This window comes from Eleutherodactylus coqui, chromosome 2 (genome assembly GCF_035609145.1).
Source record: "Eleutherodactylus coqui strain aEleCoq1 chromosome 2, aEleCoq1.hap1, whole genome shotgun sequence".
In the NCBI taxonomy this organism is placed as follows: Eukaryota; Metazoa; Chordata; class Amphibia; order Anura; family Eleutherodactylidae; genus Eleutherodactylus; species Eleutherodactylus coqui.
This window is the reverse complement of record NC_089838.1, coordinates 244,483,345-244,766,885: the sequence shown is the minus strand read 5'-3', so window position 1 is coordinate 244,766,885 and position 283,541 is coordinate 244,483,345. Positions and strand designations below refer to the sequence as shown.

At 43.0% G+C, this 283,541-nt stretch overlaps 3 protein-coding genes across 6 annotated transcripts; 1 reads left to right on the top strand and 2 right to left on the bottom strand.

Moving 5' to 3' along the window:
• Window positions 1-52,118: 52,118 nt before the first annotated feature.
• AP3S2 (adaptor related protein complex 3 subunit sigma 2) lies at window positions 52,119-92,316 on the bottom strand. 2 transcript variants are annotated; one of them, XM_066592768.1, is made up of 6 exons: window positions 92,145-92,311; window positions 91,975-92,066; window positions 87,291-87,402; window positions 73,035-73,106; window positions 64,407-64,514; window positions 52,119-53,665 (listed from the first exon to the last, which is right to left on the bottom strand). In XM_066592768.1, exons 1-6 carry the CDS (start codon window positions 92,256-92,258, stop codon window positions 53,537-53,539), a joined length of 627 nt encoding a protein of 208 aa, XP_066448865.1. In that variant the 5' UTR covers window positions 92,259-92,311; the 3' UTR covers window positions 52,119-53,536. The 2 variants fall into 2 exon arrangements, with proteins under 2 accessions (XP_066448865.1, XP_066448866.1); XM_066592769.1 differs by lacking the exon at window positions 64,407-64,514 and having other exon boundaries at window positions 92,145-92,316.
• A 30,046-nt stretch (window positions 92,317-122,362) lies between these two features.
• ARPIN (actin related protein 2/3 complex inhibitor) lies at window positions 122,363-136,880 on the bottom strand. Its single transcript, XM_066592767.1, has 6 exons — window positions 136,722-136,880; window positions 132,965-133,040; window positions 129,829-129,961; window positions 127,521-127,727; window positions 125,987-126,153; window positions 122,363-123,084 (listed from the first exon to the last, which is right to left on the bottom strand). Exons 1-6 carry the CDS (start codon window positions 136,811-136,813, stop codon window positions 123,076-123,078), a joined length of 684 nt encoding a protein of 227 aa, XP_066448864.1. The 5' UTR covers window positions 136,814-136,880; the 3' UTR covers window positions 122,363-123,075.
• Window positions 136,881-137,055: 175 nt separating this feature from the next.
• On the top strand, window positions 137,056-278,082 carry ZNF710 (zinc finger protein 710). Of its 3 annotated transcripts, none has more exons than XM_066592765.1 (7): window positions 137,056-137,136; window positions 196,431-196,530; window positions 220,435-220,497; window positions 265,642-267,105; window positions 269,452-269,643; window positions 271,398-271,572; window positions 276,374-278,082. In XM_066592765.1, exons 4-7 carry the CDS (start codon window positions 265,660-265,662, stop codon window positions 276,541-276,543), a joined length of 1,983 nt encoding a protein of 660 aa, XP_066448862.1. In that variant the 5' UTR covers window positions 137,056-137,136; window positions 196,431-196,530; window positions 220,435-220,497; window positions 265,642-265,659; the 3' UTR covers window positions 276,544-278,082. The 3 variants fall into 3 exon arrangements, with proteins under 3 accessions (XP_066448862.1, XP_066448863.1, XP_066448860.1); XM_066592766.1 differs by lacking the exon at window positions 137,056-137,136 and adding an exon at window positions 275,113-275,195 and having other exon boundaries at window positions 196,291-196,530; window positions 276,374-276,501; XM_066592763.1 differs by lacking the exon at window positions 137,056-137,136 and having other exon boundaries at window positions 196,291-196,530.
• The last annotated feature ends 5,459 nt before the right edge of the window (window positions 278,083-283,541 follow it).

Sequence of the window (283,541 nt, the reverse complement as noted above, 5' to 3'; positions counted from 1 at the left end):
GCAGCTTACATTTTAACAACTGAATTACATGGTGAAGGCTAGAGGATGCATGTAATTCAAAGCAAATTGAAAATTCATGGAGAATATGAGAAGTTCCAGAAGATTGGAAAAGGGCAAATGTTTTCCCTATCTTCAAAAAAGAAAAAATGATGAACCCAGGAAACTACAGGCCTGTGAGCCTGATTTATATACCAGGAAAGAGCTTTGAACAAATTATTAAACCGCATATATGCAAGTGAATGGATGAGAATGGAGTAATTAACCAGAGTCAGCATGCGGTTGTAACAAACAAGTCATGCCAGACTAATCTAATTTCCTTCTATGACAGAATCACTGACTGGGTTGATCAGGGAAATGCAGAAGATATAGTATATCTTGACTGTAGTAAAGCACTTGAGAAAGTATCTCAAACCATCCTTATTGAAAAAATGACCAAACATGGGATTGACAAACAGAATGGTATTTCACAAGTAGAAATGCAAGGTCCTACATCTGGGCAAGAAAAATCATAAAAGCATATACAGAATGGGAGGAATTGGGCTAAGCAGCAGTACGTGTGAAAAGAATTTGGGTACACAGTACTAATAAAATCACAGACTGAACATGAGTCAACATAGTGATGTAGCAACAAAAAAGGCAAACACAATTCTGTGATGTATTAGGAGAAGCATAGAGTCTAGATCACGTGAGGTAATTATCCCAAGCTTACTAATTAGGCCTACAGACTAGTAAATGCTAAAATTTAACTTTTATTAAATTCCAAATAAAAACTATGAAAAACCAAACAAACAAACAAACATAAAATTCTAGAGAGGTAACAAAGAGTTGATGCTCCAAAAAGAAAGGGTAATCCGTACTAACTGGTCATATGTCCAGATAAGTAACCCTCGCAACCCTCATTGTGCTATATATGTAAGCGGAGTTGCTGCCCACAAGAAAAACACAACCACGACTGTCAGTCAAGTGTGTCAGTTGGTTTTGGTCAACCAGAATCGTGTATTTCTGTTGTGATACGTAATATAAGTAGTGAAGATGTAGTTTAATGCATGCCCTATCAATGCCCAACGCGTTTTGCCCATCTAGTGGGCTCCGCAGGGGCTTAGATTCACTCCAGGTGTATTGTGCTGGAGGGTGGCTACTGGTCACATCCCAGGATTATGTAAGAGCAGAGATCTAGAAAGTTATGCTATCACACGCTATAAGTCTGTGCATAGCTTGATATATAGTTCCGTATGAGCTATCTAAAAATAGCCAAACGGAAAATCTGGTCGATCTGGATAAACCAGTGGACTAGAGACCGCTACTGGTATAGCCAAATTTTCCCCTGACAATAGGGGCGATATCATTCTATCTCTCATATCTTTCAAATAGCGACTTAGCATAGGAGTAAATAGAGACAGTTCTTAGTGGCTCAATTGGACCAGGACTGTACCCCCCTATGCAAGAAACCCCTATATATAATCAAGGCCGTATTCTAAGTTTGTTCTGTAATCAACTTGAATAAGTTAATCAAGATTAGGATAACCTAATACTATCTAAATCGGTTCTGAAGATTCAGAGTGAAGTCCTGCTCTTTCTAAAGATAAAGATTAGAGTATAGATAAGGCAAAACCAAACAAAACAAAACAAAAAAATGGCGGCATGTCAGCCCTGATGGTGGACTGACAGCATGACTGAGTGAACACACCTAAGCTCCTTAAATGGGGGTTAGATGGTACAGCCCACTATATGTTGTCACTCTATTACCCAATGATTATAGCATTTACTAGTCTGATGGTGAGCGGTCTGCAAATCATGTCCTATGAGGAACGGTTAAAGCATCTGGGAAAGTTTAGCTTGCTAAAACAAAGGCTGAGAGGAGATTTAATAGCTGTCTACAAATATCTGCAGGGCTGTCACGCTGCAGAGGGATCAGCCCTATTCTCATTTGTACAAGGAAAGAGGAGAAGCAATGAGATTAAACTGAGAGACACAGATTGGATATTAGAAAGAACTTTTTGATAGTGACAGTGATCAATGAGTGGAACAGGTTGCAACAGGAGGTGGCGAGTTCGCCTTCAATGGAAGGGTTACAACATAGACTGGACAGACATCTGTCTTGGATGATTTAATGATCCTGCATTGAGCAGGGGTTGGACCTGAAGACCCTAGAGGTCCCTTCAAACTCTACCATTCAATGATTCTATGCATCTAATGAACTCCAGTTGTAATTCAAAAGTTAAGATTGAAGTCACCCTAGAAAGATTTTCCATAAACAGGTCTCCATGAAAAAACCATCAATTCAACCAATTGAAGCATTTAATTGTAGTTCACTTAACAGACACTTTTCATCCTCTTTTGTTAAGAACTGCATGTTTAGTTAGCCAGTCATCTTATGAACAACAACATTAAATGGTCTGATATGCTCAGTTAAAGAAATATACAATGATAACTTCTCTAAATTCATTAACAGTCATTTGACACTTAGCTTTGTTGTGTTTATGGATCTGTAGAAACTCCATGTGCTGCTATATGGTGCCTATGTGATGCATTTCTTCTGGGAGAGAATTACTCCATAATCTGGCATGCAGTGGAGGATAACATAATTGATACATTATCCTACCTAAAGTATTTGGACACCTGAACAAGAATCAAAAGTAGAATTTATTTCCATGTTAATACTTAGTGGGGCTCCTTTGATCCTAATGACATTGGATACTCTCTGTGGCATACTTTCTTCTAACGTCTGATACACTTCAGCTGGCATTTTCCTCCATTGATCCTGCAAATATCTGGCAAATTCTCTCAAAAGAAGATGGAGGCTGTCCATACTTCCTGACCCAATGTTCCAGTTCATCCCAACGGTGTTCAATAAGATTCAGTTTGTGACTCTGCACAGGCTAGTCCAATAATGGAACATCCATATCCTCAAACCAAAGTAAAACAGCACTGGATTTGTGACAAGGTGTGTTGTCTTGTTGGACGTATTGCTGACCATTCCTGGAGTATTGCCACATTATCAACAGTACATTATTGTCTGGAATGTCTAGATATACCCCCATGTTCATGGTTCTTCCCACTACAACCAACTGATTAAGACTATGCCATGTAAAACATACCCAGACCATAACAGAACCTCCGCCATACTTAAAGGGGTATTCCGGTTGTGAAGTGAATTTTCAAAAATTCCAGATATGAAAGGTGTGTGAGACAGGTATATACACAGATGTTTATGAGTACAAATCATGCAGCCATTACCTTCTTATCTTGTCCTCCATTTCTGATGTTTCCCCACATTACTATTTTCCAAGATGGCCGAGGCATCCCTCCTGATATGCTGCTTGAAATTACATTTCTCACAATTTCCCACTCTGTACTGGCTTGTTGTGTATGTCTCCACTAAGTGCTGCCCTGTTATTGGTCAGCATTCTGGTCCCAAGAGTTGAACAGAAAAAAAGTTGACCCTCAGCGTTCTTACTGAGCAAGCCCGACCTATAGCTCTTGAATGGTTACAGATCGTATCGAGGGCAACCTATGAATGAACATTTCGGAAGTGCCAGGAGAAGGTAATGGTTTTTAGAGCTACAGACAAAAATCCAAAGCAGACCATCCAAGCAAACTTTAATATTTGATTTGCATTCATGTGACAGCAACTTTGCATAACTGGAATGCCTCTTTAACTGTCGGGCAAAAGGCATTCCCCGGCATACTCCACACCCAGGTACCTCCATCTCATTTGAAGATGGAGTAGCGTGATTCGTCACTCCATAGAATGTTCCTCCATTGCTTAACTATCCAATAACAATGCTCCTTCCACCATTGTAGATGGGCTGATGTATCGTCTTTGAGAGAACTCACCAGACATTTGCAGGATGAATGGAGGGAAATTCTAGCTGAAGTGTATGAAAAGTTAGTAGAAAGTATGCTGCGGAGAGTATCAAATATCATTAGAGCCAAAGGAGCCCCACTGAGTATTAACATTTTATAAATACATATGTCTTTTTATTCTTGTTCGGGTGTCTAATTACTTTTGGTAGGATAGTATATTTCACTCAGATTCAAAAGGAATTCATGAGAAAAAACCTCTGTGTGCCTTGAGAACAGTATAGACCCTTATATTTCCCTGGGCTCCATTTTACAGATCCATGTTGTAGCATGAGCATTAGATGTGAATACAATTCGAACAAGCAAGGGTTTCTTGGAAATTGAAATAGGAGTGACATTTAGCAATATGCATGGTAAAGAATTCGTTTGCTGTGCTGCGCAGTGAGTAACATTGTTGCAAAATGCCTCGTGCAGACAGCTGGGCTGAATCCCGCAGCGAAAATTCTCGCAGGGAATGCGAGCTGTGCCCCTGCAGTAACCCCCGCGGCTCACCTCCTCCGGCGTCTCCTCCGCTCTGCTATGTACCGGCTGCCGTCCAGTCAGCACATGCGCAGAGCAGAGCTGGCGTGTCAGAGGTGACATTTCTGTGCAGCCCTCTGCGAGGCGCACAGAAATAGGACATGACGTGATTTGCTTACCGTGCGAGTTTGCACGTGGTCAAATCGCATCGGTCTGCGTAGAATTGCATTATTTAATGCAATCCTATGGCAGCGTGCATGGGTGGAAATTCTGCGAGAAATCCCACTGTGGAATTTCCGCCCGAGTGCATTTAGGGCTTTACACGACTGAATTTCTGGAGGATCTGCAGCAAGTCACATGTATTGAAAGGTATGTACTTTTGCTTTTTTCTTGCGTATTCCGCGAGCAGAGGAAAAATCACAGCATTCTCTATTTTGCTGCGGACTCTTCCAAAAGCCTCCATTGACAATGTGCATGCACAGCGAGTACCCGAGTCATTGCCTAGCGACGGCGAGGGAAATACAATTTTTAAAAATATAGTCTCTACTGCGCATAACTGACAGCGAGCCGCAATGCAGAAAAGACAGGTAAATAGGCTGGCTGGGATCACAGACAGATTCCGCTGCAGGATCCTGCATGCGAAATACGGATCGCCCGTGTGCAACCGGCCTGAAATGTTAGAATTTTCTGGTCAAATAAAACTACTTATGTTATTTTACTTGTTTGGAAAACTAGTAAGCTATTTTGTCAGTCACAAAACTATCTGCCCCATTTTAATGGTCTCTCACATTGCAGATGAATAGTAGCAATAACACTGAAGTTTTGCAAGACTGTGCTTTTTTTCCTGCAATTTTACACCCTACATTTTTTTTAGCGGTTTCATCACTGAAAAGTACCCAAATTCTCCACCTTTCACCAGTAAAGTTTCCCGGCGAGCGGGATTTCAGTTGCATGTGGTTACTGTAGGGTGGAAACAGTCTAACTGTCTTTGAAGGGATGTAGCATAGTAAATTGGAGTTATCAAGGTCATTCATTTGATGTAAAAAGAGCTATTCCCGCCTCACAAGACCTGATAGATTGCAGCAGGGAGATTTCCAACTATATTAGGAAACTTTAGATCATTTCAGCATTAGGACTCCTGTGTAAGTGAGGTGCAAAATATACTTATTTTATGAGTAACAGTGCATAAGGAAAGGATACGTAAAATGCATGCTTTGTGACCTGTCCTTACTTCGGCACTCATGCCTTGGTTTCTCATCTTGTGTCTTTAAGGCCAGGCCCTTCTGAGTCATGTAGTGTAGTAGATTTTACAAAATATTTCTTCAACAATTAGATACATTTATACATTGAGCATTTCTATCCTATTCATATACATTATGTACAGTAAACATAGAAGACTTTAGGGTTCGTTGACCTCAGGAGGTTTTGCTTCAACCCCTTTACTGATTTCTGCTAAAAAACAGGACAAAATAGTGCAGTATGCAGCGCTATTTCATACTGTAAAATGCCTGATGGCCAAAAAGGGAGCGGAATGGACCCAATATAGTCAATAGGATCCATTCTGCACCAGTCTGTTTCGTTATACGATGGATCCATTCAACCAGGGATTGCAATTGAGCAGGAAAATGGAACCCTAGCACTAGTGTGAACTAGCCCTTAGGCTACCTGCACGTAAGCTGATCGGATTCCGAATACGGAATTCTGACCTGGCACCAGTGTTATTTTTCTTTTTAAACTCCTGCTTTTCCCACTGTCTATTGTGGAGGAACCGTGGATTGGATGGCTTCTATTGGCTTCCGTGCGGAATTGGTGCAAAAAGGGAGCATGCTGCGGTTTGTCTTCTGCAAGTGGAAACCATAATTGCAGGAAGAATCACTTTTCCATAGCATGCTATGGACTGTATTTGCTACAGAATCTAGAGGCGGACGCCCGACCCGGATTCCACAATGCAAATCTGCCCGCGTATAGACGGTCCTTTCTATAGTTCACACGTTGAAATAAAGATGTTTCCCCACAATCAGGATTACAATGTGCTTCAGGTAGAACAATGAAGCTCCTAAATCCTACACCCACTCTTCAAAGATGGTCACACCACACAATGATTAAAAAGGTGATTCCTACCATCTAGTACATTGCATGTGTCTGACTAGTTAATGATTCCCTCAGTTTACAATTACTAGAAGAATGTGATCCACCAAAAGAATTAGCGAACCGATGAACAATTTACTAGAGAGATGAGAAAGAAGCTCCATGATAATCACATTCTTTTCTGTAATTATTTACTCCTTATTTGTTTTATGCATCTTAGTAACAATCCAGTTAATATTAGGTTATCAGCATAATACTATAATGAATACATAACGCCCCCAAACCCTCTCCCCCACAAGGATCATGGGAAGAAAAAACAATCATCTTCACAAGAACCACTGTTTATTTTATTACATTTCTGCATCTGGATGGAAGTACCTTGGGTGCTTTCTGTACCGGGTAAATTATTTATCTAATGCTCCCAAAATTACAACACAGTTTGAGTTTTCAGAGATTTACTGTACTGTACCTTCTATACCGATCATATAAATGACATCAGTATAGTAGCTGTGTAATCCAGGATATTTTCATTCTGACGGACATCTCCATTCTCATTTAGAATCGGACTGGGACCCACTTGCCATTCTAAGTCCATTGAATATAGTTTAACTACTTACCAGATGACCATTTTTTATTGTATCTAAAAAAAAGTATAAATTTAATTCAAAATGGTGCATTTAAAAATCTATACTAAAATATTTGAATATTTCCATGATCCTAATTTTCTTGAACACAGAGTAAATATATATTAAAGGGGTTGTGTAAAACTAGAAAAACATGGCTGCTTTCTTCCAAAAGCAGCACCGCACCTGTCCACAGGTTGTGTGTGGTATTGCAGTTCAGCTGTTTTCCCTTCAATTAAGCTAACTGAGCTACAGTATCAGACACAATCAATGGACGTGTGCTGCTGTTTTTGTCCAGAAAGCACTTACTAATACATGACATAATAAGGAGGAGGATATGTTGTTAATTTTTCAATCATTTTTGTGAAAAACAAGTTGGTTGTCATTATAAAGAATTGAATAACTTTAAGGCCCAATGTCAACGGATGGATTTGAATTGTGGATGATCCACAGTTCAAGCCGCCCATAGGGAAACATGGGCACCCGCAACTGAATTAAAGCATGCAGATTTGATTTGCAGATCTTTGGATGTGGAAATCAAATGGTAGCACGCTCCATTTCAGTGCAGTTTCCGCATAGACGGCTTCCATTAAAGTCAATGGAAGCCGTCAGATCCGCAGCCTGTCCGCAGGATGCGAATTCCGCGGGAAAGCAGGAGTTTGAAAAAAGAAAACCTCTACTACACACGTTTCTCAGCGAGCCTGCGGGCACTTCTGCACACATCTGCAGTATAGAAAAAAGATCTGGACGGGTAAGCAGGGTCTCGGCCGCAGGCAAGGTCGGATTCCACTGCAGGCTCCTGCATGCGGAATCCGACCCACCCGTGGACATGAGGCCTTACTGTAAATTAGAATATGTGAACCTCAGGAACATCCAATACAAGCGTATAACAACCACTAAGCTAAACCAGGAACAAATTGATCAGAGTTCAATATTTGAATACTGCAGTGCTTTCCTACAAATGGATATACAGTTACAGTTACATCATGCGGGCACAGGAGTTGTACTTGCTCCTTGGATCTAAGAACATTGGGATGTAAAAGCATAAAAATTCCTGTGGTCGTAAAAGCAAAATAAAAAAGTTTGGTCATGAAGGGGTTAATAAATAAAATGGTGGGCACAAGTTGTCATCTGTAAGCTTGTTTCTAGCATTATGGGTAACATCAGTAGTTTTTGTGATTATTATATTAGTTTTATAGCTTCAAATGTTGCAGTTCAGAAGGAAGCAAACTGGAAGGGTTAGCCATGAAATGTAACTCTATATAAAGCAGTTTCCGACTCCTCTGGCCACTGAACAAAGACAATTGTTGCCTGAAGTTCAGCGGCTTTTTGATTTGCTTTGCCTTTTGAAGTTCGAACTGCAGAACAAAAAAGAGTGATTGTCCAAAGAAATAGTAGTCCTTGGAAGCGTCATAATGTGCTATTTCATAGAGTTTCCAGCACACCCTGGAGATTAATTCTATGAAAAAGGTTCATAGGCCTGGCCAAAGTAATAAAAATCTTAGACAGCTCTCTTACATGCTGTATGAAAGCTTCTAGATGTAGCAGGGGTGCTGGCCTGCTTAAAACCCCCCTCGAATTTCCCTATACAGAACAGCTTGGCTTGTTGGTGTAGCAATACATCTAGTGTCAAAGATATACCATTCTTTAAAAATGGAATTTCATGTATTCCCAAGCAGGCTTCTTTCAGTTAATATAGATGTTCTGTATGACCTGTGAAAGAAAGTAGCAGATGTATTCCCAGCCCTGAACTGAGAGAACACTGAATAGATGGCCAGCAACTTGGAGGGTAAGCACCAGGAACACTTGCCAAGTTAGAGGCCCCATGTTTCCTACAGGGAAAGAAGTAACTATGATACAGTTTGGCAATTCACAATTCGTTTAGTACAGACCTGAAATTAGAATGATTTGGTTAAACCATTATTTGCATTATAAAATTAAGTCAGAGGCTTTTTGAATCATAAAAATGTATTTTGATTTATTAGATTTCAGTACAAAAAAATAGTGATTTGTAAACTGAAAGTTACAGAGTTATAATCATCTGGCTTCAGTAGCAAAGTTACACTGTTTCCAAAACTTGCTAGAAGTTCTAAAGAGCCAAATAAATCCCCACACGAATTCTGGATCACATTTATACTTTTAATGAGCTCCAGGAAGCAAAATCTAGCTGGAGTTGATGTTCTATGGATATTGTATGTGTGCTTTACCCTCAGATCATCCCGAATTGACAGTAATTTCTATGATTTATGCATCATGCAAATGGACATATTACAGTTGAGTAGAAGTTACAAGCTGTATAGAAACCATAAAGTTGAAACATTTATGGGAAAAATACTCTGTGAGCCTCTGAATTCACACAGAGCATTGTTTTATTGAATTCAGAGGTAATCTGAATGAAATGTGTGGCTGTTTCGTTGGATGCCGTACTCTGAGGATCTGGAGATGTCTCCTAGAAGTACTGTAAAGATTGCAAAACAAGTGATTCGAGGCAAGTGATATTTCTCAAATTACAGTACATGTAATCGAGAATGTCGTAACAATCCTTTTCATCTCTATATCTTTTCATCTTCATAGCATATTGTGAACAAATAATCTGCTACAATGGTTGTACTGGAGTCAGAAAGTAAAGATATTTGTTTTTAAGTAAACACTAAGTAATAAATACTGTATATTATCACACCTATGTCCACAAATCAACATATAAAATCTCTTAGTAAATACAATAAGATCTAAGAAATTGTTGGAATTAAGGGAGGAATGCTGTATTTAATACAAAATCAACATTTACATTTGAAGATGCTAATACGGATAAGTTACAATCTAATGTGTTTATCTCTTATGGAGTTTTCCATATCCCCACTGTAAACTAAGTTATGATGCTGTTAGTGGATGGGGACAGGAAGCCAGGTGATGTATTTTTTATATTCACCTGCTCTGGCGATTCAGCTGTCTGCTCCTCTGAAGTTGGCATGCAGCACGAAAATCCAACTCTTTTCAGGGTCCCGTGCGCATGCTCTCCATGCAAGTCTATGGCAGAGCGTGTGCATAGGACCCTGAAAAGAGTCAAATTATTATGCTGTGTGCCAACTTCAGAGAGGTGCGTAATTGTAAAAAGGAGAAAATGATGGAACGTGGGCACAACCCTTGTAATGTAAAGCGCATAAAAGCAAAGGTATTAACCCAATTTGTTCTTTTTTAAATTTTCAAATGATAGGCAGCACAAATAATGTGTTTTGAGGACGTAGCCCCTTCTTAATAAAATGGCGGGAAAGAATACTACTAAAACTAATGTAAAGTAGCAGGTAGGATAAATGATAATATAATAAAATGAAGAGACAAAAATAAAATCAATAATTAAGAGCAATAATAAACGAAATAGAATTTACCCCTTTAATAATGCTACTAGATACAAGAAATTCATGAAATCCAATCGGTAAAAGAAATAACATATATCTAAAAAACTATATATTTTTTTTTATATAGTAATTAAATAAAATATCATAGTGATAAAAACATAGCGGGTCTGTTGTTGGATTATCCATATACTTCAGTGTTCTGAAAGTTCTCCTGGATTTTCATCCATGCCTGTTCCACTCAGTTTCCTGGATTCTCCACTCGGCTTGTTAATTAAATATTATTACTCTATTTGCTGTGCCTCCTGACCTTTTTTAGGGGCTGGGACACACTTCAGAACTCCGTTCATGAAACGGACAGAGCTAAAGCAGTATGATTAGCCCCTTACCATTACAGAAGTATTCTGCCTGTCCTGACCTCAGCTCTGTTCTAGAACCGTGTCTCTGTCTACACCCTATGGTATTATGGAAATGTTTACCAGTTTATATTAGCAGCCTCATAAAGAATATTATTTCTAGGGTCACAGTCTGAGGTCACACAGCGAAGACCAGGTCCTGATTGATGGGGTTGAAGGGTGAAAACTGGGGAAACCTGGTGCAGCCCTCAGATCTAGCCCCAAGCCAATTTGGTTTTGTGGATCCACTCTGCTGCCTCGCACATAGCTGCAAGGAAAATGTATTGTTACATGCCAGACATTCAGATGCATGGACGGGCAAAGACTGATAGAGTGAAAACGACTCTAAGCAGCATTTTATGTGGCACAAATCTAGGACAAATCAAAGCGGCGCTATAATAGTGTTCCCATAGAGGTGTGTTGTTGTTGTTGTTAGCCGTTTAGTCATTCACGACCCTCAGCGACCCTAAAGGCGAGCTTCCTCCATGTTTTTTGGTTTTGCGCTGCTTCTTTCAGTTGTGTGATATCCATGCCAGTATCAGCTCTGACAGTATCAGCCATCGTGTTCTTTGGCGGCTCGGTCTTCTTTTGCCTCTGATCTATCCAAGCATTATAGATTTTTCTAGCGACTCTGCTCGAATTACATGGCCAAAATACGTGAGCGTGAGCCCAGTCATCTTACCCTCCAGTGATATCTCGGGTCTTATACGATTCTCTGTTTGTTACTCTCGCCGTCCAGGGCTACACAGCAGCTGTCACCAGCACCACAGCTCCAACGCATCGATCCTCCTTCTATCAGCTTTTTTTTGTAGTCCAGCTTTCACATCCATACATGGCTATGGGGAAAACGGTGCTTTAGTTGCTATCTTGGAAAAAAAATTGCAACATGCTCCATTGAATGTAATGGGCTCAGAAGTATTGCTTCCAGGATAAGGCCTGAATGGCAGCATAGAGAGGGAGCTGTGCAGCTTTTGTGAACAGAGGTACAGGCTCTGTGTACATGGTTTAGGGACAGCTAGATCACACTACAAACGAGGTGGATTTATGAATCGCTGAATGAATAAAGAGCCTTGTAGGAAGGGTATCAAGTAAATAGAGGCTGAACAGTCAGAATTTATTGGTGCACAAGCTTTGACTCTTTCTGCTGCATGAGAAATGTATTATTACCTGGGGGACACTATGAGGCTCATAGAGGGTTTCTAGACTCTATGATATCTTTATTCTTTTAAAGGGATCATGAACAGCTTTTGCCTTCATAAAACAACCTCTGAAAGGGTTTATCTTGGTAGTGCCTGGTATTGCAGAGAGCTGCAGTTTAGTCCCATTCAAGTGAATGGGAGTGAACTGCACTACCAAGCACAGCCACTACAAAATCTATGGAGCTGTGCTTGAAAAACAATAAAGGGGAACTCACACACACTGCTGAATCACACCACAGCTCCTAAATTGGGATACCAAGAGTAAGGGTATCAAAATCAAAGCCCCGGAGAACTACAAAGAAACAATTTTGTAAAATAAGGGAGACATGAGTGGAGTCCTAAATATGAGAGTATGAGGAAAATGGAGCTTCTACATTACAAAGCATTGATCAGACTGCACGTGCAATATTGGGCTTTGGCTACCAGTACATAAGAAAGACATACTCTAGCTTGTAGCGTGTAACCAAAGTGAATAGAATACTTGGATTCCAATACTCAGAGATTATCAAAATTATGGCTATTTACTTTAGAAAAAAAGATGACCAAGGGGGTGGGCCAAATAATTATATCAATAGGCAATACAGAGGTCTTTACCGTGATCAATTTATACCCACTACTGCATCTATAATAAGGGGGCATCTTCTACATGCAAAGGAAAGAAGGTTTCTACACCAACATAGAAGGGGGTTCTTTACTGTAAGAGCAGTGAGACTATGGAACTCTTTGCCTGAGGACGTTGTGATGGTGAATGCATTAAAAGTGTTCGGGATGCCCTGGGCGCCTTTCTTGAGTGCAGTAATATCATCAATTATAGTCACTAGATTACTTCAGCAGGGTTGATGATCCAGGGATTATTCTGATTGCCGTATTTGGAGTCAGAGGGGGATTTGTCTATTAGATGAGGAAAATCGGCTTCTGAACTGAACTGGATGCACCTAATGTAAGTCTTTTCTCAGCCTTACAAACCGATACTAGTAGAGAGCAGAAGATCATGGGCAGATAGGTGACCTGGGGCTTAGAGAAAGGTTAGGGAAGATTTTCGTAAATATCAAATTTGTTGCTCAGCGTGAGTCCGTGCTTACAAGATGGAAAGGATAATAGCTCAATTTCACAAATTACTAATAACAAATTAACACACCCTACAGAGGATGTGGTGAAAAACAATATAAACAATAATATTCTTTATTCTGTTTTTCAGCTCATATTGGCTTTCAGGAATGTATGAAACAACTACAAACTACAAACACATTTTGAGGAATTACTGTAATTAGATTATTGGGCTAAAATTATTCCAAAACTAGGAATTCCCTGAACACTCATGACACAAAGCAAATATTGTGTATTTTACTGTTCTGGTGGAAACTAAAGGATTATTTGTTCCACAATAGAGCCCTAAGCAGTGTTCACACATTGTAGATTTTAGTGCAGATCAGCATTAACATTCACAGCATAATTTGTGCGGGGGATTTTGGTGCAGATCGGCAACAGAATCCGCCTATAAATCTGAACCATATGGTGTGAATTTTGATTTGAATTATGATGTATACGAGGGGGTGGTGATAAGTCTTTGCTTTATGTTCTTTTTTTGTTTCTATGGTAATGAATGTTGCATCACATGAAAGCCTTATGTGTCTAATATATGTTTTCAAAATTTTGTGTTTGTAGCTTATGACAACAGTAATCTAGGCACGCGGGAAAACAAAATGGCGGAGTCTAAGGCGATATTCACAGCAAATGAGAGCAGAGGAGTGATAAAATTCTTGTTTCTGCAAGGAAAGTCTGCAAAGGATATTCATGGTGATATGTTGCAGACATTGGGGGATCAATGCCCCTCATATTCTACAGTTAAGAACTTGGTTGCCAAATTTAAAACAGGCCACTTCAGCACCAATGATGAGGAACGTCCTGGACGACCGAGAGAGGTTGTTGTTCCGGAGATCGTCGATGCTGTGCACAACCTCATACTGGAGAATCAGCGAATTTCAGCTAAAGGAATTGCAGACATCATGGGGATTTCTCATGAACTTGTTTTTGTCATTATCCATGAACATTTGAACATGAAGAAGCTATCTGCAAAGTGGGTCCCCAAATGTTTGACAACAGATCAGAAAAGTATGCGAGTGAAAACTTCCCGGTCCATTTGTCAGCGCTTCCGGACTGATAAGAACTTCCTGGATCGACTGGTTACTATGGATGAGACCTGGATTTATTTGTATGACCCTGAAAGCAAGGAGTAGTCAAAAGAGGGAGGCACAGTGGTTCTCCTCGCCCAAAGAAGTTCAGCCACTAAGGTGATGGCGTCTGTGTTCTGAGACAAGGAGCGCGTGCTGCTAGTGGACTACCTTCAAAATGGTTCCACTATCAATGCAAGGTATTACATTGAACTTTTGGACCAATTGAAGGCAGCTCTGAAGGCCAAAAGGTGCGGCAAGCTGTCCAAAGGAATCTTGTTCCTGCAAGACAACGCCTCCGCTCACACTGAACCAGCGACCACGGCAAACCTGGTGGAGCTAGGCTTCCAGCTGGTTGACCACCCACCTTATTCACCAGATCTAGCTCCCTCCGACTATCATCTGTTTCCAAACCTGAAGAAACACCTCAAGGGGACCAAATTTCACCCCATTTCTGATGCCATGGCTGCTACAGATGACTGGTTTGAGGGACAACTGAAATCCTTCTTTTTGCAAGGCTTACAGAACTTGGAATACCGATGTAAGAAGTGTGTTGACATCAGTGGAGAGTATGTGGAATAAATGTAAAGTTTCATCTTCCTATCTCGTTTCTTTCTGGGTAAAGCCAAAGACGTATCAGCAGCCCCTCGTATCTGCAGCAGACTTTGCTCTTTTAATTGAAGCGGTGAAGTTTGCTGTGGATCCACACCAAAATCTACAACAACTGTACAGATTTTGCCGCTGCAGAATGTGACCCAGATTTTGGTGGGGATTTTCACCCTTAGACAGCTTGCATGTCTATGAAAGATTGAAAATGTTATGGATCTTGAAATGCAATGAAAAACTGCCTGATCATTAGAAACACCAACATAGGATAATAATTAAGAGGTTAACATAACTATAATTACTGTTATACAAATATAATAGTAACAATGTGTATTGTGATTACAAATATGAACAATAAAGGGTTTATAAAGTGTATTATCATTACAATTGGCACTTCACATTTATGGCACAATAGCCTTCTGTCCAACTCAGAATACAATGTATCTGACATGTTGCATTTGTTATATACATCCTAGAACATGATGTTTCAAAATGAGGTTTCTGGGGAACACAAGAATTGCTCATTCTGTCCACAATGAATAATGAATTGTTTTGATTAAAACCATGTAATATAAGGACAAAGCCTAATGATACATTTATGTCCCATTTAGAATATGTCTACATGAATCTATTGAGCATACACCTACTGAAATACATACTGCAGCATATATCCAAACACAACTAAATGATTGCTCTGATGATAAGGATTCCACACCCAAAGTGAAAAAAAAACTAGAATTCTTGATAATCTGTTTCATAGTTTATATTTTCATTACTATTAACATCTAACATGTCACATACCAATTACTGATTAAACATTTATTATAGTGTCATAGTGATAATGAAGTGATTGCTGCCCTCTCCTATTAGCATTTCATTAAAAGGCAATTCAAGAGATGATTTTCCAAAATGACTTATTTCCATTTGCTGAAGACACTGAGGCAAGAGCAGTTATATACTCTTCATGGTGCCTACTGTATCATCATTAGCAATTAGGGATGAGCGAGTATACTCACTAAGGCACTACTCGCTCGAGTAATGTGCCTTAGCCGAGTATCTCCCCGCTCGTCCCTGAAGATTCGGGAGTCGGCGCGGGGAGGGGAGCTGCGGGGGAGAGCGGGGAGGAACGGAGGGGAGATCTCTCTCTCCCGCCTTCTCTCCCCTGCTCCCCGCCGCAACTCACCTGTCAGCTGCGGCGGCTCCCGAATCTTCAGGGACGAGCGGGGAGATACTCGGCTAAGGCACATTACTCGAGCGAGTAGTGCTTTAGCGAGTATAATCGCTCATCCCTATTAGCAATACATTATAGCCAACAACAAATACCTAAAAATATTTACTGCAAAGATCACATTTTATTCTAAAGTGTCCAAAATCACATCACAGAAAATCATGTTATGTTGAAAGGACATTTGTTGGATTTAGGTCACTTTCGAAATCACCTCTTCAAGTTAACACAATGCTTTTATAGCGTTACAGTTGGGTAAATCTATAGTTTTAGGCATTAGAGAATTGTAGGTATTGTGTACCTTTTATAACTGAAATTTCAAACAAATTTCACTGTCAAAATCGCACCAACTACAAGAGGGATTGATCGTTAATAAGAGCAGGACAAGCAGTCTATACTTCACTGATTGGCGTCAGGGGCATCTGCAGGGAATTTAAAACCATGTGAGTTCTTCCTCTTGATTTAGACACAACGATTATCGTTCGCAAGTCACTCAAAAGCCATCGTTTAGGCGATAATCGTTGAGTCTATCTTGCGCCCGTCGTGCAGTTTTTGTTAAAGATTCGCTCATTGTTGACTTTCAGTCCGCTTTAAATCCATTGTTCAGTCGTTCAGCGATTTTAGGGACGTTTTCAATGCAGACACTACACAACGATAATAGAGCCCGACATTTTCCAACGATTTTCGTTAGGTTAAAAATGTTCGCCTTTAAAACCAAAACGATCGTTTACTTTTATCGTTATAACGAATTTCGAGCAATAATCTATGTGTCTAAATGGGGCTTAGTTTGGTTCATAATTAGAGATGAGCGAGCATACTCGCTAAGGCAAACTACTCGAGCGAGTACCTGCCCGCTTGTCTCTAAAGATTCGGCTGCCGGTGGGGGGGCGGGGAGCGTCGGGGAGGAGCGGAGGGAAGATCTCTCCCTCTCTTCCCCCCACTCATCCCTGCTCACTCCTGCAACTCACCGCTCACCCGCGCCGGCAGACGAATCTTTAGAGACGAGCGGGCAGGTACTCACATAAGGCACTACTCGCTCGAAACACTATTGAAGAAAAAAAATCTAGCTTGGAAAAGTTAAGAAGAAACAGACTGCAACAGAATGTTTCCAAAAGGTGAGCAATAGTCCAAAAGAAAAAGCAAGACAATGTCAGCAAGTCCTCCTTCCAGCTTTATTTATGATCCCATATGGTACATGAAAAATGTTGCAACGTTTCGATTTATATCACATATGGATACCAAACAATCTTATATATATACACACAAGTGGACATGTCTAAAATGTGAATACACAAATCAAATTGTATGCATAAACATCCTGACCCATGACTCCACCACCTTTTCACCTTTGGTTTCTTACTATTCTTCAAGTAATTCTGCTCAAATGAAAACTTAACCCTGACAAATCTGCAATAGGATGCGATAGTGGTAACAGTCTGGGAAGGGGGTTATTAAAGTGACAACTACATCTCTGCCCAAGGGTGGTTTCACACGAGCGAGAAAATCACATGATGCTATAGTAAAAAAAACACATTATGAATCCAATGATGTACAATGGTTTCCTTCCCATTAGCGATGTTTTCACTGATGTTGAGAGAACAAAAAATCGCAGCATGCTCTATCTTTCAGCGATGTGCGTTTTTGTTTTTTTTTATCTCTTATGTCTCCTTATGGAGCCAGCTTCTTATCGCATCGCATGCAACAAACATGCATTCGATTTTAACATTAGAAAGTCCCATTAAATTTTGCGATAAAAAAACACGTGATTTTATTGCGTGCGGCAGCGATACATAAAAATGGCAGGAACAAAGATATGATTTTACCGTAATTTTCTCATGGCAAAATCGTGTTCGCCCTGTGTGAAACTAGCCTAAAAAAACAAAATTAGTTGAACTGTCTGGATTAGATGTCTTGTTGAGGACAAGCAAAGGTTTTGTTAGGCCAAGGTAATCAACGGTATATATCCGAGTGCTATATGAAATATATTTATTTGGAGCCCTCATAATTATTTAAATCAAGTGCTTATGTGGTGCTTGTTGATATATACAGGAGGTAGACAAAAATATGGAAACACAATACAAAATGCATGGGATTTTTTACCATTAGCACTGAGCTGCCCTTTTGACCCCTGCTTGGCTGAGAGCTATCCCACCAAATTTGTGTTTTCTTCATCTCTTGCCCTGCTCCGGGTGGTTTTGGGAGCCAGCTAGTAACAGCAGCTGAGTGGCTCAAACCCCCGACCAATGGAACCTTGTTGCTTCGGTAGATGTTCACTTCTGCCCAACAGCATTTGTGTCATATTACCCCCACTTAACCCTTTCCAATCCACTCTCTGACGTCTAAAGACATTCTGATTGAAGGCTGTACAGCTTCTGATGTCGGAAGACGTCCAGCACGGTATTCTTACTGTATATTGCTGGCCGCTCTGTTGTCGGAGGCCTCTACAGCATGTCCAATACCGCAGTACTGGCTCTAGCCAGCAGGTGGCGCCATTGTATAATGGCAGAAAGAGAAAGCCCCCTAGGAGACCCTGAATCCAAAATTGGATTGCAAAGGGTTAAAATTGGTCTTTACAGGTCTTATTGAAATATGAGTTATAAGCCCACGTAATTTAAAGGGGTTGTCTCACGCCGAAACGGTTTTTTTTTTTATTCAATAGGCCCCCCGTTCGGCGCGAGACAAACCCGATGCATGTGTTAAAAAAAAAAAACGGGTAGTACTTACCCGAATCCCCGCGCTGCGGCGACTTCTTCCTTCTTCTTACTTACCTTAGTAAGATGGCCGCCGGGATCTTCACTCTGAGGTCCATTGCCGATTCCAGCCTCCTGATTGGCTGGAATCGACACACGTGACGGGGCGGAGCTACAAAGAGCAGCTCTCCGGCACGAGCGGCCCCATTCAGAAGGGAGAAGGCCGCACAGCACAAGCGCGTCTAAAATCGCCAGAAGAGGCGATTTTAGACGGATCCATGGAGACGAGGACGCCAGCAACGGAACAGGTAAGTGAATAACTTCTGTATGGCTCATAATTAATGCACGATGTATATTACAAAGTGCATTAATATGGCCATACAGAAGTGCATAACCTCACATGCTTTCATGAGACAACCCCTTTAAGGCATGCATTTCATACAGTGTTTCCATATTTTTGTCCAGCCGCTGTATGTATTAGTATTTTTATTGTTGCATCTTATGTATCAATGTTATGTGACTTAACAATATACTTCATTTAGAGACTCGGCAGACTTTCTCTTTTTTTTACATTTTCTTCCCCATTTTACTCTGCACCTAATACTCCATAATGACAAAAGTTAAAATAGAATGTTGAAAATCTTTGTAATTAAAAAAAAACAAATAAAACATCAACATTTTGCATTGACATAAATGTTCAGAGCCTTTGGTATTACACATGAAATTTAGGTCTGGGCGCTTCCCATTTCTCTTGATCATCTTTTGAGAAGTTTCTACACCTTGATTGGTGTCACCAGTGGTAAATTCAGCTGAATGGACATAATTTTAAAAGACACACCCATCTAAATAGGGGACCTTTCACATGGGTGAAATAAGTCTGCTAAAGTGCCTTATACGCTTTCATTAAGACCACAAATCAATATATTCTGTATCTCAGAGAAAATTGCTGCTTCTGTTTACAGGGACAAGCTTCTGTTTAGCAGTTCTGCATCTTTTTATAGATCTACTTTGTTCTTTCACTAACGTCCAGGATGTTGACCTTACGCCTATATTTATCTCTGCCTAGACTTAGCAATTTTCTAATTACCGGGTTCAGCAATTTCTGTCTAATTTTTTCCCTTACTTGTGTATTTGCATTCAGTTTCAGGATGAAGATTTGCTATTTCGTGTTGAAGCTGTCCAGTTCATGGAACTGCTAAAATATACAAATCTGATTTTACTGCTCTACAGCATAATATTCATTTTTCAGACATGCTTGCAATAGTTTTATAGTTTTCAATTGTCCTTACTAGTCACAATTAGGAGGCATGTAAACACTGATGTCAATGTGATACGTTCTCATACCTTCCATTTCTTCAAAGCAATTGTACATGGGTTCTTTTACTGGAGATTAAACGCTATCTTACCTTGCATTTTTAACCTAATTTGGTTTCTTTTAATCAGGCATGTATAAGCATTGTATAAAATGTATAGGACGCATTCAGATATGGAACATTGGCTGACGTTACTGCCTTGTAGCACTGAATCATATGTTTAACAGACTAATGTAATTAAAAACTAAAATTGGCTTATCTACTAAGGCAACTGACACAAAAGGATTGGAATTCATCTATAAAGTATAGCTGTTGTTTAGGATCTCTATATTGTACCTACCCTAGTACGTTACAGAATGGGTTGCCAGAACGATGTTGAGAATTTGGTGTGATCAAGAGTGATTCTGCTAGTGGTAATATATTGGTAACTGGGAACAATGCTGTTTGCATCATCCATCCAAAGTAGCACTGATCAGACACAAAAGTTAGATCGGCAGTAACTGGCAGACCGTCCGTCCCCTGATGTCTCTTTATAGAGAAAGTATGAAACTGGACTAGATGCATTTCAAAAAGTCTGATCTTATAGTGTCCCCAGGAACTGGTAGTCACTTGTTCATGCTTCCACTATACAAATGACATGTCGGTTCAGATGATCTAAAATAGTATTATTGTGGAGTGAGGAAAGAAAACTGTTGGTCGATATGACAGATTATCTCGCTCCATATGGCCATCTAAGATACTATAGGGCTTATTTACTATTGGATTTTTGGCAGTTTTCTGGTTCAAATTGCACCAGAAAACAATCTCATATGTTTTGCGACACATTTACTACTTTTTTTGCCATGTTTGACAGAGGGGTGTTCTTTCCTTAAAAAATAAAAAAAGACAGATATTAGACTATCTGTATAGAGTTCAAATAAACTAACATTCGCCACTCAGCACATAATACAAGCTAGGCATGAGGACATAATAGATGCAAATGATTTTTTTTCCAGCCTCACTGTTCAATAAATTGTCTCTTAATAATGAGCACGTTAAAGGGAGCCTGTCACCTGGCTGAAGCACTATGAACTAAATTATGTAGCTGTTGTTAGGCGAGGTGGCGGGGAGATGAATGATGTATTTTTTATACTCCCCCGCTTCCAGGTTCCTGCTGCTGAAGGCTGCTTGACCAACAAAAATTTGACTCTTTTCAAAATTCTGTGTGCTATACAAGTTTATGCAATAAATTAGGCAAAAGGGCGCTCCACAGTGCAGAGGAGACATGAGAGACAAAGTGGAGAAATAGGGAAATTAGTACCTTAGGAAGTTGTGCTGCGGCAAAACAACATAAAAGTGCTGAATAATGCCCCAGCAGCTACTGGCATCCCTGGAGCAGAAAAAAAATTGTGCAGGGGTAAATTCTGGCTGAAGAAAAGTACAGGCGTGCTGTATGGAGGACCATGGATGTAGGAAATAAATAGATTTATTATAGAAATACAGAGTGTGCGCATGGGACTCTTAAGAGAGTCAGATTTTCAGCCGGCGCTCGGATTTCAGCAGCAGGCACCAGGAAGTGGGCAAGTATAAAAAAAAAATGGAGCAACCAGCTTGTGTCATCTCGCCTAACAACAATAAGTTAGTTTATGGTGTTTTAGGTAGTTTTCTTCGCTATCAGCTACTCAATAGCATGACACAAAATATATATTTACTAGAGATCAGCCTATTCATGACATATTGTATTTTCTCCAGATTAACCAACCACATACTGTCTCCAATCCTAGCATTTGGACCCTGTGCAAAAAAAATGAAAGACCGCTTGAAGCAAACTTTATTACTCTTAGGCCTCACTCACAAGAACATGCTTTTAGTGCAGTAAAGGCGCGCGATAAAAATCACGCCTTCGTTGCACTAAAAATCGCGTGAATGGGCAATTTTTCATTCATAGAAGACCCGAGCTTCATGCGTGTGAAAATCACCTATTCACTGGAGCAGCGTGTTACTTTAAATAAAAAGCGCAGCTGCTTCAGGAGAGGATCGCGATCCCCTGCCACGGCTGTGACAACTGCGGCATGGGATTCCTTTGGTCCTGTAAGGATGCGAAGCTGTCGCATCTAGGCCCCATTGAAAACAGTGGGAGAACATCGCAATCCCCTGTTGCGGCTATGACAGGGATGCAAGGCTGTTTTCATGTGAAAACATCTCGCATTCAGGGGTTTTCAGCAAGATGGCGAGGGCAATATTGGGCCGTGAATCACAGTCTGATATCGCTCTCACCAGTGTGAAGGAGCCCAGAGAGATTTCACTATAGCAGGGAGAGAGAGAGCAGGGCTATGGGGGATTAACCCATAGCCCCATGCTCTCTCTCCCTGCTATGGGTTAATCCCGCATAGCCCAGCTCTCTCGCTCTCTCTCCATGCTCTGGGGATACCCGAGGGATATCCCCATAGCGCAGAGAGAGTTGGCAGGGCTATATAGCCTGTCACAGGGATTCCCACAGCAAAGAGAGAGGGGATAGGACTAGAGAGTGGATCCTCTAGCCCCGTCCTCTCACATGCTCTCAGGAAAGCCCTGTAACCCCGCCTTCCCTCTCTCTCCCTGCTATAGGAATATTTGGTAGGTGGCGCTCGCTGTTTAGATAACCAAAAACATCTTGTAGCGGAGGCAGATCAATGCAGGTGATCCTCTTGATCAAGGAGATGGTGAATGGATCCCAATCACAGAAGTAACCTGTATGCTATGGGGAAGCAGCTTGAGGAGGCTCCAATCATATAAATGGTGGAGTAAAACACAGATAAAGAGAAAATAAAAAGGTCCTCAGCGCTCCATTTGTTCTATAGATCTGTAATGATGGCACAGAGGTAAGTAAATAGCGTAACTTACTTCACGGAGGCGCCTGCGCTCAGACGCCCCCTAATCCCGGCAAGTGTATCAAATGAAACTTGGCATCCGCAGCAGCAGTAAAGTTCCACGGTTTATTAGACAGTACGACGCATTTTGGCCATAGAACAATTGGCCTTCATCAAGTACATAAAGAATATAGAAACATACAGCATTTATCTATACAAATACTAAAATTGTTAAAAGTACCTCCCGGTGTAGTATGAGTGGTGGCAGAGACCCGGAAGCAACCACTCATACGATAGCGGGAGGTACTTTTAACAATTTTAGTATTTGTATAGATAAATGCTGTATGTTTCTATATTCTTTATGTACTTGATGAAGGTCAATTGTTCTATGGCCGAAACACGTCGTACTGTCTAATATACCGTGGAACTTTACTGCTGCTGCCGATGCCAAGTTTCATTTGATAAACTTGCCGGGATTAGGGGGCGTCTGAGCACAGGTGCCTCCGTGAAGTAAGTTACGCTATTTACTTACCTCTTTGCCATCATTACAGATCTATAGAACAAATAGAGCGCTGAGGACCTTTTTCTTTTCTCTATGTCTCCCTGCTATAGGGAAATCCCTTGGGGTAAGAGGTAGAGGAAGTCCCCTACTGCTGGGGAATCGCCCAGCAGCAGGGCTGGAGGAATTCCCACCTGCTTACAACGGGACATTTAAAATGTTCTGCCCAGCAGCACATTTTAAATGTCCCACTGTATATTCCTGTTAGTCCCCGCGGGGATAAAGGGAACCCTTGGGTCTTCCCCTCATCCCCGTGAGGTCTAACAGGAGTTTACAGCGAGACATTTAAAATGTCGGCAGAAATCCTCCTAATGACTTGTAATCTTATTTTCCTGCGCAGGAGTTTCATGGACTCCTGCCCCTATTAGAGTCTATGGAAATTCCTGCGCAACACGCACCAAAGATAGGTCAGTTCCTATCTTTTCTCACAGCACGGACCTCAGATGCGGGCATTGTAGCCACGCATGTCCTATCTTTTGAAGGTGCAAGTCTAAAAATTCCTTCATCTGAATGCTTCTATAGGAAACCATTGGTTCTATTATGTGTAAAAACCACAGTTGTGTGAAAAAGCTCTTACTTAGGGCGCCTACCCACTTGTGTTGCCGATTTTCGCGCGTGAAAAACGCGGCATTTTCGTGCGTTTTTTCGCTGCGTTTTTTGCAGCCCTCCATTGACAATCATGGGTGCATTAAGAGAAAAATAAGGAGACATATGCAACTGACAGTTCCTATGTGAAAAAACCCCACGAAACGGAAAAAAAAACCCAGATGGACAAGAACACATTCTATACTAATTGCTCTTGAGAAAAAACGCAAAACATCACAGGAAAAAAAATCGCAAGTGGGTAGGCGCCCTTAAATAGAGCTTAACTGGAAGCTGCTGTAATATACTTACTATAGTATAAAGAGTACCTAATACATGATGATTGCACTATCTATATACTCTAGAAGTGTATCGCAGACCATTCAGCCACTGAGCTCACTGAAGTGATGCAGTCTTTAAAGCCTTGAAGCTGCTGCACTTTAGATTGAAGCACTTAGATCATGGTGCAAAATCTATATCATTTTCTGCTATCTGCAGTTATGTGCAATAGGCCAGGTTGTGTAATATCTATAAACATATGGATGGATTGGATCAACAGCTGTGTAGACTTCAAGACTCCCAGCCCTACAGATTATTTGGATGTTTCTAAAGCAGACTTTATTAGGAGATAACCGTTTGTATAAAACTATTGTTTCACAGCCAGAGCTTCACTTTTAGCATATTTTACATAGGAGACCTTAATAGACCTAATTCTTACATTTTTTCAAAGTTGATCAAGTCCAGATTTGCAACGGCATCAGCCATTTCCAATTCAATTTCCCTGCCGCCCATATACTCCTCAGCTCATATTTATTTAGGGTGGGAAAACACATTGTGAATTCCTTGGAATTACTCAACAGAAACACAAGAATATAAACTATCATGTTGATTTTATTAGCAATTTTTTTTTAAATTAACAATTTCCAATGCAGTATCAGCCTTCGTCTGAAATTCAGATTTCCCTGCATAGCTCCGATGTCATACGAGGGCCGACGCGTATCCAACAGTATGCAGGACAGCGCTCCAATGTTGGAGGCTGTTCTGCATATGTATGCTACAGTATACATGAGCATTGTCTTGTATACTGTAACATACACATGCAAAACAGCATACATATGCAGAACAACCTTCAACATCGGAGCACTGTCCTGCATACTGTTAGATACTTGTGTCTGCCCTCGTATGACATTGGAGCTATGCAGGGAAAGCTTAATGTCAGATAAGGGCAACACTGGATTGGAAAGGGTTAAAGCACTGTAGAAAGTTTTATAGACGCATTTCACTGGGATCTCATTGGCTTAAAGTGCTTTACATGGTTGTGAACATGGTTGAGAGAAATTTCAGGCTGTTAAATTGTGGACTTGTGTAATGACTAGGATTAAGAACCGCATGTTCAGTAGAGTATTGCTCTACTTACCAGGATTACCTGTAAAATTGTTCTCATAGTATTTTGCAGTAGCCAATTTCAGGTCCATGACTAACTCCGGCCAACAAGAAGTCGATCGGCGCTTGTTTAAATACCCTTCTCGCAGACTGATTGTAAAAAGGACTAAGGACCCTTTTACTCTAAACAATAAATTGTTCTGATTTTCACTGGATGCTGGAATTCTGAAAAATAATCAATCAGTGTAAATGCTGGCAACAACTGAACGCCGAACGATAATTCGCTCGTTCAGTTTCTGCAGGCATAAAAATCAAATGCCGATCAGCCTGACTAAATAGGCCATCGTTCATCTATGAACAACTGCATGTTTACTGTGCGTGGAAGCTTCTCTGGATCACTCGGTCTCCATTTACTGAGTGATCCTCACTCCTTTGTGTAAGCGTAGGAGCCATTGGCGCTGCAGCGCTCAACTGTCGTCCCTTATAAAAGGACCCTAACAATATATTTGTTCATCCGCCATACACTTTCATTTTTGTAGGCAGCACACCCCCATTTGCATGGGAAGATGTGCTGAGGACAACAATGATTTTTGCTGTGTTCAGACACAAAAAAGCGTTTGCCTGTTTGCACAAGGCGATAATTGGGCAGATAATTGCACAAATGCTCGTTCCCATGTAACAGCGTCTTAAGGCAGGGTTCACACGGGGCGTATTCCCGTCGGAAATCTCGCGGTTTGGCCGCAGCAAAAACCGCGAGATTTCCGCCGGGAGAACCGCCGCGGTTTAAGCCGCGGCGGCTTTGAAGCGGCCCGGCCGCTCGCTCTTTCGCTGCGGCCGGTGCTCCCATAGAGGAGAGCGCGGCCGCAGCGGAATGAAAAAAAGAATGGACATGCTGCTTCTTTTGAAACCGCGGCTGCGGCGGCCGCGGTTTCAACCGGATTTACCGCAGCGGATTAGCCATCCCGTGTGGACGAGATTTCTGAGAAATCTCATCCACATGGCTGGCTAATCCCGGGATTAGCGGCCGCGGGCGGTTTTGCCGCGGGCGGATCTGCTGCGGCAGAACCGCGGCAAATCCGCCCTGTGTGACCCTAGCCTAAGAGTGCTTACAATTTGTTAGGATCATGCTCTGCACACTTGACGTTACCTCTGTTGTACAGTTAAGCTATGGTTAGAGATGAGCGAGCGTACTCGCTAAGGATAACTACTCGAGCAAGTAGTGCCTTAGTCGAGTATCTGCCCGCTCGTGTCTAAAGATTCGGCGGGGGAGAGCGGGGAGGAACGGAGGGAAGATCTCTCTCTCCCTCTCCCCCCCCCCCCCCCCGATACACCCTGCTCACCGCCGCAACTCACCTGTCACCCGCGCCGGCAGCCAAATCTTTAGACACGAGCTGGCAGATACTCGACTGAAAGGCACTACTCGCTCGAGTAGTTAGCCTTAGCGAGTATACTCGCTCATCTCTAGCTATGGTCCCAAAGGGCATTTTCCACACTGCTGAGTAAAAGCTACAGCTAGCTGCTGTTACCTAATGGTTTAAGTGATTGACTGGTATTGGCTGCGTGCTTTAAAAATGGCGCAGTTGTTAACCATGCACAATAATCACTTAAATCATTAGTGAACTGCAGCTAGCTGTAGCTTTTGCTCAGCCACGCAGTGAAAGTTTCACAGAACTGCACCCTTAGGGCTCATGTCCATAGGAAAATTTGGACCCGCACGTATTCAGACATGAGGACTCAAAATCGATAATACTCACCTCTCCAGATGCTGTGGATCTTCCCTCTGTCACAGCCGGATCCTCTTTCTTTGTCACGGCGGATGTGCTCGGCATGCTGGCAGCGTGCCGCGCATGCGCCAAGCGCACAAAATGGAGCATGGTGCGGGTTTTTTCCCGCACGCGCAATCTGTGCGCCAGGAAAAAATGACATCCACGGGTATTCAATTACCTGCGGATGTCCAATGCATCACTATGGGCGGGGATCACGCATGCGGGACATTGCCCATGGACGCTGGGCCTTAAAGGGGTTGTCTGAATTGTTTTTGTTTTCTACAGAACCCTTTTCCCAATGAATATAACTAGCAGAATATACTTATCTCACCCCACTTCCTACTGAGTCCCGTGCCACTGCTTTATAGGATGTCACAGGCTGCACCCAATAACAGAGCTCACCACTCGATCACTGGGCTATGCCATTGCCTGCAGCAGACTAGGAATGGAGGACCAGGCAGCACAGAGGGAGACAGCAGGTACTCACGAGAGGTGAGTTTATGCCGGTTAGTTATATTACTGCATGGAGATCAGGATTTTGAAGAAAAAAACAATAACTTGGGCAGTCCCTTTACTCTACATTGAGAATAATTGTAGAGCTCGTTTATGACATCTAAAATGTTAAATCACTAATAACGCAAGTTCTTTAGCCTATTTTAGAATTTGGAACAGTGACATTTCTACAGATAACCTGGCTGCTTGGAATGAAGAAATGTTTGATAACAGCCCTAACAACATAAATTAAAACCAAAAGAGCAAATTTGGATATTCTTAAAAGGAAAATTCCAGCTACAACCATTAAAATCAAGAGGCAAGAATAATATTCATATACAATATTTCCTTTAAAATCACAAAGTGAGCAGTATCCGTCACGTCTCAAAGTAATAATAATAGTTACAGCAGCCAAAACGAAGCTCAAAGAGAGGGGTGCAGAGAGCGTCTCAAAAGGCAAAGAATAAAACTGCTAAAAGTACCGATGAAAATTAAGACTCGCTGGTGAAGCTTTGTTAATGTTGCCGCACATTGAGAAGTAGAAACAGTGGGATGTAATAGGAACTGCAGTAGCTAGTTGCATGCGAGAATTAAAGCCTGTTCAGCAGTAGTCATGTACTCTCGTTCTTTATGCAGTATTGGAAATCTTTGCGTCCCCCGAAAAAAATTGCAATTTATTAGGTGAAATAAAGGCATTACATGATGCTGCCTTTGTTAAAGGGGTTGTCCCGCGCCGAAACGGGTTTTTTTTTTTTTTAACCCCCCCCCCCGGTCGGCGCGAGACAACCCCGATGCAGGGAGGTAAAGAAAGCTTACCGGAGCGCTTACCTTAATCCCCGCGCTCCGGTGACTTCAATACTTACCGCTGAAGATGGCCGCCGGGATCCTCTGTCTCCATGGACCGCAGCTCTTCTGTGCGGTCCATTGCCGATTCCAGCCTCCTGATTGGCTGGAATCGGCACGTGACGGGGCGGAGCTACACGGAGCCTGCATTCTGCACGAGCGGCTCCATAGAAGACTGCAGAAGACCCGGACTGCGCAAGCGCGGCTAATTTGGCCATCGGAGGGCGAAAATTAGTCGGCACCATGGAGACGAGGACGCCAGCAACGGAGCAGGTAAGTATAAAACTTTTTATAACTTCTGTATGGCTCATAATTAATGCACAATGTATATTACAAAGTGCATTATTATGGCCATACAGAAGTGTATAGACCCACTTGCTGCCGCGGGACAACCCCTTTAAACAGGTGCCTCAACAGCAATGACACCATCTCTCTTACCCCCCGTCCCCACCACCACCACCCACTGCTGTCCACAATCCCAGTATTTCTTGGCCACAATGCTTTTCTTCACAGTATAGCTCATATTCAGAAACTTCTTTTTCTGCCATGATACTAGCCAGCAATTTGTCTCTCCCTCCTTAATAAGTTGTCCATTACCAGATACCAGCTCTGCAGTTTCCAGTGAGGCATTGATCGCCTACAGGCACTGCCTCCTCCACTAGTGCAAATGGTTTCAGAACTTTGACAACTTTGACTAGATTGGGAATGAATACACAACTGTTTCTTGACCCCCCTCCCCCCATAAATAAATAGACGACACTACTTTGGGCCATTTTGTTTCATCGATTTTTCATTGAAACGGGATTGCAAAGCTACCCTGATGAACACATTGGTAGAAAAATATGTGATTGTTGCTGCTGTTACCGTGAAGACACAAGCCAATGTGAACAACGAGGATCCTATTGGATATTGGACCCCATTTTTGGAGATTAGTGGCTGTCCCAGTGGTAGCATCACCAACTCTCAGATATTTTCATGTGTTGAGATAGCTTGAGTATACTCTGTCCCCATCTTTTTAAAGCCCTTATTCAATGCACCATAATGTAGTGACAGGCACATTGATTATAGTGATATGTCTGCTGCGTACATCCGTGCAGTACTTGTGGAGGAACTCTTGTTAGCAGCAGCCAGCCAATAGACTAGTCTTGCCTATTTATGAGCTGCAGGTTTATCACACTCACCCCATCCTCAAACTACACAATAAGCACAGAGCTGTCAATTGATGTAGCGTATTCGTTTAGTAAAAATAAAATGGCGATAGCCTTGTATCATCTCTTCGGACCTCATTCCACACAGACAGTGGAGTGGGTTCAAGACAAACCTGGATTTTAGGAGGATTTGCTGTTCTGGAGCCCCCCTAGAAAGTAAATAGCCGTTTGATTTTATCCTGTTATTGTATTGATACCAAAATCCTTAAAGCGCTGCAATGTTTTACATACTCTGATTTATTAAATTACTGGTTGGAGGGTGGGGTGGGTGTAGCTAGCATGCATCTCATTAACATCCACGCAAAGATTAATTAATTCTCTATGCATGGGCTGTTAGTGCCAAAAGGCAATTTCCTGAGAAACTACTATATAAATCTATACAGGAGTAATTGTGCCTGTCATTATCTTGTGCTGCCCTCAGATAGGGGAGGAAAAGAGGGTTACAGATTCTTTCTAACTTGTCATCTTGCTTGAACCTATGTTTTCCCATAGTCTCCTGCAACACGAAGCCCAGGGACAGTTGACCTATAGTTTGCTCTGTTATATATACTGTAGTTGTGCAACTTTTCAGATTTGGAGACCATTATTTTATATTCTTTGGTTCATGGGAAGCTTTTTGCATGCCATACACTGAAAGAAGCATTAAAAGTTTTGTATGACTAGGCATGGCTTAAAATGTGTATTTCTAGTTGGAGGGAACATAAGTGTATACCATAGTACGGATGTTTTACATCATTGAAATGGTGTGAAAGTGGTTATGGCTGTCACTTGTCCGGAAATGTGCAGTTGAAACCTTTTTTTTTTTTTTTTAAATCCACACAAGCAGGGGTAAAAAAAAAGTTTGAAATCAGAAGAACAATAAATATGTTTGCCCAAAACACTTATTTTAATTTATTTTTTTAAATGTGCATTTATACTGTAAATAAAATTGTTCCTTGGAAGGGTAGCTCTTCATTGGCTCCACGACAGGCAATGTGTAGAGAATTCTCCATTGAAGAATAGCAGTCAGAAGGAGGCTGCACACCGCCGACACAGGAGTACTGCCAAAGCATGGCGCCTTCAGTAGGCATGATGTAACCAGTGTAAAAGCTCTCTCACACGGACACTTAAAGAGGTGGGATGGCCAGGACTCCTGTTGATGTCTGTGCCAAAGGCATGATGTAGTATATCCACATGTACCTCCAGCCTGTACTCCCGTAGGTAGTTGTGGAGCACACAACATGCCTTAACAGCATCAGCTGTGGATGGCTACACCCGGATAACCATGGTCAAGACCCTCTACTGATTAACCATGATTCGGAGGGAGAAGGGGTCTTGTTTCTATGGTGTACACACTGCAGCAAAAATGACATGAAAATTCATTCAGATTAGTACGATACCAAATTCATATACTTTTTTTTCTTTGCTGTATCATTTTTAAAATATAAAATACTAGCACGGGTACCCGATACAGAACGCACGCAATACAAAACATAAGAGAAGATGACATCAGAACGTATGCATAAATCATAGCTCAGCTTTCATTTGTTATTCTGCTGAGGTAACATGAAAGCTGTGCTGTGATTGGTTGCTATATATTATACTGCTGAGGTAAAATATAACCTGTGCTGTGATTGGTTGCCGTAGGCAACAGCTTTCAATCCTCTTAGTGCTCAGGTTAAATGAAAGCTGCTCTGTGATTGGTTGCTATGGGCCACAGTTTTCAATCCTCAGTGCGGAGATAAAATGAAAGCTGCTCTGTGATTGGTTGCTATGGGCACCAAAAACAGTTTTGTTTTTTTTTACTGTTCGTTGAGTTACTGCTTTAATAAATCAGGGCCGATGTTCCTAAATTTGCTCCATGTATTCCTGTCTGGGGACCATTGGGATCATTTTTGCAAACTGTTATTCCACACGGCGGAATTAGGAAGGACAATGGTTAGTGGCCTCCACCAGGGTTAGACTGGGGGCAAAAATCAGTTGTAAAACACAACTGTCAACGCTCAGTATGACCCTTCTAGTGGGAATTACTTGCTGGAAACAACCAGGAATACTAAATCGAATCCGTAAAATCCATTGGTGAAAGCAACTTTGGGGGTTACTGCATTAAAATTCAAGCAAAGGCAAAAAAATGCAAATACAGTTGCCAAGACAACAAAACTTCTTTTTTTTAACCTATAACCTTCTCTGGGTCGAGATTACACTATGTGCAAAATTTCATGTCAATCGGTTGAACAAATAAACAGACATTGACAGTTGTATAGAAGATATTTTGAAAAAAATAAAATTATTTTCTGCCGCCATCTTCTGCCAGCCATAACTTTATTTTTCCGTTGACATAGGCTTATTTTTTGCCGGACTCCCATAGTTTCTATTGGTACCACTTTGGAGTAAATATTACTTTGATCGCTTCTTATTACAATTTTTTTCTCGGAGACAGAGTGGCCAAAAAAAGCACAATATTAGCGGGGAGGTGGTGGTGGTGGGGTTGACAACGTAATGCGGTACCTTGATAGTTTGATCTTTTATGGACGAGCGATAACAAACATGTTTTTTTACTTTTATTGAGATGTTTTTATTATAAATATAACCTTTTAATTTTTAATAAAACAAACTTAAACTGATTCCTTTTTTTTAGTCCCCGTAGGGGACATGAACTTGCAATAATAGCTTGATTGCTCCTGTAGTATGATGTAATACCATAGTATTACATTATACCGCGATCTGACAGGTAATCTATTAAGCTATGTCACAGGCATGGCTTGATAGGCAATCTGCAATGGCAACCATGAAGGCTTTCAGAAGTCTCCCGGGAACCAAACGTCAGCCTGCGATCTCATCGCGGGTGGCCTCTTAGGACCCCCAAACTCCGATCGGAGCATTTAAATGCCGCTGTCAGAATTGATGACGACTAGAGATGAGCGAACGTGCTCGGCCCCGCCCCTTTTTCGCCCGAATACCGCGATTTTCGAGTACTTCCGTACTCGGGCGAAAAAATTCGGGGGGCGCCGTGGCGGCGCGGGGGGTTGCAGCGGGGAGTGGGGGGGAGAGGGAGAGAGAGAGGGCTCCCCCCTGTTCCCCGCTGCTACCCCCCGCACCGCCGCGCCTCTCCCCGGCCCCCGCCGAATCTTTACGCGCGAGTACTGAAGTACTCGAAAATGGCGGTACTCGGGTGCGTAAGTACTCATTACGAGTACGTTCGCTCATCTCTAATGACGACCTTTTAACAACTGCGATCAGGAGTGGTGCTGATTGGAGTTGTTGGGGGCAGATGTCGCCTGTAAGAAACAGCTGGCGGCGGCATTGTATGGCGTGGTATCGACCCCCAATCCTCCTTCATACAATCCCGAACCTCTATGACTAAATGTATGTCCTGGAGCGTTAAGAGGTTAAAAAAAGAAAAATACTTACTTTCTTAAATCTTTGCTGCATCTTTCTTGCAGCAATGAATGTAACTAGTATCGTCTACACGGGGTTCTGCGGTCAATCCGTAAATGGGGTTGAACATACCTAATGTGCTAGCAAAGACACATACATATACATTGCATGTAACAGCTTAATTAACAATTCACGCTTATCTGTTTTCACATGTGCAGCATGATGATTCTTGAGTGTGGCAGAAATACTTCGCCTGCAGGTGTAATTTTTGTTTTTCAAGATTGCTGTAAACTAGCTGGCTACAACAAAAAGGCTTTTAGCGTATCTTACTGTTGCTGCTATTAACATAGCACGTACTGTACAAAAGGTCATTTAAAAATTATGTTAAAAAAGGGAAAACAACAACAAAAAGGGAACATTTCCCAGACTAAACAACCAAGTGTGGAATTTTTTTAAACAGTGTGCAGAAAGTCAGCATTCAAAAACTGCGCCAAATGTGTCCCGTGTGCACATAAGCTTTTACCATATGTAGCTGGAACCCCAAGCCATATGAGTTCATAGTCTCTGATGCTGACCTTCCCCCATATATCAAACCCTCTATCCTTACTCCTGACTCTGACATGACCTGGACAGCAGATATAAGAGGAGCAAATTCCATGTTTCAGGATATGAGTAAAAGGTACCTTTACACGGGGAGATTGTCGCCTAAATTATCGATGGAAACACCAGATTCCGGAGATAATCATCCTGTGCACACGCGGCCGGCAACAGGGCAATGAGTGAGAAATGTTTCAATTATTGTAGTTGTTTGGTTTTTCGCAGAACTAAAGACCAAGCAACTGTCAGGCCGTGTAAACACACACTCAACTGTGAATGATGGCCTGTTTACTTCGAATAGAGGCCTCCATTCACAGAACAACTATCACAGCCATTTATTGTCACTGATGTGAAGTCTAATCCAAATTATTTAAGGACACAGGAAACAGAATGAAAATACGTTTACAGTAAAATATATGACTTATAATGATGCAATAGGAGTCCCAAGAAACAATGAAATTAAGAACTGTCAACGAATAATCAATGCAAGATGTTCTGTGGAATGATTTACAATACCACAGAATACCATAGAAATGGTTGAGACATAGGATATTGCAGCACCTAATTAACAATTAATTTGACAAAATGTGGTCAAATAACAAGGAAGAATTGTGTCTTAACGTCTTAGTGACAAAGCCTGTTTGCGCCTTAGTGACGGAGCCAAATTTTGGAAATCTGACATGTGTCACTTAACATAGAATAACTCCGTAAAGGTTTGCATATCCAAGCGATTCTGACATTGTTTTTTCGCCACATGTTGTACTTCATTTAGGTGGTGAAAATAGGCTGATAGAATTTGTGTACATTTATTAAACGCGGGGGGAGAGGAAGCGGGGGGAAAATTGGGAAAATTTTGAAAACAAATTTCATTTTTCACATTTTCAACTGCAATATGTCAAATATGTGCAAACATACTGTACACATTTTTCATGAGATGTATATTTACATCTATTTATTATGGACACACATTAGAAAAACTTCAGTTTTTTTTAACCATTTAGAATTTAACATTGCTTATTAACACTTTTTGAGGAACATTTTGTTTTCCTACACGAAGCCAAGATGGCAAATGCTCATAGGTGTAAGAATGATAGATACCCCCACAAATGACCCCATTTAAAAAAATACACCCCTTAATGTATTCACTGAGGGGGTCAGGAGTATTTTAACCTCACAGTTTCTTTTCAGGAATTAATGCAATTTAGAGGAGAAAAAAATAAAATTTCATATTTTTGCAAATACAGTCAAACCTCTTCTTTCGTTGTCTTCGACTTTCACCGGTTTCCAGTTTCGCCGATTTTTCTAGCCAGAATTTTGCCTTCAGTTTCGCTGGCTGCTTCTAGTTTCATTGGCGGCCCACATGACCTCGCAGGCGGCGTCCTCGTTCCTTTCCAGGCGCTCTGACAGCCTGCCGTGTCAGCTTCAGCATTGAAACACCATTCTCTTCCTGCTAACATGGGTTGAAGACCCTGCCTCCAGGAAGAGAATGCTTTGATTGGCTCAGGAGCGCCACGGCTCAGCCAATCACAGCCGGCACTTGATGAGCCAATCATAGCTATTCAAATATGTCATTTATTGAATAGCTGTGATTGGCTCATCAAGCGCTGGCTGTGATTGGCTCAGGCTGCGGTTCTGAGCCATTCACAGCATTCTCGTCCTTTAGGCAGTGTATTCAACCAACGTCAGGAAGAGAATGGTGTTTCAGCGCTGAAGCTGACACGGAAGCCTGCTGGAGCGCTTGGGTAGCAGTGAGAGGGACGGGGACACTGCCTGCGAGGTAAGCAATTTTTTTTCTCAAGTGTAGCTAGGGCTTATTTTCGGGGGAGGCCTTGTATTTCAATTTTGCTTGAAGGTGTATTATTGCCCACTTGTAGAGCCCTCGAGCGGCAAAAAACTATGGAGGACCCCCACAAATGACCCCATTTTAAAAACTAGACCCCTTAACGAATTCATCTAGGGATGTACTGCGTATTTTGACCCCACAGTTTTGAATGAATCTAAGCAAAGCAGAAGGAAAAAATTACAATTTTCATTTTTTTTTTGACAATTATATATTTTTAAAAACAGTTTTTTTTTGTACAGCACACATTTGAATGAAGACTTACACCCCAAAAGGGATACCCCTGTTTGTTCTGTGTTCAAAAAGCCTACACAATTTGGCTCTAATCTTATGTCCGTATGCACAACAAGGTCCAAACTAAAAGGAGCAGCCGGTGGTTTTCAGAACAGACCTTTTGCTTAAAGGTGATTTAGGCCCCATAGCACACTTGTAGAGCCCTTGAGCGGCCAAACTGATGGAGAACCCCAACAATTGACCCCATTTTAAAAACTAGACTCCTTAGCGAATTCATCTAGGGGTGTACTTCGTATTTTTACCCCACAGTTTTTGAATGAATCTGAGCAAAGCAGAAGGAAAAAATTATGATTTTCATTTTTTTGGCAATTATGTCATTTTAAAAACAATTTTGTACAGCACACATATAACTGAAGACTTACACCACAAAATGTTCAGAAACATACCCAATGTCGCCCTAATATTATGTCCGTATGCACAACAGGGCCCAAACTGAAAGGAGCATTGAAGTTCAACTGTGTTTTAACTTTTACGTAATCGCCATTATCCATTGGATAATTCCGGTGACTGGGGAACACGTACAGCGGCCACCTCTGAAATCTCCAGCCTCTTGGCTTCATAGGAACGCAATGCACGCTTTCCATAGTGTTGCTATGGACAGCGCAGCCCCCTGTCCACGAGCAGAAAATCATAGCGATTCTCCGCTCTCGGCTGGCAAATCGTAGCATGCTGCAAATTGCCGCGATTGTCCGCGGTCAGCCTATCTGTCAGATAGTCTGACTGCGGAGATCTGTCTGCAGGCTCCTGCTCCCGCAACGCCTGTCGACAGGCGGCCTAAGTGAAGATGATCCTAGCAATAGTATGCTAAACATTTTATGAAAAGAATACCTGTTCAATCAGATTGCTCTATTTCTAATACAAACAGAGAATCATCCCAGACTGAGGGCTCCTTCACACAAGTGGATGCATTTTTATGATAACTTAGATGCGCTGTGAATTTGCGTGAACGGATGATTTTCTGTGATCAAGTCCCGAGCTTAATTAGCGTTTTCTCGTCCATTCACATGGCAGGGTGTGATGTATTAGCGAAAAATTTGTTGCAGCCCGGAAATCCCTCGCTTAGCATAAATCTTCGGAATGACCTCAAAAGCCTAAATAGTGGCACCTGTAAACTTTTTGCAGTGTTGGACGCTACTAAACCGCTTCCCCCTCCCTTTTTTTCCAGATCACATAGGAGTCTATGGGAGCCGCCAGCGTATATTGGTTGAAAGATAGAACCAGAACTATCTTTTTACCCTGTGTATAATAGCAGGCGCGGATTTCGGTTCCATATGTTCTCTTTTTTACGGTGCAACGTTTTTATGTTCCGCAAATTCGCCCATGTGAATTACACCAATGCCTCAGATGGTCACTTATATATTGGCCGGGCTGTAGCCGCGTATGCACACTTGTGTGAATAAAGCCTTAGTCTACATTCACACAGCCGGGCACGATGATCGTGCTTGCCAATATGCACTGTACCTACAGATGCGAGGCGTTTTTAAGGCAAAAAATGCCTTGCATCGCTTCTGTGAAATTCCGAACCTTTCACGCCTGGAAGGTGAGCGAGGAGACCTATACCGTAAGACGATGCATGCTCCTCTGGGTAATGTATGCAAATAAGAAAGATGGAAGAATACCTCTACAGTGCCACCTATTAGATGGCAGCATTCTTGCAAATCAGTGTCCGACCCTTTATACAGGTCTATGCGAGAATGAGTGGGAATTCCCAATCACTGTTGCTAGGTGGTGCTGCAGAGGTAATGTTCCTTCTTCCGTATTTGCACTGCATTTAAAAGAATGGAGTCCATATTTGTGTGCGTTTTGTGCGTCTCGCATTCCGCAAAACTCGTACGAGATTCGCGCTTGTGTGAATGTGTCCTTATTCAGACTAAGCTTTGCCTTTTACAGAACCCTCCCTTACGCTACCATGTTATCAGTTATCTGTGTACAATATATACGAATTTACAGAGGATGTCTAGAAAAATTGTGATAGATGAGCCCCCCTCTATTAGAGATGAGTGAGTATACTCGCTAAGGCACATTACTCGAACGAGTAGTGCCTTAGCCGAGTATCTCCCCGCTCATCTCTAAATATTCGGGGGCTGGCGGGGGAGAAACAGAGGGGAGATCTCTCTCTCCCTCTCCCCCCCCCCCCCCCCGCAACTCACCTGTCACCCGCGCTGGCCCCCGAATCTTTGGAGACGAGCGGGGAGATACTCGGCTAAGGCACTACTCGCTCGGGTAATGTGCCTTAGCGAGTATACTCGCTCATCTCTACCCTCTATATGTATATATATACATATATATACACACACACCCTAATAGGTGGCAAAGAATAAAAGTAAAAAATGGGGTGAAAAATACATGTGTGTAATGCATTGAACATGCTGGATAGCATGATAAAGTTCCCTTTAAATGCGTTAAACCCTAAACTTATTGAGCAGAAGACCTCATGCATGCAGACCCTGATTTCAGTTGGAGAACATGGTGGTCAGGAGCAGGGGGCAGGATTAGTCTGCTGACGCTGTGACTTGAGGAGCTGCAGGCAGCACTCAAATGACTCAAGACCGGGCATTCAGAAAAGGGTGCTAAACAATAAAAATTTGAGGTGACTCTTATTCTGTGTGTTTAGACAAATCATGACTAACCGTTCCATCGTTGCCGACTCTGGGTCACCCTATGAATCAACTCTTGACATTTTTGGGCATTTAGACAAATACATGGGTTTAATGCATTGAACATACTGGATAACTATGGCAGCAGCTTAATAGTGAAATTTCTGGTGACCGGATCCCTTTAACGTTGTATTCTTTAAGACTGACTATAGGCATCCCTTACTAGGTAGCAGGAAAAATCTCAAACACTTCAAGCTTACACAGCTGCAAATATTGGCAAGACAATTAAGCAGACGAGTTCTGCAATCATTAACCCTTTAGCAATAATTATAAGGTACTTGCATACATATTGAATACATATTCACAGACGCCCCCAACACTACATTCTCAGTTTGTAAAGGTAAATCTTAATATACCCGTAACAGTAAGGCCACTCCCACTTTTCCCAACACTTTTCTAGATTAAAGAGGAAGTGATCAACAACTGATACTTGTGCAAGGAATGCTGGGAGGTTTCAGCTATGAAGCTTGCAGAACATTGAATGCAGCTCTTTTTGGAAAGCGGGTACGGTTGTGTTGTACGAGGGGTCTGGGTGAATTGGAATAATCAGAGCCTAGCTTAGCTCTGTCTGTGTTTTATGCTTCCAGAGGCTACTATTAGCCAGTGTGCTGCATTTGGCCAGTCAGGTGGTAATCCCACAGAGCAAATATTTCCTCATAACCACTGTCCTCATACAGGAAATATGAACCTGTGATTAATATCTCAATATAACCTGAATGCCCACATAGTAAGTATAGCCCACATGCTACTGGCTTCCTCTTATTAAAGGCATAGCTCTCTGTGGATCCCACATATCTTTATGCATTTGGGCGATTCGGATCTTCCAATTTCAACTTGATCGTTTGCTCAGTCTGAGTCAGCATAACTTTTAGACATGGTATTCTTCACTTTAGTGAGAGTACAAGCCTGGTGATATTGCTGATGGGCTCAGATCTATGTTAATACCTGAATAAGACCAATTTTAGGTATACTACCACATCTTTTAGTACAACCAAGAAGTCTACAACATAACTGTTCACCTCAATTAAAGGGCACTTCATGGTGGCATTAATGCATATATAGGTCAATGTAGTAATGTCGTATTTTAGAAGACATTCTATGTTTTGATATGCAGGTTTAGCAACAAAGCACTGATTTTGTAAGGCTGGGGGCTTGAGGTCCTTATATACCTAAACCCCCTTAGTACTGAAGCCTATTTGTGCTTTAATGACCAAATAATTTTTCAGTTGTCTTTATCGTCATATTTGAAAAGTCATGTGGCTATTTTGACTGAAGGATAAAAAAGTTATGGCTTTTAAAATGGGACAATAAAAATGTTATGGCTCCTAGAATACCGCGATACAAAAGCACATATTGGAAAAAAAGGACTATTAGTGTAGAAAAATAGAAAAGCATTTTCGCTGGGAAAGCGCAGCTTCAAAACCCGCAGCACTTAGGCACGGGTTTTAGGGGTGGCTTGGATGCATGCCTTCCGTTGCGGCTGGCGCTCGCATAGAGAGGAGTGTGGCCGCAACAGGGGGGAAAAAAAACTGACATGCTGCGGCCTGGGAATTCGCGCCACAGCGGCAGCTAGTGCCAGTTTTGGCGCGACGGATTGGCCCTCCCGTGTGGACGAGATTCTTGACAAATCCCGGGATTAGCGGCTGAAGGTGGATTTGCCGCAGCAAAATTCCGCACCGAATTTCCGTGGCAAATCTGCCCTGTGTGAACCCAGCCTAAAACTGAGCCCCAACCCCCAAAAATAAATAGTTCAATTTTGTTTTTTGTGAGCCAAGATAGGCAAAATTAGATTTTAAATATTGCTTATCACAACAAGCACAGGTTGTTAAATAATGCATTAACTTTTTTTTTTTTTTTTACACAAGTCATTTACAAACCCAGAAATACCAAATTTGTGATTTTTTTTTTACATGTATTTTTTTATTCATTTTTTCTTTTCTTGATTATTTTTGTACCTTTAGGAACATAGTATGTTAGGTTGAAAAAAGACATATGTCAATCCCATTCAGCCCATTTCCCTCCCAATGTTGAACCAGTGGAAGTGAACTTCTAGGTTATCATTTTTGATCATTCTTATAATACAATGTATTACTTGAGGTGACCGTAGAGGGCAGACCCAAAGGCCAATCTGCAAACCTCAGGGTGCAATAGAAACCCATTGGGACTCCTTTGCAGGGTTTTGATGGGTGACAGAGCGAGCCCCCTCCTACAGCCAGCCTTTTACCTGACACGGTCACATTGACGGCAGCATGTAAAGTGTTAAATATCGGGGATCGTGGTTTCTCTGGTCCCCACTGTTAGAGTAGCTGCTGAGCTGCCATCAGAGACCTATGCCTGGCTTCTGATGCACCACTGTGAAAAGGTGCATGCATCAGGATAAGGCCCCTTAACTACATATGGCATATGGGTCATCATTAAAGGGGTTAAAACCCTAATACCAATCCCTGCAGTTGACTCGAGAAAAGCAACAGAACAACACTGTATCAGATGTACTGCAATGTATATTATGGGAGCCTAAACAAGGAATACAAGTAGACAGCCTCTCATGACTTTATAAATACTGTTACTATAATGTAAATTAAGGTGAAAGTGTTCTGTTACATTCACCATCCGAGTACTTCTGCTGCATCGGCCATTGTCGTCTCCTTCCTGCTGCTAAGGATGGCCCTGTATGGTGTTATATAAACGCTATATGGGGCAGTCCTCAGCTGCCAGAGGGGGCCGAAAACAGAGAACTGAGCAGAAGTGCTCCGATGGTGAATGTGCTGGTACTCAACTATTGTGTAACTTACTTATTTACAAAACCATCATTATCAAGCTCTCAGAACATCTGTCCAGACCTAGGCAATACTCGGCTTAAAGCGGAGAAGCAGCACAAATCTCTCTGTCAAGATGGGCTTTTCTGCTTTTAAATGTAAACTATTAATGTTGTTAGGCAACGATTGCAAACAGAGATCTTAAAGATGGCAAAAATGTAAACATATTGAATGTATAATAGAAAGGTTGCATAACTTATGATGATTACGCCTTGATTGCGTTACTTAATGATAAATATGGCACTAAAATAAACATACAACATACATTGGCTTTTGTTTCTCACCATCAGTAGATAACCTTAAGACATAATGTCTAGACTGCTAGTTACTAATGTCTATTCACTGAGCAAAACTACTTGAATGCTTAAGATTTTAAACAATGTAACCCCTAAACAAAGGTTATTACATTTGTAGAATTTGACATACAGTCTGGTTAGGTAAGAAGGCATTCAAGTTACATGTATTTTGGAGTGTCTTCTCCTTTTCGAGCCACTGACTACTCATGTAGGGATTACAATGTAATTATTTGAAATTGGATTAGCTTGTCTTCAAGGTTTAGTGTACAGTATTTACCAACTGCTCTCTTAAAAAAGAAAGATTCTGATCTGAGACTTTCATGGCATATCCCCAGGATGGCAGGACCCAACTCCGAGTTCTGGTTGTTCAGGCTACTGCGCTCCCGCAGGGTTTTGAACGATAATTGTCCCATGTAAAAGCATGCAGAAACTAAACTACTGGAAGAGAATCGTCCTAGGTTCAGTTTTATGCATGCTTAAAAGCCAAACGCTACATCGTTCATTGTAAACAGCAGCAGTTCAGTACTGAACGGCCGCTGCTTATAGTGAATGTAGAGGAGCGTGAGGGAGACAAGTCTCCTCTTGCTGCCCGCCTCCTTGCTAGCTGTTCTATGAGCGATCCTTGCCCTGTGTAACAGTACGGGGGTGAGTATATGAGGAGACGAGTGTCGGGCATCGTTTACCCGACCCTTGTTACATGTAAAAGGGCCTTAACTCTACTTCTGGACCCCACAGCCCATGACTCGGCTGAATGTGCGGTTTTGGGTTTTTTTTGTACTTATGGAAACAACCAAGTGGTCTTCCCTATGTTGTCACTAACTCTCCTAGAGGTCAATGGAAGTTACAGACACAGCACAGTGAACTATGCCATTTCTGCAGCTCCTGAGTTCGGTAAATAGTGCAACGACGCAAGCTATGCCGTTTCCATACCTCCTGCTGACTTCTATGGGAGCTATGGAAATAGTACAGCAAAGCCCACTTGGCTGTTTCCGTAAGCTCTGACCACCCTATGATTCAGCCGGGCCAGGCATGGTGTGATGCGTAACTAGAGGTAGGTGTGGGCCTCAGTGGTGGGAATAGCATGAGACTTCCATTGCAGATCCTGTGTATAGATCATGAAAGTCTCAGGAGGGAATACCCTTTAGAATGCCCCTTCTGCTCCACATTATGCCCTCCTCTTGATACTGGTTAATCAAAATTCAACACATCAACTGTTATAAGCTGAATAATTGCTTGGTTGTGAGCTGGTTCTCCCCAACCAGCGCGAAAATCATTGTTGACTTCTTGCAGAGTGTAAACTCCATGTATAAGGTAAAGAGCTGAGCGAGAAGTCAGCGGTGATCTGCCCATCTAAACAGTCTGCACGGGCGCTAACAAGCCATCAATGACGTCACCGCTCATGCAGTTGTTTAGATGACTGTCGTCTTGTCTAAATGGGACATTATTCATAGTATTATCCCAACCGTTGATTCTGATTGGATCTACCGTACTGACAAAAATCAAATGCTTATAGCAAGGTTACGGTGATAAAAAAATATTTTGTCTGCTTAATTTAAGAGCAGGATACAGATTCTGAGATTGGCCTCAGATCGCCAATTAATAAGATCGTACATGATTAATTAAAAAAAAAAATGTATCATACCATAATACCTACATCGTATGCTAATTTTATATTTTTGCAACAAAGTTATTGGAACCTCAAGGAAATGACTAAGACATTTCTTACATATACAAGAAACACATTTTTAAATGCCAGAGCCAATGTCTTTCCTTTTAAAACATCTAGAAATTTTGTCCATCAGCATTTCTATGCTTGAGCAGTGTAGTGTCATTCAGGGTCAAGTTAAAATGTTACAACTTATACCACTGCTTAAAAATTACTTTAAAGTGATGGTTAAGTTGTACATTTAAAGGGAATCTCCCAACTCTAAGATGTATAGCACACAGAACTAGTAGTGAGTTCCCCATGACAACTTTCTTAGGCAGCTCTTCTGGTTAATCCACTTTTACATTGGTGTAGGGACCGTCTTCCCTGTAGATAAGGATGAGGACCCCTTGTTATAGTTGCAGTCGAAGATTACAGAGAGATCTGGGTTTAAATATAAATGCAATTATTTCGTATTTGTAAGCTAAATAACCCTAATTTTCATCATCATTAGAGCGTCGTGTGGCACAGAGTGTTAAGGTAGTAGAAATGCAGTCCTAAGCTCTCGCTCACGACTAGAGATGAGCGAGCGTACTCGTCCGAGCTTGATACTCGTTCGAGTATTAGGGTACTCGACATGCTCGTTACTCGAGACGAGTACCACGCGGTGTTCAAGTTACTTTCACTTTCTTCCCAGAAAATTTTGCGCCGTTTTCTGGCCAATAGTAACACAGGGAAGGCATTACAACTTCCTCCTGTGAAGTTCCAGCCCTATCCCACCCCCCTGCAGTGAGTGGCTGGGAAGATCAGGTGTCACCCGAGTATCTAAACTGGGGCCGGCCGCGGCTTGCCACAGATGCACGCTGAGAGACATTAGGGAAAGTGCCGTCCTGCTGTAGCTGCTATAGGGAGAGTGTTAGGCTGTTATCTTTGTCTTCAAGAACCCCAACGGTCCTTCTTAGGGCCACATCTGAATGTGTGCAGTACTGTTGAGGCTGCTTTTAGTAGTTTTGCACATTTTTTTTTTTTTGTATATCGGGCATGCAGACCATAGCATCCTCAGTCTACAGTCATTTTACTGAGTATAGGGGCAGTACTGGTGAGGCAGGGACAGTGGTACAGGGAAAGAGGTATACTGGCTATATAGGCAGTGGGCTTTTTCAAAAAAATTGGAAAAAAAAATCTTTGGGCTGCCTGTGACCATCTTCAGTTTACTGCGTGTCTGCTGGGGGTAGTAGTCACTCACTTATTACCCAGCTAGGTGTTACTGCAGCCTTGCGCATAATTTTTTCTGGCTGCACTGTGCTTTCAATAACCACAGTCATCCTCCAACAGGGAAATCCATATACAGGCTATATAGGCAGTGTGCTTTTTCCCAAAAAATGGAAAAAAATACATTATTTGGGCTGCCTGTGACTGTCTTCAGTTTACTGCGTGTCTGCTGGGGGTACTAGTAGTCGCTCATTATTACCCAGCTAAGCGTTACAGCAGGCTTGCACATAATTGTTTCCTGGCTCTGCTGTGTCCGTTACATGATCACCGTCATCCCGCCAGAGGGAAACAGTATACATATATACGCTGCATACGGTGTCTGTCTGGTTTTTCACCTCACCATTTTAAACAATTGAAGTAAAATACTTAAGGCCTACCACTGGCCTTTGGCCACTTGACTGGTTCTGCGCTGTGAATTCCAGTAGCTCAGTCATACGCACCTAGGTCTCACTACAGGTTTGCGCATAATTGTTTCCTGGCTCTGCTGTGCGCTCCGTAAGCGAAGTCAGCCTCCAACCACAGGCCAATAAGCGGCACATTTAATTACAGTGTTCTGTTTCTGCTCTACTCGTAATACACCATGCTGAGGGGTAGGGGTAGGCCTAGAGGACGTGCTCCCCCTATACTGCTGCTAGTGATATGTTACTGGGGCCTGTCTAGACTGCAACTACTACTGAAATGGAACTAATACTGTGCTCCCCCTATACTGCTGCTAGTGATATGTTACTGGGGCCTGTCCAGACTGCTACTACTACTCAAATGGAACTAATACTGTGCTCCCCCTATACTGCTGCTAGTGATATGTTACTGGGGCCTGTCTTGACTGCTACTATTACTGAAATGGAACTAATACTGTGCTCCCCCTATACTGCTGCTAGTGATATGTTACTGGGGCCTGTCCAGACTGCTACTACTACTGAAATGGAACTAATACTGTGCTCCCCCTATACTGCTGCTAGTGATATGTTACTGGGGCCTGTCCCTAATGCTACCGCTGAAATGTTACCAATTCTGGGCTCTGCCTATACCGCTGCTAATGCTATGTCACTGGGGTGTGGAAACGGAGGCTTCCCAAAGACATGATGGCGGAGAGGCCATTTCCCACCAACGCGGTTACTGTTAAGGTGCATATAACCAAGGACACGTGGAGAGGACACGTACTGCCTCAAAAACATCCCCCTCCTCCTCCAACAATGAAAACATTCTTGGCAAATACCTTTGCATTGGTCCGTCTGGTGGCAGTCCAAGAATTTCACCTTTAACGACACAACAAGAGAGCCCCCCCCCCACCATGGCCCAACTAAATAAAACCGCGCTACTAGGTCCGCAGTCGCGACCACATTCCCACCAATGCGGTTACTGTTACTGTACATATTACCAGTGTGACTGGGGCATGCACTGTGGGCCGAAGCCCACCTGTATTGTATCTGACGTTAGCTCTGCTGAGCAGGGCACTGCAATGGGATACATTTATGTACCGCCGGTAGGTTCCAGGGAGCCACCCATGCTGTGGGTCCACAGGAACTTCACATTACGGATTTGTACCTGCCAGTGTCTATGTATTAAAAACCCCAGTCAGACTGGGTCATGCAGTGTGGGCCGAAGCCCACCTGCATTTAATCTGACGTTACCTCAGCTGTGCTGGGCACTGCAATGGGATTTGTTTATGTACCGCCGGTGGGTTTCAGGGAGCCACCCATGCTTTGGGTCCACACGGACTTCACATTAGGGAGTTGTACCTGCCTGTGTCTACTTATAAAAAAAACCCCAGTCTGACTGGGGCATGCAGTGTGGGCCGAAGCCCACCTGCATTTAATCTGACGTTACCTCAGCCGTGCTGGGCAATGCAATGGGATTTATGTAACGCCGGTGGCTTCCTGGGACCCACCCATGCTGTCAGTCCACACGGAGTTGTACCTGCCTGTGTCTACTTATAAAGAACCACAGTCTGACTGGGGCATGCAGTGTGGGCCGAAGCCCACCTGTATTTAATCTGACGTTAGCTCTACTATCCGGGGCACTGCATTGGGACAAACTACAGGAGCAATACAGCGCTAATGAGACATGCACAGCTACGCTAGCATTGGAGTCTGCTGTAGGCACGCGATTGCTGAGGGTTTGTGCAGAGGCCTATATCCTGGGTGCAGTGAAAGTCCGCTTCCAGCCTAGGATTGCTGAAGCTGTGGGCCGAAGCCTATGACATGGGCGTGGTGCAAGTCTGCCATGTTTGGCTGCTCAGATCAATTTTTGGTTCATGTCTTGGGTTTCCTAGGACCCACCTATGCTGTTGGTGCAAACTTAGTTCCCATTGCGGTGTTTGACCCGTCTGGCACAAAGGCACTGACTGACTTGGGTAGGGGGCAGAGCGCAGACGGCTTTCCCCTTGCAGTGTGGATTAAGCTATGCGACACCTTGACAGAATGAATACTGTGTGGCACATGGATTCCCCATTGCTATGCCCATGTTTGCAGCTCCTGACGGAGGTGGCACAGGATTGGAGTTCTCATTGCTTCTGTACAGCATTGTGGGCTATCGCCCCGCCCCTTTTAAAGAGGGTCGCTGCCTGGCCGTGCCAACCCTCTGCAGTGTGTGCCTCCGGTTCCTCCTCATGGCAGACGCACTTATAAATAGACATGAGGGTGGTGTGGCTATGAGGCCAGCGTGTGGCATGAGGGCAGCTGAAGGCTGCGCAGGGACACTTTGGTGTGCGCTGTGGACACTGGGTCGTGCGGGGGGGGGGGGGGTTGGGCAGCATGTAACCCAGGAGAAGTGGCAGCGGAGTGTCATGCAGGCAGTGATTGTGCTTTGTTGGAGGTAGTGTGGTGCTTAGCTAAAGTATGCCTTGCTAATGAGGGTTTTTCAGAAGTAAAAATTGTTGGGGGGGGGGGGGCACTCTTGCCGCTATTGTGGCTTAATAGTGGGACCTGGGAACTTGAGATGCAGCCCAACATGTAGCCCCTCACCTGCCCTATCCGTTTCTGTGTCGTTCCCATCACTTTCTTGAATTTCCCAGATTTTCACAAATGAAAACCTTAGCGAGCATCGGCGATATACAAAAATGCTCGAGTCGCCCATTGACTTCAATGGGGTTCGTTACTCGAAACGAACCCTCGAGCATCGCGGGAAGTTCGACTCGAGTAACAAGCACCCGAGCATTTTGGTGCTCGCTCATCTCTACTCACGACCTGAAGGTTACAAACTCAATCTTTGTATGGTTCAGGTAGCTGGCTCAAGGTTAACTCAGCCTTCCATCCCTTTGAGGTCGGTGGAGGGGTAATAAATAAATTACCTGAAAGCACGGCGGAATAAGTTGGCACTCTGCAAATAAGATTTGTTTACTTTATTTTATTGCAGTCCTTCTGTTCTATTTATTACTTTTGCTACCCGCCTTTGAACCTCCTCAAGCACTACTAGGTTTTTCTTGTGCACTGGGGCTCTAAACTGTACACAGTATTTAATGTTGTGTTTGAGTAGGGATTCGTCAAATGTTAAAGCTACAGTATGTTATTGTCATGTGCACCTATGCCTCTTAACACCCTATGTTATCTGCCTTGTTACAATTAAACGATTTGTCCAGTTTTAAACTATTGATGATCTCCTCTTACGCTGCGCTTAGACGTAACTATTACTGTTCAATCAAACTAAATTGATGATAATCGTTCAGTTTAAATAAGTACTTTTCAGTCTAGTTTCCGCATGACTAAAAATCATCGTTGGATCGTTTACTTCTTGTTGCATTTAAACACCACTCGCTGAGTTTCACGTAGGAATGTGAAACACCAAAACGAGAAGTGAACGATTCTAAACGATGAACTGCCTCTCTAAACAGGCCGAACGAGCGTGAACGAGTTAGTGAGAACGTCACCAGCTCGTTCTAACAAGAATGGGCTCATCTAAAAGGATAGGCTATTAGTAGTAGATCAGCGAGGCGCTGCGTCCCGGTATCTCCACCAATCAGCTGTTCGCTAGGCCAGTGTGCTTGTGCACCGAGCTGATTTCTGCAAGAAGGAAACAACTCTGATGTGAATGGGAACTTTGAACGTAATGCCAAACCTGACCACTGTAGTGGTAACAGGGCTGTCTGCATTCTGCAGATATCAGCTTAGTGCATGAGCGCACAGGTCTGCAAATATCTGATCTGTGGTGTTCCTGGGCGGCAAACCTCTCTGATCTACTATTAGTGGCTTATCCTCAGGATAGATCATCAATACTTTGCAACTGGACAATCCCTTTAAATTTATAGTGAACTAGAATTCCCAAGTTCTTTTCCATATCAGTTTTACCCAGTGGTTTCCAGTTTAGTGTGTAATGGTGACATGTGCAGAACCTTACATTTATCAGTTTACAAGCATCATCAATAAATATATTAAATGCAGCCCAATACTGTCCGCTGTGGTACTCCACTACCGCGTTTCCCCGAAAATAAGACAGTGTCTTAAACCTTTTTGAACAAAAATTAATATAACTTTTTTACATGTATAGCTGCCTGGACACTATTTAAATTAACTGTTAGCAGGGCTTAATTTTGGAGTAGGGCTTCTATTTCAAGCATCCTCAAAAAGCCTGAAACATCATTTTGCATCCTCAAAAATTCTGAAAAATCATGCTATGTCTTATTTTCAGGGAAACAGGGTAGTAATTGTGATCCAATCAGAGTACGTACTGTTAGTAATAAAAAAGAAATATGGGAGTTATTAAGTCAATTACCCACTTACACACATTTTCCCCCAGCCCAAGTAGTCTCATTTTATGTGTTAACCTTTTATTCGGAAAAATCAAGATATAGGATATCCAACGACTTACACAAGTCCAGCTTAAAACTTACCTCCTCATAGAAGCAGATCAGATTGATTTGACAAGACTGACCCCCCATAAGTCCATGCTGATATTAAGTTAAATAGCTATTTTCTTTAAAGAATTCTAGGATGGCAGGTCAAAAAAATCCTGCAAACATTCTAACCACAATAGACATTAGTCTTAACAGTCTCTAGTTTCCAAGATCACTTTCTAACCTCTTTTTGAATATTGGCATTACATTTATATGTGCCAACCCTGTAGAACAGACTGTTATGAAGGAATACTTACACCTTAGCAGCCTATGAATGCAAACGATTGTTCTCATTCACTCACTGCAAACCAACATCTTTAAAAAAAAAAAGTGAGAAGTTGAAACAAAGCGTATTAGAAAGTTGTAGAACTTTTCATTTATATTCCAATTAAACTTTATTACCCTAAAACTGTAAACGCATTTAATGTAAATATATTCTAACTGTACAGAGCAGAAGTCATTATGGTAGGGCTTGCAGCTAAATTTGTCCCATCCACTTGACGGTCCTGTCTCCTGCATCAGTACAGCTGACCTATAATAGCATACCTGTCTTAATAGAGCAAACAAGCAACAAGGGCGGTTGAAAACGAGAGTACAGGGCCGGGCAGCTTAGAGTTATTTTTGGCAAAAAGCTTTTTATAAAAGCGACATGTTAAAGCCTTCCTAAGACGTAGCTTGTGCGCACACCTAAGTTGTGTAACTGGTTTAGGGCAATGACTGGCACTTAATTTACTTTTAGAAAGAACGATCATTAAAAAAAAAAATCATTCAAATTAAGGAAAGTGAACAATAATCGTTAAGTCTAAACGCGAGCCAACGACAAACGAGAATCATTCGCTTCTCGTTCAGTTTCTGCAGGCTCGCTCACTTATCGTTCCATTTAAAACACTGATCATTCAGTGTTTCACATAGTGAATGGGAAATACTGAACAAGAAGTGAATGATTTTTGTTGAACGAGTCAACAATGAATCTGCCCGTTTAAACCAGCTGAACATGAGCGAATGAGCTGGTGATGATATCACTGGCTTGTTCACTCATCAAACGAGATTGTTTCGTCTAAAAGGATACTTAAGTCCCTTTTACCTGGGCCAACAGTTGTTTAAATGATTGCATGAGACCTGACATTACCGCTTAGGTCATTAGCGCTCGTGTAGAGTGTTTATACTAAGAGACATCGCTGGCTTCTTGCTCAGCACTTCACTTTCTATGTGATGTGCTGAGCAGCGAGCGTTTACACGCAATGAGAAGCCAGCGACAGATTGTTTTTTTTTTCACTGACTGAAAGTCAGCAATAAACCACCGCGAACCAACAAGCAAATTTTCCGAGCATTATTGCTCAAATTTGTGCTTTGAACGAATTTGGAGCTATCGTTATGTGTAAACGGGCCATTAATTAAACAGGGCTTTTAGTCCTACTCATAAAGGCATTACACATTTTAAGATACCAGATGTTTATCAATTGATTACAGGTGTCCTCATTAAATGGTACGAGCATCTTTGCTTTGAAGTTTTTTGTATTGCTCATTTGCTACCTAGATGCGACAATAAGCAACTTTCTAAAATAGTCTTTATTAAAGGGCTATTCCCATCTCAGGAATCCTATTTTAATGTGTTTGAAATTGCAAAACAATGCATAAGATGTTTATTTCCAAAATGCTCCGTTCTCCAGATATTACAGATATTGATTCCTCTTGCCTCTGGTTATTTACCGCTTGTTGCAGGGAAACAGGCAACCACTTCCTTGGATTGATAACAGAGCACAATAGTAGCTGGTGGCTGGACGAAAGCTGCGTGCATGAGTCCGAGATCCCAGCCATCAGATTTGGATGAAAGAAATGCGTAAGGCCAGCCTCCTCTGCTGTTTATTTCCATAGAAGAGGTGTTTCTGTTTCCCTGGCCGAGGAATCAATATCTGGAGAACAGAGAGATTTGAAAAGAAACAACTTATGGGCGAATACATCGTTTTTGTGGTTTTGAACACATTGAAATAGGATTACTGATATGGGAATACCCCTTTTTAGAATTTCCTAGCATTTCATTGCTGTAGCCTGTAATGCTTTCATACTATTGGTTGCTCTGCTTCTTACATTCACCTGACAGTACATGGCTTGTGGCTCTGTAGGCTCTTTCCCTGTTAGAGATAGCTCCAGGAAGAATAAGGAGGATGTACACAGCCGATCAGAGTGTGGAGGCTGGGGAATAATCCAAGTCTTCAGGGAGGGCAGATCACACAGGATGCTGATATGGACTAAACCACACAAGGCGGTTTGTAGGAAGAGGAAGAAAAGATCACATGGAACTATAGGAGTGTAGAGAGAAAAGACCCCACAGAAAACTCTGCAGGGAAATTCATATTCCTTGGTGACAGTGTATGTAAGCACAAGGAAGAAGAGAATCATCATGGGCTTTATAATGGGAAAATCTGTGCTGAGGCTGTACCAATTCATGAGAGCTAGTGAAGGCAGCAGCATCCTGGCCATACATACGTCACAACCAGCATGCATAACTGTGAGGGGCATATCCACATGAGAAAAGTCTGAAACTGGGAGCAGGTTGCAAACTGCATTATCAGGGGGTCTGAAAACCTATTAGGAAATGAAGATTGCAGCCTAAAACCTAGTACAATTTAAGTCAAGGTAACCACTATCACATGTAAAAAAAAAAAAAATATATATATATTTTTTTTTCTTCATGACAAAGGGGTGCATAGGTTTTGAACTATGGCTTATTATTGAGAGAAGTCCACATAACCCTTGGTTGTTCAGTATCGAAATGTAAAAAGCTAAATACCTAAAGGGTTATATTGATTGATATTTCATTTACAGGCAGTCAGTTAATGGAATCAACAAATCAAGTCATCCACACACGTAATTTATACCTTGCTTTTAATGTTACCCAGTTCATTTATTAGGAAACAGAAAACAATCAAGCATCCACAGGATGGAAAACAGAAATACTACAAGAATATTTTCTAGCCTAACAAATATCCAGTTTTTATATATCCGTATATATAAATAAATCACACACCTATAAAAATGTGTAAAACTAAATAAATATATAGTGTTACATTCCCTTGTAACTTATTTCCTATGAAGATCAGTGTGGCAATGAAATATGGCTATAGATATTTAGACAAAAAAAAAAAAACAAGCAAAAACATAAAAACAATCATTTGCTTTAGGCTCTGCTCACATGACCATTGTGGCTACCATTTATAATGGAAACCACACCCTGTGCCCGATTCATAACATGACAGCCACCAGCGGCAGCTAATGAAGGCCACTGACATAATGGGATTATTAAGTCCATTTTACACACAACGAGTAAGGTAATCTTTTGAGCGATAATTGCTGCGTGTAAATGTGCCCATTTTTCACTTTTCTGGCGAACGATGATTTTATGTTTGGCATAAAATCCATTGTTTCGCAAAAGAGCTGATAGCAGGGGCTTAACGCTGTGTTCTCCACAGGGAGCGCTGATAACATTGTCTCAGCTGCAGCCCCGCAGTAGAAAAAAAACAGAATGTATCCAGAGAACAGACCGCCCGCTGTTCTCTGAATATAGCTCCCAGCAGCTCACACGCATTAAAAACTACTAATTGACATTAGTACTAATTAGTAGTCCATGCAAAATGATCGCTCAAAAGCCATCTTTTGAGCGATCATCTTTGTGTGTAAATGGGCCCTTAGAGATCTTCTGGTCGACTCAGCGCTATTTTTCATGCCAAAAACTATAGAATCTGTAAGTCTCCGGCACAAATAGAACGAAGCCCTGTATTGGTACTGAAGGAGTAACTTTGTCTTGTTATCCCATCGGCTATGCAAGTATAAAAGAATTTATCCACACTTACAGCCAAGAGGTTACTCCCTAAATGAGGTTGAAAATGGCTTTCAGGTCCAAAACGCAGGGAATGCTATTTGTCACTTGTATAAGCTGGCATAACACAAGGTGCAAATAGATATTTTAGGTCGTTTCTGCTGAAAGCTGCCAGTAACATTTCTACATTCCTCCTTTGCTTTTGGTGTGCAGTCTACTCAATCGTTAGCTGAATCACTAAGACATTTACCTACCATCATAAAATATATATATATATATATATATATATATATATATATATATATAATTGTTTTTTTTTCTCTTTAAACTGTCACAATTCTATAATAACCTATTTTCTGAATACCATTAATGAGATACCAATAATGAAACAGTCCAGAGCTTGAGATGAAACAGTATAGCTTGAGATGACGATAAGTATCAGGGCCAAGAACCCAGCACATGTTGGCCTCTTATACCAAGTGAGAGAGGTTGGGGACCTTGATGTTGATGTCACCAATATTTATATTTCGTGGCAATTCTGGCAAGTTCATACTCTTCACTGCCGAAACCGCTCTGGCTGGAGCTGCGGAGAATCCAGTCTGAAAACAGAAGTAAGTTTCATGTAAGAAAAAAAAAAAGAAAGTCACCACAAGATAATCAAATTACAATAGAAAAATCCTCTCAGGACTGCCAACTGCAAAGGGAACCCAACATCTCAGAACATTCCACTTCCCAAAAGGTGTTGCCTGATGAAGATTTCATGGGGTCTGAACATCTGAGTTTTTTCAGCCTGCTGTATGTACACTCTCCCATGGACCTCTATGCAATTAAAACAAAAAAGTTTTAATGGAAAAGTTTTTCCTTTAAGCCTGCCCTAAGCCCACAAAGAATTTAGTTATATATTGTGTTAGAAATGGCACCTCATACCCAGTAAATGAGAGAATAAATTTAAGAGAGACACTCTGGTGAGATTTTTTTTCCATTATGCAACTAGTCCCCCAATAAATCAGTCAGCTACTATTACCTTGTTTAGTTATTCCTTTTTAGCTGAAACGTCCTGGAGTGGTCCTCAGGTTAGTCATGTGATCTCAGTCTGTTCACCTGAGAATTACTTGGCTTTACGTTCGCTCAAAAAGTCAGCTTTTTCAGAGAGCATAATTCCTGTATGATGCACCCTTCCGCACAAAATGCTTAGAGGGGGACACAGACAATTGTATCATAGTTACTGGTGATGACTAGAGGCTCCTGTCACACAGTTATAATGAAGGAGATGATAGTTTAGCCTCCTGACTGCATACATATGGTCCGTAGCGGTTGTTATGCATGTATACAGGTGTAGTGATAATCACACTGCCCTCCCAGCAGGCAGAAATAGTACAGGTGCTAGCTGCTCATGTGATGCTTTATTAAATGTATCATGAGATTATTGAAAGTACAGAATGGAGAAAGAAAGAAGGGAGAAATCTCAACATCAGACAGGAGACTGCACTGAATGGAAGTTACTGCAATATACATAGGAGACCTCCAGAGTGTGACAGACAATCAGATGAGGGGGTGCAGGGATGGAAAAATGTTTTATCTGAAGTTGCCTTTAAGAACACTAGTCAGGACACATAGGACTGTGTGATTGAACCTTTTCTGAGGATGAAGTTTTACACCTCTAATATATGACCCATCTCTATGTAGCAGTTTTACAACTTATATAAAAACAGACAATAAATGCCTTTTGGGAGCCACACTAAAAAGGTAGCTGCAATTCAGGAGCCTCAGTCATGGAAGCATAGGAGACTGGCCCACATTTATATGCCACGCTAGAACAAAGCTAGTTATGAACTCAAGATGATCCTCTGTTCTCAGACAACGTTAAGGCCCATTAAGACACAACAATTACCGCTCAAAAATTGCTCAAAGCCATCTTCTGAGTGATAATCGCTTTGTGTAACTGCACTGACATCGTACAGTTTTCACTAAACCATCGCTCATCATTGTCTTTCAGCGTGCTGAAAGACAACGATAAGTCTTATCAGGTATTCAACATTTGAGCGATCATCTTGCGATGTAAATGACAACGATTATCGCTCAAAAGTCGCTCCAAAGACATCTTTTGAGCGATAATCGTTGGGTCTAAATGGGCCTTTAGACTGGGGTCACAGTGCACTTCAGAGTGTACCCAGACTTTTCACCTCGGGGTTCCATCTGAATCACTGAAAACATTCAAATGGAACTCCGAATGGAGACATAGGGTTCCATTACTGAAATAGAGTATAGTCGACTACGCCAATCTGTCTCCAAAACAGCGAGGAACGGAAACCATGTCAAATAAAGACCTCAACAGTCTCCATTTGACTAATGAAAGCCTATGGTACCATTGGGATGCCAATTTTGGCAATTTACACAGAACTCCAAGAAGGAAAGACTGGCAGGACACTGAAATGCAGTATGAACGCAGTTTAATCCTAAATTGCTCCAAATATCTATGCTCACGGCAGATTGCTCTGATAGTAAGGATACACCGAATCTATACACAGCATCTTGGCTCCATTGAGCCAACATTTAGTGAGGCATCATAGCCCCCTGAATCCCACCCAAACAAAATTGACAGTTCAGGACTCAAGTATTTTAACAGTTCTGATTTAGTCATCATAAAACCAACCTGGATACTTGGCATGTGGTGACAGCTTCCTATTTGTAGCATATGTGTGTCTCAACACCAACAAACTAATATACCCAGAAACAAATTAAGTCTATTTTTCTGATGAAATATAACTGGTTATTTAGACTGTAAGACCCCTCTGTAGTGTTTTCTGTCAGACTCTACAGAGAATGTTATAAGTCGCAGAATGGCAAGGCAAAAAAAAAAGTAAAAATGAGTCATAAGAACAACTGGCAAAGGGCCGATATGTTACTGGAACAGAAGCTCCCACTTCCTGGTGTTTCGAACTTAATCCAGGTTAAAAATAAGGACCAGCATGTTGTTAAAAGTAATAATACAGAAAGTCTATTGTATTGGGTGCACAGAGACCCCAATGAACCAAGAGACATGCAGACTGAAGTGTAAAATATATTATGCAAGCCCCAAGGCTTACATGGACCAAAATACCAGAGACCAACCGGGCCACAAATACTGGGCAGATTAACAGACCACAGCCGTTCTTACTGGAAAGTAATACTGTTACAACTGTTTTTCACAATCCAATGAGAGACACCAGCTTCCAGATCTTTTATGTAAACTGTCAAACAGCCCCAATTCCTTGAAAAAAAAATAGAAAATTTCCAAAATGAGTAGCATTTGTTGTTTTATTTAGTTACAATTTGTGGTCTAGTTTTGTTACAGTTTCTGTATATTTGTGGTCAAATGTTTAAGATTGACACACATTTTCATTTTCACAAAATTAGCCGCTTCAATATTTTTTAGCTTTAAAGGGGTTGTCCCGTGAAATCAAGTGGGGTTATACAACTTCTGTATGGCCATATTAATGCACTTTGTAATGTACATCGTGCATTAAATATGAGCCATACAGAAGTTATACACTTACCCACTCCGTTGCTGGCTTCCCCGTCTCCATGGCTCCGACTAATTTCTGCATCTTCTGGCTTCTTTAGACACGCTTGCGCTGTCCGCTCTTATGCTCTGTTGAATGGGGCCGCTCCGGCGTGCTTGCGCCGGAGAGCTGGTCTGCGCATCGTCATCGTAGCTCCGCCTCCGTCACGTGGTGCCGATCAGCCAATTAGGTGGCTGTAATCGGCAGTGGAACGCAAGACATCCACGGTGCACCATGGGAGAAGACCCGCGGTGCACCATGGGAGAAAACCGCGGTGCATCCTTGGGAAAGGACCGGCGGCCATCTTTAAAAGAAGAAAATAAGAAACTGCCCGAACGGGGATGCAGGTAAGCGTTTTTTTTTTTAAATAACAAAGGGATTGTTTTTAACGGGGCACAATGTGGGGGTAGGTAGAAAAAAAATTTTTTTGATTTCGCCGCGGGACAGCCCCTTTAAGTCAGATGGTTCTATGGTATACTGATATTCAATTATAAGCATTTCATGCGTTTTTAAACTTTTGACAAACTTCATCAAGTTTAGGCAAAGATTTAATATTTACAGTGCTGATCCTTCCCCCCACCCGCCCAAGGCTTCTGCAATTCACCCTGGATATCAGCTTCTGGGCCAAATCCTGAATGATGGCAATCTAGTCAGTGCTTGGGGTTTATCACGATTTTCTGTGGTTTTGTTTGTCCACCTGCTGAGATCTGGGGAGTTTCCTGGCCTTGGACCCAAAATGTCAATGTTTTGTTAACGAAGACGCTTGGTTATCACTTTTTCCTTGTTACATGCTGCTCCATCATGCTGGAAAAAGCATTGTTCATCACAAAATTGCTCCCGGATGGTTGGGAGCGAGAACATGGCAAAGCTTTCCTATTGGCATGACAGCGAGCTTATGGTGGCGCTCACCTTTTCTTCTCCAGAAGATCATTCTTCAAGATGTCCCAAACCTTCTTAAGGGGACTTAATCAGTCCAATCCCTGTACTTCCTGCAGAGCGTCAGTCTGTTCCTGATACTTTTCTTGGAAAGAAGTGGCTTCTTTGCTGCTCTTCTTGACACCTGGCAGCTTCTGAAAGCCTTTGCTTCACTGTGTGTGCAGATGGACTGACACCTGCCCGCTGCCCCTCCTGAGCATCCCTGCACCGATGCTGAACTGATCCTGTAGCTGAATCCTCTTCAGGAGATGGTCTTGGCACTTGCTGGACTTTATTGGGCGCCCTAAAGCCTTCTCCACAGCAACTGAACCTCTCTCCTTGAAGTTCTTGATTCGATAAATGGTTAATTTAGGAACAATCTTACAAACAGCAATGTTCTTGCCTGTAAAACCATTTTGATGCAAAGCAATGATGACTGCATTTTCTCAGGAGTAACCATGGTAAACAGAAGACGACAATGATTTCAAGAATCAACCCCCTATTAAAGCAACCAGTCTGCGCTTATAATTCAATCAGCATGACAGTGTGATATCAGCAACCTTGCGCTCACCAACACTTTCTCCTGAGCGAATGACAAGATCACTAAATTGTTAGCAGGCCATTTTGTGTCAGGTTTGAAATTCTGCGAAAATGGGGTTTTTGTGACGAAGTTAAATTTCCATGGCAAAGAATGACTTTGGAGTTTATTGCGAGTCATCTGATTACTCTTCATAACAATCAAGTTAATGCAATTTTACAAAAATGTTGGTTTTCACAAAGGTTTATAGTAGCAGTCTCAAAACTTTTGGCCAAGACTGTAGTTTATTAGTTTCTGCCAGAGACAAAAAGCAGAATGGATTCCTATAGTTTTTGTGTGATTTGGAATTTCAACAATAAGCAATTCCCAGCTCTATAGAGCATCTTCACTGCCATCTTAGCTACATGATATGCACACATTGCATACTGTATTGGCTGTATATGAGGGCTGGACAAACCCAGGAACTGAGAAGTCAATGACCACATTTACTGTATGTATGTTGGCAATATTCTCTGTACAGAATTGCAGAAAATGCCATTACTGCCTAATGGGCTGACAATCTAATTTTCCCATCTTACATACATCTGAGCTAATTCCACAGGAAGCCAATAAACCTGTTATGTTTTTGGAATTTGTAAACTGCAATACACTGAGGAAACCCCTACAAACGTTAAGCTGGAGTTGACCTTGGTTAATGAAACAGAATGCCGAAGCTGTAAGGTAATCATGTTAGCCATACCGTCACGGTGCTGTATACAGCTTTTGACTAGACAAAAATGGACAAATCAAATGATAGGTAAACAGAAAATTGAGAGGAATTCTACTGTTAGCATGAACAACAATTTCCTGGTTTGATATTTGCCATGATTTTAACATTTTTTTCCCGCACAGCCGTGATTTTGGCTTGCATTACGACCGCGGTGAATGAAGTCCATGAAAGTAAATGGACTTTCATTGATCCGTTCACATTACCATGTAATAAATGTGTCTGGGTACGCGAGAAAAAGTTCCCAGCATGCTCCATTTCTCGGGGTACCACGCAGCGCCAGATACGATGTCATGCGCAATGCACTTGCTGCTATACGCAGTCTCTGCCGGCTCACACAGATTGGTAAAGTCGTGTGAGACTCCCGTAGCGTTTTACGGATTCGGTACACCTTTGCATTCTTTAGTTTCTGGAAATTAAGACTTTTTGTATTTTGTTTTCATTAAAAATTCCCGAACGTTTGATTTCTACACTAGTATTATTTTCCAAGGGGCTTCAGACTAAACTAACCGTTCACCCCCAACCTGCTCCTGTGTTGTGAACCTGCATTCCTTGCCTCTCCACTGAGCCATTATTAAGGGCTGTATAACAGTGCTGGGGTATGGTGGAGGAGGAGAGCAGAGTCGAGAAAGAGGGGAAGGAGGGCCAAGCTTGTGTATTCATGAGAGAGACCAGCTGATCAGTGCTGGCAATGCCCCCCCAAGATAGAGATTTGAATTGTAGGAGAGCCGCCTGCAAGGCTTTCTAAATGCATGGAAAACTCAGTGCAACAAACAGATAAATGCATCATTATTTTCAACAGGGACTTAACCGAACTCACACAGGCGGATTCCAATTGCAGGCACTGAAAAGCATGTAAAAGCATTGCTCAGACTCACGGATACGAATTGTGTATTCTGCGAGTGAAGGGAAAAAGAAAAAAAAAAAAAAAAAAAAATCACAGCAGGATTCTATTTTCCTGGGGATTCCACGCGGCCGGACTCTGTTGAAGTCAAGGGAGGCAGTCTGTCCCGCAGCCCATACGCAGTTATCATTGTGTATGGGCTGCGGGTGCCCACGTCATCGCTAAGCGCCGGAAGTACAAACCTTTAAAAAAAAACCTATACTTTACATGACGGACACGGACAGCGAGCCGCCGCAGTCATCTGCAACACGAGAAAATCCGGTACGCAGGGTCACCGGCCGGCCTCACAGCCGGAATCTGCTGCAGGCCTCCCGCATGCGGAATACTGTGTGCCCGTGTGAGCCCGGACTTAGTAAGATATGCTTGTATTAATTTTTCATGCACAAAGATTTCCATAACATTGAATGTTGCTGAACTCCAAGGCTGGGTTCACACAGGTTGTATTCCCAGCACAAATCGGGAAAACGGGAGATTTCTGCCGGGAAAGAGCTGCTTCAAAACCCGTGGCACTTAGCCGCGGGTTTTAAAGTGGCCTGGTCGCACTGTTTTCAATTGTGGCTGGCGCTCCCATAGAGGAGAGCGCAGCTGCAGCAAAATTAAAAAAAAAAAACGCAAACATGCTGCGGCTGGCGAATCCGCGCCACAACGCTGGCTTCTGCCGCGATGGATTTGCCGTCACGTGTGGACGAGATATTTGGGAAATCTCCTCTACATTGCTGGCTAATACCGGGATTAGCGGCCGCAGGTGAATTTGCTGCGGTGAAATACCGGACGGAATTTCTGCGGCAAATCCGCCCTATGTGAACCCAGCCTAACTGTTACATATTTCCATGTGGCTCTCAAGCTTAATAGGTTAGGAATCTCTAAACCGCACTAATCTACTGAAATCCACCTGCCGAACAGCTACAGATCTACTGGAGGAGTTAAATCTTATAATTTAGACATCATAAATAGCCGTCATGAGGAAGAGGAGGAGGATTCTTAAAGAAGCTGCGGTTTCAAAGGATAAAATAAAATTGTACCAGAAATGCGCAGCGTACACTTTAGTACACTGACCTAATGAGATAATTAGGAAAAGATAGTTTAAATGTGAATTTAAGCAATGACCTGGTGCCGGGCATTCAGGAACATGTTCTTCATTAACTAGAGGTAGTCATGAAGATTATGACAGATCATGTTATATAAAACCATTTATGATGGAACAAGATCTAAGGAAGTAATCTTTTTCTGCACAGTCAGATAACAGACAGTCATAAATTCAAGCAGAGTCCAGATAGAGGTAGTGTGCATGCCATAAACTTCTCTTAGTACCATGTTCCCTCAAGAGCGTCACTCTTGTCTACAGGCGGGTAATACAGCTCAGACACATGGGAAGTGGTTTCTAACCTCATACAATTCCTAAAAATACCAAGCCTCTGGACATCGTACATCTAAACCAATTACCTTAATAGCTATGCTATAAGTAACATATACTACAATACATGAGCTGTAACTATGTAACAGTCATACTATGAGTGCCAATGAAGAGGATGTAAAAATAAGGGCAAATGAAGTTGTCTGATTGATCATCTGTCTTAAACAGTCACTAACTTTTCAACAAACTTGTGCAACATGATCACTAGTGTAAATCACCTTTATATACCAAAATTACACTTTTGTGCTGCAAGAAAAAGAATCACTCTAAAGTGCTGGACACTAGGGGTCCCCCTTCCATATTATGTACTGTACACTGCCTGTTGTCATGTGAAATCAGTCCCTAGTAACAGAGATATGGATGTGGTTTACAGGAAGTGGAGGAGGGTGCCATCTCATGCTGCCCCTAGACGTCTATGGAAGACAGGAGGAGCTGCTGGAGTGAGTGAAGAAGCAGGTAGACTCACAGAGAGAAGAAGCTGCAGCATCTATGCTTCATCTCGCTGGATTCACAGCTACACTGCTCGGTACTGCTGAATAATGACCCCCATGCGGCTGTTACTTATGAGGGTGTGCAGAGAAAAGAAGAGATCCTGCTCTCATATGTTTGAACTGTGTAAAGAAAAAAAAAAATATTGCAGCTAGCAGTCTCCACCCATCAGCTCTTTCAAAACCAACAATTAGATACATAGCCTGCAGAGGGGAAAACTAGTGAAAAATGCCAAATACAGTACAACTCATATGCTGTAATGGCTAGAAATACTACTACTTCTCATGCTTATTCTGAAAAAAGTCACCCAGAAAGTTAGGCCTTGTCTACATGATTAAAATCTGGGTCAGGTCTTGGATCAGACGAATAAACGTCCTGAAAATGGATGTTGTGCTACACTTTTTGTACTCGTTTCAAACACTCCCTAAAGAGGTTCCCTCACAATTCTTTAAACAGATACTGAGAGGGTGTGTGTGAGGGTGTGTGTGAGGGTGTGTGTGAGGGTGTGTGTGAGGGTGTGTGTGAGGGTGTGTGTGAGGGTGTGTGTGAGGGTGTGTGTGAGGGTGTGTGTGCGCGGGGGGCTGAATGGCTGTCTAATTGTAGGACTCTGACTCGCTCCAAGGACAGGGGGCCAGGTATGCCAGAACTTAAGTTATACTATAAAGGTAGTGATTCCGATTAGAACACTTTATTGGCATTTTGGCAGCCGCACAAGACAATAGGTTGGTCTGGAGGCGGCACTGGCATCGCTCTATATCTGCATTTTACCACGGTGCCCCCTAAGGATAGGCCCCCTTCCATTGCCCACACATCCTTATCAGCTATCTGCTTGGACACGTTGGATAAACTTGCAACTAAGGGAGAACTCCCAATCCAAATCGACGCACTGGCTCCTCTCTTCCACAACCCATCCTTCCCCACTGGTATGGGTAAACCCAAATTCTTGGAGTGGCAGGACTCGGATGTAAGGTACTGTGACGTGGTCACCGACTTTAACTTGCCTGCATTTGTTATGCTACAAAGCTGCCCACCCAGAAACAAGGCTCTCCTGGCTAGAGTACTTACAGTTGTCTTCCTTTATAAAGACCATCTCGGGGACCCATCAGCTACACCTTCCCCCATCCCTGATTGAAGAATTATTCCTAAAAAAGGATCCCCCCTACCAACACCCTCTCGAAGATCTATAACATCTTGCTAGAACAGGCCGCCTTGGGCTATCCTTCGTTTCCCAGAATGTGGGAGAGGGAGTTGGCTGTGGAGATCTGGGACTCTGATTGGGATAGAGCCTTCACATTCGCCCATAGACTACCTCTGGCTTGCACAGCTCAAGAGAAAAACTACAAGCCGCTTACCAGATGGTACAGATATCCTGACCTCGTCTATCGTATATACCCTGCAGTATTGGACTGCTGCAGGAGATGCGGCTCTGGGACCGCAACTATGGTTCACATACACGGTGGGAGTACCCGGCACTTAGAAGTTTCTGGGGCATAGTCTTTCAGATTTATGAGCAAGTCTCTCGAAACAAGATAGCAGTGTTCCCGTAGCTGGCCCTACTGTCCATCATCCCGGGGGCGTTCGCCCAAATAAAAAAAAGTTTACTCGGCCATAGATTTACTCCGTCAAAAGATGGCTTTTGAGTGATAATCGTTCTGTCTAAATGGGTCTTAATTGTCTCTATGAAGGAAATTCTAGTTGTAATATCATGCAAACTGAGAAGCACAACTGAGGGACCTTGCACCAAGGCAAAAAAAAAAAAGTGTGTGGAGATCTGGTCCTTTCCACAAAAACCAACATGGAGTGACGCAGCAGGAAGTCACAGCGAAGGTCCCTTTATGAATAGCAATGCTGTACTAGACAAAAACACACATCATTGTATTGCCTACAAGTGTTCAATATGCACAATGATAGGGAAAAATGGTAAATCTAAACTATATTTTCCATTTTTAATCATCCCACTGATTAAACTCCTAACAGATGCTCTGTAACCCACTACCACAGCGCTCTTGTATGGTCAAAGTTACTCTAACTTATTATGCTGCTAATGCTGCTGTCTAGAGCAATGGCTGTCAATGTGTAACCACTGTCCAATACCTCAACTCTTACTGCCTAGTTTAGTTTTGTCTGAAAAAGCACATAATATACAGTGCTGGCAATTTATTAACCCCTTAATGCCATAGAGCGTGAGTTTACGTCCAGGCTGCGGGGTACTTAACACAACAGGACGTAAGCTTATGCCCTGTGGATCAGAAGTGAGTATCGCATCACCGGTTGTTTCCAATGGGGTCGGTGGCAGCATCGCACTACATTTTAGGTGCATGTGGTGCAATGCAAGGTTTTCCCCACTGAAACAATGGGAGAAACTCTGCGATCCCCACTATGGCTGTCAGCCGCAGTGGAGGATTACTACTACCCCGGAGTGATGCGAGGCAGTTTTGAGATAAAAATATTGCTCACCTGTGTGAAGTTAGCCTGAAGTAATGATAATTAAACTGTCCCCCTGCAGGTAGAATGGAATAACCCTAGCTATTGTTGGGCTGATTGCATCATGGGATATATGGGGGAAACAAATCTAACTCAAGATAATGGTTGACAGGAGGCTGCACTGCATGTAAGTGCCTGGAATACATAGTGGAGACCTCCGGGGTGTGATAGGCTATCAGGTGAGGGGAGTAAGAATGTAAAAATGTGTTATCACTGGAGTGGCCCTTTAATTCCAGTAACACAATATAAAAAAAAAAAAAAAGTTTGCAGTACTTCATAGATACTCACCTCAGATTTCTCCAGCTTATTCTGGGCTTCTACTTGCGCCACAACTTCATTCATATTTGTTTCCAGAACCATCCCACCCATCACCATTTCATGTAGTATGTAATGTACCTGCAGGCACAGAAGAAAGCAATCACTGATATTGGCTCAGATCACACCTTTACCATTAAATTACATCTTTTTTATAAAAAGTTTGCTTTACAGTTTTCAAGATTTTCAAAATTGAAGGGCGTCCCAGATAAAAACACCATCATGCAAAATGTGTAAATTATGCATATCTCCATAAATTAGGAAAATGGCATGTTTTAGGAACAATTCTTATTTTTTAGGGTAGGATTACATGTTTTTTTTGCTGTGGATTTGACATGGAATCTGTATCAAATCTGAGGCCCATTGCTTTTAATAAAGCTACTAATGCGCTATAACCTGCTCTCAGCAGTTCTGGCCAATCACAGATCTTGGATGGCTGAAAACCGGGGATTGTAGAGGAAACAGAGAAGAACCACCACAGGTAATAAAACACCCCCACCCCTCCTGTCCGAGGACATAATTTTGTCCCCAAACCAGGGAGTCACTTCAAGAAATCTCATTCAAACAGTGCAAGCAAAATCCACAGAGGAATTGACATATGCAGACTTTAAGTGCACCGCATAGCAATTTATGTTGCAGATCATCAAAATGACTTTTGCTTTATCAAATTAGGTGGGAAAATCAGCATGCAATGTGGATTTTGATGCAGATTTGCAGAAAATAATCTACATTTGCACGCAGACAAACTTGAAACTGAAAAACCTAAGCCCATCAGCCACCTTGAAAATCACCTACAAAGACGATCCATCATTTGTTCAAACATTTCTTCCAGTTTGTGAAAAAATAAAAAAAATTACATGTTCATGCAACCAACCACAATCTCTCATATATATATGCTATAATGAGGAGAGTTTGACAGCATGGGCTTGCCGATTCTTAAGATGGTATTGGAAACACTCGTGCATGTGTGTGCATGCTGACTTGAGTTGCTATTCTCAAAAGAGGTGGAGGAGCTCTGACACGTAGATTAGTTCTAAAGGACACCAAGATCAAGCAGGGAGGGAGCAGGATCAACTGCGCTTAAGATACATTAATAAAAACAATACATAATTACCTAGCAGGTGGTTTCATACGACTCATACCCAAGCATGTCTTTTTCAATTAAATCAATAGGAAATTAAATTTGATGGACTGGTGCAGGATAGGTCACTAGTAAACATATGGAGCCATACTAAGTGAAAGGACATCAATAACACTGGTCAACATGACTTTTTTTTTCACAAGAATATTTAAATAGTAGTATTTCACCTCAATTCAAATATGTTGGTAGCATTTTTCCATAAGGCAGGGTTTCTTTTGAGACACTTATTTTTGCTTTTCAATTTAGGTGTTCTTTATGGTTTGCCATTGGATGAATTACCGTTCTATTTAGTGTCCTTATGTGAATGGGACAGCAGGGATAGGAAGTCTCACTATATTCAAAAACAATGGCCTAAACGCGCCCCTCTTATTCCTGGACAGCATTGCCTCCCCTGCATATAAAAACTAGGACTGATGAAACAATCTATAAAAGGCAAGTGATAGAAACTCGACAGCATTTAAGAATTTGAAATTTCCCAAATTTAGTGATTCGAAACTGAAAGAAGGACTTTTTATAGGGCCACAAATAAGATCAGTGATGGATGATGAAAAATGTCAGGAGCTGCTAAATCCATTGCAAAATGCAGCCTGGTTGTCATTCACAAATGTCTCTTTTCTGGTAAATCATAAATCAGAGAACTAGTGTGATCTAGTGATGATCTTGTGAAATCAGACCAAGCTAGGGGATGCAAAATGTCCTTAAAACGTCACTTCTTGGACTCCCACCTGGACTTCTTCCTGGAAATTCTTGGGTCTGTCAGTGACCAGCATGGCGAGCGTCTCCACCAGCAGATCTCTACGATGGACCAGAGGTACCAAGGCAAGTGGAATCCCAGTATGCCGGCTGCCTATTGCTGGACCATGAAGAGAGACATTCCGGAAGCAAAATATTCCCGTCAATCATCAGAATTTCTAGGTAAACTGTAGTTCACGTTCTTTTGACTTACACAAGTACCAATTTTATAATACTTGAAATGTGCGTCACAAAAACATCCCAGCCTGATGGAAACTTCTAAAGACATATTTGAATTCAGGAGGTGAAATCCTACTAGAATCACCAGTAAATATTCTCGTTGGGGGGGGGGGGAGGGGGGGGGGGGTTGGACTTGTAGGCAGTAAAATCTGAGCAAAGTCTTCCCATAAGGATTTTCAGAATCATCTGCAGTGACCGATAAGGTCAACTTTGGAGCGATAAAGCACTGCATGGATTTCTAAGCATGACTTCCTACTAGCTAGTTTACTACAGCCATTACAAGTGCAAACATTACATCTTTCCTGTTTAATGTCCATTATTGAAATTAGCATTAAAAGAGAGTGTTCTTAAAATGTAATGCATAAGTCAAGGTCAAACCATGGTAATCTCCTACTGACAAGTGCGCAATACCTACAGTCACATTTTAGTATGGTAGTCGCCTGCTAAATCCTAATAGAGGAAATGATGCACAGGGAGCATGAAGTACATAAGCCCTCTCATAGCCCATAAAAAGTATAGGAAAGGACACAACTTCCTTTTCATTCGTCTAGCAATGAAAGAAAGGAAAAAACCGTGATAAGCTGAGGGTAAACATCTTAATAACATCTATAAAACTTGTAAAAAGTCCAATTTGTAATGAGTTGGCCCATCCCGTCGCTCAATGAGTGACGGGATGGGCCAGCCAGAAAGGATATTGTGCCATCGGGGTCAGGTCACACACATACCAGTACCCTTAGCTCATGGATTTCAGCTCTTACAACACAATGGATGTACGTTTGCAGCATACTCCAATACCTTGAATGGCCACCTTATTAGTAAAAAACCCACCTAGTAGCACGTTGCACCTCCTTTGGCATTTCGAATTCACTTGACAGCGCACCACCTGTTCAACAGAACGATTCTTGACATTCTCTTTTGACCCCTTTCACTGACGAGTTGTTTACATCCATAGGATTACCTTTTCAATGGATGTTTTTTCTTACATCACACTATTTTCTATAGACTCTCCACACCATTGTGCAAGAAAACTACATGAGGTTGGCCGTTTTTGAAAAACTATCCACAACCAGTCAAGCAAGAATCACCAGGCCTCGCTCCCAGTCACTCGCAATCGCTCAATTTTCCCATTCTAATATGGAATGACACTAAAACATATTGATGGAAAACTTGCTCACTTGAGTTTATGCTGCTCTCTGGCGTCAAAAGTCTAATTTATAGATAGCTAGGCATTTAGGCAGTCTCCTTGTGGTTTGACAGAGACCTCTCTGACAATTCCATTCTCTGTCACTACTGTGATTTATGCACAATCAGCATTGCGGTCCATTGGAAAATTATATCCAGGCTGCCTGTATGGCACCTCTATTACCTCACACCCTTTGTGTCCTATTACTGGCTGCCAGCAGTCACAGCATGCTGTGTGTGTATACTAGAGACTTCTCTGACACTTCTAACCTCGGTCATGGCTGTGATTGGTGCACAATCGGCATAGCAGCACAACATAGTAGCTCCCGTGCTATGTGAATATCAAGACATTTCTCTGACATTTCCAGCTTTTGTCACAATTGTGATTGAGGCACGATCAGCAGAGCAGCTTATTGGAAGCTTATATTTTGGCTGCCTTCTGCGGCGCCTCTGTCAATGGACAACCAGATATACCCTAGGGCAGTCTCCTTTCCTTATAATTCCCACTTACATTTTACACAGCATTGCAATTCTTTTTTAAGTTGAGGTTGTACAATATACATACAAAATTCCCAGCAGGTCCTCCCTTTATATGCTCCTACTCTGTCTCATACTAGAATGAAAAACCGCGAGGGCTCCTTCACACTGGTGAGAAAATCGTGCGAGATTTGTGCATTGCGAGACGCACAACCATGAAACCGATTCTATTGAATGGGTTCATTCACATGTGCGATGTTTTCCTGCATGGCACCGCAGCAGGAGATGAAGAGAACCTCCGCAGTGAAGCGAAGCGGCTGCCGGGTGGCTTGCTTGTAATTCTCAGCCCGCGACAGAAGATCACTTCCTGGTAACTGGGTTTGTAAACCCCGACTCCAGCAAGTGATGGCTCAGTTTGGTTCTCAAGCGTCACGGCTCAGCCAATCAATGCAGTACTCCATAAACTCAATTCGATGGATGCGGTTGGTTCATCGAGCGCCTCAGTGATTGGTTCTCGGGTGCCACGGCCCAGCCAAACAGAGCCATCACTTGCTGGAGGCGGGGTTTACAAACCTCGTTACCAGCAAGCAATCTTCTGTTGGCGGCTGAAAACTGCAAGCAAGACTGCTGGAACTCCAGAGACCAGCAAGAGGGCCCCGAGCGGCGCCTGCTAGGTAATGCATTGCTTTTTTTTTTTCCCCAATGCAGTGTAGCTAGGGCTTATTTTGGGGTACGGCTTTTATTTCAAGCCCCGCCCCCTGAAAATCAGGGCAGGGCTTATTTTATGAAGCAGGTCTTATTTTCAGGGAACCACGGTAGAAAGTCCAGATAATAAAAATTCTACCGCTGTTTCTTCACACTGTATACAAACAGTAGCTATAGAATTCGGAAATTACAGTATAAAGACTTAGCTAAAATAGGAACAAACTCTGTTTGCCAAATTGTTGACAGGCTCCTAAATCTGGGGACGGCTGTCCCCCTGCATTAGTCTATGGGGTGTATTTTTTCAGTCACTCTTTACCCAATTAAAAGCAGTTGGATAATACGAGCATTACTACTAGACATCATGTTGGTTTTAAACATCACCCACAACACTAGAGTAAGGCCCCCCCGTCCACGGGCGTGATTCCACCGGCGGTAAATTGCCGGCGAGTCACGCTGTCTAAAGCTTTCCTTAGCGTTGCTATGAAAAAGCGCCGGCCCTGTGTCCACAAGCGGAGAATCATTGCGAATTGCCGCGATTCTGCGCGGTCAGCCTATCTGTCAGATAGGCTGACAGCGGAGATCCGTCTGCCGGCTCCTGCTCCCGGGCGGATGGAATACCGCCATGCCCGTGGACAGGGGGCCTTACAGTCACCCAGCATATACACCTCTAGCACCACAGGGTAGAAGCTGGCAGCAGAATCTGCACGCACCTATATAAACCATTGCGTTATCAGTCCAGTAGATATAACTAAGAACATATTAACTTTATTAAGGCAATAATGCAGGTTGTCACACGAGTCTATAAAGCTGTTTTTTCAGCGCATGGGAAAAAGAATGGCCATTTTTTCTTTTCAGGAACAAGTCAGAAAATAAATGTCAGCATTTTTTTTAAATCTGAAGCGATAACGGAATTACAGGGGGCCATAAAAGCATCGCAACAGTAATTTGCAGGTCTTTTACCTGCTATTTAACTTCTAACTAGGGCATAATGTGTCTTAGATTACTTTATTGCCATTTTATTGATTAATCAGAGATCAAGGAAGGAATTTGTGCCATTGCTATGACAAAGTAATATTTACATGTTAAGCAGTAAGGCCAAAAAAAAAGAACAAAAGTAGATTCTTTGTCTACTTGGTTGTTGTGATTTCACAGAAGAAAATGTGTTTCAAGCTGTATGTCGTACTCTACTCCTTAAAGGAGAACCGTGGGTAGAGTTGATATACTGTGCTATGCCAAGTGCGGGGCCTGAGATTCTCTTTGGTGTACCACTCAGTATGCCCTGCACTAGGCATGCAGATAGGAGATGAAACAAATGCCCCTGCAGTGCCACCTAGTGGAAGGTAGCTTCCCCATAAGTCTATGTCCAAGCTAACATGACTAGGGATATAAACCAGAATCTTCTTCATAAGGCTAACTTGACATGGGTGAGAGCAATGTGGGGCTGTGAATCCCACCTCCATATCACGCTCGCCATCCATGTGAAATCCCCATGAATGTGGAGCGTTTTCACGGCAAAGCAGCCTTCAAGCACGTTGGGGGAATCCTCCAGCGAAACTGTGACACCCGCGGCAGAGGATCGCAGAGTTTCTCCTATTATCTTCAATTGAAGACAATGGGGCTGCAATGTGAGATTAAGCAGCATGAAAGAACATGCCGCGATTTGTTTCCCGCATCGCATTGTGGTTGGATGCAGGAAACCATCGCTAATGTGTATGACCCCATTCAAAAGAACAGGGTTCATATTTGTGCATCTCACAATGCACAGATCTTGCAAGATTTTCTTGACGTGTGAGGCTGGCCTGAGGAAACATTAAAGGGGTTGTCCCGCGCCGAAACGTTTTTTTTTTTTTTTTTTCAATAGGCCCCCCGTTCGGCGCGAGACAAACACAAGGGATGGGTTTAAAAAAAAAAAAAACAGTTTAGTACTTACCCGAATCCCCGCTCTGCGGCGACTTCTTTCTTACCTTAGCAAGATGGCCGCCGGGATCTTCACCTACGATGCACCGCTGGTCTTCTCCCATGGTGCACCGTGGGCTCTGTGCGTTCCATTGCAGATTCCAGCCTCCTGATTGGCTGGAATCGGCACACGTGACGGAGCGGAGCTACGAGGACCAGCTCTCCGGCACGAGCGGCCCCATTCACCAGGGAGAAGACCGGACTGAGCAACCGCGTCTAATCGGGCGATTAGACACTGAAATTAGACGGCACCATGGCGACGAGGACGCTAGCAACAGAACAGGTAAGTGAATAACTTCTGTATGGCTCATAATTAATGCACGATGTACATTACAAAGTGCATTAATATGGCCATACAGAAGTGTATAGACCCACTTGCTTTCACAGGACGACCCCTTTAAAGCTAAAAAATATTGAAGCGGCTAACTTTGTGAAAATGAACATGTGTGTCAATCTTAAACATTTGACCACAAATATACAGAAACTGTAACAAAACTAGACCACAAATTGTAACTAAATAAAACAACAAATGCTACTCATTTTGGAAATTTTCTATTTTTTTTTCAAGGAATTGGTGCTGTACCCCACTTGCTTTCGTGGGACAACTCCTTTAATAGCTGTTTCGGGGTTCTCGTCCCTCGTCTGTTCAAAATAAGGTCCTAGATGGCTGAGCGAGAGGCTTCTGATGTGCATCTGGGGCAGTACGACTTCTCTTTATGGAGACCACTAAGTTGGAGCATGGAGTCTTCTAGGCAATGCACCTCTGAGATAAATTACACATAAGAGCCATATAAAGCAAACATAAGGGAGTGTGGTTTCCTTAAGTGTGTGACTTGAGATTAGGGACTTTGGAAGAGTCACTAGTATTTATTTACGGTTTATCTATTTGAATTTTTGCATAGATTACCTTTATCTACTCGTTTGTACAATTGCCATTTAGAATGTGCTGCATAATTGACAATGTACGTCCAGTGTACATTTTGTGCCATGTATGCAGTCCTTGAACAGCCGGGTCCATACTGCTGTATGAGATGTGAGCATGTTGCACATTTGGAAGCCCAGATCCTGGATCTAAATGAGCAGCTTGCAGCACTAAGATCCACTGACTATATGGAAAGGAGTTTGCTGCTCACTGAGCGGACACTTGCTGGGGTAAATGTGCGGGTGGATGGTAGTACGGGAGTGCAGGATGATCAAGCAGCTAGCTGGGTAACAGAAGGAGGGGTAGAGGGAAGAGATCCAGGGAGGCTGGTCCTGAGCGGGCACTCCCCAATAAATTGGAAAAGATAAATATGGTACCAAAAAAAAAAAAAAATTTTTAATATATATATATATATATATATATATATATATACACACACACACACACACACACACACACACTTGTCCTGTGATGGCTCCAGAGTGCGGGAGTTAAAAGGGTTGTCCCGCGCCGAAACGGGTTTTTTTTTTTTTTCAACAGCCCCCCCGTTCGGCGCGAGACAACCCCGATGCAGGGGTTAAAACTGAGAACTGGACAGTGCTTACCTGAATCCCCGCGGTCCGGTGACTTCTTACTTACCGGTTGAAGATGGCCGCCGGGATCTTCTCCCTCGGTGGACCGCAGCTCTTCTGTGCGGTCCATTGCCGATTCCAGCCTCCTGATTGGCTGGAATCGGCACGTGATGGGGCGGAGCTACCAGGAGCCGCTCTCCGGCACGAGCGGCCCCATTCAGAAAAGAAGAAGACCCGGACTGCGCAAGCGCGTCTAATCTGGCGATTAGACGCTGAAAATTAGACGGCTCCATGGAAACGAGGACGCTAGCAACGGAGCAGGTAAGTGAATAACTTCTGTATGGCTCATAATTAATGCACGATGTATATTACAAAGTGCATTAATATGGCCATACAGAAGTGTATAGACCCACTTGCTTTCGCGGGACAACCCCTTTAAGTTAAGATGAGGCATGCATCCCTTCTGGCTGCAGTTTTTCATTGCTGTAAAATCTGACCGCAGTACAGCAACCACAGGCAAAATACAGCCATGTGTATGCAGTTGCAGTTGTAGCATAGTGTACTTTAAGAAAGGCTGTTTATAGAGATACAGATATCTCTGTGTAGGACATTGTGCTAAAAATCATTAAGAGGAGGGTAAAATAATGCATTTTAGGAGTGAACCGATAACTCACCTTATCCACATTAAAAATCAGGTCCAGCTCACATACATTTTCAAAGCATTTATCCAAAGTTTCCACAAAAACCTGAAGTAAAAACAAAGGAGAGTTAATAGCAAAGTCTTAAAAGCTTCTTAGGGTGCGTTCACAAGTGGCGGATATGCTGTAGGATATTTAGCAGAAACAGTAAAACACAAAAATCCCACGGTGAATCCAAAACTAACTGTACACATTTCATACGGATCCGCAGAAGACTTTACGCCTTCACTTGAAAGGGTGGAAACATGCTGCGGATCCTACTAAAATCTATAGCAGATGCAGAATATTGCAGCATAACATGACCTGCGGCACAGCTTTCAAATCTGCTGGATGTTGACTCAGGCCTCAGTCATATGGGCGCATCGGCGCCCGTGTAACTGCAGGAAGGAGACGGACGTACCTGAAGATGGCCGTCTCTCTGCGGCGCCGAAGGAAAGAACATGTGACCGGCTCCATTGCCGGTCATGTGTTCTTTCATCAGCGCTGGAGGGAGACGTCCGTCTTCAGGTACGTCCATCTCCTTCCTGCAGTAACACGTCGTGGGAGCAGCTATACAGAAAAAGAAAGTTTCAGTTTTTGTGCCCATAGAGGTAAATTGAAACTGAAGACCTTCAGCTTCATTCTGTTTGTCTGTTTTCTGTTTCTTTTCAGTTTTTAAAAGTGAAACAAAAGTAGATTGAATGGAGAACGGAAACAAAAAGAAAAGCGTCAGTTTGTTTCCATTTAGCTGCTGCCACGACGGAACGGCTAGATACAAAATGAATATGGAGGTGTGAATATATCTTAGGAGAAATCTGCTTTGAAGGCTATGGACACTTGGGATACAATTTTTTTTCCACTTAAATACATTTATTTTGGGTTGACATTAATTTTCGCAATATGATTCAATAAAATATTTTTGAACCGTTTGTATTCTGCAGCTTCTATGTATCACTGTACAATAAAACTGCAGTCTACGTCTTAATAACTTGCAGACAATTGACTTGTAAAGTGCTGCGGAATATGTTACCACTATATAAAAGGTGATTATTCGTTAGGAGACCCAGCAGTGAAGCTAGACTGACAGCTTATTGCCGGCTTACACAGGTCGATAAGTCTTTTAAACGACTGCACAAGCGCCGACGTCACCGGTAAGGTCGTCAGCACTTACGCAGAGCATTTACACAGAAAGACTTGCCACCGGCTTGCGGACTTCTTGTCCACTTCTCGCTCAGCGCTTTACCTCCTATGGGAGGCACTTAGCAGGGAGCAGTTACACAGGAAGAGAAGACAGCAAGCCAACGAGGTTTTGTAGACTGACTGAAAAGACATCTTAGGCCCATCGTCCACAAGCAGATCTTTCCACCCACGGGTAAGAAAAAAAAACAAAAAAAAAAAAAACGCGGCATGCTGCATTTTATTGCGGTTCCCGCACGGACGGCTTCCATTAAAGTCAATGGAAGTTGTCCGACTTGCGGCCTGTCCGCAATGGACATTGTTTATGGACCATAGATTCCACGGGAAAAGCAAGATATTTAAAAAATAAATAAGTAATAGAAATCTGTACTAAGCATGTCCAACAGTGACCTGTGTGGACTATCCGCAGTACAGAAAAAGAAAGCAGATGTGAGGTACGCACTCACTCTATAGCAAATTGTGAAAGCCACCATTTCTAAAAGATCCCATGGCTTGGTTTGCTTAAAAGGTGTCCCAATCACTGCCACTCAGAATCCACTGGGTGGGTCCGCATGTCACTACCTCACTTAGTTGGGTACTTGAAAAACAAAGACATTTTAAGAGCTCCCCCCCCCCCCATTTGTCAACATTGCGCTCATTACTCTATGAAGTCTACTACTTGAACTGTCTGAAACTATGCCTGAGAAAGTACTTGAACTCTGAGGTGGATGTAATTAATCCTTATCTTCTCGGAGATATGTATTAACTGCTAATAGATAGACATGAGACATTCTCTGTGTGTTAATAGCGCTTTCTCCTTTGAGTTACATGCCCTGATCAATAGGTCATTAGTAGACGATTAGCAATGACTTTCTTTAGAACTCATGATTACTTTCATATTGGCTATAGCACAGTGTGGGGCCGGACTACTTGTAAACACATCTGCAGATGAACAAGGTTTGTTGGTCTATGACACGTGTAGCAAAAAGTCATATTTGCAGCTAAATAATCCAAACGCAATCAAGCCAAAACATATCTGTAAAGTCGAGCTCCCACGATCGTGTTGGTATAGCGTATTCCACGTGCAGGTTTTGCGTGCGGAATACGCTGTACCAATCTTCCACAGACTGCCATGTTGCCGCTTACACGAATTGCGTGAAAAACGCACACAAAACAAATAAATTTTAAAAAAAAATTCACAGAATGTTCTATCTTGGCACGTATTACATGTGCACACACGCCAGACAGTACAAAGCGATGGGCAGCAAGTACGCCACAAATTACAGATGCCTGAGCCCAGACTAAGAGCTATTTTTTTTTTTTGTTTGTTTTTTTAAATTTATTTCTTAAATGTTTTTTTCTCAAGTATTAGATTCAGACTATGCAATAAAAAGCCAAAATAATAATAAACAAAATAGAAAGGGGGGGGGGGGGGAAACTATCTGACAACAATGTAACAAGACAAGAACTTTAGGATATTATGTCAAGACATGATATCAAAACATACTGCAACTTTTAAGTGGGTACATGCTAACCTCATTCATGTGAAGTGGAGCTTCAAGATACCAGAGCTTTTTATAGAAGGTGACACCTATTGTTTCTTGAAGCTCCACTTTATATGAATGAGGTATGTACCCACTTAGAATGGGGTCATCATAGTCACAAAATATAAATTATGTCTTTTTAATGTATTAAGGCATAAATTGACCGTCACGTATTAATTTGGTCAATACTACATCACTTAGGCTACATGAGTATGAAGTGTGTCATCACTGTGATATGTAGAAGTAGTCTTACATGGTGGGAAAACAACTCACGGCAGGATTTTAGGACTGGATAAACCACAAATGAGGACGCAATGGATTTTCCTGTTATAATATGGATTCACATTGATAATGATCTACAGAAAAGCTGCTCACTTGATTTTATACTGGACTCTGGGGTCACCCGTCTACTTTCCACACAGGGATGCTCCAATCATGAAAAAGGCCAGTGGCTCTAATACAGTGGCTATCCTTGCATATCCCAAGACAAATGAGCTTAGATAAGGGGGGAGCTTGAGGGTCACCTTAAAATGAAAAGTAGCAAGAATGTACAATTTCGACCATTTACATAATTAACGACTGGTGACTTACTAGTATCTTAAAAAGTCGTGACTTTTTAAGCCTCTCAGTACTTTTGAAAAGTGCAAGAAGAGTGGACAAGATAGTGGACAAGCCATAAAGCAGGCACAAACTTCAATTTCTGGCACGGTGACAGCCAAAGATGTGCCAAATGTATTAATACATTTTACACTAACAGACTTTGGAAGGAGTCTGGTGCATAAACTCCCCTCCAGGTGTATAAAGCTCTCAGCTACATACGGACATGATGTTCTGCAAATACATTTTTTACCACACTAACTAGTTTCTGTGCTGCCGGTCCAGTCTGGTGACGATCACAACGCTTCTGAGAACAGTCAAATCCAAGATATCAAACAAAGATGACCTTTTCAAATCAAAATCTGCTCAGAAATTGACCTGCGATACAGATTTTTAATATGACAATTTATACTGTGGATTGTCACCCGTTTTGATGAGCAGAGCGAAATCCACAATTGTTTTTTTTCGGCTGTACGTAGGTCCTGTGGAAACACACACTTACTGCTGCGCTGTCTTGTCTGTATCCAATGATCATGCGATATTTGTTAAACTGCGACAATTTTTATTACTGTAATAGTTTATTTTCACTTTTGGCCCTTTTTCTTTAGCCTTATCTATGACATAAGCGCTGAGATCCAGTTTAAAAGGATTTATCACCCATCCACTGGATAGGAGATAAATGCTAAATCAGCAGGGATCAAAGCGCTGGGACCCCCAACCACCATCAGACCGGTAACGCCCAGAGGAGTCTGCATGAGGTGGTGGTGGGATATGCGCCCTGACTGCTCTAAGCACTGTGCCCAGCAGTGCCACACACTTTGAGTTGAGCGGCAGTGTGCATGCCCAACCTTCGAAGCAAACTCCTGCTAGTCATGACCTTAGGCCTGAGGGGACCCCAATCAATCTAGCAAACAGGTGATAAATGCTTCAAACTGGAATACTCCTTCAAAGAGTAAAGCCTAGTAACTCGGTCAGGACTACCATAAGAACAGAAGCACTGAGGATCGCCCTGAGAAGTTATCAACGCTCCTCAAAAGGTCAATGAAAACCAAAGCTGCTCTGAGCTCCAAATGGCACTTCAGCTGTTTCAGACCAATACAGCATGTTATGGTGCCGACAGCAGGCGCCAGAACAGCCGATTGGCTGACGACCCGAGTGACTGACCCCAACCAATTAACTATTGCTAACCTACCCTGAAAGGCGAACACATTATTCATGCCTATCCCCCTCCCCTGATTGCCCGTCACACACCGGAGGTCTCCTCTGTGTATTCTAGCCCCTTCTATGCCTGTCTGATGCTTATCAGGCACCATCTTGAGAATGAGATTTTTTTTTTTTTACTTTTAATCAATCCTGTGATTCATCAGCACAGTATTAGCTGAGGCTATACCATTTTGCCTGCTGGGGGAACAGCTTAATTATCATTACCTTCTATATTCACTTACATAAGCTATAGTCTATAAGTATATAGTCAGTAGGATGAGCCGTGATCTCCTCTGTTATTACTGTGTGACAGGAGCTGTGTGATTATTAGTAACTGTGACAGGAGTGCCTGTCTCCCTGTGTAGGCGGTTTCTGTAGTAGACCCATGCAACATCACCACACAAAACTGAGAATTTGACTAGAAAGTGAATCCATAAGTAGATGTGAGTTGGTCAAAAGTGAGATGACATGACCATTTGAGGAAAGAGACTGGAAGATTCCGGCAGAAGGGAAAAAAAACGAACCAAGGTAATATTAGCCCACACACACACACACACCCCATGGCTACATGATGAATACAACACATACAACAAAAACACAAAAACACACACAAACACACACTGAAGTGGCCCTTTAAATTATCTATAGAGAAAAAAGGATCCGCATACTTGTCCTGATTATCAAACCTCTGTATAAGGAGCAAACAGAACTTATTATAATTTACATCTTCTTCACTTCTCAGCAGCCCATTTCCCACCATGCCTTTTAAATATTCAGAAACCTCCTCAGTCCAACATAGAAAAACACGCAAGATCACAAATCTAGAGTAAGGCTTCCTGTCCACGGGTGAAATTTTACTGCGTTACTCGCGGCGATAATCCGCATGCAGGTAACTCAATGAACGCTTTTCATAGAATAACTGGAAAACGCAGCCCGATATACACAAGTGGAAAATTGCATTGATTTTCTGCTTGCATCTAAAAATCGCGGCATGCCATGATGAACCTATCATAATAATAGGTTCAGCGCAGAAAATCGCGGCGAGATAACGCTCCCCTGCGGCGAAAATCCGCGGCAGTATATCGCATTGCCCTTGGACAGCCCACCTAATGCAGCACATAAAAAACAAGGATGACGAGGACTGCAGAGGCTGTCAGGAGGGCAGAGGTATCAGAGCAGATGGAGGTCACCCTGCTCAGCTGACATGACAGTTATTGCAGAAGCATCCCCACCCAGTTATTAATCACCTTCATAAAGACCTGAGTCATGCACTAAACAGATTTATTGATACAATAAAAATACTACATGGATGAGGTGTTTTAGAGATTTTTAACAGACAGGATAAGTCTGGTATCTGCAATTCAAAGTCAATTAAAAGAACTCAGAAAGTAGCAAATGGAAACAGAGAGGCTCACACAAGCATTGACCCCTTAACGCCACAGGACGTAAGTTTACGTCCTGGCTGTGGGGTACTTAACGCAACGGGAGCCAGCTGTTACCGATAGCCGGCCTCCCTCTGCAACAGCAATATAGAAGAAGAGTGATCCCCGCTGTTAACCCCCTACATGCCATAATCTATGTAGATCACAACATGTATAGGGTTCACAGAAGAAGCGCATCATCGGACCCACACGATGTAATCATGGAGGGACAATGTGTTGGTCATGTCACTAATGCTGCAGTGACAAGAGTGCCGATTAATCAGGTCGGGAAAGTGTGCCTTCGTTTTACTGCAGGCTAAGCAGATTTTTAACTTTTTTTCTTTGGCTACAAAATCCATTTAAATTAAAAATGGCGTTTAGGGACCATGCACACAGACGATACTTCTGTACGATTTTCAGACAGAAACAGCCCTCATTCATTAGAATAAATTATGGAATATTTTTTACTCGTACAGACATAGCGCTGTCCGAGGGGAGTTGCGCCTGAGAACCTCGGGCACAACTCTAAATTTGTCCAACGCGTTCCTCATTTTGTTTCGGACGTTTTGATATATAATATGTATGGTTTTGGATTGCAGGGCGCATATGGCGACAATTGTGGTTGGTGTCAGCTTTGGGGCATTTTCTTTTTTACGTATATATTTTTAATTTAGTCTGTAATAAATGTTTTACTTATTTCTGTAACTATTTAACATTTAAGACCTCTGGGGGACAGTCTTTTTTTTTGTTTTAATTACATACTTTTCAACTGTAGCTGGGACATCCATTGGAACCCCAGTTACAGGGAAAAACATCCCTCTGTAGTGATATCAGTCGCTGGTAGAGCTGATCAGGGTCTGCTAGGACCCTGCAGCTCTGCTGTGCCAGGGGGCACCTGGTGGTCATGTGATCGCCGGGTCGCTTAGTGGAAGAAACATTTCCACTTTATAGTATGTAGCGCTGATTAAACGCCTTGTAACCCGAGAAGGAGAAGGCAGAAATGGTTAAAAAATGGTTCACCCGTCTCCTCCCGGTTCTAAGCTGTTACTAACAGCTGATAACTCGACCTGCTCCCGCTTGATTGCCGGAGCAGAGGCTGTAATACCACACCGTATTTTTGTGATTGGGCGTGATTAAAGTCCAGGACCAAGCGCCGTAAATTTACAGCGCTTGGTCCTCAAAGGAATAAGGAGGGGGAGGGTAACAATAGAAGGGCTATAAATTACATGGTGTAATAGTCAATGCTCTGCACCAATTCACATACCTTGAATGCATGATCAGGTAAGTGTAGAGTTTGACTTTTACAGGTCACAATTGACAAAAATCAATAATTTTAATAAATCCCTTTTTTTGCTCCATTTATATAGGCTAATAAGCAACAAACACTAACAAATTCATCTTGGAGATAACAATGACATAATCCCCAGCCAACTAACGCTATGCATTCCTTTTTTACAGAACTGCCATTTATACAACAGAAGCAATGGTGCTCTGCCGCATCGTAAAAGGCAGGTGACTGCTCCCACTGATACAGAATGGGGTCTGTTGGGGTTCCACCTAGTTTGATACCACTTTGATGGTGAGAACAGAGAACGAAACCCACGTTGGAGGCTCCTTACACTGATGGTTACTGACCTTAGATTTCTCTTGGGAAGGTTATGAATATTTCCTCAAATAAAGATAGTAAAAGTAATCCATTTACCAGAAGGAACATTGGACACTTCTTGGGTAACTTTATAGCAAGTGGCTTCCCACATAAAGTACTGTAAATGTTACAGTTCCCTTAATGGAGTATTCTATCATTATTCACCTATACATCAAATAGATGATGTTACATAGATGGTCCACACAGTGGAAACCCCTATGATTGCTAGAAAGGAGGATCTTATATCTCCATCACTCACCACCAGCAAGAGTTAGATGGAGCGATGGAAGAGCATACGACAAGGGAGGCATGGAGACATCTGAGTGAGGGCCCTTCAAACCCCTTAAGGACATGGCCTATTTTGGGCATAAGGATGCAACGATTTTTGGGGGATGTTCATCTCCCCTTTTTAAAAGCCATAACTTTTTTATTTTACCGTTAACACTGCCGTATTGGGGCTTGTTTTTTGCGCGGTGCCATTTTTGCGTACATAGACTATATTGCAAAACTTATTACCGTATATATTCGAGTATAAGCCTAGTTTTTCAGCACATTTTTTTTGTGCTGAAAAAGCTCCCCTCGGCTTACTCGAGTCAGGGAAAGGTAAAAGAAAAAAAAAAACTCCATACTCACCTCCCAGCCGGCGTCTGTGTCTCTGGCGGCGGTGCGGCAGGCTGCTTGAATTCTCTCCGCTGTCATCCCTGCCGTCCTCTTTGCTCGGCTCTGTCATCCACCGCCGTCAGCGCTGTGTAAGTAAGAGCTGTGATTGGATCGAGCGCCGGCCAATCACAGCCAATCCAGCTGCTTTAGAATTCTCCCTGCTTGGCTTTCAAATCCGCCGCCGTCAGCGCTGTGTAAGTAAGCGCTGTGATTGAATCGAGCACCGGCTGTGATTGGCTGGCGCTCAATCCAATCACAGAGCTTACTTACACAGCACTGACAGAGCCAAGCAGAGAGGATTCAAGCAGCTTGTCGCACAGACACAGATGTCGGCTGGGAGGGGAGTATGGAGGTTTTTTTTTACCTAGTATACACTCGAGTATAGCCAGGCTCATACTCGAGTCAATAAGCTTTCCCAGTTTTTTGTGCGGAAAATTATTGTCTCGGCTTATCCACGGTAATTTGTTTATGATAGCAGGGAGAGAAAACAGATCAATTCTGCCATTGTTGTTTTCTTCTTTGTTATTTACAGTGTTAATCATGCAACATAAATGACAATATAACAATAGCAAAATTATGTTGGGTTTTTTTAATGGTTTTTCCACAATAAAAACACTTGTTTTCGGAAATTATTTTTTTTCTAAAATCGCTGCATTCAAAGTCCTATGACTTTTTTATTTTTCCACAAATGGAGCTCTGTAAGGGCTTGTTTTTTTGAGTGACTAGCTGTAGTTTTTATGGGTACCATTTTGGGTGCATACGGCTTTTTTGATCACTTTTATTGCGGTTTTTGGGAGGCAAAAATGAAGAAAAATGAGCATTTTGCCTTAGTTTTTTAGGGTATTTTTCTTACACTTTTTGCTGAGTAAGAAAAAGAGTGTTCAATGTATTGTACAAGTCATTATGAATATGATGATATCAAATATGTGGGATTTATTTATTTTTTTAACACGTATAATAATAATCTTTATTTGTATACCGTATATACCGGCGTATAAAACGACTTTTGAACCCCCAAAATCTGCTCTGAAGTCGGGGGTCCTCTTATACGCCGGTAATACAAAAAAAGAAAGTGTCCAAAAAAAAAAAAAAACATTACTCACGGCATTCTGCGGCGCTGCTGCAGGCTGTCGCTCCCTCCTGGTCCCCGGCAGAGCATTGCTTTCTGAATGCGGGGCTTGAAATCCCCGCCTCCAGAAACCTAATACTGTGATTGGCTAACACACGCCGTCAGCCAATCATTGAATGGCTGTGATTGGCTGAAGGCGCACGAGTGTTAGTCAATCACAGCCATTCAATGATGTCATTGAATGACTGTGATTGGCTGAAGGCACGTGTGTTTTAGCCAATCAATGATGTCATTGACTGGCTGTGATTGGCTGACGGCGTGTGTTAGCTAATCACAGTATTCGCTTTCTGGAGGTGGGGATTTCAAGCCCCGCGTCCAGAAAGCAATGCTCTGCCGGGTACCAGGAGGGAGCGACATCCTACAGCAGTGCCGCAGAACACCGGGGGAGGTGAGTAATGACTTTTTTTTTTTGCTCCGCTGTATTCCCGGCGTATAAGGTGACAGTTGGGGGGTCGTCTTATACGCCCCGTCGCCTTATACGCCGGAATATACGGTAGTATAGGGCAAAAAGCACAAAAAAAAAGGGGTTTTTACTTTGGTTTTTAAATCCCTGCAGGGCGCTTGTACCATATCCGCTATGATCGGTATGGTAAGGCATTGCAGGACTTCTGCCCTGCAATGCTTTATCGCTTGCAATGGCGATCATAGGCAATGGCAAAGCAGGACACCTATAACTAGCATCTTGTTGCTGTGGCTCCCTCTGTGAACCCTTTACATGCCTTGATCAACATAGATCGCAGCATGTAAGGGGTTAACAGCAGGGGTTTCTGTCCTCCTGCATCTCCAGATAGCACGAGATCAGAAGAGATCTTGCAATATCCACAGATGCAAGTGTACATCCTATTGAGTTAAGTACCCCGCAGCCAGGACGTACATTTGCGCCCTGTACCATTAAGGCGTTAAATACTGCCACAAAAAAAAAAAAAAAAAAAAGAAGTCATAGGAAAGACCTCCAAAAAGCACGGCACTGATCCACTTACTTTTACGTCACTCCACCTTAACTTCTCTTATAAACCTTCCATTTATGTTTCTATATTTCTTTAATAATCTTACCTGCAACACTGCAGCATATAGGTCTGAATATGTGTGGTGTAATAGATTACTGGAGAGCGCAGACATGAGGAGAAAGGAAAGGTGAGCTGGTCTAATGGTTAATGGGGGAGCAGCGCATAAAACCTACCGTCTTGCAGTGCACACATGCCATCTAGTGGACAGTAAAAGCACTTACTCTGAAGCTATTAAAAGATAAAAAAATGAATGCACTTTAACTCTATCCAGTGTAGGTCATGGAGAATTTAGGGTTCCACATAAAAGGTTGGGTTCACATAGAGATGATGACCCACATAATCACCAACCAAAGCATCCACATAAAACTGTACCAATCAGCTATTATACAGTAAAACATGCATGGCTTTTGTGCTGAAATAAATACATTTGGAAACAGCCTAAAATATACAGAAACATAATAAACCTGAAATAAGACTAACAAGGTCGGTCTATTATTCCATATATTCCAGAGGAATACAAAACTGTCTAATACTAGGAAGAAACTTGGAGACACCCATCAGAATACAACCAATGAGCCACACACAAGGCCTGCAATGACAGGTCTTACATGACAGGTTAAAGGAACTTCTATCCTGCATAACATGAAGCTTTTTTACCATAATTGACCATATTTACCCAGGAAAGGCTCATCAACATACTGTATGAACATCCAAGACGTCTGACAGACATAGGGCTTTCTGGATATTTGAGTGTTAACTATGCCAAGGAGCGATTAGTTGAATAATTGGTTCATGTTGGTATCAGGCTGAAGAGAATCATCGTGAATCGTCATGGTCGATAACGACTCCCATTGAAGTCGGCAGCCAAAGCCCCTAAATTAAATGGGAATACAGCCACACGCCTGGGGAACACCGCGCATCTACCCAAATTTGGTCAAAATAGTGTACCGTGGTGTAGGAGTCAAGAGCAGGACAGGGGTGTCACTGAAAACAATAGGCAGCCCCTACATCAAAAATTGTGCCAAGGAAGACTGCAGGTTTGCTGCTTGCTTTAAAAGCAATGTCATATGCCATAGAAGGAGAAATTCTGCCAGATGAAGGCAATACTCAAGCACGGGCCCGCTCCGAGGAGCAGATATAGGACTACAGCTGTTTCTTGTGCTTTAGAAAATATTGGGGGGGGGGGGGACATGGCGGAAGCAGGAGAAGAAGAGCAGCAGCAGTTACATCACCAGCAACATCTTGGGGGCAGAGTGTGCTCCTCCTTGAGGAAACATGAGAGCTGTAACTCTATATTGACATATTTTTCATTTGGGTGGGTGGGGTCATTTTTATAAACATCAGGCGATCCACATGGTCTCTGGACAGGCAGATGCGTCTGTCAGTTATCACACCCCCAGCTGTCCTGAACACCCTTTCTGATACCACTGGCAGCCGGACACCTCTAAACACATGTTGGGCAAGCTCCGGCCACTCATCCAGCATACACACCAAGAAGTTAAAGGGGCCAACACCATGTCTGAGTACATCCACATGGGAGCTGACATACTCTTGGACCATCATGGATAAGTGCTGCCCGTGACTGTCAGTCTTACCCCGTGTTGCTGCAGGCGGCTGAAAAAGAAACCACACCTGTGTTAGACTTTCCCTCTGCTCAAGCCGCTGAACAGTCTGTCCTGATACTGCTGCATTTCAAGATCCCTCTCCACTGCCAGAACGAGATTTGTCCTTTTAGCCGTGTAGCGGGGATCTAGAAGGGTGGCCACCCAGTAATCATCTGATGTGGACTGTCCTTCTGCAGGCACTGCAGCATAAAAGCGCTCATATGCCTCAAAGTGCCTAAGGGTGATGGCTCACATTTCTTTTGGGTCAGACCTAACAGTGTCCTCCGCCTGGTCCGGTCACCCACGTAGAATAGCTGTGGTTAGTGATGGATGAAAGTAACATTGTGTGGCCCCCTCCCCTGCCTCTGGTCCTATATTATCCCCCTCTTCTTGTATACTTCTCCCATGGGTAGAAAAACATGTTGGAGAAGATGTCCTCCTTTCTTGCTCAAAGCCACCCTCCCTGCAGTGTTGATTAATTGTGGACTGGTCAGGTAGTTGGTATGGTCTCCCTTCCTCCACCTCCTGGGATAACACATCATTGTCCCTGAGGCTTGTAGTGTCTGTTCCAGCACACCTACAACAGTGATGGTCATACTGATCCGTGCGTCATCACGACTGACCATTTTGGTCACATCCTCAAAACAGGCTAAAATGGCACAAACATCTGATCTGAAGCCACTCTACAGGAGTCAAGCGACCGACATCCATGCAGCATCTGATAATGGCGTACACAATCTGGTACTCCATGAACGCTCTCGGCTGCTGGCTTAGCCTCTGTAACGTGGTATGTCCCAGTTTAGTCGGCTTTTACCACATGCAGCGCTGTATGGAGGTCGGATTTTATCACATACAGATATCTGTGTCGATGTGGAAGAAGAGAAGGCGGAGAAGAAAGACAAAGATGAATGTCCCACAGCTCTTGGGGGTACCATGGTACATGGACCACCACTTTCAGCTTCAAGCTCCACCTGCAAGATATTAACCCAGTGCGCTGTAAAGGATATGCAACACTCCCTGGCCAGGTGTGCACCCTGCCACTGACAGCATTCTTCAGTGCCAGGCACACGTTATCACTCACATGGTAGTGCAGGGATGGCTTTTTGGGCAAATTAATGGCAGCTGGACATCTGGTACTATGGATTAGCACAGAGCATCATTTTGTTGAAGGCGTCTCTCTCCACTAGGGCAGCATTTTCAATGCGTTGCGTTCCTTGTACTCGTGGATGCTTGGGGTGGCATTTTTTTTTACGTGACAAAGCTGGGGGATGAAGGGCTGGCTGGTGACCTGGGGCACTCTGGAATATGGGGTAGCTGGCAATGTCGGTGGTAATGATGGTAGCAGCTCAACTTCTGCTCTCCTATTCCCGCTCCTGCAGCCTGGCTGTCCATTGTGGAGGAGAGGCCGGAAGTAGTTGTGCTACTGCCTCTACACAAAAGCTGTTGCTTCAGTGGGAGCTGCTTGAAGTGCCAACTTGGCCTGTCCTCTACCACCCCCATGTACCCTACCCCTTGCCACCCCTTTTCGTTCCATCGCAACCCTGAGAAGTAAAAACACCCTCCATGGGCCAATAATGCCCACGTTGGGAACCACTGGTTTAGACGACTGTTGTCCCGCCTAAATGTCCCGCCAATAAAATTGCACTGGCGCCGTCAGGGTGTTATGGCGGCCTGCAACCTTCTGAAGTCCCCCAGGGCTGCCATGATTGTTTGCCTAGTAAAGACGTGCCTGCAGTTATAAAAGGAAGGAGGATCCTGGGTGCACACTGACGGGATCAGCACCGCTGAGTGAATACCGGCAGGGGAGCTGTGGCACCCCTGTCGGTATTCACTAATGTGGTAAACGCCCGGCGGCGGCACGAGGCAGCAGGCAGGGCTCTGTGTGCCGCCTCTGGCACATGTGCCATAGGTTCGCCACCACTGACCTAATGTATTGTTATTTTTTGACTATTTAAACAATGGCATACATACAATTAGTTCCCTTATTACATTTGGCAAACATCACAAACACACATATAACACGGCAGCACATACACCTCTGCTACAAGTACACTATAGAGCTGCAGTGAGAATAGTTAGGGCAAATCTGACATATAGTGTGGAAATGCAAGTTCCCATAAGTGACCGCAGGAGGGAATGGCACTTTAGTTGATGGGTAGAGCACAGGTCTGTCGCTCAGCCCTCGTTGTAAAGATTTGTTTTTTCCCAAAAAGACAATGCACATATAAATGACTTGTTCTAATTTACCGTCCTGTGAACATATTTACCTGGATGAGATCCAGAATTCCCAGCTCACTCTCCGAGGAATCCACACAGAACACAAAGTAGAGGGTGGCATAATGGCGATAGATCAGTTTATAGTCAGACCCACCAATTAGACTGCAAAAAGAAAAAAGGGAAATAACAAAAGTAAAGTGAGTCGGTGAGCGTCTAATTTAGTATCCCCAACACGTGTTCAGTGTATTGGCTGCACCAGTGCCGCTGCTTTAATAGTTTACTAGAAGACTAACATTACAATATCTTTAAAGGGCATTCTTGTTTTGGACTGTATGGCATGTCTGATACATGCAGGTCCCATCTCTGGGACCCATACCTATACTGTCAGAGCAGGGTCCCCGTCCCAAAACTGTTCCACCTCGTTCAATTCTCTCTCTTTTTTCTAGGACAAAATAGTGTAACTGACTGCGCTAGTCTGTCCCAAAAGAAAAAAACGGAAGCCAAGTCAAATGGAGTCCTAAGTTTGTACCTTTGGTCTCAGTTTGCTCCGGTCTCTAAATGTAAAGGTTTTGATAGATTAGGGTTTTTCCCCACTGATTCAGCTCCAGGACACACAGCTTGCATCGAACTCTTACACACAAACCTGTTTGAGTCATGCAGGAAAAACCGCATCCCGTAAAGAATCCTGCAAACGTAAGCACTGTCAGGGTATGTTCAGACGGGGGGATTCACCAGAGAACTTCCGCGTCTGAAAACCGCGTCAATATTCACTGCTTTCTGCTGCGGTTTTTGCCTTGTGAATGGGCGAAACCCAGAATTCTGATGCGGAAATGAGTGTTTCTGAGTCAAGAAGCGACGGGTCCCCAGTTCCACTATGTAGAGTATGTTCGGATCTGCAACAAAATCTACTCTGTGTGAACTTCCCCCAAGTCTATAATACTACTGCCAATGACATCCATTATAAAAGACAGTATATCATAACATAGTGTTCTGTGTACAGCAGCCTACAACGGTATAACATAGGGACTTTCTGCTGTATATATTGACTTTTAGCAGGCATTATAAATGGCACGGTGTTGATGGATGGCCCTATTATGGTGGACTCCTATGTGCTGTAAAAATAGGCTACCACAAATCCCTCGCAGAATGACCATGTCCTACATACGGATTTGCAGCAGAAATGTTGTGAACACTCTGTGGTGGATTCAGAGGTGTAATGTGAGGCATAGTGCGGCACACTCACATGTAGGACATGCCGAGGTGTTTGTGCCGTACTTTTACACCATGAGTGCATCCAACTTACATGCTTTGCATTGGGGCGCAGGAACTTCAAACGTTATTTCTCTACCCATCAGATAAAGAGTTACCTAACTTAGGCCGGCTTCACACCGGCGATAAGCTATCTTGCGTTACGAGAGTGACTGAAAACGCATGAAAATGAAACCAATAATGCCTTTACTGCACACTTGAAGGCTGGCTCCATTGAAAACATAAGGAGTACATCGCGCTCCCCTGACAGTTGTCACAGCTGTGGCAGAGGTCCACGATGCTATCTATTGCTTTCAATGGGGCTAGCGATGCGGCGGCCCTATTGAAAGCAATCATTTTCGGGGAAGGGCTTGAAATATAAGCCCTTCCCTGAAAATCATCTCCAGCTGTAAAAAAATAAAAAAAATAAAAAAAACTTACCTAGAGAAGCCTCTTCTCTCTGGCCCCGGAAGACGTCTTCTGGAGGCTGGGGATTGAAAAATCCCCGCCTCCAGAAAGCGCTGCCTAAGATTGACTGAGCACTGTAACCAATCAGGGGCAGCACCCAGCCGTCATTCATTGACAGGTGAGCGCTGCCTGTGATTGGACACAGCCCTCAGCTTGGGTCAGGAGAGGTAACATTACTGCTTAGGGAGAGCACCAAGAAGGCAAGTGAGGAAACTTATAAGGCCCAATGCCCACGGATGGAGATTACGCAGGGAATTTTTGCCGTTGCACGCTGCCATAGGATAGCATTATTTTATGCAATCCTATGCTGACCGCCGCAACTTAACCGCGTGAAAACTTGCGCGGTATTGGTATTAAGTTGCGGTATTTCCAATTTTTGTGTGGGCCTCACAGAGGCTCATACAGAAACGTCACCGCGGACACGCCTGCTCTGCGGATGCGTGGCTGTGCACCAGCTGGCACATCACAGAGAAGACGCCAGACAGGTAAGCAGGAGGTGAATGCCAGGGCATCGATTGCATCATGCTGCATGAATCTCGCAGCCGGAATCCGACCTGACCGTGGGCATGAGGCCTTAAGGCCGTTCAAGCTACTCTGGGTAATATGCAAATAAGGAAGATTTAACAATATCTCTGCAGCGCCACCTATTGGATGCAAGTCTTTAACCCCTTAAAGGGGTTGTCCCGCGGCAGCAAGTGGGTCTATACACTTCTGTATGGCCATATTAATGCACTTTGTAATGTACATTGTGCATTAATTATGAGCCATACAGAAGTTATAAAAAGTTTTATACTTACCTGCTCCGCTGCTGGCGTCCTCGTCTCCATGGTTGCCGTCTAATTTTCGCCGTCTAAAATGGTCGAATGGCCAAATTAGACGCGCTTGCGCAGTCCGGGTCTTCTTATCTTCTCAATGGGGCTCTGTGTAGCTCCGCCCCGTCACGTGCCGATTCCAGCCAATCAGGAGGCTGGAATCGGCAATGGACCGCACAGAAGAGCTGCGGTCCACGGAGGGAGCAGACCCCGGCGGTCTTCAACCGGTAAGTATAGAAGTCACCGGAGCGCTGGGATTAAGGTAAGCGCTGTGCTGTTCTTTTTTTCAGTCCCTGCATCGGGGTTGTCTTGCGCCGAACGGGGGGGGGGGGGGGGGTTTGAAAAAAAAAAAAAAAAACCCGTTTCGGCGCGGGACAACCCCTTTAAGGACATGGCCTATTTTGAGCATAAGAACGCAACAATTTTTCATCTCCACTTTTCAAAAGCCATAACTTTTTTAATTTTTCGTATAAATGGCCGTTTCGGGGCTTGTTTTTTGCGTGGCGAACTGCAGTTTTTTGCTTGCTTTTTGATAATCATGAGGCATAAATGACACATTGTTTCAGCGGGACAGTATGATTACAACGATACCAAACATTATTTTTTAAGTTTTTTTTCCCTTTTCCGCAATCAAAACCCCTTTTTTGGAAATGATTTGTTTTTCTAAATCGCTGCATTCAAAGCCCTCTAACTTTTCATTTTTCCATGGGCGGAGCTCTCTCAGGGCTTGTTTTTTGAGTATCGAGCCGTAGTATTTATGGGTATCATTTTGCGGTACATATGACTTTTTTGATCACTTTTATTTCTTTTTTTGGGAGGCAAAAATGAAGAAATAAGCATTCTACCTTTGTTTTTACGGGTTTTTTTTATGCTTTTTGCCGTGCAGGTTAAAAAGTGTGTTCAATTTGTTGTGTGAGTCGTTACGATACCAAATATATGGGATTTTAATTTACAAAATATATATGTTTTCATACTAATAGGGGAGGGGAAAAAAAAGCACAAAAAAAATTGACACTGTTTTGATCTTTTTTTAACTATTTGTGTCCCTGTGGGGGACTTACACCATGGCACCTATGATTGCTATTATAAAGCATTGCAGAAGCCCTCCAATCCTGCTTGCCGTATTGCTTGTTATAGCAATCACAGGCACTGGCAATACAGAACGCCTGTATCGTCGGGCTCTCCATGATTACATCGCGAGAGTCCGATGACATAACAGAGGGAGCGCCCTCCCTCTGTGCGCCCTTTACATGCCGCAATCTAAATAGATTGCGGCGTGTGTAAGGGAGGTCGCTGTCCTGATGCACCCCTGCTGTTGCAGCAGGAGGCCAGCTATTGGTGACAGTCGGCTCCAGCTGCCGGGAAGTGTGGGATCTCTTGCAATCCTCAGGGCGTAACTGTACGTCCTGTTGCACTAAGTACCTCCCTGCCAGGATGCACAGTTACGCCCTGTGAAGTTAAGGGGTTAAGACAATGATTGGGAATTGAAAACCAGGCCAGAACCCATACACAGCTGCAAACACCCCGAAAAAGCTGTCTGTGTATGGGTTCTGGCTTGGTTTTCAATTCCCAATCTTTGCTCTACAGACCCATATAAAGGGTCTGGCATTGATTTGCAGGAATGCTGGCAACCAGTAGGTGGCGCTGCAGAGGTTTTGTTCTGTCTCCATATCTGCGCTTATTAGTTGTTTTTTTAGCACTGCTGGGTGCCCCGGAGCACCAGAGTAGAGCGCGCTGTGCTGTTATCGCATGTGCGGAAGGGAGAAGGAACCACTGAAAACAATGGCTTCTATTCTGGACATATTGCGGGTGGACATGCTTGCAGGCGCAGACACTCTGGTGTGAGGAAGCCCTCCGGCCGCTTGTGTGCGAGCTGCGCGGGTATGAACTGAAGATGGGCATGGCTCTGGATGGAGTTTTGGGGGAATGGCAGCTGTGAGGGCAAATACAGGAGCCATTATTATTACACTGTGGGAAGCCATAGACGGGTGCAGTTATGTTGTGAGTCACAGCGGGGCCACAACTATTTGGTAGTGGGGGCCACAGAGAGAACACATACTGCACTGGGGCCCCATAGTCCTGCAGCCAGCCCAGCTGTAGAGTTAGTATGCCCTGCAGTCTGATAGCAGTGGGTGTGCTGCCACCTGCACGGGTGTGGCAGGCTGCTGGGCACAACATGGCAGCACACAGCTCCTGGCACTGTTACCTTCCTCCCTCCAGGAAGTTGCAGACGTTGTCGTCCCTCTTGGACACCAGGTGGAAGGTCTCCCGCACTATCTGCTGCTGCATGTCCTCCGGCTACAAGAGAGCACACAAAACATTACTACCCGCCCGGCCGGCAGGGGGCGCCGCGGAGGCTGTACGGCCGCCACTCACAAAGTGCTGGTAGAAGCGCATGAAGCGCGGCTTCCCATGGTTGTTGAACACCAGAATAGCTTTTATCATCCTGACACACAGCGGAGTCCTGCTGCAGCCGGCGGGGAGCAACATCCGGGCACGGTGCAACTGGGAACGCCGTCCCCCGGCAGAGCTACTTCCGGGAAACTCTGTCCCTCAGCGACGGTGTGCGCGGCGGGCAGCGAGGAGACGGACATGGTGTCACTGCTTGTCCGTCACTGTCCGGTGTCCACACACACGGCAGACACGTCTACTGTGAAGGACACGAGTTACAGATATGTCTGTGCATGTATATATACAGTGTGTCTATATATATATATTTATTTATATATATGCACACCGGTACACTGTACAGTACATATATATACACGCACTGTATATTCACACACATGCTGTATGTGTGTGTGTGTGTGTATATATATATATATATATACACACACACACACACACACTGGTATATTGTACAGTACATATACACACGATGTATGTGTTATATATATACACACACACATACATACTATATATACAAGTACTGTATATACACACACACATACTGTATATATACACATGTATACATGCTGTACTATACTGCACCTGCACGGGAGCTAGTATCTAACGATCACTGATCTTTCAATCTTTTGAAAGATGATCTGTGTGTGTAAATGGGCCTTTACACATCTCTTTGAATATTGCTCCTGCACCCCCCCTCCCCATTAACTTCTATGGAGACCTTTGGTGTGAAAATACGCATGCTGCTTTTTTCTTTGTGTGCGAACGAAATGCACACACACAATATGGGGATGTGAACCCCACACACAATATGGGGATGTGAACCCCACACACAATATGGGGATGTGAACCCCACACACACACACAATATGGGGATGTGAACCCCACACACAATATGGGGATGTGAACCCCACACACACACACAATATGGGGATGTGAACCCCACACACAATATGGGGATGTGAACCCCACACACAATATGGGGATGTGAACCCCACACACACACACAATATGGGGATGTGAACCCCACACACACACACAATATGGGGATGTGAACCACACACACACACACAATATGGGGATGTGAACCCCACACACACAATACGGGGATGTGAACCCCACACACAATACGGGGATGTGAACCCCACACACAATACGGGGATGTGAACCCCACACACAATATGGGGATGTGAACCCCACACACACAATATGGGGATGTGAACCCCACACACACAATATGGGGATGTGAACCCCACACACAATATGGGGATGTGAACCCCACACACAATATGGGGATGTGAACCCCACACACACAATATGGGGATGTGAACCACACACACAATATGGGGATGTGAACCACACACACAATATGGGGATGTGAACCACACACACAATATGGGGATGTGAACCACACACACAATATGGGGATGTGAACCCCACACACAATATGGGGATGTGAACCCCACACACAATATGGGGATGTGAACCCCACACACAATATGGGGAAGTGAACCACACACACAATATGGGGATGTGAACCCCACACACAATATGGGGATGTGAACCCCACACACAATATGGGGATGTGAACCCCACACACAATATGGGGATGTGAACCCCACACACAATATGGGGATGTGAACCCCACACACAATATGGGGATGTGAACCCCACACACAATATGGGGATGTGAACCACACACACAATATGGGGATGTGAACCCCACACACAATATGGGGATGTGAACCACACACACAATATGATGATATGAACCCCACACACAATATGGGGATGTGAACCACACACACAATATGGGGAGGTGAACCACACACACAATATGGGGATGAGAACCACACACACAATATGGGGATGTGAACCACACACACAATATGGGGATGTGAACCACACACACAATATGGGGATGTGAACCACACACACAATATGGGGATGTGAACCCCACACATAGTATGGGGATGTGAACCCCACACACACAATATGGGGATGTGAACCACACACACAATATGGGGATGTGAACCACACACACAATATGGGGATGTGAACCACACACACAATATGGGGATGTGAACCACATACACAATATGGGGATGTGAACCACACACACAATATGGGGATGTGAACCCCACACACAATATGGGGATGTGAACCACACACACAATATGGGGATGTGAACCACACACACAATATGGGGATGTGAACCCCACACACAATATGGGGATGTGAACCACACACACAATATGGGGATGTGAACCACACACACAATATGGGGATGTGAACCACACACACAATATGGGGATGTGAACCCCACACACAATATGGGGATGTGAACCACACACACAATATGGGGAGGTGAACCACACACACAATATGGGGATGAGAACCACACACACAATATGGGGATGTGAACCCCACACACAATATGGGGATGTGAACCCCACACACAATATGGGGATGTGAACCCCACACACAATATGGGGATGTGAACCCCACACACAATATGGGGATGTGAACCACACACACAATATGGGGATGTGAACCACACACACAATATGGGGATGTGAACCCCACACACAATATGGGGATGTGAACCACACACACAATATGGGGATGTGAACCCCACACACAATATGGGGATGTGAACCCCACACACAATATGGGGATGTGAACCCCACACACAATATGGGGATGTGAACCACACACACAATATGGGGATGTGAACCACACACACAATATGGGGATGTGAACCACACACACAATATGGGGATGTGAACCACACACACAATATGGGGATGTGAACCCCACACAAAATATGGGGATGTGAACCCCACACACAATATGGGGATGTGAACCACACACACAATATGGGGATGTGAACCCCACACACAATATGGGGATGTGAACCACACACACAATATGGGGATGTGAACCCCACACACAATATGGGGATGTGAACCCCACACACAATATGGGGATGTGAACCCCACACACAATATGGGGATGTGAACCACACACACAATATGGGGATGTGAACCCCACACACAATATGGGGATGTGAACCCCACACACAATATGGGGTTGTGAACCACACACACAATATGGGGATATGACCCACACACACAATATGGGGATGTGAACCGCACACACAATATGGGGTTGTGAACCACAGGGGATGTGAACCACACACACAATTTGGGGATGTGAACCACACACACAATATGGGGATGTGAATCACACACAGAATATGGGGATGTGAACCACACACACAATATGGGGATGTGAACCCCACACACAATATGGGGATGTGAACCACACACACAATATGGGGATGTGAACCACACACATAATATGGGGATGTGAACCCCACACACAATATGGGGATGTGAACCACACACATAATATGGGGTTGTGAACCACAGGGGATGTGAACCACACACACTATTTGGGGATGTGAACCACACACACAATATGGGGATGTGAACCACACACACAATATGGGGATGTGAACCACACACGCAATATGGGGATGTGAACCCCACACACAATATGGGGATGTGAACCACACACGCAATATGGGGATGTGAACCACACACACAATATGGGGATGTGAACCACACACACAATATGGGGATGTGAACCACACACACAATATGGGGATGTGAACCACACACACAATATGGGGATGTGAACCACACACACAATATGGGGATGTGAACCACACACACAATATGGGGATGTGAACCACACACACAATATTGGGATGTGAACCACACACACAATATGGGGATGTGAACCACACACACAATATGGGGATGTGAACCACACACACAATATGGGGATGTGAACCACACACACAATATGGGGATGTGAACCCCACACACAATATGGGGATGTGAACCCCACACACAATATGGGGATGTGAACCCCACACACAATACGGGGATGTGAACCACACACACAATATGGGGATGTGAACCCCACACACACAATATGGGGATGTGAACCCCACACACACAATATGGGGATGTGAACCCCACACACAATATGGGGATGTGAACCCCACACACAATATGGGGATGTGAACCGAACACACACAATATGGGGATGTGAACCACACACACAATATAGGGATGTGAACCACACACACAATATGGGGATGTGAACCACACACACAATATGGGGATGTGAACCCCACACACAATATGGGGATGTGAACCACACACACAATATGGGGATGTGAACCACACACACAATATGGGGATGTGAACCCCACACACAATATGGGGATGTGAACCACACACACAATATGGGGAGGTGAACTACACACACAATATGGGGATGAGAACCACACACACAATATGGGGATGTGAACCCCACACACAATATGGGGATGTGAACCACACACACAATATGGGGAGGTGAACTACACACACAATATGGGGATGTGAACCCCACACACAATATGGGGATGTGAACCACACACACAATATGGGGATGTGAACCACACACACAATATGGGGATGTGAACCACACACACAATATGGGGATGTGAACCACACACACAATATGGGGATGTGAACCACACACACAATATGGGGAGGTGAACCACACACACAATATGGGGATGAGAACCACACACACAATATGGGGATGTGAACCCCACACACAATATGGGGATGTGAACCCCACACACAATATGGGGATGTGAACCCCACACACAATATGGGGATGTGAACCACACACACAATATGGGGATGTGAACCACACACACAATATGGGGATGTGAACCCCACACACAATATGGGGATGTGAACCACACACACAATATGGGGATGTGAACCCCACACACAATATGGGGATGTGAACCACACACACAATATGGGGATGTGAACCCCACACACAATATGGGGATGTGAACCACACACACAATATGGGGATGTGAACCACACACACAATATGGGGATGTGAACCACACACACAATATGGGGATGTGAACCCCACACACAATATGGGGATGTGAACCCCACACACAATATGGGGATGTGAACCACACACACAATATGGGGATGTGAACCACACACACAATATGGGGATGTGAACCCCACACACAATATGGGGATGTGAACCCCACACACAATATGGGGATGTGAACCACACACACAATATGGGGATGTGAACCACACACACAATTTGGGGATGTGAACCCCACACACAATATGGGGATGGGAACCACACACATAATATGGGGTTGTGAACCACACACACAATATGGGGATGTGAACCCCACACACAATATGGGGATGTGAACCACACACACAATATGGGGTTGTGAACCACAGGGGATGTGAACCACACACACAATTTGGGGATGTGAACCACACACACAATATGGGGATGTGAATCACACACAGAATATGGGGATGTGAACCACACACACAATATGGGGATGTGAACCCCACACACAATATGGGGATGTGAACCACACACACAATATGGGGATGTGAACCACACACATAATATGGGGATGTGAACCCCACACACAATATGGGGATGTGAACCACACACACAATATGGGGTTGTGAACCACAGGGGATGTGAACCACACACACAATTTGGGGATGTGAACCACACACACAATATGGGGATGTGAATCACACACAGAATATAGGGATGTGAACCACACACACAATATGGGGATGTGAACCCCACACACAATATGGGGATGTGAACCACACACACTATTTGGGGATGTGAACCACACACACAATATGGGGATGTGAACCACACACACAATATGGGGATGTGAACCACACACACAATATGGGGATGTGAACCACACACGCAATATGGGGATGTGAACCACACACACAATATGGGGATGTGAACCACACACAATATGGGGTTGTGAACCACAGGGGATGTGAACCACACACACAATTTGGGGATGTGAACCACACACACAATATGGGGATGTGAATCACACACACAATATGGGGATGTGAACCCCACACACAATATGGGGATGTGAACCACACACACAATATGGGGATGTGAACCCCACACACAATATGGGGATGTGAACCACACACACAATATGGGGATGTGAACCCCACACACAATATGGGGATGTGAACCCCACACACAATATGGGGATGTGAACCACACACACAATATGGGGATGTGAACCACACACACAATATGGGGATGTGAACCACACACACAATATGGGGATGTGAACCACACACACAATATGGGGATGTGAACCACACACACAATTAGGGGATGTGAACCACACACACAATATGGGGATGTGAACCACACACACACAATATGGGGATGTGAACCCCACACACAATATGGGGATGTGAACCACACACACAATATGGGGAGGTGAACCACACACACAATATGGGGATGAGAACCACACACACAATATGGGGATGTGAACCCCACACACAATATGGGGATGTGAACCCCACACACAATATGGGGATGTGAACCCCACACACAATATGGGGATGTGAACCACACACACAATATGGGGATGTGAACCACACACACAATATGGGGATGTGAACCACACACACAATATGGGGATGTGAACCACACACACAATATGGGGATGTGAACCCCACACACAATATGGGGATGTGAACCACACACACAATATGGGGAGGTGAACCACACACACAATATGGGGATGTGAACCACACACACAATATGGGGATGTGAACCACACACACAATATGGGGATGTGAACCACACACACAATATGGGGATGTGAACCACACACACAATATGGGGATGTGAACCCCACACACAATATGGGGATGTGAACCACACACACAATATGGGGAGGTGAACTACATACACAATATGGGGATGAGAACCACACACACAATATGGGGATGTGAACCACACACACAATATGGGGATGTGAACCACACACACAATATGGGGATGTGAACCCCACACACAATATGGGGATGTGAACCCCACACACAATATGGGGATGTGAACCACACACACAATATGGGGATGTGAACCCCACACACAATATGGGGATGTGAACCACACACACAATATGATGATATGAACCCCACACACAATATGGGGATGTGAACCACACACACAATATGGGGAGGTGAACCACACACACAATATGGGGATGAGAACCACACACACAATATGGGGATGTGAACCACACACACAATATGGGGATGTGAACCACACACACAATATGGGGATGTGAACCACACACACAATATGGGGATGTGAACCCCACACATAGTATGGGGATGTGAACCCCACACACACAATATGGGGATGTGAACCACACACACAATATGGGGATGTGAACCACACACACAATATGGGGATGTGAACCACACACACAATATGGGGATGTGAACCACATACACAATATGGGGATGTGAACCACACACACAATATGGGGATGTGAACCCCACACACAATATGGGGATGTGAACCACACACACAATATGGGGATGTGAACCACACACACAATATGGGGATGTGAACCCCACACACAATATGGGGATGTGAACCACACACACAATATGGGGATGTGAACCACACACACAATATGGGGATGTGAACCACACACACAATATGGGGATGTGAACCCCACACACAATATGGGGATGTGAACCACACACACAATATGGGGAGGTGAACCACACACACAATATGGGGATGAGAACCACACACACAATATGGGGATGTGAACCCCACACACAATATGGGGATGTGAACCCCACACACAATATGGGGATGTGAACCCCACACACAATATGGGGATGTGAACCCCACACACAATATGGGGATGTGAACCACACACACAATATGGGGATGTGAACCACACACACAATATGGGGATGTGAACCCCACACACAATATGGGGATGTGAACCACACACACAATATGGGGATGTGAACCCCACACACAATATGGGGATGTGAACCCCACACACAATATGGGGATGTGAACCCCACACACAATATGGGGATGTGAACCACACACACAATATGGGGATGTGAACCACACACACAATATGGGGATGTGAACCACACACACAATATGGGGATGTGAACCACACACACAATATGGGGATGTGAACCCCACACAAAATATGGGGATGTGAACCCCACACACAATATGGGGATGTGAACCACACACACAATATGGGGATGTGAACCCCACACACAATATGGGGATGTGAACCACACACACAATATGGGGATGTGAACCCCACACACAATATGGGGATGTGAACCCCACACACAATATGGGGATGTGAACCCCACACACAATATGGGGATGTGAACCACACACACAATATGGGGATGTGAACCCCACACACAATATGGGGATGTGAACCCCACACACAATATGGGGTTGTGAACCACACACACAATATGGGGATATGACCCACACACACAATATGGGGATGTGAACCGCACACACAATATGGGGTTGTGAACCACAGGGGATGTGAACCACACACACAATTTGGGGATGTGAACCACACACACAATATGGGGATGTGAATCACACACAGAATATGGGGATGTGAACCACACACACAATATGGGGATGTGAACCCCACACACAATATGGGGATGTGAACCACACACACAATATGGGGATGTGAACCACACACATAATATGGGGATGTGAACCCCACACACAATATGGGGATGTGAACCACACACATAATATGGGGTTGTGAACCACAGGGGATGTGAACCACACACACTATTTGGGGATGTGAACCACACACACAATATGGGGATGTGAACCACACACACAATATGGGGATGTGAACCACACACGCAATATGGGGATGTGAACCCCACACACAATATGGGGATGTGAACCACACACGCAATATGGGGATGTGAACCACACACACAATATGGGGATGTGAACCACACACACAATATGGGGATGTGAACCACACACACAATATGGGGATGTGAACCACACACACAATATGGGGATGTGAACCACACACACAATATGGGGATGTGAACCACACACACAATATGGGGATGTGAACCACACACACAATATTGGGATGTGAACCACACACACAATATGGGGATGTGAACCACACACACAATATGGGGATGTGAACCACACACACAATATGGGGATGTGAACCACACACACAATATGGGGATGTGAACCCCACACACAATATGGGGATGTGAACCCCACACACAATATGGGGATGTGAACCCCACACACAATACGGGGATGTGAACCACACACACAATATGGGGATGTGAACCCCACACACACAATATGGGGATGTGAACCCCACACACACAATATGGGGATGTGAACCCCACACACAATATGGGGATGTGAACCCCACACACAATATGGGGATGTGAACCGAACACACACAATATGGGGATGTGAACCACACACACAATATAGGGATGTGAACCACACACACAATATGGGGATGTGAACCACACACACAATATGGGGATGTGAACCCCACACACAATATGGGGATGTGAACCACACACACAATATGGGGATGTGAACCACACACACAATATGGGGATGTGAACCCCACACACAATATGGGGATGTGAACCACACACACAATATGGGGAGGTGAACTACACACACAATATGGGGATGAGAACCACACACACAATATGGGGATGTGAACCCCACACACAATATGGGGATGTGAACCACACACACAATATGGGGAGGTGAACTACACACAGAATATGGGGATGTGAACCCCACACACAATATGGGGATGTGAACCACACACACAATATGGGGATGTGAACCACACACACAATATGGGGATGTGAACCACACACACAATATGGGGATGTGAACCACACACACAATATGGGGATGTGAACCACACACACAATATGGGGAGGTGAACCACACACACAATATGGGGATGAGAACCACACACACAATATGGGGATGTGAACCCCACACACAATATGGGGATGTGAACCCCACACACAATATGGGGATGTGAACCCCACACACAATATGGGGATGTGAACCACACACACAATATGGGGATGTGAACCACACACACAATATGGGGATGTGAACCCCACACACAATATGGGGATGTGAACCACACACACAATATGGGGATGTGAACCCCACACACAATATGGGGATGTGAACCACACACACAATATGGGGATGTGAACCCCACACACAATATGGGGATGTGAACCACACACACAATATGGGGATGTGAACCACACACACAATATGGGGATGTGAACCACACACACAATATGGGGATGTGAACCCCACACACAATATGGGGATGTGAACCCCACACACAATATGGGGATGTGAACCACACACACAATATGGGGATGTGAACCACACACACAATATGGGGATGTGAACCCCACACACAATATGGGGATGTGAACCCCACACACAATATGGGGATGTGAACCACACACACAATATGGGGATGTGAACCACACACACAATTTGGGGATGTGAACCCCACACACAATATGGGGATGGGAACCACACACATAATATGGGGTTGTGAACCACACACACAATATGGGGATGTGAACCCCACACACAATATGGGGATGTGAACCACACACACAATATGGGGTTGTGAACCACAGGGGATGTGAACCACACACACAATTTGGGGATGTGAACCACACACACAATATGGGGATGTGAATCACACACAGAATATGGGGATGTGAACCACACACACAATATGGGGATGTGAACCCCACACACAATATGGGGATGTGAACCACACACACAATATGGGGATGTGAACCACACACATAATATGGGGATGTGAACCCCACACACAATATGGGGATGTGAACCACACACACAATATGGGGTTGTGAACCACAGGGGATGTGAACCACACACACAATTTGGGGATGTGAACCACACACACAATATGGGGATGTGAATCACACACAGAATATAGGGATGTGAACCACACACACAATATGGGGATGTGAACCCCACACACAATATGGGGATGTGAACCACACACACTATTTGGGGATGTGAACCACACACACAATATGGGGATGTGAACCACACACACAATATGGGGATGTGAACCACACACACAATATGGGGATGTGAACCACACACGCAATATGGGGATGTGAACCACACACACAATATGGGGATGTGAACCACACACAATATGGGGTTGTGAACCACAGGGGATGTGAACCACACACACAATTTGGGGATGTGAACCACACACACAATATGGGGATGTGAATCACACACACAATATGGGGATGTGAACCCCACACACAATATGGGGATGTGAACCACACACACAATATGGGGATGTGAACCCCACACACAATATGGGGATGTGAACCACACACACAATATGGGGATGTGAACCCCACACACAATATGGGGATGTGAACCCCACACACAATATGGGGATGTGAACCACACACACAATATGGGGATGTGAACCACACACACAATATGGGGATGTGAACCACACACACAATATGGGGATGTGAACCACACACACAATATGGGGATGTGAACCACACACACAATTAGGGGATGTGAACCACACACACAATATGGGGATGTGAACCACACACACACAATATGGGGATGTGAACCCCACACACAATATGGGGATGTGAACCACACACACAATATGGGGAGGTGAACCACACACACAATATGGGGATGAGAACCACACACACAATATGGGGATGTGAACCCCACACACAATATGGGGATGTGAACCCCACACACAATATGGGGATGTGAACCCCACACACAATATGGGGATGTGAACCACACACACAATATGGGGATGTGAACCACACACACAATATGGGGATGTGAACCACACACACAATATGGGGATGTGAACCACACACACAATATGGGGATGTGAACCCCACACACAATATGGGGATGTGAACCACACACACAATATGGGGAGGTGAACCACACACACAATATGGGGATGTGAACCACACACACAATATGGGGATGTGAACCACACACACAATATGGGGATGTGAACCACACACACAATATGGGGATGTGAACCACACACACAATATGGGGATGTGAACCCCACACACAATATGGGGATGTGAACCACACACACAATATGGGGAGGTGAACTACACACACAATATGGGGATGAGAACCACACACACAATATGGGGATGTGAACCACACACACAATATGGGGATGTGAACCACACACACAATATGGGGATGTGAACCCCACACACAATATGGGGATGTGAACCACACACACAATATTGGGATGTGAACCCAACACACAATATGGGGATGTGAACCCCACACACAATATGGGGATGGGAACCACACACATAATATGGGGTTGTGAACCACACACACAATATGGGGATGTGAACCACACACACAATATGGGGATGTGAACCACACACACAATATGGGGATGTGAACCACACACACAATATGGGGATGTGAACCTCACACGCAATATGGGGATGGGAACCACACACATAATATGGGGTTGTGAACCACACACACAATATGGGGATGTGAACCACACACACAATATGGGGATGTGAACCACACACACAATATGGGAATGTGAACCACACACACAATATGGGGATGTGAACCCCACATACAATATGGGGATGTGAACCACACACACAATATGGGGATGTGAACCACACACATAATATGGGGATGTGAACCCCACACACAATATGGGGATGTGAACCACACACATAATATGGGGTTGTTAACCACAGGGGATGTGAACCACACACACAATTTGGGGATGTGAACCACACACACAATTTGGGGATGTGAACCACACACACAATATGGGGATGTGAACCCCACACACAATATGGGGATGTGAACCACACACACAATATGGGGATGTGAACCCCACACACAATATGGGGATGTGAACCCCACACACAATATGGGGATGTGAACCCCACACACAATATGGAGATGTGAACCACACACACAATATGGGGATGTGAACCACACACACAATATGGGGATGTAAACCACACACACAATATGGGGATGGGAACCACACACACAATATGGGATGTGAACCACACACACAATATTGGGATGTGAACCCCACACACAATATGGGGATGTGAACCCCACACACAATATGGGGATGTGAACCCCACACACAATATGGGGATGTGAACCACACACAGAATATGGGGATGTGAACCACACACACAATATGGGGATATGAACCCCACACACAATATGGGGATGTGAACCACACACACAATATGGGGATGTGAACCACACACACAATATGGGGATGTGAACCACACACACAATATGGGGATGTGAACCCCACACACAATATGGGGATGTGAACCACACACATAATATGGGGATGTGAACCACACACACAGTATGGGAATGTGAACCCCACGCACAATATGGGGATGTGAACCACACACACAATATGGGGATGTGAACCACACACACAATATGGGGATGTGAACCACACACACAATATGGGGATGTGAACCACACACACAATATGGGGATGTGAACCACACACACAATATGGGGATGTGAACCACACACACAATATGGGGATGTGAACCCCACACACAATATGGGGATGTGAACCCCACACACAATATGGGGATGTGAACCCCACACACAATATGGGGATGTGAACCCCACACGCAATATGGGGATGTGAACCTCACACGCAATATGGGGATGGGAACCACACACATAATATGGGGTTGTGAACCACACACACAATATGGGGATGTGAACCACACACACAATATGGGGATGTGAACCACACACACAATATGGGGATGTGAACCACACACACAATATGGGGATGTAAACCCCACACACAATATGGGGATGGGAACCACACACATAATATGGGGTTGTGAACCACACACACAATATGGGGATGTGAACCACACACACAATATGGGGATGTGAACCACACACACAATATGGGGATGTGAACCACACACACAATATGGGGATGTGAACCCCACACACAATATGGGGATGTGAACCCCACACACAATATGGGGATGTGAACCACACACACAATATGGGGATGTGAACCCCACACACAATATGGGGATGTGAACCACACACATAATATGGGGATGTGAACCACACACACAATATGGGGATGTGAACGAACCCATTGATTTCAATGTTCTATTCTCTGTGTATTTCGTGCACAAAATTTGCACACGCAAATACGCCAGTGTGAAGGAGCCCTAAGGCTATGGCTACACAGTGACTTTGGCCACAGTATGGGTCACGCAGCAAGAGATGACAACAATATACTGCTGTGACATCACACACCAATAATCACAAGGAATCCTAATTCGCATGACTCCTTTTGCACACATTCGGTCGTAGCAACTTGCGAGCTGCATCGCAACCGCATTAATTTACAATTTTGTGCGATGCCACAAGGCTATAGAGTGATCCTTGGCTGCATGATCTGTGTCATGGCCGAAGTCTCTGCGTAGTCCTCTTTTCAACTGATGAAACTATCCTCTGGATGGGTCATCAGTGAGCGTGCTGTCATCATCAGCAGTCAAAACCGGCAGTAGGAGGCCGACTTTACTACCATTGAAAACAATGGGAGCACAGACTGCTACGCCACTTCCTGTATTTCTCCTGGTCAGACCCACACATCTACTCCTGACCAGATGAGCAGGAAGTGCCATAGCAGTGCTGTGCTCCCATTGATTTCAGTGGGAGTAGAGCCAGCACTGTGCTGATTGTTGCTGATGTCTTACCTGCTGCACTGGACAGCAGACCAGAAGATCAGCTAATGGATGGGGGTCTCAAGTGGCAGACCCTCATCCATCAACTACTGATGACCTATCTAGAGGATAGGTTATCAGTTGGAAAGAGGGTGGAGAACCCCTTTAAAGGACTATTCCAGGACTTTTCTTTATTTTTTCTACTGATGACATCAGGGATCAGCCACTTGGACCTCCACTTGCACTTCTCAACCGGCAGTTCCGCTGCACTTGTTTGTAGTCTTCAGCCAGCGCTTACTGGTCGGGGGGTTCAAAAACCCTGCCTGCAGGAAGCGCTGGCTCTGATTTGTTCTCTCGCTCCACGGCTCAGCCAATCACTGCAATGCTCGATGAACCAATCACAGTCATGTCAGATCACATGATTTAAGCATCCAATCACCTGGCTCCTCTGGTGACATCACTACAAACATCACTTTCCACAGTTAGGATGTGACATGAAAAATGTCATTGAGTAGCAACGGATCAAGAATCTTGGGGAAGGATGATTGAAGAACAGCTTAGGAGTATGTAGGAAAGTATTGTTAGGCAAGCAACCCCTTGCAACTTGTAAAATTTCTGAGACTAAGACAGAATCTTAGTAGGTACAGTAAGATAAAGCAATACTGCTCATTAGACTTAACTGCACTCCAATTGTTAAGGGTTAATTTTTTTTCTAAAGTAACTCCTAATGCTTACATGACATAAGAAAAATAAGGAACTTAGAAGTTGCTTATTTTGTCCGGACCTTGCATTACGGACATTGTGATAAGATACAAGAAACTAAGTAGATAAGTTTCCCACTGACATTTCAAGGTTGTGGCCGGATACGCCCGAACTGCGCCCGAACACAGCTGATGTGCTTTTGCAAGATAAATTGTTTTTGCAAGAATAAAATGTGCTAATATTCTGTTTTTCAAACTAATCACCTTACTAAGTAATTCTTCGAAGTCGCACCCTGTGCGAGTGACGGTCTATATAAGCTGTGTTTTTCTCCTAATAAAGCAGAATTCATTTTGACCCACTATGTTGTGTGTGTAGTGGGTTCTCATGGTTCTCCGGGTACTCGTTATAACTTTCCTTTGAATTTGGACTCAGGCAACATCAGCACTGGTCTCCATTGAAGACCCCCTACAGTTACTTGGCGCCCAACCTGGGGCGGGGACTCCTCTTCACCTGCAGCCAATACCTGACGACACCAACTGCCAACAACCCAGGACCAGGATCACGGGACCCCAGATCTACAAAACACTGGTGTAGGGTAAGCCTTTGACTTGCCATTTTCAGCTCTGGGCTCCCCTGACTTGTGTCTACAGTTGACAGAAGGTTAGTCGCTGCATGTGTTACTTTCAGGTTCCCCGCCTCTCTGTGTAGTTTGTTCATGAAACTGTATTAGATGGAAGAACTCACTACTGGGATATTTTCATGCCATGTTGCTTGTAGTAATTGTTGAAATCTGTACGTTGATAGTCTGTGTCATTTTAGCCATAATTTGCTTATACTGAATCTGTTATAATATCACCAGAAGTTCCCTTAGAGGAGAGGTCTGGTCTCCCCTGAACCCCCCTAAGTAGTCTAAGTGATTGCTGTAGTAGTTCCGTAAAACTATTCCAGGACCAGGGAGTAAGTGTCCTTAGTGTACTGTGTGAAATAAGGTCCTGTATACTTAGTGATGAATAGTGGGAGTAGATTACCTTCGTGGTTTGGAAATGGGGTCTGAACAGTCTAAAGCTTACCTGACCCCTATAGAGATAATTAAGGAGAGGGAAGGGGGAGACATATGCAGACAAGCGTATAAGATATACAAACAAATAGGCCTAAAAAGGCGGGAACATTTAATTATGAATTTTGGTCTCAGTATCATGATAAAAATTGGAAGGAGGTATCAGAGACGCCGGTTTAGAAAGAGGAACAGGTTTGCAGAAAGTGTCTAAAGGGGCAGTAGTGAGCCCTGGAATCCCCCTACTGACCTCTATACAGGTACAACTTTTGGGTTGCGAGAAGCCTGGGTAGAACAGGACTAACTTTAAATAGTAACTCCTGGGGAAATCTTCTTTTGTAGAAGAGGAAAAATAGAGTCAGGGAAGGAATAAGAGGGCTCTAAGAGTATGCCTATATGGAAATCAGCTAGAGAAATAGTAGAAGACAGAGAAGGCACGTTAGCTGTGGGAAGAAGAATGTAGTAAGGTGTTTAGAATTTTGGGAGAATAGAGTCTTAGACCAGAAGTTTGGGAAAGATTCAGAGATAGACAAAAGGTTGGATAAAAGTACATTAAACAGATGGATTAAGGCAAGTGTAGATACGGTAGTAATGGGTTATCAGTCTGTCAGAATTTTATAGTCTATGTCCCCCTGTGACATGAAGTAAGTTCATGCAGAATCTGTGGACAATTATGTGACAAATAACCATTATTGTTTGTCTTGTATGTCTTGACGTTATGTAATCTAATCTTTGTTGTACATCTTAGTTTTCTTCATACAAGTGTAAGGGAGTTATACCCCACTCACATCTGTGGGGGCTTTTAAGAATACAAGGGTTAAAAATGCGGAAAATATTGCGCTGTTAGAAGCGCTTAGCATGTTTTATTTTCTATGTGTTTAACTATTTATATCCTTAGAGAAATATACCTCTTGTAATTACTAATGATTAATGCTGTTTAAAGTCTGAATGTTATGGCTGCTTTTTAATATTTTAGCTATTGTTCTGTTTCATAGAGAGATAAAATTCAGTGTCATAGAAAGGAAGACAGATGTTGATGAAATAAGAAACTTGTAATGAATTACGTGAATTATACGGTCTTAAAAATAGAAAACATATAAGGATTTTAAGATATATATTTTTGCTTTTTGTGTAAATGTCAGTTCTGTGATTGGTTGGACGTCTGTATCACTGCTAAATGCTGTTAGTATTGTACTGTCTCTGAGAGAATGTTCTGTAGGAGAGACATGCAAACGACCAGCATCGAAGGGGTGGAGCTAGATGATGTAACAGTACGTAATGTTTCATCCCTCTCTTCTCCGAAAGGCGGGGGGGGGGGGGTGAGAAGCTTGGGCAGTTAGGAAAAGTTTTTTTCCTTCTCAAATTTGATGAGACATTGCAGGCAGGATCAGAGTAATAATGAATTTGCTTAAAGAATACAATATTCCAATATGGATAGATGTTTGTGGATTATTCTGCCTTGTTGTAATTCATGTCTCTGTTATTTGTACTGATATCTTACAAGCCTTATCTGCATCCATCAAATTCTCACCAGATGGATCGGTACGGGTTGAGACCTCAGGTGACAGTTCAAAAGAGTTTTGTAAACTAACTGCTCTCTTGGTAGATCCGGCTCATGTATTTGTCTTGACAGCTACTGCAGAAACTCAGCTTTCCGCAGGTCCTGACAAATAGTAAGCCACCTGCAAGACAGACATAGGGAAATTGAATATACCCCCTATGATGGTAAATCTGAAGCCAGGATACGCACCCCTGGGTCAAACAGTATCCCTTTAGTTTCTCACAAGAAAAATGCTGATTGGGGAACAAGTGGGAAACTTGGTTCCGATCGGGGATTTGCGTGAAATACATTCTCCAGCAAACACCCCTCTTTTTCCAGTAAAGAAAAGACGCTAAAGGGTCGCAATGCCTCACGCGCTTCCTTGTGCTGGAAAGTCCTGAAAGCATATTGGGAACCGACGTGATGGGACCCTTGGGATGTTGTATCAAACTTCACCCGTCCGGTGAGGCTTGTATACACCCCGGGTCTGAAAGTCACCCGACCTTCTGTCGGATGGCAGCAGACCTAGTGACACCTCTCCCTGTCTTCACTCTTACGCACGCAGAGAAACAAGTTCTTAATGTCATTCTTTCGAGCCTTTGGACTACCAGTCAGACGGACCCCGACAGACTGTCAGTCCCACCGGTAATGGTTTACCTAAAAGAAGGGGAAAAAGCCCCCATGGTCCGTCAGTACCCCCTGACACATGCCCAGGAAGATCCAATTGCAGACACCGTCTTTTCTTTATGTCAACTTAAAGCCCTTAAGGAATGTGTCTCCTCAGCCAATACCCCCTTTGTTCCCCATTAAGAAAAAGGGTATAAAGGGCCAGCTAGACTGTCAGTATTTGTTTGCATTTACTTTCAGAGGAAAGCAGTACTGTTGGATAGTGCTGCCACAAGGGGCTCAGAATAGCCCAAAACCAGTTCACCAGATGCATGAAGCTGGTATTAGACGCCTGGCCAATTCCCGAGGACACCGCCCTCTTGTAATATGTTGATGATTTACTTTTATGTGCTCTTGACTCAAATAGTTGCCTCAATGCATCACTAAGCCTTTTGTGTTTCCTCCACCAGAGTAGAATGGCTGCAAAGCCAGTAAAGACAAACTTCAGTTACTGGACAAAAGTTTTGATGTTGTCCTAGATCACACCATGGTGATCTACACCCCACATGACGTACATGGAATCCTGACACAAGTAAGCCGTAGACATCTGTCTCTTGCTAGACAGATCAAAATGGAACTTGCATTACACTCTTCATCCAATGTTTCATTTCAACGTTGCACCACTTTGAATCCGGCCACCTTATTACCACTAGGTGACACTGATTCAATTGGGGGAGTAAGTACAGGGGACCAGCTTTTTGCAAATTCTCTGACTGATGATGAGGAGGAGGCCTTTGACGCAGAACACCAGCATGATTGTGCAGCGCTCATGGAGCAGGAGACAGCTGGGTTCGCACATGTCACTGACAAACCTCTCCTAAACCCCCACCTTGAAATGTTTGTGGATGGATCTAGATACCTGAATGACGAAGGAAGGTTTGTAACAGGTTTTGAAGTAGTCACACTGAATGAGATACTGGTACAAAAACCACTGCCGCCATACATGTCAGCGCAGGAGGCTGAGCTCCGTGCTCTGAGGCCTGTACGAAGCTACCACTGCTAACATCTACACTGATTCCAGGTACGCCTTTGGTACTGCGCACGATTATGGACCCATCTGGCAGTCCAGGAGCTTTCTAACGGCACAAGGCAAGCCCATTAAGAATGGTGTATCAGTAGGTAGATTAATGCAGGCCATCATGTTGCCAGAACAGGTGGCCATAATAAAGGTTAAAGCACACACGCAGGGGCAGTCGCCGGAGAGCAAGGAAAATGATAGAGCGGATAGGGCGGCCAAGACTGCAGCTCTCTTGGATAGGACGCAAGACCCCATGTGACGTAGGTGTTTACCAGCAGCTGCCTACCCCCACCTCGCCGTCCTAGCTCACGGGAAAGTGCATGCCGCTCGGAATGCCATGGTTTCTGTTGTGGACAAGGTATGGTATGCTCCAGGGTTCGACAGGTTGGCGAAGGCATATGTGAGGGCATGTGAAGTGTGCACCCTGCCCCCGGAAGTGCACACCCAGACAACTGTATCCTTTTCAGAGATTACAAATCAATTACATCCAGCTTCCCAAATCAGGCAGGTATGAGTACGTCCTTGTGTGCGTGGACCTGTTCAAAGCCACCACACAATGTACAGCGACTAAACTTGTGTCAGAACTTGTATGTAGATTTGGGGTACTAGAGACAATTGTGAGTGACAGAGGTACACATTTTACAGGTGACGTGATGCGAGAAGTGATGTCAGCCCTTGGAGTGGAACAAGCCTTCCATACTCCCTACCACCCGCAGAGTTCAGACAAAGTTTAAAGACTAAAATGGTACGCTAAGGGCTCCTTTCCACTGGCGATAGCGATATAGCTGCGAGAAAATCGCTATGTTAAAATCGCATCGCAACACTGCAAAATCGCAAGCTTTTGCGTTGCGATGCGAGAATCTGTATTGCCATTGCACTGTATGGGTGACAGAAAAATGCAAAATGCTGAAACAATCCTCCTGCTGCGATTTTTAATCCTCGCATCGCAGCTTGCCCTTAAACATTGCTAGTGGAAAGGTTGTCATAGAACAACATGTGTGGGACTTTCTTGCGAGAGCTCATACTGTCGCATCGCACTGAAAATGTGCGATTATCTCGCCAGTGGAAAGGAGCCCTTAAGTTAAAAGAAGTGTTGTTTGGCTCTATGTCAAGATTGGGGCTGTATCATCCACAGGCCCTACAGCAGGGCTATGACACAGTAGCCGGATATGTAAAGCACCTGTGTGACCAACTAAAAGTAACACAGAATCTAGTCTTTTCTTCAGTTCCAGACCCTGACAACCTAGAGGGGACTCACTCCTTGCAGCCTGGAGACTGGGTGGTCATAAAAAGATACTTAAGAAAGGCCTTGGAACCAAGGTTTGACGGACCATACCAAGTTCTGTTGACAACGCCCAATTCGGTAAAAGTGGAAGGGAGAGCTACGTGGATACACGTCTCCCACTGCAAGAAAGTTCCCGAGCCAGAGGAAAAGTGATGGGTGGGATCCCGGCGTTGTTTGGGTGGGGGGAGGGGTTGTACTGGGCATTTTGACTTTGACATCTGCATTTTGTCTTATTGGACTGTCCTCTTATTGGGGAACACCACTACAAACGATCCACATTGAGAAGCGATGGACTGGATGGGCAGAAGGACATCCCAATATGTGGGAATACCTAGCAAAGGATGTATTGAACATTTCTCACATGTGTATGCCCAACCTCAGGAGTGGAGAGGACATTCTGCGGACTTGTCTATTATCTGTTCCCACTCCCATAGAGACTCTTCGAGACATATACTCAATAGTACACAATGATAGTGATGTAGTAGATGACAATGTTGTTCAGGAAAACACCTTCCTTAATATATATGAATATTGTCCCCATTGCGATGCCGTTGAACATACACATTGAATGAATATGACTCGGTTTCAGGGGAGAAATGTTGCATTGGCTGAAGTGTGTTATAATTTTACTTGTGACCCTAATGAAATCGGGAAATGTCTAATATGACGATGATGATATTGATGTTGATAAATCTAAGATTACTGTATTGTAAACTTGATTGACTTGCAATATTTGATATTATGTCATTTGTTTAAATGTCTTGGTACCCTAGATGAACATAGAGTGCACCATTCCTACCTGGGGACCCGGCTGAAGCCGGCACCAACGGGTGACAGAACCAGGAGATAATGGTGGCTCTGATGTCCAAATGGGGGATTATGTTAAGGGTTAACCTTGTTTCTAAAGTAACTCCTAATGCTGACATGACATAAGAAAAATAAGGAACTTAGAAGTTTCTTATTTTGTCCGGACCTTGCATTACGGACATTGTGATAAGATACAAGAAACTAAGTAGATAAGTTTCCCACTGACATTTCAAGGTTGTGGCCGGATACGCCCGAACTGCGCCCGAACACAGCTGATGTGCTTTTGCAAGATAAATTGTTTTTGCAAGAATGAAATGTGCTAATATTCTGTTTTTCAAACTAATCACCTTACTAAGTAATTCTTCGAAGTCGCACCCTGCGCGGGCGACGGTCTATATAAGCTGTGTATTTCTCCTAATAAAGCAGAATTCATTTTGACCCACTATGTTGTGTGTGTAGTGGGTTCTCATGGTTCTCCAGGTACTCGTTATAACTTTCCTTTGAATTTGGACTCAGGCAACATCAGCACTGGTCTCCATTGAAGACCCCCTACACAATCATCAGATCTCCGAATAAGTGGTAGTGCTAGAAGATCCCAAGCTGTAGACCCCAGCTGATTGAATACAGGTCATCAATCCTTTAATGGAAATGTCACCTGTCAGTTTTATCCTTTAGCATCACTTTCTAGGAGTGTGCATATGACGCCATCTAGTGGGCAGTGTCTGTTGTAACATGCATTTGGCTGCTATACATCAGTATACATTTTTTTTTTTAACTGTACTGAAAGTAGGCGACCGCACTCATACAAGGGATCCTCTAAAACTGTGTAATAGACCAATGGGGTGCACTATAAATGTCCAGCTGCAGCGTCTTATTACTAGGACTCTCACACTCAGTAGGCCTCACCAGTGGTTTCTGCAGCATCCATAGACTTTAATCCTCTAATTGCGAGATTTGACTGCTGTATTTGCTGAGGTGGCTAGAAAGATTTATTTTGGCCCCCAATGCCTCATTCCAACATCATGGAATTTATGCAAAAAAAACTGCCCTACTTGGTGTGCACCACATTTATTTTGTGTTTAGACATTTTTGCCGCTCACTCAACAAGTTTGCATGACTTGGTGGGATAGGGGTGTTTAGATGTGACAACATGTACAAAACATTGACATAAACCAAGCCAACCAACAGGCGGTGTAAAGTTGGACAAAGGTATCATACAGCACAAGCCACTGTGATAAACTACTACATCTGCAGACTGTCTAGTCTTTATGTTTATGTCATCTAAATATTAAACAGGATGAGAAAATCCAGCTTTTGTTTAGCTGTATAGGGTCTTCATTGTTGCAGAATAAGTTGGGCCCAATGTCTGCGTGGGAGATCCGCGTCCATAGGACTGCATTAGCATCTGCACGGCAATTTAAAGCATGCGAATGTGGTTTTTTTCCCCCCGGTGTGCGGATTGCACATGCGCGAAGAAATCGCAGCATGCTCCATTTTTATCTGCGGATCCTACGGAACGGCTTCCATTGAAGTCAATGGAAGCGGTCATTTTCGCAGCACAGCCACAGCTGTTGTTGTGACTGCATCGCAGATCCGCAGGAAAGCAGGACATTAAAAAAAAAAAAGCACTACGCATGCGTCTGGACACATCCGCCGTGCTGGAGAAAGAAGATCCAGCCCGCGCAGAGGAGATCTGCGCTGGAGCCAGAGAGGTAAGAAAACCGTTTTTCCTCCCCATGTCCGTGGGCACAGCTGGAATACGCTGCGGAATTCAGCTGCAGAATCCGTGCGCGCAAGCGGACATTGGGCCTGACTATTATTTTTTTAAGCACCATTTTGAGATTCAAGTCAGCATTTTATTTCTATTCCTTTTATGTCATATTTTTCAGTTTTTTCGCCTTTCCCAGATCCCCTAATGTGAGGCCATGTCATCCAGCAGATATCCTTCACGTTTCACTTTCTGATAAAATACCATCTGTCTGAAAACCACATACGCTCTTAACTCAGATTGGCGCAGTTCTCAATGTAATCTCGGTTGTGGGGATAAAACTGCTGATTTAGAATCACAATATATCCAGTTCTCAGGATGAAAGACCACCTGAATATCCACAGAATGTTACACTATGTCTTAGCGCTCATGCCCACAACTGTGTTTCCACCATGTATCAGGCGTGCGTTCAACTCATGCCTGATACATGGTGTATGGAGTCAATAAAAGTCAATGGACATTCAATAATCTATGCACACCGCCACATAGACACTACATAACGATACGCAAGAGAAATAAATTGCAGCATGCTCTATACACTTGTATGGGCTGCGTATGATACAATGTCCATACGCAATACATGATGTACGGGCAGCGTTTTCATACACATCCCCACTCTGAAACAGAGCAGGGAATAAAAAAAAAACAAAACACTGCGCATATCCGTGTGCATGTGATGAGGGGAGATGGGCATGAAGTTATGAGGGAATGAGAGGAGAAGGGAGGAGACGTAAGGAACGAGGGAAGAAGTAGAGCTCTGCTACATGCAGCTGGACACACTCAGCTCTGCTACACGTAGGCATATAGTGGTCTACAGCTCTGCGACTGTATTCTCTCTCAAACTGTTCAAGCCAAATTCTCGTTCGACAGTTCTTAAAACATTTACAATCATTTTTCCAAATATCACATAGTGAACATCAGGTCAATCTAGTACTGTCTAATAATTATACTGTACAACAGTGTTTCCCAACTCCAGTCCTCAGGGACCGCCAACAGGTCATGTTTTCAGGATTTCCTTAGTATTGCACAGGTTATGTTATTATTGTCGGCGCCTCAGACATTGCCACAGGTGTTTTTACTATAGGATATTCTGAAAACATGACCCGTTGAGGTACCCTGATGACTGGAGTTGGGAAACACTGATGTACAGACAGACTAGAGAGTTTTAGCATTCTGCTGAATGGTAAGTCTGGAGCATCTTAAAACTGTGTGGTCTAACTTCATGCCACCTGTTAGCATAATTTTGACATTTTTTGCACCACATTTGTCACATAAGGTTGCATATAGGTTATGCCCACTTTTTTGTGAAGCCACAGCCCTTTTCAGATGTTGAGAAAAACATTTTTAAAATTCGTCGTAAATGTGGTGCAAAGGCAGTTTTTGTATGGTGCAAATTGCGCTATAAAATTGGCACATTTTCAATAGTAAATCTATACCAATGTTTTTTGCAAAAATGCTGTGACTATTGTTTTGAGGCAGAAGCATTTTCCAAAAAATGCTGTGTGTGAATGTACCCTAGAGGACCTTTCACACATGCAGAATATCTCTACAGGGCCTAAACACGTAAAAAATGCTGCACCAAAATCTGTATGCATACATTGTGGACTATGGAGCAGAAGTCGGCAGCAGCAGATTAATCGGAGTCTTTAAGTACGGCTTAAGGCTTTATTCAGACAGGCGAATAAGCCCTAAGTGTAGATTAGGTCCGGCCTAAGGGACCTTTCACACAGCATGGAATATTCCGTAACAGCATTGTGGAATATGCTGTTCCAGAATTCTGCACCACTGAGTGTAGATTTTGATGTAGAATTACCGGCAGCATTCTGCCATTTTCAATTCTGCATCCAAATCGGCACATCAGCAGTGTGGATTGTGGTGCTGAATATTCCGCAGGAGGGCATATTTTGCAATACCCCATCTTGTGTGAAAGGTCCCCGAGTGTATATCCCCACAGGTCAGATCCACTGTGGATTATCATCTGCGGTAAGTCTATCTGCTGAAGGCTGCTTTCACACGGGAGACAAAATTGTGCAATTTTCTCGCGATGAGACAGCACTAAAAACCACATGTATGTGAAGCCCATGCTTTCCTTCACATTAGTGATGTGTTGTAGGCTGCTACATTGCAAGACAAAAAAATTGTGGCATGCTGAATATTGCCGTGATTTGTGATGTTTTGTAGCCCTTTTTGTTGCTTTGCATCACACAAAATCGTGTTTTTGGTGCGGTGCAACTTTAACAGTAGGAAGTCCTACTATTTGAACCCTAAAATAAGCCTCAGTTGCATTAAAAAAAACAAAACAAGAAAAGCGATACATTACCTAACAGGCGCTGTCCGCCCCGCCGCACTTCTCCTCCCGAAGCTGAATGGCTACGATTGGCTCATCAAGCACTGCATTAACTAGCTGAGCCGTGGCACTCGTAACCCAATCAGAGCTAGTGCTTCCTGGAAGCGCAAATTATGAATGCCCTAGCCAGGAAGCGGCGACTGAAGACTTCAAGCAAGTATGCCGGAGCCTCGGGAGGAGAAGTGCGGCAGAGCAATCAGCGCCTGTTAGAAATTGTATGTCTTTTTCTTTTAAATGAATTCTAGGGCTTATTTTCAGGGTAGGGCTTATATTTCAAACCTCCCCAAAAATCCCAACAAAAGAGGACTGCAAGGTCGCACGACTTTATGGTGTAACAAAATCACAATATCGCCGAGGCTGCAATGCCATGGGGCCTGGGGAGGCATTCCCCCTTCCCTCCCCCTCGCCGACTCACCTCCTCTTCTCCGGCCATTTGAAAGGGGAGGGTGGTGGGGGCAGAGCTAAGCTCCCGACCTCTCCCCATAGCCAGCAATGGAGGTGCGGAGCTTAGCTACGCCCCACCCCTCCGATTGCAAACAGCGGCAAGGGGCGGAGAGGAGAAGGGGAAGGGAGTTTAGCAGTCATGCTGCTAAACGCCCTCCCACCTCCCTTCCCCCGTAGCTAGCATAGGCTCCCATAGGAATCAGCTGCCGCCACCGGTGTTGAAGAGATCTGCATCTTTTGGTACATATTGCTGAAATATTCTGCTTGTGTGAAAGGCCCTATGTATGCTTTCTCAAGCACAGAATTAGCCTGCATTACGTAGCACAAGACGTGGTAAATTGTGCACGAACATCCACTGCCTCCCTCTAGATTTTAATGTGTAATTGAAAATGGCTCAATTCTGCTGTCAATTGCGTATAAAAATCTGCAGGTTTTGAAGCAGAATTCTGCAGCAGAAGATTAAGCCGCGTTTTGTGCTATGGATTGTGGAAATATTCTGCTCATGTGAAGAAGCCCGTACATAAACCTTTCTTCCTTGCAAAACACTGGCGGAGAAATGCTGATTGCAGCTGGTAAATGTCCACTTCAATTCAAACAGCATGACCGGCACAAGTGCCTGGCGCAATCAGCGTTACTCTGTTAATATTTTTAACACTGCCATGTAATAGCACCCTTAAGGGTTCATTCACACAGGTGAATACGCAATTATGTAGCGTAAGGGCTCACTCAAACGAGCATATAGTCACTACATATTACACGCGTGATTTTCACATACATAATAGGTGGTGCTAAAAGCCCATTGATTTCGATTGCACCACTCTCACACGCGTTTTTTGTTTTTTTTGTGCCAATAGCGCTTGAATTTTCCTGACAATTGCCAGGCTGACCCTGCAAGCGCAGGTGCAACCCAGGAATTAGAGCTATTACATCAGTGTTAACGGCGCTTGTTTCAATAGTTGCAGGCGTACATACATACCCTTCATTGCCATCTGAAGCCGCGTGTATATTAGCAGCACAACCACTCAAGGTTCTACAAACATTGGATCACGGCACTCTGTTTCCACTTATCATTAGGACTAGTAAAAGTTACACAAAATTCTGTGATGATAAATAGCTTCACCCGAACAATGGGGAAAATTTACTAAGCTTGCCATTTCCTGCGCCAGGCTTAGTATAATTTTCCTGGTGGATGGTGTGCTGAATACATGAAGAGGTGCACGCCGCTCCATGCATTAGACGTAGCCCCAGCAGTTCTGTGCACATAGACAGAAATGTACACTAGGTCCGACCTGGCGTACATTTCTGGTATAATTTACGCCAGTATCTGGCATAAATTATACAGAAATCGGTCAAGGATGGCCATGCCACCTGACACACCCCACCCATTTCCACAAATAAGTGTCAGCGCATAAAGAAGAAAAGACTAAAAGGTTTGTGCCAATGCACAGAAACTGGAATAAACCCTATCATAAGTGCTCCAATATTCCTAAATTCACAAACTGTGTTTTGCAGAATCAGTCGTAGTTTCCAAAAATGACAACTTACCTGACATTAAAAACCAAGGGTACATTTACATGACAAATTGCTGCGAAGTTTAAAAATGTGGTTTTCAAATGTGCATTTGTTACAGGTGAAGCATTTATTTTATATGTCCCCCCTGTAAAATCTGTGGGGTTGTAAGCATATAGCAGAGCCTTAGCCGTTAGTGATAAAATTGAGTGAGGTTTCCAACAGGATTCTAGCTGTGCAGCCAAGTGTCATGTAAACGTACCCTTAGATTACCGTCAGCAAGTTCTGTTCAGAAGGGAGTACCAGAAGGGTAAGTTCACACAGCAGGGACATATTCTACCTGGAATGTCTGTAGAAACTACAAGATGAAGAGCTGTGAAAACCCATCATCAACGGTCCTTCCTTTTTCAACTTCTATGCTTAACCCCTTACAGATGCAGCCTTTTTTTTTGCAGGGGGTTTCTCCTCCCCGTAGCTCTCCGAGGACTTGTTTTTTGTGGGACGAGTCGTCTTTTTGAATAGTACTATGTAATGTACCATACAATGTACTGAAAACTTTTAGAAACTTCTCTAAGTGGAGTGAAATGGGAAAAAAAAAATGCTATTTTAATTTTTGGTGGCGTACTGTTTTTATATCATACACACTGCAGCAAAAATGACATGACGTCATTCCATGGGTCAGTACGATTGGAACAATATCAAATTTATTTAGTTTGGCAATACATGGCTTTGAGAAGACCCTGGGAAGCCATGACAACCAAATGTCAACTCTCGATATCTTCTCCGGGGGTCAGGAGGGGAATTCAGTTTGGGTTTCCCCGAATCCAAATCAGGGCACTTCAATGCTGCTGTCAGCATTGACAGTAGCATTTAAAAGTGAACATCTGTGATCAACATTAGCGCTGACCGTGGCTGTTGTCAGTGATGGTCAGCTGGCAAAGGCTGAAAGTCCACGGGCGGATTTGATTTGTGGAACCCGCGTTGGAGATCCGCAAATCAAGCCGACCATAGGGATGCATTAGCATCCACAAAACAATTCAAAGCATGCGGATATGATTTTTTTTCCCGGCGTGCGGATCGCATGTACAGGAAGCAATCGCAGCATGCCCCATTTTTCTGCAGATCTTGCATGATGGCTTCCATTGAAGTCAATGGAAGCCGTCCGATCTACGGCACAGCAATAGCAGTCACTGTGGACTTGCCGCGGATCAGCAGAAAAAATGCTGAAGAAAGAAGATCCGTGCTGAAGAAAAAAAATACAGCTAGGCACTGAGGAAACCCGCGCTGGATCTGGGCAGGTAAGAAAATGTCTTTTCCTGCTGTGCCTGTGGGCACGGCAGGATTCTGCTGGGATTCAGCAGTGGAATCCGTGCATGCAAGTGGACATTGGGTCAAAGACAGACGATAACCGTGGTGTATGGAGCTAGAGCGGCTACCGATTCTGCTCCATACAAACCCCATGCTGGAGGACGTACACGTAGCTCCTTTGATGTCAAGGAGTTATCCAGCTCTTAAAAATGGTTGGCCTACCTTCAGGATAGCCATCAATATCTGATTAGTGAAAGGCCGCCACCCAAGACCCCACTGATCAGCTGATTAAAGAAACCCCAGCGATTGCATGGTTACCCTTCTGATTTCTGTTAAACTCACCTTTAGGTGGGTTCCACACAAGCATATAACAGGTACATTTATGCATCTGTAATACAGAAGACCCGACAGATCTTCGGACCAATGCTGCTCCATGTTCGGGTCAGGAGATCTGTGGTCGGGCCAAAACACTTGTCCATATTAACGATGTATAGATACACCTATAATACACTCATGTGACAACCAGCCGTTGGCCACTTTCCCACAGCAGTATTTTAGTGATTAGTTTATTACATCGGTAGTTAAGCCAAAACTAACAATGGCACCGATGGTGAGAAAGTACAATGATTTGCACCTCTTCTGTGTTTTGGATCCACTCCTGGCTTTAGTTTATAAATACTGATGCAAGATACTGACCGAAGTATTGCCACGTGAAAGTGACCGCAGGCTGGAGTCAAACAATGTATAGCAGCGTTGTTCACGGTGTCCAGACTGCAGTGTTTTAAAATGGAGAAGATAAAAAACCCGTCTGAACCCGGATACAGCGCCAATCCAAATCTTCATTTTTATCAATTTCCACACATCTCTGAAAAAAGAGAAGGCACACAGCACAAATGATTGACTTTATAGAGTTTTATAGAAAAATATACCAGAAGATCATCACAAATAGATGTTACTACAAATACACTCATTTTTCTTATAATCGTGTAAATGGAAAAGAAATCCCAAATTTAGAATACAAAGAACATGTTTCACAGAGCAAAAAAATGTGTTCCTCATCACAGGACAGAGTCGTCAACTAAACACAGCATGGTATATAAGAAAGTCTACATGACATTTAAGTGCCACCCTTATATACTGGGCATGGCAATGCAGCACCAGTCTGTTGCCAAAAACATTTCCCAGTAAAGGAAAGCTTTATCCTACGAAAGACTGGCACTGCCCGCATGATCAATAATGCAAAGCAAGTGCAGCTCTATCTTTAAGTATAACCGCCAAGGACATGTAGTGGAGAAGCCCTCGGCATTGGCATGTAAATCTTATTGAACCAAGATGGTCTATCTAACATACAGAGAAAAATCATAAAAAGTATATTGCTATGTGTTCTGGCCTACAAATGATGAACACTCAAAGTGGATATGAAGGATCAGTCCACTGAATGTCCACATCTGTCATGCCAGGGGCAAAATGATAACCAAGGCAGCAAGCCGTGTCATGCTTGAAATGGATAAATGTTGGATTTGGTCGTGTCAGTACATTATAGGCAAACAACCCGTCAAAGAAAAGCTTGGGAGCTTTGTTCCATCTGTAGTAAATCATCGGTGGATCCTTTAATCATCCTGTAAAATAAATAGGCAAACATTACACAATGAGCAATCAAGCTTATGTAAAATGGCATCAACATGTAAAGGGCATCATGTAGCTGATCTGTGCATGCGCAGACAACCTGTGCGGCGCGAGCACGCTGGAGCGGCCCCTTCAACGGGACAGAAGAGGCAGACTGCGCAAGTGCGTCTATTTCAGCCAGGAGAAGGATTCGGTCGGCGCCATGGAGACGGGGACGCCAACACAGGGGGGTAAGTGTATAACTTTTGTATGGCCAATATTTAATGCACGATGTATATTACAAAGTGCATGTATATGGCCATACAGAAGTGTTTACCTTTACTTCATTTTGTGGGACAACCCCTTTAAGTAGGTAGAGAGAATAGAGGACTGTAATTTGCATCATACAGAAGAATGTTTGCAGACAATACAAGCAGATACAATACAGGCATGCTAATGGAGCTCCATACAGTTAGAAATACGCCTATTGTTTTTTTCTAGAAGCAATACAGTCTTTTTTTTTTTGTTACGCCAGTGTGAAAAGTCTGCAGATTCAATAAAAAACACTTGTTATTGTTGTGGTGCCGTTCTAAAAATCTAGTTGCTATAGGCAATACCCACGCACGGTCACACTGGCATGATTTTTCAGGCTATGATGAATATGAAAGATCCACTTTATAACGGATTCTAACTAATTGCACGATTTATAATGGAATTGTCCACGTTTCTTTGGTTTCCTGGGTACCAGATCACAGCGGACCACTACTGCTATGCTGATAAAATTGCTTAGCTTAAGAGCTCATGCTGTATTTTGTAGTGAGCTGCAATAGTGCTTCCACTGTAGTGTATACATGGTGGCCGGCTTCATCAGGTGCTGTATATGTGGAGATATTATGCGTCCAGTAGCTTTGTACAGTACATCTGGCACCCAACATTTATTACTTCTGAACATCCTTGAAAATAGTGTATAAAAATGTTGGATTGTATTAGAGCCACAAACCCCATGAGACCAGCAGACCACAAATACAATTCACATTAGATTAAAATGTCAAAATAATAGTGTTATCTGCAGCTCTATTTTAGTAGCATTATGTGATTAAGGAGCCAGTAATCTGTGCCCTTCAATAGACAAAGACAGGAAATCTGAACAATATGAAAATATCTACAATTGTTCCAAGTAAATGGCAGCAAATAAACTCCTACATGGAGAATACGGATGCCGCAATATTTCTTCATTACAATTATAGCAATGAAGGTACAAACGGTAGAAAAAAATGGTTTTAGGGGAGTGTAATGAAGCGATCTATGAGTAGGTAAGAGTTTAATTAAACACTTGTGCATATAGTTGTATTACAGCTCTGCACAGCTTCCAAATGGTACGTAGCTGTAACACAACTACCATAGAAAGTGATCTACTTACTGTAGTCTGAAGGTCTCCGACTTCCTGCTGTGTTCTGCATTATTAGCGTATGTTCACAGGGTGTATTTTGGGGTGTATCTTGCGCCAAAATTTGCTTACAAAACATGATCAATTGATTTGTAATGGCAGCATTGTCCCCGTCTTGACAACACACTTATTCCCAATATGTATTTAAAATACATGTCGCGGAAAAAAAAAAAAAGAAGTGATGTGCGAGTTGGATTGTGGCTTTGCAATCAATGGGACTTAACAAAATATAAGTTAAAATACACGGCATCAGGTTTGCGCATGTATTTAAACACGTAGCGGTGCCTAAAAAATGAAATTCACAGGGGCATGTTTTTTCCGCCTTTTCAAACATGCCGTGTGAACATACCCTTAAGGTGCATTCACATGTAGTGAATCTTGGTTCGGATCTGCACCCAAATCTGCACCATATTTTGCTCTGTGGATTTTGGTGCAGATCTGCATAGAAGTCTACATCAAATGCCAGTACCATTTGGTGCGGATTTTGACGTATAGTTTACCACAGATCCAAAGCAGATTTCACCCTTTCAATTGAAGGGTTTAAAGTCTCCTGGGATCTGCGTCAAAATCTGCATCGAAATCCACACTAAGGCTGGGTTCTCACAGGGCGGATTCTCGGCGGAAATCTCGCGGTTTGGCCGCAGCGAAAAACTGCGAGATTTCCGCCGGGAGAACCACTGCTGCAAAACCCGCCGCGGCTTTGAAGCGGCCCAGCTGCTCGCTCTTCCACTGCGGCCGGCGCTCCCATAGAGGAGAGCGCGTCCGCAGCAGAAATAAAATGGATATGCTGCGGTCGGCAAATCCGCGGCGTCTGCTGGCTTAGCCGCAGCGGATTTGCTGTCCCGTGTGGACGAGATTTCTGAGAAATCTCGTCCACATGGCTGGCTAATCCTGGGATTAGCGGCCGTATGCGGATTTGTCACGGCGAAATTCTGCACAGAATTTCCGCGGCAAATCCGCCCCGTGTGAACCCAACCTAATGGTGTGGATTTTCTGCTGCATAAAACCTGCACCCATTCCCTTAGACTGTCAGATGTCTAAATTATGAAGCCATAAACAGGTCTTGTGCCTCATAGCACTGCTTTCTAAGGCTACTCTCACACACAGCGTTTGCAAAACGCTGTAATTTTACTGCCATTTTCAGATGCAGGTCACTGTGTCCAACAGCGGTTTCTAACGCACCCCATCATTGTGATGGGTGATGAGGTGCGTTAAAAAGCGCAAAAACGCAGCAAAATAGAGCAGACAGCGCTCAAAAATCTCGGCATTCAAGCGAATGTCTGCAAGGCCTCATGAAATCAATGTGAACGTTATACTGCAATTACCACAACGGTAATCGCAGTAAAAAGCACATGTGTGTGAGAGTGGCCTAAGAGTTGTGTAACTTTTTGTTATATAACATTTACATTTAGAAAGGGACCTATCCTTTTAAAAGTATACTGGTTACTGGAGTATTATTATGCTCATACCCATTCATCATCTTCAGCCCCATCACCTTGTCCACGGGTCTCAGTTGCGGGCTCAGCACTGCCAGATTTATTGGCCATTATGTTGTCTGTCCAGGAAGCTCCAGTCTGGGCATCTCCAGCAAAATTACATTTTGTTACTGTTCCACTGTCAATTTTTGCCAAGGAAACTATAGGAGAAAACATATTACTTAAGGCTGGTGTTGGCAGCACTGACATAGCATGGAGGCACACCACTAGCATTAAACATGAAAAGAATGCTACCTGAATAGGAAAAGGTTTGGCCGCTGTCTACTTCAGTTTTTTTCAGTGCCGTAGACTATGTAATTCCATCCCACGGAGTCCAGTTTTTAACATGATAGCCTATGAATATCACCTAAACAGAAAACTGCAACTGGTTTGTGTGACTTTAGAGTGAATGTGCTAATTCATAAAGGCCCAATGCACATGGGTGGACTTTTGATGCGGAATTCGCGGCGGGCGTCTGGCCGCGGTTTCCGCAGCAATGCCCGTCCATAGCATGCAATGTAAAATGATCCTTCCATGCACATGAGTGGAAATCACATGCGAGTTCCACTTGTGGAGAAAGAATCGCAGCATGCTCTATTTACATTGCAAATCAATGGAAGCCATCCAATCCCCAGCGATTCCGAAATCTCAATTTCGAAATCGCTGCAGATCCACGTAATTGACGATGCAGCATTCTCTGCGCTTTGCATGTGAGCCGGTCGGCACATCTGCAGCACACAGAAGACCAATCCAGACAGGTATGCTGGGGTCACCAGCCAGCACAGGGTCTGATTCCGTTGTGGGAGCCCGCATGAGGAATTTCACCCGGCCATTTGCATTTGACCAAAGTCATATGAATACAGCAGAATCTTCAGTGTGACGACAGGAGCTTACTTAGAGGGGAGGAAATGGGGAGACAAGTATAATGTGAACTAGTATAGACAATAGCTAAACACTATTCAGCCATCAAACCAGACTATCACTATGTTTGCTGCAACTGATTAACAAAACATTCAACAAAGAGATTCTAAGATGTTGCTTTTAAAGCCCCATTTACACACAATTATTGTTCAAAATTTGTTCAAACGATGTCCTTTGAGCGATAATCATTGCATGTAAATGCTACCATTGTTTGCTTTTCAGCCGAACAATGATTTTTAGTTCAGCATAAAAACCATCCTTCGGCTAGGCAGAGGATAGCAAGGACTGCTCGCTGTGATTCTCCATGGGAGCGCTGATAATATTGTTTTCAGCTGCTGTCCCGCGGGAGAACAAAGGAGCTCTATGCAGATAACCGACCACCTGCTGTTATCTGGATACAGCGAAGCGAGGCTCATTTGCACGCAAATTAAGTTAATAAGCTACTAATAGGCAGTAGTGCCCATAAGTAGCTATGCAAAATGATGGCTCAAACTGTCATTCAAGCTATCTTTTGAACGAATTTTGTGCGATCATCTTTGCGTGTAAATGGGGCTTAAGTTACAATAGAGCTTCTGCATATTCTGTATTACTAGAACAACAAGCTTACATATAAAGGGTCCATCTCCCAAGGTTTTCACACGTAATTGTTCACCAAACTCCAGTTCAGTCTTCTCCATTTCAGCCTCTGGCAGCCAAAATGCAAGGCTGTCTTTGGGGGTAAACTTCAGACTGATTTTCACCAACTCTTCCTTGTTAATAAGATGTTTCAGCTCTTCTGTTTGCAGTCTGTCTGTTTCACCTTTTGCTTCCACCTCTAGTGAAAAACATATAGTTACCGAAACCACCAGAACATGTAGTTACCGATATGTCATATTTCAGGAGTAAGAATAAGAAAATCCGCATACATGCAGGAATTCGATCCAGCTCACCTAACTTGTGCAAGGAAGTGCTAGGCAGTACAAGATACAAAAGAATAAAGAGAAGTTCAACTTTAAATCACACAGCTTTTATGGAAGCCTTTAATAAAAGCTACAAATGTTAAAGTTTAGCCCACTGCACTGTTTAGACCAATGCTCTTTAAGCTAAGCAGTTACACATCTAGTCACTTCATGGTCTTAGGGGAGTCTCACACAAATTCCAATTGTGGAATCCATGCGGATGATCCGCGGCAAAACACGGGCACTGAAAGGCATCAACTTTCAATTTTTCTTCACACTCACGGATACGAACAGTGTATTCCACGAGCAGAGGAAAAATCGGAGCATGCTCTATTTTGCCGCAGACGACCTCCTTTGAAGTCAATGGATGCCGTCCAACCTGCAGTCCACAAGCAATTAATGTTGCGTATGGGCTGTGGGTACTTGTGTCAGCGCTTAGCAATGGCGAGGGAAATACAAACACTGAAGAAAAAAAAACAAACTGTACTACACATAACTCACGGTGAGCCGCCGTGGTCATCCACAATACAGGAAATTCAAGTATGCAGGGTGACCGGCCAGGCTCACAGACGGAATCCGTTCCGTCCATGTGAGCCCCGCCTAGATCAGACCGTTTACAGCATTTGGATCGTGGTGATTTTAAGTCTTTAGCGCTTGGATGATTTTGTGACTACATGTGCATGTAGATATAGGCATACCCCCAAGGTGTTCATAGCCTTTAACCCATTAAAGACCAGGAATTTCTCAAATTTTCTTTTTTGATGTTTGCTTGCACACTTTTTAGCAGCTCTGACTTCTATATCTTTCTGCCAACACACCTTTAAGAGGGCCTGTCTTTTCTATGGCAAGAGCTTTGTTGTAATAATTATTTGTACTGGACCATCAAATGTAATGAAAAACTTTTAAACATTTTTAAGTGAAGTAAGAACTACAATTGCTCCTGTGTTTTGGGGTTTTGTTTTTACAATATTCATGGTGCAGCAAAAATAACGTTAGCTTCATTCTGTGCGCCACTACAAACGTGACAATACCAAATTCAGACAGTTTTTTTTTATCTATTATTACTTCTAAACAAGAAAAATAGCTTCTGTCACCATATTCTGAGGCCCATAACTTTATTTGTCTGTTGATGCGACTTCTTTTTTTGTAGGGAAACTTGTTGTTTTATTGGTAACATTCTGGGGTACATTTGACTTTTTGATCACTTTTATTCAACTTTTTTAAAAGAAGGGATGTCCAGAAAAAAAAAACAATACTGGCTTTATTTACTTATTTATTTTTAATCTAATATGTGTACCGTGTAGAATAAATTGTTATATATTTTAATAGTTTGGACTTTTTTGATGTGAGAAATGGCAAAGGGTTTAGTTTTATTTTACTTTAAAAAAATATATTTTAACCCTTTGCAATCCAATTTTGGATTCAGGGTTTCCTAGGGGTTTTTCCCTTTCTGCCATTATACAATGGCGCCACCTGCTGGCTAGAGCCAGTACTGTGGTATTGGACACGCTGGAGAGGCCCCTGACAACGGAGCGGCCAGTAATATACAGTAAGAATACCCTGCGGAAGGTCTTCCGACATTGGAAACTAAACAGCCTTCAATCAGAATGTCTTTAGACGTCAGACAGTGAATTGGAAAGTTATTTAACTTATTTTATGGATTTTTAATCTCCATATGGGGACTTGAACTTGTGATTGTTTGATCACTTCTACAATATATTGCTTCAGTATTGCAGTATATCCCTGAAAAGTGTTTGGGGAGGAAGGGGGGGGGGGAATGAAGGGTTGCCCCTTTCCAGCTGACTGTTTAGATGCAATGTGAACTCATAAATGTTTATTACGTTAATCACTCACATTTATATATATTTTTAAGTCTATATCTTTATATTGGCAATAACAACAGTTACAGGAAACTGCTATTTTAGTTCTCTTAAAGCACTATTATTGAAGAAAACATACCGTATATATAATACCTACTGTAAGAAGACAACAGAAAGCCAGTGTTCACTTTCTTAGTGTCACTAAAGTTAGGCTCAATTTCATTTCCTTTACTGTCAAACTTCCTCCGATGTATTTTGTTTGGTCTCACGTAGAGAATGTACCATCGCTCCTATAATGCCACAAGACAGGAAAAAGAATAGTCAAATGGAAAAACACAAAGTCGTATCACGCAGGAGGTATTTCTTTCATTATAAGTACCTTTTAAAGGTCAACAACTGATCAGGGATTAAACAGGAGGTTTCCTGCAAAAGCCATTTTGCCATATGCATTGTAATGTAGTTGTTGACCATCGGGACTAGGTTATACACATAGGACAATATATGGGAAAGACTCTGCTTCTGGCCTTTTTATAATCCACTATTAGAGATGAGCTAACGTACTCGTAACGAGTACTTACGCACCCGAGTACCGCCATTTTCGAGTACTTCAGTACTCGGGCGTAAAGATTCGGGGGGCGCCGAGGGGCGGGGAGAGGCGCGGCGGTGTGGGGGGGGGGGGGAGCAGCGGGGAACAGGGGGGAGCCCTCTCTCTCTCCCTCTCCCCCCCACTCCCCACTGCTACCCCCCGTGCCGCCACGGCGCCCCCCGAATCTTTACGCCCGAGTACTGCAGTACTCGAAAATGGCGGTACTCGGGTGCGTAAGTACTCGTAACGAGTACGTTCGCTCATCTCTATCCACTATCAAAAACTGCATCAAAACAGCATGTGTGACAGCATCCTGAAACAGCACCAAAAAATGCCCAATTAATCATGAAGGTGACACACAATTCTTTCCATCTTTCACATGAAGAAGGCATTTGTTAGAAGTGAGAAATCCACAGACCCTGGCATTGCCAAAGCTACACTATCATCTGCTATTTGTTACATTGTTGCTCTATCTTAGAAAGATTGGCAGCCCCATTCCTATTAGTGCATCGATGGCGCGTAGTGAAGCTGCAGTTAGTGGGAGATCTGATTGTACGTGTCAGAAGGATCATTACGCGATCTCTTTTTCCCCAGCTCCGGGCATGTATTTTCATCTCTGAACAAAGACTTTATTTCCACGCTCCATTAAAAACATCTTTTATTTTGATCTCGCTCTTTACTCACATCCTGTTGGAAATTTCAGAAAGCACATAGAGAAATAACATAAAAATAAAAAGCTAAAACAAACAGCAAAAAAAAGTAAAAAAAATAAAAAAGGAAGCACTTCACACAAGCGAACACCAGGAAACAGACAAGCGACTACTTGTAAGCAGCAGAATTGATCTTCCTAGCTTAGCGGCGCAGCATTCACCATATCGTCTACAGAATTGTGTGGATATGATTGTACAGCTAAAAATCAATACAACATGCTGCCGCCTGACTGCAAGACATCGGGAATATAAAAAGAGAACTATTTGAGTAAACTTAGCCTCCTTAGCACAATCTATAAACCTCACTCCCGTCCTTATTAATCAATATTCCAGCTGCATATTGGAAGCAGAATTCAGCACCGTTCAAAGAACTTTACTGAAGACTAATAAAGAAAAATTTGGAGCCATTAAAAAAAAAAAAAAAATGCAGATAGGAAGGCTGAAGGGATATGCAAAATACATAAAAATATGATATTCCTAAGGAAAAAAATACTAGACTTGTGCTGTGGCATGGTAGTCACCTTCTTCTTGGCCTTTGTGTACTGGGATAAAGGCTCTGTTGGGTGCTATGTGTATGGAGGGGTTCCCCTCTAAAAAAAGAATAGCTTCTAGGGAGCCTCCACCAATCCCAAAAACGAAGGTCCCGTGTACCTCTCTTCTCACCACTGCGGGATTGCTCCAGTGACGGCAAATTGAACGGAACAGTGGTCATACATGTGCAGCGACGTTCCATTCATTTCAATGAGGCCGACCGAAATAGCCGAGTTTTAGTACTCTCCATCAGCATCACTGAAGATACATGAAGTGGCATCATGCATACACAACTGCTGCTCCATTCTCCTCCTCACTGCGTGGGAGGGGTGCAGTAAGCCACAGTGAGGTGAACGGGGTGAGGAGGAGGGACATAAATAAAAACACCACAATAATCAGCATTGGATGTGGCTGTAAAGGCATACTGTTACATGTTGCTCCTGGGACCTGTAGTTCTATGAGTTACCAGGCTCACACTTCCACAGGTGTGGGATGATTGAGTTGGCTGGGTGTGGCTCCAGCCTGCCAATCACCACCGGTCTGTGCAAATAAGTTCCAGCCACTTTTACTAGAGGGTGGACATTTATCCATTTACATCATTCCCTCTCAGTACTTAGTGTTTTGTGTCATGCATGATGCTGGTTTGAGTTGTTTCCCCACCTTCCCTGAAGATGGTCTGGACACCTGATCTCCCCGTCTCCCTTCCCTTTTATCAGGTGCGGCCTCCAGACATCTAATAGCCTGTACGTTGTAAGATGGGTGATATCTGATGCTCCTGTCCCTTCTCAGTGTGTGGACACTTGAACTAGCTCCTGTTTATCTATGCATGAGGTTCTGAGTGGGGTTTCCATCTGTCTGTGAACTGAGCAGACGTCAGGTGTGAACAGGGTCCTGTTCAGTGTATGTCTGAAGGCGTAGACTACACTAAGTGTGAACAAAGACTTGTTCTGTGTGGTGTTCCCTTTTTGTTGCAGTCACTTGGTGTGAACACGGACATGTTCTGTGTATGTATGTAGGTGTTGACTACACTAGGTGTGAGCTGTCTTGTTCAGTATGTTAGTAGGCATTTGGGGTGTATTATGTTGTATTTCCCTTCTCTGGTGCTCCAGCTTATTACCATCTAGGGGAAGATAGTTGGCCCCTAGGTATCCAGCATAGGGCCATTCCTATTGGGACGATCGCCCCACTTGTAGATAGGGTTCCCTTTTCCTTTGTTGTAGTTGTCTTGTTAGTCTAGGGATTCGTAAGTCTAGGGCTTGTCAGCTTACGTGTTTTGGTCAAAATGCAAACGGATACCTCGTACATGCTTTATAATTTTCAGGCTAAAACATAGCCCATGTCCTTCCCCAAGATGCAAGCTATCTCCCTGCCAAATTTCATCAAAATCACTTCAGCGGTTTAGCCATGAGAAGATAACAAGCAGACAGTTACTTTCACATATATAATAATATGGATGGTCTACTCACCTTCTTCCCTTTACTGTCTGTGATAGTATGTCGAGAATAATCCACCAGTGTCCCTTCCACAAGAACGCCCGGTCCACTAGAGAAACAAAATATACAATATAGTATTCATACGCAGCATAGGTATGCATCTTCCTGGAACTGGATGGATCTACTGATAAGTTCTCCATAAGGACCCATTCAGACAGGCATATTTCCCATTCATGTGCTGTGTAATTTCATGGACAGAACACAAACCTATTATAGCCTATGAGGCTATATATGTACATGAGCAATTTTATAAGCATTGCTGCATGCCCTATTCTAGCCCATTTAAATGCAATGTGCAGGGTCCATGCAGTACACGCATGAGTAGTCTTGAGCATCTCCATATGAATGGAACGGCACACAAACATGGACACTATTGCTCCATTCATCCCTATGGGACTGCTAGAAATTGCCGAGGGCTTATACTATGCGATTAGCTTCTTCAAGAGGACCTGGGATACCTTTTGTTCAGAGGAGCCTGCAGCATCGTTTTGCAGCTGCTGCCCCAATGACTCTATTACACCTCTTCTAACTTTGTACATCCCCTTCTATATAACCCGTAGATTCGGTTCTTGGCACTTTGAGTCAACTGGGCGGTCTCGTCCAATCATTGTCAGTGGGCAAAGGAAACCTGACGTCACCCACTGCCTGTGAATGGAATAGAACACCCACTTGACAGATTCTAAGCGACGGGAGATGAATCTAACAAAGGTGAGTACGAGGCAATGGGACGGGGAGCGAAAAAAAGAATAAAGAAGTGTGAGAAGAGTCAGCGGGCCACAGCTTCAAAGCTATGCAGCCATCTCCACTGATCAAAGGACATCTTTAAATGGGGTTGACCTACCAAAACAACTTATCTCCCCACAAGATAGGTGAGGAGTGTAGGATTGCTGGGGGTCCAAATTTTGGGACCCCCACTGATCACAAGAACGGCGGTCCCGCGTCTCCCCATATGAACAGAGTGGTGGTTATTCCTGCACACCGTCCCTTCACTCATCTCTATGGCTCAGCTGTAGATAGTCTGGGACTTGTACTATGTGAATAGAGCTTTAACTCAGCCCGTGAGGCTCCCGGAAAAACAGAAGCCCTCCGCAATTCTGGCAAGTCTCTTAGTTACCAGCAAAATGTCCCCACAAGTCTGTCTAGCTCCTTCATTACATACGTGACAGAGCGTATACAGCATATCCTGACTCCTGCCCATGCCATCAGCACTACATATATGCTGTATACACTCCGCTGTGCTATGTGAGAAACTGATGACTGAATTGGATGGCTTTTCGCGGGGTTGGTGAAAGAAAGGGGGAAGGGGTTATTACTTTTGAGCAGCAGATAAGGGGAATTATTTTTGGTGGTGTGCACTGTGAGGGAATTATTAATGTGTGGTGCCACAAAAGGAGGCTCTAGTACCCTGTGGGACATAACAGTGGGCACCACTACTCTGTGTGGCACTGCAAGGGGCAGTAAAGTCATTGAACAGACCCAGCGATGCAGCTGAGAGCTATGGACTAGCTGTGGCCATGAAGAGAAGCTGGGCAGGGGGAGAGGGAAGGCCAACTTTTGCACTGGGGCCCATGAGTCTTACTGGGTTTCTAAGTGCGAACTAAAGAAACAGCGCGTCTGGCGGCAGTCGGTGATCCGTGTGTTGGGCGTCTATAGTAGGGACCAGCTCTTCATGAGAACATAGGCTATATTCACTATTGTACTGCATGAGTTCGGTGAAAAGGACGGAACTTGATTGCAATAGTTAATTTATCGCTTGCACCGATTGTGAGAGATTAAAAAATTGCTGCAAAATGTCCAATTTTCGGCCAATTCTGTTCAAGCACCACCCATTACTCCCTATGGGAGATAAATAGAGATGAGCAAGTATACTCGCTAAGGCACTACTCGCTCGAGTAATGTGCCTTAGCTGAGTATCTCCCCACTGGTCTCTAAAGATTCGGCTAGCGCCGCAGCTGACAGGTGAGTTGCGGCGGGGGGCGGGGGAGAGAGGGAGAAAGAGATCTCCCCTCCGTTCCTCCCTGCTCTCCCCCGCAGCTCCCCGCCCAATCTTTAGGGATGAGCAGGGAGATACTCGGCTAAGGCACATTACTCGAGTGAGTAGTGCCTTAGCGAGTATACTCGCTCATCCCTAGAGATAAACAATATCGCATAACACCAGCATGTAAATGCCATTTTTATGCCAGTGTGATGCGATTCTCTATTTTTTTACTACTATTGAAACAAGTGAAAATCGCATTAAAATGCAGGCAAACGCTCACAAAGACGCCGCACGAAAAAAAGGGGCGCTCTTACCAACACTTGTGTGAGAGCGCCCTACAGTAGTGCTCTGTCTGCAGTACGTGCGCAGCACACTTAGAGATCGTGTGGAAGGAGGCGCGAACAATGGAAGCACTGAAACCGTAGGATGCGGCACGTGGCGAACGACACCACGCAGACCGTAATGGAGTCCGTTCAGCTCCTGTCATCCCAACCAACATTCTCCTGGGCGACATAGCGCAACACGCGGCAGCACTTCAGCTGCCTCTGCTTCACTGTGAATGGGGACTAAGGGTTAAAGGCCCTTCAAACGAGCGGATGCGCAAAGACGCTTGTCTGAGCAGTGTTTTGCGCCGTGGACACACTTTTGTGCATATTACTGTTGTTTTTGCGCTTGCAGGACCAGTTCGCACCCCGGCGGTGACTTTAAAGGCTATTGCGCCTCAGGAGTCCGAGGTGTGCTCTTTTTCCTGGGAAAATTGCGCAGCGTATTATCCGATTGCACAAGTATTGAGTGCGCAAAATTGCGCACCCCAAATAGATTTCTATGGGGACCTTTGGTGCAAATGCGCCCAAAAATAAAGCATGCCGCGGTTTTTCGCATGCAAAAAAAAAGGGTGGCTCTCAAACACCGTTTTTTTGCAGTATTTGGCGCGGCATTTGAAACATCGCACTAGGTGTTGTTAAACGCTAAGCGTTTGAATGTTGCAATTTTTGAACTCTGTCTGCTCTATTTTGATGCGTTTCATCGCTTTGTGACGCACCTCATCGCACATTGTTAGGATTGGGTGCATTTAAAAAAACGCTGTCAAACGCAAAAAAAGCGGCGTTTTAACAGACATCTGTGTGAGAAAAGGCAAATGAGAATGAACCCACAAAATCAATGGGCTCTATTCTTTGCGTATCGCACGGGCAAATACGTTGGCATGAGGGGGCCCCGAGGGCTCCTTCACACAACCCCGTATTTGCGCAAATAAAATATACGTGTTCCAAACACAGAGAATAGAACCCAGTGGTTTCAACGGGTCCGTCGGCATGAGCATGTTTTGTGCACGCGAAAAAACGTAGCACTTGCTGTATTTTCCTGCGTTTTGCGCAGCAAAGGCCCCTTAGAAGTCTATGGAAGGTGCGCCAATGCGGAAACGTGAAACACTGCGCAAATCATGGGGCTAACGAACATATCCGGACCTCATTAGGCTTAAATTGCCACTGAAATCCCGCGTGTGAACCGGCCCTGCGTGCGCAAAATGTACAGGAATACGTGTGAAGGTCCGCCGCATCCAACCTCGTTCATGCGCAAATATGTTGCACCGCGGCGCACGCATTTACGTATACAGTCGTCTGAAGAAGCCTTTTGCTTATGTATCGCAATATGTGCAGTGCTCGGGACATGTCGGGAAGGCGCAGCTAATAATGTGCGACATATCCCTCACAGCCGGAGGACATCTTCTATAGCTGCCCCCGCCGGTCATACCTCTGGTACACGGCCGGCTGCCAGTCGCCGCACACCCGCTCGTCGTGCACGGCCTTATTCTGCAGCCCACTATCGTGATAGATGCGACTCATCCTCTCAGCAGCCTCCCAACTCAGGCCGGAAGGAGACGGCGGTGGGAGCGGCGCGGGGATGCCGGCTGTGGAGGTGACCCGCCCGGCCGCTGTTAGTAGTGTCCATGATATTAGCGCTCACCCACCCCCCGGCTATACTGCGCCCGTCATTATAAAGCGCTAATGTAATCTATACAGTACATTACTATATATGCATTATATTCACAGGACTCCCCCGCGACTCGGCGCACATGGTACGGTCTGTAGTGTTATTCCCCCACTGGCCAGAGCCATGTCAGCAGGTAATAGGGGTGGCGTACACACTGTATATAGAATGGCTGCAGGTAAGTTAAACTCAGGTATGTCATTATGGCTCTTTCATCCATGGAACTGGCCAGAAATAAAATGCTTTGTCTTTTAATTCATTTTCTGAATTTTAATTATAATGTATCAGTTCAGGCTTTAAACTGAAAAATGGCAAACTTTGCAAAATTCTGTATCCGAACTTCCTGCAGATTCTGGTCGCGTTCTTGTTTTCTCAGCCACAGTTTTTGTTTTGTCCCATAAAACTCCACTCGTTTTGTAAATTATAATATTTAGGGGCCCATATAGATATAAGAAAAATAAGAAAAAATTGCAGCAATTGTGAAAGTTCTGTCAAAAGCCAAACGATCTATGTACGCGTTTCGCCTGCTCACATACGGAAATGTTCATATCTGCGGCAGGCGGTTCTTGTTGGGGTATTGAGTGCAAAAGGTAAAGTCTGAGGCAAATCTCCATCACATTTAAAGGGCCCATTCACACGGGTGGAAGGGATTTGCGTGCAAGATTCTCGGGCGCAGCTCACATTGGACAGCATCCATCTAGAAATGGATCCAGAAGGAAGGAGAAGTATGAGGCTAATTTCACGGGGAGAGCACGATATCGGGTTGTGAAACTCGGCGCAATATAGAACTCGGGAACGTGCGATGTCCCCGGGGATGCGACGTGCGGGAAAAATCGCTCATGTATATGACCCCATTCGAAAGAAACGGGGGTAATATTCGTGTGAGATTTGTGAGTCTCGCGCAATTTTCTTGGCCGTGTGAAAGCGGCCTCAGTCCTTCCTTTATATTTCCTATTCCTTCGGAATCCATTTCTGGCTTTGGCTTCAAAAATAAAAACTACAGCACCTTCCACAAATATGCTGCTTGTGAAACCAATACATATGCATTTCTTTTTTAGATTTTTTTGAGCTTGTAAAAAAAAAAATAATTTTTTTTTAACAAGTTCTTGTTTTTTTCTTTTTGCATAAAAAAATTTGAAAAAGTATAATATCTGAAAAAAAATTAGATTCGCCTCATCTGTTAATGTCTGATATGTTAAAATATTGTATGTATCCCACATGGTAAATCTTGTATTAAAAAGGAAAAAAACACAATCCCAGAATTGTAGGTTTTTTTTTTTTTGTTCGCCCCAATAGCAACCACAGCATCTAGGAGGTTAAAGAGAGAGTTGGCTCTCTGTCCCCATCGGCCCTTTACAGATGCAGATGCCAGTGGGTAGCCATGGCAGGCAGAAGCTTAGGCAAGCCGCCAGGCATATCACTGTAGTATCAGGCGGTGCCTTCAGCACAGCTTAATATACCGCTTTGCAGTTTTAGACGCACAGTTCATAATTCTTTACCGCACTGACTATACCTTAGCATTATAAGAGGACAACATCCATAGTGGGACTAAATAACTGAATAAATATTATTAAAGTTTTACAGAGTTTAAAGCAAAAAACTGTTTTTCTTTATAAAAGTGACGAGCACAAAGACACATCATATCCCTGCCCAAAGAATTATCTCCATACTGTCATTGTACAGAACCCATTATACCAAGACCCACATTACCAGTAATAACACTATATAAGGGCCAAATACTACCGCCACACCATGATCCCCTATTACCACCACATAGTGATGGAATAACACCTCCATACTGTTACTGAAGAAAGACCATTACAAAAAATAACACTATATGAGGACCAAATAATACCGCACACCATGATCATATAATATCATGATATAGTGACTAATACCAGCATATTATTACTGTATTAAAAACCACTAGAAAGATAAATATTACAAATAATACCAATATGGCGGCTGCACACGGGCGAATTTGTATTGCGGAATCTGGAGCCGGCGTGCGCCTCCGGATTCTGCAGCGGATGCTGCCCATAGCATGCTATGGCAAAATGCGATTTCCTCTACATGATCAGAAATCGATTGCAATTTTCCACTCGTGGAGGGGAAATCGCACCATGCTCTATCTCTGCAGATTCCGCACGGACTGCATCCATTGAAGTCAATGGAAGCCGTCCGATCCGCAGCTCTTCCACAATGACATTGCAGAAAGGTTGCGTATTCTGCGTCATCGCTAGGTGATAACGCGGGAAAAGCAGGAATTTAAAAAAACAAATCTGTAGTGCACATGTCCGATGGCTCGCCGTGCGGACCATCCGTAGTACAGATAAAAGACTTCCACACGGACGCTGGCTGGGCACAGGGTGCAGGCAGCCTATGTAACAGTCAAATAATACCCACAGACTCCAACCACATAATATCCGTACAGTATTACTGAACAAAAAAGTATACAAAGACCAAAGTTACCCTCATACAGTGGTAGATCTCAGTTCACAGTACACAGGTGCCCTGCAGACTGTACAAGTGATTACAATTACCTCCTGCAATTACTGGTGATGTCCACTCTGACTGGGATCGTTATGTTTCCCCTTTCTTCTCCATCTAGCCCAGACTGTCATCATGACTTCTCCTGCTCACAACTTGTCTCTGTGGAATTTGAAACACAGACATCTTTGATGACTCCAACTTTTCAGCCACCTGCCTTCGTTTTCTTCTACACAATCTCCCTATCCATGGTGCCCCACATAGTAATAGTATCCCTGTAGGCCCCATACAATAAGTGCCACTTTTAGTGCCCCTACACAGGAGTGGTGACCTTTTGTATGCCCCTACTCGATAATAATGCCCCTCCTGGCCCCATTTAACAGTAATAATGCCACTCTTGGTCTGCGTTTTAGTAATAATAATGTCACTTTTAGTACCAATGCCCCTTGGCCCCCTTGTGGTACCAATGCCCCCAGACACCTGTTTAATAAGCATGCCTCTCCTGGCCCCTTTTTGGTAATACTAATTTTGCTTTCTGCCAATGCTTTAGCTGCATTGAACAAGAAAACCCTCATATACTCATCTATGTCCCGGCTTCCGGCCTCTGCAGTCCACGAGCTCGATGCTGACTTCCACGTTGTGCTGTCATGTGATCGCTACATCCAGTGCTCTGCCATGCTGGATGTAGTGATCACATAACAGCGCAGTTCGGAAAGCAGCTTGGGACTTGTGCAGTGCGGATTGCAGAGGTCAGGAGCCGGAAGCAGAGACACAGGCGAGTATATGTTGTTTTTTTTTTCTTTTTACCAATTATGGCAGCAAAAAAATAAATGTCTGCCCCAGCACCCAACCAGCCAGGGGCGTAGCTAAAGGCTCATGGGCAGAAGTGCAAAAGTTCATCTTGGGGGGGCCCCCAACTTTTTTTAACCTTTTAACGCAGGGTCTAACTTAAAGCTCCTGGGCCCCAATGCAAAACCTGTAACAGGGCACCAAATTATAATCTTTATTCATAGTACTAGGCTTCCTATAGAATGGTAGAGATGGAAGGGACCTCCAGGATCATTGGGTCCAACTCCCTGCTCAGTGCAGGATCACTAAATCATCCCAGACAGATATTTATCCAGCCTTTGTTTGAAGAGTTCCATTGAAGGAGAACTCACCACCTCCCGTGGTAACCTGTTCCACTTATTGATCACCCTCACTGCCAGAAAGTTTTTTTTCTAATATCTAATCTGTGTCTCCTCCCTTTCAGTTTCATCCTATATAGAGAAGAGAGGCCTTATGGGCCCCCTAAGGCTCCTGGGCCCGGCTCCAACCGCATCCCCTATAGTTACGCCAGTGCAACCAGCCCACCAGGATTTTTCCTCGAGGGTTCAGTCTGCCCCTGCCCTATGATGTCCTTATGGAAAGTAGTTGTCCTGTTGGGCTTGTCCAGTGAATGGGTAAAGCAACTTTGATTTTGTACAGTAAGGCTGGGTTCACAGACTTTCTGCACGGACATTCCGCCCGCGGCTTTCTATTGCGGGATAGCCAACAAAGTGGACAAGATTTTTGCAAAAATCTCGTCCACACGCTGCGGCCAAGCCGCTCTGAAATTGACATGCCGCATGGAATTCAAAGACGCGGCATGCCAATTCTTTCTCTGTTTCCGTGGCAGCCGCTGTCCTCTCTGTGGGGATAGACGGCCACAGCGGAATGCAGGCGGCGAAGCTGTTCCAAAACCCGCGGTGAAAGGCCACGGGTTTTGAAGCTGCATTTCTCCCGCGAAAATCTTGCGGTATTTCCATGTGGTCATTCCATGAGATATCCGTGGGATTTCGGTCCCTTGTGAACCCAGCCTATGGATCCTTGTACATGGCTTGATCTGAGCCGTGTAATGAGTGCTGAAGAACGAGATTGCGCTTGTTTGTCTGGCCTTCACACACAGAATATTCTGTAATAAAGCATTAACCTCTTAACAACATGTCTTGTGATTTTGGGGCTTGATAGGAGGGGGATTGGAAGCTGATCCTATACAATGTGGGCGCCGGCTATATTTTACAGCTGGCAACAGCCACGATCAGCGCTTTAAATGCCGCTGTCAGTTTTGGGCTAATTCAAGTGTTTTGATCTTTGAAAACGCTGCATATTCATACACTGAAAACTGCATCCGCCCCTGTGAATGAGCCCTAAGATCAATATTTCTCACTGCAGCTTTGGAAATTATGTTTAAAAATGATCTCCGTTTTTGGTTTGGGCTTTTACTAACTTTAATTTAGCTTAACTTCACACGGACAAGTGCTATATCAGGCCTTGAATCACGGGCCGATGTCACCCTCGCCATCTGCTCTAGGGATGCTTGGCATTTTCATGTGAAAACAGCCTCGCATTACTTCAGGGATGCAGGGATTCTCCGGCGTGGCTGTTACGGCTGCGGCAGAGGATTGCAGAGTTCTTCCATTGCTTTTAATGGCGCTGCGATGCAAGATCCCGCAGCTAGATAGAACATGCTGCGATTTGTTTCATGCATCGCATCACGTTGCCATGCGGGAAAACATCGCTCGTGCATTAGCCCATTCAAAAGAATGGAGTTCATATTTGTGCATCTCGTAACGCACAAATCTCGCATAATTTTCCCACCTGTGTGAAGGTGGCTTAAGACGAATGTGCCAGGAGGAACTAGGTGAGGAACATAAAATCCACTATGATGAAACCGGGATACCTAGACACTTCATGAAGATGTGAAACAAAGTGCTTTATTTAAGATGGCTGGTCTTAGAGGAAGTATACAGAGGTGATATTGAAGAGAAGAAGAGCAGATACATTCCGAAAGAAGGCATCCCGGATTCATCTTTTAGACACCGTTTACCCCAAGGGGTTAAATGAGATGTGTGACCTGAATGTCTTCCTGGGAATAGAGAAGGTGTTTGCTGCTTACAGGAATGAAATGGTGTAATCTATTGTAATCGGTATAAAGGAATCTATTCCTCAGTATTAGGCGGGGTTCCACAGCGCGTGGAGCTGCGGATCACCGCGTTTGTGATTGCGTATGCCTGCGCATGATGGCTGGTTTCTTTTTTTTTTTTTTTTCTTTTCCAAACTTCTAACTCCTATTTCCCTAGTTACATGCGTAAGAATAACATACATGTGCAATGTAAGTGCGTATGTACAGCGTTTTCATACACACCCATAGAGAACAATAGGGCTCTATCACGCATAATACCCGGTAAAATACAACATGCTGCGTTTTTTACGTGTGTATTATACACAATGAATATACACAAGTGTGATGGATCAATGTACTTTCATTGACTCCATTCATTGCGTTATATGCCTCTTGTTTTGTGAATGGACTGCGCACACTGAGTGATTATTAGTGACAAATGTATATGTGAACAGGATTCTTACGTCTATAGAGCGTTCTGAGGAAATGGAAGTTTTGTCGTTTTTCTTTAGTTCATTCCGTGTAGTCTCATTGCTGCCAGCAGCATTTTCTGGATTTATACGAGAGATGTGCCGCCAACAATAGTCATTTTTGGTGCTGCATGAAAAATGTGATCGCTTGGCAAATGAGCATTTGGGTGATTGGCAGCTGCGCATGGTCCATTGAAAGAGCAGACGAATGTGCCTACTGTATGAACGTTCTTGCCCAATTATCGGGCACTGGCGTAGCTATATGGGATGCGGTTGCACCTGGGCCCAGGAGCCTTAGGGGGCCCATAAGGCCGCTCTTCTCCATATAGGGAGCCCAGTACTATGAATAAAGCATTATAGTTGGGGGCCCTGCTACAGGTTTTGCATTGGGGCCCAGGAGCTTCAAGTTACACCCCTGTTGTTGGGCCATATACAGGCCCTTTAGGGTATGTTCCCCCAAGGCTTAAATGCTGTGAATCTTCCATTCAGAAAATCTGCAAAGTACAAGCCACGTAGATGAGATTTTACCAAGCATCATCCACATTGTGCAGAAGAAAGCCATTTGAACTCCACAACAGAATAGACTAGTCGTGAATGCCTTAGGCTACCTACACGCAGTCAAGCACGAAAGTCTGCCCGATATTGCGCTCGCCAATGTGCGATTTACCCGCGGATGCAACTTGTTTTTCTGTTAAAAACGCCTCTCACCACTTCAGGTAAAGTAGCATTCCTCCGAGCTGGAGGTTCACAAGTGTTTCCCATTGTTTTCAATGTCATCGCAGTCACGTGCACATTGTATTCCGCGCAATGCGTTTTCCTGTCCCATTGAAAACAATGGGAGATGTGTTCCGAGGAACGCAAAAAGATAGAACCTGCCACCAAACAATCGCTCATGTATGTAACTCCTTTGAAAAGAATGGGGTTCATATTCGTGCAAGATTTGTACGTCTCACAACGCAGAAATCTCACGTGATTTTCGCGGCCGTGTAAAAGCGGCCTTACTTTAAATATTTTTTCTACTAATGTGACTGATAAGTAACTTGATGAATTGTATCTTCGTAAATACCAGTTTTTGAGTTCTGACTACTTTATGAAGTCGCTTAGTAGGATTGGTTAATTCTAGAAAGATGCTTGTTGTTAATTGGTCATACTGATGATTATGGCCAAGTTTATTATGGAGCAATTCTTTTTGCTGAACACTCAACGCCATGGCGTATTTGTAACTCTTAGACAGGCAAACAAAAAAAATGTTACCTTTTACTCTGCTTGCTACGAGCAGACATTAACTTATGCCAATTCTCCTCACTCCAACTAATAACTTTGGCTTTTACTATGGTTCATAGGAGATGAAACTTACTTTTTAAATTTGACAAGTTAAGAAAAAAAGTTGCAGATTTGGCACACAAGTCACATCTTATGCCAATACTGGTATAAAGACATTGATAAATGTGGGCCTATGACTCTGTCTTCAGACCACTTCCTTCTGGTTTGACAAAAGAGCCTCGGCGCTGGCAACTTCATCAGCCAAGGGCATAGACGCCACACTATATGGACGTATAAAACAAACTACTATACGAGTATTTGGCCAGAAGGTGGTGCCAAAGACTTTTTTGCATTCAGGCATTCATAGAGATGTATAGTATATATATATCAGTCTGATGGATTCTGATCTTTGGACCTATTGTGGAGACTTTATCGTTAATGAAAGCATTTGGGATTAAGCCCAGATTCACATATAATTTGTCACATAATTAATGCCAGGTCTTTGACAGTGACAATGCATGGGGTATATATTGGAGCCAGTCTGCAAGCTGCAGTCAATGTCATGTAGAGAGCGAATCAAAACACTAATGCAGTTTTTGCTGTACTGTAGATAATGTTCATGTGCCGTCTATGTCTAATAGTCTCACTATGAGCATGTTACTTGTGCTTATATTAAAGGGGTCGCCCAAGTAGTTAAAAAGGTGCATGCTCCAAAATTGATTGCTCCCTCTTCCAGCGCCACTGCTCCATCAGCCATGTTGGTCTTCGTTCACATTGGCTGCGGTGGTGATGTAGCTGTTCACCTATACAGCTGCTGCAGCCAGCAGAGTACAAGGACATCACCCGTGATGTCTCGTAGCATTGGCCATCAACTCCTGGCCTCTATATAAGAGACCTCACAGGGCCAGGAGGATGTGGTGATGTCGGAGGTCATGTGATGCACCATCGGTGAGGACATCGGGTACATTGTGGGGCAGGTAAGTATATTACAAAACTACAATGGGCAGCAAGGGGAAACATTGGAAAAGTAAAAAAAAAAATTATGTGGAGGTATTTTAATTCCAACTGATTTGCTTTAACTGTTTTAAGCATACTGCTGTATTTTTCTTCACTTAGGCCGGCTTCACACAGGTGAGAAAATCGTGCGAGATTTATTTTTAATAAGGCCGGCGGCAGCATTGCACCGTGTGCAAAGTGCATGTGATGTAAGAATGGGAGAAACTCCGTCAACTGTTGGCTAAATTCGCACGGGCAAGGGCGATAGCCATGTGAAATCCCCGAGAATATGAGGCGTTGTCATGTGAAAACTGCCTCGCATCACTTTAGAGATGTAGGTAATCCGCACCATGGCTGTCAGCCGGGTGGCGGTTTACGGACTTTTTCACATTGTTTGCAATGGGAGACCTCACATTCATCGCGGGCACTTTGCACATGGTGTGATGTTGCCACCGGCCCCATTGAAGACAATGGGCAGTGCGACGCAAAAGCACACAGAAAGATAGGAAATGCCGTGATTTGATTCCCACATCGCGGTGCCACATGCGGAAAAAAATCGCTCACGTATATGACCCCATTCAGAAGAATGGGATTCATATTTGTGCGTCTTGTATCGCAGAAATCTCAGCCGATTTCAGCACCCATGTGAAACTGGCCTTAGGCCTCTTTCAGGCTCTGGCATGCATCTCCTCTTCAGCCCTGGTCTTCAGTCTTCTGCCAGCCCTTCCTGGATTGGAGGTTGAAATCCCCGCCTCCAGGGAGGGGTGGCTGTTATTGGTTCTGGAGTGCCGTGATTCAGCCAATCCCAGCCAGCCCTTCCTGGAGGCAATAAATGGCTGTGATTGGATCATCGAGCGCCAGCTTTGATTGGTTCTAGAGTGCCGTGACTCAGCCAATCAAAGCTGGCGCTCGATGATCCAATCACAGCCATTCATTGCCTTCAGGAAGGGCTGTCTGGCTGAGTCACAGCACTCCCGAACCAATCACAGACAGCCCTTCCTAAAGGCAATGAATGGCTGTGATTGGATCATCGAGCGCCAGCTTTGATTGGCTGAGTCACGGCACTCCAGAACCAATCACAGCTAGCCCTTCCTGGAGGCAGCGATTTCAACCTCCAATCGAGGAAGGGCTGACAGAAGACTGAAGATGAGTTCTGGGAGCTTTAGGAGAGAAGATGCGCCAGAGCTGACAGCGCCTCTTAGGTGATGTATGGGGTTTTTTTGTTTAGTTTTTTTTTCTGCAGCTAGTGCTTAGTTTAGGGCTTTGACAGTAGGATTTCCTCCTGTCAAAGTTGCATCGCACCACGCGAAAACCGCCTTTTTATGCGATGCAATAGAGAGGAAGGCTCGAAAGGAAAACATGGGCTACAAAACCTCGCAGTCGCGTGCATATCGCGAAACCCCTGTGAAGGAGTCCTTAAGCTACTGAATTTTAAAAAAAACTGTCACTATGCAACCTGCAATGTGGTTTCTTCAGGACTAGACTGGAGAGTAAAAACCAATCAGGTAGGGTATGTTCACACGTAGCGGAAACACTGCAGATTTTCCACAGCATTTCTACATCAAAAACAAACTCAAAATCTAAACCATTGGTGTCAATTTTGACTCGGGAATGAGCTGCAGATCTGCTGCTGGTTTTGGCCTAGCACTCGTCTCACCTCACTATCAGCATCTCCTCACTGCAGCGCACAGCGCAGCCAGCAGCTGCTACTAGGCACTGTGGCCACCAGTTGGGTGAAGCGCTCACTTCTGCAGCGCTTAGTAGCAGGGTGAGGGCTGCGCTGTACGCTCCATGCTGCGAATTTTAATTGTTTTTGATGAGGAAATGCTGCAGATTTTGTCACAAAATTTTCGTTAGGCCTTCGGTCACAATTCCATTCGTCTTCCTTTTTGGAGCAGAAAAATGGAATTAAAAGAGAAATAAACGTTTTGTTTTTTCCCCATGGGTTTTCAATAAAATGGAATGCTTTCAGTTTTCTTCAGTTTTTTTTCTGCAAGGTTTCTGTTATGTTCTTTTAAGAGAGAAAGTAGCGCAGTCTGCAGCATTAGTTGTTGCTGTAAAAAATATGGAAACCTAACAGAACGAAAGCAAATTGAAAACATTTCATTTTTTTCAACCATTGAAATCAAAGGGGGAAAAAACTGAACCGTTTAATTCCATTTTCTGCTGAAAGAATGGAACCAAGAAATGGAGTTGTGACTGAAAGCCCTAACGCTGTTGTGGATGTACCATTACTATGTCAGTATGAATTGTTCACATCTTCTGTGTAACATGTACATGTACTCTTCATAGTCCTGGGGTTCTTTTGTGGGCTAATGTTTTCAGCGTTTTTGTCAGAGAGAAGCTGCAAATGAGGGATGGAATAAGCGCTACCTTTATGAAATCTTCGCTACCCTATGAGTCAATATCAAACCTTTTAACAATCCTTGCAACATGCCTAGGGATATAAGCCAAACCAGAATACCTTAGTAGATACAGCCGTTTCAGGGTTATTGCCCCTCGTCAGTGTAAAATAGGATTCTGGATGAACTCCTTTGCGTGGCTTTATAATACTCCCCACATCCTTGTAGTGTTTCCGCCTGGAATCTCATGGAGAATATGATATGGACCCACCACCAGAGCTGCTTTTAATGCTAATCTGGCTCCGCTCAACTCCCCACCTATCAGGCATTTATTACATGAGATATGAGATTATGTCATAAAAGTGATTTAACTTTTCTTTTTGAGTTGTTGGAAGGTGAGGAGCCCATTGACTAGGAGGGGCGGAAGGGGAGGCATCCTGGACGGGAGCGTGGCAACAGGTCGTGCCTGTAGCGCGGCCTCGAGGGAGGTCTCCGTAGTGCAGGAGGAGAAGGCCCGAACAGACCTCCGAGGATCCGAAAGGCAAGACCGAGTGCTGATGGCTTCTGAGGGGGGGCCGAGCCTAAGCATCCTTGCACTTTGACTGCTGCGGTGCGAGGCTGTTGGAAGACCATCCTTGAGAGTCTTCTCTCGCAGCCGTGAGCCACTGCGAGGTTGCGAGGAGGTGCCTCGAGGAGCTGGCAACATAAGGGGTGATTTTACTTTTTTCAAGCACTTGTACTCCAAATTTTACAATAGATGAATATGAAGCACCGTCCACTGCTTACATAGATTAGGGAACTGCTCAATCTAAGTCAATGGTGACTGAAAAATCAGATCCATTTTATTATTGAAAAATCTTCAAACTTTTCGTTCATACAAAGTTTTTTACAATTAAAAGTAAAGAAGAAGCTCAGATAACAAACTCTGTAATATCTTATTACAGAAAAATGCCTCTTCACTTCTTTGCCTCCTGCTTGATCACTAAGAGCCCATTTACTTGGGTCAAGGATTGGCCTACTGTAACAAACAGCGAATGACAAAGCCTGTCAATCAATACTTGTTCACTGTCATTCACACAGATGATCTGCTTTATGGGAACGGACTATCATTAATGCCTTGGCTCTCTCCCATAGAGCTGTGGTTGGCTGACTGTACATCTCCCAGTCACCAGAGGATGTACAGCTGAACATTTAAATGCTCACATAAATGAGCAGATCAGCCGATCAACGAGCATTTGTTTGTTCATCGAATGATCTTTTGCACCTTCAGATGGGCCGATTATCAGGGAGATGAACATTTGGGTGAACTTTTATGTCCAATAATGCCATAATCACCCGTGTAAATGCACTTTCGCCCTGACTTCTGTGATAAAATCTGTGCAGAAAGAATTTGAGAGATGATTTGTATTTCTTATTGTCACTTGTACTTTTGAGTTATTGAACGTTATTTATAATCAGAGATACACTTTTAGCATGAGCATCTGAGCCCCAATGCTGACCACACATGGTCACGTCCTGCGACTCAATCTGAGTATTAGGGTATGTTCACACAGGGGAATCCACATAGGATTTGTCAGCGTGGATTCTGCTTCTAAAATAGAAATCCACGGCTAAGCCCCTCTGTATGTTGTGGATCCACACACTGATTTTGCCTTTGTGAATGGGAAAAATCTATGGGTAGAATTTCCAACACAGATCCACATTAAGAAGTGAAATGTTACTTCTTTTTTTCCCCGCGATGCAGATTTGAAGAGTGTGGTGTAAAACTACACATAAAAAAACATTCAAATGAATGGGATGAATACTGTAAGCAGATTTTGGCACAGATTTCATGCCACGTGAACATACCCTTAAAGTGCTTGTCCATAGTATGGACATTATTCTTTAGGCCTCTTTTACACAGGCGTTGCAATTTTTGGCTGTACGAATCGCGGCCAAAAATCGCATGAATGGGAGAGAGCCGCAACCAAGTCGCGGCTCAATCTCCCATTTTCTCGCCCATTCACATGCCCGAGTGCAGCATATAAATACCGTAGCCCGGAATTCCATGGGCTTGGAGGTCCCCGAATGAATGGAACAGTGGTCACGCATGCACACTGCCACTCCATTAATTTCAGTGGAACGTCCGAAGATGTCAGAGCACTGACCCCCTCGCTCAGATAGTTATCTGCGATTCCTGTGGATGAGTGACAACTTCATTTCCTGGGACAACCCCTTATAAGCAGTTGAATAAGCATTTAGTTCACCTGTGATTGGTAAAGCTATATGGGAATAGCCCAAACTGGCTACATGCCTGATCACTCCACAGTCCAGTTTCATATTCTATCACTCATACATATGCATATACAAATGCCCTTATAATTGGCCAATGGCTCATGTTTGCAACACTAGCACTGCGTGCATTACCAGCTGAACACACTGATAAGTGATATGAAAGACAGATTTCACTTTCTATGCTTCTCTGATCTTCTGTGTCATCTTCATCAATACTTATCTGACCTGTATCTCTATCGGCACTTGCCTGTTCATTAAGATGACATGCACAAGTGTGAGTGATCGTTGATCTAATGACCCTCATTATCCTGCCACATAGAGCTTAGCCTGCTCCAACAGTAAAATAATAGGTGCAGTGTTGCTTTTCCCATAGTCATCCCTGCCAGCAAATGTGATTTCCCCGAGCAGCAGCTTATAAAGATCTCCTGGCAGCTGTCATTACTTTATAAACTTGAAAGCTGGATATTCTACAAATTGTGCCATGGTGAAACCTTATACAGTCATTGAAGCCTGTTTGCTACTATAGTCTGTTACAGTATTTGCAAAATTAGATCCACACTGAGATTTCAGCAATTTCAGAATATGAGGACCTAACTTCCTGCACAATATAATGCCAAAATGGACACTAATTGTTACACACTAAGGCCTCTTTCACACAAGCCATGCTTTTACACGCAGGTCACATCGCGTCAAAAAATCGTGGCGACGCTGCATTGCCGTGATCTAATTCCAAAAGGCATTAGCTTTTTCTTGTGCATTCACGTGGCCGCATGGCGTGAAAAGGGCGCTGCAGCGGGGTCGTCAGAATGGCTTTATTTAGCTTAAATAGCTAAATAGAGCCAGTTGTCTTCTGAAACGAGCACCGGACCCAGGTAAACTCCCTCCCTCTCCCTTTTTTTCAGCTCCCATAGGCATCTTTGGGAGATAGCTGTAATTTTCGTCAAAAGATAGGACATGGCCCATCTTTTGACGGTGCAAGGAAAAATAGCAGCTGAAAACTGCCAGCGATTTTGCAATTTACAGTCGCAATTTTTTTTTTCACGGCTAAAATCCGCCCATGTAAATGAATGCATTGAAATCCAATGCTTTACATGGTCGCTATTTTCCGGCGATGTTTTCTCGCAGCTGATAGCGAAATCTGAATAAGACCTAATATAGTATCATATGTCAGTAAGGGCTGTTTCACATGGCCATAGGCGTGTCTACGAGTGCCCGCTGGCGCCGTAAAAACGTGTGAACAGGCACACAAATCTAATGTTTGTGTGCCAGTTCAGACGGCACGGGCCCTGGCGCATACAGAGAATCGCCTCCTCTCTTCTCCCGTCCGGCTGTTTGTAATGGGATTGGGTGGAGCTAAGCTCCCACTCCCTGTCCGCAGCCAGCAATGGACGGGGCTTGACTCCATCCCTCCCCCTCCCATTGCAAACAGCCAAAAGGGAGGAGAGAAGAGGGAGCTTAGCAGTCCCGCTGCTAAACTCCCCCCCCCCCTTCTCTGTCCGCTGTCATTGGCTCCCATAGGAGTCTATACAGCGGCCGACATATTCCGACAAGTTTTTTACCTCCGTCCCCTCGATGTCAGCGCAAAATCTACAGCACAATATATGCCGCAGAATTTGGTGCGGATCTGCACATAAATCCACCATGAGTGAACACGTGCAAAGATAGTTGTTGTTTTTTTTTCAGCGTACACATGTATATTTTTACATACACGCTCGCAGTGATACGCTTTTCCATACAGTGCTGTAACACATAGTGACACAAATTACAAGCATGTAGATAGCTTATACATACATAGTTTTACATATTCAGCTGTACACAGAGACACACATACATATAAAATACATGGTCAGTGACACAGCGGGCAGTTCTGCAGCTCCAGTCACCCAGATGTCCTCCAGTCTCCTTTCTCAGTGGCTAGCGGGCCCAAATCTATATATCTCTCCTGTTGTCCCCACTCCCCCGGCATTCCACACACATAGTCCGTTAGTAGGCTGCCTCCCTATGCCCACCCCCTTTTCAAGACACTTTTGAAAAATAGAGTAAGAGGTGTGACATCTGTTCTTTTTGTTGTAGTTCAATAGTAAATTTAACTCGATTTGTAGGGGAAAAAAGACAATTTACATCAATATTCTGGCAAAACACAAGTAACAAATGTGTCCTGGAGTTAAAACACAAGTTTCTCTTTAAACATACAACATTTACTATACACACTGCAATGCAGCCATGGTTTTTCATTAACTACTTACTGCGTACTTTCATGCAAGTATCAAAAATGTCAAAGATTGCTTACCCCAAAAGCACACAGTGTGGTACATTTATTAATGCTAGCGCAACATATGAGTGACGCCGTTTTCTCTCCCCCACCAGGTTCGTTAATAGAGTTCATGTATTGAGCATATCCCTAACAGATCCATGCACCTAGACCGAAATCTACACCAGCTCCAACCTGGCATACATTTCAGGTATAATTTACACAAGTTTCTGGCATAAATTATACACAAATCTGTTGGTCCGGGATGGCCCTTTTCCTTTCCCGAGAGCCCAGACCACTTTTTGAGAAAAGTGTCTGGGCTGGTGCAAAAAGAAGAAAAGTTGCAATATTTTGCGCATAAATGTGTAACTTTTTATGCCAGAAACTAGCGTAAAACCTTTCCGAAATGTGCGCCAATGTGTTGTAGGCAAAGTAGAAATATATCAGAAAATTCTGATCAACGAGTTGCGCTTAGTGCAACTTCGAAGTCCATCTCTCTTTTCCTGACACGTGTTGAAAAATGTGGTGTAGGGGCTCCATAAAAACTGGTGTAAATCTACTGATCAATCTGTCCCTTTTGTTTTTTCTAGGATGTATGTATAAGAAATATCTAAGTTAAGCCAATAATGTTTTTATCAAAACCTTGCTAATTAAGCCCTAACAGTAAAATATCATTGTTTTGCTACAATTCATATTCCTGGCCTACAGCACATTGCTTCTTCTAAGACTTCTTCATAATGTTCCTTGTAATAGAGCACATGGAGATACATTACACTGTAACATGTGGTGTGCCAGACATGATAAACCAATTAACAAGTTGTGCTTGGTGTTTTCTTAGCATGGAACTGATGTGTCATATTTGTAGTATCCCAAAACTGGTGCTTCAGAGTAAAATACTGTATGGAAATGATAACCCGAGAATTCTCTTTACAACTTATAACACAATTCAAGGATTAAAATCTACATCTGATAGTTACATATTTTTGACTAATTAGACAATAGCATAGAGATGTTTCTGTTAATGAGCCGCCACCCTAGACTAGAGACAAGAAGAGGAAATGGCCTCAGCCAATAACTCTCAATGCATGTAAGATACGGTATGCTAGTTGTATATGGGAAAATGGCCTTCTGTTGTAATCTATAGAAATATATAAAAAATAGTTGCAGAATACCAATTTTTATATAGGTCATGGAAATTCAGGATAACCTCTAGTATTCTTGTTATTTAACAGTAAGGAAACCTTGTACAGAACCTCATGATAATACCTCTCAGCTGCTACAGAAGCTCTGTATGATGGAGAACATCATGTTTCTCACTAATGTTCTGTTTGTACAGTATCCTCTTGGAGCCTCTAATTCAGATTCCATCATATTTGCATTCTATTTCACGTCAGTGGGGTCCATTGTGCTACAGGTCTGGCTTGTGACTTTGGTAATGAACAAGAAGCCACATTGCAAATGTGAACACAGATTAAGACCCCATTTACACTGACAGATGATCGCTCAAAAGTCTCTCCAACGACAGTTTGAGTGACAGTTTTGAGCGATCATCTTTGCATAGTCTATAGTAGCTAGGTAGCTACGTAAGAGCTAAGCCGGCGGAGCGGGACGCATATATCTATATTACACTCAAGGTCGGCACTATGGAGCAATTCCAGCAACCTCATTGGTTCTGATTCACAAATTCCAGCAACCTCATTGGTTTTTTGGGTTCCCTGATTCAACCTTATTAGTTGTTATTGCCAAACTTGAGTGTAATATAGATAAATGCGAATGGGACACCGCTACTATCGCTCGGCGAGCAATACAGCTGTTCTGCATAAGTAAACAGCTGTACTGGTCTCCACGATTGCAGCTCACGTCCCGGTGTGGACTACCAGTAGGATGCGAGTTGAAAGAATCTTATTAGCACTGCCAACTGTGATAACAGCCTGCACCGCTGATGAGTTCATCTCTCAATTCAATAAAACTGGAATTGAGCGAGGAATGATTTGTGCACAGAAACTGCACGATGTCCATGCATTTAGACCCAACGATTCTCACTCAAAATACGTCTTTGAGTGAATTTTGAGCAAGAATCGTTGGGTCTAAAAGGGTCTTAAAGTTCCTTTTACACGCAAAGATAATTCTTTTTAAACAACTGAAAGATTTAGTGATCTATTTGAATAAAGTGTTAATGTCCATTAACACTTTATCATCTTTATTTGCATGTAAAAGGACCTCTACGGGTTGTTTGCAGAGCCCAGCATGTGTTCAAACACACTCCCAGCTGTGTAAACGACTGCCAGCAGATTGCATTGTTCTCCTTGTATCTAGTGTAAACATACCACGGGGAAAACATCCTGCAGTGTGTTGAACAATAGAGCGAAATGCATTCAAATGGAATGTATTTGCTCAGTTTTTTAGCGGCTGAACGATAGATTTTAAGTAAACTGAAACCCATTGTTCAAAGAAACTTTAAAATGCCCGTGTTTACATGTAACAATTATCGCTCATTTTTGCCCGTTTGGATGAATTTTGAACGCTAATCGCGGAGTGTAAAAGGGCCTTAAGACTTTAATCACATGGGCAAGTGCAATTTTAGACAGTGAAAAACTGACCATTTTCATTACGAGTGTATGTGTATTTTACATCAGTTTTTTGTAGTTTTAACGTGAGTGTCATTCATTTCTCATGCATGTGAAAAAAGGAAGGTGGCCAAAGAGGTCATTTAAAACTCTCATTGATGTTAATGGGTGTATGAAAAAAAGAGTACGCATTCGCAGGCCATGAAAGTGCACTCCCTTTTAATTTTTTTCTTAACGACTTATTGACTAGCTTGGTAGATTCTGACCCACAAATCGCACTAGGATAAGACATGCTGCGATTCTTTTACACAGACCATTGCTCTATGAAAATATTGCACATGTGAATACATACATTGACTTTAATGGGTCTGAGTTTTGTCAGTTTGAACTCGGACTGAACTTGGATGTTAAAATCATCCATGTGAATAAGTCCGAAGTGATTCTCTTAAAGTTCCTTTTTCTCTGTAAGGCAACGTACTACAGTATATAATACACACCATAGAGGCTGAACAATCTTGTAAAAGTGGCTATCTGCGATTTAAATATTGATGGCCTATCCTTAGGGATAGATCATCAATATCTGATCAGAAGAGATTCTACTCATGATACCTCCACCAATCAGAAATTTGAAGAGGCCATAGCACTTGGACCTAAGCTAGGGCCTAATTTTTTTGACTGTGACATAATATTAAGTGAATGAGATTGACCTCCAGTACCAGGCACACCTACTACGCATGACGCTGTGCCTAGTATGGAAGGAAGAGGCTGCAGTGCTTGCTCAAAAGCCATGACTCCATCAAACAGCTTATTAGCAGGGTGACAGGAGTTGGATCCCCACCATTCTCATAGTGGTGACCTGGTATTTACTTCCCAGATAAGCCCTTTATAGGCCCAGTCCAGTTATTTTTTTATTTAATATGTAACTATCTCTCCAATACATACAAGCTTGTATTACCTTGGTTAGTTATTCTGAAGCTTTCTGGAATCCTTCTCAAGTACGTTATGTGATCTCATTCTGATCAGCTTAGATTTACTTGGGGTTATGTGTTCAGTTTCTAATTAGTTTCTCAGTCTGTACAATGCTGTTACATGGACCCACCACAGAAGCTGCCTAGATGCTGACATTCCTATCACAGTTATTGATGATCACATAGCTCCTGTCAAACTGTTACAATAGAGGCGATTACAGCTCATCTTCCTGACTGTCTAATTATGGTCTGTAGCTTATTTAGGTTAATATAGAAAGTAATGATAATTTAACCATCCCCTCAGCATGCAGAACTGGTATATCCTCAAGTGCAGGGGTGTCCAACGTTTTGGCGTCTTTGGGCTACATTGGAAGCAGGAAAGTTGTCTTAGGCCATACATTAAATATACAAGCACTAACGAAAGCTGATGAGCAATGAAAAAGTCTATGCATATGCAGTGCACTAGATGGTGATTTGAGCGATTAGCTCAGGTCAAATGTAGTCGCGGTGGCTATCACCCACGCTTCCCCGAAAAATTGCAGCGTCCTGAAAAAGTTTGGGTCTTGATTTCTCGTAGTTCAGTAATGATATTGATGTTAAACTGTCAAGATGCCAGTCTGCAGCAAGACCTGATTGAGGTAAAGCCAGGTAGCTGAACACCCACCCTGGTCGCACTACGAACAAAGTTTATAGGGGATGGTTTGTTGAGGGTTGTAGTCCCTTTACCCGGAGGGGGGTGTAGTACATGATGCAGTGCAGGTCGCCTTTGGTGAGAAGGAGTTCCAGGAGTCAGAGTAATAGATGAAACAATAAAACTCACTTTTATTTGCAGTTTTCTTTAGGTAGTTACCATGTTGATTGACTTTTGTATAGATATCCTTTGTGAAGTTTAATGCCTGGAGAATTCCCTCTTTCTCTTATTTAATGGGTTTCCTTTCTCTTCTAGTATAATTTGTTTCTCTATCTTTTTTTCTGTAATCTTTCTATATATAATCCTTATCTTTTATCTTTCTTTTCTTAATACAATCTTCTTTCTATATCTTTCTATTATCCTTTCTAGTACTACACCTTTCCTTCTCACAGCACTATTCCTGCTCTCACTTCTTCCTCTCTCTCACTCCAATCACCGGCCCTCTCTCACAGTCACCCCACTGTCTCTCAACCAATCCCAGAGCAGTTGCCATCAGGCAATATGGCCAATAGGGACCAGGACAGCGAACGGGGAAAGAGGTTGTTGGGCTGATTATCCCTAATCTAATTACTGGGCAGGTTAAACAGTAGTTAACCATTTAATTTCCCGACGTCCCTCTGCAGAATGTGCCACCCCTCCCATTCTCCTCATTTAGGACCTAAAGAATGCTTGTGCCAGATTTCACGCTTGTAAGACACCGGTAAGTTACATTACATAGGGGTGCACTTACTTTTGCAATTAGCATTTAATAATAGCGTTGTGAGCCCTTTGCTTTTCCTATTTAGGACCTTACTTATCCTATTTAAGACCTAAAAAATGGCCATGCCAAATTTCACACTTGTACCACACCGGGAAGTTACATTATATAGGGGTGCACTTACTTTTGCAATTAGCATTGAATAATCAAGTTGCGACCCCTTTACTTTTTGTATTTAAGACCTAAAGAATGGTCGTACCAAAATTCATGTTTGTACGACACCAGGAAGGTGGAGAATTAGATTAGGTACATTACACAGGGGTGCCAATACTTTCGCACTTAGCATTGAATAATCGAGTTGTGACCACTTAACTTTTCTTATTTAGGACCTAAAGAATGCTCCTGCCAAATTTCATTTTAGTATGACATTGGGAAGTTAGAGAATTAGTAGCAAGTCAGTGTGTAGTCAGTGAGGGCTTTCACCTTTATTTATACATATATATGTATATTTATATGTACTCCAAACAACCCCCATCATGCTCCGAATAACCACCACCGTCAGGCCATATTGGCTCCAGACTGGAGTCAGTGCCTGCTTCTGCATGCAAGCCTTACTACAGAAAACTGTCCAGGCTCACATGCAGTTCATGGTCACGGGCCTCTTCTGACACCAGGGGAGGGACACCGCGTCAAGTAGCCATGATGAGATTACAATCTCTCATCCTTACTTTGACATTTGATAGGAGCGGTCAGTACTTGGGAGGAAAGGAAGGAGAATCGCTGAACCTGGAGTGACTGAGCGAGTCAAACAGTCAGAGAACTGCAAGTGCCACCCACTGCCTCGGCATCCGCATAAGCCTGTCTGTGAGCAGAAACTTACACCCTGCATCTGCTGAGTACCGCTACGCACTGGCCTCCTTCGTATCCATCCTGCGTATGCCCCCCACCGAGCCCATTGTCGTCGCACACACTGTGCAAGTTTGCAATCTTGTGTTGGGCTTCATTCATAGCCATCCTGGGTCGCATGCAGTCCATGGGTTGGACATCCCTGCTCTAGCTAATGCTGTGCTGATGCATCACGGGATTGATGTGAAAGTGAAATGAAAAAATCTCACCATCAAGATGGCGACTGCTAAGCATCAGACAGAAGGCTGCACTGCATGGAAGTGGCTGCAATATACAGAGGAGACCTCCAGAGTGTGACAGTCAGGTGGGGGGAGGGCAGAGATGGAAAAATGTGTTTTTTTCCAATTTTAAAAGTTCATTTGCCCATCACAATCCCATCATTTTTTCCTGTGATGTTTTTCACAGAATTATAGCCAAGCATTGCGGTTTTGCTACTTCTGAAAAATTGCAAAAGAGTGACACGAGCTTCATAAGGGGACGCATCATGTCTACCGCTAATTAGGTCACACAAGCTTTCCACTTTGTAGCAGCTGAAAGCTATGTAATATACACTCAAGATATTGAAGGACCTCTTTGAGAAGATAAAGGAAAGCCTCATGTCAGACCAGTTAGTCATTGAGCTTTACTTTTTTAATAAAGGTTCTGTAGCAACTATATGATAGTGTTTTCCCTATTAAAAGAGATTTATAGCATCTGGAGCAAAGGAGACTTAATTTCAGTAACTTAAAGTGACTCTCCGATCCTGGACAAACAAAGATGGCCTCACTAGTTTTCTGACTACCTGATGCACATTATGCATTGTAGGCATATGTTGTCTAAAGGCCCATGTACACTGAAAGATAATTGCTCAAAAATCGCTCAAACGATAGTTTGAGTGACCGTTTTGGGCGATCATCTTTGCATAACTCTAAGTAGCTAATTAGCTACTTAAAGAGGTGGTCCCGCGCCGAAACAGGTTTTTTTTTTTTCAATAGGCCCCCCCGTTCGGCGCGAGACAAACACAAGGGATGGGTTAAAAAAAACAAAAAACAGTTTAGCACTTACCCGAATCCCCGCGCTGCGGCGACTTCTTTCTTACCTTAGCAAGATGGCCGCCGGGATCTTCACCCACGATGCACTGCAGGTCTTCTCCCATGGTGCACCGTGGGCTCTGTGCTGTCCATTGCCGATTCCAGCCTCCTGATTGGCTGGAATCGGCACACGTGACGGGGCGGAGCTACGAGGACCAGCTCTCCGGCACGAGCGGCCCCATTCACCAGGGAGAAGACCGGACTGCGCAAGCGCGTCTAATCGGGCGATTAGACGCTGAAATTAGACGGCACCATGGCGACGGGGATGCTAGCAACAGAACAGGTAAGTGAATAACTTCTGTATGGCTCATATTTAATGCACGATGTACATTACAAAGTGCATTAATATGGCCATACAGAAGTGTATAACCCCACTTTCTTTCGCGGGACAACCCCTTTAAGAGTTAATGCAGGCGGAGCAGGATACCACCACAATAGTATTCTTTGTTCTCAGAGCTATCAGTGCCGCCCGCTGAGAAAATCGGCATGCGGCGCTGATTTCCAGCTTGCTCAATATCACCAATAAACAAACAGTGCACAATGGCCGCACGTTTAAACGCAACGATTATCGCTCAAAAGATGGCTTTTGAGCGATAATCGTTGTGTCTAAATGGGTCTTTAGACACTATACGCTGCTCCTACTGGACAGCACTGGTCAATCAAAACAGGTTTAGCAACTTAGACTAACAATGCGTACTAATCCACAGTGTGCATCAGGTAGTCAGAGAAGCCGTTTGGCCATCTGTGTCCAGGATCGGAGGGTCACTTTAACTCAAGATCGGGCCAAAGTGATGAGATAGCAGGTATGTAGGCGAGCTATAGACAATGTTGGACACTGTTTGACATCAGGTAGTACCAATTTTACAGGTATGTCCATAAACTCATAAATGACAAGGCTGTAGACACGTGGATACAAATCCCACAAACATGGAATAACGTGTAGATTAAGATCTTTGTTTCCCAATAAACATACAGAAAAATGTTATCAGTATCTTATGTCTAACATACATTTAGTCCCTTCATATGCATTTAACTATTGCATTATTTTCTACACCATATTTTATTAACATTCGTTACATTTTGTGCTAACACTTTAAAAATTGTAGTCTTCTGATTTGACTTGGAGACAATAATGTACGACGCTGCTAGCATGAGCTGCGGCAAGGGAACGCTTAAACTGTCTCAATTACTGTCAGAAATGGCTTTTGTGTTGTCCAAATATATTACACACACTTTTGTCATTAGCACATAGGTTCAGTTCCATGTCTGTAATAGGAGATGCCTAATAACGCCGCTAGCTTCTAGTATCTTCCTGACTGCATTGTGGAAGTGCATTGTGAAATCTCCATCCACAGAGTTCTTTCACACAAAAGCTATTGAGAATAGAGCTGTTATATGCTAGAAGGATCCTATTCTATTCTAAACAATGGGCACTACCCCACCCCTGCTAGCAAGACTGCCCCACAGACCATTGGACTAGACAGCGAAAAAATAAAATAAAGGGGTTCTGCAGAACTAATGTTAGCATAATGACAGTATGATGGCTGCTCAAGTGCTCAGAGAATAGAACGAAATGCACAGATCATTGCTGATATCGCACAGAACAGTTTCTGCTTTACGATTGTAGGCTTCTTCTGGGTATGGCTCCTGTTCTTCCTGTCAGCAGTAAATGCTTGTTATCACTATACAATGCGGTCCTGCAGCATGCAATATTGGTTTCAGGAAGACCATTGCTGATAATATTTTATCCTGAGGCCGCTGTAACCTGAAAGATCACTTCAACATATTAATGGAGAATGTCTATAAATTGCACGCTTGCCCACTTCTGTTGCTCACATGCCCATGCTAGGTCCTATTGGTCATGAATAAGGGTCAGCATGGTTACACTGACTTGACTGCAGCTACATAGCCCCATACACAGAAAGCGGTCTGACACATTTTTATTACAGCCAGCAGTAACTTTTTTAGCAATTTCTGCTACAATAGCTCTTCTGTGGAATTAGACCAGACAAGCTAACCTTTACTCCCAGTGAGCAGCAATGAGTCTTGAATGCACATGGCCCTGTAGCCAATTCATTAGTTGTCCTTCAAAGACCAATTTTGGTAGGTAATTAACCACTGCAAGCCAGAAACACCCCACATGACCTGCAGTTTGGGAGATGTTCTGACCCAGTTGTCTAGCCATCACAATTTAGCCTTTGTCAAAGGCGCTCAAATTCTTAAAGGGAACTTGTTAGCTCCTATGTGCCCCATGAACTGTAGTTATGGGCCCATAGTAAAAGGGGCTCTGAATCTGGGATTGCCATTTTGTTTTTTTAAAATATGTCTTCGAAAGATGACTTCCCTGGATGTGGTGGCCCTTCTCATATAAGCCCATAACTGCGGATCATAGGAGCTGACAGGTTCCCTTTTTAAGCTTCCAACACATCAACTTCAAGAATGTCCTGCTGTTAAGAAAATTGTAGATCCATATATCAGTTAATTGCTTTTGCTGTTAGATTGTAGACTAGAAAGATATAGCATCCTGCTAGTATAAGTAGTGAAACATTTCTATATACCAGTGAGTGTATAGGACAGAGATAAGGAAGTCCTTCAGACCCCCTTGCATATTATTATATTCCACAAGACTTCTGCTCGATTCGCAACCTGATTGGTTGTTTGGATTGGCTGATTCACAGTGATTGGTTGTTTGGGTTGGCTGATTCACCAAACAACCAATTAGGTTGCGAATCGAGTAGGAGTCTTTTGTGGAATAAGTGATATATGCAACCCCCTCCCTTGCATTCCTTTCTAATGAAATAATATCAGTTTCTTTGTATGTTATAGTTACACCTTAAAAGGTGTGAACTTATGTAAATCATTTTAGTGTTAGTCTATCATGTATTCTTAGTAGTTTTGGAGGAATATACTTTTCCTGTGATGTCATTTATGGTATATAAACAACATGCAACTTTAAATACATTAGAAATCATTTGATACCGCAACAGGCTGGTGTGATTTGTATTTCTCCTAAGGGCCCATGCTTCTACACGAGATCTGAGATTGTTTCCTCCTTGGTAACCAACCAAATTCTCCTTACAGCTGCCTAGGATCTCCCCACCCATTGACATGGGCCATTGTAACGTGATAATCAATTCCATTGCCTTTTACCTGTCTGTGGTTTTAATGTCATGCATATAATATGTACAATTTTTTAAATAAAAAAATATATAACATTGCTTTTCTTACAACAATACCAGCCATTCTTCCTTTTTAATTCCTCTTCCTTTATCTTATACTGTCTCATAACGCAAGCAAAACCTAGAAACAAAGAAATCATTTGTGTCCCAGGAGCCATGTAACTTTTCTCCTTTATAAGGCTGCTTTCAGACGAGCACATTTTTAATCCGTATGTGATCCATGTTTTTTGGACTGTACGGAGCTAATGAAAATGTGTAAATCTATTTTCACAGGCCTATTATTCACGACTGTGTTCTAGAAATGCAGCATTTGTCCTTTTTGATGAAAAATATGCCATTATAGTCTATGGAAAGTGATTAAGATACAGATACATTTGTATTGCATCTGTATTTGCATTCATTGGTATTACTTTCTGTTGGTCAAAAAAACAGACCCGTATTTGCCAATTAGAAAGTAAAACCAGTGAATGCAAATCCAGCTGCAAGTACTGATGCAATCTGGGTACAATTTCCTCTGTAATATGTCCATATACAAATACGATCATGTGAAACTGGCCCCAGTGTCTTGCTGTAATACAACTGTCTGAAGCAGTAGCCTTCCCCCACTGCTATGTCTGCAATAGGAGGTACCTTCTTGGCTGAACGCGCCCATTCCGATTACCTGGCTGTTTACCTGCAAATAATTAAAGTAACCCAAAGTAAATTAGTATCTGTGATTTCTTCAAGGACTGTTTGTGTCAGGAATAGAGATGAGCGAGCATACTTGAAAAGGCAAACTACTCGAGCGAGTAGTGCCTTATTCGAGTACCTGCCCGCTCGTCTCTAAAGATTCGGGTGCCGGCGGCGGGGGAGAGCGGGGAGGAACGGAGGGGAGATCACTCCCCCCCCCCCCCCACTTCCCCCTGCTCACCGCCGCAACTCACCTGTCACCCGCGCCGGCAGCCAAATCTTTAGAGACGAGCGGGCAGGTACTTGAATAAGGCACTACTCGCTCGAGTAGTTTGCCTTATCGAGTATGCTCGCTCATCTCTAGTCAGGAACATGCAGGATATCTTGCAGACTGACACAGAGTGGGCAATACTATGTCCTGTTTACTTTGATCATTCATTTCTAGGTTTAATGTTCCTCCAAGAAAATACATTTAGAAAAAAAACGCAGTGGCTGTTACAGTCACTGGCCATGGCCAACTGCGCCCCTTACCACCTCCTGCCATCAGCCATGATCGGTACCGTGCATCCTGTGTCACCTGCAACTTATGCTGCATCCTCTTCCCATGCATCCTGGCTGCCACCTCTGCCTAAAAGGTGCACACACCCAGTCCATTTCTAAAAAGGCCAATGTGCACACCGAAACTCCTAGTGCCCAGCCAATCCTGATGGGCTCCAGTCTATTTAAGGCACCCTCTCCCACTGGATGGTGCCTGAGCAATTAATCTACCACTGTACAAAGCTCATAACGTGTTTGTCTGATCTGGTTTTGGCCAATGCCTGTTCTACTCAGCTTTCCCAGCTTCTCCTCTGTTCGTAGACTACAAATCTCCAATACTGTAATTGTCAATAATCTCAGTCTATCTTGACCTCGGATTTGTTTTTCTTGAGTATGGCTTTCTCTGTACCCTTTGGTACCACATTATGGTATACCTGACCAAGTATCAGATGCCTCTATACTGAGACCATTTCTGGGAAATGGCCAACGTCTCTCGAAGCGAAGACCAGATTCTGATTGATAGGGTTAAAGGTTAAAATTGGGGTACCTCAGCTACAGCCCCAAGTCAAATCGAATAGAGACACAGCTGATCCACATCCGCTGTTTGCCAGTAGCAGGCTTGAAAATGTAAATTAGAGGAAGTTGCATCTGAATATAAAACATCTGTACAATGATTGTAATCATCAATATTTACTTTCTATTATGAACTACAGTCTTTATAATGAATTCAAAAGCATTTGCTGTTAAGAGTAATTGTGACTTCTGCAGACCTTACTGAATGACCATTCACCTTGCATTCAGTGCTTTGCTTACAATCTCCTATGAATTTAAGTGTAGTGCTTTTCTGTTTCATATGATTGAGCTTTAGCTCTAATGATACGTTAAGTAGAAAATTTGAAAACCGTGTCGTATTTAGCCGTGTGCAAAATATATAATTTTAGCTGGTCACTCTGTTATACTGCTGCTATCAGTGGACAGTCTAATCGATACTGAAGTCTATCTGTGTTGAAAAATTAAAAGGAGGATAATTATTACGTAACTTGCAATAAGGTACTTGGGCTATTAGGCTGGCTGCATCCACGTGTACCTGTCTTTTCTTCTTCTTTTCTGTACCGTGGATGGCCTGCGCGGAGAGCCGCCGGACATGCGCAATACAGTCTTTTGTTTTTTTTTATACCCTTGATTTTCTCGCATCATCGCCTTGATGACACCTATTGTGGCCCCAGTCGTAAGAGGTGACCCCTATTGCTGCCCCAGTAGTAATAGGTGACCACTATTGTGGCCCCAGTAGTAATAGATGACCACTATTGTGGCCCCAGTAGTAATAGGTGACCCCTATTGTGGCCCCAGTACTAATAGGTGACCCCTATTGTGGCCCCAGTACTAATAGGTGACCCCTATTGTGGCCCCAGTACTAATAGGTGACCCCTATTGTGGCCCCAGTAGTAATAGGTGACCCCTATTGTGGCCCCAGTACTAATAGGTGACCCCTATTGTGGCCCCAGTACTAATAGGTGACCCCTATTGTGGCCCCAGTACTAATAGGTGACCCCTATTGTGGCCCCAGTACTAATAGGTGACCCCTATTGTGGCCCCAGTACTAATGGGTGACCCCTATTGTGGCCCCAGTAGTAATGGGTGACCCCTATTGTGGCCCCAGTAGTAATAGGTGACCCCCTATTGTGGCCCCAGTAGTAATAGGTGACCCCTATTGTGGCCCCAGTACTAATAGGTGACCCCTATTGCGGCCCCAGTACTAATAGGTGACCCCTATTGCGGCCCCAGTACTAATAGGTGACCCCTATTGCGGTCCCAGTACTAATAGGTGCCCCTTGTTGCGGCCCCAGTACTAATAGGTGACCCCTATTGCGGCCCCAGTACTAATAGGTGACCCCTATTGTGGCCCCAGTACTAATAGGTGACCCCTATTGCGGCCCCAGTAGTAATAGGTGACCCCTTATTGCGGCCCCAGTAGTAATAGGTGACCCCTATGGCGGCCCCAGTAGTAATAGGTGACCCCTATGGCGGCCCCAGTAGTAATAGGTGACCCCTAATGCGGCCCCAGTAGTAATAGGTGGCCCCTATTGCGGCCCCAGTAGTAATTGGTGACCCCTATTGCGGCCCCAGTAGTAATAATGACCCCTATTGCGGCCCCAGTAGTAATAGGTGGCACATATTGCGGCCCCAGCAGTAATAGATGACTCCCTATTGTGGCCCCAGCAGTAATGGGTGACCTATATTGCGACCCCAGTAGTAGTAGGTGACCCCCATTGCAGCCCCAGTAGTAATAGGTGACCTCTATTGTGGCCCCAGTAGTAATAGGTCACATTATTGCGGCCCCAGTAATAATGGGCACCCCTATTGCGGCCCCAGTAGTAATAGGTGGCACGTATTGTCGCCCCAGTAGTAATAAGTGACCCCCTATTGTGGCCCCAGCAGTAACAGGTGACCCCCATTGCAGCCCCAGTAGTAGTAGGTGACCCCCATTGCAGCCCCAGTAGTAGTAGGTGACCCCCATTGCAGCCCCAGTAGTAATCAGTGACTCCTATTGCGGCCCCAGTAATAATAGGTGGCACATATTGCGGCCCCAGTAGTAATAGGTGACCCCCTTATTGCATCCCCAGTAGTAATAGGTGACCCCCCCCCCCCCATTGCGGCCCCAGTAGTAATAGGTGACCCCCTATTGCGGCCCCAGTAGTAATAGTTTACCCCTATTGCAGCCCCAGTAGTAATAGTTGACCCCTATTGCAGCCCCAGTAGTAATAGTTGACCCCTATTGCAGCCCCAGTAGTAATAGTTGACCCCTATTGCGGCCCCAGTAGTAATAGGTGACTCCTATTGCCGCCCCAGTAGTAATAGGTGAGCCCTATTGCGGCCCCAGTAGCAATAGCAATCCCCTATTGCAGCCCCAGTAGTATTAAAGCCCTCTGTAGCAATATTAACCCCACAGTAGCCCCAGTAATAATCTTAACCCCCCTCAGTAATATTAACCCCACAGTAGCAACAGTAATTTTAACCCCCTCAGTAATATTAACACTACAGTAGCCTCAGTAATATTAACCCTCTCAGTAATAATATTAACCCCCTCAGTAATATTAACCCCACAGTATTAATATCAACCCCCTCAGTAATAGTATTAACCCCCACAGTAATATTAACCCCACAGTAATAATAGCCCCCCAACCCATATACTTACCTTCTCCCTGCTGTCAGCGCCGCTCCTCCTCATCTTGGCACTTATTCTGATGCACACTTTGCAGCAGTGAGCCAGAACATTTCCTCCCTGAGTCTTCTCTATACGGAAATAAGGAGGAGCAGACTCAGGGAAGGAGGATCCCGGGTGCACACTGACGTCAGAGTGTGGGCCGGGATCAGCGTCGCTGCGTAATTATTGGCGGGGAGCTGCGGCACCCCAGCTGGTAATCACTATCATGGTGAGCAGCAGTCGGCACGTGTGCCCCCTCCCCACGGTGACCCCCGGTCAGAGCCCCTGACTGTCTCTGCTCACTGTCTGTACTCAGACCAGTAACAGAGGAAGAAGTCTCCAAACTGCTCTTCTCTGCTCGCCCCACCACCTGCGCTAGCGACCCTCTCCCCTCACACCTCCTCCGATTCCTCTCCCCAGTGGTCATCTCCCATCTCACCACTATATTCAACCTCTCTCTGGCCTCTGGCATCTTTCCCTCTACTTTCAAACACGCCATCATATCCCCACTGCTAAAGAAGCCGACTCTTGACGCAACTGACGTTGCCAATTACGACCCATCTCAAACCTCCCCTTCATCTCCAAATTACTAGAACGGCTGGTTTACTCCCGCCATGTAAGCTATCTATCAGAGAACTCTCTCCTCGACCCCCTACAGTCTGGCTTCCGACCCCAACACTCTACAGAAACTGCCCTTACAAGGGTATCAAACGACCTACTGACAGCCAAATCGAGGGGTGACTACTCCCTACTGATCCTCCTCGACCTCTCCACAGCATTTGACACTGTTGACCACAAACTCCTCATCAGTATGCTTCGCTCCATCGGCCTAAAGGACACTGATCTCTCCTGGTTCTCCTCCTACCTATCTAACCGCTCTTTCAGTGTCTCCTTTGCTGGCTCTACCTCTCCTTCTCTTCCCCTTGCTGTTGGGGTCGCCCAAGGCTCGGTCCTTGGCCCCCTCCTTTTCTCTATCTACACAGCCCCTGTTGGACAAACCATCAGGAGCTTTGGCCTCCAATACCACCTCTATGCTGATGACACCCAGCTATACACCTCTTCCCGTGACATCTCTGCACCTTTCCTCCAAAACAGCACCAACTGTCTGTCCGCTGTCTCTAACACTATGTCCACTCTCTACCTAAAAGTAAACCTCTCTAAAACTGACTGACTGGTGTTTCCTCCTTCTACCAACCGACCTCATCCTGACATCTCCATCTCAGTGTGTGGCGCCACCATAACTCCCAAACAACATGCCCGCTGCCTTGGGGTTATATTCGACTCAGATTTCTCATTTACCCCCTACATCCAATCAGTGGCCCGAACCTGTCAGCTGCACCTCAAGAACGTCTCAAGAATCCGCTCTTTTCTCACCATAGACACGCTGAAAACGCTTATTGTTGCCCTCATCCACTCCCGGCTCGATTATTGCAACTCGTTGCTGATCGGCCTCCCCTGCACCAGACTCTACCCTCTCCAATCCACTCTGAATGCGGCAGCCAGGCTCATATTCCTGTCCACCCGCTACTCAGATGCCTCTGCCCTGTGCCGGTCACTGCACTGGCTGCCCGTTAAATACAGAATTCAATTTAAACTTATTACCTTAATCCACAAAGCCCTCCACAGCGCAGCGCCCTCCTATATTGCCTCCCTCATCTCAATCCATCACCCAGCCCGGGCTCTCCGCTCGGCAAACGAAACTAGACTGCACACCCCTCTAATTCGAACTTCTCACTCCCGCCTCCAAGACTTCTCCAGAGCAGCACCAGTCCTCTGGAATGCACTACCAAAGAACACCCGGGCAATCCAGGACTCGAAAAACTTCAGGCGTGCTCTAAAAACGCACCTCTTCAGGGATGCATACCGCATTCTCTAAACAAACTCCTCTATACACTGCCTGATAACATGCTCCCTGACCTACTGACCGCAATCCCTGCTAGCCATCATAAACTGCTCCTGTAGTCATATTGATCCTGCCGTCGCATAGCTAAATGTCTGACTGTTGTCTGTATATAGCATCCCTCACTCTCCATCGCGCGATACTGTGCACACCTCCAGCCATTTTACCTTCTGTATCACCCCATTACTTGTAGTATGTAAGCTCGTTGGAGCAGGACCCTCACCTCTACTGTTTCCACCAACTGATTACGATTGTAACCGTGGTTCTGTAATTTTTTGTACTTTTGTCTTTCTGTATTCCCCCTGTCTATGTAAGCGCTGCGGAACATGTTGCCGCTATACAAATAAAGATTATTATTATTATTACTGTTGCTTGCGGAGCCCCAAGAGCTCCGTGGAGCACAATTTGGGAACCGCTGTTCTAAAGCATAAGAGCCAGCCAATGCTTGCTTGTTCTGTTCACCTGATAGAATTTGTCCTTTGCAAACCTCCTGACATTGCTTTTAAAACAAAATGTGATTTTTCCAGCAAGAGAAACTATGTAATCTTGTAGATATGATGCCTTTTCATGGCTAACAAAATACATAATGTTGATGCAAGCTTTGGAACCAACGCAGGGTTCTGCTTCAGGCTTAAATGAAATAGATCTGAATTATACACACATACACACATAATTATGACAAGGCACAGACATGGATGTGAATAATTTGCTCTTAAAAGAATACTACCACAGAAATACAAACATCTTTAAATAGTCACTGATAAGGGAGTAAAGGTTTTATGGTCCTTGAATTTGTGTTGGGGGGGTCAACAGGTCAGCAATGTTATCTGTGCTATAGATTTCTCATACTTTCCAGTCACGCATGAATCCTCATAAAGAATTTAGCCCTTTATTGAAAGTGTCAAAAGTTGTTATAAATGTATATTCCCATATTCTTCTATGGCTTTGTGACTTGAAATTGCCTTTCAGTATCCTAACTTTCATATCTTCTATGTCGTGTTCGTGACTAAAAAAGTACTTTGTCACAGGTAATTCTATCTTTGTTTAATTGTATGGCGATTTAAGTTTTGGTCCTGTTTCTCTAACATAAAGGTCCCAACAGGACATTTACTACACAGGATCAGGTACACAACATCAGACATGGAACATGTGAATGTCCCTGGGATCTTATAGTCTTGCTGTGTATTGGGGATTTGGCTCGTTCACGGTCAGTACATATGAGCAGGTCTTGCAGCCCCTTACCTTACAGGGATAAGTTCCTTTTTGTACACCAGTGGGCAATGCACTCCTGATTTATAAAGTTCCTCAAATTTGGAGGTTGCCTGTAACACGGAAGCGGAGGGTCCGGGAATATGGTTTTCAGACGGTCATCCTTGTGTAGGGAATGATGGAGTTTCTTTGCGGTTTTCCTTAGTACCTCTAGCTGTGAGTTGTAGGTCACTACTAGAGGTACATGATTGTTTCCTTCCTTCTCTGTGTATTGGAGTAGTTGATTTCTGAGTATCCTGGTGGCTCTGGTGATTTGGTCATCAATTGAGGTGGGATGGTAGCCCTGATTTAAAATTGTCCTTTTAAGATAGTATAGATGTTCCTCTCTGTCTGTTGGGTTGGAACAGATGCGGTTGTAACTGATGGCCTGGCTGTAAACTATCAACTTTTTGATGTGTTTAGGGTGGAAGCTACCCCATCTGAGGTATGCTAGCCGATTAATCGGTTTCTGGTATAGGGATATCAGTATTGAGTTGTTTGAAATGTTTATGGTGGTGTCCAAAAAGTTGATTTCGGTATATGAGTAGCTTAATGTCAGGTTTATGGTGGGGTAGAATGAACTGAATCTCTCCTGGAATTTTATTAGTTTTTGTTCAGTGTTCGTCCAGATGATTATGATGTCATCAATGTAGTGGAAATAGGCCAGTGGTTTGCTGGAGCAGAAGGCCAGAAAGTCACTCTCCAGTTTTGCCATGAAAAGATTGGCATATTGCAGTGCCATTTTACTGCCCATGGCTGTTCCAGTGAGTTGCAGGAATATCTCTTTGCCAAAGGAGAAATAATTGTGTGTGAGGATGAATCTTGTGAGTTGTAACATGGATTCAGAGGCAACCCCATTGTCCTGAAGGTGTGCCTGGCAGGTGGTCAATCCATCTTCATGTGGGATGTTGGAATATAAGGATTCCACATCCATAGCTGTCTTGTGTAGCAAAATGTTTGGTAGCTCTACAGCTGTTCCTTGGAGTAGTCCCGTGCTTGAGTGTTGTTTTCACCTGGTAGAATTTCTTCTTGTAAAATTTGTGACATTGCTTTTAAAGCAAACAGCGCACCTGTTGTTTTCCTTGGTGCAATTTTTATCTAGAAGACCCTCCATGGGCCTTCTTTTGTTTTCAGTGATACTCGTGTGCTATAATTGACCTCCACAGCGCTGTACAATATTTTTACCAATTCTCGGTGACCAGCAATGTGTTCCCTAGATGTGTGACTATATTTCCATTTAATTTGGGTGGCTTTAGCTTCATTGAGGACCTTCTGGAGGGCAAATTAGTGAACTCGATTATTACTCCCATTGACTTTAATTGGATTTAGAATCGACTGTCCCAATTCCCAATGATTTTCATTAAATCGACCCAATACAGACACAAACCGATTATTCCAGTAATCTCTCATCCCTAGTTGTAAGCCAAGAAGTTCAGGTCTGGCAGTGACCATACAGCAGGGTATCCCAGCCTTTTTGGTTCCCCATTTTTTGGAAAAGAGGAAAAAGAGCTAAAAACAACTAAAATGCAAGAACGTATGAATCACAGTAGTAAAAAAATAATTCTGATGTGTAAGCAGAATAACAAATTGACAATAAAACAGTATCACTAAAGACAAGCTAACAATGACAACAAGAATACTTCAGATTCCTCATCAGACTCCTAAATTAAGGGGCACCTAAACTAGACCTCCAAATAGACCTTTAATTTAGACCCAAAATTCAGACTCCAAACTTATTTCAGAGTCCATACCTCAATTTTAATTTAGGCCCCACATTAAACCCCCAAATTAATCCACACCCCAGATCAGAAAACAAAACAAGTATGTACCTCTCCTTGCTCCCGGCTTCTCTTGTTTTCAGCGACCTGCACACAAATCCTGATTTAAGCTACTGTCAGCATGCTGAATGAAACACAGCACACTGAGTCCTGATGCTGCTTATCACCACTGCACACAATGTCCTGATGTTGACCATCATCAAGATCTTGTGTTCTGAGCCATAAAGGACTTGATTTGGCAGAGTGGGGCTTGTGCTCCCCCTGGACTATTAGACCCAGTTGCAACTGCGATTGGGGCCACATCTATGGTTACTGTACATCACTAATGGTCTGCAACCACAGGCAGTGTGTACCACCCCCTGCGGGGTCCAACAGACCCCAGGTTGGAAGAGTCTGCTATTGAAACTAGTGTCTATGAACATCTATGTTTAATGATGCCTCCTTTTATAGTACTGTATTTTCTGTATGAGTAAGGATCTTGGCTAGATTGTAGTTAACTGTTGCCAATCTTTGAATCTGATAAATTCTTTGTTTTTTCAATTGTAGCGATTAGAGACTTTTCTGTAATTCTATTTTTTAATTCCTTCCCTCTAGTTTAATCTGCTTTTATATTTATCGGTGCAGTGTAAATGTGTCTTTAGAAGAAAATTAAAATTTAGACTGACAATGCCAAATATTTCTTCTTAAACATATTTGTGCAAAGATGCATTAATGATAACAGTTAACCGTCCTCAAATGTGCCTGTCTGTAAAGCTGTTCTTGCTGTAGTATAGTGTTGACTGTTCTATTTAAACATCCATGAAAGGTATAATCCTCTAAAGAACCCAGTGCAACCATTGTAGGGATCTTTTTCTGGGTTAAGTCTTGATGATTAAAACTAACAAATCCCAGTTTTACTTTCTTGTTGTTATTTTCATTCTTATGAGTATTATACTTCTAGATGGATGCTAGCAGAAAATGAATATTGCTTATACTGAAATATGTTTAAATTATAACTGGGCGTTGCATAGTTCTAAACTGCAGTGTACAAGTATCCAAGATTTGACTTTGCCCAATGAAACAAGAATAAAGTTACAGATTATTCATGTGTTTGCAAAACAAACTTCTGGTAAACGTTACTTTACATCATCACTATGCATCCTGCTTTGTGTGTGGGGCACCATGAAACCAAATTTCATGACACATACATAATTTTGGGCACGGAATGAAGCTAGGGTATAAAACGTAAGCAACTAGTTTAAGGTAATCCCAATGCTGGCTTAAAGGAGACCTTCAATGGTTATAAATTGTTCCAGATAATCCTGAACAAGTCAAGTTAGACCGCCTGCAGACGGCTGGGTCGGATCCGGCAGCGAGAATTCTCGCCGCGGGATCTGACCCGAGCGCCTGCAGAGAGCAGCGCGTACTCACCTGCGCCCCACAGCTCCGAATCTTTCATGTGCCGGCAGCCGGCGCATGCGCAGACCGGAGCCGGCGGCAGGTGAGTGACGTTCCTGTGCGCACATGTCATGGTTTGTTTGCCGTGCGAGATTTCGCGCGGCCAAACTGCGGCCGTCTGCATACGATTGCGATTGCTAACGCAATCCTATGCAGGCTTCCAGCGGCAGAAATCCCGCCGCGGAATTTCCGCCTGTCTGCAGGCAGCCTTAAGATGACAAGTCTTTTTTGCAGTCCAAACCTTTGCTTGAATGAGGTTTTACAAAAGTTTATGTATTCATTTAAAATGGATTCCTAATGCACAAATGCTTTTCTGATAGAGGAAGCAGTAGTTTACGCACCCTCTTAAAAAGGAAGACACAATCATAAACATACACACAGTGGAGGGAGCCTCATAGCAAAGATTAAAATGGGACCCACTTCTGGTGTTCTCAATTGGAGAGTAGATTACTATACAGCATCATCAGAGTTTTAGTTACTAATTTAGTACAAGGGCCCTTAAAATTGTGCTTTTACTAGTAAAAAGGCATATATGTTTTATCAAAATACAGTTTTTACTATGTACAAATAACTAAAGTTCCTGTGTGTTCTTCTAAGCTTACGTACTATCAGAAATAAAGTGTTTGTATGACTGAAGCATTGTCACCATATGTAACAATATTTCCCTTTTTTAATCTGCAGTGCCCATTAAAATGAATTTTAAGGCATGTAGACTACATTGCTGGAGGGGAAGTGGGGTGTCACTGCCTTGGACCCCCGTGTATGAGTCAGAATAGAGAGTGGCTGTTGCAGAATAAAGCTGCCCATGTACAATGGGGTGTTAATAAGTCTTTGGCTTTGTGTTCTTTTTTTGTTTCTATGGTAACGAATGTTACATCACATGAAAGCCTTATGTGTCTAATATATGATTTCAAAATTTTGTGTTTGTAGCTTATGGCAACAGTGATCTAGGCACGCGGGAAAACAAAAGGGCGGAGTCTAAGGCGATATTCACAGCAAATGAGAGCAGAGGAGTGATAAAATTCTTGTTTCTGCAAGGAAAGTCCGCAAAGGATATTTATGGTGATATGTGGCAGATATTGGGGGATCAATGCCCTTCATATTATACAGTTAAGAACTGGGTTGTCAAGTTTAAAAACTGGCCACTTCAGCACCAATGATGAGGAACGTCCTGGACGACCGAGAGAGGTTGTTGTTCCGGAGATCGTCGATGCTGTGCACAACCTCATACTGGAGAATCAGTGAATTTCAGCTAAAGGAATAGCAGACATCATGGGGATTTCTCGTGAATGTGTTTGTGTCATTATCCATGAACATTTGACATGAAGAAGCTATCTGTAAAGTGGGTCCCCAAATGTTTGACAGCAGATCAGAAAAGCATGCGAGTGAAAACTTCCCGGTCCATTTGTCAGCGTTTCCGGACTGATAAGAACTTCCTGGATCGACTGGTCACTATGGATGAGACCTGGGTTTATTTGTATGACCCTGAAACCAAGGAGCAGTCAAAAGAGGGAGGCACAGTGGTTCTCCTCGCCCAAAGAAGTTCAGGGTGCAAAAATCAGCCACTAAGGTGATAGTGTCTGTTCTAGGATAAGGAGGGCGTGCTGCTAGTGGACTACCTTCAAAATGGTTCCACCATCAATGCAAGGTATTACATTGAACTTTTGAACCAATTGAAGGCAGCTCTGAAGGCCTAAAAGGCGCGGCAAGCTGTCCAAAGGAACCTTGTTTCTGCAAGACAACGCCTCCGCTCACACTGCACAAGCGACCATGGCAAGACTGGTGGAGCTAGGCTTCCAGCTGGTTGACCACCCACCTTATTCACCAGATCTAGCTCCCTCCGACTATCATTGTTTCCAAACCTGAAGAAACACCTCAAGGGTACCAAATTTCACACCATTTCTGATGGCATTGGTGCTACGGATGACTGGTTTGAGGCACAACCGAAATCCTTCTTTTTGCAAGGCTTACAGAACTTGGAATACCGATGTAAGAAGTGTGTTGACATCAGTGGAGAGTATGTGGAATAAATGTAAAGTTTCATCTTCCTATCTCTTTTCTTTCTGGGTAAAGACAAAGACTTATCAGCAGCCACTCATATTATATAGACGACCATTACTCTGAAATGTCACCATGATAAGACAACCCCTTTAATGCCTTGAGGACTGAGCCCTTTTATTTTTCATTTTCGTTTCTCTCCTGCATTTTCAAAACATCCTAACTCTTTTATTCGTCTATTGACGTACCAGTAGCTATCTGAGGACTTGTTTTTTGCAGGGTGAGTTGCATTCAGTGTACTGAAAAAAAGCTTTAAAACATTTCTAAATGGAGTGAAATGGGAAAAAATGAAATTCTGCCATTTGGGGAGGGGGGGGGGGGGGCGTCAAAAAGACATAACTTCCATGTATGATTATGACAATACCAAATGTATATAGATGTTTTTGCTGTACTACTTGCTGTACTTCAATACTCCTTTTGGTTTGGGCCCTGTTGTGCATACAGACATGAGATTAGGGCCACAGTGGGTATGTCGCTGAACACAGGACAAATGGGGGTATCCTTTTTGGGGTGTAAATCCTCATTTTCATGTGCACTATAGGAAAAAATATGTCTTTAAAATGACATATTTGCAAAAATGTGAAATTTTATTTTTTCTCTAAATTGCATTAATTCCTGAAAAAAAACTGTGGGGTCAAAATACTCAGTGAATATATTAAAGGATATAGTTTTTAAAATGCGTTCATTTGTGGCGGAATCTATCATTCTGACACCTATGAGCTTTTGTAGTCTTGGCTTGCTGTAGGAAAACAAAGTGTTCCTCAAAATGTTAAGTAATGTTAATCCCTTAAAGGGGTTGTCCCGCGGCAGCAAGTGGGTCTATACACTTCTGTATGGCCATATTAATGCACTTTGTAATGTACATTGTGCATTAATTATGAGCCATACAGAAGTTATAAGAAGTTTTTCACTTACCTGCTCCGTTGCTAGCGTCCTCGTTTCCATGGAGCCGACTAATTTTCGCCGTCTAATGGCCAAATTAGCCGCGCTTGCGCAGTCCGGGTCTTCTTCTTTTCTCAATGGGGCTCCGTGTAGCTCCGCCCTGTCACGTGCCGATTCCAGCCAATCAGGAGGCTGGAATCGGCAATGGACCGCACAGAAGCCCTGCGGTCCACCGAGGGAGAGGATCCCGGCGGCCATCTTCAGCAGGTAAGTAAGAAGTCACCGGAGCGCGGGGATTCAGGTAAGCACTCTCCGGTGTTCTTTTTTAACCCCTGCATCGGGGTTGTCTCGCGCCGAACGGGGGGGGGGTTGAAAAAAAAAAAAACCAGTTTCGGCGCGGGACTACCCCTTTAAGGACCAGGCTGTTTGGTACCTTTAGGACAAGACACTTGTTAGGGATTTTACCCACGTGGTGATTTTACTGCCCTATTTTTCTCCCTTTCGCTATCAAAATTATTTTTGCTGTATTTTTTTAAATATGTTTTTTACTGACCTTTTTTTCATTTTTTTAGTTTTATTGGGGGTAAAAAGCTAAAAAAAATGATTTTTTTTTAACATTTCTAGTTATTTTATTTTTTTATTAGTATATTTACACTAAAATAAAGTAGGGAACGGATTTCTCATTTTGTTTCGGACGTTTTGATATATAATATGTATGGGTTATTTTTAGTGATGAGCGAGCATACTCGCTAAGAGCAATTGCTGGAGCGAGCATTGGCCTTAGCAAGTACCTTCCTGCTCGAGACAAAAGGTTTGGGTGCCAGCGGCGGGCAGGGAGCTGCGGGGAAGAGCGGGGAGGAACGGAGGGGAGATCTCTCTCTCCGTCTCTCCCCCCCCCCCCCCCCCGCTCTCCCCTGCTGACTGCCGCTACTCACCGCTCCCCCAGGCCGGCACCCGAACCTTTTGTCTCGAGCGGGCAGGTACTCGCTAAGGGCAATGCTGGCTCGAGCAATTGCCCTTAGCGAGTATGCTCGCTCATCTCTAGTTATTTTCTTTCTTATGTATGTATTGTTGTTTTATTCTGTAATTTTGCTTTACTGATGTATGTAACTGTGTTTTTACTATCTATGTCCCCCATGACGTGATGTGAGAGCTCTGGGGAACATTCACATGTTTTTTTTATTTGACACTTTCCCACTGTAGCTGGGCATCCATTGGAGCCCCAATTACAGGGGGAAACAACCCCTGCAGTGACATTAGTCACTGACAGAGCTGGCCAGGGTCTAGTATGATCCTCCAGCTCTGCTGTAGCAGGGAACCCTGCCGGTCACGTGACCCCCCGGCTCCCGTAGTGAAAGTTACACTTTACTTGAGCTCTGTGTACTTGGGGAAGCATAAGGCAGAAAGGGTTAAATACCCCTCCTGCCTTCTCCTCCAGGTTATCAGCTGTCACTAACAGCTGATAACCGATTCCTGCCTCTGATTGATTACAGAGCAGGAGGCTTAAAATGCCACTATAATTTTACATACAGCTAAGCTTTAAGCCCAGGACCAGGTGCCGTAAATTTACAGTGCCTGGCCCTAAACAGGTTAAATTTGTATATTTCCTGAATGGTTAAAAAAAGCCAACGTTTTTCCAATGTGCGCCTAGAATAAAGTAAACAGATGGAAATATATATCTTAGCAAAAATTTGTACAGTATGTTTGCACATATTTGAGATATTACAGTTGAAAGTGTGAAAAAATATTTTTCCCAATTTTGGCCCTTTAAAAAAAATATATACACAAATTATATTGGTCTTTTTTACCACCTAAATGATGTACAACATGTGGTGAAAAAACAATGCCAGAATCACTTGGATATGCAAAACCTTTACGGAGTTATTCTATGTTAAAGTGATACATGTCAGATGTGGCTCCATCACTAAGGCACAAACAGGTTTCGACACTAAGGGGATAAGCTCTTTAATAGGGCAACAACCCCTTTAACTATTGCGACTTCCTGAGAAGAAACAGCTTACTAAGTTGTCATCCAGGTGCTCCTTTACTATAAAGTAAGGGAATTCATATAAACTGTGTGGGACAGATTTAGGTAAACATACAGTTGTTTGGTAGTTGCAGATTAGAAGTGAGTAGATCTGTTGTCAGAATATAACTTTTGCCATTTGATGGCTTTTTGTAAATTGAATTCTCCATTTTTCCACAATTTGAGAGATATTTTGTAAATCACTAGTACTTCTTAGGAAAATCCAGAAGTATAAGAACTACCGTTGTAGTCTGTTTCCATAGTGACAGATGTTGCTTATGAAGGTCAACTATTCATAACAAATGTCTGTATTTTCTTGAAGTTTTGAAATATTTTTAGATGTTCCCTTCATTTCATCGCTTCCTGTACCCTTGAAACTATAACATAGTAGTTTGATTTCAACTTTGCTACCAAGTCTATAGGTGATATTATGATGACCAATCCTTTTGTTGTCTTCTTCATTTGAATAACTTACAACTTTTTGAGGAACATTTTAACCAGACACAGGGCTATTTAGTTCTGATAATTGTTGTAGTGATATTAGTTGCTAGATTATTTTGTCTGGTGAGATACAGATTTAATCCAGTGTAGTTTCTACATGTGTTTTATGTTTTTTGTTGTTTTATTTAAATGGGGTAGGCCTCTTTTTTTTAATTTTTAATAATTATTTCTTTCTTGAAATTATTTTTAAATAATTAACAAAGCAACGCTTCTCTGAAAAAAGAACAACGTAGCTAATGTGTAATTTATGATTGGGGGGGGGGGGGGAAGGGGGGTTAACCAAATATTCCATCTAAAATGCCCAGAAAGAAAATTAGGAGATTTTAGTAACCTATCTATAAGAATATAGTTCCTCCAAAGGATATGTAAGATTAATGGAATTAATAACTTTGTTCAAAGAAGGTGAATCTGAAGATTTCAATATTATCATGTTTTACCGGAAGGTAATGTAGAGCCAGAACTGGAATCCAGAGTTTGATCCATAACTAAATTGAACTCACCCCCAATTATATCAAAGTGCCCTCAAGTATAGCAGTTCCTTTCCAAATGTAAAAATAAAATAAGCTTGCCGCTTATGCAGCAAATATACATTCACTAAAGTGAAAGAGGCTTTTTTACCCTCACAGACTTATGAAATGACCTAAAACATCTACATATATGTCCTGCTGAGAAAATGATACTGAATTACTGATTGCAATTAATACTCCTTATTTTTTCCCATCGGTGTTTGAAGCAAAAAAAAAAAAGATATGGGAATTAAGGATGAGAGCATTTTGGGTGTTTTATCTTTTATAAAATGTGTATCTTGAGCAAAGAATACATCAGCATGTAGCTTGAGGGCCTTGTGCCATAGTGAACTGCGTTTAAATGGACTGATCAAGCTCTTAACATTTAGCAAAGAAATAGTGGTAGGCATGATGTAGAAATAAATTAAAATGCTGCACTAACTTCATGGCGGACAGAGAGTAGTGGACACGTAGCATAAAGAAAGACTTCTCATTAGTATAACAAAAACAGATGTCATGGGCCCAATAGGGGTAAGATCTCTTCTTGAAATAAAGGATAACTCAGATCTACCGACTGGATCTTGGGTCCAGTGTTTTTAACTATGGAGTTATATCAACACCTTAGTCCCAAAATCAAATTTAACACTGGATCTTACCCTTTTTAAAAAAACTATGCATTGCCCCTAAAGCGCCTACACATGCAATTCTCTAGTCTATGGACTGCTACTATGGTACATGAACAAACGGAGAGCCTGGGTGGGTGGTGAAATAGGAGAGAGCATTGGGTAGGTCTTTCTTTGGAGAGTTCTGGTCTAAATTCTACATACTTACTTATAAGATGATTGTATCAGGTAGGCTACAAGAGCTCAACTTTAAAAAAGTATCACAATGCTATAGAACCCCAACAAAACTACGCAAAATGTTTCCCTCTATATCAGGCCAATGCTGGAGATGCTTCTCAGACTCAATTCAGGTTTAATGTTGCACAATTGGCGGGAGTGTCCGCTTATAGCTCCCTTATGGCAGGACATCTCTAGGATATATAGGGCAGTATATGTAGAACCTCAATTGATATGACCCCAGAGATGGCACTTTTGTCCATGTTCTCGGGATTTAAAAATAAATAGGGTTTGTCGAGACATTTTATCATGGCAATGCGATAAATCATCCCCAGATACTGGAAACAAAGTAATGCGATCCCGAGAATAGCATGGATAAAAGCCATTGATGCCATAAAACATACGGAGGAACTAAGATCTGATTTTTCAAGAGTAATGTACAGATTTCTACTCCACTTGGGCGGTATGGATAACCTTTAGACACTCGCCATCGTTCTCCAACTGGCTAGCAAGCGGAATTGTACAGTAAGAGTGGATGCTCCATCCATTTAAGCATCCAATAGACTATCCCTGTTCATGACTCGTGGTCCATATCTTCAGAGCTGCTTCTTTTCTTTCTTCTCCTTCTTTCTGTCTTTCGTTTCTGCTTCTCTACTCTTCATCTTCCCCGTTCCTAGGTACCCCACTCTATTACCTCCCAGCTCCCCCATTTTTTTTTTTTAATTTTTAATTGTATTTATTTTAAACTTAGCTACTTGGTTTCTTACTGTAGTTTATGTTTGGAATGGATGCAACTTAAGCAACGGGAGAAAAACACAATATGTGGATCCCTTTCCGGTTATCATAAGCAGGGCCTCGGGCATATTCATACTTGAGAGGGATATACGGAGAGGTGGCATATGTCACCAACAAAATAACTCCCTCTAAGTCTGTATGCAAATTAGAGTCAATTGTTATAAAGCAAAAGATAATACAACAAATTGCACAATTTATTTTAGCAAAACGGATTTGTTAGATTTTTGATGTTTTAATGCATTCATGTTTCTTATATTACCCTGAAAGTTTCAATAAAAATCTTTTGAACATAATATGACAAAAACAAAAGTAACAGAAGAACAAATTTAAAAAACAAAACTGAAAAGCAACCTAATAGTGTTCAACTAGTTCCCATTGCACTAAAGGGGAATAATAATTTGAGGGTATTAACATATTTAAACATCCTGAATAGATCCATAATGCAAATGAAGTATTAAAGTAAAGCCCCATTTACACTAAAAGATGATCGCTCAAACAACAGTTTGGACACCTGCTGTCCCTCCCCTCCCTGCGGTTTTTGGGGTACATGCATTGTGTAGCGTGTGGTACGATGACCACACAGGTGCAGGCGGCCCGCAGGTTTCTCCCTATCCCTGGGCAGCTGTGGCCCCCAGACGTCTGATGTCCTATGTATGTGTCAGATGGGTGATGCCTGACACTATTCCCGGTTATATCAGCACAGTGGCTAACTCTCTGTTCCCCTGGTGTGAGGACACATGGACTGACTATGGTTTTCCATCGGTATGCATGTGAGCTCTGGGTGGGGTTCATGTTGTATGTTGTATGCACTACCTGTTCCATGTTGATGTGAACAGTGACTTGTTCTGTATGTCTGTGCTGGTGGCTAGACATGAGGTGTGAACTGTCCCGTTCCATATGGTATGCGTTACACTGTATGTTGGTGTGAACAGCGACGTATGTAAGGTCTGTGCAGGGTGCCAGACATGTGCTTTATGTGCTGTCCTGTTCTGTGTACTGTGTGTGTGAACAGTGTCGTGTCCTACGTGTGTCTAGTGCATCTCTCCAGATCCCTAATCAGGCAGGGCTAGGTCCTAGGAGAAGATAACAGTGAGGCTGACCTTATCAGGACGATAACTCTGCTTTTAGGCAGGGGCTCCCCACTTTCCCTGGTTAGTAAGGGACAGGGGTCCTTCCATCATTGCCTGGAGAGTTGCAATTGGTCCATGCAACACTATGTGAGTGGTTGTGGTTTTAAATAGGACACGTTTGTGTCTGTTCTGAGGAGTGGTGCCTTAGTGCGCCGAGCAGACGTAACAGTATGTTAACTAGGCAAGCTGAAAGGGTATGATACACAAGTGTTAGTTAATAGAGGTAACATGCAATCAGCCTGATTATAGGTTTCCTATGTAAGCTCCCTTGATAAAGCCTTGTGGCGAAACATGGTGGGAGGGCATGTGTTATATGTTTTTTAGATTAGGCTTAGGCATGGCTCCACTATACAATATATGTTTATAGATACCTAAGCATCTAGGCAGTCTCTTTGTGGTTTAATAGAAAATTCTCTGACTGCCAAAAGACACACTATCTCCCAAAACACTGTATGCTGTGTGTATACTAGAGTTCACACTAACATTGCTAATCTCTATCACAACTGTGTTCAATGCGCTTATGTGTTAATAAAGTATACAATTTATCATTTTTTGTTTGGGAGGATATAACCATTAGGTGATTCTCTTGGTAATTGCAGCTGTGTATAGCCTTGTTTTTGGTGGCCCAACTTTGCTTACTATAGGAACCATTTGGGGGTGTGTACACCTTTTTGATCGGTTTTTACTAAATCTTTTCTTGGAGTATATTGTATTTCTGCAGGCATATAATAGACAGAAATACATGGCTGCCCTAAAGGCCTTCACACGGTCCCAGACTACCATGAGCCCTGAACGGCACCCTGAGATCTCAATGTGGAGGGAGCCATTCAGGACATTTAAATACCACTGTTAGCCATTTAAATGCTGCTGTTAATTCTAACAGCCATTGTTGGAGTGGCTCAGTGTGTATGGAGCGGGCTCGGCTCCTGAGTCCACTTCATACAATTACTGTGCACATCTGGCGTACAGCGCATGTCACCAATGCAGGCTATACTTCCCTATTGTTATCCTAACTTTGGCTTGTGAACAAACTACAGGGTCTGGCAGAAGTAACGCCCTTTTTTAAGTACTACTGACAAGGTGGACAGCAATTTGAACATTTCACCCCAAATTGTCATATAGTGCGCTTGAGTTTGATTGTTATGTTACAGAATTACATGTTTATGATTTTGGATTTTTGAGGGCTTTGTAATAATGATGCCAGCCTTTTCTTCTGTAGTCACTGAAACTCGTCTTCCTGATCTTTTGGAATCCTTCACAATGCCGGTTGCCTCAAACTTTCTGATCAGACTTGTGATACATGTCAAATTCTTCACGTAACAAATGAGATGATAGAAAAAGGGGCGTTACTTCTGCCAGACCCTGTATATTGAAGTTAAGGAGAATGAATAGAGCCTTAGGCCAGTTTCAGGCAAGTGTATTCTAGCTCCTTATTTGGTCTGTGTTTTGGGGACCGTAATATGGAGCTAATGTAATTTTGTGGCCAAATTTTTCATGGCGTTTTGAAAAAAAAGCAGCATGATCTATTTTTGCTTTTTTGCCTCCATATTGCTTTTTTTTCTATTGGACAAATATGGATCAGTATTTGCTTAATAGAAAATAATATATGCGGAGGAAAATACTGATGACATACAGTTGTAATTTCATCTGTTTCAAACCATTAACACACATTGCACCCAACATGCTATAACTCTGTGTTTGCAGTACAGAACACGTTCTGAGGGGGTCCCCCCATCATCTTACACAACCACATTAAGGTACATGCTGAAAGCCTCAGAAATGCTGAGTTGCCTCATAAATAAAAAATATAGTAGGCAAAAATTATTGAATATATTTATCAAAGAAAACTTCATTACATGAAGGCAGGAAAAACCTCAAAGTGGTTTTCCTACTAAATGCATTCATGGCATATAGATGGTTGGTCATTGCCCTCTCCATCCAGAGAAAATTGGTGTTTTGCCCTAATAATGTGACAGAGAGGTGGCCCAAGTCTATACAGAAACAGCCGAGCAAGCTATGATTCTCTAGGATCTTGCACGTTGTATTAGATCAAATCTTGCTTACTTGAAAACATTACTCACTTTCACTATAGAGCTCTTTACTATGCTGCCATACTGTCGGAACCAATCCTTACTATTTATTTTTCTTCATAAAAGATACATAAGAAATATAGTAATTGCCTGGTTTGTATGGCAGCCTTCAAATTATTCTTGCAAGTTTATTGAATATGTAATACTCTCATTGGCTATAAAACTGACAACGGTTTTATATGTGCCTCTATGTGTAAGTATATTTTAATGCTATTTCTAATGATTGGTGGGATTGATTCATGGCTGAAATGGTCAGATAACTACACTGCTCCAGTTCTTGGTGAAACTACAGATAAGAGAAATGACAAGTCTAGGACTGTACATGATCAAGTTTCCTGTTTTCTAGGGCAGTGCTGTGACACTACTAAATCAATGAGTGGGTCATGTTCCCTCTAGGTGTTAAAACTACAGCTAAAATATATATTACCGTAAGTATAAGGAGACATGCCAGTGCTGGTTTCTGAGTAGGAGAGAAGGACAGAATAGGTTTTATGGGCATATAGTGCTGTATCAACAACTGCTCACTCATCATGCATGTGTTGGTTATATATTATATACTATGATGTACTGCATTTAATACAAGTGCTTTAATCTGACCAAGTATTAAATACATTCACTAGGCTATGGACAGAACAGTTGTCACATTAGTGGACATTGCATTCATTTATGCCCTTGTATAGTAATATTTTGAGAAATAGAAGAGCTTTTGGAATACTTTGATCTTTGTGATCGTCTTTGTGCACTGGGGCTTTATACAAACATTTACAACATTTTTTTTTTATAAATAAAGAGATTTTTCCCGAATAGAAGCTGTGTAACGGTGGTTTCACATCTGCGTCAGGGATTCCGGTTTCCTGCTCCATTCAGGGAGCAGGAAAGGGAATCCCCTGGACAGACAGCTCTGTCTTATGATGAAACCCAACAATGCCAAATGGACCCCATTGACTAAAATGGGGTCTGTTTGCTTTCTGCTCAGCTGCCCGGCTTTTTGCCGGAAAATAAAGCTCTGCATACAACACTTTTTTTCTTCCAGTGTTTTTTTTACTCAATCAGGGAGATATTTAGTGACAAGAATATGAGATGTTATAAGGACAGAATAGAAAGATCTCTGACAAGCAATACATCTGGGAAAATATTCATTGCTTTGTCTTGACAATATATGATTCCAAATTAATGAAGCAGATTTATCAATCCTGTCTAATAGTTAGACACAAAACTTTCATCAGCCAGTTTGAAGATGTGGCAAATTTATCACAGTGGCTTACACAATTTGATAAATTTGGTGCATCTTGCTAGACTTGTAGATACTATCTGTTGGTTGACTTTTCACTAAGTCATATTCCCTTTTCCTGGCCACTGGTCTAGTGAGGCACAAAATGTGCCAAAAAACCTAATAAATGTAGTGTAAAGCATGTATATAGAAATAATCCACGAATTGGTCAAATCCAACACAAACTCCAGCACTCCTCTTCATAAAAGCATTTCTTTAGGTAGAACTGATTAAACAATCACATATACATTTAAGAAAAGCTTATACGTTTTGAACTATAAGAGAATTCTTAATCCTGGCATAGCATGTAGTTATTTTAGTCAGTTATAAATAAAGATTTTATTTTATGAAAATGTGGGCTTGAATTCATGTTGGATTTGACCAATTTATGGATTCTTTCTAACTACTGCTGCAGGCTTCTCTCTTGCACCATTGCCCATTGATATGGAGATCCAAAAAAATCATTAGTGAGCTGGAACAGAACATTTTAGTCTTTTGTTCCTATGGTACTGTTATACTTGCAAAGCATGTATGCCGATTTTTGTCTCAAATTAAAACAGCATTCTGCTGCATTTACCTTAGAAAAATCCCCCCAATATGTGAATGAGTACAGTAGCTCTCATTAACACCTTGTCACAGTTTACTCGTTTACAGAATTTCACATGCCCATCTTAATATGATCCCCGCTCAAGTAAGGTATGCCTAATGTATTAAGAGATGCATCTCGGGCTCTCAGTGTGCCAAACAAAGAAATATATGCCTACATAGTACTGTCAGCAGTTTTGTATCTGTAAAATTGCCAACTAATTCCCCTTTAAAGGGGTTCTGACATCAAAAAAAAAAAATTGTACTCACCTTGCCTGGCCTGGCCCGATCGCCAGGCATGTCCCCTCCAGCCGGCATCTTCTTCTGTGCCTTTAAAGCAGAGCAGGAGCGGTCAAAAAGACCGCTTCCTGCTCTGGTCCGTCCGTCAGGCACTTCCGAGGTCAACGGACGGACCGCCACAGCAAGCACTTCACAAGCAGTGCTTGCTGTGGGCGGCCCGTCCGTCCGGCTGAACTCCGGAGTGCTGCGCATGCGCAGTGGAGACGCAGCCCATCCTGACTCCTGTCAGAGGGCACCTCTCCACTGCGCATGCGCGCGATCCCGGAGCGGCACGGCTTGTGCAGACAGAAGAAGAGGAGCAGCGCCTGCCGGGAGATGACCCCCCGATGTCAACAACAACAGAAGAACAGGTAAGTATTATCTTTTTATGCTTTAGCAGCCATTAAACCATGGGTTCCCTGGGTCCATTAGGCACACCAGAGAACAATGGCTGCTAAAGCATAAAAACATTATTCATGTCAGAACCCCTTTAAATTACCATAAAAGTCTGACATTATCATCCCAATAGCATTTCACTTTACTGATAGCTGTATAATATTGGTCTCCTGCTTATATTTCTTTTCCCTGCACCAATGTGATCACTATTAAAGGTAAACCATAAAAAATAAGTGCCACTCAACCAGAGGCGTAACTTGAAGCTCCTGGACCCCAATGCAAAACCTGTAACAGCCCTCAACTATAATGCTTTATTTATAGTACCAGGCTCCCTATATGGAGAAGAGAGGCCTTATGGGCCTGGGTGCAACCGCATCCCCTAGAGTTCTAGAGTTACACTAGTGCTCTCAATATGTCTTTGACTGTCCATACACATTTTATTATAATTCTTAGTACATTTCACACATGTATAACATTCTTCGGATAGACTGCAGGCCCAAATTTTGAATAAATGGGGTTGTATAAGATCACAAAAATATGGCTGCTTCCTCTAGAAACAACACCATACCTCCACATGCCCATTTAGCTGAATAGGCCTGAGCTAACTGCGGACTACCTGTAGATTGGTGTAGTGCTGTTTTTGGAGAAAAACAACTATGTTTTTCTAATCTTGTACCCTACAACCCTTTTAAATGAAGGTCCCTTGGGACTACATATTCAACATGCCTTGGGCCGGCCCAAAGTTTGTGCTCTCATCAGGTGCAATGAGAAAGCTTAGTGGACGTATTGTTGGCATCAATTAGCTCTAGTACATCTCATTAAAGGATGACATGGACAACCATCATCTATTCATTGTGGAACTAACCTACCTAATCCTGATATTTCCATATCCGTCTGTAGTGCTACCATAACTGCTATGCAACAGTCTGCTGCATTGCTGTCATATTTGAGTCTGAAATTTTCCTTTACTTCCTATATTCAATCACTTGCTCACTCATATCATCTGCACTAGTGCTGCATGGACTTTGAAAAACTCATCCCGACGTTGCCCTTGTTCAGATATCACATTGCTTTATATTGGATATATTGTTTTTTTGCAATATTTGTACTTTATATGATCTTTGGATACATTTACCTGCACTTTGTTTTATTTAAGTTTTCTGTTCATGTTCCTGTTTGTGCTAAACATTAACTAGATCAATTACTGTTCTGCTGCAATATGAACTGCCTCTTAGTATATTGGCAATTCAAAACTTATGCAATCTTTTGCTTTTAAATTGTTTTTAATGAGTTTGTATTCCCTGATATGCCTTAATACCTCTGTCTCATGTGTGCATAATCATTTGTGTGTCGCTTTGGCTCTTTCCCTTGGTGTGGTTTCATCAATGGAATAATATCCTTTATATTATTTTCACTTTCTGGGATTTTTAGAGAAATCTACAATAAAAGTTCAAATTTATGCCTATGGATGGTAGAATCTTTCTTCCTCTTACAAGCCACATTCCCATTATTCAAGCTGTTTATTAGTTTTATATAGTATGTTATGTCTGATTTTGGCCGCCTGCAGACGGCCGGGTCAGATTCCGCTGCGAGAATGGATGCAGACCCGTGCCCTTGCAGAGGCCTGCGGCTCACCCGCTCCCGGCGTCTCCGAAGCTCTGTGATGTGTCGGCTGCCTCCCAGCCAGCGCAGAGCGGAGCCGGCGGCTCTTCACTGACATTTCTGTGCGGCCTCTGCAAAACACGCACAAAAATAGAACATGCCGCGATTTGTTTTCCGCGTGTGATTTCTAATGCAATCCTATGGCAGCGGCCACGGGCGGAAATTCTGTGAGAAATCCCGCTGCGGAATTTCCGCCTGTGTGCAGGGGACCTTTGTCTCTACTATCTGATTTGTAAAATGCTGTGAAATATAGTAACACTATATAAATGACTATTATAAATAAATAATGTATATCAGATCATAGACCTAGCTAAATGATGCTGAGGATTTGTGTTATTTTCTTGGTGCAGTTAGCTTTAGGCCGGGCTCACACGACTGTATGCTCATTGCGTATTACAAGCGCTGTTTTTGTATGCATAATACGCAGTAACAATCTTCCATATACTTTCATGAGCTGTGCTAAAACACGCAAAAAAAATTGCGGCATGTTGTATCCTGGCACATATTAAAATAGTGTATGGCTTATTGGCAGTATACAGAAAGTACGCACTATCATTGCATACTTGCTGCATGCTTGTGCGCAAGGTATACCGGAAACATATCTCTATAGGAACTATTCTATTCGCTATACCTCTCCTCCCTTCTTCTACATCTTTGTCTTTTGAACTTCCACTTTCAGAGTTTATGATCAGTCCTCTCTACATGTTGAAGTCTTCTGCTGTTTGTCTTCCTCTGCCATCCAATTTTTTGACAATTTTGGCTGGTCTATTTCTTTGCTTAAAAGTGTTTAACATCTATTCTCAATTTATAATTTTCTAGGAGAATAATACTGAATTCAATAAAAGCCAAATCAATCGGTAAGCAGTTTGTTCCCTCTAGTGGCATCCACAGGTAGTCAGACATCATATATTCATTCCCTAGAGAAATATGCTTGTTCAGCTCGTTGGTATTTAATTATGCAGAAATCTATAATCTGCCACACTTCCCACAGAAGGTGAGATCTCGGCCCTGTAAACATAAGTAACTTATTTCCCTACTCTTATTCAAGGAAACAATCATGCATTTTTGAACAAATGGAAACATAGCCATCAGCCAGACAATCAAAAACTATCTTGTGAGTATTGCCACCATATTTCCTTGTTAGATCAATATTCTACAGCATTCACACCTGCTTTAGAGCATTCAATCACAATTCCACCTACCTGTTCCATTTTTCAGAGAAGAAAAATGGAATTAAATGTTTGAGTTTTCTCCATTGCTTTCAATGGAGTATAAAAATAACAGATTGCTGTCAGTTCGAGTCCATTCTGTTATGTTTCCATTTTTTTACCAGAAGAAATAGTGCTGCAGACTATGCTATTAATTCTGGTAAAAATGGAAACCTAACAAAACAGAAGCAAACTGATAGCAAATAGTTTTTTTGAAACCCACTGAAAGGGGAAAAAAATGTTAACCTGTAGGCCTCCTCCACACGGCCAACACAGCATCGCCGCCATGCAATATCGCTGCGTCTTCTCATGGCAATACCGCGATTTTGTAGCGCTACAAAGTCGCGCGACTTCGTAGCATCACATGTGAGGATTTCCGGGGGGGGGGGGGGGGGGGGTTGGAATACAAGCCCTACCCCGAAAATAAGCTGTAGCTGAAGAAAAAAGAAGTATACATCACCTCTCCCACGCTGTCCGAGGCGCTGCCGCAGCTTCTTCCCCGGGTCCCGTCACTGCCTCTCTTCTTCATCTTCTTGGCTCTTGGAAGTGCTGGTGGTGATTGGCTGACAGTAGGATTTCCTACTGTCAAACTTGCATCGCATCACACGAAAATCGCGTTTTCATGCGATGCAACAGAGGAAAGCTCCATAGAGAGACATGGGCTACAAAACCTCATGAGTTGCGTGCATATCGTCGGACCCGCAAGGTTTTTGTGTCGGGTTGTTGCATGCTACAAAACATTGCATGTGTGAAGGAACCCATAGGAATGCATGGGCTTCACATACATGAAGGAGTGACCTGGAGTTCTTTGTAGATTTTACAAATGGAATAAGTTATGACAAATGTTTGGTAATGGCCATTTATATATTTATCTGTACCCCTGTATATTTTGTCTCCACTGTAAGAAGATTCAATTTAGATAATCCTTTTGCATAAAGCCCCATTTACACACAACGATTATCACTCAAAATTTGCCCCAAATTTGTTGGCATAAAATCCATCGTCCCCGATAGCAGGGACCAAACGCTGAGTGCTGATAACATTGAATTCAGTGTGCAGCAGATCAAAGAAGATGTATTTAGAGAACAGATTACCTGCTGTCCTCTAAATACATGCAAATGAAGTTAATTAAATACTAATGGCAATTAGTGACCGTTAGTAGCTTATGCAAAACGATCGTTCAAAACTGTCACTCAAGCTATCTTTTGAACAAATTTTGAGCGATCATCTTTGAGTGTAAATGGGGCCTAAGTGAGCTCTTTCATACACTTTATTTATTCAGTTGCACTTCTTTGTGCTTCTTTACTTCCAAGATATCCTTTTATCACATGGTGCACAAAAAAAGACTGCAATTCATATTTGGGCTGCCAAAATTTTGAAATAACCTTGTGTTGAAATGAAGCTGTGTCCTTTCTAATTCGAGATATAAGTGGACACTTAGCTAAGCAGCTTGGCCCATCTGGACAATCTGTATTAGGGCATATACACCTCAAAACAGTGGACATTCTTTATATTTATTTTGCATTGCATTCTTCATTATAATATTGCACGGTGCATTGCCACAGCCAGCCCCACTTACCTGCTCCTGGGGCTGCGGTTGAGTGCTATCCTCATTCCCATGTTGCACATCATGTCCTTACTGCTGCATGGCCTCTGGCTTCAGCCTGTAGGGCTTGGGCATGCTCCTGCCCCTTGATTTAAAGGGCCACAGCACGCTCCACTAACCTGTCTCCCACCACTCACCTGATACTTATGACTATATTTGGCATCCTTTCCCCTGTCGAGGATGTATAAGCAATTTGGCCTTCCCAGTTATGTACACCTGCTGCAAGTGAGTATTGTTGGAACAAACTATTTGTTCACTACATGTCCTGACACGGACTGTATTACTATACTTCTCCCGTTCTGTCATATTGGACATCGTCTTTTTTCTTATATCTGTGTTCACACCCTCAAGTACTGCACTTCGGCTTTATGAAGTCAACAGCTACTCCACTGTGACTATTTCTAATGGTTTCGGAACCCCACAACGAAGCCTAAATCCCATTTGGAGGGTTCATGAAAAGAAGAAATGGGCTGCAGCACACAATGTATCACCTCAGGTGGAAGGCTTCAATACGTCTGCTTGCTCTGTAACAGATACTGACCATGGATCCCCAAACTGATCAGCCAAAACTAGAAAGTTGAGCAGCAGACGGGTGCAAGTAACATCATCCTCTTTTTTAAATCCACAAAGTGACAACGTTTCGGCTGTAATACAGGGACTTGACAAAGGCTGTGTATTACAGCCGAAACGTTGTCACTATGTGGATTTAATAAATAATAGGATGTTACTTGCACCGGTCTGCTGCTCAACTTTCTAGTTTTGGCTGATCCATTTGGAGTGTTCAAGAGTGAAAACCAGGGTTCCCTAAGAGCTGCCTCCAAAACAAGCCATAAACCAAATCAGTGTAGGGCTAAGTAGATCCACATCTGCTTGTCTGAAACAATCATTAATTTGAATCAGTACCATTTAATATAACCTTGCCAGTACAGCAAAATGACTGGCTGCAATTACCACATATACCTCCTCTATCTGTGGCAGGTTGGACAATTAAGGCAGCAATGTTTAATAAATCTCCACAAAACTCCTGTTGCTTGGAAGCAGCAGATTGGCATCTCAGGTTCTAATTAAATCTGCAATCAATAATTCCTAAATCTTCCATTTCAGGCAGTTGATCTATTGATGCTGTATAATAGAAAATATGTCATCTTCAGGAAAGATAGATGGATGTAGGTGTGTATATGAGTGAGAGCGATAATAACGAGATGGAGGTGAAATAGATAGAAGTGAGGTAGCGTAAGGATCCTTTTTAAACGAAGCAAAGAATTCGTTCGAACGAGTGAACAAAGGTAAAGTCATTGGCTTTAAATTGCAGTCAGTTTACACATAGATAACTGTTTAAATTTTTTCGTCATTCGCTCAATCACTCGATCGTTGATGTATAGCGTGACTGTGCGAGTGAATGGGAATGACTGAATGATCACTTTTTACATGTAACACCTTGCAAACGACTTTTGCAAGTTTAACCAAAAAAGAATCGTTAGATAGCAAAGGGATGGAATTGGGCTAGAGAGCATTCTGGCTCTCTTGCCTCTATTCACTGTAAACAGGAGTCATTCATAGATTGAGCAGACCTTGTTTACACGAAGCGAGAAGCTGAGGGCAGTCATTCCATCAGTGAACTGAAACAGAACAACTAGTGACAATTGAGTGATTTCTTGCTTAGTGTCGTAGCCGTGTGTACACGGGGCGACGATCACCTGTAATCGCCCATTTGAACAATTAGGGCTCAGTCAGACGGGCGTTTTTCCGCGCGATTTGCGCATGCGCATGCATCCGGCGATTTTATAAAGCGATTGCTTTGCAATTGTATCGGACACATGAGCGCTTTTTATGCGCTCGTCCGATAAATTATAGAACAGAAATCGCAGATCGCACCTATCTGCGATCTGCGATTCCTGTTCTCTTCTGTATATGCGCTCAATGGGGCCGGCGGCAGCAGCGCCGACCCCAATGAGAACATATAGAAGACAAATCATTCTCCTCTGCCATAGCGGTAACTGCTATGGCAGAGAAGAATGATGTTTGCCCATTAAATTCAATGGAGCTGGCAATACAGCCGGCTCCATTGAAAGCAATGGGCTGCCGGCGATCGCACAATGAATTTTCGGGAAGGGCTTAAAAATATAAGCCCTTCCCAGAAATTCATCCAGAAATGTGTAAAAAAAAAATATATATATACTCACCTGGTCTTGGCAGACGGAGTTCAGCCGCGGCCGGCCGGCAGTTCTCCTGAACTGGTCTGAGTAGTATTCAGTAGCCGGGGATTTAAAATCCCTGCCTGCTGAATTAGCTGCCTCTGATTGGTCACAGCCTCACCAATCAGGGGCAGCTGTCAGCTGTCATTCAGCTGAGAGCTGCCCCTGATTGGTCCCTGCGCTGAGCCAATCAGAGGCAGCACTCACTCACCCATTCATGAATGGGTGAGAGCTGCCTTTGATTGGTGAGGCTGTGACCAATCAGAGGCAGCTAATTCAGCAGGCGGGGATTTTAAATCCCCGGCTGCTGAATACTGCTCAGAGCAGTTCAGGAGAACTGCCAGCCGGCCGCGCTGAACTCCGTCTGCTGGAACCAGGTGAGTATATATATATATATTTTTTTTGTTTTTACACATTTCTGGATGAATTTCCGGGAAGGTCTTATATTTTTAAGCCCTTCCCGAAAATTCATCATGAGATCGCCCGCAGCCCATTGCTTTCAATGGAGCCGGCTGTATTGCCAGCTCCATTGAATTCAATGCGCTGGACAGCTCCGGCCCGTTTCTATTGAAATGCGGCTAGGAGCAGTTTTTTCGGGCGATTTTTCGGCCCCGGTCACGTGATTTGCGGATGCGCATCCGTCATGCGATCCGCAAATCGCGGGAAAAAACGCCCGTGTGACTAAGGCCTTATTTGGGTGACTATTAGTGCATGTAATAAAATAAATCTTGTTATTTGTATAGCACCAACTTATTCTGCAGCGCTTTCAAGTAATTTATTACCCCCACCACCAAGCTGGGTACTTATTAAACCTGCAACCTTCAGGTTGTGAGCGAGAGCTTAGGACTGCATTTCTGCTGCCTTAACACTCTACGTCACACAAGGCTCATAAAGGTAAAGGTACCTATAGTGATGGATAGATAGATTAGGTTGATAGATGTGAGATAGCAATAGGTTAGATAGATGTGAGAGCAATAAATTAGATTGTTATCTAGAGCTCATGCACACAGGCACACTTGGGCTGTGTATCACAGTGCTAAAAGCCCATTGACCAATGCTGGGCCATTCAGTTCTGCATTTTTCGCTTGTGTGAAAAAACCCCACAGCCTGCCCTATTTTGGTACTTATTACACACGTCATATGCCCATTATAGGCTATGGGAGCTTACATTCTGAAGCAAATACTCATGTTACATGCGTATTTGCTTCATACTGTGTATTATAAGCATAAAATATGTGTATAATACGCAGACAACATACGCCTGTGTGAGTGAGCCCTTAGATGGATAGAAAGATGTGAGCTAGTGATAGATTAGGGCCCTTTTACATGGAATGACTATGGTGCAGACCGTGGGAAGCTGCACAATCTGAATGGCGAACGATAATTTGTTTGCTTATCACTCAGGCATGAAAATCAGCCGACAATTGGCCTGTGTAAACAGGCAGTCCTTCATCTATCAAAGACTGCCTGTTTACTTTGAATGGAGGTGGGCGGCCAGAGCGATCTACGGCGTGCTCTGTCTCTATTCAGAGTGATTATCGCTCCTCTGTGAAAGCACAGAAGCGATCATCGCTGGGATGACTGTCGGGCATGTCTGCACCTGCTTAGGCTTCCTACATATGGGCAAGTGTGATATTGGCCTCGTGAATGTGCGAGGAACTCGCAGAAGTATATGACTCCATTCAAAAGAATGGGGTTCATATTTGTGCGCGAATTGAGTGTCTCAACGCACAAATCTTGCGTGATTTTCTCGGCCGTGTGAAAGCGGTCTTAGGGCTCATTCACACAAGCGTGGTTTTAGCTCTCAAATAGCTGCACTAAAAAATCGCATCTCACTTGTGCAAAAATCACGTCAACGTCTGATTTCCATTTATTAAAGGGGTTGTCCCGCGCCGAAACGTTTTTTTTTTTCTTTTCAATAGGCCCCCCGTTCGGCGCGAGACAAACCCAATGCATGTGTTAAAAAAAACAAAACGTTTAGTACTTACCCGAATCCCCGCGCTGCGGCGACTTCTTCCTTACCTTACTAAAATGGCCGCCGGGATCTTCACCCACGATGCACCGCGGGTCTTCTCCCATGGTGCACCGTGGGCTCTGTGCGGTCCATTGCCAATTCCATCCTCCTGATTGGCTGGAATCGGCACACGTGACGGGGCGGAGCTACGAGGACCAGCTCTCCGGCACGAGCGGCCCCATTCACCAGGGAGAAGACCGGACTGCGCAAGCGCGTCTAATTGGGCGATTAGACGCTGAAATTAGACGGCACCATGGAGACGGGGACGCTAGCAACGGAACAGGTAAGTGAATAACTTCTGTATGGCTCATAATTAATGCACGATGTATATTACAAAGTGCATTAATATGGCCATACAGAAGTGCTGAACCCCACTTGCTTTCGCGGGACAACCCCTTTAACCCTTTCCAATCAAATTTTGAATTCAGGGTTTCCTAAAAGGCTTTCTGTTTTAGCTGTTATACAACAGTGCCATCTGCTGGCTAAAGCCAGTGTGTGTGCGCCAGAGAGGCTCTGACAGCACAGTGGCTGGCAGTAGACGATAAGAATACCCTGTCGGACGTCTTCTGACATTGGAGCTGTACAAGCTTCAATCAGAATGTAGGAAGACGTCAGACGGGATTGGAAAGGGTTAAGTCTCGAGCTGTGAAATGCCCTGTTCACACGATCGGGAGCTGCATGTTATCCAGCTCCCATTGAAGTCTATAGAAACTCCTGCGCATCAGATAGGTCAGGCCCAATCTTTTCTCGCAGCATGGACCTTAGATGTGAGCTTTGCAGTCGCATGTTCTATTTTTGATAGATGTGAGGATTTAGCGCGTCTAAAATTCCTTCGTGTGAACGCTTCTATAGGAAACCATTAATAGACGCCTATCTTTTCACGCGCCTATAATGCGCGAAAACAGCGCTCATGTGAACGAGGCCTTAGATGGATGGATAGCAGGGAGATAGTGATGGATAGATGTGAGATAGCAGTAGATTGGATGGATACAGGTGTGAGGTAACCATATACTATATCTTCTGTATGACCCTATAGTTTTATTCCCACATAGTCTGAGTCTGTAGAAAACATTGTCGCGTCCGTGGCAGAGAATATCTCGCCGCTTCCTTCATTCTTCTCAGAAATAAGACCGATAGTATTACATTTCCCTCAGAAGTGAAACGTTACAGCCGGAGTTAAATTATTCACCATTCTCTGTGGTTATACTTCATATTTTGTCCACAAAATGCCTGAACAAAACTGTAAAAAAAAAGAGGGAAGAGAAAGGAGGAAGAAGAAAAAAAAAGACAAAAAACAGGTTCTGCTTTTATTGTACTCCGAGGAGTTTAAGAAAGGGAGAAAAATCCCCCAGTCTGTGAGGTAAAAGAGAAAGAAAACTTGGTGGAGGAGGAGGGGAGGAAGTGAGAAAACAAAAGAGATAGAGAGAGAGACAGGGCTGCTGGGTGGCTGCTTCTCTCCTCTGTTTTCCCCTCTTTCTCTCCCAGTCTGTACAGAGCAGGCTTAGGAGGAGCTGTTTTGCATCCATTCACGTCAGCCCTGCCTCATTCCCTTCTTCCTTCCTGCTACAGAAAGACACAGTAGAAGGCGAGAAGCAGGGACTGCGAGAGAAAGAGGAGCTGTGAGACATCCCAGCGTGTCTCCTGAGGAGCCCCTGCACTCCACCTCACGGTAAGTCCCGCACTTTTTATTATCCCTTTTCTCTCTCTCTCTTTACTTCACCCACTCTTGTTTTTTACCCCCCTCGGAGGTCTCTTGATGGTACGTTCTCCCATGGGAAGGGTCGGCAGAGGGGGACATGGACGGTGCCTGAATAGGGGGGTGTGAGCGGCTGTAGTAGTAGTAGCATGTCTTCTCTTTCACTTCCACATTCGCCTGTGTGTCACTCACAGTCCAAGGTGCAGTGTAATAATGGTGTAAGACACGTCAGGAGAGAAGGAGGAAGAAGATAAAAGGATGTTCTACTCTGGGAGGAGGATACAAGGACTGTGCTGATACAGACACCAAGTCCTGCACCTCCTCATACATGGCTCTATGGCTGAACTTTCTGTCTTCTCTTCAGGAGCTGTAAACTTTTTATCTTGTCAGTGACTGGAGAAGATGCTGTGTGTGAGAGTTCAGTGCCAGGCAGTGCTGTGGGCACAGGAGCTGGCACCGCTACGCCCTCCTTGCTCAGCCCTGCAATCACTCTCTCACCTACATTTGCGCCTCTTCCGCAAGGATCCTACATCAATATTGCCCATATAGGACTAAGCAAATAAGGAGTTGAGAGATATTGCGGGCATATGTTACATGGCACTGGCATGCATCTATTGCATCCATGCCTCCTGCTAGGAGGTCCGGAATTCATTTCCATGTTGGCCGTCGCTGCTTTGGAAATGATCCTCCTTAAATGAAACCCTGTCTGTTGACATCTTCCTCAGCCTATGGAGGGTTCAGCCCCTTGTGTAGTATGGGAGACACACCTCTCCTATTGTACCTTGTAGCACGCAGGTCATGCCTTAAGGTGGGCACAAGACGGGAAGGTGTTCCTGGAATCCCCATCCTATAGGCATTTCATATTGTAACATCCATCGCTCCAGTCTAAATAGTATCAGATTGAACATGACTCAGATCATAGCAAGAATTGGATCTTTGTATAGACATAGCAAGAATTGGATCTTTGTATAGACCCCAAGAGATATTCTGTATCAGCGGATGTGAAAGGATACTTGCACTGCGTGTATTGTAATGTACGGATTGCTACATTTCAGCAGGTTTATTTTGATTTCTGTTTTGCCTATTAAATATAGTGCAAAACCCCAAAAAAGGGGTTCCCCAAGAAAGAGCAATGTGTGCTGAGCATATTACTCCATAGCAACCTGCTGCTTCCAGTCCAGCGATATGATAAGAGGCGGCTGCCCATAATCAAGTGGAACAAAACCGGGTTCAACCAGGGTGGAAGTAGAACCTATTGCAGTTATTATCAGTCCGCATGTTTTTGTAGTTGAAGCAGCTAGTGAAGGGCAGTATGTTAGAGGAGCTGTCTTCTGTCCGGACTTGTCTGTTTTTTAATAAATACTTGTATTTCCCATAAAACAACAGTTCTAGAGCCTCTTTTCTTAAAATTCTGCACTTTGTTGTTCCTCTTTTACTCCCTGTTAGACATTTATGAATAAATTGACAACTGGGTGTCGCCATGTTCACTGACAATGTGAAATTATATTGGGAAACCCCCAATTGGTAACACCCAGTTGACATTTTACCCATTAATTTCTAGGGGAAACAACAGAGATATGACACATTGCAGAGCTATGCTTTAGAATGGCTATAGTTTAGGGAATTGTGTTGATTGAACCCAAACCAGAGGGGTCAGCATTGGGCACTATTCTGTTTAATAATTTATTAAGGATGTTGTGGAGGGATTGTACAGTAAAATACAATATTTGTAGATGATACATAACTATGTAAAGTAATTAACACCAGAGGACAGTATACGGTTGCAAGAGGATCTGGGTAAGTTGGCGGCTCGGGCAGAAAAGTGGCAAATGAGGTTTAACCCTGATAAATGTAAGGTCATGCACATCAACAGAGGAAATACATGTCATCATTACATAATAAATGGGAATATACTGGGTAACACTGACATGGAAAAGGACTTGGGGGTTTTAGTTAACTGTAAGCTTAACTGGAGCAACCAGTGTCAGGCAGCTGCTGCCAAGGTAAATAGGATCATCAGGCACATCAAAAGAGGTCTAGGGGCACATGATGAGAACATTGTTCTTTCTCTTTACAAGTCATTAGTCAGACCACAAATGGAATATTGTGGACAGTTTTGGGTACCGGTACTCAAGAAGGACATATCAGAGCTTGAGCGGGTACAAAGGGGGCAACTAAAGTAATAAATGGAATGAGCGGACTACAATACCCAGAAAGGTTACAAAATTGGGGTTATTTAGTTTACAAAAAAGATGTCTGAGGGGCGACCTAATAACTATGTATAAATATATCAGGGGACAATACTGAGATCTCTCCCATGACCTGTCCTTATACCCAGGACTGTGATATAACAAGGCGGCATCCTCTACACCTAGAGAAAAGAAGGTTTCTACACAAACTTAGAATGGGGTTTTTTACTGTAAGAGCAGTGAGACTACAGAAGACTCTACCTAAGGATGCGGTGATCGTGAACTTGATAAGAGTTCAAGAAGGGCCGGTGCGTCTTTCTTGAGCGATACAATTTTAGGTGTTATGATCATTAATAACTTCAGAAGGGTTGTTGATGCAGGGATTATCCTGATTGCCAGATTGGAGTTGGGAAGAAATTTTTTTTTCTCCTTTTTTTGGATCAACATTGTGGAGTAATAGGCTGAACTGGATGGACATGTGTCTTTTTTCAGCCTTACACATTATGTTACTATGAAACCGTAGAAACCGGATTTGGGTTCAATTCTGTTAAAAGTTCAGTTCCAAGCAAATCAAAACCTCAGGCGGTTTGCCCCAGCTGAACTCACTAAAAGAAGGAAGAAGAAAACTTCTTCCCCTTCCTCTTTTTCTTCTTCTGATGCATCTACTTCTTCATTTCCTGTTATACAGGGCTTTTATGGCTGAAGTATTTACTAAAACAGAGAGGTCAGGAGAGATGACAGCTCCTCTTTAACACGCGAGGAGTGAACCCTATATTTTTCTCTTGTATATACAGGGCATGGTGACATTTATGCAATCTAGATGATGGGAAATTGGGAATTTCTGGCAACTACTACAATTGCAATAATGACAAGTAGCAGTTAAGAATAATTGTTACAGTTATTTCCTGAGGGTTGGGGGTGTCAGGGTGGTATGAACAGTTAAGGTGTGCCCGAACAGCTATGGTGTGCCACCTAGACTTAGCTGGCATCTATAGAGGTCAGTGGGGTCTGATGAATGGAGTAGAGGAGACGACAGTGGTGTATTTCCAGTTCCAACATATGCTTGACAGTAATGTTGAAATTAATCAATTGATAATATCATTTGTACATTATAATATAGTTTGTATAGTTAAGGACTCATTCACATCTATGTTAAGGCTCTCCATCTCTCTGTTCCATTTTTGGAGCAGAAAAACTGAATTAAAACTGAAATAAACGTTTTTGTTTTTTCCCCTAATGATTTCAATGGGTTTAAAATAAAAAAGTAATGTTATCAGTTTGCTTGCGCTCCAATAGGTTCCTCTTTTTTTAACTGAACAAAGGGCATTACAAGCTGCGCTATTTGTTCCATTAAAAAAATCGGAAACCTAATCAGACCGAAGCAAACTGAAAGCTTCCCAGTTTTTTGAAAACTCAATTGGGAAATAAACAGAAACATGTATGTCAGTTTTCAATCTGTGTCTCACCTTTAAAAAAGGAACAGAGTGGTGTAAAGCCCCGATGGAGCCCTTTCACATCTGCGTGGAAACCCCCAGCTGAAGTTTCCGTTGCAAATCCGGCCCAAAATAGCAGAAGAAAAATTGCAGCATGCAGCGCTTTTTGTTTCCGTCCAAAAGCCTGGTAGCTGAGCGGATCGTCGACGGACCCCAGTATAGTCAGTTAGGTCCATCCATTGCTGTTCGTTCCGTCAGACGGAACTGTTCTGCCTCTGGGATTCCCTCCCTTTCCTGCTTCCTGAATGGGGCAGGAAAGCGGAACCAGCGAGCGCAGAAGTGAAGCCACCTTAACACAGAGGTGAATCCACCCTAATCTTTATATTCTTAATAATGTTATACCATTGTATCTTTCCTGTATCGGCAAAAGGTTGGAGCTTTTCTTAAAATTGTATTTGCATTTCTATATCTATGTATTGTTAAATTCCATTATATATAATATGTATCAAATGCTTCACGTCTGAAGGATCTGTCTATCTTAGAAGCGGTAGGTTACCATAGTCTGAGTGTTGGTCAGCTCTGGTACCTGTTTCTAGTGTCAACAGGGAGGCTTCTACCTTTTTGTTGACAGGAGAAGCAGGTACTGTAATCGCTGAGATTTCCATTGTTTTGTTACTGTAGTTTTTTGCTTGCTTGTTATTGTATTATACATATCTCTGAATGGAAAGATCTAGATTTCTCGGCACAATCTTCAGGTAATGACCAGTTGTAGTCTGTGCTCGTACTTTGTATATGTCGGTGGATGAATTTGTGTTTATAACATACAGACACTGTGGCTAAGATGTAGGTACAGAAGTAACTGATATATCTTGAGTTTTGTCTAAGAATACGCAGGTTTAGAGTATATAATAAGGCCGGGCTCACACATACGTATTTGTATTGCGTGTTACGCACTCAATGTACATGCGCATAATACGTAGTGAATGGCGTCAATCAAAGTACATCGATTTTCATTGTTCCACTCACACATGCCTATAAATCTTGTGTATATTACGCATGTAAAAAAAATAGCAGCTTGTTCTATTTTACCGCATATTGCGCACGTACCGCCCTATTGTTTTCTATGGGTGTATTCGAAATGCAGTACATAAGCAATTAGATTGCATGTGAATGTCGTTTTTTACACATGTTGCTCTTGGAGACATGAGAACAAAGTTAAAAAAAGGAAGAAACTAGGAAGCCAGTGCATGAGAACTTGCCTAAAATACTCTGTACATGCGCAGGCATACCTGAACAAAAACCCGACAATATGCAGGGATCACAGGGAAATGCTACGATTTTTACCCAGCATTTTACAGTCGTGTAAGCCCGGCCTAAAACTTGGTTCGATAGAAAGGCCAGTATTTCATATACCGTATTTGTACTGCGTATTGTACATTTTGGGTGAATTTCTATTGATGTGTATATATAAGTTCCTTTGGCTTGGCAAATAGAGGCAATTTGACTCCTAGATTAGTCAAACGTGGTGGACTTTTGTCTATCCCTTCTTCAGTTAGTTCCTACCACCTATTGCAAGGCTTTTCTATAAAACATATCTATAACCCTTCATGTAAAAATGGTTTCTTGTTTCCCTAAGGCCTCTTTTACACAGGCTACAAAATCTCGCTAACATTGCTCATGTGAAAGAACTAGAGTTGAGCGAGTATACTCGCTAAAGGCAATTGCTCGAGCAAGCATTGCCTTTAGCGAGGACAAAAGGTTCAGGTGCCGGCGGCGGGCAGGGAGCTGCGGGGGAGAGCAGGGCGGAACGGAGGGGAGATCTCTCTCTTCCTCTTGCTCCCTCCTGCTGACTGCCGCTACTCACCGCTCCCCCGCGCCGGCACCCGAACCTTTCGTCTCGAGCGGGCAGGTACTCGCTAAAGGCAATGCTCGCTCGAGCAATTGCCTTTAGCGAGTATACTTGCTCACCTCTAGAAAGAACCCATTGGAAAGCATGGGCTTCACATTGTAGTGAGATATTGTAGCCTTTGCGGATACAACCTCAAGCTCATGGTTTCCAATGGGTTTTTTCAGGCTACAAAACATTCCTCATGTGAAAGAACTTATTGGAAACCATGGGCTTCACATACATGCGTTTTGTAGTGAGATTTTGTAGCCCGTGTGAAAGAGACCTTAAGGGGGTTGTCCCATCTAAGCTCTTTCTGGCTGAAATGAGAAACCTGCGGCTGGTTATCCAATTATCTCGCTGGGTATTACAGAAACTGTTGAAAGCGTTAGCTTTATGCTGCTTCCATAAATGCCATTGAGGTCAATGGGACTCTCGTATTATGCTGTTTTCAAAACACCGATGAGAGTTAGAGAAACGATGTAAGGCTGCCACCTTGGCTGTTTCTACAAGGTGGTCGGGAAGCCTGCTACGGGGCTCACATCTCATCCAGAAAGTACTGAGATATAACAACCCCTTTAAGTCTTCATCCTTCTTTTTCCAAGTTTTGCCTACTTGTTCTAGATGTTCTTGTGTATGGCTTGGCTTCACGAACAAAGATTTTAGTAGAGGGCTATCCATATTTACTACAGGCTCACTGGTGGCTGCCTAGTCCAATTTGGGATAGGCAGATCCGGCAAATTACAAGGGAAAGTTTGTCCTGAGTTCGGTGTTGCAGTGTCTTGGTTCTTTTTCTATCTTCTCTTGTCTTCGAGAGTTGCCCATCGAGCGTTCCCAAGATAGGAGACAGCTTGATATGTGATTTGCCTCCAAGCTCTATGATCGGAAACTAGAGTGGACCACATGTTGCTGTGGACATGCTTTCCAAGCCTGCGCAATAGTCTTTTAGGTGCAGTGTGCAAAGTATTGACCCTATCCTTTACACCCATGGTTCATTTAAAATGGCATAACGAGCTATGATCATGACAGGGAGGTAACTGGGTCATGGGTTTTTACATCAGAGTTGTCCTTCTCTTAGGCTGGTTGCCAGCCAAGGCAAACAGGCCCAACCTGCCCATCATCTGGGTGGATGTGCTTAGTTTGTCTCCTTAGCTGAAACCTGTCTATTGTGGGTGGCCCTACCGGCGGAATACACTACCTCCAGCATAATTTTCATCTTTAGGAGAGTACACCAGCCCCCCCCCCCTCCTCCATGACAATGGGGATCCATGGAGGGAATGTTCTTGTCTATTTAAAATAATCAGACTTCCAGATTTTCTATTTTTATCCTTCATTCTACCTTTGCTATATTATTCCTGTACATTTTCTCCATTATGATGCTTGGGCGTTTTTTTTTTATCCTTTTCCCGCATTAATTGTCTGCATATATTTACACTACAAGTTTAATATTCCCTGTGGAATAGTACACAGAGAAGAATTGAGTAAATGTAATTGGTATTGCCAGATAGTATGCCTTAACTGCCACATAATAAAGATAATAAAAATCAATTTCTAATTAAAATTTGCAAATATAAACTATTATTTGAACTTTGCAAGAATCTTATCATCTGGAGTGATTGAATAAGTATACGAAACAGACATAAAATTGGCATCCGACCCAGGTTGTCTGCAAGGATTCAGCAATTTATTTAATTCAAAGGTGCTAGTGTCTGTACTTCCCCTGAAGAAATAATATCTTTTATAACTTAGATGTATTTCATGCATGAAATTACAGTGTGCGGAGACTTCCAGACCTCACAAGCCTCAGAATACAGACCTATAATCGAAACTTTACTGCTATGTGAGAAGTGAAACCAGTTGTTGATAAAGTGCTTAAAAGGTGCAAGTGTTCTTCTAGACCCCATACCTACAAGAATTCCGAAGTCTGTCCCTTCAAAACTGGGCCTTCTATAATGGAGCGTCATACGTTCTAAAGAAGATGTTAACTCTTCATCACATCCTTTGTGTTATTGTTACCAATCCCTTGTGTGTGTAGCAGAAGAAAAATAGCAGCATGCTCTATTTTAGCGTGGATTCCGAGTGGACAGCCTCCAATGAAGTCAATGGATGCATGTGTTCCGTCGCCTATACGCAACTAATATTGCGTATGAGTGGCGAAATCGCTTGGAAACTAGCAAGCGGAATACATAGAAAAGCCAGAATGTACGAGAGAGAGATGAATCACACCTGAGGGATGTTCTATTGCTTTCTGGTGTTTCCCTAACTGTGATCTTTTATTTGCTCTACATCCCCTCGAAAATATGATTGCACCCACATCTTCCGCAACCATTCACAATTATTTTCCGTGATGTATCGCAAGCCTTCTACTGCGGAAATCCACATACGGAATCCGACCCGTTCGTGTGAGCCCGGCCTAATACAATAGTTGGTTCCGGTATCCAGTAGGTCACTCTTTATGACGGCATTGCATTGACAGGTGGTTGAGAGAACGAGTTTTGGATGTACTTGTGATTTAATTTGTGATGTCGCACATGGATTAATGCCTCTTGAAGTTTCCTTAATGTAAAAGGTTTCTTCTGCATGACAGTGGTGCCCAATGTTTTCCAACAATTTTCTAGAGGATTAAGATGTAGGCTATTTCGAGGCCAGGCTAGAACTTCAATAGAGTTTTTCATTATCCAGTGTTTCACCTGCTCGAAAGATTAGTGCATTAGGAAACCAGTTTACTATAATGCTAATGTTAATACAGATACTAATGAAAAATTAAACAATAAAATACCATTTCACAATATGACATGGTGCAGAATCGTCTTGAAAAGTCCAGTTGCTCAAATCACCACAATGGTGCCTAATGGTGGGAAGTAACAGAATTGGTTTTATATGCCTCAGCATTTACAGAACCTTTGAGCTAGCCCAGGCATGCAGCTCCTTTATAGAAAATGCATCCCCATACCATCTGAGATACTGGATACTTAACAGAAGAGAAGACATAGTCTGGATGATCTTCTCCTTCTCTTTGGTTCCAAATAGTTTGATTCTCATCTGATCCACAAAGGTTAAACTTTCCTGAAAAAAATGACTCGTTTCCACTGTTCTTCGGTCCAGGTGGCATGATCTTTAGCCCATGTAAGGTGGCAGCTTTCATTTTCTGCGTCAAGAGGTTTCTTTCTCGGATGACGTGCGACCAGAACACTGAATTTCAGATGTCTATGAATAATTTCAGTACTGACATTCACTTCAGACGGCTGATCCTACATTGTTCTTAGGTCAGAAGTTGAATATCTTCTGTTTTTCGGGGCCAGATGCACCAGATACCAATCTTGTGATGCTGAGGACTTTTTGGGAAGTCCACTTCCTTTCTTTCCGTCAGAGCGCTTTGTTTCCACCAGACTCTGCAGCAGCTACACCACTTGATAGTAATTGACCCAGTTAGCTTTCTGACGAGTTGACCCCTCATTACTCAGGGCCAAAGCAACGCTCTTCTTCCATGGTGTGAGCTGGCAAAATTTCGGCATGATCAAAGCTGTCTAACAGAGAAACACTTTGTTGTACAAAGGAACCAACGTAGCTTTCATTTTACCACAGCAGTTTAAGAAATTTCTCTCCTAGGGTTTGTTCACACATAACATATTTTGGTGCAAATCCACGCCAAATTCCATATTGTGCACTGCATATTTTGGTGTGAATCCGCATCAAAATTAAATGTCAAAATCCATACCATGCGGTGCAGATTGTGATGTGGTTTTTGCAATGAATCCACAGCAAATGTCATCTTTTACATTTAAGGGATGAAGTCTGCTACAAATCCACAGTAACATTTGCACCAAAGTTCTCGATTTTAACAGTGTTTTTGCAGCGGATTTTTACGCTGCAGGAAATCCACAGCAATTCCGCTACAGGTGAAGCCCCCCTAGACGGGTTTCATAAATGAGGTCTAAAGGTTTCTGTGGTAATACAATTGTCTTTGTGGCCCACTGTATGTGTATTTTACCTATCTATAATATAATTTATTTTCGTTTTGTATCCATTTTTAATGTGTATATATATATATTTTTTTTTTTTGTATAAGCCCCCTTGAGGAATTAAAATCTATCCGTTATACTGTTTGAGTAGGAGAGGCTCAGAGCGGTGATTGTGCAGGAGCAATATGTCTTATTCATCGCTGTGCGAATTAGTTTTCCGCTTAGATCCAGGTGATGCTTCATAAACTGTATTATGTGTCAGGAAAAGGAAAATGAAGCCTATAAATGGGAATGTTTGCATATCATTACCCACGATCCCTAGAAGCAGCCGGCAAATCTCACTTTTCATAATCTACTGCATTAGTATCGTGTAAGAGTTGAGTGTATAAATGAGCGATTTTACAAATTTACATTCATTCTAAATGACTTATAAAGGTGTTATGTCTTGTATGGCAATGTGACAGACTGCTACTTTCTGCATCACACTGTCATATCCAAAATAAGAGTTATTGAAGCATCTAGTCTGAAAACAATTCTTGGACAGGTTTTTAAATAGTGTGAAAATGGAAGTCTTTGGAGCAGTTGTATCATATTATTTCAGCTTAGGAAATGAAGTCTTTCCGTAGCTTAATATGGACATGGTATTGGTTGACATCTAGTTCAAATTGTAGTATGTTGGGGTATAATGAGTGGAGGCTTCTATTAGGTGTGTGAGGAGGAGCAGGAGCACGTTGGTCTCATCACAAGTGTATGTTTAAAAATCATTTAATAAAGTAAAATCTGGGCAAAAAAAACTAAGATATGATGATGTTTATCCGTCCAGTTGAGGCTGACTTTCCGTCACGGTATGAATCATTGATCTCCATGCTTTCCTATCCTTGTCCACTTCTTTCAGTTCTTCCATGTGTATGTGTGTATCTGGGTTCATTGCGCCTGGCCAGCGTGTTCTTATCGTCCTCTTCTTCGTGACTCACTATATATGCCGATCATCAATGTTGTTTCCAGAGAATTAGCTCACATGATATGTTCAAAGTATGAGAGCCGCTGTTTGGTCATATTTTTGGTTTAACACACTCTAGGGCCAACTTGTTGGTAATCATGACTGTCTATGGTATACGCAGCATTCTTCTGAAGCACTATATTTAGAAAGCTCAATTTTCCTTCTATCTGCTTCCTGAGTGTCCAACTTTTGCATGTCTATAGATTAAAGGTAAAGTCCCCTGGTGCAAGCACCGAGTCATGACTAACTCCTAGGGTGATGTTTTCTTGGTGGACTAGTTTTGCAGGGTGGTTTGCCCTTGCTTTGCCCAGTACTAAAACCTGTTGTTATCTGCACAGTTGTCTGCTTGAACCACTTCATAACCAATTTCTAAAAGGTGTGGATGAAATGCATGGTAAATTCTGCATGACCGAGATGGTTTCACTATGGATTCCTCCACACGTGGATGTGGTCTAAGGAGAAAATTATTACAAACACAGGAACCAGTACCAGGCTCCCATGCAGGAGAACAACGAAGAGGTACATCAAGAAATAACTTTGCCCAGAGAACAGTCTAGTAAGCACTCATAATCCTCTTGGATGGAGAAAAGGAAGTGTTGTTGTGAAGAAGAAAAGGAGAGTGGTGGTTGTGGGGATTCCCTATTGAAAGGAACAGAGGCTGCTGTCTGCATATCTGACATCTCACGATAGGTGTGCTGGCTTCCAGGTGCACAAATCAAAGATGTGTCTGATAGGCTGCCAAGACTCTTCAGTTCTATAGACCATTACCCATTTCTACTAGTACATCTAGGGACAAATGACACTGCAAAAAAGGACCTTGCAATTACCTGCAGAGAGTTTGAAGACCTCTACAGAAAAGTGAAGGAACTAGGAGAACAGGTGGTCTTCTCATCCATCCTCCTAGTGGATGGCCATGGAGTAAGGAGATGGAACAGGATTTTAGAGGTGAAGAACGCCAATGGTGTTGTGAGCAAAATTTTAGATTTCCAGGGCATAGAATGATTTACCTAAATGATGTACCCCTCGCTGGAGACAGGTTGCACCTTACAAAGACAAGAAAACATATATTTGGTGGGCGCCTTTCTACATTCATCAGGAGAGTTTTAAACTAGAACAATATGGGAAGGAAAGTAAAAGGCCAGGCAAAAATACACAAATAATGAATACAATTTAGAAACTTACAATTAGAAGTGGTAAGAAAGAACAAAGAGGAAAAAGTCAGAAGAAAAGTAGAGGAGCAAGAGACACCGATCACAAACTAAAATGTTTCTACACAAATGCACAGAGCATTGGAAACAAACAATGGGAATTTCAGATCCTAACACAGGAAGAGAAATATGTCAGGCATCACAGACACTTAAAGGGGTTTTGTCATTAGAAAAACAAATCCTATATTTACCTATTCCTCCCCTGGCAGTCTATTTACCGCACCGATCTTCTCTTGGTTTCATGTAACCCCCAACCGGCTGGATCCTCTTCTTCCTGTTATGTAGTGTACATTCACGGTGTTTATCCTACTCAGAGCTGGGGTTTACATGCTTGTCTGTAGTGTCTCTCTCCTTCCCTGAAGACGGTCTGGACACCTGCTGTCTCTCCCCTCCTTGTGGTTTCTGGGGTCCATGAGCTGGCACGTTTCTCCTTATCCTCGTGTGGCGCAGAGTGTTAAGACAGCAGTATGCAGTCTAAGCTCTCACTTACAACCTGAAGGTTCAATCCCTGCATGGTTCAGGGATTGAACCAACCTTGAGCCTTGACTCAGCCATCCATCGTTCAGAGTTCAGTAAAATGAGTACCCAGCTTATTTGGGGGTAATAAATAAGTTACCTGAAAGTGCTGCAGAATAAGTTGGCGCTATGCAAATATCAAGTCCCTTCCCCTTCCCTTCCTTATCCCCTGGCAGGTAGAGCCTCCAAATGTCTGTGTGTGTCAGATGGGTGATGATACCATACCTGCGTCTGTCCTGCGGCGAGGTGTGCCTGGGGGACTTAACAATACTATTGCCACAAGATAGCGCGGCAATAGCCCGGTATAGGATTCGGCATTCCCTGCTAGGGAATACACTGACCGAAGGAGGAAGAGGATCTGGCCAGCTGGAGGCAAAAGCCAGGAGAAGATCGATGAGGAGAAGATGCAGTATAAAGACTGCCTAGGGAGGAATAGGAAAGTATTGAATTTTTTTTTCTCATGGCCGAACCCCTTTAATAAAAGGGGAGGAGGTTTTGCATTCTATATCCTATATCTCCACAGAGATTCAAGCTTTAGAGAATGGTAGTTCTGTAGAAACTGCTTGGGTAATAATGCAAGGAGAGACCAACAGAAAGGACACCATTGTAGGCATTTACTTAAGGCTGTCTGGACAAGCAGAAGATATGGATGAAGTCGGTATTATTGTATCTTGACGCCACCAGGAAGTCCTGTTGGAGCCAAGATTGACAGGGGGGTTACGCCCTCTGAACGTGATTGGCTGCACATGTGGTTGGGCTGTATGTCCTGGAAGGCCACTAAGGATTCCCAGTTTCGGACCACAAACGCACAGTGTCGCAGCATTAGGAGCTGTGAGCATCCATCATCATTACAAAGGCAGCTGACACCTGGGACGTAGCAGAGAAGAGGCGGCATCCGGTTAGGGTGTCCCAGCGGTGGAGCAGATGCGTGGCCAGTGGCAAGATTCGGAGCGGTGAGCGGGGGAGTGCCCGTCCGAGAGCAGAGAGGCTACGGTGGCTGCCGGGACGCAGCTCTGAGGCGGCGGGCAGCCGTCTGTCCCGGCGGCCGACCAAACGCACGGCCAGTGGTAACATGGTGGTGAGTGGGGGATCGCCCAGGAGGGAGCACAGGGGCTGTGGTGGATGCCGGGACGCTGCACTCAGGCAGCGTCCGGTCGCTTATAGTCATCACTGCAGTGTGTGCATTGATTACTGCATGCCCTGCTGCCTTAGGCTGACGGATAGTTCTGTTCTTAGGCTTTCATTATTAGAAGTTAATGCTGCCATGTTACAGCTCTTAATGTAAGCCTAAGAAGAGAACTAACCATCAGGCTAAGGCAGAAGGGCACGCTGTAATCAATGCACACACTGCTGCTAGGACCTTGCCTTGACCCTATCAGGAGTTAGGGGTGTGAGAGGGGCGTTCCCCCTGTGAAACCCCCAGCTTCCGGAGGCATCACGATATAATAATACCGATGAAGTCTTTCTACATCAGATTGCAAAGTTCTCAAAAAAGTATGACATCGTTAACAATCTCTAAAAGAAGGAAGAATGCGAAGCATTTAAAGATACCAGGATGGATGAACACAGAACTTACACACATGCTGAAAAGAAAAAAAAATATGTTTATCAAATATAAAGAGGGGGGAATATCTAAAGAAGTATATATTGCAGTCTGCAGAAATTGTAGGGCAAGTGTCAGAAAAGCTAAAGCTACCAATGAATTGAGGCTTCCAAGAGAGGCCAAAAGCAATAAAAAAAATGTTGGGGATATGTCACAAGCAAAAGAAAAGTCAAATATGCTATAGGATGTTTACAGGATGAAAATGGTGAACTGGTTAAAAATTATGTTCAAAAGGCCGAACTTTTAAATTCCTATTTTGTATCTGTTTTATCAAAAAAGTAAATGTAACATAAACTGATCTTCCCTGTGCTATTGGGTGGATAAAAGAATGCAGACTATCTATAAGCAGAGAGATGGTGAGGGAACACTTAGCTAACTTAAATTAATTCAAGTATCAAGGTCAAGATGAATTACATCTGAGGAAGCAGCAGAGGTAATTGCTGAACCACTCACCGTAATCTTTGAAAAGAAGTCCCAGAAAATTGGAGAAGGGCAAATGTTGTCCCTATATTCAAAAAAGGGAAGAAGGTGGACCCAGGAAAATACAGGCCTGTGAGCCTGACTTCTATACCATGAAAGAGCTTTGAACAAATTATTAAACCGCATGTATGCAAGTACTTAGATGAGAATAGAGTAAGTAACCAGAGCCAGCATGGGTTTGTAACAAACAAGTCATACCAGACTAACCTAATTTCCTTCTAATACAGAATCATGGACTAAGTTGATCAGGAAAATGCAGTAGATACAGTATATCTTGACTTAAGTAAAGCATTTGACAAATTATCTTATACCACCCTTATTGAAAAAATGACCAAATATGGGATTGACAAGGCAATGTGGCACACACTTAAGCCCCATTTACACAGAGCGATGATCGCTCAAAAATCGCCAAAAAGCAATCGTTTGAGCGATAATCGTTGCGTCTAAACACGCGCCCATCATGCACTTTTCGTGCACTGCTAGCTGATCATTAAATTCAGTCTAACCCAAAAATTGTCATTGAGCCTTATTAGGAGTTCTCCGTGGGTAGTGCTAATAGCATTGTTTCCTGCTGGAGAACAAAAGAACTGAAAGCAGATAAGAGTCCTTGGGCTGTTAACTGCTTTCAGCTAAGGCTTCATTTGCACACTTAGTTGCTCTTAAGTAGCTGAGTAGCTACTTAATAGTCTATGCAAAATGATCACTCAAAGCTGTCACTCAAACTGTCTCTCCGTGTAAATGGGCCTTAAGGTTACCGTGTGAAAGCAACCTACGCATGTGTGACAGAAGCCTTAGGGCTTTTTCACATAGCCAAATATTTGTTCTGCGTGCTGTCTGAGTCAACAATGGATTAAACTCAGACAGCACAGGGACTCATAATAGCCAATGAGGCCATTTATACGTGCAATGTTTTACACGGACTGGGGGGTCTATATGAAAATAATTGCTGCATATTCTATTCCTGCTCTTTTTTTACGGACAAGAATATGACTAGCAATGTGTGGCCCTCTGCAAACGGCACACGGATAGTCTCTGAATGCTGTCCAATGTACTTTGGATAGCACAAAGCACCACGGCCATGTGAATTTACTTGTAAAAAAAAGTTGCAAAGCAAAATGTTAGAAAAAAACATTCTCAGCTCTTTTGAGTTGATGATTAAAAAGCAAAAAAAGGCAGATCGCCAGCTAAATTACACCAGTCAACTCTCATTTTAGTAATTTATACCTGCTATTAAACTGTGATTTCTCTGAAGGATTACTGATACATGGAAATTAAGATGACCGTCCAGCCAATCCGATTATGGTTAGATAGAGGGAAAAGTCCCATTAAATGCACCTTTATACACAGTATTGCATGCTGCTATTTCATTATTATTCTGCTCATAGAAATTAACACTTAAATCTCGTATTGGATCTCGATGAATGAATTGCATCTCCACACACTTTCATATCTGTCAGATGGGCTCAGTATGAACCTGTTCTTATCTGTGAAGACTGTGGGCTGCCAATAGTGAACCTGCCAATTCTGGTGTTCTCTACTGAATGCCAATTGAGCTGTATGGTGCTGGTCTTAACTCAGGTTTGACTACATGACAACTGGCCCTCATGCCACCCACTTGAAGTCTAAAAACATGCCAAGTAGGTGAAGCACCTCACATAGTCAAGTTTCTTGTGTAAGGCAGGTTTCACACCGGTGACGGAACCTCTGGCCGGAAGCTCTGTCGCAGATCCGGCTGCAAATGCCAGAAGAAAAAGCACTGCATGCAGCTCTTTTTCTGATGTCCAAAAGCTGGGCTGCTGAGCGGAAAGTGGGCGGACCCCCTTATAGTCAATGGGTTTGTCCAGCGCTGTTCAATTTCATCCAGAGACAGAACCGTTTAGCCACAGGGTTTCCCCTTTCCTGCTTTCCCGGATGGAACAGGAAAGCAGAATCCCCAATGCAGATGTGGAACTACCCCAATTCCATGAGTCTTTCCAATATAATATATTTGTGTAAATAAAATCATATGTTTGATTCTCAAATTAAGGCCCATTTACATGGCCCGATGACCGCTCAAACGACAGTTTGAGTGACAGCTTTGAGCGATCATTTTGCATAAACTATTAAGTAGTTACTCAGCTACTTAAGAGCAATTAAGTGTGCAAATGAAGCCTTAGCTGAAAGCAGTTAATAGCTGGAAGGGTATTATCTGCGCTCAGATCCTTTATTATCCAAACAATGCTATCACCCCTCCCCCCCTCCTCTGGAGAACTGCTGATAAGGCTGAAGGACGATTTTTAGGTTGGACTGAATTTAACAATCAGCTAGCAGTGCACGAAAAGTGCACGATAGCCATGCGTTTAGATGCAACAATGATCGCTCAAATGATCTCTTTTTAACGATTTTTTAAACTATCATCGCTTCGTGTAAATGGGCCTTTACAAAGGTTTCAACTAGTCCTTCCATATGCATGGCATGGAGCCTACAAGAAAGAATTGTGACAGATTCTGTAAAACAAGCAAAAAATTAAAAAATAGACTTGATCTCCACAGAGATGATCTGCTGACAGATCTTTCATAATGTGTTTCTTTAAATACATACATTATCTTCACAGATAATTAGCAAGCTGATTGGTGTCAGTCAGGTAATCTGGAGGATTCTGATTAATCTGGCACCCATCTGAATGAATCAGAATTAATAGGGTCTTTGTGTTCTATAGCTCATTTGTGTTCTAATCTGAGATTGGATTAGTCAGTGCATTCCTGTGATGATACATATTTACTGACTTGTCACTTAAGGACCCTCTCTTGATCTTTGGCGTTTCTATTTCCACACAGAGTGATGAGAAAGCTATCCACACATAATACAGATCAGATATCTACGGCGCTGGCTTTCCTATGTTGATATCCAATAAACTTTTGTAAAAGGTCTTTTTTCTTAATACAGACATTTTTTTTCCTCCTAGGCCTCCACATAAATATAAGCATTGTTTAAGACAGCAGCCGACTGTTTTTATTCTTTTTAATGGAAATTAAAAGGTTTCTGAGGGTTAGTAAACATGTAATTAGCAGAGACTTTCATCTTGCTCCCCGCGCTCAGCAGTGCGGCTTTAGAATGACAACAAGTTGCCTGTAAAATTGTACATGTCGTCAAGTAATACGGGTCTAATTGCAAAAGGTCACGGAGGGAGAAGAATGATACGCTATTCACTTAAATCTGTTTGGGTTCAGGAAGTTCTTTGTAATAGTCTAAATGTCTTTGTGAGATGGATTGTCAAATGTTTTCTACTGCAGTTTTTTGGGTTTACTCTCAAACAACATTTTGCAGCATTTTTTCGTGGCACGCCTAACTTTCTGATAGCCTTCTCCATAGCCTTGAAAAAACATTTTAAATGTTATAAAAGAAAAAATGCCACCAACAACGTAAAAGAGCGATGCAAAATAGTGTGTGTGAAGGAGCCATTCCATACATTTTTGGGGAATTAGAGGAGTTATCCTTAATTTATTTGGTGTATGTAGGGGTATCTAATAGTTAGTATTCGGGACCCGTTCCTCTACCTATTTACTCTGTGCATAAAGTTACCAGCTAACAGAAACCTTTTTATTATGGCTCTTTATTAACCGTATAATATGGTGGGTACAGTCTTCTGCTCCTTATTGTATTGCTTCTAGAACTGCTATTGCCGCAACTGTAACAGGAAACCGCTGCTTCTGCAAATTAATTTACAGTCTATAGCGGTTGCAACCTTGTACTTGACTTTTTTAGCTGGTTTTACTAATTTAGGATTGTGGTACTTCACCTCCAGTTATATATAAAGCTAAATGTTGCTGTGTCCGGGTTACCGTAGACCGATGTGCTGTGAAAGCTATCATGTCACATTGCTGACCAAAGAGTGTAGGGACATCCTAGTCTGTTTCCCAGCACATTCTGAAAATACTTGTTCACCTTATACAAATGGGGAAAAGTTCTGAACTCAGGAAAGTCCAGCAAACTATTTTTAAGGTTAGATTTTAATGTAATAGTAAAAGCTGAAATGATGGAAGAACGTTTGGCCTGTTCGGCTGGGATACCCTCATCTGCCTCATCTGAAGAAATACTCATTCTGATGGGTCCTGTAATATCCAATGGAGGAAGTACAGTAGGTATTTATTTATACAGAGGACAGGGTAAACCGCTCGGACAAACCAGTGGCCTTTATGTTTAATCATTTTTTATTAATTTTTGCGTATAAAAATACAAAAGTAACAAGTAGGTCTGGCAGGGCCGGTAAACAGAATATATAAGAAGATACATCATTTTGAGAGACTAGATGCTAGTGCAAACATTTACTTCAGCTGACTTTCGTGAACTATTGAGCTATTTAATGTACAAAAGGAGTTACAGCTTATATAACCAATCTTTTGCTTTGAGGATTCAAAAGCCTTTCCGCCGCCTTGAGTGGTAAGGAAAGAGGGCAGTTGGTTGACTTCTGGCCAGGAAAGATTGTGCTCACCGAATCTATTTTTTAGTTCCTGAAATGACGGTGTTGAAGAACCGTTAAGGAAGTGGTGGAGTCTTGGGTCTTCCCTTGCCTCCCATCCCATAAAGTGTTCTCTGGTATTCCCTGGCGGGAACGCTGGGTTGGAAAATAGTGGTGTAAGGCGGCTGTCAACTCTCGATAAGATCTGTTTTCGTGTTTTTGAATCCCATAGCTTAAGTGTCCCTTTTAAAAGGTAGTTAGGGGAGATGGTCGGAGACTGTCACAGTGGCCTTTATGACTTCTCTCTTACTCACAGTCCCTTCATTATTAGACCATAATTTGAAATTTAGGGGACTGAAGATCTGTCCTAGCTTGGACATAATATAATTTACCATTTTCCATGAATGAAGTTTTACTCTAAAGAGGTATTCCAGCGAAAGATAATGGGCATATTTATTAAGTGTTGTATGCCAGATTTATGGCATACACCATAACTTAGACATTGGACCTTTTTATTCTGACAATTAATTGAGGCGGGTTAGGCAAAAGGGGTGTAGGCTCCTGAGATTTGCTATAGTTTATGGCAGAAACTGGTGTAAATGATAGCTGAAACCTATGCCAGTTCGTAGCTGCAGTGGCATGCAGTCTGGTGCATCGAGGTGCCGCTAAATGCAACAAATATGTTAAGAGTCTTGTGCCTCTTAATAAACTTGTCACACTTATACCTGGAAAATCAATTATGCCCCAACTAATGTTATTCTTTACATTTATGTTAAGGTATACACATTTGCAATATACTTTGTATATTAATATATTGTTTTTTAAGAGCTCTACTTGCAGTTATTGTTAACTTCCATTGGATACAAATCAGTCCTGGTCATGTGATAGGCATGTAGGCGCACGGGTTATTACAAGACACAGCTCTGATGTATTTAGCTGTGCTATAAGGAGCTGTGCACCTAAATATCCATTACATGATGCTTAGTGAAAATAAGCAATGACAGTGATCTGAAATGCTAGGATTTGCTAAACCAGATCTGTTGCTGAGAATTATGATCAGTGGACTTTTCTGTATTGTGCATTGACACTACATATTCATTCTATTGTAAAGTCCCCTAGCAAGCACTGAATCATGACTGACTCCCAGGGTGACATCACATCGTGGTGGTTTGCCATTGCCTTCCCCAGTCATCTTTTACCCCCCATGTATGTGAATTCAGAAGGATGGAAGGCTGAGTCAACCTTGAGCCGGCTACCTGAACCATGCGGGGATCTGCTGCCTTAACACACTGCGCCACACGAGGCCCCTTATATGGCGTGTGAAAGTTTACTGTATGTGAATTCAAAAACATTGGTGTTTTGCAGCACAGAAATGGTACAAGAAGGCGTTTTGATAATTTTTTAGCATTTACTTGGGTTAGATCCAGTCTGATTTATTTAGTAATGATGTTTTGAATCTGGCACAAATAATTGTCTCACTGTTAAATGGTAGGAAATGTGTAGATTATCTTGGAGAAAAAAAAATGTTGGTTGGTCCTTGATGATTTCCTTTAAGAAGGAAATACGTGCTCAGAATGATGGATGGGTTTCATGTATTCTAAATTTATCTTTCCTGTTCCCTTATCCTCTCACATTTTCCCTTTCAAGGGAAACCTACACGGTGCCATTGCCCGAGCTTCCAACTTTTGGTTTACTTAAGTTATAGTTTTTAGGGGCTGATATGGAATAAGAATGTTGTACATTTCATTTTCTGTATTCCTCACTAAACTTGCCTGCAGCATTTTGCTGTATATTCTTGATATAAAGGTCTTGTGTATACAGTTTAGGCTTCCTTTACATGGGACGACTGCGCCCGACAGTCTTCCCATTGACTATTATCTCCATGCTTTCATACAGGAGTGATAGTCATCCAGTGAATGGAGGCGGAAAGCTTCAGAGATCTCTTCCAACCTCCTCCATTCACTGTGAACAATTGTCCGTTTGCACTGAGTGAGAATTGAAATGAAATGGAGCAACTTGCGACTACTGAGAGATTTCTCTGTCAGTGTCAGTCAGGTGCCTGCGTGTACATTGTCTTAAAGGGGTTGTCCCGCGAAACAAAGTTGGGGTATACACTTCTGTATGGCCATATTAATGCACTTTGTAATATACATCGTGCATTAAATATGAGCCATACAGAAGTTATTCACTTACCTGTTCCGTTGCTGGCGTCCCCGTCTCCATGGCTCCGTCTAATTTTCAGCGTCTAATCGCCTGATTAGACGCGCTTGCGCAGTCCGGTCTTCTCCGTGTTGAATGGGGCTGCTCGTGCTGGAGAGCTGCTCCTCGTAGCTCCGCCCCGTCATGTGTGCCGATTCCAGCCAATCAGGAGGCTGGAATCGGCAATGGACCGCACAGAAGACCTGCGGTCCACCGAGGGTGAAGATCCCGGCGGCCATCTTCGCAAGGTAAGTAAGAAGTCACCGGAGCGCGGGGATTTGGTTAAGTACTATCCGGTTTTTTTTTTCAACACATGCATCGGGTTTGTCTCGCGCCGAACGGGGGGGGGCTATTGAAAAAAAAGGTTCGGCGCGGGACAACCCCTTTAAGCGATAATCGGCCTATATACAGGTACCTTAACACTCTGCTTCCTCCACTCCTTCATGCAATTTAACTGTACAGGAGTGTTCACACAGCATTATTGTACATGGTATGTAGCTCCGCTCGGAGCTTCCATGACAACTGCTGAAAACAGCGCTGTGATGGAATCCCTGAACGGAAAAATAAGGCACCACTAACTTCTATTGGGAATCACATACCTCTTTGGTGTCCGTTTTACAAGGTTGCCATTTCCTTTGGACTATAGAATAACTTAGTTAAATGAAATAGAAACCTTGTATAACGGACCCCAAAGAGGTATCCAAATCACAATAGAAGTGAATGGTTCCTTTTGCTTTCGAGCAGGGATTTCGTCACTGCACTGTTTTCAGTAGCTGTCATAGAATCCCCGAGCGGAGTCACACAGCGAATACAATAACACTGTGTGAACGCTCTCTAATACTAGAATATGCAACTATATTTCCCTCCTTCTTGCCTTCTGTTTGTTGTTTTAGACCAGACAGCTTGAGGAGGTTTCTAAATATTTCCCTAAGGTCATATTCAGAAATCCGTATGCGAGTTTTGCCCTAGGGTTCACACACCCTGCATATTGCATATTCTATTCTCAGGTATTCTTGTATCTTGATGCCACCCAGGACATGCCATCTGCGTGGAAGGCCTAATTGGCTATATTGGGTCCATGTGCTGTTTGTGGAATACACAGATAGTATATGGTCCAAATATATGGCTGTCTGAATGGGCCCTAAGGACTACATGCAGATAAAGGGGAAGTAAAGGCTGCTATAGGTTGAGAAAGATGCCCCTTTCCCTTTATAAAATATGTTACAAAGGTTCTTGTATTCACATGTGCAACTGATTTATGGAAAAAAGAATTAGAACTATGAGCTAAAGGGGTTTTCCAAGAGTAAACTAATGATGAACTATGTTCAGGATAGGTTATCAATAGTTGAACAGCAAGGATATGCCACTTGGGATCCTTGCCAATTAGCTGATTGAAGTGATGATGGTGCAAAGGTGAGCGCCAACTGTCACTTCAGTTCATACCAGACACAGTGCCTTAAATTGCTGCTATGTATAGTATTGCTGCTCAATGCCATTTACTTGAATTGAACTGAGCTGTTCTCAAGCCATGTGACTGATGATTATGACCTGACAGGACTAAGGAGAAGCCACAGCGCTCACCTGAGCATCATGGCCTTTGCAATCAGCTGAAGCCGAGCAACAAGTCCTGTCCTGAGGATGGGGCATCAATAGTTTAGTTCTGGAAAACTCCTTTGAAGCTTATAGAAGAGGAAGTTACACAAGGATGTTTGTTTCACTCAAATACTTGTAAGAATTAAGTTTGGTGACAGCTCTTATTGGTACTTCGACAGCACTTAGCATTTCTGTATAGGGATGGCTAAAATACTGTCATTTTTAAGACTTTGTGAAACTTTTCTCATATAGAAGCATGACTTGAAGCTGCTGGGCCCCAATGCAAAATCTTTAAGATGGCCCGCAACTGTAATACTTATTTTATAGTACCAGTCTCCTCATATGGGGAAGAAAGACCTTTAAGGCCTACTAAGGCTCCTGAGCCCTGGTGCAGCTGCACACTCTGTACCCCCGTGCCTGACTTCTCCAGTGTCACTAGACCTTTTTTCTGTTTACCTAACTTAAGAACCTCTAAAAAATAACCCAAATATGTAGCTGGTGCTCCGAATAATTTACTCCTGGTCCTATCTGGCTTAAGGCCCATTTAGACACAATGAATATCACTCAAAATCCATTTTTTGAGCGATAATCGCTGTGTCTAAATGTGGCCATCTTTCCATTTTCTACCAAACAACGGTTTTCAGTTCTGCTTGAAAACCATCGTTCAGCAGAACAGCTGATAAGCAGGACCACACACTGTGCTCTGCCCAGGGAGAGCTGATTACAGCTAATAACATTGTATCGGCTGTTTTCAGCTGTCAGCCCCGCAGTAGATCACACACTACTACTTGGTACTAATAGGCATTAGTGCTAAGTAGTAGGTTATTGAAAATGATTGCTCAAAAACCATCTTTTGGGTGATCATCTTTGCAATGTAAATGCACCTTTATTTAGGAGAGCGGAACAATTCAGAAATGTCTGACAAAATAACAGAATCATCTTTCCAGGATTTGTTTTTGTTGTATTGTTTTCTATTGTAGGGCAAAATACATTTTACTTGTCTATTAGAGATGAGCGAGCACGCTCGTTTAAGGCTGACGCTCGATCAAGCATCAGTCTTGTCGAGTAACTGATCACTCGACTGAGCACCATGCGGGGGGGGGGGGCAGCGTAGGGGAGAGAGATCTTTCTCACTCTCCCCGCCTCCCCCCCCGCATGGTGCTCAGTCGAGTATTGTCTCATCTCTATTGTCTATACAGCTTTCCTGCAGTCTCTTTTTTTTCTCATCATATGTTAAATCTAAAATTGTACTTTCTTTCTCTTCCTCCTAGCTAGATTCTTCATAGGTTTATTATTGCCAATTATAAAATGTGTTTAAAAAACATTCAGATTTACAAACGTTTTAATGCAATATGTCATTTTCCCATTTAGACGGATTAGTTGTGAAGACACTACAACAGTTGGTGCCTGAAGTCAACACTCCCATGTTTAGCAGTAAGTATGATCTTCCATATGTTGAGAAAACCTCGGGGGAAACCAAGATGTAGTAATTGTGATGGTCACAAAAGGGTTACACTGATTGTAGGAAGGAAGATGCTGAGTAATTGGAAGGCCAGCTTCTTTTTCCGTGTGGAAAAGAATGACAGCGCTGCACCTGATTCACCTCTCTATTACTAAGAATGAATGCCTTGGGACAAAGCACATTCAGTTGGAACAGGGCTTTGCGTCTCAATGGAAAGGGGCATTATTGGGATGGTCATTTCTGGGATAGTTATGTGATCACATTTTAAAGCTTTTTGGGAAGAGGTTTTAGTGTATATATGTATGTATGTGCAGAGGTGTAACTTGAAGCTCCCGGGCCCCAATGCAAAACCTGTAATAGGGCCCCCAACTATAATGCTTTATTCATAGTACTGGGCTCCCTATATGGAGAAGAGAGGCCTTATGGGCCCCCTAAGGCTCCTGGGCCCGGGTGCAACCGCATCCCCTGCATCCTCTATAGTTACGCCCCTGTGTATGTGTATATATATATATGTGTAGATATATATGATATATATATATATATATATGCACCATATATGATAAGTTAAGTTTTCCAATAAACCAAGTCCTATACAAATTCATGAGAGCAGCACCTTCTGCTAATGTATCATGTTTTCATTTGCCTAAACACAATACGGAGTATTCACACTAAATATCAGTCTTGATAACTCAGTTCCTTGAGACTGATATATTTCTGCCTCCCTTTTAGTCTCAGCGGTCAGACAGTGTGGACGGCCATATTCCACATAGACTTAACATTATAGGTATAATTATTATTTAATCTGTAGGGGGTCTATGCATAGAATTCACAAGATAACACAACATTGTTTAACGCTGTAACATTGCTGGGAAAATTTGGTACTGAGACAAGCTTGATGTGACATGTATGGTAGACAGGATACTGTGATCCGAATGTTGCTTATTTAGACTTGTGTGCGATTGTGTATAAAATCGTAAATGCCTTCATATTACTATTTATTACATATAACTGCAAAGGAAAGGCAAATACATAATATTACATAGCCAATGCTAATACTTCTATGGATATATAAACTATTGCTCCACTGGCCGCTTGTATCTATAGTTAATGCTACTGCCATTTGCCATCAGATTATAAGTATATTTGTGTTTATGGTTATTTTTTTCTTTTAAGGCTTCCCTCACACAAACGTTTTTTTACAGTGTATAACGCTGCCTTTTCAGCGTAGCGCTAAACACTGTACAAGGCGCCCATTCATTTCAATGGGGCTGTTCACACAAGCGTCAAAACGCAGCACTTTGACAGGGATGCATGTCCTATCTTGGAATGGGAGGCGTTAGCAATGCTGCTTAAAACACGGCACAACTTGGTGCCGCGTTTTAGGCAGCGCTAGCTGCACTACAAAAAAAAAAAGTTATACTCACCTAGCTGGTGCTCTCCGTGTCCCTGGCGCTGCTTTCTGGGGCTCCGGGCACTTGTCAGAGAATCTTTTGCTAGTGACAGTATTTGAAGACCCCGCCTCCAGCAATAGATTGCTCTGATTGGCTAATCCAGTGCCAATCGCAGCCAGTGGGATGCACCAATCAGAGCTATTGAATGAAGGAATGGCTCATGGCTCAGCCAAATCGAGCAATCTCTTGCTGGAGGCATGGTCTTGAAACCCCATTACCAGCAAGAGATGGTCTGCAGGCCCAGACAAGTGCCTAGAAGCCTGCAGGGATGGTGGATGGTGCCTAGTATTTGAGCTTTTGTTTTCAGCTTCCTTGGCTGCGTTATCAGCTGTGCTGAAAATTCTGCATTTACTGCAAACGCCTGTCTGAGGGAGGCCTTAATCACTGAGTCTCTAAGGGTGCTCCACCATAGAAAAACCTGCATCAAAATTCTGTATGTAGGGCATGCAGGTTTTGGTGCAGATTTGACCGTGGTGAATTTTTTTTACCTCTTGTAAAAGCAGCCTAACAGGACAGACCTATTTTTTTAAACAGCCATTGAGTCATGAAATAAAAAAAAAAGTATCATTTTTTTGTACTGTGAGCCGCCTTTTATTATTGTGTGCCATTTTATAGTTCTCTGTACAGTCAGCAATGTAAACAATGGGTTGTTTTTTTTCTGTAAAAATAGACATATTTACACATTCCTGGACATCGCCATGGCAACCTGTATTAGAGCATCCATTGTTTATATTGCTAGCATGCCTTCTTGAAGCTAGATATTAGTGTACTAAATGAATTCTATATTTATTTTATGTTATGAAAACAGACCTCTTTCTATATTACACCTTGGACTTCAGCTAAGCTTGTGGGTGCTGCGAAGACATTATGAGGTTGAATGCAGGATCCTTCTCTTGGTAGGAGAGCATATTAGGAATACAGTCTACACTGATTTATATCCCCTGGGCTATAGTATGTAGATACAGTTGTACTCACAATCTTATTGCTCTTAGGGTATTTAAAAAATAGTCTAATAAACTTCATGAGGGGTCTAAGGTAGTTTGTCTTTAAGCCACTTTAAAGTATGTTCAGAAAGGCTATTTTTGTGTCCGATTTTTGGAAGTTGCACCCATTCATTTGAATGAGTGTATGCACATGGAATAATCCAATTAAAAAAAAAATCACAGCATGCCCTATTCTTATCCAATTTTTGGATGACAATAGCACATGTCAATGTGTGGTGTTCAGCACATCAGCCAGCACACGGATGGGATGTAAATGTGCTGACCGATGCTCGATTATCTTGGGTGCAACTTTTTTAATGCCGCTCTACAAACAAATAAAACTGAGACTACCTCTAAAATTCTGGCCTCTGTAAACTATCTTGGAAGGGTTTTTCAGCAGTAAACTATTGAGTAAACTAGTGAGGATTTATCCTCAGGATAGGTCATTAAAGGGGTTGTCCCGCGAAAGCAAGTGGGGGTATACACTTCTGTATGGCCATATTAATGCACTTTGTAATATACATTGTGCATTAATTATGAGCCATACAGAAGTTATTCACTTACCTGCTCCGTTGCTAGCGTCCTCGTCTCCATGGTGCCGTCTAATTTCAGCGTCTAATCTCCCGATTAGACGCGCTTGCGCAGTCCGGTCTTCTCCCTTCTGAATGGGGCCGCTCGTGCTGGAGAGCTGCTCCTCGTAGCTCCGCCCCGTCACGTGTGCCGATTCCAGCCAATCAGGAGGCTGGTATCGGCAATGGAACGCACAGAGCCCACGGTGCACCATGGGAGAAGACCTGCGGTCCACCGTGGGTGAAGATCCCGGCTGCCATCTTCGCAAGGTAAGTAAGAAGTCACCGGAGCGCGGGGATTCGGGTAAGTACTATGCGGTTTTTTTTTTAAACCCCTGCATCGGGTTTGTCTCGCGCCGAACGGGGGGGCTATTGAAAAAAAAAAAACAACGTTTCGGCGCGGGACAACCCCTTTAATAGTTGATCGGCAGGGTTCACCACTTGGGATCCCTGCTGATCAGCTGATTAAAGAGGCTGCAGTGCTCCTCTTCTCGAGGCCTGTGATGTCACATTCATCAAACGCATGGACTGGGAGCAGCTCAGTCCTGTTCCACTGAATGGGGTTGAGCTGTAATTCCAGGCACAGCCACAATGCAATGTATAGCACTGGACCTGATGTGGACTGAAGTGATAGCGGTGTGTTCCGGAGCGCCACTGTCACTTAAATCAGCTGGTCAGTAAGGATCCCAAGCGGCAGATTCCCATCGATCAACTATTGATGACCTATCCTGAGGTCCTCAATAGTGTAGTTCCAGAAAACACCTTTAAAGAAGCAATCCAGATCACCAATCAGAATATCAGTGACGTTTGCTTGAAGGATCCAGTTCTGTAGTTTGTCCTCTCCAGGCTGTTAACTGCATTTTTATTGCAACCTCCAAGTCACATGACCAGGATTCTGATAACGCTCTGTGTCCTGCAGTTAATAAGGCAGATTTATGATATTGCCTCGAAGAAAAATGTGTTAGACCATAGCAACCAATCACAGAGCAGCTTTCGCTTTGTATTTTGCTCTTGAAAAAAGAAAAACGAACTGTGATTGGTTGCTGTGCTATTTGCATAACTCTCATTGATTCTCATAATCCTAGCCTTGCCTAGTCACCTTGTAAGCCAGGTTGGGGGTGGTAAAGACCAAAACTACTGATAGTTGCAGGTCTCAGAAATGGGACCCACACCTATATGACTTTTATGGCTTATCCCATGGATGCCATAAAAGCTGGAGATGTGAATACCCCCTTTAATTTCAAGGCTCTGGTACCAAATCTTAGATTACACTTCGTTTCATTGTGTTTTGACTGTCCTTCTATAAAACATAGAAGTATGAGATGACAACCTTTAGCTTGTTGCCTGGTATACTAAAGCTAGCTTCACACTGTGTTTCATTGTATGTGTCCAGCCTTTCTGTCCCAGGGTTTTGAATTACCAAAACCGGCATTCAGATGGAACCCTGGACAGATCCATAGACCTTAAAGCAACCCCCCGGGCCCAGGAAAATAATTTGTTCAGCGACCGGTGGTGGAGAAATATATTACCTGGTTCCATCCGCCTGATTCAGCTGACAATCGATACCTAATTGGTAGTCTAAGACATTACATGCTTCTATGATTGGCCAGTTCTTCTCAGATGAGCAGAACTGGCCAATCAGGAAGCATCAAGCATTGTTTGACTTCCAAGAAACAATGTACATTGAGTAGTAACTAGAGTGTTATGGCCATATTGGAAGAATGAAGAGGGGTCTCAGAAGCAAGCAGACCAAACTGTAGAAAAGGAGGGAAGCGGGTAATATAATTTTCTACTTTTGGTCCTTGGAAAAATTTTGTTTCAGAATCAGGGGGTCACTTTAATTAGCTAAACGGAGATCAAAGACACAAACTTTGCTCTGTTTGATCAGGTTTCCGTTAGTTTTTGTTATTTTTGCACAACTAAATAGCATAGTCGACTGAAACACCGTGTGAACCCCGCCTAAGAGACTGGAGTGCTTGTAGTGCCCTGTCCTGTCTGTGTCCCAGGCTCTTTCTCTGTAAACTTTTCTCCATATTAATACGGAAACGGAGGGTAATTACTTAACATTCTAGCCCCCACCCCCACTTCAGCAGCTTTTCCTCGGCCCACATTGGAAAAGCAGAAAGTAGAAGAACAAGGAAAGAAAGGAAGCATTAGCATTGTCATTTTGATTGGCAGTGCCTGTGAAGGAGAGGTTATTTCATGTGGCTGTTTCTTTTCAGGCAATCTTTTCTTTATGTACACACCATTCATCTGGGTACAGTTCTCTATTCAAAATCCTTTTCTCTTTCACTTCTTTCTTTTTTTTCCCCAATCATTCTTTCCCCCTCCTTTCTTTTCATTTCACTCTTTTGTGTATTCCCCCCCCCCCCTCCTCTCTAGGCTGATGCATTTTTTCTTTTTATGTTCTTCCTGTGTTCAGTTCCTTTTTAGTTTCTTGTGCCTGCGCTCCCTTCTGCATTGAGTATTTCTTATGTGTTTTATGGGGGAAGGGAAGAGAAGCAGCTAGTTGCAAGGCAGTGAAATGTCAACAAATTTCCCATGATAAGAAATTAAAGATTTCTTTAGCAGATTACAGCTGGCTGCGTATGGAGCGTTCTATAACTGTATATAACTCTAGAGATAAATGTATATAGGGTTCGCAGCGCCCTCTTCACTATGACTTGTGGCTACCTGCCGAAATTCTGTAACACAATGGAGGAAATGTTCGATTAACATTCTATACAAATCTGACGCAGCTGGACACACAGCGGCGGTTGCTGCAGACGGCCGTGTGTTGTTGTTGGTCCACAGGGGGCCAGCTATCACATTTTTATCATACAGTTGTTTGTAACGGCTTAACCTGCTGTCATACGTGAGGAGTTGTTGCTCAGAACCCCCCGCGCATCCATCTCTTCCAGAATCATTAGAAGTTACTGTACTTCCTTGCAAAATGTACTGGTGAGAAAACGCGTAGAGAATACGAAGAACGTAACATTTTAAAATTTGTCCTTGTTTTCCAGTTATCCGTTCTGGAAAGATATCGGTATCAGTAACCCATCTATAGGGGGTACAGAAGGTACAGTTGCACCCAGGTTTTGGCTTTTGGTTTTATTAGTTTTTGTGGGGCATCTTGTAACCTGTACAGATTATATTGAGTTGTCAGTGTTCCAAGCTTCTGAGATCATTATGACATCCTAATTTACTATACAATGTTTTCTAGAACCAGTTTTGGCCAGTGTAAAGGGCGCAACATGCTTTTATTGGGTCCCGGGACAATGACAAATAGAAGCTCAGCCAGGTAGTAATCTGTTGCAGAGGCGTAACTTGAAGCTTCTGGGCCCCAATGCAAAACCTGTATCAGGGCCCCCAACTATAATGCTTTATTCATAGTACTGGGCTCCCTATATGGAGAAGAGAGGTCTTATGGGCCCCCTAAGGCTCCTGGGCCCTGGTGCAACCACATACCCTATAGTTACGCCAGTGATCTATTGCTACACCCCATGTATACATGAAAACTAGTGCAAAGAAAGAGTGGAAGTGTTTACCATCTGGTCGCAACTTTCATTTTCCATTGCAAGTTAGCAGAGGAAAGCCCCTTGATGGCTTTTAAGACTGTTCACATTTCATGTTTTAAGCCCACCTGAGGTATACAGTGTGTCAGGAGCATTCTCAGACATGTTCTTAGCTCCCATGCACGCAATGTATGCTACAAGTGTACTGTTGTCATATGCTGGGCAGCATACTGGTCAGTATACCTTTTATTCCCCTATGCAGAAAAGCATAGTAGACTATGCTTTCTTTTGCAGAGAAACACAGTAATAATATAATAATATTAATCTTTATTTGTATAGCGCCAACTTATTCCGCAGCACTTTCAAGCATAGGATAAATGCAAAACAATACAACAATTACAATGTGAGCTACATTCGGTTTGAAACAAATGGGTTGGGGGTGGAACAGGAGGTGCAGGGGGGGAAGGCATGGGGAGCACAGGCAATAGGGGATTTCATGTGGAAATCCGTTTTTAGAAGGCAAACGGGGTGGAGCGCCATAGGGAGGTCAGGAGATTTGGTATGTTTCCCTGAAGAAGTGCATTTTTAAGGCACGCACTGCGATCCCTCCTCTGCTCCTGCACTGTGCCGCAGCCGATCACTGTGTCTGTACCCCACGTGCTGTTGCCTCCTTGCTGGCGGCCACTAGCTAACACTGACATCGGGAGGAGGGTGGTCGGCCTTTGGTCTTTCGCTGGGAGGGGCTGCGCGCCGCTGCTGCCATGAGGGAGGCCACCTCCCTGTGTCTTACCCGTCGCTTGGCTCCTGCGCCTACACAGCGGAGTGTCCTGCGCTGCACTGCAATCCCTTCTGGATTCTGCAGCCGCCGGCTTTCACAGTTTCTCAGCCCCCGGCGCTGTAGCTTCCCTGACGGGTGTGACATCGGGAGGAGGGTGGCTACCTTGTGGTCTGCTGCCAGGCCGCAGTATGAATTTGTAATACTTCATTAGTGGCCTGCCAGGACCTGGCTCCTAACCACCCGTGCAGCCAATCAGCTTCAGGGGGCGTCAGTCCCCTGTCAATCTTGTCTCCACCAGTACTTGCTGGTGGCGTCAAGATACACTAATACCAGTGACTACTACGTAACGAATTAGCATCTGTCACCAAATCGGTCGCTCTGTTTACTATAGCTTATATTCCGAGTAATTATTCGGAAATAAAATGTGAAGCCCCCCTTAGTCTCAATAAGGGATCCATTAAGAGAAGCTAAACTAACTGCTTGGTTTTCAGTTCTTTTTTCTTCTCTCTTGCACTTTTAATCAATTAATTTACTGTATGACCACAACAAAGATATATACAGTAACCTTTGTTGTGGTCATAAATTAGCTGCTAGGGTGAGAGAAGAGAGAAACTAAGCCGTCAGTCCAAACAGTGCAACATTTGTAAGTAAACCCTATTACAGAAATGATTATAGCCCAAAATGCATACATTTGAGTAAAAAAGCCCCCCAAATTTGCCCATAGCCTATAAAAGATATGGACGTGTTTAAGTCAACAAAGACTATAAAAGCATTCGCAGAGGTGCTTTTACTTTAATGAGTTGTTTTGATATCTGCGGTAGGAAATGAGGATATTTTAATGATGAGCTAGCTGGGTGGCTAATTTGATAGAGCAGACAGAATCCAGGTTTTCCTATCCAGGGCCTTACTTAGACAGTGCATTAACGTGCAAAGTCATGTAGATTATTTTACATAGTGCCAGCATATTTGTCAATACTCTATAGAGGTTGGTTATTGTAGGCTTGAGTTATAATGACAGTAGATGAATGCATTTTATACATTTCCAGATTAAGATGTACTTTGATGTAGAACACTTTGGAGACACCTTGCTGTTGTTCCTCATTTAGATTTAATTAAAAGACTTATAAATATATGATGAAGAGCAAATATAGGGATCTCATTCCCTGTATAATGTATCTGATCGCTTTCTTGGTGTAGCTAAGCATTGAGGTTGAGTTCTGCATGTAGGCAAGATCCAGATCGTATTCCACAGCAGCCTGACTTCAGAAGAAGGTCTTCCCTGGATCTACTGTAGTAAACAACCAAGCAAGGTCGATGCGGAGATCCTGGATAGCTGGTTGTAGAAGAACAAGATTAGCATGTGGTGAATCCTGATGAACAGGTTGTTCTGTTGCGAGAGATACAGGGAAGTACGGTATGTTCTGTATAATGCCACATCCTGAGTCTTTATTTCTTTCCATAACATTTTGCCTTTTATTCCTCTTTAAATAGGTTTAAAATATTGTAACTCATTGGAAAAATAAAAATACACTCAGTATATAGGATATAAATATATATTAAATATACATACAAACAGACCCTGGAATTGACTTAAACATGGGAATTAGATGCAAGTACTGTCTGCCAACTCCTAGGTAACTACTTATTATTCCGACGACCTGAATTCTCTTCTCACCTAATGACTGGATTCATATATACTCCTATGTGTAAGGTCTGTTCCCTAAAATAGAGTTTGAACAAACAGAATTGCTGTTAGCACAATTACCCACAGCATCATCCTTACCTGTTCATATAACAAGCCAAGACAAGCTGCCCTTTAATTGGGTCTCCTTTAAATTTTGTCAAAGGACTTACTAGTCTATTGGAAGGCCAAGGTTATGAAATATCACCCTTAATTGTTAGTCCTTTTGAAGCTCAAAAAGTTAAATAGGTTATTCCAAACGGTGCTGAGAATTGTTGTCTGTTTTGTTTTTCTTTTTAGCATTTTCTCCATAGTAAAGGCCCGTTTAGACACAACGATTATCGCTCAAAAGCCATCTTTTGAGCGATAATCGTTGTGTCTAACTGCACTGACTTCGTGCAGTTTTCGTTAAGCCATCGCTCATTGTTGTCTTTCAGCATGCTTATTAGGGATTCACAGCGAGATACAGCTGATACTATTGTTTCAGCTGTATCCTGCTCCTGATGACAGGCTGGGTATGAAAAACAGAGCCATCCAGCTCTTTTCGCACCGAGCAGGGAACAGCTGGATGCAGAAGACAAGCGGGGACACCCCGCTTGTCTTCTGCATCCTCCGCTCAGAGTGCTCAACTGTATAGCAGCCGGGCGCTCAGAGCGGGGAACAGCTGGATGCAGAAGACAAGCGGGGACACCCTGCTTGTCATCTGCATCCTCCGCTGGCAGCGCAAGGTGATCGCTCAACGTTTGAGCTGTAAATGACACAACAATTATTGCTCAAAAGTCGCTCAAAAGACATCTTTTGAGCGATAGTCGTTGTGTCTAAATTGGCCTTTACATGAGTATTTTGGTAAGCGTTTTAATCATTATTTGTAAGCCAAAACCAGGAGTGGGTCCGAACACGAAAAGCATACAACTCTTTCCATTATATTTTTCTCTGAGTATCTTTCAGGCTGCCTTCATACCTGTGTTAGGGTTCAGGTCAGGGTTTCCTTGTCTGCTCCATTTTTCGAGCAGAGAAACTAAAAATAAAACAGAAAAAAACAGATCCATTTTTTTCTCCATTGATTAATGAATGCACTATTTTGCCGTCCAAAAAAATAAATTCTGATGGAATAGAAGCAGACCGAAGCCTTTCTGTTTGCTTTCCGTTGTTATGAAACTCCATTAAAATTAATGGGGAAAAAGCATCCTTTTTTTCAGTTTCTCTCCTTCAAATAATGGAGCAGAGAGATGGAAACTCTGACCTGAGCCTCAACACAAGTGTGAACCCAGCCTTACTCCATGTTTCAGGTTACAAATACTTATGCAAACTACTGACCAAAATACTGTCATGTGAAAGGCCAAACCTAAGTATGTACATGGTATTACCTACCTGAAATATGTAAGAATATATCTTTATGCAATTTTTACTGATAACAGGGTTTTTATATATAGATGATAGGTGATAATTTAAACACTCTCTTAGAGGATGCATTACGTGTGAAGTAAATTCTTTAAATAGATGTATAAGAAACAGTTTGGATCTGTTGTACAGTATGTCTTTACGTCTATTCTCTAATATGCTCTCTGCCTGCTCAAAGTCAAATCAACCACTTCCCGTAGTCAGTGTCTGCAAACTGTCTCCATTATGGAACGGCAGCAACACGTATGTTGCATTAGTCCGCTATTCAGTATTACACATACAGTACCCTCTAGAAGTTCGGAAACGCATCTTGTTTCAAGCAGCAAATCACTAGTCAGAAACATCTCTTGGAAGTTCCCCACCAGAAATGGAAAGGTATCCCAATGGAAAAACATGTAGGTTGATCTTCCACTGCATGCCAGTAGTATGCTAGGCTATCGTAAAGACAAAGGGGTGTTTCCAAACTTCTGGAGGGTAATGTATATTTACAGGCCCACTTCTTAACTGGAGTATAATTGTAAAAGCTCAACCAGCACTTCAGGTTTGAAAACATGTACTAAGTAAGCACCCAATATCAGGCTGTAGTAAGTGGTACATCTAGAGTGCATTTGGGTACAGGGAAATAAATGAGTACATTTTTAGTTTTACCAACACCCAGCTTCAGGATACTACAAAGGTCAAATGCATTATAATAAGAGGTAGTCCTGTCCCCAAGCACATTGGGGCAGATTTACTCATTTTGTCTGATTGATAGTGTAAACTTGGACTAGACAGTCTAAAAATGTGATCATTATATTACGGTACAAAGAAAAGTTTACATACAGCATGTATTTTCATTAAAGAGCCACACATTTTTCCATCCCTGCTCTCTTCTCTTGATTGCCTGTCACATTCTAGAGGTCTTCTGTGTAGTTTGGTCACATCCATGCAGTGCAGCCCCCTGCCTGATGCTTATCAGGTACCGTCTTGATTGTGACCTTTTTTTGTTTTCGCTTTCAAATCTACCCCATGATGCATCAGCACAGCATTAGCATTAGAGGTTATATAATTTCTCCTTGCTGGGAGGACAGTTTATCATTATCTATTATGTTCACCTAAATAAGCTACAGACCATAAGTATAAAGTGAGGAGAATGAGCTGTGATCTCCTCTATTATGAGTGTGTGATAGGAGCTATGTGATCATCATCAGTAACTGATAGAAGTGTCTGTGTCTGCCTCTAGGCAGTTTCTGTGGTAGGGTCCATGTAACAGCCTAACAGACTGAGAAATGGACTATTAACTGAACACCTAACCCCAAGTAGATCTGAGCTGGATTCACATGACCATCTTAGGAAAAAGAGACTGGGAGCTTCAGACAGAAAGAAATAACTAACTAACTAACCAAGGTAACACTAGCTCATTTATATATATTATTGAGATATATTTCTGTCTGCAGCAGAGATTCACTTTCTTCTGTGATCCATTTAGTAATGCATCAAATGACCACAGTGTTGGGAAGTACTGGTAGGAGGAATATTATCATAGTGTACAGGTGTATTAACACCATAAGGCTAGTAAGTCAGTGCCTTGCCATAGCTCCATGGGGCCTACTGTGTTTTTAAATTTGCCCTGTAGTTGCTTTCAGAAACATTAATAAAGATGTAGTTTTGCGTTATAAGATCATTAAAGGACTTTGTCTTTTGCCACATGGCAACTTTTCTTTATTCTAAGATGCCCCATTCTATTCTGGGTCTGGTTTAATTTTAGCACAGTGCCTCATGTTGAATAATACATTTTGGTACACATTTAGACACCCTTAACTTTACACCTTTTATTGGTTGATTTAGTCTACTTTGGCCCAAAACATTTTGCCACAAAGTGTCACATTTACAGCCCACTAGAGATGAGTGAGCATGCTCGGTCGAGCATTAGCATACTCACAACTACTTGTTACTCGAGCGAGCACCAGGCAGTGATCGGATGCTCGATCAAATTTCAGGAGGGAGGCAGAGGGGAGAGAGAGAGAGAAAGACTATTGAAAAATGCTGGAGTCTCCAGCGGGTCCATTGAAAAATGCTCGAGTCTCCCATTGACTTCAATGGGGTTCGTTACTCGAACAGAGCTCTTGAGCATTACAAAAAGCTCGGCTTGAGTAACGAGCGCCACACCCTTTCCCTATGAGGTCCCACCCATTTCCCTAATAAGCCACACCCCAGAACGAGAGCATAGAAAGTTGCTAAAGCACATAGTCAATTATGCTGCAACATTCTGGCACATGTAGCTTAGTAAATCACCCCTCATTATGTGCAGCAGAAAAATGATCAGAATGTGTTGCTCCGTGGCAATAAGCTGAATTGTGAAATTACAGGCTGGTTGCTCTTATTTCATGCTGTATTACTTACATTGCATGTAATCTTTGGATATTACATTTTCTTCCTTTTATAGTTGTAACCAAATGAGTAGATACATTTATAAACTTCAGCCATCCCAGTCTTCTTGTCACATAGAAAATACATTGGGCTGTTGCTAGGATATCATAAATACATCTAAGTGATGTCACAGCCTCCTAGTCTGAATATTGCATTGTTGAATAAAGTCATCTTGTACGAGAAATTTTTTTTTCTTCATTTTTTTTAACAAGGAGATCTCACATACTGAATATTAAAATAACATTCCAGAGAAATCTTCCGCCTTTCTTTGTCCACGGTCTTTATTTCCCCTGCATATTCACACTAGGAGAAGCGGTGTATTAAAGTTTTCTTGATTTGTGTGTTTAGAGCCGTGCATGTTGGCTGGAAAAACAGAAGGCAGAAGGAGATTAAAGTAAGGAGAGACAAAGACGGAGAGGTTTAAATGTAGACAGAGATATGGAGATAGATGAAAGGGGAAAAAAAAGAAAGATAACAGGGGAGAAAAAGGCGCGAGGGATCCACAGAAGTAAGATAGCTGTTGCCTGGGTAACAGAAAGAATGAGAAAGAAGGACTGAGGGAGGTATGGAAAGAAGAGATGGCTGGAATATGCCTGAGGGTGGGGTAGGAGAATGAGAATGGAAGCAAATGAATTGTAAGTGCTGAATATATAAAAAGATTGTCACAAAAGAAGAAATGGACAGACAAATCCCACAAGCCCTTCCCCTAGAAAAGAGGAGACGTATTTTCCATCCATAACCAGATTCCATTAATATCATCATTAGGGCTCATTTATATAGAGCGTCCTATTCCATATGATTAGTGTCTGCCAAAAGCTGAATGTGCTGACAGCCGTCCCTCTTCACTTGTCACGCAGGACAGGGGAGACCTATTTAAGTCCATAAATCTTTGGGGGGGACCACAAAATAGCTTTACCTATTTTTGACTTATTGCTTCTAGAGGGACACTTTAAAAAAGAGAGGGGTTTCCACACGGTACATGTCTGATTAGTTTCTATTTTCTCAGAAATACAGGGACTGCGCTCTTGTTAGGGATGCTCAACTACAAAGCTAATGGGGACAGGTACACAGTCAAGAAAATATTCAATAGTGCGTGCCATAACCCACCAAGCAATGGTGCCTACCAGTCGTGGGTTATAGTGCGTGACGCTGGATTCTGCCCATAAGTGGCAGCAATTGTTCAGTTTAACTTTCTAGTGGGTTGTAAAACTTTTATTCAATTAGTTGCAATGGGAAAATACCTGTAAAGTCCCATCAAACACAAATAATAGTACTGAGGAAGCCTTCATCTATGTACCCTGTTTCCCTGAAAATAAGACATACCCTGAAAATAAGACATAGCGTGATTTTCCAGAATTTCTGAGGCTGCAAAATGATTTTTTAGGCTCTTTGAGGATGCTTGAAATATAAGCTCTACTCCAAAATTAAGCCCTGCTAACAGTTAATTAAAAAAGTCAATTTAAATAGTGTCCAGGCAGCTATACATGTAAAAACGTTAAACCTTTTTGAACAAAAATTAATATAAGACACTGTCTTATTTTCGGGGAAACACAGGTAGTAGTCAAAATGAGCACAATTGTTTGTTAATGCAGTCATATGAGAAACATATAGGCCAAGAGATGCCATATCATTCTAGTAAACACATCATTTCATTCTATAGAACTGTTACTGTAGATGTTTTATGTTGAAATGAAACACATGCTTTTTATGTATACTTTTTTCCTGCATTGTATATTGTGTTATTTCCCAAATAGCGTCCATGTAAAACACAAACCTCACATGAATTCTGCCCCTAGAGGATATGCTACTTTCAAACAGTTGTATTACAATATTGCTGCACCAAAATGCCAAAAAAACACTGCCCCGTCAATATTGTTTTTACTTGCAATGACATTGGTCTTGCATTGGCAGCTTGCATCTCCCAGGGTTAATCATGATGATGGAGTACAAGGTCTAGTCCCATGTGGCATGATAAATAACTGAACAGCAAAATGATACTAAAATCAACTGGTATATTATGTTCAAAAACATTTTCAATAGTACCTTAACCACATGACAATTAATGTCTTCCAGAAGGGGAAATCCATATATGATACGAGTAACATGAGGATCACAATATCCCTCTAGAAAAATGCCATAATTGTCTAGTCACTGACCATGGTTCCTTTAACTAGTAGAGGACAATTAGTTTAACCTTTCTTCATCGTCTTTTCCATTAGCCTATCCCCCCTCCATTAAGAAAGCTAAGGCAGGAGACTCCATTCAATGAATCATTCAACCTTTTACAAGGGTATATCATGTATAGTTGTACAGCATGTTAGATTGCTGTCATGTCATTTATCATGGGACAGTCGCATGTGAAAATGATGAGATTGGTTCTAAACTAGAAGACAGAAAGGTCTCTCCAATATTGATGAGGTGCTCAGCGAGAGGAGCATTGGCCTACTTCTACTTGACTTTTAGCGATGTCTCTAAGTGTAGGAATAGTTTTCTTGCAATGTTCTCGGATGTCACGCTACCTCCAGAACAGTTAGCAAAGCTAAATTCTATAGAAAAGGGGAAAGGGTTTGCAGTTCTTTCTTTTTGGCAATATTGGGTGTTTGCAAAGTAAAATCACAATGTTGGTACACTGTGACCCTAATGTGGATGTAGTCTGCTGTGAGCACTGTATGGCAGGCACAATCCAGCGCATTATTCCCTTCACTTATTCTTAGCACTGAAAACACAAAAGTATAAGGAAAACTTAAAATCCACAAAACATTTCAATGGCGCTACTGATACATCCTTTTCTAAGATGACAAAGACTGTCATGTAGGTTGAAACACATTGTATTTTTGCCTTCTGTTTTTTATGGCACAATGAAATTTGATACATTTTGCATTGGGATAATGCCACTTGCCTCATATGGTTGTTTAGAAGAAGTATCAGCAGTGCCATTGAAGTAATGTTTTGTGGATTTTACGTTTTCCTTATGTGAGTACATTGAGGTTTGCTGGGTACTTACCTCCCCACATTCATCACAGCTGGCAGTGGTTCACCTTTGGTAAAAGTATTACAATAGGTGAATTATTGGAGTTGTGCCCACCTTTGCACAATTGAATCAGGCGAGAATTTTATATATTTTTTTACTGCTCTGAATTATTACACTTAGATCTGTGTCTCTGGTTTTCTTCTCTTATTATTTGGTCCCTGGAATTAACACAGAAGTGTATTGAGGTTTGTAGCCAGGTTTGGTGTGAAGTTGTAACCAGGGTAATAGGGTACTGGTGCAATATGTCTCCACCAGCAGAATGAGCGGAGACATGGGTTGGGTGCCCTTATATGCCCACAACTGGTGATTGGCTGGCTGCCCAGCACATTGAGGACTGTCCTTGTCAATCTGCAGCCCAGTGGACCCTTCAGTCTAGAGGCCGGTGCACCCTGCCATGAGGACTGGCTTTTTGGAAGCAGCCGCATGCCGGTCGTTCGGCGGCTCCTTCAGTTTTGCCGTGTTGACATTGGCAGGCTCACAGCACCCGAAACAAAAGCATACAGCTTCTGGTGCGGACCATACAATATAGCACAGTACGCTGATACAGCACTCCAGCTCTAGAGGATGCTTTTACGATATTTCCTGGCAAGATGGATAGCTGCAGCAGCTTGGGAGCAGAAACGTTCTGCAAGTGCATTGCATTTCCAAGCGCTACTACTGCTGGTTGCCAGACAGGTCCTGCAAGGGCCTACGCCACTCACCCTGCAGCCGCTCAAAGTCCTCGGCATCCTAATAGTAGCAACAGTTCCGGAAGACCTGCTGCCGGCACTCCTCCTGCTGCTACTTGGACAGCTCCTCCAGCCACGGGACACCCACGCGGACCAAACCACACCACAGGGAAGCTCTAGATCTTCTGTGCCCTCAGTGCTACCAGACCCGAGCTTTGTGCTTTAACCAGGGCGTTACCTGCCACTCAGTACTTCCGGTGTTGACATATTGCACCAGTACCGGTAATAGTTGGGGTCTAAAAAGGACTTACATCTGAAAAACTGGTCCTTATCCTCTCCACCATATAACAATGTCTACGCTCGTTTTGAGTGATCTCTAGTATTGATGGTAAATGCCTCTGTGCTTACTTTAAACTGGGATTTACCAAATGCCTGTTGACAGAGCATACTGTAGTTGTGATTCCTCTAGCTTGTGTTATTTACAGAATTGAAACCAGGGTGTGAAACAGTTGCTGCTCAGGGGACTTTTCTGTTTCCTGCAACATTTGCTCTTTTTGATACTTAGATTGGTTATATGAACAGTAACTGCTTTATAAAAAAGTCACGCACCACAGGGTGAGAGTCAAACATAAGCAGATCCCCTTAAAAACAACAATGTTGCATTATGTATTTAGTATAGTAGGATCCACCACTCTCATAGCTATGGGAAAGTACTAGAGCGGTGGTAAAAATCATTCTGTGATTTAGGAGATAAGATTGTACAGTGCAACAGATATATTGATGTTAAATGCTGTGTTCGAATTTTATGAGACTCTTTGGTTTTTGCTTTACTCCTATGCAAACTGAATTGGCTAAATCCAAGCTGGAAAGTGATTGTTTCAATATTGTATTGACTTGTGTGAACGTTCTTTTTACTGGAGAAATAAAAAGTATATATATAAAGAACTTAAAAGGAACCTATCAAGTTGAAAATGCAGTTTAGTCTACCAGCATTATGTAGTAGAACAGGAGGAGCTGAGCAGATTTTTATATAGTTTTGTGGAAAAGAAGTTCAGTCTAACTTTTTTTTTATTGGTTAAAATCCTTGCTTTTCCTATGCTTGGGTGGTTTTATCAGTGGTGGACAACTTTCCCTGTATGAGTGTGCCTGCAGAAATAACTGCCAATAACTATGTAGGACCGCCCACCGGACACCTAAGCCCAAAATGAGCAGAGATTTAAATGAATGAAATACAAGTTATTCTGAACCTTTTTCTACAATACTATATATCCACCAACAAACGCCTCATGTTCTATAACATGCTGCCCGCAGACTGGTATGTTTTTTTAGTGTGACAGTTTTGCTTTAAGATGACTAAAACAGATGAAAATGGACGATTTCAAAGAAACTGATTGCTTATCAAGAAAAAAGTAACAACTATTGTTTCAGACAGACAGTAATCGTCTACAAAAAAGTCAGCCATGTTTGAAATTTTCATTCGAGACTCAGACAAAAGACCTTTCTCTAAAAGACAAAATTGTTCATTCTTCCCTGATGTCATTGAACACGTATGGTCAGTTTAAACAACTGTGACAGCCAATATGGACTAAAATGTGTATCCATGCATCTGTGAGACAATCCTTCATAAGATGATCCTTCTTTTAATGGCTGGCCAACCATTAAAGTGGTATTCCTGGCATTTAATCCCTAGCAGTATTGATGACCTATCCTCAGTGTATCATCAAATTTGATTGGTGAAGGTCCGCCATTCAGGACTACTGGTGATCAGCTGATCGAAGCCACAGACTCATGCAGGTGGCCAGATATTGACAGCTCCATCTGCATCGGGGTTTAAGCAGGAAGTGCAATAGAAGGCATAGCTCCTTTGCTTTCAATGGGAGTGAATTATTTTATTACACTTCCGGCCCTGACCCTAATGCAGACGTCTGGACTCGCTGCAGTGAGTGTGGGGGCTGAGGTCAGATGATACCCTAATATATATCAGAAGGACTCTAAGTTGGTTTGCCTGTAAGTCACTTTAAAATATTAGGGCTTATGTAAACAATCTTAAAGGGGCTTTCTGGGAGTAAACTATTGATGACCTACCCTGTGGATAGGTCAAACACATAAATTCCATATACAGGAGTCCGGCTTTTGTGAGATAGTTCCTGGAACTATCTCACAAAAGCCGGACTCCTGTATATGGAATTTATGTGTTTAACCAAAGCCAAAGCAGCCGGATGGCAATGTGAAGGCGTGTGAGTATACCTGCCGACAGGAACAGAGCTGCAGCACATAAAGCAAGGTGGGACAATTTACTATTTGCTCTATACCTGTGGATAGGTCATCAAAAGTTGATCGGCAGTGTCTGCTGCTTGGAATCCCTGCTAGTCAGCCAGTTGAAGAGGCCGTGGCGCTTTGGTGAGCTCTGTGACCTCTTCTCAGACCTGTGACGTTACATTCATTAGTGACATGGACTGAGAGCAACTCGGTCCCATTCAATTGAATGGATTGAGCTGCAATACCAGGCACAGCCACTATTCAATGTACAGTACTGTGTCTGGTGTGGACTGAAGAGACAGTACTACTCACCTGAGTGGCACTGTAACTTCAGTCTTTTGAACTGCAAGAATCCTGAGTGGCAGACCTCCATTAATCAGCTATCGATGACCTGTCATTTAAGTAATAATAATAATCTTTATTTATATAGCGACAAACATATTCCGCAGCGCTTACAAAAACAGGGGCCTACAGAAAGACAAAAGTACCAAAATACAAAAACCACGGTTACATAGTAATCAGTTGATGGAAACAGTAGGGGTGAGGGTCCTGCTCCAACGAGCTTACATACTACAAGTAATGGGGTGATACAGAAGGTAAAGGGCTGGAGATGTGCACGGTATGGCGAGATGGAGAGTGAGGGGTGATATACACATAGACAATGGTCAGATATTAAGCTGTGTGATGGCTGAATCGGTGTGACTGCAGGGGGCAGTTGATGGTGGCTAGCAGGGATTGCAGCCCATAGGACAGGGAGCATGTTATCAGGTGGAGTACACAAGGGTTTGGTTTAGGGGATATGGTATGCCTCCCTGAATAGGTGCGTTTTTAGAGCACGCCTGAAGTTTTGTGAATCAGGGATTGCACAGATAGTTTTGGGTAGCGCATTCCAGAGGACTGGTGCTGCTCTGGAGAAGTCGTGGAGGCGGGAACGAGTGGTTCAAATTAAAGTGGCACTCAGTCTGATTTTGTTAGCAGAGCGAAGGGCCTGGGCTGGGTGGTGGATTGAGATGAGGGAGGCGATGTACGGCGGCGCGGTGCTATGGAGAGCTTTATGGATGAAGGTAGTGAGTTTAAATTGAATTCTGTTTTGATGGGCAGCCAATGCAGTGACCGGCACAGGGCAGAGGCGTCTGAGTAGCAGCTCAACAGGAAGATGAGCCTGGCTGCCGCATTCAGGATGGATTGAAGGGGGGAGAATCTGGCGCAGGGGAGGCCAATCAGCAGCGAGTTGCAATAGTCGAGGTGAGAGTGGATGAGGGCAACAGTTTAAGAGTGGGCAGATTCTTGTGATATTCTTGAGGTGCAGCTGACATGTTCGGGCCACAGACCGGATGTGGGGGCTGAAGTATTCTCTAATCTTGTTTAGTCACCTTCACCATCAGTATTACCATTTTACATCCAGTCATGAAAGTCTTGTATGCTTGAAACTGACTAGATGAAAAATCTATGCAGTTCCAAGAACTTCAAGAAACCTTGAACACATATTTGTGCTAAGTACTTTGCTGTAAGTACATGTTAAAGCTTCCATCACCTTTGAGTTCGCGGTTCTCATTTATTATTGTTTTTTTATATTTTTATTTTTCATATTAACAAGTAATGGTTTATCGTGTAGATGGTGATGTTTTTTCTTTTATGTAGTTCTCTGGAGAAGTAGATATTAATGTGTGTCTGACTTAGTTTCTATCTGTGATATTGCAGTGAGTGCAGTAATTCCCCCCACTACCTCTTATTCTATTAGGGATCTTCTATAGGGGATGGAATATTCCACAATGGCGTTGCAGAATATGCCGCCCTGGTATTCCACCCCAAAATCTGCATGTTTGCAGTGCAGAATTGGTGCTGAACATTCCGCAGGAGGACCTATTCTATAACACTGTTGTAGAATATTCTGTCCCGTGTGAAAGGTCCCTTAGAGGTCTTATCTGTTAGGACTAGAACTCTTCAGAGGGATATTATAGAGCAAGGGATGAGAAAATGTATCAAGAAAAATTATGCTGTCAAATGACTTTGAGACGTTAGATAATACAAAGTCGTGCTCATAAAGACTATAGTGAAAACCGTCCACAAGGTGCTTTTACTAGGCTGGTTCTATTAGGGTTAATATACACATGATTTATTGTAGCGGTGGTGGAAGTCCGTATTGTGTCAGCCGTTAGGAGATTCACTCTCCCCGCATTTATTTTGGTCAAAAGAAGGATTTGATCTTGGCCCACGGTGGAGGGGAAACCTTCCCTAAGGAAATGTTGGAGAATGTCTTTCCTCCACCTTCTGCCAAGATCTAATTCTCCTGTTGATCACAAAACAGGAGAACCGATCTGAATGTGCTGTGCAGATCATTCAGTTCTGTCACATGTGTATACTCCTTTTTGTACACACTATATACCGGCTTGGCTGGGATCTGCTGATATGGGCTATGGCTGCATCAGGCAGGAAATATTTCATGTCTATAGCCGTCTTTAGGAATACAAAACAACGTAGGCACATTTTTTATTAGCAGTTTATGTCTCCCATCAAATTTCTCACAATCCAACTACTTTGGCAATTACTGAGAGAGAGGTTTTGCATTTATTTAATTGCTTGGTTTGCTACAAACCTATCCAGTATCTAGGCTTTCCTGACAATTATGTACATGTTCACTAATGTTTTTTATAGACTTTTTCTAGTTATTTTGACAAAAATGTGAAAGTGTATAAAATGGAAAACAAGAATGATTGGAAGATGATTAATGGTCTGTGTGGAATAGAGCATTTGGTGTTCACCCTGCTGGTTCTGTGGTTGCACGGAAGAAGTAATAGTTCTACACCTAGAATGGAAAAGCAAGCTTAAAATGCCACACAGCATTATGCAATAGTTGCTTCTATAATTCTGATAATATAGGTTTTTGAGGTTTTTATTCGTCAATGTGTTAGGTATTCTTTTCAGTCGCTTTGTAGCTAGCTGTTTCTCAAGAATTGGTTAACAATTAAAGGGGTTATCCAATTGTAAACTATTGCTAGTCTATCCTCAGAAAAGGTCATCTGTAGTATGTAGGCTGGGGTCCATTGCCCGGAACCTCCACCAATCAGCTGTTCACCAAGCTGGCATGTTTGTGCAGCGAACTGATTTCTGCTGGAAGTAAACAGCTCTGTTCCTATTGTACTGGCCAGGCTTGGTATTACAGTCAAAGTTGCCATTTATTTTTAAGGGAACTTAGCCTGCAATACCAAACCTAGCCACTGCTGTAACAATGGAACTATCTGCTTCCTACAGAAAAGCAGCTCACTGCATGAACCTGACAACCCGGCCAACATCTGATTCCGAGTGATGGACCCACAGTGATCTACTAGGGATATGAAAATACGATAAATACACATGCAAACCCTTATATGTTCTTTGGGTTTTTAAAGGAATCATTCTTGTACTATATCATGCAAATTAGTTCACATAAAGATTAATAAAACCATGACTGCCATGTCCCCCATTGTATGGTCTGGATGGCCCTTACTGCTCTGAATGTCCTTATTTCATTGTATGTTGTGCGTTCAGTAAATCGCGCAAACTTTCTGTAATCTACAGTTTCCTTTTATGTTCCCACCACATGCAGTTTAGCAGATATCGTATTCACAAGGGGGAAATTGTGCGTCTACTGACCTTACTACAGGTACAGCGCAGTCTGTAGACTAGAGGGAGGAAGTCCCAGGGTAGCAGCGTAGTCCCTGAATAATCCGAGATCTCCAATAGGTGACAACATAGAGATGTTAGTTTTGTTTTCCTAGCAGTTTGATTCTCATCCAATAACCTCGTAAACAACTAAATTATGACACTTTTAAGAAACCCATTTGGCTAATTTACCATTTAAAAGTGAGACGAATTGCAATTTGAAAGCATTAAATTAACAATTAAATTAAATAAATGGGAAAACTTTAAAAAATTGTAATGTGAAAACTGCATGAACGAAATAAAGGCCTTATAATGAGAAAGAGTCCTATTAAGTAAGTAAGCATGGATTTTGTAATGTAGGGAATGGCGTAAAGAGAAAAGTCACTTTTAACACTTAATACTTATTAAAGTACAGTACCTGAAGTGTTAAAAGCTTTTCCAAGTGTGACTGTTAGTGTGAAATGTTTCTGAAGGAGCCAAATTGGGCTCACTTTTTCTCGACCACTGATTTTCTTGGAAAGGGGGTGTTAGTGACTTCAATTATGTTCTCTAGCTATACCAACACAGAGCTGTGCCAGGCAGTACGGGCATCCACACAATGGCCACAAGACTGTAAAAGATCTGTCTTCATCCCTCTACCAAAGAAAGGCGACTCCCAGAATTGCTCCTACTACCGAACAATAGCCCTCATTCCACATGCCAGCAAGATCCTTCTCAAAATTATACAGGAATGACTAAGATTAGTAGTTGAAGCGGCACTCCCTGATGCGCAGGCGGGATTTCGGCGAGGACACGGCACCCGCGAATATATTGCAAACCTGCAATGGAGTATGGAAATAACTTAAGAATGCCAAAAGAATATCTACATGTGCTTCATCGACTACATCAAGACCTTTGACTGCGTAGACTATGAAAAGCTATGGCACGCCCTGCAAGAGCTGGGCGTATCGGCACATCTAGTCAAGCTGATAAAAACACTTTATCCCAATCAAGAAGCCACTGTGAGAACACAGTATGGGGGCACAGATTGGTTTGGGATCATCAAAGGCGTCCAACAGGACTGCATCCTCTCACCCTTCTTGTTTAACCTATATGTGAAAGTGATCTTGCAGAAAAAGGACCTAGACGAATTGAAAATCGGGGTGAAAATAGGTGGAAGAAACATCAACAATCTCCATTATGCGAATGACACAACTCTGCTTGCAAAAACAGAAGTAGGTCTGAAGCAGCTGATATGGAAGATTAAAACTGAAAGTGAAGAAATAGGACTAAATTTATGACATCTGAAAAAAAATGGTCAAATTCAAATCAAAATCGACAATGAGGTCATAGAATGCGTGCAAGACTTAATCTTCCGTGGCTCAAAAATTGATCAGAATCTATGTCAGAGATAAAACGTAAGATATCATTGGGGCGAAGCGCAATGCTAAACATGGACAAAATCTGGAAAAGTAGGGATATCAGTATAGCAAGTAAACGCAGGATAGTGCAAACCACTGTTTCCATATAGTCATGTATGGATGTGAAAGCTGGACTGTGGGGAAAAAAGATAGAAGGAGGATTGATGCGTTTGAGCTGTGGTGCTGGCGAAAGCTGCTGCGTATGCCCTGCACGGCAAGAGTAACAAACAGAGAAGTCCTGAATAGTATAAGACCTGATATATCACTGGAGGGCAAGATGGCCAGACTCAGACTCACGGAGTTTGGCCATGTAATCCGAGCAGAAACGCTAGAAAAATCTATAATGCTTGGACAGATCAATGGCAAAAGAAAACCCGGCCTCCAAAGAACACGATGGCTGATAGTGTCAGAGGTGGTACTGGCATGGATATCACAGAACTGAAAGAAGCCATGCAAAATGGAAAACATGGAGGGAGCTCACTCTTACTGTCGCCGAGGGCCGTGAGCAACTAAACGGCCAACAACAGCTACACCTTGATAGGACTTTATACAGATTCTACTATATAATACAAAGTGGACCTATGCTGATGACCGGTTCCTTTTACAGTAGTTTTTATGAGTAGGAAGTTTTATTATGAGTAGGAAGTCAAACTTTTACAGATTAGTTTGTTTATATTGTATGTTATTAATCATTTATTATATTCATTAAAGATTATTTTTACATTGTTCTATTTTTCTCTCTTTTACTACACAATATACATTCGTTCCTCAAATTTACATTTTATTTCAGGCCAAGAATATGGTTTTATATGTTTGTCTTGTCGTTTTGAATAAGTTTCAAAAACATTTTAACACTAATAACTTTTGGCCGTGCCAGTGTAGAAAAATCATGTTGTTGTTTTTTTTTTTTTGTATGTTTTACCACCTGGCAATGTTTTGTGTTTGTGCCCCCTTTTTTCGCTCTTGTATCCACCCTGTCTATTTCTCCTTTTCCATATTTCTGTATAGATTTCTGTTAACTTACCTCTCTCTTTCTTAGTATTTCCTTGTGTTCTTTCCTATACATCCCTTCCTGGGCCCCTCTTATTCTCTTTATTTCTTAGCTCTTTCTCACATTCTCACACTTATCCTTTCTATTTCAGTTCTTCCCTTTTGTCTTGTTCGTCTGCTTTCAGCATCCCCTCCCTTTCCACCTCTCCGCCGAGAATTCCTTGCTCTCTTTCTTCCACTTTTATCCACTCGCTCTGTCTTTCTACGTACCCCCTCCCTCTCATCAAGGCGCACCTCTCCACTTTTCCTGTTGCAGATGCCCTTTACCCTCGTGTATAAACTAGGTTTCTTTCTCTTTTCTCCATGGAGTTTTCTTGGATTGAGTTTACTCTTTGCATATGAAATGTGGAATATCAGTGAACTGTAGGAGTGTTGCAGAAAAATCTGTAGCTATTATATGTTTTAATGAGCTGGTCTATGGGAATTTTAGCGCTGGCCATATCCCCAGTATAAAATTCTATAAATAACCATTAAAACAATCCTTCTACATATGATACTGAATACATTTTTTGAGTCTGGTATTCTTCTTTTTTTGAGAATGGTTCACACCAGTGTAAGGCTTCCATTTTTAACAGCAAGACGAATGTTTATAGATGCCTTTGAGTTTAATACAATTCTCCATTTACTTTGATGGTGTACAGCCCTGCGGAATATGTTAGTACTACATAAACAACCAGAAATCAATAAAAGTGGAATAAATAATAAAGCATCAGGTTTCTGTTTTTAGACTTGCATATACTATCTACCAAAACAATAAGGATGCATGCTTACTCATGACCATTGTATCCAATGATTAGTCTCCATTCCAGCTTGGAGAAAATACTTCTGAAGAAGTCAGTGGAGCTTATAACACTGGTGTTTCTCATATATTTGCTATAAAACCAATGGTACAGCATAATATAAAGATAATGCCAGCATGAACAGCACCTTGGTACTGATAAACTTCATGCCCAGGTAAATCAGCTTTATTATGTAACTATATAGATCTTTGCTGGAGCTTGCATAAAAGGGGACAAACACATTGCGGATTGTAACTAGCCCTCCTATCTGCACCACATAGAGTAACATTATTGGGCGCAAAATGGGAATGTTTATTACAGCTTCTTCACATTCAAGTGAATGGGATTAAGCTGTAATACCAGTCACTGACGCTAGTAAAAGTACAGAGCGCCTTGTTAGAGCGCTACAGTTCCTTCACACAGCTGATTGGTGGAGGTGCTACGAGTATAACCCACACCAATTGAGTATTGATGGCCTTGTCTAAAAATCAGTCATCAATTTCTAAAGGGAACCTGTCACTAAAAAAAGTTATGGTATTAGTATATCTTAATTCCACTGGAAGCTAGGGGTTTGACAGGAGGAACGTCCCTCTCATAGCTCTGGATTGGGTCAAGTCTGGAAGGTCCTAGCAGCACAGATTTGCGCATTGATATGTGGCAGCGGTGCAGCCTCAGGCTGATGGTTTGTTGTCTTCTTAGGCATACATTGTGAGCTGTAAATACTGCCATGTTACTGCTATAACATGGCATCATTAACATCTTATAATGTACGCCTAAGAAGACCACAAACCATCAGCCTAAGGCTGCACCGCTGCCACACATGAATGTGAGCCGCGCTTCTGCTGTGGCAGCTCAGAGAGCCTGCCGCAATCTGCTGCTCGAGTCCTGTCTCCCAGCACCCGTCTGTCACCTCCGTGCCAGCCGCCCCCTACACAGACGCCTCTCTGCCCCCTCAGCGGTGCTCCCCCATGTTCACTGCTGCCAGTCCACTCCGGCCGCCACTTCAGTCTTGTCTTCCAGCAGCCGCCTGGCCGGTACGTGCCGGCCAACCCCACAACCGCCATCGCTGCCAATGTCTCTCTGCTCCCTCAGCGGCGCTCCCCCACTCTCCGCTACTAGTCCGCTCCCCCGCTCAACGCTGCCAGCTGGGATTCTGTAGTGGCCTTGCAGGACCTACAGGGCTAGCAGATGGACAGCCAATCAGGTACAGGGGCCATCACCCCCCTGTCAATCTTGACTCCACCAGGAGTTCCTGGTGGCATCAAGATTAGAGATGAGCGAGCACACTCGGATAAAGTAGTTATTTGAGCGAGCATCGCTCTTCTCAAGTAACTGCTTACTGGTCCGAGCACGCTCTGGGCGGCCGCGGGGGTGAGCGGGGGATGGCCCCCGTCGCACCCAGCTCACCCCTGCCCCCCCCCCCCCCGAGCCTACTTGGACCAGTAAGCAGTTACTCGAGAAGAGCAATGCTCGCTTGATGAACTGCTTTATGCAAGCGTGCTCGCTCATCTCTAGTCAAGATACACTAATATCCAAAGTTATGATGCTTCTAGAACAGGGAACAAGAAATCCTGGGATGTGCTTTCTACACTTACCAATCTCCCCATTGCTGCGCTGTCACCAGTGGAAGTCGATGCTTGGTCAGTCAGTTTGACTCTTTTCTTCATACAGTGTGCAAGGTCTGAAGAAAAAAGTCAAATTGACTGACCGAAAGCCAACTTCCACTGGCGACAGTGCAGGAATGGGGAGCTGGGTAAATGTAGAAAGCACATCCCTGGACTCTCTGTTCTATAAGCACCATAACTCAGTTTAGTGACAGGTTCCCTTCAAGTCTTGAATTGGAACTTTAACAAGGCACATTACTTTGATAAAGTAAAAAAAAAAAACCCTAAGGTTTTCTAGATGTTCTGTTATATATTACTTTTAGAGCATTTTAGTGCAGATTCTTCATTTTCAAGCTTTAAGAAATTTGAAGAGGAAAGGATATAAAACAGATACATGGGTACATACTGTTTTCCTGCAAGGGATTTTCAAAGTAGAAATAAGCTGGGATTGCCTATGAATTCTGTCTAGACACAGAACACGGCTTCCCCCTCATTCACACACTCAGCCAACCCCCCCTTATCACTGTACTTTTACCATGACAGACGTCTAACCAGACAAGTCAGTGTAGTGTATTAGAAAAAATCTGCTTGAAAGAATATCATCAGTTATGGTGGAGGTAGAAAATGATACTTTAGCTGCAGAAGCAGGTAAACCTGTAATGCAACTTACAGCGGCACATACAAAGCTCTGCTTAGGATTGTTTATATATATATATATATATATATATATATATATATATAATCTCTTTATTTATTTCCTTATTTAAATAAACCTTGAAAGCTATTTTAAATAACCCAATGAACTCTGAATAGAGAATACTCATCCAATACCTGGAGTGTAGAGCGGAAAGAGAGAGTTTCTCGACTCGGAAGACCCATCACATCCATGAATTACAACTATGGCCCAATGATTCCAGTAGCCCATGTGTCATACTGCATCTCATCTGCGGGGGCACTGCAGTGAGGCTGAACACTTACTACCATCCCCCCTTCTTCTCCCAGTTTGTAGCTAATCACTAGTGGTCCCTACAGCAAGTCTCTCTGTCGCTGAGGGGCTAGGATTTAAGCATCCATAAATCGTATATGTTTTTATACAAAGGAAAAAATATAAAAACGTGCAGCTTCACCTCTCCATAGGCTATAATAGTTCAAACGTAGTTCAAATATGCATACTTTTGACAGTGTTTGACCTCTCATAAATTTAAACATTTTTTTTTTTGTTGGATGAAAAAGTGTAGCTACAACGCTTTTCTGTCCCACCCAAAAACGTGTGGAAACGTATACATTTTTTTTAAAGATTACAAACAATTGAAAAACGCATGGAAATGTAAGGCTGTATGTTTCCATATGTTTAATGTATACGCTTTTTGTTATCAAATGCCCTAAAGGATAAAAAAAAAACCTACAAAACTTTAGAAAAGATTTTACAGTGAAAAACGTATACATTTTTTTAAGTCAAAATGGACACAAAACGTATAGAAATGTATGGCTATCTGCTTAATGCATACGTTATAAAAATGCGCATGTATGCTTAAAATGGCATACGTTTTTATAAATGATTTCATGAACATTTACCGTCCACACGAAACGGACGTGAGAAGCCTAATGTGAACAGCCCCTTATTGTTGGAGAACTCTTAAACAACTTGCCAAAAGTGGATAACATTTTATAAATTGCTCGATAATGGAGATAGGAGAAGCTTGAAGTCCAATCTAGAACTTGCCATGTGCAGCTTTCTTAGCCAGTTCTATAAGGTGGCTTATTTGTAACGTAATGGGGTAAAAAGCTACAGATGACAAGAAGATGGATAGTCTCTGACTGGGACTTTCAAGACTGACAGATCCATTATGAGTCAATGAGAGAAAACACCCCCCATCATAATGGAACTGTCATATCCTGTAATCACGGAGGTCATGATGCCAGTCTGAACAGAGTCGTATAAAGTGAAGAGGTGACCTCCAGCATTGTCTGGAGAACCAGGATATTGTTCTGGAGAAAAGTTTTTACATAATAGAATTGTCAGTTTCCTTTATTTTTCACGTTATTAAAAAAAGGCTAATATTTTGCCTATTACACCATGCCCTGCCATAGATTGGCCCTTACAGTAGTGCCTACATTGGCCCCGAGACCTGTTGTATAGGAAGTAATTATCAACAGGAAGAACACATAAAAGTGTTATACTCCTGTTGGCAGGCATATTTAGTAAACATTCATTTTCTTGGGTGTCGGGCTGCAGGACAGATGGCTCGATGTATCTCTGCTCTTTCATATGGCTGGGTTTCTGTGACCCAGTAACAGTAAGGGGATTTTTGGGCGGTAGGGTTGGTGCCAGCAGTGGTCATCAGTGCAGTACATGTTCCCTCTAGCACAAGAGGTCAGCTCTCCTCTGGCTTTCAGTTCTGTTTTTCTGCTCTGTACAGTTGTCTGCCTCCTGCACACTTCAGCTGTTCTCTATCAGTACTTCCCAGGCTTGTCTATCTCTTATTTTTAACTCTTTATCACTTTTCTTGTTTGTATCTCATGTTCTTATTCCCTCCTTGCTCCTTATCTTCACCATCTCAGCAACTTCAATCTTTCCTCCACATCAGTAATATTTTCACTGCACTTCATATCTCTATTCTTCCCTTCCCCCTCTCCTGTCTTCCATCTGTCTCTCCCCCTTCATCTCCTCCTTTCTTCCTCCCACCCCTGCTGTTGTTTTCTCTTCACAGTTAATCCCTCATATATCTTTTTTCCTCTCCCCAATTTTTCCCACTCTTTCCTTCCTCCTTGTCTTAGGGACATACCAGACCTTCCTCCACCCCCTGCCTTTTTCCTGTTTGTCATGATCAGTCTCTCCTTTTCCCCATTTCTTGACTGCTGTTCCTCTTATCTTAGTAAAGCACACTCTTTCCTTGTCTTCTCATTTCTTTCATTTGTTTCTCCCCCTCCCTGCCTGCCCCCCTTCCTTCTCGCCTCTCCTCATGTCTCTTCTCTATCTTACCGCTCACATCTGACTCTCCCAACCTGTCTGTCCTCTTCTGCCTTGCACTGCAGTTCCCAGCTTCTTCCTTTATGCCAGATCTGTATTTTATCATGTCTTTTTCTGCCTCCTGGTGTTCTGTACTAGATTGACCAGCCTACACTCCACAGCTTAATGTCCATCTTCCTCCTACCAGAAGCATGTCTCCTTCCTCTTTTTTCTATCCTATATCTATGAACGTTTTCATTCTTCACCTTTTTCATTGTACGTGCGTGCTTTTAATGTAACAAGCCCCTCTCTTATGTTCGTGTCCATCATCCTTCTCCTCTCTCACACATTATCGTTCTGCACTTATGTCTTTATTTTTTTCCTTTATCTGTCTACCCTTCCCCCATTTGCACTTTATAACCCCTATTATGCTATTCCTTCTCATCTCCTACTTTTCTTATCTACCTCCTGAATTTCTTGTCTGTTTTCTTTACATTCTCTTGTACCTTAGATGCTGCCCCCTCTCCTCTAGATTTCCATCTCCTAGTTTTTTTTTCCATTCTCTCTTCTTCTCTCCACCTGCCCTCTCCCCTCCCCATTGCTCTCACATGTCCATCCTCTCTTGCTTTCCATTTCTTTTTTCATCTTTGTGATTTTTTTTCATTGCTCTTTTTTCTATTTTCCATCTCTGCACACTTATCATCTCTCACAGCATCCCCTCCCGTTGCTTACTTCTCCCCCCCCCCTTTACTTTTCACAGTCTGTCTTTTTCCACCTCTTTCTCCCTCCCGTCCTTTTTACCTCTGCTGCTTTCTCTCATCACATCTTTCTGTTGTCCCTCCACTTCTCCTCTCTGTCTGCTTCTTATCTTCCTCATCTTTCTTCCTCTTTTTCTCTCACAATACAGCTCCTTCTTTACTTCTTCCTACTTCTCCATCCTCTATTTCTTTTGCTTGTCTAACTCTTCCGTTACATTGTGGGAAAGAGTTTTATATATTCTGTCTTGTCAGCAGCGTGTCTCATTTTCCTTTCCGTCTTCATTAAAGTTTTTGCATGTTATTTTTAGCCATCCGCCTCTTGTATATTAAACGTATCCTGTATGCAGCATAACATGCTATGTACATTGGCTTTGTGATCAACTCTCTTCTGCAACGTATAGTTGAGGAAATTAAAGTTATTTGCTAGATGGAAGGCATGAGACATGAAGCAGGACTGATCATTTAATTCTGCGTGCAAGGAAATTCGACAGTGGCAGTGTGATAGGAAGATACATGTAACATAGTTTAGTTTACTGCCCGTGTGATATGCGTCTAGGTTTACGGAACCCCCAAGTACAGTTTCTGACTTCCGAATGAGTAGAGGATTTATTACTAACCAATCTACTAGCCATACTGTTTTGTCCTGATATTCCATTGGTTATTCATCAAAAGTACCTATAAATTAGGTCTAGATCAGGTTTATTTGTTTGATGTTCGGGCCAAAAAGTGACCAAATTCATTGGTTCATTGCTATTTCTTTTCTTGGAAGATTAGTTCTGTGCAGTATGATGAAATAATGGCCCACTCCATTGGTTGGATCACTTTATAACTCATGCTTCAAACTCTTTCTAGCCAGTTAGTGGTAACCATTTAGCAACTTAAGTGTTTAATATTACATTCATATAGGGTTCAACTACGAAGCTGTCTATGGACAACATATAAAAGTATTTTATCACCCAAACAAGGGAAACACGAAATACAGGTGAGGGAAAGCTCTCCCTCACCAACTACAGCCTGGAGGGCCTTGCCTAAAAGCAAGGCAATCGTTGGGACAGTCCCACAACTCAAGTCTAGGGGAGCTAGTCTGGCTTTAGATGAAGGATAGTAAAGGATATATAGCAGATGGAAATGCTAACAGAGCTAGGCACTTGTAAATACACCCCACAGTGAGATTATCATCACGGGTACTTGGCTGTAGATGACTGTTGCCACACCAAACACTTCAGGCAGGAAAATAACCAGCACCCATGTATGGGCGGGCCTAGAATAAACACACTTCGATTATAACCAATTGGCTGGCTGGGGGAAACACTTGTCGACCAATCAGTCTATATTGAGGCAGGGATGTGAAGGAAGAGAACATCAAACATGGAGGGATTCCAAATAGACAACTTCTAAGGGAACTTCTGCAAGGACAAGCTGAAGTTGCAGTCACGTGGAATGGGGCTGATATTTCGACGTCACCACAGCTCCACTTTTTGATTGTGCCTGGCATGGCACAACACATGATATTTCCCACAATCCCAACACTTTTCACGTAGGAAAAAAATTTCTTTATTGTAGGAAATAATGGACTGTATGTATCCCATCCCAACCAGCATTTGCATAAGCAAAATACTCCCTTACCTACATAAAAAAGTGGAACATTTGTCATATTATGGATAAATCTTTTCCTTTATGTCCAGCTTTAATCTAAATCCCAATAAGTGTTTTTACCATGGAGCCAAATATTGTGTGAGAATGGTGAGTTAGGTGATGATTCCTGGTAAGGAGAGTTTTCCACTTTTCCAGGCAGTGGCATACATAAAAGAGAAGGGACTCCATAGCGTAGATCAAAAGGGGTCCCTTATTTAGGTGCTGGATTTTGGCACTCAGGGCAGGGCCTATATCAGCCACATGGCCTGCCTGTATGATGTGTACACCCTTGTTCCCAGCTAGCAGTATATATAAGATGTTAGTCACGGTTTATATAGAGATGATTGTCAAAAAGTTCCTTCTTTTAGCTTTAATGGCTCATTTTTGACTGCTCTTTGGTTAAATTGTGATATGAAGTGCCACAGCAAGTTCTCAGGTTGATTATGCGTGCCCAACGTTAACTGGTGGTCTGACATACAATTTTATTTGTTGAAAAAAAAATTATAAAAGAGAATATGGCTATATTTAAATTTTATATGGATTCTCTTTATGGATTTTGACAAACCATGAATGCTCACAGTGAAGTTTTTAAGGTGCTGCTTCAATGCAGCTTTTTAACAGCATCTGAATATAGCCTTAGAGGATCTTCTAACACTCACAGTTTTAAGTTGACTTGGAAACGTACTTCATCATCTCTGTCACATAATTAAATTGCATCTACAGCCATGGCCCACATACACCCTCAACTGATACCACTTTCCTCAACTATTCTGGCCTAAAAGGGTTTTCCTATCACAGAAAGTGATGTTATATCGCTAGGATATGACATCACTATCTGATCATGACCGTATGACTGTTTGGAGTCCCACTGATCCTAACAAATTAGCTCTTCTGCAGTTTTCAACACAATGGATAACCAGGAGCATCAATGTGCAAGGAAATACTGATGAGGGGCTGCAGTGCTAAATCAGTGCTGTGACTCCTTCATTATAAGAATCGGTGCGGATTCCAAGAGTTGAGCTCTCACAGACCATAAACTGATAATATATCCTAGTTATATGTCATCATTGATTGTGATTAGAAAACCCTTTAACTTTCCACCCTTGACACAGATATCGGCTGGTAATTGGTTTATGCCCATTGTACGAACAAATGTCTGACTTAGGCCCAATGTTCACGGGCGGATTTGATTTGCGGATTCCGCACGGGTCACCTGCGCAGAGGATCCGTAGTTCAAGCCGCCTATAGGGAAGCATGGGCATCCGCACCTCAATTAAAACATGTGGATTTGTTTTGTGAATTCCGCATGCGGAAAACAAATTGCAGCATGCTCCATTTTAGGGGGGATTCTGTTCCATTGAAGTCAATGGAAGCCGTCTGATCTCTTATCAGAGTCCTAGATAATCCTTTTCGACATCAAAATCCACAGCAGATTTCACCCTTCAACAGAAGGGCTCAAGTCTGCTGTGGATTTTGATGTGGAAATTATGCTGATTTTTTGTGGATTTCCTGACGCAGAGAATCCGGCCCATTCTCTGCTACATGTGAATGTAACCTTAAGAGGTTTTCTGGAACTAAAGGTACTTTTTACATGGGATGCCTGTCTCTACCTCCATTTAGATTAAATAGTCTGCCTGTTTACATGGGTTAATAGTTGCTTGTTTTTTTAGATGAACTACATGGTGATCACCTGGCGAATATCAGCCTGTGTAAAAGTAGTATAAGATATTGATGACCTATCTGCTGCTTGGCATCCCTGCCGATGAGCTGTCTGAATTGGCCTGTGGTGCCTTGGTGAACACTGAAGCCATGTCACTGCATACAAGGATATTGACGCCACCAAAAGCTAGGGGTTTGACCGGGCTTCCATGGAGGACTGCCCCTATCACACCCCTAGCTCCCGATTGGGTCAATTCGGCAAGGTCCTGGAAGGTCGCTAAGGGGACATGGTAATGGGGAGATGGCGATTACCACCAGCAGCAGCGGGGAATGGCCGGGGAACACACAACTGCTGCAGGGAGCAAAGTTACCGGCTGGGGAGCCTGGGAGACTTACTGCAGCAGCAGGGAGGACAGCAGTAGCCAGGACGGGATCATCATAGTGGCCTTCCAGGACCTGCAGGGAAGCCATCTCTGCAGGCCATTAGCTTCAGGTGGCATCACCGGGCTGTCACTGTTTTCTCTCCACCCCTACTTCATGGTGGTGTCAAGATACAATAATACCGACTCAATCTTATTCACTTGAATGGGACCAAGTTGCTCTTAGGCCATGTGTAACATAGTAACATAGTATGTTAGGCTGAATGAAGACAATATCCATCTAGTTCAGCCTGTTTCAACCCCTAGTTGATCCACAGGAAGGCAAAACCCCCAAGAGGCAGAAGCCAATTAGCCCATTTGGGGGAAAATTCCTTCCCGACTCCATAATGGCAATCAGAATAAACCTTGGATCAACCTTTGATAGGTCCTACCTATGTATGAGACCCGGAACAATAACCCGCTGGTCACCTAATGTCTATATCCTGTAATATCCTTCCACTCGAGAAAGACGTCTAGTCCCCTCTTAAACTCCTCAATGGATTTTGCCATCACCACGTCCTCAGGCAGAGAGTTCCACAGTCTCACTGCTGACCGATGAACATGACATCACAGGCCTGAGAAGAAGCCATGACGCTCACCTGAGCTGCACAGTCTCTTCAAACAGCTAACCTGAGGTGGTCCTGTGCAGCAGACACTGATCTGATATTGATGGACCATCCTAAGTATAGATCAGTAACTTAAGCCAGTTTCACATTTGTATTGGAACCTCAGGACGGAGGTTCCGTCGCAGATCTGGTTGCAAATACCGGAAGAAAAAGCAGTGCATGCAGCACTTTCTCGTCTGTCGCAAAACTAGGCAGGTGGGCGTAAACTGGGTAGACCCTATTATAGTCAATGGGGTCCACCTGGTGCTGTTCAGTTCTGTCTAGAGAACTGAGCAGGAAAGCGGAATCCCCAGCGTAAGTGAGAAAGCACCCATAGTCCCAGAAAACCCCTTTAAATAAAGCAAATCTATTCATATTTTAGAAATCATATATATTAGAAAATAAATCTTGTCTGCAGTTTTTGCATTTGAGGAAAGGAATATCTTTGCTCTTGTTGCTATTCTCTCGGTTTCCAGAAATAAGCCGTGCATGGTCCATTCAGGCAGATACAAGGCAGAGAATGGTGAGGAGTAAGCATGCCCATACATGCTCATGTACTGCATCCCCTAGTGGGAAACTGACTTGACATTACAATATAGGGTCTCAAAACAGCCCTTATGTCCAATATAATGAGCAGAGGACTGCTGCCCTGTATATACTTGTAAAGGATGATGTTCATTCTTTTTTGAAAAGGCTGTTGGTTTTGACCAAGATATGAAAGAAACCAAGGGCGCTTTCATAAGACCATAATACAGGCACATTTTCATGTTTGTATTATAACTGCAATACTCAGACCTCCCACTCTTCTACTGAATCAGACTTCGATCGCTGTAGGATCTATGGCAATCCATGTCTGGCTCAGAAGAACGGCGGGAGGTCTGGGTATTGCAGCCATAATAGAAGCGCTAAAAAGTTTCCGTATTACAGCTGTGCACAGAGAAAATGTATTGAAAATGGTGCCATCTCACACTCCTGGTCCCTTTAACGTCTCTCCTTTGTCCCTTGTGCTTCCCTTGCTCTCTCCCTCTCTTTTCCTCCCCCTTCTCTCTTTCTTTTCCTGTCCTCCCTCCCTATGTGACAGGGTCCCCTGTTTCAGCAGCTGTCTCCTCCTCTGTCTGACTTTTTTTCTTTGTCTGGCTCTTACACCCTCTTCCTATTTAACTCTTACTTTTCTCTTACCGTGTGTGGCATTGCCTTGTGATTTGCAGATAAGATCATTATTTACCATTTATTGCTTATATTAAAGATCTCATTGTGTCCCGGCTTTCCAGAGGTTCTTGTGATCATTTCTTCTTTTCCTACTCTACAAGCATTTACAGCACACCTGTTGCCATTACTTAGCAATATGGATACTACATAAGACACAATTGCTGTTGTTACTTTGTCATATGAACAGCTATGGCCCTGCAGTTTTCCGAGTTTCTAGGAGTAATGCTAAACAATTTGATACATTGTTTTCCAGTGGCTTTTTTAGGATGAGCATGTGCCTACTATATGCTAAAAGGACAGCTTCAGATGAGCATATTGTGACGGATCCGTATTACGGAAGTGTTATAGATGACATTACAACTGTAGGTCATCAGTATTTCATCAGTATTTACCTCTGTATTGTTTTTATTTTCTACTGGGCAAATACTGATTCGTATTTGCCCAATAGAAAATAATAGCAATACGGAGCAAAAAACACTAAAAATGGGTCATGCTACATTTAAAAAAAAGACAAAAACAAAAAAAAACGCACGTGAATAGATACATAAATATGCATTAGCTCCCTATTATGGTCCTCAAAACATGGACCATATATGGAGCTCAAATACGCTCTTCTGAACTATAGCCTAAGAGTAATTAATTAACTTTTTTCTACATATGATGAGGATGTATGACTAACAAAGGGGCACTATGAGGAATAATGAAGCTTGAGGAGTGTCATGCAAACTTGTGCTCCATTCACAGATTACTCTGATCAGCCATAGCATTAATGTTGTGTAGGCCCCCAGCTCTGGTCCATCTAGGCATGGGCTTTATATAAGACCTATGAAGGTCTCCTGTGGTAATTGTCACCAAGTTCTGTAAATTGTGAGGTGGGGTCTCCATGGGTCTGACTTGTTTTTTCAGCACATCCCACACTAACACCTTGAACTTTTTGTTAGGGAATACCATTGCCATGAAGGGGTGTAGTTAGTATACAACACAGTTTGGATAGGTGGACTGTACCAACATAACATCCACATGAATACCAGGATCAAAGGTTTCCCAGCAGGATATTGACCAGATGGCAAAACTGTAGCTAGGCATTTCTTTACCTGCAGCAAAGATTCAGTGCGGCGCTCTCTTCCTTCTCATGTACATACACACCTAGAACGTAGGGTGGCTTTCCAATACTATAAAATGAATAACTTATACAATTCATCAATATCAGATCGGCAGGAGTAAAACTCCCAGCATCCCCACCGATTGCCTGATGTGAAGGGTCTGTGGCCTGCTGAAAGAAGCATAGCTCTGGTGCTCTGTGCAGTGGCCTGGCATGGTACTGCAGCTCTCTCCCATTGAAGTGATCATGAGACCCAATAACAACTTGGGTGACTAACTCCGCATTCATTCCAGGACATTCAGGATCAATGGGGGATCCAGTGGTTGTATCTCCAGCATTCAGAGAGTTATCCTCTATCCTGTGGAACGTGTATAACTTTACTTAATGGGAGACCCCTGAACACAGATAAGAATGCGCACACACACATAGAAACCTAGACTACTGTAAACCAACACAATACATTGTATTCCCCCTGCCCCCTTGGTGTTTGCTTCATTACACATTATATCCACTGTCAGTTCTTTAATATGTATATATGCATATATGTGTGTGTGTATATACATATATGTGTGTGTGTGTATGTATATAATATTACATTGTGTTTTCATTCACTTTGGTGGTTTTTGCAGCAGCTTTAAAAGAGCTCCATGGATTGTCTTGCTATGAACTTGATGAAGTACTCGGTCTGAGCACACAATGCGTCTTCCCAGTGAGCTCTGTCTGTTATTTTTTATTTTAGCTTCTATCAATAAATCTGCAGGCTGATTGGTAAGCCGGAGAGACAGATTTACTCTGAAGGCAGAGCAGAAATACAATATCTAGCAGAGTCATTCTGTGTGGTGGGTGGAGGGCTGCTCTGAGTGGTGTGTCATTAGTGCTTGTCCATGCCGGTGTACCTCCTGCCCTCATAACTGCCCTCAGGACACATGCCCCCTAGCTATACCGAATGAGGTTGTAGTTGGCATGGTTAGATCAGCAGCTCATGAAGCAGCACCACTCTTCTCAGCCAGGTGACTCTTCCTTGCGGATTTGCATGTGGTTTGGGATAACTTTGAAACCTGATTGTAGAGTTACATGGGCTCATTTGGAAAAGAAAGAATATAAGAATATGGAATTGGGACAGCAACGTTTGTTTTGGGGGGGGGGGGGGGGGGGTTAGATGGTGATGACAAGTTCCCTTTAATTGTGATGGATGATTAATGTATATGTCAGTGTATATTTCCAGCCTACATATAGTAATAGTTTAGGAGGGTAAAGACATATTTGAAATTTCGAATCATAGCAGTATCAGTTCCAAATATATATTTGTTGTAGGAAATTGATGTTTTGGCAAATTCCTAAAATAATAATGGTTCTATAATCTTACTTATAAACTTACTATGAATAATAGTAGGTTGGTATTCACTGATGAGTCCTCAGGATGCTAGAGGAAACAGTGGGGGAGTTCTATCAGTTCTTATACTAGTTTTGTGATGTAAATACATTGAAAAAAACAGCAGTTGACCAAATGCCATATTTTTGAAGCCTCTTCACCACTTCAACCCTTTTTGGGTTGCTGAATTTTGGATTCAGGGCTTCCTAAAAAGCTTTCTCTTTTTGCTGTTATACAACAGTGCCATCTGCTGGCTAAAGCCAGAGTGTGTGCGCTAGAGAGGCTCCGTCAGCGGAGTGGCTGGCAATAGACGGTAAGAATACCCTGTCGGACGTCTTCTGACATTGGAGCTGTACAATCTTCAATCAGAATGTAGGAAGACGTCAGACAGTGGATTGGAATGTGTTAAAGGGAACCTGCCAGCTTGAACATATTGTCTAAACTGCATGTATCATCTTGTAGAGCAGGAGGAGCTGAGCAGATTGTTACATAGTCTTATGGGGAAAGATTCAGTAGAACTTGTATATTGGTTCATTTATATCTCTGCTCAGGGTGACCTTAAGGGTTCAGTGGGCGGTCTTATTTCTATGAACAGTCATATACAGCTGTCAATCACTGATATGACCGCCCACTGGACCTCTAAGGTCACCCTGAGCAGATATATAAATGAACCAATATACAAGTTCTATTAAATCGTTCCCCATAAGACTATGTAACAACCTGCTCTATAACATGATGCCTGCAGTGTGAACTGCACCTTTAAGCTGACAGGTTCCCTTTAAAGTTGTGCACAGGCTTCATAAATGTGGCATTTTGTTGATTGCTGTATGTTTTCAATGTATTTGCACCACAAAACTGGTAAAATTACTGTAAAATTCTTGGGTGAGGTTTCCCTGGTGGCACTGAGCACACCGTGCTGGCAGAGAGATTAGTACACCAGTGTAAAGGAATCTTTCCAAATGAGTGTTTTCTGGTTGGAGACTCCATTGTAGATACTTGTGACTGGAATAAGTGCTGCATGCAGAGCTATTCTTCCCAGTCAAATTGATGGCCATCGCAATCGTGTGCCAGTTCGGGCTATGCTAGAATGGAAGCTATGCCACAAATGTGACCAGAGCCTACATAGATTCATATAGCGTTGTTGGAAAGTTTAATGATAACTTGTTTGCATGTATGCACCTTCCATTGCTTACATATCCTCAACACAAAGATCAGCACTGGTCACATCAATCTCTGTTGAGCTTACGGTCTAACTTCCCAATTAATAATTCAAAGTCCCAGAAACCCTCCTCTGATTCATACTTATGGCCATACTGTTCGAGGATCTCTCCATTAAAGTATAGATGTGGAAAGAACATAGTTTCACTTGTTGTCTCTTGTCATAACCACCATAGACTTCAATGGGGAAAGTGTTCACTTTGAATTGGTGAACCAGTGTCCTGGGACTCTTGTTCTCATTATAGGTGAAACCTGCACCAATTCGGCATCTATGGCTTTCATGTTGATATTCTATAGAGGTGTATCATGGGATTACAATGCTACAAGGTATGTGGACCTCAACACGTGGAAGCATTTTCATGTGACCTGGAATTCTTCTGATGCTTGTGTACACAGTATAACTTAATGTACAACCTCAGGCAAAAGGCCATATGGTGAATGTGAAGTTACTATGAAGAAGTCCAGCGCAGTAGTTGTATGCGGATCACACGAGATGGAACAATCTGTAAATCCCCATACTTCTCACCTACTGACTAATAGCACAGTGCCCAGGGAACAAGCCTCTGTTCATCACTGGTTCCAGTGTGTCGGCCGTGCTGCCGATCCTTTTGTATCAGTGAATATTCTTGGCTATCAGACCTTCTATAGTTGAACCAGTGGCTGGTTAGATGCACACATTTGCTGTTTTTGCACCTAGCTCAAGTTGCATGACCGATCTGTGAACTGATTAAAGTTTTATTAAGTCTCTGGATCAGCCATCTTCCCTCTCAGTGGCACACTTTACAGAATTAGGTGTTAACCACTCACTTAGTTTTTCCTAACCATCGTGTCAGAACAAGTTACATCAGCGTGATGGATACTGGTGTAGGACTTGTTTGTAATAAAGGAAAATTGGGATGCTTTATATTTTATAGTACATGTGATATAGACTGTATAGGGAGACACATTATTCTCTGGTGTGAATAATAATTGAATTACCTACTTCTCTATAATCACATTTTACTTGCCTAGACATGTGCGCCACAGTGCTGCAGTCCAGAACCCCTAGTCCTTGTCTAGCATAGTGGGTGACACTGGTTGCTCTGCATGTCAGACCTGGTAATATGTAAAAAGTTTGGTACCGTGTTAGCCAGTAGAGCAAAATGGGATTTTTCCAGCAAGAGAAACCAAGTAATCTTGTAGATATGATGCCTTTAAATGGCTAACAAAAATACATGATGTTACAGCAAGCTTTTGACCCAACGCAGGGTTCTTCTTCAGGCTTAAATGAAATAGATCCGAAGAGGCATGCATATTTATACACACATACTTATGACAAGGCACAGACATGGATGTGAATAATTTGCACTTAAAAGAATACTACAACAGAAATAGAAACGTCTTTAAATAGTCACTGATAAAGGAGTAAAGGTTTTATGGTCTTTGAATTAGTGTTAGGGGGTCACCAGGACAGCAGTGTTATCTGTGCTATAGATTTTTCATACTTCCCAGTCATGCATGAATCCTCGTGAAGAATTTAGACCTATATTGAGAGCTAATTGTTAGAAATGTATTTTCCCAAATTCTCTATTGGCTTTATGATTTGAAAGCCCGGCTCAACCAATTCATAAATCCCGCCTCCATAACTTGATGACTGTTGATTGACTGAGCAGCGTTGCTCGATGAATCAATGTGATGGCTGTGGTTGGTTCATTGAGTACTTCATTGATTGGCTGAGTAGCAGTCGAAGAACCAATCACAGCCATCGCTTCCTGGAGGCGGGATTTATGAATCCTGTAACCAGGAAGTGATGTTGTATGAGTGGCGGAGGACTGCAGAACCACACCGGAGCTCTGCAGAGCAGCAGGAAGGACATGGCCGAGTCTGCGGAAGGTAAGTATAATAAGACCTCCCTAAAATTAGACCTAGTGCCTCTTTTGGGGCAAACATTAATATAAGACAGGGTCTTATTTCCAGGGTAGTGTGTTTTATATAAAGCATTTTGATTTGTGACTTTTTTGGAGTTTGTGAGTTTTTTCTATGCTCTAGGTGTGGTGCATTTTTCAGGCATTTTTCTCATAGGCTTTTCTATAAGACTTGAAAAATACCAGGAAAAAAAATGCATGTTCTAAATGTAAGCTGAATAGGGGTTTTGTACAAAAATGTATAGAATAGGCTGATAATTATTGCAAAAATGCTTGCAATCGGTACATTTTAGTAAAAAAAAAACAAAGTGCAGCTACTCTTTAAGGTTTCTAAGTGAGATTGGAGCCTGAGGACTTTGCTTTGCAGCGCCGAACTTTTTAGCAGTCAAACTAGGAAGGTTTTCTAATTAGCGAAACTCTCTGGCACATTTACCCAAAACACAGAGTATCAATGATATTTCTCTTCCCTTGAACACAATTTTAGGAATAATTGTCACCTTCCCACTCAGGTTACTCTGCAGCTCAGAGCAAGCAGGTGCAGGGAGGAATAAGAGTGAACACAGTTCCACATGAGGAGGGATTACCTGGTTTTTACCTGCTTAGTGGTAAATCCATCCAGCCAGTTTTGACAGCCTTGCTGAAGGTCATTAGAATAGACATTTGACAGAAAGTATAAAACTGTAGCAACTTGTGTCAAAGTGTCTGTCATACGGGAGACTTCATTAGTATTGGTGCCAGTGCCACATTCCGCAATGTCCTGCTACCATGTAAAGCATGTCACTAGCTCCTCGGAATTAGCAGTTATCCAGGGATCATGCCTGGAACGCTGCATCTTTTCCTTACAGATCCCCTTTCCATTACAACAGCCGCCTTCTTTTGGAGTTTCAATAGGTTGTGCAGTGTTTGCTTACAATTAAAGCAGCTGTTAATATTCCTGTCCTGACTCACTGAAAATGAATATGTGCTAGAATTGCTCTATACAGGACTATGCATTCACCCATCTGTCATGTTCTCTGGGAAACCGCAAAAGCTCTGCACGACTGCAGCTCTTTAATATAGGAAGTCAGATGTCCAGGCCCAAGAAAAAATGGAGGAATTCCTATTACCACAAGCAGTAATCCTCCAGTAGTCCCTCCCAGAGTATTTGGGAAGCCACTACTGCATTTCCAGAATTCATGTTAACGCTTTTTCTTTTTGATTTGCCTATATTCAGTAAAATCTAAGTTAGGTTTTGCAAAGGAGGAACATATTTTCTAAAAATGTTCAACCCCTTTTTTTTTTACAAGAGTCAGTCAGCAATTTGTAGAGGCATCAAGTGCTCCATTTCCCTGCATTGCCACTACTTGGGGGAAAGAAACCTTTTACAGAGTCCATTGAAATCCATGAGTTGTCTGTAATGTACAGGGGCCTCCAAATGTAACTTGACATTTAAGGTGTTCCGATAACTTTCTGCACTACAGTTTATTTACTCTTTAAATTGCTTTATAATGGGTCTACTTGTGTTAAGAAATAGCTTTTCGATGGCTTTAGGTAATTTACCGCAGAAAGTTACCATAGTTGGGTTAAAATTGCCTAGATGTTTGTGAAAGTGGTGATGCTTTTTGTAGTAGCTCTGGCTAATAGAGGTGCAATGTACTCCCTCTTAGGACAATAAAGAAAACCTTCCCCTAGAAGGAATTGTCGGAATCGAAATAAGCCTTATATGTATGATTGTAATGTTGATATTAATATGGTGTTCATGGTTGGAATGCTGTTGCAACAAATGTTACATGCATGTTACCTCTAAGAAATATTGCCCTTCTGTACATAGAAGAACAGACTTCCTATATGCAATATATGTCACAGCACCTTACCAAAGGCCCATTTACACGGCCCGATGATCGCTCAAAGCTTGCTCAAACCACAGTTTGAGTGACAGCTTTGAGCGATCATTTTGCATAAACTATTAAGTAGCTACTCAGCTACTTAATAGCGATTTAGTGTGCAAATGAAGTCTAAGCTGAAAGCATTTAGTAGCTGGAGGGCTCTTATCTGCTTTCAGTTCCTTTGTTCTCCAACGGGAAACAATGCTATCAGCACTACCCATGGAGAACTACTGATAAGGCTGGACGACGATTTTTAGTTTGGCCTGAATTTAACGATCAGCTAGCCGTGTACGAAATGTACACGATGGCCGCGCGTTTAGACGCAACAATTATTGCTCAAATGTTCACTTTTTAGCGATTTTTGAGCGATCATCGCTCCGTGTAAATGGGCCTTTACACTATTTACTCCTGGAAGTCCCTTGTTAATCTTTGCTAAGAGAAGGAATTGGAAAAAAGTAGATATCAGAAACTCGGATCCCATTCCATTTCAAGCCCTCAAGGGAATTTTTTGATTTTAATGTAGCCCCCTTTAACATTACAGTACAGGACTTTACTGTGCGGAAAAAGAAATCTGATGAAAATGACAGTAACGTTAAAGGGGTTGTACCAAAATTAACTTTAAGCACCTATCCATAGGATAGATGAAAAAAGTCCAATTAGAGGGGGTCTAACCACTGACATCTCTACTGATCCTAAAAACAGGGGTCCTGTGTCTACCCCCCCCCCCCCTTCTCCTCACTGCAGGCTTACTGAACTGCTCCGTAGTGAGGAGGTGATTGAATGAACCGATGGCTGCACATGCACTGTTCTGCTCTATTCAATGTCAATGGGATTCCCGGAGACTGCCGAGTACAAGCGCTCAGTTATTTTCATCAGCTCCACTGAAATGAATGAAGCAGCTCGGCCATCGCTCCATTCAATCTGATGTCACTGCGGAGGAAGAAACATCCTCACAGTGATGAGAATACGGGGACATAATCCCATGTTCTTGGCATCAGTAGGGGTCTCCGCACTGAGACCCCCACCAATGAGACATTTATCACCTATTCTATGGGTCAGTGATAAAAGCTAATTCTGCTACAACCCCTTTAGCCAATTTTTATGTAAACAGCTCTGTAAAATATCCCCAATTACATGTTATAAATGTAGGTGTGACATGATCAAACTGAGAAGGGTCGTAGTTTTCAGATAATATAATGAAAACGTGTTCTTTCTCTACAGGGAGGGCATGCCATTCTGATGGTATGTAATATGGATCGGTTCGCTGACTTTGGCACACAAACCGATGCCGTGGTGGTGCTTTCTATAGCACAGGCTGCTGTTTTGGGCCTGGTATCCGATAATGAACTTTTTGGAGCCACAATCAGCCCAAGTGGATTCTTTCCTGCCTCCAGGAGTGACTTTTCAGATACTGGACCTATTGAGGCTGAGCAGCCAGAAGATGAAAACTACCTGAACACTGGGGGCAAAGTTGCAGCGGAGCCACTAGAAGATGACGCCTTGGATTTGGAAAAACATCCGAAACGGAAGAAGCGCCTTCCCGTCAGAGTGGTTCCAAAAATTAAATGTGAAAAACCTGAAGAGGAGACAGATGCAGGAGAAATCTGCCAGGTTACAATAGGAGCCAAAAGTGAAGAAGGTGAAAGTGAAGAAGTGGCTCCACAAGATACTCAGGAGCAGACAAGTGACAACACTGTACAAAACAGTTCCATGAAGATGATCGACCTCAGTACCTTCCATAGGAAGCCAAAGAGGCTCCGTCACTTTAGGGAAAGAGCGCGTCATGATGTGGACCCTGATTATCGACGCGTATTACACCATCCCATGCAAAACTCCTACCCAGCCCCACCAATGATCCCTGGGAACTCCAGCTTGGACAGTATGCAAAGCCAGTGTAGTTTTGGGCCAAGTGACACTAGAAACCCAAGAGATGGATCACCCAAGACGGAGGACAACGTGCAAAGCTTTATGTGGCCTGAATCTATTGAACATGAAACAGATACTGCTGAAACCATTGAACGCAACAAGAAGGCTCAGTTGGATCGGTTGGATATAAATGTACAGATTGACGATTCTTACCTCGTGGAGGCTGGTGATCGCCAGAAGAGGTGGCAGTGCCGAATGTGTGAGAAATCCTATACCTCAAAGTACAACTTGGTCACACACATCCTGGGGCACAGCGGCATCAAACCCCACTCGTGCCCGCACTGCAACAAACTGTTCAAGCAGCCAAGTCATTTACAAACTCACCTCCTCACACACCAGGGGACAAGACCCCATAAGTGTGAGGTGTGCAACAAAGCCTTCACACAGACCAGCCACCTGAAAAGACACATGTTACTGCACACAGACATCAAACCCTACAGCTGCCGCTTTTGTGGCCGGGGCTTTGCCTACCCCAGTGAACTCAAAGCCCACGAAGTTAAGCATGAAAATGGCAGGTGCCACGTCTGTGTTGAATGTGGACTGGACTTTGCTACCCTAACGCAGCTGAAACGTCACATCTCGTCACACCAAGGACCCACCATGTACCAATGTATGGAGTGCAACAAGTCGTTTCACTACCGCAGCCAGCTGCAGAACCATATGCTGAAGCATCAGAATGTACGACCGTTTGTCTGTAAAGAATGTGGCATGGAGTTCAGCCAAATCCATCATCTCAAGCAGCATTCGCTTACACACAAGGTATTGTAGTTACGCTCCCATTATATAGTACGTCTATATGATTAGAGGGTTTTTTTTAAAAGTATTTAGCTATTGTATGTTCGTCTTTCTCTTGCATCCTTATGATGCATTTAACCCATAATAATCCAAGGACCAACAGCAGCAAACTAGATGCTGCAAAGTTCTGATGAGGGAAGGAATCTGAGATGGTGTATCCAATAGCCAATTACACTGCCTTCCTTATATATTGTTCTGTAAATACATACAAATTGGCTGTTATTCCTCTCAGCCCATGTTTATAGAGAATTGGTTTGCATGTTGGCTAGCAACAGAGTTGTTACATGTCTATTTTCCCTCTTTTAAATGCATTCGTTTTTTGTTTTCTTTGGATGGGCAATTATCTTTTTTTCTTGCCGTCTTGCGCCCTCTAGTGTCACGTGAAGGTAAAAACAAGATGTAGTGCGGTACCTGGTTAGTCGGAAAAATCTCAGTAACGTTAAATACTCTTGTAGAAAAAAAAAAGACAGAAGTATAATGGAGGCGATACCTTTACTGGCTAATGAGAAACATGACTGCCTCTTCATCAGGCCTAGATTATAGGCAGAGACACAATGTGATTAATCTACATTTAAAACAGGCAGTATGACAATGGGAGGAAGAGCACAGCATGTACATATAGATAAACTAGAGGTATAGGATATGGGCGGTTTCACATCTGCGCTGGTAACTCCGGTCGGAGGTTCTGCCGCAGGTTCGGTGCAAAATACATGAAGATAAAGTGCTGCATGCAGAGCTTTTTCTTCCCTCTAAAAGCCAAGCAGCTGAACGGAACGGACCCCATTATGGTCAGTGCGGTCCATTCGGCGCAGTTTGCTTCCATCCAATGGAGCAGGAAAGTGGAACCCTGGGGGTGCAGATGTGAAACCACCCTTAGGCTTGTGTATAAGATGAAAGGTGAAGAGCTGATGATTAGGAAATCACAGAAAAGCTGGGAAGTATCCAGCTAATAGGACACATACCCCAGGACTTTCTTAAGACCATGTGTTAATATCTAAAAAGTCTTAATGAGTTTAAATTCCCATTTTATTTCATATTTAACAAAGTCCTTTGAGTATCAAAACTTTTAGATCCTTTAACTCTTTCCAATCCACTGTCTGACGTCTTAAGACATTATGATTTAAGGCTGTACAGCTCTGATGTTCGAAGACATCCGTCGGGGTTCTCTTACTGTATATTGCCAGCCTCTCTGCTGTAAAAGCCTATCCAACGTGTCACCTCATGCAGTACTGGCTTTAGCCAGCAGATAGTGCCGTTGTATAACAGCAGAAAAAAAAATAAGCCCCCTAGGAAAACCAGGATACAAATTGGATTGGAAAGAGTTAAACTGTGATCCGGTCCAAAGAAATGTTTCCCGCTGGTTTATCCAGCTCCGCTGTTGTTTGTCTGTGCAGATCATCCTGGACTGTCCTTTCTGTTCTGTTTCTCCATCAGCGCGCCTCGTACACCGTATCATGTAGACCACATTGCAGGATGTGCAGGGGATTATATAGACCTGTCACATCATCATCTCTACAAGAGTATCTGACACTACTAAGGCAACGGTACCGTGTTAGCCAGTGCTGCTAAGTGTAAGAGGAACAGCATCTTGTAGATCAGATGCAGGGGCCACAAATTACTGGAATATGTCAGCTTGCTGAAGATGGTAGGTTACAGAACTATCCGACCAGCATTGAAGGGGTGTAGGCACATTACGGCACAAAAGTACTGTTGTGAAAGTGACGGGCGCTCACACCAGATATTAACTTAATTCAGATTTCTCTTTTGTTCATTCACTTTGCATTTTTAACTGACAAAAATAAACTATTAACACGTCTATCTCTGAAAGCATTCTTACTTTGCAGCACTTTTTTCACACCTGTCTAAAACTTTTGGTAGGTCTTAATTTACACACACACACACACACACATATATATATATATATATATATATATGTGTGTGTGTGTGTGTGTGTGTATGTATGTATGTATGTATGTATGTATATATATATATATATATATATATATATATATATATATATAGGCAGTGTGTACGTGATGACCCATTGATCTTTAGGGCTCATTTACACGAGCGTATGTGCACACCGCTGCGAGCCTCGCAGAGTTGTGCTCATTGCAATGCTTAAGCTCTGCTGGCAGAGATCGCATACGGGATTATGACGTCACCTACATGCACAATGTGCTGCTTTCTTTGATCCTCAACCGCACCCTCCATTGACATTCTAAGAAACTGGTATGTCAGGCAGCATTTCTTAATATCAACTATTCATTGTCCTTCAGACTCTTAATCTGTATTCTTTATTTGTTGCAGGGAGTAAAGGAGTTTAAATGTGAGGTATGTGGGCGGGAATTCACTCTGCATGCCAACATGAAGCGCCACATGCTGATCCATGCCAGTGTTCGCCCATTCCAGTGCCATATCTGCTTTAAGACCTTTGTACAGAAGCAAACGCTGAAGACCCATATGATAGTGCACTCCCCTGTCAAGCCGTTCAAGTGCAAGGTACAAGCCAGGCTAAGTAGTGGCCCTTCTAAGCCAAGAACTTCTCAGTGTCCGACAAAGGCACAATTTCTCATTACAGTGACCAGGAAAATTGCTGGAGGTGCATTCAAGTTCTGTGGTCTCCTAATTTTATTTTATTTTTTTTAATGAAACCACTTACCCTGTGACAGCTGTGGCAGAGGATTTCTTCATCTCCGCGGGGAGTCCCATTATCACTGAGATGAAGAAATCCTCTGCCACGGCTGTGACAGTATATGATAGCCATATGTACCTGTCATCTGTGTAGTGTATGATAGTCATATGTACCTGTCACCTGTGTAGTGTATGATAGCCATATGTACCTGTCATCTGTGTAGTGTATGATAGTCATATGTACCTGTCACCTGTGTAGTGTATGATAGCCATATGTACCTGTCATCTGTGTAGTGTATGATGCGGCAGCATCCAGGGGTTTCACATACACAGAACACCGATTTGCGCGGAACGCAGTTAGATGTATTCTGCAAACCGGTGTCCTATAATTTTTGCCGTATGCGTTTGTGTGCATGTAAAATTCGCACATGTGCCCGTTCCCATTGAAAAGCATTGGTTCTATTGGAAACGTAACTGACAGACGCACGTACAAACGCCCGTGTGACTAAGCCCTTAGTTCTTTATCACACAACTTTCGGCCTCCTTTGAACTGTTGCACACACAAATGCACATTTTCACGTCCCTGTCCCCTTCACCTCATAACCATCAAAGGTGTCATTTTGCACAAGTGAAGAAAATTGATGTAACCCACTTTTCTTGGAGCATGAACGTTGCCATTTTAAGTATTGAAACCACAGCTAACTCAAGTCGCTGTCACTTGGGTTCTGTGCACTGGACGATGCTGCCGTCCTCGAGGAATGTTTGTGTCCTCTGAAATGTATTCCATGTTTTTGTCTGCTCCCATTCCTCCACCAAAAAAAATTTGGAGACCTTACAACTTGAATACAACTTCTATTTTATTGCACTTATATTGGATTTCCTCTACACACTTGAGCAGAGGCCTTAAAGTACAGTGTTTGTGCCTCGTATTTGTAGAATGCCCTAGATGTGTGGCAAAAACATTGCCCACCTGGCCTACAGGCTGCATTCTTAGGAATATGGCTATGGTCAGCACAAAAAGGGCAAGCATAAAATGCCATACTGGTCACTGCAGAATATGTATTTCCAGTTTATGACTCTACTGCAACCTATCTACCTGTCACATAGGCATTGCAGCGACTATAGAGGGGTAATATTTGTGGTAGAGGTAGAGCGTTTTCTGTCTGCAGCAGACAAAGCCATCATTTGTCTAATAAAATATTGCTGGAGGTTTTTAAGGGCTTTCTAAAGACATTTTCAGTCTGGAGCATATCAGAGCTGAGAATTCTTCATTCCATTACACTTTAAATGCAGCCTATTTTGCCCTGTAATGGTAATTGGTTGGTGTGGGTCAGGGTTTACCCAATTAGCCCCTCTGTTCCCAGACTGAATGCGGTAAAATTGCAGGCAAGAAGTTATTACTGATATATCATTGAAGGGCTCCAGCCCCAAACATTATGTAATGCAGTAAGAATAAAAGACCCTAGCTGTGTATGAAGTGTTTGGCTTCACTATTTCCTCAGGATGTGCAGATTCATTGTAATGTGTCTCATTTTGCTTCCAGTTATATAGAATAGACCGTAATACCACCCGCCAGGACCTGCACTGCATAACTCCCCTATTTCTATCACATTCTTTTTTAGGTTTGCGGAAAATCTTTCAACCGAATGTATAATTTGCTGGGTCACATGCACCTTCATGCAGGATACAAGCCTTTTAAATGTCCATATTGCTCCAGCAAGTTCAACCTGAAAGGCAACCTCAGTCGTCATATGAAAGTCAAACATGGGGTGATGGACATCAGTTTGGAAAACCAAGGTAAGAATCTACATCTTTTCTTTAAGAAAAACTACGATAATTGTCAAGAAAATGCCACCAGACACAAACCTTTGCTTACAGATTCGGTCCTAGGACAGGAAGGAGAGGGAGTAGAATACCTGCAATTGTTTTTCTCTGCTGTCCCTCTATGATTGGCCAGTGCAGTTCTGACCAATCAGAGAGCACGTATAAAGGCCCATTTACACACACAGATATCTTTCAAAACGATCTTTCAATTGTTTTGCATAAAGTACTAATAGGCACTAATTGCTATTAGTACTTTATTAGATTCATTTGCATGCAAATGAGCTTCTGAAGGTCTGAGCTCTGCAATTAGCTCCATTGTTCAGCCACGGACTCCCCGTGAAGAATTCAGCACCATGGACAGCAAACACAGCATGCCAGGCTGAGAACTGAGACCAGCTCTAACAATGTTATCAGCTGTAATCAGCTTTCTGCAGGCAGAGCACAGCATGCAGTCCTGCTTATCTTCTGTGCTGTGTGCGGAGGCCTAAAACGAAGGAAGTTCGTAGCACGTTTCAGGACTTGATCTTTAGCATATGTTGGCTGTGATTGCATATTGTTATATTTACATCCATCCTTCTTTTGTTCCTTTATACACTACTGCTCTTTCATTTCAATACGCCCTCAGATTTGTTGATTTCTCTGGTAAAGGATGAACGAAATACATGTGTTTGGTGCAAAAATGAGTTTACCTGCTGTTTTAAGCATGTTCAGCCCTCGCCTACATCGTATTTATACATTATTTCTATAAATATCCTTGCAGCAGTTTACTGTAGCTTCTTTTGTTCATTCGTGAAAAATCAACAATTTGGCTGGTATATTGAAATTAATAAGTGGTAGTGTATGATGGTCATATGTACCTGTCAACTGTGTGGTGTATGATGGTCATATGTACCTGTCACCTGTGTGGTGTATGATGGTCATATGTACCTGTCACCTGTGTGGTGTATGATGGTCATATGTACCTGTCACCTGTGTGGTGTATGATGGTCATATGTACCTGTCACCTGTGTGGTGTATGATGGTCATATGTACCTGTCACCTGTGTGGTGTATGATGGTCATATGTACCTGTCACCTGTGTGGTGTATGATGGTCATATGTACCTGTCACCTGTGTGGTGTATGATGGTCATATGTACCTGTCACCTGTGTAGTGTATGATGGTCATATGTACCTGTCACCTGTGTAGTGTATGATGGTCATATGTACCTGTCACCTGTGTAGTGTATGATGGTCATATGTACCTGTCACCTGTGTAGTGTATGATGGTCATATGTACCTGTCACCTGTGTAGTGTATGATGGTCATATGTACCTGTCACCTGTGTAGTGTATGATGGTCATATGTACCTGTCACCTGTGTAGTGTATGATGGTCATATGTACCTGTCACCTGTGTAGTGTATGATGGTCATATGTACCTGTCACCTGTGTAGTGTATGATGGTCATATGTACCTGTCACCTGTGTGGTGTATGATGGTCATATGTACCTGTCACCTGTGTGGTGTATGATGGTCATATGTACCTGTCACCTGTGAGGTGTATGATGGTCATATGTACCTGTCACCTGTGTAGTGTATGATGGTCATATGTACCTGTCACCTGTGTGGTGTATGATGGTCATATGTACCTGTCACCTGTGTAGTGTATGATGGTCATATGTACCTGTCACCTGTGTAGTGTATGATGGTCATATGTACCTGTCACCTGTGTAGTGTATGATGGTCATATGTACCTGTCACCTGTGTAGTGTATGATGGTCATATGTACCTGTCACCTGTGTAGTGTATGATGGTCATATGTACCTGTCACCTGTGTAGTGTATGATGGTCATATGTACCTGTCACCTGTGTAGTGTATGATGGTCATATGTACCTGTCACCTGTGTAGTGTATGATGGTCATATGTACCTGTCACCTGTGTAGTGTATGACGGTCATATGTACCTGTCACCTGTGTAGTGTATGACGGTCATATGTACCTGTCACCTGTGTAGTGTATGACGGTCATATGTACCTGTCACCTGTGTAGTGTATGACGGTCATATGTACCTGTCACCTGTGTAGTGTATGACGGTCATATGTACCTGTCACCTGTGTAGTGTATGACGGTCATATGTACCTGTCACCTGTGTAGTGTATGACGGTCATATGTACCTGTCACCTGTGTAGTGTATGACGGTCCTATGTACCTGTCACCTGTGTAGTGTATGACGGTCCTATGTACCTGTCACCTGTGTAGTGTATGACGGTCATATGTACCTGTCACCTGTGTAGTGTATGATGGTCATATGTACCTGTCACCTGTGTAGTGTATGATGGTCATATGTACCTGTCACCTGTGTAGTGTATGATGGTCATATGTACCTGTCACCTGTGTAGTGTATGATGGTCATATGTACCTGTCATCTGGGTAGTGTATGATGGCCATATGTACCTGTCACCTGTGTAGTGTATGATGGTCATATGTACCTGTCACCTGTGTAGTGTATGACGGTCATATGTACCGGTCATCTGTGTAGTGTATGATAGTCATATGTACCTGTCATCTGTGTAGTGTATGATAGTCATATGTACCTGTCATCTGTGTAGTGTATGATAGTCATATGTACCTGTCATCTGTGTAGTGTATGATAGTCATATGTACCTGTCACCTGTGTAGTGTATGATAGTCATATGTACCTGTCATCTGGGTAGTGTATGATAGCCATATGTACCTGTCACCTGTGTAGTGTATGATAGTCATATGTACCTGTCATCTGGGTAGTGTATGATAGCCATATGTACCTGTCACCTGTGTAGTGTATGATAGTCATATGTACCTGTCATCTGGGTAGTGTATGATAGCCATATGTACCTGTCACCTGTGTAGTGTATGATGGTCATATGTACCTGTCACCTGTGTAGTGTATGATAGTCATATGTACCTGTCAGCTGTGTAATGTACGATAGTCATATGTACCTGTCATCTGTGTAGTGTATTATAGCCATATGTACCTTTCACCTGTGTAGTGTATGATGGTCATATGTACCTGTCACCTGTGTAGTGTATGATGGTCATATGTACCTGTCATCTGTGTAGTGTATGATGGTCATATGTACCTGTCATCTGTGTAGTGTATGACGGTCATATGTACCTGTCACCTGTGTAGTGTATGACGGTCATATGTACCTGTCACCTGTGTAGTGTATGATGGTCATATGTACCTGTCACCTGTGTAGTGTATGACGGTCATATGTACCTGTCACCTGTTTAGTGTTTGATAATCATATGTACCTGTCAGCTGTCTACTGTATGAAAGTCATATGTACCTGTCACCTGTCTACTGTATGACGGTCATATGTACCTGTCACCTGTCTACTGTATGAAAGTCATATGTACCTGTCACCTATTTTCACCTACGGACAACCAGGCCATCTCTGCTTACTCCTGTTCCATCACTAGCATCAATAAAATAGACACATGCAATCTCATTAGTTTAAAAAAAAAAAAGTATTGATTTTTTTTTTTCTTATAGGGGCATCCATCTTGCCAAAACAAATCTGGCCACATACAGTAGACTTCTAGAAACAACCTTAGTATCGTGGCACCAATATTGAGGTAATTATTGTAATTAGTGTTGAGAGAACCAAACCAGTAAAGCCCTGTTTTGGATTGAACTTTTCTAAAAAGTTGGATCAGCATGAACTCGAACCAAGCTTTTAGCAAAGTTCTGTTCGAAAGAGGGTTCTACTGGTTCGATTCGTTCAACACTAGACTTGGACACTGGTCTATAACACTGTCTAAGAGCCCTATATAACTCTCTAAGCTTTTATAGCTCTTGGACAATGTATACACCAATTTTAGGGGGTTTTGGTGAACTTCCAGTCCGGTTCAAACTAATTCGGAACCGAACCAGACTTTTTACAAATGTTCTGAGAACCAGTCAAATCGCAGTTTTTAAAAGTTTGTTCATCACTAATTGTAATGAAGTGATGTGTAAAATTATGTAAAATATTTGACTAGGATAAAGGTTATAAAACTATCGTGAAGGAGCAGCCTCTTGAGACATGGTCTTCCATTGCAGAAAGTTAACTCAAAGAGTACTTTTATTGGCAGCACACTCAGACAACTGCCAGTTTACTAAGGATTAGAGATGAGCGAGCACCCAAATGCTGGAGTCCACGTTATTCGAGTCGAGCTTTTCGTAAAATTCGAGAGCTCTACTCGAGTAACGAACCCCATTGACTACAATGGGAGACTCGAGAATTTTTGTATGTGGGACGCCGGGTGCCGAGCTTTTTTTTTTTCCCTCCCCCTCACCTGCCTGCCAAAAAAATTGCCAATGACGCGCTGCGGCGGGGAGGAGCCAAAACAGGCACGTCACAGCAGGGAGGAGCCAAAAACTGGGGCGGAGTCGAACACGGCTTGATGCTCGTTCGAGTAACGAGCACCATCAAGTACGCTAATACTCGAACGAGCATCAAGCTCAGCAGAGTATGTTTGCTCAACTCTACTAAGGATACAAAATTCACTATATCTTAAAAAAACAGTTTCACATCCAAATCAAGAAAAAATATGTGATCTCCCACATAGATGAAAATGTTTGCTATTTATCATTGCATCCTACACACAAAAAACAAAAGAAATGTTTTGATGCACGCCGAGGTCTTCGTCAAGCATTCCTGACAAAAAAAACCTCTGCGTTGGGTCGAAACGTTGCTTTTTCTGAGACAGTAATTATGCCTGATGTCTATAATTTCTTAAGGGGTTTAGTAATCTTTACTGTTCCTCTACAGACACAATAATGGACCTTCCTGACCGCGAAGCCAAGGATTTGGATAGCCAACAAGAAATGGAGGACTTTGAGGAGAACTCGTACAGTTATGGAGAAGTGGAGAATTCATCAGAAAATCAGTCAATGGCTGAGCAAACTATGAAAGATATGGTCTATTACAATGTCTTATAGTTCTAAGACATTGGTCCAAAGTCTTACAAATGAAATCCTTGAACTTTAACTTAATATCTGAAGTCCAGCTATACTTTCTGTATTTGCTCACAGCTGAAACAATTCATTGAGCTCCATTCTTTATCAGATGAACATAGATCTATCAGCTATGGCCTTACCATGGAGAAGAATCGATGTATATAGGTAGATATCAAGCTCATTGTTTTTCTAGGTATGGTCCAGTGAAGGATGTAATGTCAGCAGACCTACTTGGACTTGATCATAAGAAGCTGGACTTTCAGACATTCTAGTAGGTCCTTTTATGGACCGTGCACAGACGGTGTTTCTGTTTTTGTAGCTTGACCACTGGTGTTTGAAGAAGTTTGCTTTTGTTAAGTATATTTTATGTTCCGATGTTTTGCATCAGAAATGGAGTATCTATCACCTGGAATGAAACAGGTCCAGGAATTTAGGGAGGTCGTCCATATAATCCACTACCTTTCATTTGTACTCAGAATCAGATTGTCTTACACTGAGGGCTTCGTGGAACTAGGGGCACTATATAAAAAATGGGCCTGGATTCTATCAAAGAGTTTTGGAGCCATTTTTAGAATGTTTCAAAATGAGAGTTAAGACTCTTTATACACAGATTGCTTTGTCGTTCAGATGCACATTGCTCCTCACAAAGCCGTCTACTACTCTCCATCCTAAGAGGAACTGATTGTATATGTATTCACACTTGATTTTTGAAAAAGGAATAGAGGGAGATCTTGGTTAATGAAATATGAGTTGCAGCAACATAAGTTGCCTTTCTACCTCTCCTGTTCTCCACCTCCCTTCCTACAAAGAGACTGACTGCTACTGATCTGTATATTACACTGTACTCAATTTTTGGATACAGCATGGAAGACTATTTGATTGAGAAATAACTCCTTAACTGTCTTACACTCCAGTTGATTTTACATTATTAGGGATCTGTAAGAATTTCTTGCCACCCAATCATATATGTATGTCAATTATAAACCACTTATTGGGTATTTAAAAGGAACCTGTAAGCTACTTTGAGCCCAATAAGTTAAGCTTATGGGCTCAAAGTAGGTGACCCGCTGAGTCCAGGGATGTAAGTTTTATACACACACACACACACACACACTTATTCAAGCTCGCCGCTAAATACATTGAGCTGTGCGCTAAGGAGTCTTCCCATTCTTCGCATAGAATGGGAGAACTACTTAGTGCGTACCGCAATGCATTGCAGCAGTGGGTTTGAGGGCAGGAAAGAGAAGTATAAAACTTACATCCCCGGACTCAGCGGCTCACTTACTTTGAGCCCATAAACGTAGCTTATATTGCTTAAAGTAGATAAGAGTCTCTTTAACTTGTTTCCCTATAGTTTTAGACCGGCTCACAGGAGGCCCACCGGTAATTCTAATTCTATGGGCCTAATTTAAAAGAACTTATTTTTTTGAAATTTGCCTATTTTATATTCTAAATTATCAATATACATTATAATTCTCTATGTTCCGGACATATGAGGAAAATAAAGTCACTTTTCCTACATTTTTCTAGGACCAGTCCTTGGCTCCTGCAAAGGGTTGTCTGCTTCGCTGAATGTCAATCTGAAACTTGAAATGTTAAAACCATTTTTAGTGGGAGAATGAAAGATTTTGCGATTGAGAACATGCCGTTTGCTCTAACCCGTGTATTACTTTGCTGACAGCGGGTGCCCAATCAGCTCATCCGCTGGGGTCTTGACTGGTGGACCCCGGCTGATCAACTGTTGGTGACTCATCCTGAGGATACATCATCAATAGTATTTCCCTGAAAAACCCCGTAAAGGTTCCTGTTTTTACTTTCAGTAATGATGTAATGTGAAAATAAACTTGGGAATCTTTGACCATTTCCCTATCTTTAACCGAATTCACACATCAGTGTTAGATTGCTTCATGGTAAACCCTTCTAACATCGGCAGGATGTGTCTGTGTATAGAGTGAAGCTTTCATTGGGAAATGCCCAAGATCAAATCCCTTTGCACAGTGAAACGGGCATTGGAAATGAGTGAAATGGAGCTACTGGAAACATGTAATGTGTGATTGAGACAGCACCATGAATATTAGCATACTGAAATGATGGAGGTGCACATCCCAGTAGAACGCACGGTCGTAGCTCCAGGGTAGTGTCCAATAACAGACTAGCAGGACAGCACATAAAGCCGTTACCTCACATAATTAAGATTACTGTCTGATTGTTGGGAGTCTGACTGACGGAATTCCACAGGCCACGAGAATGGTGCACCCTTAGGCTTCATGTCCACGGGGAAAATAAGGCCCACTGTGGATTCTTCATGCAGAATCCCGCAGCGGGTCCCTCCTTTCCCACGGACATGATGCCTAAAAAGAATAACTTACCTGTCCGGACGCTGCGGATCTTCCCTCCGTCGCGGCCAGATCTTCTTTCTGCGGCCCAGCGGATGTGCTCGGTGGGCCGGGAGCGTGCCGCGCGCATGGGCCGTGCACTCTTTTTTTTTTTTTTTTTTTTGGAGCTCCCGTGCCGGAGAGCAGGAATTCAGCTGCGGATCTGGACGGCTTCCATAGGCCTCAATAGAAGCCTGCGTGAGCCGTCCCCGCGGAAGATCCGCACTGAAATGGAGCATGCTGCAGCTGTTTTCCCGCACACGCAATCCGCGCCTCAGGCAAAAATGGCAGGTGAGGGGTACAGGGATGGAAAAATATGTTTTCACTTGAGTGGCCCTCTAGATAGTGTGTGCTATCCTACTATTCAGTTATAGGGTCAGTAGTGTAGCAGGGATGCTAAAGGGGTTGGCTGGGACAAGACATGGCCGCTTGCTTCCAGAAAGAGCACCACTCCTGTCCATAGGATATGCCTGTATGTTATTGGGCCATACAGGAAAAGTTGCCAAAACAAAGTCTTGTTCTCAGACAACATTTACTGCTCTGCAGCTATTGGCTAAAGCTCCACTGCAGACTTTCTGCAGCTTGTATTTTTTCTGCACAGAATGCAGGTAAGGCTTCTAGCCCACGAGCGTATATCAGACTGCTGTTTTCACGGTCCACCGATGTACACTCATCTGATGCACTGGATTCCAATGCATCAGATCATATGGCCGTATTCCCGTGACGTACAAGTTTCTGGCCGGCGAATATAGTGCCGACATTTTCACGTCGGGCCCAAAAGATAGTCCTGGAACTATCTTTTGGGCCGGAATACGTTGGTCGCTGCATGGGCTCCTATGGTAGCCCATGACAGCGGCCGGAGGTGGGAGGGAGTTTAGCAGCGTGGCTGCTAAACTCCCTCCCCCTGCTCGCTCTTTGTGCTGGAGGGAAGCAGTGCTAAGCTCCGCCCCATCCCACTGCTGACTGTGGACAAGGGGCGGGACAGGGGCAGAGCTAGGCAAGCAGGGAGGAGAGCAGAGGTGAGCCTGTGAGGGGGAGGGAGGGGAAAGGGGCAACAGTGAACAGGCGCACACATTAAATTTGTGCGCCTGTCCAGGAGCTTTAACGCCACAGCTGGTAACATATCGGCCGACCGTGAAAACAGCGGCCGATATACACTCGTGGGAAAGAAGCCCAATACTGAGAGCTCCTTGCTCACTTTTAGTTGCTTTCTCCTGCACGTGGAACAGGAACCAAGGAAAATTACCTAAAAGGGAGAAGAAAGCTCTTAATACTAACACTATTAGGGCTTAAACAGATAGGCAGGACTTTGACCTGTTATGCGGTTGTGAAAATCACAGCCGCATAACTAGAAGAAAAAAACATTAATTTCAATGGCTCCATTTTCACTATTAAGATTTCTCTTGCGTTAACAGTATGGGCAAGGAAAAGATAGGACTTTCCCTATAGCTTTCTCTCATTGTTATTACTTCATGCGAGAAAGATAGGACCCATCTTCCCGCTGTTTTTTCAAACACAGAGTTGAGATAAAATGGCTGCCAGTGAGGACAAGCGAGAGCGTTTTCTATCCTTTCACGTCTGTTATTAGTGTACGTCATTTTTGAACAAAGTTTGGTGAAGATCCATCCAATGGGTGCACACTTTGTAAGTAATACTCCAGTTTTAAGAAAAAAAAAAGTTTACATTAAGTGAAAATCATCTAGCCCTCCACCAGTGAGTGTGGAGCGTATCCGGGCAAGTTTCACACAAAGCCCTCAGAAGTCCACCATCAGAGCAAGCAGAGAATTAGCCAGTTCTACACGACGAGCTAGAAGATTCTGCACAGACATTTGCAGTGTGTTCCCTACTGATTGCAATTGTTACTGGCCCTGAAACCGTTTATCAAACCGGCTACATTCTATCTGCGAGAGCGCGCAAACTAGTGGAAAGCTATGGTTTCACGGAATCTTTAGTGATGAAGCCGTCGTCCACATTTCAAGCAGTTACCAAAGGTAATGTTAGAATTTGGGGGGAGAAAAAAAACCCTTCGTGCCTACATAAATCATATGCGCTTATCTACCCCCAAGGTGAATGTGCTTTGTGCTATAACCTGTAGGAAAGTGTCTGGCCCCTTCTTTTTCCATGAGGAAACAATCCCGGGATTTTGTACCTGGACGTCCTACAGGTTTGGCTTCTGCCGCAAATGGAACAGCTTTCATCTTTTAACCAGATTGAGCACCCACCATTTTCACAATGAAGGCAGAAGTAAGCTTAATAGGCGACTACTAAACAGATGGATTGGTCATGCAGGTGGTGACGATAGTAAACTTCTTCCTTGGCCTCCATGTTCCTTGGACCTTAAGCATTGTAATCTTTTATTCTCATCCACCTATTATATATGAGCCAATTGGCATCCACCATGACTGGATATTACCACCATATCTTAACTAGATAATACAACCATACAGTGACTAAACCCCAACCCATGGACTAGATCTACTGATTAGTGCCCCTCCATGACTGAACGATGCCTCCATACTGTTGCCAAACAATATTACTATCATAATGAGGCTTAATATAGTGATGATGTGGTAGTCTGCAGCGGACAGGATAGGGGGAGAGAGATTATATCTAGATACAGGGCATGAAATATATGGCTGGGCATGGATTGTATGGATGAGGCCAGTATTAAGATGTATTATTTACTGACCGTCTCTAGAGGACACTGGACCCTTGGATAAAATGTACACAGAGATCACTGCCTTAACCTATTTAGGACCAAGCACTGTAAATATACAGTGCTTGGTCCCAGGCTTAAAGCCCAGCCATATGTAAAACTACGTCGGGGATTAAAGCCTTCTGCTTCTGTAATCAGAGGGCAGGATGGGCTGTCAGCCACAGCTGATAACCTGGAGGAGGAGGGAGAAGTGGGTTTTAGTCCTTTCTGCCTCCTACTTTCTTCTGTACACAGCGCTCAATAAGGCACTGTGTGGGGTAAGCAAGGTTAACAGCAAGCCTACTGGATTAATGGTATAAGCATATTTCCAAAAAATACAATACAACGGCAATTATTGCCCATAATTGGAAAACCTTACATGGCAGAAAAAAATCATCATATCTGAATTCAGCACACTAAAGTTACCATAAGCCGCCTTTTACAAAAATTGTGTTGCATAGTGTAATCATTTAGTGTAAATGGCAGCAACTGAACAAAAGTTAGCATGATGTTTATGCCCGCAGGAACTGGACAACAAACTATGGCCATTCATCTATGAACGAATGCCTGTTTACTTGTGAATGGAGTCCGAGTGAGCTGGAGATTGTTCTTTCTGCCTGACTCCATTTACTGGAGCAATGCTCACTTCTGTGCATTAGCACAGCAGCAATTATTGGTGGGGACCTGACAGTCATCCTGTGTCAGAGGACCCTAACCCACTAACCCCAAGGGCTGATCGATCAGATTCTCACTGGATCATAGGAACAAATTGGTTACTGTTAATGCAGGCAGTGACTGAACAAAACGATAATTCGTTTATTTCTATGCCTGCAGAAACTAAACTATCACCTTGTGTGAAGACAATCATCAATGAACAATGGCTTGTTTACTGTGATTGGCAGAGTGAGCTATTACTATTGAGGCCTCTGCTGGAGGCACTATTACTATTGGGGGGCATAGGAAATATTGCATTTTGTGGCCCCAGTCGTTGGTCAAGGTCACCAATCCAACTACGACTTATTTGCACACCTTACACAGGTAGCAGTGGGATTGGGGAATTCAATTATGCAAAACCAGAACAGCTTACAAATATACAAGCTATACTGTGTGCTGCCCAGGGACTGGTTAATTAAGTTGGCATTTTTTTTATTAATATGAAAGCAAAACCAAAACAGGGAAACCACAAAAGTGAGCAGCCTTAGACTTAGTTCAAATTTGCCAGTACGGCCACTATAAGTTATTTGTAGGCCTTAGGGTAGTTTCACATCCACATTGGAACCTGTGGTTGAAGGTTCCATCAGATTCAGCTGCAAATCCTGTAGGAAAAAGGGCTGCACCATTCTTTCTTCTGTCCCAAAACTGGGCGAAAAGTGGGTAGACCCCATTATAGTCAATGGGGTGCACACAGTGCTGTTTGGTTTTGTCCAAAAACAGCCATTCGGCTCTCGGATTCCCCTTCTCCATGAACAGGACAGCGGAATCCTCACCGCCGGTGTGAAGCCACCCTTATGCAGCTAGCAGTGGTTTTCTACAAACTTAGCTGATAAGTTACATAAAACTACACTAAAGTAGACAAAATAAAAGAAAACAAAATCAACGGATAGGAGACGTGTCAGTAGTAGTGATAGACGAGCAAAGTTGGTGCTTCAAGCAGCCCCCACTGAAACAGCATGTAGAACACATCGTACAGTGGATGACACAGCATGGCCCAAGTACCACATCCTTTTCCTCTGTTTGCAGGCACACAGCAGTCAGTACCAGTCAGACATGAGCATTCCCCCCCACCTTACGCCAAATCCTTCGCACCCTTCAAACTAGTCCACATGGATCAGTCTGAGGAGCTGTTTAGTGCCTTGGTTGACATCCATAACACTAAAGGAACAACCAGAGGGACAATACCAAGACATTGA

Excerpts from the sequence above, each read along its gene's own strand:
- ZNF710 (XM_066592765.1), top strand. The coding sequence starts at position 265,660 with ATGGTATGTAATATGGATCGGTTCGCTGACTTTGGCACACAAACCGAT. Across the intron at positions 267,106-269,451 it reads AGCATTCGCTTACACACAAG|GGAGTAAAGGAGTTTAAATG; the intron begins GTATTGTAGTTA and ends TATTTGTTGCAG. Across the intron at positions 271,573-276,373 it reads CATCAGTTTGGAAAACCAAG|ACACAATAATGGACCTTCCT; the intron begins GTAAGAATCTAC and ends GTTCCTCTACAG.
- AP3S2 (XM_066592768.1), bottom strand. The coding sequence starts at position 92,258 with ATGTTGCTCCCCGCCGGCTGCAGCAGGACTCCGCTGTGTGTCAGGATG. Across the intron at positions 87,403-91,974 it reads AACTTCCTGGAGGGAGGAAG|TCTAATTGGTGGGTCTGACT; the intron begins GTAACAGTGCCA and ends TTCTTTTTGCAG. Across the intron at positions 64,515-73,034 it reads TGATTTTTAATGTGGATAAG|GTACATTACATACTACATGA; the intron begins GTGAGTTATCGG and ends CTGTGCCTGCAG.
- ARPIN (XM_066592767.1), bottom strand. The coding sequence starts at position 136,813 with ATGAGTCGCATCTATCACGATAGTGGGCTGCAGAATAAGGCCGTGCAC. Across the intron at positions 127,728-129,828 it reads CTTTCTGTTGTCTTCTTACA|AGGTGGAAGCAAAAGGTGAA; the intron begins GTAGGTATTATA and ends GTTTTTCACTAG. Across the intron at positions 126,154-127,520 it reads GGGAGATGGACCCTTTATAT|TTTCCTTGGCAAAAATTGAC; the intron begins GTAAGCTTGTTG and ends TTTCTCCTATAG.